This window comes from Dromaius novaehollandiae, chromosome W (genome assembly GCF_036370855.1).
Source record: "Dromaius novaehollandiae isolate bDroNov1 chromosome W, bDroNov1.hap1, whole genome shotgun sequence".
NCBI classification, from domain to species: Eukaryota; Metazoa; Chordata; class Aves; order Casuariiformes; family Dromaiidae; genus Dromaius; species Dromaius novaehollandiae.
In genome coordinates this window covers 29,009,918-29,277,400 of record NC_088130.1, presented here as the reverse complement: position 1 = coordinate 29,277,400, position 267,483 = coordinate 29,009,918, and the positions used below count along the sequence as shown (strand labels likewise).

General features: G+C 39.6%; 1 protein-coding gene, 2 long non-coding RNA genes and 1 other non-coding gene across 14 annotated transcripts; 2 read left to right on the top strand and 2 right to left on the bottom strand.

Annotated features, from left to right (window-relative positions):
• Window positions 1–72,316: 72,316 nt before the first annotated feature.
• LOC135324406 (uncharacterized) lies at window positions 72,317–119,029 on the bottom strand. Of its 2 annotated transcripts, none has more exons than XR_010385771.1 (5): window positions 118,812–119,029; window positions 84,157–84,289; window positions 83,288–83,479; window positions 79,160–79,271; window positions 72,317–72,424 (listed from the first exon to the last, which is right to left on the bottom strand). It is a non-coding gene; the product is annotated as an uncharacterized LOC135324406 (long non-coding RNA). The 2 variants fall into 2 exon arrangements; XR_010385772.1 differs by lacking the exon at window positions 72,317–72,424 and adding an exon at window positions 78,171–78,681.
• A 91-nt stretch (window positions 119,030–119,120) lies between these two features.
• Window positions 119,121–123,851, top strand: LOC135324405 (uncharacterized). 6 transcript variants are annotated; one of them, XR_010385769.1, is made up of 5 exons: window positions 119,121–119,272; window positions 120,154–120,208; window positions 121,807–121,967; window positions 122,992–123,150; window positions 123,625–123,851. It is a non-coding gene; the product is annotated as an uncharacterized LOC135324405 (long non-coding RNA). The 6 variants fall into 6 exon arrangements; XR_010385766.1 differs by having other exon boundaries at window positions 119,121–119,348; XR_010385765.1 differs by having other exon boundaries at window positions 119,122–119,406.
• LOC112995254 (small nucleolar RNA SNORA13) lies at window positions 120,365–120,498 on the top strand. The gene has a single exon (XR_003262152.2). It is a non-coding gene; the product is annotated as a small nucleolar RNA SNORA13 (small nucleolar RNA).
• Window positions 123,852–123,893: 42 nt separating the features above from the next.
• Window positions 123,894–266,493, bottom strand: LOC112995234 (band 4.1-like protein 4A). Of its 5 annotated transcripts, none has more exons than XM_064500587.1 (25): window positions 265,944–266,083; window positions 265,437–265,732; window positions 212,490–212,594; window positions 202,100–202,151; window positions 200,907–200,985; window positions 196,956–197,053; window positions 193,745–193,865; window positions 187,998–188,085; window positions 184,905–184,993; window positions 184,464–184,527; window positions 173,403–173,494; window positions 172,684–172,761; window positions 168,612–168,724; window positions 159,868–159,949; window positions 155,893–155,976; window positions 153,178–153,291; window positions 151,255–151,302; window positions 147,000–147,077; window positions 140,830–140,949; window positions 134,344–134,391; window positions 133,623–133,691; window positions 132,627–132,737; window positions 131,575–131,656; window positions 129,546–129,662; window positions 123,894–124,027 (listed from the first exon to the last, which is right to left on the bottom strand). In XM_064500587.1, exons 2-25 carry the CDS (start codon window positions 265,533–265,535, stop codon window positions 124,019–124,021), a joined length of 2,040 nt encoding a protein of 679 aa, XP_064356657.1. In that variant the 5' UTR covers window positions 265,536–265,732; window positions 265,944–266,083; the 3' UTR covers window positions 123,894–124,018. The 5 variants fall into 5 exon arrangements, with proteins under 5 accessions (XP_064356657.1, XP_064356658.1, XP_064356656.1 ...); XM_064500588.1 differs by having other exon boundaries at window positions 129,561–129,662; XM_064500586.1 differs by lacking the exons at window positions 123,894–124,027; window positions 265,944–266,083 and adding an exon at window positions 266,430–266,493 and having other exon boundaries at window positions 125,753–129,662.
• Between the last annotated feature and the right edge of the window lie 990 nt (window positions 266,494–267,483).

Sequence of the window (267,483 nt, the reverse complement as noted above, 5' to 3'; positions counted from 1 at the left end):
TGCCCAGGCGGGGCCGGCTCGCAGACCCGGCGGCGGCACCGCGCCGTGGAGCCGGGGCGCGGGGTCCCGCGGGCCCCCGGCAGCCTCGCGGGTTGGTTCGTTACCGTGAGTGGCACCAGCGCGGGGGAGCGGCACAGGCTGAAGGATGGAAACAGCCAAGCGACGTGTGCCGCGGTGGCACAGAGGACTGTGCAAAGGCTCCCGCTGCAAAGGCGCCAGGGGAACCGGAGCGGTGTGGGCACTGCACACTGGTAAAGGGAGACACGGGCATTGCACTGCTGCGGTGTCACGCCATAAAATGCTATGCGGGGATATATGACAAAAGACTAGCGGAACAAGTGTGAAGAAACTGCTTTTCTGTGACCGTGCACCACATGCCATTATCTTCCTCCAGGTTAAAACGTCCAAAGCCAAGGAGGTTAAAATGGTATGAAATCACACATGTTGCAGGCTAATGGGAAATTAAGCCTTCTCTTTTAGGCCTAGGCTTAGAGCAACTAACTGTTTTTCAAATCCACTCATGTTTAACTCCCCATAAAGCTGTCTATTTCAGTGGTCCACATAGGATTTCCATTTATTGAGCGGAATCAACTTGTTAGTGTGCCTGTGCCCGTTTCTGATCCGTTACCATGTCTCTGGGAACACTTTCCAAGCCTCTCAGTTCAGTGAAAATTAGGAAACTGGAAGGGAGAAATGTGGGTGCACATTCAGCCCTAGATATTTAAACCTATGATAAGCTCTGATAGTATTTCTAGCTTTAGTGCATTAGGATCAGATCATTAGCCACTTAGGGCATGTTGCTGCATAATATAATACTGTTTCGTGGAACAAAATTTCTTAAAAAAAGAATTAGGGAATATCTTTCATCCAGTCTTCTTTTTGCTGGATTTCATATCATGTGCTGGCACTGCTCAGTTGGCACGCGTCACTGGACTTCTGACACAGCCACCCCCGAGACCTTTTCATCGGTCCTTTCTTGCTCCCTTCCATGTCTCTGTGCTCAGAAGTGGATGTCTTTGATGTCTCTTTACAAGGAGGCTCAGGTCCGTGTTCTACCCTTTCTTTTTGGACACAGGCCACACTTGGACCTCTTCTTTCCTGCTGCCAGGTTTTCTGAGTGTGGACCATGCGCACTGCTTCCCGTTGGAGTCCGAGTGAGTCCCCCCAGCCTGCACACTCTCTCAGACTGGCTGGCTTCTCCCCTTTGATCACGACCAGCTGGACACCAGGTAGCCGAGCCCAGCCACCTCTTCTGACAACACGGTGAGGTTGCTCAGCTGGCTCAGGCCATCCCCCACCCTCCTCAGTTACACCTCTTTACCATTTGTGTGCTGTCCGGGCGCCCTGCCAGCCCCCAAGAGTCTTGCCAACAGCTCTGCAGGCACTGTGGTGCACACAAGCCACATGGTTTGCCTTCTTTGACTTGCCCCCGCTCACGGCCTTGGGCTTCCCAGGAGGACGCAGGCAGGCTGGCTTGAGTGGCACCACCTGACACCTCAACTGCTCCAGCCCACAGAGTGGCAGCTGCGGTTTTCTCAGGAGTTTAGCCACAGATCCCAGGCTCCCGAGCTGCTTTGGTCATCTTCCACTTTCTTGCAGCCTGCCTTTTGCTGCAGGATGATTGCATGCAAAACATGCAGCAGCAAGTTGGAGAAAGCAATTCACTCGGTCAATTGTTTTTTATTACACAAATGAAAACACACAGAAATACATAGTTACTACTGCTTGTGTCTGCTCCTTCCTGCCCCCTCCACAGGTCATCGTTGATCAAACATTAGGCCTCTACCACATTAGAGGCTATAAATTTAAACTTTATCTTGAGATAGTGAAGGAGAATTCTTCTAACTTTTTGCAAAATAGCAGATTTTTAGGTGGCCCAGTGCAGGTAGCAGCCCATCGCTGCACACTTTTACGTAACAGCCATGGGTTCCCTTTGGCGGACCTGGGGGAATATGCTTCCTAGCTGGTAAAGATCCAGAGACTCACTGTTTGTAGAGATTCAGCACTGGGGGATGAAACCAGATACCAAGGTCATAACCGGGCGGGGGGCTGGGGGAGGGGAGGGGAGGGTGATGGGAAGCTTGCATTAATGAAACCCTCAAGAAGTTCAAGTGGACACTGTTGCAGTGGACTGAACATGCCAGTATAAAGCATATTGGATGTTATGTGGGATTTCCTGGAAAGCTGTGTCCGTTCCAAGTGGGAGGAGAGGTATGAGCTCATACAGATGATAAGCCCTCAGCTAAACCTTTGGTGTCTTTCTCCCTCTCCTGCTGCCTCAAGCCCTATGTGCCTAGTTCCTGTAACCATTTCTCCATAACCCCCCCTGCCTGCACCCCACATCCCAAAGCCCACTGAGAATGTCCTTTATTCGAGCCAGCAAGAGTGGCTGCAGACAGGCATAGACCTCCAGCTGGGACCTGAGCCCTTAATGTCTTGACTTTCTTCCCAGTGACTTGCTCTCTTTCTCCTTAAACTGGTTTGCTGTGCTGTTTGTAGTTGCCATATCAGGAAAGTTCTACCTGCGTGCTCCCTGTGAATAGCTAAGTTGCTAAGTTCTGCTCAAAGTCTGCACTGTTTAGTTTGGCTGTAGTGTCTTGAACTTCCTTTCCCTCAGCAAGTTTCCATTAGCAGCTCTGGATGGAAAATAGGAAACAGGCAAAACTGGAATAAGAGGACAAAAGCCTGTGAGTATGGGAGAAGAGCAGGAGGAAGCAGAGGATGGTCCAGCCCTGACATGGGCTAGGAGAGGTTTTGCCACTCCTGGTTCTGGAAATGTAATCACAGCTCCAAGCTTTGCAGGACAAAAGACTAATACAGAGGATGTTGACCCCAAACAATGACATGGAAACCAAGAGAGTTTAAGAAACCTGTTCCAGCAAAGCACAGTGTTACCCTGAACTGAAAATATGTCTGAAAATCACTCTTCTGAAAATATTAATTAAGAAATACACCAAAAGAAAAAAATCATCTATTTGGTAAAGAAGTAAAAAGCACTAGGACTGCTAAGCTGTGGGGAAGTGAAAATCTTTCTTCACCTGCAGCTGGAAATTTCAGCCTGTGAGTCCAATGCCAGACTTCCCTCTTTTGTCTCTAATCACTAATACAGAACTTCATTATTACAAAGGTGGCATATAAATAAATACTTCCCTTGTCTCCAGGAAGACTACATTTAACTTCAAGCCTAACTTTTATACCCTGTGGTTACCTAAACCAGTCTGATTTTGTTCTGTGGTCAGTTTTAGGTGGAGGTGAAGAGCTTGTTCCATCTACTGCCTTTCTGTGCCCATGTCCTTTGATTCTCTTTACCTTTATTTCTCTCTATAGGCTGCCTTATAAACCCTAAAATTGTCAAAGCCCCAATTTACAAAGCATTATGATTATACAAATAGTCTAAAATGGGCTGGCAAAGCAGAGAGAGCAGAATAGGCCCTTGTGGCTGAAGGGAAAGTAAAAGCAGCAGAAGTTACGCATATAATGAAGGTTTACTGTTTGTAAATCAGCAGCTGGGAAACTTCATAGCTTGCAATGAATAGGCACAAAATAGTTGCCAGAGAGTCACTCACAAGTTGTCCTTCCCAGTGCTGACAGCGAGCAGAGAAGCTGCATCATACGCTACGGGCCATGATTCCCACTCATCTTCTCACTTCCATCCTTCAGCCATCTGATCCCAATATTGTGCGCAACACAGCAAACTAACAAGATTCTGGTCTGGAAAGAGGGGTTTGGTTCAAGCCTGACAGGCAATGTGGTGGGAAAAAGAGTGCATGGAAAGCTGCCAGCGCAGGTAATAAATTGGCCTGGACCACGTGAAGGTGGGAGGGTGGCACATGAGATGCTGGGGGAAGCAGGCAGGAAAAGTTTTGGCAATGAAGTCAGGTCATGCATGCCGCTCTTGGTAAATCCACCCAAAAACCAATGTAGTTAAACCTCTGCAGCTTTGGTGAATAGGCAGCCTTCCTTAATGATAGCACCACTGCAGCACCTTCACAGATGTACTCTAAAAGCAGAAACTCACCACGCAGGCATAAAGGCACAGCATATAATGACAGCTTTGCTCTCTTCCAGAGTCTTCTGCCTCTCGTGCACTTTCTACTCTTCATTTCTATTCATCAATACATTAGTTTAAGGAAGAAAGTGGGGAAATGCATTGCTCTAGTTAAAAACTTGAGCAGCTTTTCATAGCAATAAAGGGGACGACATTGTAATGAGCTACTTGTCAGAGTGTGTGCATGATGTTTTTATGGCAACTTAATTGAAGAGCGAGGGAAAGACTACCCATTAGCTCACTTTTTCTTTTTCAGAAGACACAAACTATGGGCTCCATTTCCATTTTAGTTTTCTGGGGGCTGGATTCAGAGGGTTTTTTTCCTCTTTATCTCCAAATCTATGAGAACTTTGTTTTCATTTATTTTTATTACTAAATAAAATGAGCTGTACATAAATAACTGATGGAACTGAGTTATCTGGCAGCTTTCCAATTAAGATTAATTTGTCATTAAATAAACCAAATGTTAAGGATTTAATGCTGGCGCTCCAACAGGGGACAGTTTGGATAGAAGAACTGCACATCAGCTCAGGAAACAAATCCTGCTAAGCAAACTTGTTCGCTTTTAAAAAACTAAAGCTCCTGACATTTCTAGAATAGATTATTGGTTCACCTATTGCGGTTCCTGTGCAATAGTGACTAACACTGAATACTTGACAGCAAGATGTAAAATATGCAGAAAAGTATTCAAGAATACACCAAAGGAAGAAAAAGCATAAATATTGATCATGGCAAGGCCTCTATAATTAGATTAGCCTCCTTGACTTCCATGAAGCTACTTACATGTATACAATTAAGTACACTGTTAAGGTTAAGCAAATCAAAGTTAAAGTGAAATTCTGCATCAACTGAAATTTTTGGGGTTTGCTATGGGCTTGGATAAAATGCTTTTCTGCAGGACAGAGAAATCATTTGAGAATGTTGTGGAAGAAGAAGCGGTAGGATTTGATCATGATTTGTGGGTATAGATAGAAGAAAAAGTGACAAAGTACAGCAAATTTCAGCCTCAAGAGACTGTGAGGCTAGTGCATTTCAAGAAATCAACAGTAAGTGGGAAAGAGAACTGCTAGAGAAAGCAAGAAAAAGATACTAGTACTGACAATGATCATTTCAGCCAACAGCCCTTCATGATTTTCAGATTTGCAGTCGAGCATTCAGAAAACAGTAGCCACAGTCCCAGCAAGAGCCTAAGACTTTAGGTAAAGTCCTGCACTGCTCTAGTGGCACAAGCAGCAGAAAAACAGCTACAGTGGCTCGTTTGCTTGGAGCTCTTCCCCGGCGTGTGCTCTTCCTGGATCCTAGTTCAGGAGATGCTCCCCTGAAACATACTGCCTCTGTAATCTGGTTAATTCCAGCAGCCCAAGTCATTTTTAAATTATAGCAGATGTCAGGCTGACTCTTAAAAAATCAGGTTAAGCGATGAAAGCTCCATGAAACTCCAAATGTAATTTCTGCTTTGTAGCTTTAGCAATTTTGTAAAAAGGTATGTGAGAATTAACTGGTATAAAGAGGATATGCCAATCAGTGTTCGCTGCTACAAGAATAGCTATACTGCATGAGGCCAAAGCCCTGCATACCTACACTATTCTGTTTCCAGGAGTGGCCAACAGTGTACGTTCAAGAAAATTAAAGGGGATGCATATATGAGTGATGCATCCCACATGCAGATTCCCTATAGACATTTATTGAGCTGGTTGTGTCAGAACTGTTATATTTAATGACCAATAATGGGGCCATCCTCCACTCCTCTGCTAATCCTTACTTTTTAAACCCCTTTGTACTTTTACTGCTTTACAACTTCCTGTTGTGGCAGTAAATCTGGTTTTGTGCTATATGAAAAACAGGCTTTGTTTCATTTTAAATCTACTACCTGACGAGTCCACTGAGTATGTCCTAATTCTCATGCTTCAGTAAAACTGAGTAATCACACCCTAATCTGGGTACACAATTGCCGTTGATTTCAGAGGAAGTTAGGGTTTCTCATCTGCTGCAGAGTCAGACCCAAAATGCAGAAGTTGACAATCATGTTGATTAGTGATTCATGTAACAAAACCTGGACCTGCTGACACTCTTTCATTAAAGCATTAATAGAACCTGTTGGTCTATATAATTTATCTTTTTGGAGCATATGCATTTTACTTCTGGCTCTCCTTGATCTATTTGTGATCAGCAACATACATGACAAATATTTCTACCAGAAGCCTAAAACCTAGTAGATCAACAAACATTTTCACAGCCAATGGATTAAATTTTGAAGAAACTTATTTCTGCATACTAACCAAGGATTGCATAACTAACCATTTAGAACTTGGCTTGACTTTGAGGTTGTGTTGTACTGTAAAATCAGTAAATGCTTCAGTTGTACAGTTAGTTTGCCAAAATATCCCAAGCGATATCTGCATGCTGGGAACATGGAATCTCTTCAATTCGAAAGAAGATTCTTGTGTATGCTCACTCGAAAGCACGTAGCTTTTGTTGCCATGTGACAGAGGGACCATTGGTCTTCTAGTGTCTGAATGTTACAGAGACACCCTTAACTGAAGGTCTGTGGAGTGTGGTATGGTATTTATTTCATTGCCTAATAAACAATATTTCCCACAGTACTGTGATTCCAAGTATTTCTTTCAAGGAAATTATAATAAATGACTTGAACAAGAAAGAAGGGTTCAGAAACTTGCATAAAAATTTACAGCTTGATTTTGACTCACCGTAAGCTCAGGTGCTTTAACATGAAAAACAGAACGAGGACATGTATTTCTGAGTAAGACTGACTGGTAAATGTTAGTAGTGACAACCAGGACAAAGAAGTATTAGCATGCCCTCCCTGGACAGATGGATCCAGAGCAGAAAGGGGAGAAAACAGAGAAAGTCTTGGACATTTTCAAGCTTTAGAAGAAAAGTTAAAATGCAGATCATGGGATCCATTATTGATAAGAAAACAACTAAATCAAATCCAAAGGAAGCAGCATCTTGAACAGTATATGTGTGTACTTTGTTCAAATTAAGATGAGGCCTTTCCTAACTTATATTGACACTCTGTGAATGTCATTTTGATATGTGCACTTACAAAGTTAATGTAGTTGCACAATTTAATGAAAGCCATGAGCTGAAACCCAACTCTGTAACCCTCACTCTTGTAAATAGCATTTATTCACACTAGTGGTCTCACAGAAGGCAATGTGTTAAATGCTGTTCCAAGCAGTGGTTCCAGAGATGAGCCTTTCTATTCCAGTCAATTAAATAAACACAGTATGCTTCATTTGAATTCATGAGAATTCATTTCATTAAAAATGCAAACTACAGTTTTCTTATTATGGGCTGTGTGTTCAATTATTCTCAGCAACTTAGTTAGAACCTGTAAGGTTACCTTAGTCACAACTTGACTGGGATAAGCCAAGTTTAGCTATAAAGCTGAGCTTAAGATTAATTTCAGTTTGACCAGAACTCAGGAACAGAGGATCAGTTGTTGCCACTTCACCAATTCTTGAAAATCAGAAATAGAAGATAGGAGCTTGATTTGAATCAATTCTGGCAGCAAATTTTCAAATGTCTGGATTTTGAATTTTTTCTAGCTACAATGGAAGTAAATACATTCCATCAAAGAAATTTCATTCTACATTAAGCACAAAAATACTCGGGCTCATCGCTGCCCATTATGCTGAAAGCTTCTATGATCTGGACATACTGTATTACAACAGCAGCATTGTTACTGTATTAGAAAACAAATAGCCCTGACATTTCTGCAGCAGATCAGGAAATCAGGATCCGTAAAAGTAATCACAAATGGGAACCCAGTTTGGGTCAGACACAGACATAAACAGTTGTGCTTGGGGAATATACAAAGGGAAAAAATTCAGCCAAAGTACCCAACTGTACCTAAAGAATAAGTGATATTTCTAGAGCTCAAGGGCCCCTTAATCCTGTATTATAGGCCATAAAATTTCCTTTAGAGTATTTCAAGCCTTGTTTCAAGAAAACATGAAATTGTGGAAGTAACGTGTATGGAATTAATGATTTTTTTTGCTAGCTTTATAGGTTTAGAACCAAAAATTAAATTTTCCCTTTAACTGAAAGGAGTTGTAACTTCCTCAGTACAGAAGGAGATGGTCAGAATTTGATTGCCCCACAGTTAGTTATCTTTTTTTCTGGTAACACTGCACTATGCCTTCTATCACAAACTGTGGCATAGTCTAATTTTTTTCTGTTTCAAATGCCTGCAGGGTAGATCTGGGACTTCACTTAAAGCCATATTGTTTTACTCTGCAGGAAAGAGTCCTGACTCTGTTCACCAGTAACACATCCCCCATTCATTTTGGAGAGAGTGAGCTTCAGTCCATTATCGTTCATCTAATGATTCTCTGTTTGCTGGTATTTTTCATAACAGTGACTAAAGAACCAGGCAGTTAAAACATTGACGTTAAATGGAAAAGTTAAAAGATCCCCTTTGAAATGGTAGACAAAGCTGCTTCTTTGAAGACCTTTTCTTGTGTGTTTGCAAAACTCAGGCTGTCTTTTTTGCCACGCTGGTAAAGCCTGGGGTTTGGAAATCCCAGTGTGCCATAAAAAGAAATGATGCCTTTTTAACTGAAAGAAATTCCTAATGATTAAATGCTTAGGAGGCATTGAATTCACCAGATCAGACCTTACTGTTCAGTTAGGCCATACTTTAAAGTGATTAATGAAAATGAGATTCTGGCCCTGGAGAGGTAATGACTCCACCTGGTATCTGCCAAATCTTCTTTCTTGAATATTTTCTTTTGCTTGACCATATCATGTATTATCAGAGAAGGAAGAGGCCATTATATGTTCATTAGATTCTACAATGGTAGGAGCAAATTCAATGATACTGTATTTGTTTTCAGAGAGCACAGCTCAACGGGACCCCAAATCCTCATCGCAGTCTGGGTTCTGTTGCTACGTATGTATATCCTTACCACACTCATAAATGGTTGTAGCCTGGGAGAGTACTCAGGAAAAATATCCTACATTCTTGCCCTGACCATAAAGTCTTCCCTACACACTTGCTTTGCCACTGTCAGAGATAATGCTGGGGTAAGTGGACTTTTGGTCTGAGACAAATAGACCGTGACCACTCCTATAACATAGCCATAAAAATACAATGTGCTGCCTCCTTCAGTCTCATGGCTTATTTTTAACTGCATGTATTTTTATCAAGGATAATCGTGGTTAGTTCTTAAAACTGAATCATTGGCGTTTCCTCCTCTTGAAATGCACAGCTGCAAATGAAGTGCTGAGACTATGTGCAGGCTATGGAGGGCTAGGGGAGAAGAGCACTGCATATGTAGGTGGCTGCACGTGACAGTCCAGAGTGTTACCTCTGCAGATGGCTATGGTTACTTGCTATTAATTTGTTAATAATACATTTCAAGATGCTTTTGGTGGAAGTTTTGTTGCTTTGTATCTGGCACTGCTTAAAGAGAGTTTTGCTCATGATCTTTCATTGTGGTGTTATCTTTTTTAACTCAGCAAGTGTACTCCAACATTTTACAGAACTGTTCTACACACAACTCTAAACTTTGGTGAATGCTCAGAGCTCATTATATGCCACTACAGAAACATTACACAACTGAGAGGAATTTCTGGCTTTAAAAAAAAAAAACTTTATGAGAAACTTAACAATAGAAATGCAAAAGAACAGTATTAGAATGGTGAAGAAACATTTGACAGGCAGTAGGAAAGTTTCAAGTTAAATGTTGGATGTATTAATGCTAGATGATGTTAAATTTCCTACTTTGGCCCCTTTCTATCATTCATGCATAACATGTTTGACAAGTGTTCTGTCAACTTTGTAAACACTCTAAGATCACATCAAGAAATTTGCATTTTGCTAAAACTTACACTCTCAGATCATAACTGTCTCCAGAGTCCACAGTGAAGGGCTCCAGAATCTAAAAGTTATTCTGGGTATTATTTTTATGAAGGCCTAATAAAAAAACACATTTGAAAACTATAAACACTTTAAAAAACAACTTTAAAAATATTCAACTTTCTCCCAGATGAAAAACATGTTTTCCTTCAAAGTCCTAAATCTCAAAAGCATCTTGTCAAATTAATTTCAAACTTTTCCTGGGGAAAAGCATCTTGGGCCAGAGACTGCCCATGAGAAGCAGGCAGAAGGGAGTTTTTTAAAAGATGTTGTGTCAGCATCAGACTTGTAATGGAAAATGATTTCTAATCTCAGCTGAAAGGTTCACTGCAGCAGGCTGTGGACTCCATGAAGCTGTGGTTCCCTTCAATTCTGTGGTTTTGAAAATGGCTAGATTAATCATAACTTGTATTTTTAAAAACAAAGGCAGAGTCATAGGAACACAAGCTGGCAATCAAGGGTAGAAATCTGCCACTGTGAACTCTTCCATGGTGTCTCTGGCCCCTTCCTGATTCCTACCACGACTCCTAAGGGGGCCATTGAGACACATGAAGCACAGAGATCTTTAAAGCAGGAGAGACAGGACTGCCAGAGATAATGGGTAAGGCTGCTACGAGCCTCTCCCTGAAGGACTGTGCAGAGCTGGACAAACTCCTCCGCCAAGAGGCCAACGTGGGACCAGCTGATTAGATTAAAAAGCAATTTTCTGAAGCAAAGTAACCAGTGGAACCAACATTTCCAAAGGCAAAGTGCCTGAAGTTATACACCTACACAGTGACTTGATTTGTAAAGGCAGTGAACACATACTCTCCCTCTTGACTTCATTAGAAGCAAAGATTTTTCTCTGTCTTTGAAAATTGGGTCACATCCTGACCTGATTGTGCCTAATAAAGGATTTAAGATCCTGATTCTAATTCGTTGGCCACCTGATGGATTTCTAGAGTAGACATGACTGACGCTCACTTCAAGGCCTATTAACACTGCCAAAGAGGTAAACTGTTATCTTGCACGTGGCAACTTAATATAGTTATTTGACTGACACTACAAGTTGGGCTGATAAAGCAAATAAAGTTGATGCAATGACTTCTGTTCAGCATTTGACTTGGCGTGCCTGCTGTTTTGATTAGAAAGTGGGAGAAATTCAAAATCCCCATGGTGTATACTCACTCGATGAAACCCCAAGTAATCGGTAAGTGTCAAAATCTAACTGTGCATATGTACATTGGTGTGTACTGAAAGGAGACGTGGCTCTTGGCCTTTCACTGCTTAATACAGATCAAAAATTTCCTGTCTAGAATTAAACTTAAAAGAGCTGCTATTAAAGTTTGCAGGGAGCAGTGCTTAATGAAGGGGACACATCTGCAAAGCACAATGATCACCATGGCACTTCATCATTCCTCTGCATTGTATCTCAAGATGACAGACCAGTAGGTACAAGTGTAAGTCACTTTGATGAAAGTCCCTGCCTGTCTAAACCCTGTGCAGGGGAATCTCAAGGAAGATGCTGACATCGAAGCAGCTGGAGTGTATTCCTTTTGAAATAGTATTGTGGATTGACGTACAAGACTTCACCTCAGAGGGCTCAGCTAAGACAGACTCAGGTGGCACAGGCGAGCTCACCATCTACTCTTAAAACAGTTGTGGGAGCAGCTGACTGAGGTGATGTGGTGGGGCTGCCAAATTCATAATGCCTACCAGAAGACAGCAAGTGTCTCACTGAAGTATAAACACAAAGCTGAAGGAAACAGAAACAAGAGAAGGTGGTTTTTCACTCGCCTGTCCTGTCATGTTGATTGGAGAAGACATAATGAAACCTGGAGGAGTGGGAGAAGAAGCACTGCTTACTTCTCCTTACATGACTGGAAAGGCCATTCCCCCTGAAGGCAGAGCAGCTCATCAAACCCAATCCCAGCACTGAGGAACAGCATTGGGACTACGAGTCACTATAATCCAAGGATCTAGTGATGAATGGAAATATGGCATTAATTCAGGCAAGTCCTATAGCCTCTGTAATATGAAAGGTTCAGAGAGTTGATCATAAGCAGCTTTCTGCTGCTATTATATTTCTCTACTTTAAACCAATCTATCATTTTTCTTGTCCGTAAGGTGCCAACTGATTTTGTGCCCAACCCTTTATTGATTTTAGGACTATATGTAATTTTGAAAAGTCCACTAACTTAATGCTGAGTTAGCTACTCAGTAAGGACCTTGTCATATCTTTTTATTATTTGCTGATTTTTGTTTGTTTCCCTTCTCTTTTGAAATCTAATCTCAAGCTGTCAAAAAAGAAATATTTTTATCTGATGTACTCTTCATTGCTCCTAAAATGCAGACAATATCAGAAACAACAGGAAGACTAAGCTTTTCATACCACATAAAGAAGTGCCCTTCATTTTTCACTGTAATTATATTAGTAATGTGGATATACAATTTATTGTAAGGGTGAAGTAGTGGTAAGGCACTGTACTCATGCCCTATTGCTCATGCTCTCTGTAATGTCATTATAGTAACTGTGAAATGAAAATGTCAGAATCTGTCCCTTAGAGTAGCATGGTTTGCTTTGTGTTGTCTAACTTAGTGCACTTTCATTATTTTCTTCAAAGAAAGCGTGCGGTAACTAAACTACTACGGAAATACTTTGAAAAGTATTCCAAATCAATCAAGTTGATCTTCTTATAAAACATTGACACAAGAGAACTGAATCTGAAGAATTTTGGTTCAAGGCCTGTAATGGGATAAAGTTGGTGACTGCTGAAGTGAACAGGCAAAGCTGATATTTGAAGAGTGACATTCAATTACACTTATTTTTAGCTTCATGTGATATTATATTGCACCAAGGTAGGATGCAGACATGATCTTGAGGAACTGCTATTGTAATACTGTGAATCATTTCAATACCTTTTATATGATTAAAATGTTTTATGTTAATTTAATTGGATATTTTTCTATCTCACCTGAGAACTGGTCTAGATATTTATTCCATTTATCCAGGCAATGTCTGGCACTTTTGATTTAGTACAGGTCTGCAAATCAGTCAGTAAGAATGTACAAGTCTTCCTTCGCTTGAACTATAAGGAATTAAGTGTTCATCTGCATTTGGTCATTTTCATGTTCCAGGCCAAACTGCTGTATTTTAAGGGAAATTTTATATTCCTGGGGGGATAAAAAGAAATCTGAGAGCCAAGAGGATGAAGAGAGAAGGGAAAAAGTTCAACCAAGCAGCAAAGTCCAATATTTAAATACAGGTTATGGAGGTGTTCACTATATCACTCTTCTCATCTAACCACCTGACATATGGTTAATGACTGTGTGTGAAAAACTAAGTGGATCAAGCCTAGTTCATAATAGACATCTATATCACTTAATCCCTGCAATACTGTCAGGAGAAACTGCCATTCTCATTTCCTGACATAGTAAAGAGCTGGTGGAGCAAGAGATGCAGAGAAGTTGAGAAGGTCCCTTCAGAGCAGAACTGTGCTACTCTAAACAGCACTACGGAGGGACATGTAATCATGCTCCTGTCTTTCAGAATGGGTCCTGACTGTCTCATTCTGCTTTTCTCCACTCTCCAGTTACTCCACTACATATCATGAAATGCTGTATTATCACAATAAAGTAATTGTGTCCCAAGTTTTAAATAAACAAACTACATTCAAACTATTGTATGTTTTCCTTTCACTTTTACTGCTGCTGTTTGAAAATAAGTGCTTGCCATCACTATTCAGTTTCTGCTGCTTGATCTTATGGTGAAGTCATAATCCTGAATTTGCATCATCACAGTCTGTTGCCCTGGAAATGACTAATGGCAAAATTCAGCCTTTGTACTCCCACACAACTGCAATTTAAAATGCTGAAAAAAAGATAGATTGTATAGATTAAAATCTCATTTTGTGTGTTTAACAACCATGCCTTTTCCCTTAAACATCTTTAGGATGACCTAGAAAAATACTGTGTGTTAAGTCACAGATTTAAAAAGGATGTTCAGACTTCAAACCTATCACAATATAAAAATGATCACTTAATTACTCTAAAACCCAAGTTAAAAATTAGTTGCAGTATTTTGGATTTTGTAAGATCAGCTTGAAAATAGTAAAAGTATAGTTACAGGTTTTTTTGGGAGTCAGATTCTTTTCAGGATTGTTCAGAGGTTTTGGGTAATGTTTTTTTAAAGTTGTTTGGTAGAACTGGCTATTTGAAAAAACTCATCCATTTTGATTTGAAACATTCTGCATCTAAGAAAGGAATTTCCAGATAGGAAAGAAGAAATAGTAAAGAATATTGTAATACTTTTATTTTTAAACAAACAAACTGAATGTTTAGATTTTCCATTTGATTTTTCTCCTTACAGGTTGTAACTGCATAAGGTGTCACCTGGTAGGAGCCTGGTTTGCCCAAGATACATCACAGTTCATGCTGATCAAGTATGGACTGATTTGTCACAGGTGCACCCTCCCTTCTGTCCTCTTCATTTAGTCTGGACAAATACCTGGCCGGGGAAAAAGTACTGGGTGTTGTGGCCAAGGGTACTGTCATTATGGTGATACTTTTCTCTGGCGGCTTGATTCAGCATCAGCTGAACTCAATAGGAATTCATTAGCAAACTTTAGATCGAGCCCTTAGTCTCATCCTGAGCGAAACAATTCACAGTGTCTCCACTTCCCAGCTGCCTGAGAGTGACAGGTACTCAGCTGAAAGCTGCATCACTCAAACCTGCCCCATGTAAAATAAAATGGAAGTGATGCAATCTGATAGGGAGAGTGATATATATCTCCTCAACTAATGAGGGGCTCATTATTCTCATCTCAAAATGGTTCACAGCCCCAGGATTTTACTGGAACTAAAACTATAGCTTGAATTCTAAGGTAACCATGGTGACTTAAAATGCTTTACTGTATTTATGAGCCAAGAGACTGCCTCACCCAGAATGGTCACCTTAGTGCACTTCTGCAGCTCTATATCATTTTTTAGACTGGAAGACTACAATGTATTTTGCTTTAAGTTATGTTTTAAAAGAACTGAAAGCTTCAAATAGTGTTTACCACAGCACCTCACCTCTGGCCTGGAGTGTACTTCTGGGATTCTCTGCTTTTAAGATTCGGTGCCCTGTATTTATTTCTTCCATGTTACAATTCAAGAATCTGAATTTCTGCAAGATCTGATTACTTGAGAAACTTTTCCTTACCTATATGGTTCTTGCCTGTAAGATGACTAAGGTGTGTTTGCTCCTTGCTCCCAGAGCAGAAATATCCACAAACAGGCTCTGTGTATGTTCATAGCAGAATGACGATACCATTCAACCTGCTTCATTTAACAGCTGGATAGCACCTTCATAAGGTGTCCATCAGGGCATGGTGTGAGGCACATCTATTTAAACACTTCCCAACCTGGCGGGGAGAGGGGGTCTGTTTGCTGCAGATTATTTCATAGCTGTGAAATTATGGCAAACAATCTGGTTACTTTATTTCACATCACAGAGTCACAAACTAATTCAGGCTGGAAGGGACCTCGGGGGTCTCCAGTCCAACCCCATGCTCACAGCTCTGAGGTTGGACCAGGTTGCTCAGGGCTTTGTCCAGTCAGGTCTTGAAACCCTCCAAGGATGGAGAGCGACAGCACAGCCTCTCTGCACAACCTGTGCCACTGCTGGACTGTTCTGGTGGGGGGGAAGGTTTCTCCTTAAAGCTGGTGTGAACCTCTCATTTCAGCCCATGCCCTTGTCTCTCATACTCTGCCCATGCATCACTGTGAAAAGCCTGGCTCCAGCTCCTTGTTTGATTGTTTATTCAGCCATAAGACATATCCATTTTACAGTGGGCAAAGGAAGCAAACAGTGGCAGAACCACAACTCCAATACGGCAGCAGCAGGAGATCTCACACTTCTATGAGCTGGTAATTAAAAAGGAATATTTTGTCAAGCAATACTACAGCATTTCCTAAATTTTACTACCGCGCTCTTGATCACATCATATTTCCTGAAGGCTATGTGATTTGTACGCTTCTGAAGCACCTTTTATTTGTCAGCTTCAGCACTTTCAGTTATCTGTGCTGCTCTACAACTGTGAAGTACAACAAGAAAGTCACACTGTGGGAGAGGCAGACCCTAGTCTTCTGAACAGAGGGGGGGATAAATCTTTTGGGAGCTTCCTTAGATAAAAAAATCAGCTCAGGCAAGAACTGTTGTTAACCACAACAACTAGCATTTGCCATCTCAAAGCAGGTGGAAGAGAAAGACAATTTACAGAGCTGTTTCTACAGCTTGCTTGGTTTTTGGAAAAGCTCACTGCTGTGACTCAAAAGAGCAGCTACTGATGGGACAGCTCATCTGCAGAATGACCCAGGATTGGAGATCAAGGTTGCAGAGACACAGAGAGAGGGAAAGAGGAGTCCATTTGCATTAAAGGACGGTATCTTCATTCCAACAGAGAATAGCTGCTCAAAGCGTGTCTGTTTAGGGCACTCTCTGGAACGGCGAGAAGCAAGCTGGGGAAGATATAGCCAGAAACATGCTAGAAATGAATACGAATTTCTGGAACAACCGCTCCCACAGAAGTGGTGGGATTAGGAGACCACTGACATTTAGGATAGAATTTGGTGCTTGGAGGGTTTCTCAAAGAAATTATATGTTGTGGTACCTGTCACAAGAAAAGCCTGGACTCAATAACCCAGGAGGTTAACTTCTCTGCCGTGTTGCCCTGCCCCTTCTTCTCCCAGTTTATCTCTTCTTTCCTTGTCCTAAACTTTTCAAGAAACTGGAACACTGATTATTTCTCTATTTCCTATTTAACAACTGAGAGGGAGATTTAAGGGCAGGGGAGAAAAGCACAAGAGAAAGAGTGTTATTTCTGAGGCATCATTACATGGACTGCCTTGCTTCCAGAACTAAATGAGAAATTTTCACAATTTATCAGGGCCTCCAACACCCTTTTTCTGAGTTATGCCTTGCAGAACTCCCCAAAGAGGGGTGGGAGAAGCCCTCAAAGAGCCAAGAGGTGGTGGTGAAGAAAAGCCGTGCACAGGAGTAGAGGAGAAAAATGATATGTTGAATAGACTTTCTGCAAAAAGTCAATGAAAAGATATGTAAAGGATTCTATGTAGAACAAGGCACATGAGTTTTTAGGAAGCATATAGGTCGCAACCAAGTTACATCAAGCCACCATATATTTTTTGAAAATGTTCATTTATATTGTGCTGGTGTTTCCCTGGAGTACATTTCTGTTTCTTTTCCTTTCTTCTGAAAATAAATAAGTGCTAAATGAAACAACCCAGAAAAACTTGTCTTAAGAGTTTATTACATACTATTTTTGGTATTGGTACCGGTGTTGGGATAAAGCAAAATGTACTGCAGAAATACACAAGAACTATGGGTTCCTCCCCAGCCCTACCAGTGTTCATACTAATCTATGTGTACAAATAAAGATACTCTGTAAAATTGTGGCACTATTCAGTTACATCTCATATTGGGCCTAATCCAAAGCTTAAATCCAATTTATTTCCAAAATAAACCTAGCTGAAAATATTGTAGGTTGGGGAAAGAATGATTCCTTTATCAGTAATTTTTTGAAGAAAGACTTTTTTTTTTGCCATGATCAAGCAACTGTTGTTTTCCGTAATGACTGTAAAAGAAAATAGCTGTTCAAGTATATAATTATGTAACACCTTTTAGAACTGTATTAGGCTCAGCTAACCAAAATATGAGGCTTTATTTCCACTTTTGCTGAGAAAAGATTCAAATCTGTATAAAAGTTTAGACTATCATACAGGAGAACCTGAATCTTAGAAACCAAAGAAAAATTATTTAAATGACTCTATAAGTCAAATACACTGATAAATGTATTTTGGTAAATGTACATTTGTAAATATATTGAGAAATACATGAATGTAAATATATTGACAAATCAAATGTACCTAAAATACTACTGTGTCAAAAAATGTTCAAATTTAGTGACATCCTGAAATCAAGGGCATGCATAAGGTACTAGCAATTTTTATGAGTATGGGAAATTCTTAACATAGGCCAAATCTGAAGCCTTTAAGTAGACTTTATATCTCATTTTGCACAAAATGGGTTTGTGGACAACTTCAAAAATCACAGAGTCTCTGAGGCCTCAAAAATGAGGTTTTGATATATACTGTAAATGCATAATCCTGAATCCCCCACCATGTTCGTTCTTCATGATAATGGAGATAATCTTTTTACAAGGACATTTATTGGAAATAATAGCAGAAGATCTTGCAGTATTTTGGAAGCTGATTCTTGCAGAAAAGATGGATACTTCTTCAGCAAGAAAAAAGGATGCCTACATACATTATGAAGTTATTTACCTGGGCAGTTACATTCTAGCAGAAACACTGACAATCATTTATTTAACATATTCCTAAGGAAAATGTCCTGAAAACCTGTAGTTTATCTAACCCTGTAGCAGCATATCTGAGTAAACGTGCTAAATCTCAGTTTTCTGTAAGTATTTCAGTGTTGAGGTATGGGCCACACCAGCAAGTTTTATCCACACAACTATGTTGGCAAGGAACCAGGAAAACATACACACCTAATCAACACAGAAGAATTTTTATAGATACAATTATCCTGTCACAAAACTCATTCAAGGATAGCAGTTGTACTTCTTAGGGACCTAGGGTTTAGGTTACACTGGCAAAAATACTGCTTTTGCTACTTTAAGTTGTAGAGTTCCTACACACCTCAGTCTTGCTACAAACCTTCTTAAGTGTAGCCAAAAAATAGCCAACTTTTGCACTTGCACAAAAGTTAACATAAGGAATAGAAACAGTAATCTGTAGTACTAAGTGTTTCATCCCAGGAAACAACCATTAGGGTTGTTTAAAAAAAGTTACTGGAACTAGAATTCAGATTGAGAAAACATAGGTATTTTATCCACAAGTATTAATAATCATTCTCTCTCTCTCTCTCTCTCTCTCTCTCTTTTTTTTTTTTTTTTTTTTTTTGCTAATTTTAACCTTTCAATCCTAAAATATTTTGAAATATCATTAAGACTGTGTGATTTAGCCCAACCTGTTTAATTGCCATGCTGTTCCCTGGAATTTTCAGCTGACATCATTTATATGATTCCCTGTTGCAAGTGAAATTCTCAGAAATGCTCAGCTAACTCATCTCCCTTTGAAATACATAAAGCTGATCAGTTCACAAAATTGAGGTCAGGCAAAGACCTCAGTAAGAGGGGTTTAAGGCACACTTGCCTGACATATGGATTTGTGTTTGTATTCTTGCTTCTGAAGTCTGTGGGCCCACATCTACCTGCCTCTGAAGTCAACAGAAAAGTTCTGCTCATTCCCATGAACACAGGAAAGGAGGAATCATAATTATCGCAAAATGGGACAAGTGCCAATTTACAGATGAAAAATTTGGGACTAAGACTAAATTTGTCTGAACTTGTTCTATTAGGAAAAATACTTCCTTCCTATCTTACAGCTTGCAGGCATTCTTGTGTATATTAACATATACATCAAAATACACAGCTTTCTAAACTAAACTAACTAAAACACATAGCTGTCTAAAACTTTAATAGAAAAATTATGCAAAAGAGAGGTGGTTCAAGAGAAAAGAAATTCATGAACATGTCATAATATCATCTGAAATATTACTTCCTTGCTGTATTACCTCTGAGCACAATTATGTTGTAGTATTTCTTCTCTTCAGTGAAACAAATTTCAGGAATTACAGATGAAAATAAAAGCAACTGTATGGTAAACACGCCATGTTAAGGACTATTCAGTTACACTTGGTTTCTTTTATGGCTAAAAAGGGTTCGTAATGGACCCCAAGCTACCATGAGCGGAGCGAGAAGGGGACGTGAGAGGTGGATGACTGCAGTGGTGCTGTGTCCCCAGCACTGCCACCCTGGGGGCTCCTGGCCAAGGAGAAGAGGCATCACACCCTCCTTGGAGGCCTCTCTCCCTTCCCCCAGACACTCCTTCACACTGCTTGCTGTAGTTTAACCCCTTCCATAAGAAAGCAGAGATGTGTTTGTATCTGTATTACACAATATAGTGAGAGGAGGAAAGATTTTTCACATGAATCTTTGTTACAGTAAAAAAATCCAGTGGTTTCTTTTTGAGCCAGCCCCAGCAATTCCATTGCACTGCTAGTCAAAAATGGTGTGAAAACGGAAATTGGTTTTCTGATCCACCCTAAAAGTGAAAAACTACTGCCTGTCAAGTTAAAACTTCAGAGTAAACTTCAAATATAAAAATAAAAGCAGCTTATGAGCTAAGGTTTTACATCATTCTTATTTTCATTATTATTTTCATGCTTCACACTAAACAATCAGAGGTACTACAAACTTACTTATTCTTCTTCTTTGCATTTAGGAGCATTTTGGGGGCTGTTATTTCAAAACTTACAGTGTTCACCTTTATTGTGAAACGAGAAGTCTAGTCCTTAACCAACTATATCATTTTCTATTTATGGCTCTTGTGTTAATAGTTAACACTGAGCTGCCAATTCTCACACTGTAAATTCACTCTGACATCTCCACCACTATACTGTAAAGAAAGTATGAATATCCCACTACCTCGTTTTCAGCTGCAAAACCTGATCTGATCATCACTATGGCAACTGCTGCCCCAGCCCAGCTTAATAGGGTACTTGTCTAGACAGCATTAAACATATCTGCACTTACGTGTGTCTGGTTTTAACAGCCAGGTGCGCACAAGGTGTGGTGGAGGGAAGAGAGGGAACAGAAAGGGAATGGGAAAGAGTAAAACCATTTCAGAAGACCTCAAGGTTTACATGAGACTGTTTTTTAATTCTAGGGCCTTGCTTGGGTTGCAATGTTAAACTGTGCTCATCAGCCAGTACCCACAGATGTACAGATGCACACAAAAGAATGTCAGACTGGTTTATAACTGACTTGAGCAAGGGACACCACAGCACGTGAGCTCCTCCGGGAGCAGCGGTGTCCCTTAGGGCAGAAGTGCATTTCCTGCAGGGAGAGCGCAGCGTGCCTGTGACCGAGCAAGGTCAGCAGCAGATCACCTCGCTCCCGGCTCTGGTTCAGACCTGCTGGCTGAGTCACGGGGACAACAGAATAAAGCGCGGCGCGCCCCCCGTACTGCCCCTCCTCGTCTTGGGAGGTCTGCCTTTGGAGGGAGACACCTCCCCCACAGACGGTGGAGCAACTGAGCCTGCGGAGACTGACATGAGAGTGCCTCATGACTTCATCCGGGCATAGTCCCTGCAAGAGTTGCTTCACCAAAATGTGGCACTTCTGCCATCCTGAAACTTTTGTGAATACATGCCCGATTTAGCAAGTGCTTTCAGTACTTTCAGTCCAAGCAAAAAAACCCCAAAGCTTATTTTCAGCATTAGCTTCACAGTGAAAGAGAGCACGGCCGGATGGCTAGAATAGCGAGTTAGGATATGGGAGACCCCAATTTGATATTCTGGCATTCCCCCTTCCCAGAAAATGTCTCAGCTAGCATGCTACAGCATGTTTTGGGATGCTGAACTGTCAGTGCGCATATTTTTAGTCTGCAAACACACACTAGAATGGGGTCCCGCTGACATCCAAACACTGGCCAACCTGAACCTCCCAAATGAACATCCTAGCGCCCAGACTCAGAGCTATCCTAAAGTGAGTATCCCTCAACCTTTCTTGCTTCCACTTTGCATGAACCACACAGATATTCACTAAGCCATAAGGAAGGGCTCCTTCTCCTGGAAGACAGAGAGTAAAATCCCCAAGAGATACAAGATTTGAAGTAGGCTTCCCACTGCTGAAAGTGGGAAGAAACAGCATGAATCTATCCCTTCATTCCTATTTATTATTTTCTGTAGGAGACGGAAAACATATACTTATATCCAAGTGAAACACATATATAAGCTAAACTAAGCAAACCTATTAGGGGACAAGAATGGTGAGAAGGCAGTGGAGAAAAGCAAAGCAAAGTGAGGGGGGTTTCAATCTTAATTTTTGCTGAACTAAAAAACACCCAGCTTTCTTACTGCTTACTAGATGACCCTGATAATCCTAGGTGGGCAAGAAAAAATTTTGTAGCCAAGATATAAAAGGTAAATACCTTGCATGCATTCCTATGATGAATACTCTAAATATGAAAGGTGTATGGCACCAGGCTCCACCACAGAATCACGTAAAGCTGCATATAGCACTTAGCATCATCCTCAGAAATACCTTGCAAGGAGAAGCACAATTTCCAGGCAGAGGTGTATGCAGGACTAAACACCTGAATTGCTAATCATTATCTGTTAACTCAGGATTTCTTTAATACTTAACCCCTAATTGTGCCCCTATTATAAGTTAAAGATAGGAGAAAAGTATATACAATCCAGTCTAACACATAAACTCTGTATTGTAGCCACAATTAATGAGTATACCAGCAGATTAAAAAATGCTATCTCTGATACTTATGTTTTCTTTTTTACCAAGAGAAAAATCATTGCGGTGGATGTTGGCAGACATCAACCTTCCAGTTGGCACTAGGTAATACAGAAACAGAGAAGTGGCCAGAATCAGTTCAGGGCCAATGCCTGCTGGCAAACAAGCTCATCATGGGGAAAACCAGAGGTGGGTGTTGCAGCTGCCTGTGATGCCAGCACACACTGCTTGTATGTTGTGGGGCTGACTGGTTCCCTGAACAGTTCAAAAAGTGAGCACACACAGTGAGAAGACACAGTTAAGACTGCTGGTGGAGATATGCCTTCAGCACGTTCCCGAGGCCACCTCACATAGATGGGCTGTTACTGAATCCATGACAGAAAGTACTCTCCCAGGGGAAAGGCTCCCACTAGCTCCAAACGCTGAGCCTTTATTTGACATGCTGTGTCTGGACAGCACTAGGAGATGCAGCTTGCGTCTTTCTGAAACACCAGAGGTAGGCTGAGAGCAAAGATTGAAAGTGTCAATTTTTAACCAAAAATTGCGTTAGATGATCATGTGTCTAGTCATCTGCCTAGGTCCACTGTAACTTAGCCATTTGCACCTTACACAGCCATCCCAAACTCATGCTTACTAGATCATATCATGTGTTCATCATATATTATGTGCCAGCATCCTACTGTAACATTTGCAGAAATACCCTTTCATGTGTTTAGCTCAGCATCATTCACATTGAAGCACCTGATCATTCCACAAAGGGACATTCTTGTAATACATTTGTTCATTCCATAAATATGAGGAAATGGTAAATAAAATACCTATGCATTATATTTTATAGTTCAAAAGTATCACTATAATCTATTTTGCTAAATGCACTATCTTGAAAAACAAGCATTTTTCACTTGAGTTCACTACACTACAGTCATGCACCATGGCATGATTTCTACCGATGTGTATAATTATGCTGGCATTGCATCAGTCCCTCCTACCCAAAAGCTCCCTATTGTTTTTACATGGTAACAACATTATGTCAGCCTAGGCGTCACTGTTAGGTTGACATTGACCATGAATCTGACATCTGTTTGTCATACAATGCTAATAAATCTAATGGCTTGGAGTTAGGAAAATCTTTCACCTACTAAATACTCCACCAAATCCCTAAAATAATAGCATCTACCTGGTGCAAGTCATTCTGCTGCTGCCAAATTAATTACCTGTGGCTGTTTGGAAATGCCTGAATTCTCTGAACCCTAGGATATGAGCAAACAGTGTTACTTGGCTTTGGAGGTGCAATTAAGCCCATGACAAGCTTAATGAGAGTGGTAGCATATAGGGTGTATGTTGCTAGGCATCTGTGGGCAGGGTCCTATCAACTCAGTCCCAGCAGTTGCCACAGAGAATTGGCACAGTACCTTCTGCTTAAACTTCTTGAGTTTCCTTTGTTTAAACACTCTTGGGAGAATAAAATAGCTTCATGAGAAGACAAGTGCCTAAGCTGAAACATTAGTTATAACAGTTCAATATTCTCCGTCAGGAAACCAGGCTGCTGATGAATGCCAATAACTTATATAATGTAGAAGAAATTGTATATGAATAAGAATTTAAGCTCAGTGTTAGTATTGCCCCTAGGAAAATCAGCAGCTATGTTTAATAAAGGATGTAACTTACTGACGGCATATGATTTTTGTGAAATGAAGCCTCATGTTTAATCCTCAGCATCACCGCCATTCCTGAGGCAGAGTGAACTACCAAGATACTTCCCACGCTGACAACATGTAGAAGTAAGTATAGATGAATAGGCATAGTTCAAATTCAGGAAGAATTAATTCTAATATATATACAGGTGCAACAGAAGTTTTATTGGTTTTCTAGCTACAAATTATGTCCAAATGTCCAAAGGAGACTTCTGGCCTGCTGTCTGCTGCTTCTCTCACGGTGCTGCCAGACATACAGGAGAGCTGCTGGTGCACGATGGTACCTGTGCAGTGATACTGTTGTCTTCGTGCACTGGATGTACTGGATACATACTGTGTTTAAGCATTTGCTTTAGGATATTAAGGGCATGTAATGGTGAGCTGAACCGATATAGGAATATTAGATAATGAGTGCTTGTATTTAATAGTAATGAATACATTTTTTTTTGTTTCATATAATGTGAAATGTAAATGTAAATAGCTGCTGTTCTTTATCACTATGAGCCATAATATAGCCAGTACTGTACTATGCCTTTTACTGTGCAGTAATGTAAATGCAATTGTGATCACTGCATTCTTTAAAAATGATTTTATGTTTACCAGAAAGATGCAAGCAGAAAAGTAATTTACAGATTATAGTAAGGAAAGAAACCTCCTGTTAGAAATTTCTTATTTGAAATCATGGAAATTGGAACATTGCAAAGTTCTACAGCAAAGTATTTTTTGTTATTTACTTGATTTGCTGTTCCAATTGTCAAAGAAGCCAATGTCCTCAAAACTGTACAACTTACCAGGCAACATAAAACAACCTGCTTGAAAACTTCTATCTATAAAAAAGTGACAATTTCTATTTTCATGCTATCTTATCCATCTCTGTCATTGCTTGAGCCAACAGAGTTTTGCAATACTTGCAAGGAATCTTCAGGCTAGCATCTTCTTTTGCTTTGCAGCTTTTCTGATGTAATGTACATTTGCTATTTTTTTCTTCTTTGTGCACGTACTACTGCTTTCATCTTGCCAGACCCTATCTAGGAAGTATCATTAAAATAGCAGCTGGGCTAAGGGGCATAACGGGAGGGAGAATGGGGTGCCAAATGCCTTGAAAAGTTCTCTGGTGTATAGTTTTATCAAGTAAATATTCATAAAGTTTTCCTGATAAAAATCACAGGCCTAAACCCAGTTTCACCAGCATAATGGGCGTTGACTTCAGTGGGAGGAGGATTTGGTCCATCTATATCTTTTTACTAACTATATTGAGCATATGCACAAAGCATTTAAAGTAGTTTTCAGAGACTGACATCTTTTTTCTGTAAACTTTTTACATTTGCTCTACTATGCCTTTGTTGTGCTTAGCTTGAAAAAACAATTCTCAGTTAGAAGAACGCTCATGCAAACTGTAAAGCCATCAAATGTTAGCGCTTGCCAGCTGAAGTAGTAAAACAGTACTTGGGATAGATACTACTTAATTATAAGTAATAAGTAACAGAAACATTATCTAACTTCTGCTCTAAAGTACAGAGCTGCAAATCTTCCATAGCACAGATCTTAGGGTCAGATTCTTGTTCCAGCTGTATCCAGGCAAATCCTGGAAAATAGAGGAAGTGCTGTGCAAGTGTAATTGAAAGCAGATCCCTGTTTTTGCTCTTTATTTCGCTACAGCTATCACTGCAGTATTTTTCAGATTTGCACTGTGAACTTTCTCTCACACACACAAAACAAGGCAGAGGCTCTTGCCATCTTTGCCTAGTCCCAGGGCTGTGACAAACTCTCTTCCAGGCTGTGTTGGAAAGCCATAGACCCAACATGCCATAACTGGAGCGTGTGGTGCTTTGAGCCAAATGCTGATTCAGCCCTAATTATATCAAATAATATACATGAAACACGGGCAGAAGAAAACCTGTTCCATGTAGGCCTATGGCAGCATATGCCATCTGCAGTCTTGCACCTCCAGGGACAGTGGTCTGTTGGAACGGCAAAATGGGCCTTCCCATCATCTTGTCTGCTGTTTCACCCCCCATGCTTCTACCAGAGTGTCCTCTGGAGAAGGAGGCCTGAAGTTTAGATATCGCCTCCAGCAGCAGAACCCCGAGGCTGAATGTCCCTTCTGGCATGCCGGTTCTCAGGGTAGGCTGAACACACAGGGTAAAATTTGGCTTTCATACTTCTATTTTGGTTCCAGCAACAACATTAATAAAGCATGGCAGCTTGCCCTCATTCCAGTTCAGTGGCAGCCTTATTATACAATGTACTTTGATGTACAATAGTCTTCATTTGATATCAGATTGGGAGACAAAATCATACTGCAATGCAGAATCTGATAATTTATCTCACTGTGACATAGGAGCATGAGGGTTACAGCTAAAATGTGTGTATTTGCTTATTATATACTGGACTTTTTACAGGATTTTTTCTTAATTGGTATTTGAAATTTAATGCAATAGGTTTCTTTGTAATTGTGCAGGTTTGCCTCTGCAGTTTCAGTAGCAGTCCGGCCTTTCAGTGTATTATTTATGGAAAGAAGGGAAAAATGCCAAAGGGAAGAAACGCTGAAGCCTGAGCATGGATGGAGTGAAACGTTGAGTAATGGCTGCAGGATCTGACATACATACTTTCAGAAAGGAAATCATAAGCCTCACCAATTTCTTTACGGTCAGCCCTGCTAGGGGGGGAGCATTTTGTTTTCAATGTTCTCTGAGAAATTGAAGATGTTCCCTGAACAACACTGAAGACTGAGCCCACAGTTCCTTGAAGATCTTGAGGGGAAATTAAACATACTTAAAAACAGAAGCGATAAAAATATCTTTCTGAAGAATAAGATCTAATCAGTAGAGTTATTGCAGACCACCAACGAATTAACCCCAAACTGGCTTTACTTTTAATATAGAAATATTTCACTCTTTAGCCTTTCTGGCTAGAAAGGGATTTGAGTATCTAGGTTAAATTAGAACTGTTCAACCACCTTAACCAGTGACCACAGAACACTGTATATCAAAATTCAGACAGATTTATCATTTCAAGAACATCTAAAACCAAGGTAATGGTGGTGGTGGTGGGGAATTAAGATAAGAGAGACCTTATTTCTCTGCTGTGTTAGCAAAACCAGCCAGAGATTCAGCCAACAGGATCTCAGTGTTCCCAAAAGGCTTAACATCAAGAGAATGAAACTAGATTCAGATTTATGCGAAAAAAACAGTGCAAAGTGCATGCCTTGCCCAAGTATGATGCAGAGATAATTCTAAGAATTAAAATGTGCTTTTCTTTATTAAGCTGCTCTGTGTGTACAGAGAATGTGGCTTATCCATTGGTGTCATTCATGTGCTCCTGTCACATTACTTAGAGAAATGCTGTTCCAGAGCACAGCACCACCCTCCACCCCAAATAACACCACTTCATGAGCATTCAGGCCTGACTGCATTTTTTGTATATTAATGAAAGCCATTGGTATGAAGCGTGCAATTAAACACACAGGGGGTCCTAAATATGTCTATGCCTCCTTAGTGGGGGAGAACAGAAGAACTGTGAAATGAGGGTCTCCTTGGTATGCTGGGCATGCAGCAACCAGCTATCCATGCCTGTTTCCCCACGCTTGCAAAACGCCTCTGCGCTCAGATCCTGAACATTTGATTTCCAGAAATGGCATATGCTAATTTTCACTGACCTTTTGATAAGGTGGATATAGTGGCTGAAATGAATACAACACTGTGGCACGCTGTATTTGCACCTTACTTGCTCAGGCAAAATAAACAACTGGATTCCTAACTCAAATCATAAAAAGGGTCAAAGAGTGAGGTTACCATAAGCAAGCAGCCGTATTGGCAACTGCGATGAACACCTTTGTCTCTGCACTGGAAACAGCACTCCCTTTAAACCCACTTGCAAGAGGTGCTAATTCTGAAACTCCACAGACAGATTTGCACAGCCAAAGGAACTGTGCCTAGAGATGAGATCCTAGAGTCCTACATGCCTTTTTCAGAAGTGCAATTGCAATGCTTCATGCAGCCAAAATTGCTATTGGAACAGTTTTGCTCACCTGAAACCTTAGCTGTGTGTTAATTCACTCGTTGGAAGCCTGCCCTCTGAAGCCTAGCAGACAGGGGATCAGATTATCTGTGGCGTCTAGCTCCCACTGTCTTTTGGCAGAGAGGGGTGGCTGACAGGGAGTTAATAACAGCACCGTCAATCTCCTTCTAGTCATGGGCCCAACAGTGGGTTAGACCACAGGAATCATGCCAACTGCTGCTTTGCAAAATAAATCTCACTTTGTCCACTCTGCTCCCTGCACTTGTGGTTCGGGAAGGAGAAATCACCCTGGATCTATGACCCCTAGGCCTGCTAGGACTCTTTCCAAAACAGAAATGACTCCAGGTGGATAGTCTTCATCTTTTATTGAAATACTTGCTCGTCTGAGAAAATATACAAAGAAGACTTCCATCCACCGAAAGACAAAATCAATCATAAAGTGGCATCTGCATTTCCTGCTTCCAGGCACCTTCAGGGACACTTTGCTGACAACTCAGAAAAGGGACATCCAAGACTGCGAAACCACCTGCAAAATTTGGTCTGTGGGTTTTAACTGGAAAATGCTATGATATTCTGGTGATGGATGGCAATGAAAGGTCTTAAAAATGAAAAATATTACACAGAGGACAATATCTGTACTTTGCTAGACCCAGGCTTATACACTTATACAGGACTGAGTGCAAGGTGCACACATAACACAATCAAGACCTAAGTTTTATCAGTCCATTCAAATCTTCTCTGTAGTGAGGTGACCACTTCTTTGAGTGTGACGGCAAAGTGGCAAACTTTTGCTATTCGGTTTGCCTTCCAGCTGATACAAACACATCATTTACTGTTCTGTACACAGCAATTGTGTTGGGGATTCATCTTGTGGTGCTTTACCAACACTTGCAGCAAACAAGAGGCTGGTAGAGTTATCCTCTGCCACCAAGCTCTCCCTGCACCTTGTTTCATTAGTATACATGACACCCCTGAAACAATAGGAGATCACAAAAGAACATTTGACTTCCAAAGCCCAGGGTTTCAAAGCTTGTCAAATACCTACCTAAACAGCTTACTCTATGTGGCACCATGAAGGCAGACCAAGGAGTACAATATCAATTATTTGCTTGAACTATTCTAGTGAAGTTGGTTGATTTTTTTCTCATAGTTCATAAAAAGTATCTAAGGAGAAAGGGAGCAGCGGTCTGTAAAATGTATTGCCAATTTGTGCTCTTATCTTCAATACTAACATGGCACTGCCTGATCCAGTATTCAGTGGAAAACAATTTCTTTGGAAAGAGTTTTATATTGCTGTGGGATTAGTGCCAGAGCAGGATGTCAGCTTAGGCAACAGAACCTTGAATACAGCATCGCTATCATGAATTCTTGCTGGAGGATGCTCCATTAGGCTTTAAATTTTGAAGCACTGCAGAACTGCCAACTCTTACTCACCTTCAGCGAGATTCAATCATTCATTACTTTGTATGTTGCACTTCTTTGATAATTGATCTCAATAAAAAAATTATGAGTAACTCCACACATCCATAGGAAAGTCTCACTTCTCTTGAAGCTAATTTTATAACCCTGCGTAAAAGAAGCTGGCAATGAGATCTTTAGTAAAGGAGTTCTGGATCCTTTCATTATTACTGGAAATATAGTCAAGTGAAGGAGAGCCCATCTGGACGATATTTTTGCCAACCTTCCATCATATGGTGACACACAATTGCTGACATCTACACTCCTGTTTAAAATTCTGATATTTCTTTCCTTTTTCCTCTCCAGTAAATTATATCCCAAGGAAGAATCCAGAATCAATGCCTGAACTTTTGTGGAACAGTTGTATACAGCATCAACTTGTGCTTCCCAAAAATCCATTTTTTCCCTTTGGATCTTAAGACACAACGTTCCTTTCAGGAACCAAGACTAATGAGAAGTGGTGAAGATAGGAATGCTTACCACTGGTTTTTGCTAAACAAAAACCAGTCTTCACTCTCTGAGACGAGGTCAGAAAGCTAGACTTACCAGAAGCAGTGTATTTTGAATAAAGCATTGTGTCAAAAGTGTGACTCAATAAAGTCACTTGTAGAAGGGACTTTATGTGTTAGTTAGTTGGCAAAAGAGGGTTGGAACTTGTCAGTTCAGCTGGTAGTTCAGATTCAGCCTAGGTAATCAAAATGTGCATGTTATTGAAAAAGGATAAGTGAGTGCAGTGTGATGGTCTCAGCCTGGTTTAAACTGATTCAGATAACAGAATTGGGGCCTAGCTATCCTATTTTTAAGACAGGTAAATATAGCGATTGTGAGCCATGTTGTACTAGCCTGGCAGAGCACAATCTGACTAACTACACCCTCAGAAGGGGCTTGTGCACCCACCTCTCGTCTCCAGACAAAAACACTGTCAGCAGCTTCCCCATCAAGACACTTCAACTCTGACTTACCATAACCATTCCCAGGTGTTCAGTTTGCAGTTCAGTTCAGTTTATATTACTACTGATACTGTCAACAAGACTCAGTTACTGCCACATCTTTAGTATCAACCAGACTTGCATGGTCCAAGGGGAGACCAGGGTTCCTAGAGGAATCCGGGGTGTGACAGGATACAGCCTCAGGGAACAATTTTCTTTCTGCTTTACAACGAAAATAATTGAGTTTGGGGAATTCAGATGCTGTTAGAAAGCCTTGAGCCCTGCCCAAATGCAGATATCCAAGAACACAACAGCTGCAAGTAATGAATCATAGTCATTTCCAGTGATACCCATATGATTTTTCTGCTCTTAGATTTGTTATGCAAAGTTCAGGATCAAAGTTGGGAAACTTAGAAAGAAAGTGGATTTGAGTAGAACATGAAGAAAAAGCACTTTCTGAAAGTCCAGCAACTCGAAAGCAATTATGCAAGACTGCACTACCATGTGAATCATTGCAGCTGTTTAGTGGGACTAAAGCAGATGTACAGAATATAAGTATAGGCATAGCATTTCTAAGCTTTCATCTCTGAGATAACATTCACATTCACATATTAATGCATAGTGTGATCACTGTGCACTGTCATACAGATTCCCCAGACATGGTTAAGAGATGGGAAGTGTCTCATAAAGATAATATCTTTCTAAAAGTTAATAGTTCAAATTAGATGAAAGCCAGACATTTCTCAAAGACCCTTTAAACAGAAAACACAAACCTTAAGCATACAGCTTTAGAAAGAACTCTTCTATTACAGGAGTAATATAGTTCGAGCAAAGGTCCCTCCAATTTCTCCTGGGAGATCCAGATAAAAGTATGAAGAAAAAGAAGAAGAGTACATGAAAAAGCAGCAAAGTGGGCTAACAGAGCAGTTTCTAATCCCAGGAATTTTTGTGACTCTTCACCCTAATGCTAATGCTCTGTAATACCAAGGAGTAGGAGTGAAGGAGCAGTGCTTTTAATGTTTTGCTCCTCTCAGTTCCTCACAGAATTACTATCGGCAGAACAAGCAGTAATAACATTTAGTCTTACTTCCTTCTTTTTCACAAGAGGAGATGTTGCAGAAAGAGCCTCAAAAGTTTCATGCTGCATCTCTGGAAACCACACTTTGTGTCTCACACACGGCCCTGCCTTCCCCTCGCGGACTGTTCCAGGGGATGAGCGATTCCACAAAACAACAAATCACAGTGTCCCTGTCTTCCCGTGGGTCTTGTTGTGGCTATAACTCTGTTATTGCCTAAAGTTAAGGTATCCAATTAAAACAACTCATGGGTTACTTCTGTTTCTTCTTTGTTTTCCTTTTTAAAATCTGTATCACTCTCTGCTATGAAACCATTAAATGAACCAAAAATACAGTTATGGAATATAAAGCTTTTGCTTTTATGGAGCCTTATGACATGGTCCATAAAATGAAGGACTGATGAACATAAGTTTACATGCAATGTGAACTCTTCCATTGTGTGTATCTGTTATAAAAAGCCAGGCTTGTCAGGAGAGATAGTATCTTTTATAAGCTAGCTGATATGGTTGAAAAAAGGCAGCCAAGCTCACACAGTTCCTTCATGAAGGGACAGAAGCAGCAAACTCCATGCCAAACAAGGGTTAAAAATGATATGCACCTATATCGCTCTTCCTACTGCTGCATGTACTGTAATGTGCCTTGCACTGGAAGCACTCACTGCTGCACTGAATGTAACTTGCTCAATACAAAAATTAACATTTCATCCCACATTAACATTTTGAAATAAAGAAGTATAGAAGTGAAGTGCATTAAGCATGCTGTTCTAGACTGCTGGTATCTGCTTCCAAATATGAAATGCCTTCATTGTAGAATACTTATCAGTTCATAGTTCACTTTGTCAGTACACACACAAAAGATAGGGAACTATTTAACTAATAAACTAATGATCTCTTCATGCTAGCAAGGCATGGTCTATCCCATTGGCCACAGAGAGTGGAAGACACTCAGCACTTTGCAGGTTGAGCATTAAAAATATTACATCATGATTTTTCTAAGAAAGAAAGAATCTTTCTCAAGTTGGAGGTAAAAATGTGCATAAGTATTCACTAAATACAAATGTCCTGTGTTGAGAAAAATGCCATGAAAATACAGAGGTATGTTGTAGGAACAAAACTTTTCTTCCCCCTTTAGAGTAGGAAGCACCAAACTATGCACCAGAAATTTGCCTGCTCAGTCTATCATCTCTAAGATTTGGATCAGATATTCATGTATCCCCACATTGCTCACAGATTCAACAAGTGAAATGTTTGTGTGAGGGAGCAGGCAGGCAGGGAATACTGAGGATGACATTGGAGAAAAGGGACGATGCTCCATGCAGCATAACCTTGCACTCGACGTGCAGTATCTCCTCTGACTGGGGAGAGGCTCCGGGAGTGGTTCTTCACCAAAGACCATCTGCAGGCAGCTGTTCTGCGCCTGAAGCAGAAGGCTGCTCCTCCAGCTCCTGTTATGACTTGCGTGAGCTCTCTTGCAGAGCTCATTAAGGCACCTGGTCGAGATGGTAAATTGAAAGAAACTTCCATCATTTATTGGGAGCCAGGACTGTAAATCTCAAATGAAGGGCTTGGAGGGATTATAAAAAATCTTCCAGCTGCTTGAAGAAATCTATTAGTCCATTAGGAAGGGCTGCAAAGATTACTATTTCAGCTAGTTTTCCTGTATAACTCATAAACATTGTCTGTCAATTCCCAAAATCTTTATCCAGACAGACTCCTGCTGAGCCAATGGAATTTTGCCCAGATAAGGACTGAATAAGGTCTTCTGCAGTTAACCCTGTGAGGCTGGCACTAAAGGCCTCTTGGTGATGATAACGCTAGCTGTTCTCATGGAAGCTGACAAGATGGAAAGAGTCAGGGAGGTTATAAATACTGTGTGACTGTGATGTACTTCTTTTACATTGCAGGAAACCTGAAAAGAGGGCTCATGCTTATTAAAAAAATAAAAAGTCTCTTCACACTCTAGAAGAAATAGTTGGAGACTCAACTAATTTACGGATATAAAAATCTGTTGGCCTTTCTTCTAATAACATTAGAGGAATTTTTACAGCTTGGACCATGAGGATTTGTTTAGCCTGGGAATCCACTGGTCACTGCATATTTAGGGATTTTTTCCTTCAGCCATCACTCAGGACTCCAGATGTCCATGAAAGGTACTTCAGAGTTAACTAGTGAAATCTGTTTTTGCATCTGGTCACCTATAATTTGCACATCATTATTTTCCGTCACTTGTGTTCTAGGTGGGGATGCAAATACAAATGCTTTTACAGTAACTGTCAACCTTTTTTCAATTTGTGCATCTCCTAAAAACAGAACACTACTCACAATAACGTTTCTTTCCTTAACTATCTTTCATGGATCCCTTAGAGACATCTCCTAAGGATTTCTGGATCAGAAGCTGAAAACCATTGCTAAGATTTAAATTACCTGCTTTTAACTGCTGAAACTGTTGACATATATAGTCAACAAAGTAAGCTATTCTTTAAAATTTGACAACCAAAGGCCAGATTCTGACGTCCTTACTCAACCACCAAGAGAAACCTTTTTGTGTGGGTCTACTCCTGCAGTGAACTACTACAAGATAAGTAAAACTAAAACCACACAGCCTCAAATTACTGAGCTTCCTCATCAATGCTATGTGCACTGCACAAGTATCAGCTGTATTGTCTTGGAGCACTACAAGACCTTGAAAGTGTCCTGACCTGGATTTTGCTGGTGCTGTAAATTCCCATTATTATCCCTCACAAATGAATTACACAGATTGTGTTTTCTCTCTGTTGGAGGCACAGCACTGTGTGTTATTGTTATGTCTAATGCCATCATTTGCTCGGGGCACAGCCAGACAAAAATATAAAAGTTGGCTGAGAGTAACCTAACACACTCCAACTTCAGAGGCCCACAGGTGACAGCCAGAAGTAGAAAGTGATTAAAGAAATAATATCTAAGTGTTTTGGATGGAAAACATTCAGTTTAAATGCTTTGAGAGACCTCAGTCCCTATTTTACCCATATAAGAGGCGTGGGTGGTCAGACTTCAATTCAGATAACTCCATGAAGTCCAATTCTTCTTTAAGACATGAACGAACAGATACCACAGGGATGATCTAATATCATTGCAATAAGTAGAATATAAAATCCTAAACAAAGTGAATTCTCTGGTACTTGAAACCACATATCTGAATCATGGCCATGAGATCTACTTAAGTTTTCTTTGTATTTGAAGGAGTCAGGCTAATTCCTGCACTGACCTAGTGCTTTTGAGGACTGTAGTAATGCTGCTATGTGTCAGTTAAAACATAGTCACACCATTCTCTTTCAGCGCCACTTAAAAATGTGTATTTCAAAATAGAAGGCATAAACTTATACTTAGCAACCCGAATAAGTGGTTTGATTTTCAAATGAATGGGACATTTGAAAGTTCTCATTCAGCTGTTGCTATTAAGCATCCTAGAAAATCAAGCTGCCCATTTGTATACAACTACACATATAAATATATAGATGAATGTGTGTGTATGCATATACCCATCATTCTCTGTTCTTCCTGTCTTCACTCAGCAAAAAAAAGATGTGTCGGAGAAAATGCGAGAGAAAACACGGATTGGATAAATAGCAGGATGGAAAGACCAGAGTTCATAGCTCTGGTCATAGCATAGCATAGCATAATGCAGATTAGGATCTGGGACCCCCATTCTCTACTAGGCTCACCAATAATAAAGAGCTAGATGTATTCTAGTGCAAGCAAATTCCCATTTGCTCATTGACATGGATCTTGCATATATTGCTTGTTTTCTCTATTTGCCCTGCATAGGGCAATAAGTTTGCAAAATTCCCGTAGACGTTGGTTTCATAATAGGACCTTCTTACATAGAACAAGAGGTCCGAGCTACATGACTAGCACTTACACAATAGATGGCTACAGTGGGATTCAGGCCTCTATTTTTAGGTGTCAACAATGTAGGCACCTGCCTGTAAGCCAGATGTCTATATACCCATTTTAGTCAATTCAGTCAGCAGAGTGTAAGCAAACAACCAGGCTGATCAAATATAGGCATGTGCTTTAGGATGAGATGAATCAATTTCTTGTCTCCATTGACTAGACAGGCAACATGGCACTCTAAAACGAAGCAAGATGAGTCTCACCTCCAAAGCTTCCCTACTTCGCTTCATTCCCATCTTCCTTCAGCTGTCAGAAATCTTTGTGAAAGTCAGTCACATTCGTCTTCTTGAAATCTTGTTTTCGCTTGATATCCGTGGCTCTTTCCTCTTCTGACTCTCTCCCTGGCTCTCTAAAATGCTGGCAAGTCTGCTCCCCTTATCTGACTTTCCAAACTGCTCCCTGGGCACTGTCTCTGGTCCCAATCTATTCTCCTTCACTACCATATTTCTCAGTCATCTCATCTGAAAATGCAAGCCTAAGAATCATCTGGGGCTGTAGACAAATCATAAATTTACCACTTTACCCTAGAACCACATCGTTTTATCCAAACAAAAAGTCCAGCAAGCTTCTCCTAACAAACATCTCCAGCAGTTCGAGCTGTCTTTGCGCTCTTGCATTCAAGCCCAGAGTATGCCAGGGATATTCTTTTCAGTAGTATATAGTAAAACTGGGCCTGACCTATGATACCTATAGATATATAAATAAAAGCCATTTTCACTACATCTAGCAATAAGCAGTGAGAACTCACCCCTTATCGCCCTATTTTAATGTAACGGATAAGCCCATAGAGACAACAGAAGGCCCAATTTTCTTATCATGTCTTTGCCAAGAAAGAACTTTGTAGGAAGAAATGCTATGCTTCTAAATTATTACTGGCTGCTCCACAGAAAATTTGAGAATGAAAAATGCAGAATGAGGCACAGCATGTCAAAGGAGTACTGTACATACCAGTGGTTTTTTTCTAAACCAACAGATTTTGTACACAGCTGACAGAATTCACCCTCATTTAAATGTGGCGTGCCTTTGGTTTTCTTGTATCAACAAACACTCAGAAGATATTATTTTTCACCTTCTTTCTTGGAGGCTTTAGAGCGAATGAATGAATTAATCCTCTATCAGATCTGGATATATTCTTCTCACTTTGAGTTCTCTCTCCCTCTTGGGCCCAGCATGTTTTGAAGGGGGCTTTAACAGCAAAATCAGATTGTTTTACAGCCATGGCTGAGGGGGAAAAGGTGTTAAAATCCTTCACTTGAAATGTCCTGGGCCCTTAGCTCTTAATTCTGTTTTCTCTTTAATATTCCCCTTCTAAAGCCTGTTTTCATCAACAATGCTACTGTGAAATGGCTATAAGCCAGAACAGGGGAACAATACGTATTTCTCCAGCTCTTTTCCATTTCCTGGTTGCCATTACAGTAATGCCCTTGGTGTAAATGCACAGGCCTGATGGTGGCTGGGGAGGGAAAATGATTGGGTATGCTAGCCTCCATTAATTACACTAGTCCTGTTAAAAGTACTCATGTTAATACAGTAGCAGTAAGAGTAGCTGTATCCACTTATTAAAGTGGAGGACATGCTGACAAAACCATGTGATCTTTCTCCTGGGGTGCGATACAATGCTTCAAATGGGCTTCTTCCATAAGTGTTGCTGCAAGTGTCACATTTCTATACTATTCTTTTTAGAAAAGGCCCTTCTGAACAATATCACTACTCATGTGAAATTTTACTGAAATCCAGTACGCTTGATGATTAATGTGAATTCTCCCAAATGCTTTTTATGAATGCACCCTATTAAAACGTGATAGGAGAACATAACGGTGCAACCCCCAGATTCTGCAAAGCTTTCCTCTATGACCAGGATGGCTACGTATCTTTATTACCTAATGGCTGTCAGTCAGTTCATTGCTCTTGATGAAAAGCAAAAAGTTACTGACCAAGGAGCTGTCAAATGCAGATAGCTGAAATAAGGTTTCAATCTCTTATTTCTCTAATGCTAACTACATCCCATTTTTTCTATATATCTTGATCACTCATTGCCTTATTAATTTGCTTCATATCTATATTACAAGTAAAGTAAATGATTTCTGTAGGAATACTGTAAACATATCTATTTTCACTTCTGAAGTGTTAGATGAGAAAACTGAGTCAATTTAATTAATGAGTCCATTGTAAATATCAGAAAAGGTTAATACGTGCAAATCAATTTGTTGATGCCAGGGACAATGTTGTCCTACAAAAAATGTTAGTATTAGCAAATATGAAGGAGTGCGAAAAATTAATTCGTGATTTAGTTCATCTGAGGAAAACAACTTAAAACAGACTCCAAAGCAGTGAAATTCAATGCACACAGAAGTGCAAGGCCTTCAGTGATATGCAATGATTAACCAATGCTATGGATCAAATTGTGTCCTTGCTCCAGTCTTGACCACTAGGAAAGGACAAATGCTGGCAACGCTACCTAGTAATACAGTCAGGCCATCTGCTTATGCATGCCAGGTGCAGGAGGACTGCTGCAAGGCATTTCATTTGCTAGGTAGAGGAGTAACATATGGTCCCCTCACATCAGCACCTGCCCAGTCGGGAACTGTCACCACGCCTCCTGCACACTCAGACACGTCTCCTACCCTCTGGGCAGAGAGCGCCAAAGTAGGCATGACTTCTGCGCGTGCTAAACCAAGTGTTTCGCAGGGTTCGCGTCTCCCTGCATCAATCAATGCCAGGCCAGGCCAGCTACAATTCCAGGTGGCAACACACAGCTAGAGTTTCTCTCCCAGTCTTTAACCAGAGGTGTTAGGAAATACTACAGATGTCATGGGATTAGTTGCCGAAGCAGGCTGGGATTATCCAGTAGCCTCTCCTCATGGGCTTTTAGAAACATCATGAGCAGAGCGCCGAAGAAAATGGTCATCAGCACTGGGGACAGCACTGTGTTAGACTCTCCAGATCTCCTGCTTCAGCCACAGGGCTGATCACCGGCCCATTCATGCCAGTAGGAGCCACAGAGCAGGCATTAGAGTACAAGGCGAGACAGGTGGCACATAGCTTGGGCTGCGGAAAATCTGTAAGTAAGGACAGTGGAAAATCAACTGAAAGTAAATATTTACTTCATTCCTGTATCAACATTCATCTCTCCCTTCTTCTCAAAACCCTAGGGGACAGACAAGCAAGTTTAAAACAAATCTTTCCAGCAGTGCCGTCGAGGCAGCTGCCCTGCTGTCATTCAAAGCCCATCATTGTTAATCATTAGCAGAGATGAAAAGGTTAGCAGGGGAGAGACAAAGAAACAGAGCTCAACCCAGAAATAGCACCTGCTTCTAAGCACCACCTAATGACTGCATCTTAGAAATCAGGGAGAGGCTGTCCAAATCCATTAAGGCACTTAGCATACATATGTATAACAGACCTGTCATTTTGGTTTAAGGAGAAAAGAGAACAAGAGTCCCAACACACTGGGAAAATATATAAAATTGCAGACAGTTTCAGTCAGACTATGCAGTTCATGGCCTGTCAGCATCTCCATTTAACCCCTATTTTCAAGACATTATTAGCCAACTGACAAATTTGCTCTGGGTTAAGTCATTGCAGAAGGTTTTGGCCAAGAGCAAGCAAGCAATTTTTCTTTCATTATTCCTTTCTCCACAAGTGTTTGAAAAGATTTATGAAGCCATTTCTAAATTTCAATAGCATAAGGGTTAAGAAATCAAGGGGCTACCTACTTGATTAATAGTGTAAAGATTAAAAAAATTAGAGTGTGGGCAGCAATATGAAAACGTAAAGTTCTGAACTAGTGTGAAATGCAAATATACATGTATGTAGGAGACGGCAGTTTAATAGTCAAAATAAGTTTCCCTATATTGACAAGGATAATGATGAAAACAGTAAAAAGGTGAGCATAGATTAAAAATATCACCAACCAAAAGGGAAGCTGGGCTTCAATTTCTTCCTGCTTTTTAACACAAACGCCAAGTTCACTCTCGGTGTAGCTCTTCAGGAAACACTGGAATTTCTTCAGAAATTAAATTGAGCACTCTGCTGCTAAGGTTACCCAGGTAAACTGTTGCACCTTTGGGCCTATCATGGGAACTCCAGAAGTACTGGCAACTTGAAAAGAGGTCAGTGACTTCTGCTGCACAGCTCTGAAATGACTCTGTAAGTACTTTCTTCAGTTTGGTGTTCTGAGAGTGACAGACATCACTTCCTGAATGTGATCAAAAATGGGGAATAATTTACTTTCATATTCTGCTGAAAATGTGCTCCCTAACTCAGGAAATTACTATGGGTGATTTAGCCTACTACTACTCTAGGCTTCATTCTCACCCAGGTTAGTAGTGACTGAATGTTGTAGTCACCATTTGGCAGCCAATGTGATATGAACTGCTGGGCTCAGAAAGCAGACCAAAATGGAATTGATATCAAAATGAATTCTCTGTGAAGAACTGCTGGTGCGTATCCGTGCTTGTTGAATGAGATGCTCACAGGAGCCTTAACTCCTCTAGGCAGAAACTATGAATGCTGGATCTTAAATGTGTTCCTGTGTTGTGGATCCAGACTTTACACCAACGCCCTAACGTTGCTTAGTCGCAACGATTCATTTTAAAGAACTGTTTAGGTTGAGTTTAGGTACTCAGACATGCACACACACGAGCAGGTTCTGCATGGTTCTCTTCCAGGGTCTGCAAGTGAATGCTGCTCCTGCTGCTGTTTCCAAAAGCAACACACCACCACAGATATCTCACAAAAGATGATACAAAGAAATAGTATCTATCAAAGAGCAATGACAGGTAAATAACGTTTCTATTCCTATTACCAGTAGGTGGTATTTCACCAGAGGTGAAACATACTATGTGGCAGCTTTGCTGACACTACTCAACTTACATGAAAAGAAAAGCAACTTGACTTTTACATAAAAGGACACAAGAAGCTCTTAGTCTAGGGAATGTATGGTATAAAGCCAGGTTCTAAGAACATTTTCTTTATACAGTAATAGGAAAGAGTCAAATTTGACGATTTTTGCATACTGGAAAGTTTGATCTTGTGCTTGAATCTAAACTATTACAGCTTATAGTAGAAATCACTACCACTGGCCAATCCCTATGGTATACTTCCAGTTTTCTTCTTGGGGTTTGTTGGGGTTCCTTCTCTGTTGCTACTCACTTTTCAAAACCTACCTATTTCCTCCACTATCGATTTTTCAATCTTCCTCTATAATTATTCTCCAAAGTCCCTGGCCAGCCTAGGCTTCGGATCCTTTCGTTCTTTCATCTACTGAGTCTGTCTCCTCCTCTGCATTGTTTCTTTTCTGCTCTTTCCCATCTCTTTCCCAGCCAGCTAACGAATCAGTGCTAGTCCACAAGTAACCCATAGCCCCTACCTGGTGAATATCCTCCCTTATTCCCTTTCTTGTTCCTCAAGCAGGAAAGAGTCTCCTGTTTAGTCAAATTAACTTTCTTAGCTTTCCATCAAAATTTCTGGATTTTTTTCTCTTACATGGAGACAGGACTGGGCTATTCCTAACATATCAAGACAGTTTCTATTGGTGACACATCATAGAAAGCTCTGCAGTTTACCTGCAGTAGTCTTCAAAGGCATAGATCATGAGAAAACATTTGAGGAGAGTATTTTGCAGATCCATAGCAAAGATTTTAAAGCACAACTTCATGAGAAAGTGCTGAAAGTGATGCAGAATACCTATTCTTTGCTAACACCAACACAAGCTGGCAAGTCCAAGAAATCAAAAGTACAGCTGAAGTTGCTTCTCATTTTTAGTGAGTGGCATGAAGTACATAGCCACAATAAAAAGAAAAATAAGCCTAACTGACAGGAGAAAAGAACCATGCTAAAAGATCTTGGGACATTAATCATAAAAGCCACAGCAGAAATTAGAAATGAGGCCACTCACAACAAAAAAAATCTAGGAAAAAAGTGATGGCAGTTGAACCTGCTTTACTTCAACCAGCTATATCAAAAATACCTCACTGGGTTTCCATCTGTACTCTAATTAGTTCCATTCGTAAGATACATAGCATAATAAGTGTGGGTTTAGCTGTTTGTCTTTAACAATGATGGATCAAGTCCAAGAATACTTCAGAGCACTTTAAAAATACAGCCACTACTGTATAAAATGTTAAGTTACATGAATGATGAATTTGGCATAACATGTAAAAGTGGCTGATTCTGGTTCAAAATAAAGGCAATATTGATATCAGCTTTCAGTCATCTTCACACCAGAGTTTCCAAGCTCTTCTCTATTAGTAAACGATAACAACACAACTTACAAAAATAGACTTTCTCTTCTTGCAAACCTGGAACGGGTAATACAGCTTATTGTTCAATAAGAGCAAGTGGGCACACCTGCACTGAAGGAGGGATTATGAAAAGCTAAACTGAATCAACGGGATAGTTCTGAGTGCTATAGGGTCTATAGGTATTCCCCTTCTCTTCAGTTCTTCCTGTCTAACCAGCTGCTCCCTCATGCCTTTTCTGTACAGATGTTGATTAGGAAAAGGGAGAGGGACTGAGACTTCTGAAACACCATGAGGTAAATGGTGTGGGGGTGAGGAAGCAGCTCCCCACTGGGTCTCTGAATTGGATGTTAAGCCATTCAGAGCATTCTTCATTCTTGGTTTATTTTCTTTACACTGATTTGGAGCCACTGGTGACCCACAAAACAGGGCCAGCAGGGTGAGGGTGACTGCAGTTCCTCAGGGACAGCAATCATTCATGGAGTAGATTAAGTGCTGCACTTCAGTCTGCACCATGATGGCCAGGGTCGAAGGAGCTGGCAGATAGCTCTGGAGATTGAGTTCTTGTTTTGTCAAAAGCTTCTTTAGAGACTTGATACCAAATAGTTCCACAAATATCAAATGACCATTTCTGCAGTACTTGTATTTCCTCATATTTGTGCTCTGGGAAGCTCTATGAGAACTGAGAGTTCTTTCCTGCAGAGTAAAATTATCATTCTCCACCACAATGTCCTGGTATTAAGAAGTGTCAACACATGAGACAGCAGTGAGATGGTCCAGAAATTACTACAGAAATGGTCTGTGTTGACTCCGCTGTTTTGTGTTGCCAAAAGAAAAGTAGTTTACTCAGCACTTCCTTCCCATCTGTGTCTTACACTCTCAAGCATCACTTTTCTTGGTGTCTATCTGTGAGAGTGCTAAAAAGCAATGTCAATCAAATCTTCTTCCTTGACTTTTTTTTTTTTAATCCTGTGATAGGCAATCCAGGAATCATAGTATGAGGGAAGGGAATGGAAACATGTGGATCAAGTCAAAAGGCAGCTGTAGTATTTAACTAGCTCTTTTCCTCATACACTTCTTGGTTGGCTCCAGTTTGCTACAAGTGGCTTTTGAAATGCAGTGGCAACTAAAGTTTACGGCAGCAGATTATACTAAGTGTGTCTTCTTTCCTGGGGATAGGAATAACTCTGTATCTGCCTAAAGTCAGCAGTGTTTCCATAGCATTTACATTGTTTGCACTGAAATATTTACAGCAGGTAACAATTACAGGATAAAAGCACATCATGCCATGGCATATTATTACAGATTGTGATTTCACTTACAGGGAATCAATTTCTTTAATTCCATAAAATCACAATAAGCACTCTTACAACTACTATCCCGGGTAAAATTACAGCACATCATTTTTCTTTCCATCCGTTAAGCTCAGTTCCCAGAATTCTCCATATCTGACAGTCTCTGTGGGGGAGCTCAGTATATAATTTAGCAATTTCACATTTGCAGTGAAGAAAAGAGTGAAATCTCTCTTGCACCAAAAAAATGTAAATTATTTGTGATACATGTTTACTCAGACTGAAATACTTACAATTCACTCCCACAAATTATACCAAAACATCAACCATTGGGCACTTTATAACATGGTGCACTCTAGTAGGAATTTGGCATTAGATGAGAATAACATCAATGATACTAACAACGTCTTCACAGCAGGCCCAGTCAGAATCATCACCCCAATAATATACTGGCTGCATATACATACCAAGCAGCTGTCTCAAGCTTTTCCTCAAACAGGCCAGAACTGGTGCTAGCATGAAGAGAAAAAATGTCAGGGACCTATCCAGGAAACTGAACTTGCCCTTTATCTAGTTTATGTGCCAGTAGGGAGCATGAGTTTATTAGACTAACTACTGCTCATGAACACATCAATAGCGACAGTGGTAAGAAATGCCTCCTTCCATCTTTAGGCCAAAAAACCTGTGTCATTTCCTCTTGGACCAGAGCTTTGCTACTGTGATTCATGCTTTGCTCTGGAACTCACTGTATGTTGAGCTAAACAAATGCAGAATAAAAAGTTTAGGAAAAAGAAACATGCATGAGGAGCTTGACTGTGGAATGCCTTATTCTAAGAGATGAGAGTGATACCTATCCTGATAGACTGTAAAGCATCATTGCAATCAAAGTCTTGGCAACAATCCAGCTAGTTTTTCTTGAGCAGATCAGAATGTAACCATGGAAAAAGTCAGAGGAAAGTCTTTTATGTCAGAGTGACCAACTCACTCAGAGAATGGGTGAACCTATTTAATATAAACTATATATAGTTTATATTAAAATATATAAAATATATTAAATAAATAATAGTAAAATATATAAAAATATAAAATAAAAAAACCTCTCTTGTTTACCTCCACTGTCTAGCTATCCCAATGAGAATAAAGCAGACAGGTGAAAGAGAGAAATCCATTCATCTCATACAGGGTAGATTACATTGCTCATGTAGCCTCTAGAGCTTAAGACCCACATTTTTCACAAACAGTAAATTCAGCTAAGAAATAGCATTTTGGATCCCGCTCTTTCTGACTCATCTAGTGGGATCTGAGTCCAGTCTAGTGTCTTTCCAGACTGAGGAAATCTGAATTTAATCAGCTCTAGGAATCACTGCCAGCTTTCCTCACTTGATTCCAGTGTCACCCAATTTCCATTCTTTGGACCTGAACCAATCCAGAAATGATGTGAGAGAGAGGGTGGAGGGTTTTTCTGATGCAGTGCCTGGCTGTGCAGCAGGTTTAGTCATCTAGAGCCTAACAAAAGACTTAAGAAGAAAGCTGAAGTAATGGCCAGTTATTTAAAGGAGAACACTGAATACACTACCAAAACTTTCCTCTAACACCAAGCAATGCATTCCAGGCAATCTGATGACATTTTCATGTGGTATCAGTGGTATCCTTATTTTGAATGAGATCAAATTATGAATCGAGTTACATAAAGCATTCTTTCTGGCATGAGTTTCTAGAATGATTGTTACCATGCGCCCTTTGACACAGTATAAGTTTTATCTCTAACTTTTTTTTAAATCAGGAGCATGCCCATCTTCAGCTATTGATGTCAGCCACTGGCACACAGTCAGTGGAGAGAGATAGCAAATATCTCTCTACAAGTGCATATGACTGTAGAAGTGCATATGGCTCTTCACTGAATATACAGAAGGTCTAGGCAGACAACTCTGCTAACTTAGAAGACTAACTCTTCTAACATTAGAAGAGATGATTGTGTCACAGTTATGTGGGATTACTCTAGGTACAATTTCTCAACTTGCTAATAAACATTGAAAAGTTTCTTTAGAAACTTTTGTTTAGAGCTGTATCCTTCAGAAGAACAGAATTTCATAACATGCTCCATTCATAATACGTGATGCAAATCTTGTTTTTTTCTCTCAGAGCATCTTTCAAAGATATGGTAACCTGAGAACCACACACCAGAGACATCCAGTCAAGAACACATCTAAAGCACAGCCATCTCTCTTAACGGAAGCTTTGTATCATTTCCAGAGAAGACTATAAAAATGTCCCACTGCATTGCCTTGCAAAACTCTTCATGGCTCCAAGTTGCACAGAGCAGGAACAAATGGACAAATTACCACAGCACTCACAATAGCAACTGATGATGTAAACTGGATGTGTTTGTACATACATGAAGCATTCAACATTGTATCTTTTAAAGAAACATTGCATTCTAACACTATCTTACCTAATGTTCTCATGCTAATCTCATATATTATGCTATGCAGAACTGTGCTATTTGAATGCTGCTTACCAGTGGCAGCCAAACTTGTCATAATAGAATTTAGAATTGCCAGAAAACTATATTTGCTCTTACTAAATTCATGCCTAATCTAAAGCAACAAAAGAATAATTGCTATCAAGTATCAGTTCAGATTTATGTGAGGCTTGACAATGCCTCACATAGCCATTATAATATAGCCATTAAAACGAAGCAATTGGCTTTAATTGTCTCCAGTCATTCAGCATGGAAAGTCTTACCAAAACATCTGACAAAGACTACCTTGACTTAATTTATTTCCTGAAACTATAATCTGATTCACACTACTGAAAATTCTGATGATTTACAAACAAAGGCTGATTTAGTATATCAAGCTATGCAATTCTCAAAAAAAAAAAAAAGAAAAAGAAAAAGAAAAGAAAAGAAATAGTCTGTTAAATCCTTATTTAACCTAGCTAAGTAGGCTCACATCCAATTAACTAGTTTTACTACTGGCAGACCTTGGGTAAAATCTTTAAAAGCGCCTGAGTCTGGATGTAGACTCCCAAATGTCTAGACATTTTAAAAAGTAGGATGTGGGCTCCAAGCTCACTGCACTGATTGTCTGACACCTAAATTGTATGTGGTTTGCTTCCCACTGAAACCCCTGGCCCCTAGTTAAATGCCCTTGAGATAAATCTACAAAAGAACTCAAGCATCTAATCCCCACTTTCAATATTTAAGCAAAAAAGAGGTGTATCTTCCAAAGCCCTGTCTGGCTACTATTTGAACAGAAAGATACCTACAATCTGAACAGATCTGTGTTTTCAATAGTAAAGTTCCTTTGACAAGTGTTATGGATGAGGCTACTTCAATCACACCAGCGCAGCTCAGGGCCTAGACCTAGTACAAGCTTTATCATTCCTCTGATTTCACTATACCTGTTTTCTTCCCCTATTCCTGTATCTATAGCAGTCTGGCACAATGTTCCACTTTCGAACAACTAATCCTGAAATGAAGTTCGGCTCACGAGTTCCAGCACTTCTCTCTGACAGCCCCCAGGCTGTGCGAGCAGGTCAAGGCAGTATTGCCATAGCCAGCTGTATTGCTGTTGCAACATCCTTTATAAAGAAAATCAGTCTTTTTTAGCAGAGGTGCACCATGCCTTCTATAGCCTCATCTCTTGCATTGTTCCTTCTTGTATTTTTCTTGGCTACCCTGAATCCTGGGCTTCGTTGTATTTTCTCCCCTGTTCATACTGGCAAACAAGGAGGAGGGCATCAGCAATAAAGGAGAGAAGTAGTCAGCAGAGCCTAAGGTCAAGGCAAATCTCAGTGGGACCTCTCTGTTGCCATAGTGAATCTCTCTTTTGTGAAGATGAGCGTGCCTTAGTAGCTATGAACAAGCCAAGCATACTGGATGTCAGATGACCATCCAGGCTACCCACAATAAGCACCTTTGCTTGCATAGTTTGAACACTGCTTAGTGTACAAGCTGGTTTATAAGCTGGTTACTATCCTGATACTAAGGCATCCTTCAGCCTGAGCCATTTTCATGCTATAGTTGTTGCTGACGAAAAGTCCCATGCCTTCTCTCACTTTGGGACTTTCTTGCTGCCTGTTATATGATCTCCAAGGAGCTGTCCAGGCAGCAATATTCAAGCAAGCTTGCCATTAGGGCATTCTTCAAGTGCTTCTTTGGGCAATCGCTGCTCCATGCTTCAGCTTGCCAATTAGGAGCCTATTGGGTATGTTATTATCTACCTGAATCATGTTCGGGGTTCATAGTGCCTGCATTGGTGTATAGTGTCCTGAATGAGAGGCAGGGTGTCCATCCTGTATTGCTCCACCACTTGTGGGCCACCTCCCTCAGAATGTGGCACAATATTGCTTTCTCTGCCTGATAGAGGCACTATCTGGAAAAAGTTTAAACTTCCCACCCTCGTTGCAGGTTGGGAAGCAGAAAGCTCAGCATATCTTTGATTTGGATTTATCTTTACTGATGGTGAAAAAATTCCTATAAGTTTTCTAGATACCAGCTTAATTTTTAGAGAAATTCATAGGACTCAAGGAGTGGTGATCTCTTCTTGGCATATTGTAAAGTACACAATGTAGGTTTTCCCGGAGAGTGGTCTCAGAAGGAGAGGCACTGCTGCAAAGTTCTTGAAAACTGTAATTATTAAAGCTGCTTTACCTTTGCCAGTGTTCGCACTCCAAAGCCCAACATTCATACAACTTTCAGATTTTTGCATTTTGTGAAGAAGCTGTGTGTCTCCCAGAGACAGTCGGTGTCCCACTGCAGGTGAAAATCTAAGCGTGTGCCCTAGGAATGCCTTTGTGCAGAGTCCCTGGTGTCTCAGGCTTATTTTGCTTTTTCTCTGCTGACAGAGACAATAGGAGCAAAAGCTTTACATAAAATGAATATAAAAGAAGCAAAGTATTTGCAAATTACATTATACCACTAGTATGTGTTTGGAAGGAATATCTATATTCCTTCCTCTTTTTCCTGCTCCCCTTCTCTTTGCTCAAAAAGCTCTTCAAAAGTAGAGCTAGCCAACAGCATCCATCAAGTGATAGGGTTTTTGAGTAAATAGTTTGTGGAAAGGTTTTATTTTAGTCAGCAGTTTCTGGAGTTTTTTATTCCAATGAAACCACAGTGAATGAAAGATTTTGCTCATGATTTGTGTGTTGAACAGAAAACTGGTTTTCATTTTTGGCTTTTGGTATTTGAGTTTTAAAAGAGAAACATTTCAGCACAAAATATTTTGCAAATAGTAAAATTTTTCAGCTTTGTTTTTTGTGAAAAATAAATTTCTGAAAAAGAATGATCATTTTTTGACTGGCAATTCTTAGCATTGATCTTCCCCTGCCAGTCTGGAATGTGTGCTCAGTGAATGATTACAGAGAAGAAAATTACTTTCTTTCCTCACTGTAGTAGTCATGAGGCCAGCTTGTCCAGAGTATGAGGAACACCATTCATTTTAGACCCAAATTGATTTAGTCCACAGCAAGGCTGATGAATACGCTGTTGACAATAGAAACACTGACACTGAGCTCTAAAAAGTAATTTTACATATATTACAGAAATTCAAGTCTACTGCTGCTTGAAATACGTCCCTTACTTTCGGGTTTTGCCACATGCAGCATTGGGAATTTTGGACACTCGAGCCTAAGTAGGTTGAATGAACCAAGTTATCGTCATCCATTTTAAAGCTGATTTATGACTTATAATGAAAAGGAATTACTGCAACACTGCTCAGTTAGTTCCCATCAGTAAACTGTTATTTTACCATTTCATGGCTCTGTTGGGTCATGTCACAGCCCTCTCACTCACACTGAAATTAGTATTTTCCTGCAGCCCTATCTACTAGCAGTGCTATTGCCCCACTAATCATATGCACCTAAGAACTAGCCAGCCGATACATGTAATTAAGTAACTAGATATAACAGGACTATTTGCCAATACAAGCGAGAATCACATTCAAAGCCCGAATAACTACAGGCTGGATTAGAGGACCTAAAAAGAAATGTGGACTGTGTACTCATCACTTGCTTTTCCCCACAAAGGCGCGTTTGTAAGGATGAGGTAAAACCATGGCTCTTCATCCTCAACACACTGAGCAGTGTAACTGAACCGGCATGGTTTTTCGGCTGATATGTCGCAAAACTTGATCTTGCAGGATAGCAGCACGAAGGGGTTTGACTCAGCTTCATAATGCTTCCAGGGTGCTCTGGGATTATGGAAATAACATGACAGTGTTTGCTTCAGACATACAAGATAGCTAAAACAAGTACACATATACCATAATAGCATATGTGTAGTCTCTGCTATTTTTATTCTAAAGCTTGCTACAGACACATATATGGATTACAATCAAAAAATTGTATCCAAGTGTTGTTCAGGTTTCACACATGGTAAGAACTAGTAAAGGCCCAACCTCAGACCCAGGCATCTGCCTTTACTGCCAGAAAATGTGTCAGTTTAGAGGCTAGTTATTCCCCCTCTTCTATGCTTGAGGAATATCCTGTGATACATAAGTAGCTCTGCAGCACAAGGTAGAGGTTTGAGGGAATAGGAAGCTGAATTTTGTATCCATCTTCTGCTCTATTCCATGATGACTTGTTGCCCACTCTTTCTAGATTTGATTCCTAGTGGATCTCTGTCACATAAACCCAGTTCCTGCCTACATCGTATTGGAGAGAACGGGAACCGTGGGAGTTGTCCCATCTTAGCATAGCAACAACGGCAGCAAGAAAGACCCTTACCATGCAGTGTGAACCTTTTCAGCCAGACTCAGAGCTTCCTAAATAAACATGCACTGCACTGATCCACTCTGACTGTGCCTATTCATTGTTTCTTGCAGTTCTGTGATACTTTTCAGTCCAGACCTCAATTTACTGCATTATTGCTACTCATGCATTCTTCATTAGCTCAACAACTAGCACTCTGATGAGCCAGCTGAACAGCTCTTCCAAAGTGAATTACCTCCAGGAGTTAGAGAATTCAGGGTAAATCTTGAACTTTGAGTAGAGCCTGTCAAAAAACAAAGCGCTAGGTAGTGAGCTGAGAGTTTTCAGAGCTGCTAATCTCTTCAACAGGGTATTTAGAGGCAAACTGTATGGGCTGGAAGAGCAGCTCTGGAAGATATTAACAAATAGGAAGCTGATTGCAATGCAGAGATTATTAATGTATACATTTTAGGATGAACTGAAGTTTCTACTCTGAACAAAATTTCTAAGTACTTCTGAGCCTCCTAACACCTGCTTTTCAGACTGAAGTAGGAAAACAGAAGTCACCTGTACTAGACAGCCAGCACACCAGTGAGGACACATCATCCCACCAAAATCCCCACAGCAACATATGAAGAGCTAGGCAACAGGGAAGCCACTGAACTACCTTTATCCCATTCTAGTGATCTAAATATCATGAGCAACTGGTGCAGAGGGGCTACAGACACTCTTCCTGCATATAGACCAAAGTACCAGTCAAAAAGAGTTTCCAAGCAACCCCATGCTTTAAGAAACAGGGCTGGGAATTTCACCTCATACTTCATCAGTCATTCCACATTGTGCTCACCCAGACCCCAAACCCTCAGCCTTGTGTGGGTGGAGCAGATTTTGCCTGTAGAAGGGAAGATAGCTTCCATCCTTAACCACACACTGAGTGGTACAAAACAGACTCCTTTATGACCCTTCCTTCTTGGTATTATTAAACCATCTTTGGCTTGGTGTGTCAAATGTGCCTAAGCTTGAAATAATGTAAAGTAGCCGCCTTGTGATAGTCAGTTAATTGGTTTGTTATTCTGAACTTTGCTTTTGCTGGCTCAATGTGGCAGACAGAATAGGAAAAATGCATATTCCATGTCTACCTGTCCTCTAGTAATCTGCAGTTTAATTATACCATTCTGTTGTTAGCACCCTCTAATAAGATATATGTTTAAGAGAGTAGGATACAGCAGAGCTGAATGAAAAAGATAAAGCTGTGAGGGTTCACAATATTGGAAGCCGTAGAAAGCAAATGGATGTGTTTCTGTGGGCAGAAGTAGCCTAAACAATAGGAAAATATTGTAATTAAGGCTAAACATAACGTTTCTACTGAGAAAGAAGAATGCGAGAGATATTAAATAAAAACAGACAATGTGGTTTGACAAGAGGTAGTTCAAAGTTTAAAGCATATCCTGGAGATAAGCAAAGAGGTAGGAGCTAATGGGTGGAAGGAAAGGGGCTCACTGACTGCGTGGCCACATTCAGACAGCAGCCATGGCTATTTTTTTCTGGAAACGCTGCAGCAGCTCTAATTCCTGACCGACTTAGATGGAACAATTTGGCAAGAACACTCTGTCCCAGAACTCATCACCTGCACCCTCTGATTTAGCCAAACAAACCATCAGTTTTGCCGAAAGTGTGACCCACCCAAGCTGTAGCAGGCCACTGTTGCACAAGCAGCCAGGATGGGGCTCTGATTCACCTGCAGCATAGACTACGACAGGGGGACTCCCTTTGCCACCCCCTGCCTGCTTCAAACAGCAAAAGAATCAAGCCTCCTTCCTCCTGGCCATTGTCATAAGAGGCAGATTTCTGTACAACCATAAAATTCACAGAAAATAGGACCAGGAGGCACCTCAAGAAATTATCTAGTCAACATCCTATCCCTGACATTGTTCTGCTTCCTGCCACCAGTGACGTGGCTCTGAGGAAGGATTCACAGAAGAGGCAAATATGAATCCATGTGCATGTAAGTCCCTTCACAGCAAAGGTGAAGGAATGGGAGACTGAATCTCACTTGTTACATATTTATTTTTGCCGTAGACTGTGTAGCTTTTGTGAGTCCAGCCTAAAAATAAAATCAGAATGTTGGCTGGAATTGCAAAGAACTTGATGAAAGGACTACAGAGCACTGCTGAAGAAAGAGTGATAAAATGATTTGTATTTTTTTCCCACTGAGATTTTCACTCTATTCTTAACTTTATTTTCCCCTTCTAAAATGTTTTTAATTACCTGAGAAGCAGAACACACTTTTGAAGGAGAAGCTGAAAATTTCCATGTTTCCGAAAATTTCAAATTGTACTTTTGATTTCTAGGCAGTCTCCTCTATATCTGGGTATGGAACCAGCGCAGTCTAATGGCAAGGATCCCTCAGAAATTAAAGGTTTAGTTTTGTTAGTTTGTTTATTTTTTCCCCTTTTTTCTGAATGTGCTTGTTCCAAATGCAACATTGTAAACTATCTTTAGTATTTTTCTTCAATATTGCAGTATTTTAGTAAATGACTTCAGTTTGATAACCAAAACCAAAGAACTGTTAGGAAGCAAAAATGCACCATATCAGAGTATCAAAGCATGCAGACTTCTTAAAAAAAAGAAAGAAACTAAGAACAAATCAGGATTCTTGAGATTTGTAAAGTCCCTCAGGGAAGCTTTGTATATTTGCATCATTTATTCTGGTGTTCAGATCATAGCTATGACTGCATTTGTATTTTTGCAGATATCTTAATGCCTGCATCTGTAATAGTGCACTAGAGTGGTTGGGGTGTTGTTCTAACATCATTGTTTTATTTATGAATTAGACACCTACTGTTGACTTTTATTTTCTCTGTAAGTCTCAGTAAGTAATGATAAGACAGTGGCTAACGTCATACATCTTTTAGACATTTTGTTTTTCCTCAGCTGTGCAGATAACTTTAGGCTACTTGAAATAAAAACTTCATCTGTGAACAGTTTGTTAGATCTCTTTCAGTTTTTCTCTAAAAATAAATCTTCTAGAGCTGAGTCATAGGTCATTTTCTGATGCAGCTAGGGAGCAAAAAGCACAGACAAGTACACAGCATTGCAACAGAAGCAAGTGTTCAGGAACACAGCTTGGAAAAGATGCTCATAGTACAACTTCCATGAGTAGCAAAACTTTAGGGACTACTCCTTCTTGTGCCTTCCAGCACAGCAATCATAATAATGGCACATTCAGTCACTCTTTTCAAAAGCTGTATTCTGATACCTTTATCAGCTTGGAGATATCTTACACTAACAGCCCCTGGATTTTTCTGCCACCTGAGCAAAGGGTGGTTGTTTTGAAACAAGTGGAAAACTATTAATCTCTTCATCAATGACCTCAGGATGCTTCAAATGATCAGTATCAGTCAAGAAAACTTTGTGGGAAGCATTTCTTTTTCATCATAAGCCTTGACACTAGAAACATGGATGAATTACTGTTTTATAGTTGCTGTCCAACCCATCTCAGTTTGGAATCCAAAGCTGGTTGCATTAGTCATTGATTACATCAGTCAACCTTTTTTTTTTTTTTAGAAAGGCAACAGATCAGCTTTGTCTGAACATATGACTACACTGCAGAGGGGACCTCATTCGGACTCCCACACGACCCAGCCACCTGCTGCCCACTCAGGCACAGTGGCTGCCAACATTGCAAAGCAGCCACACACTGTGCTATGGCTTGTAAGGCCGGTTCCCAGGTGCACATCACAGCTATGTCCTCATTCCAGGATTACTCCCCATATACTAACATAACCAACATAACTAGTTCTCTGAAGGCAGAGTGGGGAAATGATCTTACTGTCTAAAGATCTGAATCTATGAATAATGGCTGAAAAACTTACACATTGGAAATTCGCCCTGATCAGTGCCACGACGTGTAAAAGAGAGGTCATAATCCTCCAGGCAGCTTGTTATTGACCTCCAAGCTGGGCAACTGAAGTGACTACATGACCATAGCTCACCACTTTGCTGTTGGAAAGTCAACTGCTAGCTCTAGCAGTGAAGCTATATCAGGCAGTCAGTTGTGAGGTTTACTCAACAGTGGTGAGTACTAGTAACACAACTGAGATGCAAACTGGCCCAGGAGAATGGGTTTCCTTGGCTGCTTTGGACCATCAGGTGCACTAATGTGCCTGTATTCTCCCTACCACGAGAAACAAGCAAACCATAAGGGAGACAAGTCCAACATCCCTCAGACCTCAGTTGACTACAAAGCCAGATTCAAATACACCCATAAAGGAGGTGCCAGGATGGGGCAGAGACTTTCCATTTATCTCTTTATATAGGCAGAGCTCTCATTTCCTTCACATAACACAGCTGCCAGTGCGATATCTGCCCTCACTCCCTTTTTAGAAAACACCATTTGCTTTCCACTGACACCCGAAATTGTACCAAGACCAGAGGTCACCTGGCAGAAGAAAGTGTAATTGCACACTTAGAAGTGGCAGGCTGGTTGCTGTGTTGCATTCAGTAGGCTGAAGGACAGTCCCTCTGCTTGCCCTATTAGCGCCCTTGCCTATTTGGTCACCAATGTGGCCAAAGGCAGGGAGGCACAACTGCACATCTTCTGGAGATGATGATGGGGGGACTTTTCAGCTTGAAGGGAGTTCAAGAAATGGCTGCTTTATAAAATTGATAAAGGAAAAACAGAGTTTCTTTGTTTATTGGGCCTACGTCTTGTCCTAGAAAGGCTGTTTCAGTAAATCAGCTACTTTCTGGTTCGTTCTTCATTCTGAGTAATGCCTGTCTTGACATATAGTCTAACCAAACAACAGCAGTAATATTAAAAGGAGCATTTTGAAAAATACGTTAGGTATACCTGCTGCCTCTACACAAATAATCATTATAAATGTAAAAAGAGCACATGTGTGTCAGACTGTGTCATGGACCAAAGAACAAGTTGAAGGATCAGCTATGGCTTGCAGCTGTGCATGACAGCAGGAAATGTTGACAAGCATATGTTCTTCTCAAATAACTTTTGTCCCAGCTCTATAATATGTGAATAACTAAGAGTCTTATCAGACATTTGACCCAGTCTATCAAGGTACTTAATGACATCAAGACTCCTTTATTCAACACTGTCACTGAGGAAATGTAAATATATTGGTAAAGTAGCACACTCTGCATTCATGTTAGCCATTCTAATTGTAATCTTGCAAATGGTGGATTAACTGAAATGACTAAACTTTTCGTGAGAATGCCTAACTGGTTAATTTATGGTCTGAACCATTATTCCAAAATTAGATTCCGCCTTTTTTCTTGCAAGGACACAGAAAACATGGTTCAATACACTAGGCATACTCTTTTTCCACTACAAATTATTTTTTGCCGAATTTGCATCAAAGCCAATCCCCTAATACAGTGAAGCCTGCAAGAGCAAACATACTATGAGAATATAGAAAATGAAGTCACAGAGAGATTTGCCTACGGTCCTCTTGGGGTTATCAATCAGAAGAAAAAATACCACATAGAAATTAACACAACTGCTGTTGATTTGTGGTTATGAGTGCCTAGTCATGTATGCATGTACAGTTATAACAACATGTGGCTATGAGTGCATAAAATGACATTTGCATTGATATCACCAGTTAAGAAAATCAAGTCCACAATTAGTACAAAAATAGATTTTAATTACAAATGAAGGTTATATAAGTGTAAGTGCAGATGGAATAATTAGAACCTTTTTAGTGAAATCCTGAATGCTTATTCATGAAGCCATAAAGAGTTATAGCAACATCTGGTTCAATGAGAGAATAGAATATTCTTCTCATTTATTAAGTACCTGCTAATGTGAAAAAGGAAACACGGTTCTGAAGTGAATCACAAGTGAATACATTGCATTTTACATTTCTGAAAATTACACTAGCATATTGCTTACCAGTCCGTCAGTGCTTTAAAGTAAGGCACTGATAAACAGTGCATAAAGCAGCAAATAAATTAATTTAATCTTTTAAACCGTCTAATGTTGTCCTGCTGGTATTATGGCAAAAATGTGACATCTTGGTGAAAGATAGCACAAAGATAGAGATCACCCCTTTACAAACAGTGCACAGGGCGTCCATTAGTAGAACTGTGCACCGTTTTTTTTTGCTGTCCTTGATTTCATTCTAATAAGACATATTGGAATTCCTATATCCCTACTCATTAGTCTCTAGTCATGAGTTCAGCAGTGTGCAAACAACTTCTGTTTTAAAGAATGGCATGTTATGTACTCCTGCTCAGAGTTACTGCAGTGCTTTTATTACAAGGCAAAATTCTACTCTTAATGTTAGGCAGTTCATGACAAATAAATTTAATACATGATTTATTGCTGTTAAAGCAAAGAAATGCCCTTAATCAGAAAAACAGCAACATTTCTGGTGTTACAGCACTGATCTCAGTTGGAAATACCCCCAGAATGACTATGCCCCAAAAGTACTTGCTAAATATTATTTCTCATGGTAAGTGTGAGAACAATGAAATATAAGCTGAAATAAAATGTCTCTATATATTGTTCTTGATGGTAAATTAATTTGACATCTGATTGCAGTTCCTGTGTGAATGAAATACTGTAAGGTCTAGGAGAGTTTTACATTATTGTCTCCAGTTGAAGCTTTCTCCGTGGCTCCCCAAACACAGAGAGCAGTGTTTCATTTTGAAATAATAATAATATAAAAAAAAGCTGTACCTCAGTTTTGACTTGTAAACTGAAAACTTGGATTCCCTGAGAAAATAAAATACTACTTCACAGAGAGTTCTTTTTCAGACTGTAAATACATTAACAATTTCTAAACCTTACTCATGCACTCTGTTTATATGCCCTCCATATCTACTTCCTTGAAAAATATCTTATGAAAAAACATAACATTGACCCCAGCAACTGGCACTGTAAGAAAAGCACAAAGTATCACGAGACTTCTGCTAAAAGTCAAAAGAGCTAGCCAGAAAGAACACTCTCCTTTTGGAATGTTATTATTCCAAGGACTGTTTTTGGTAATTATTTTACCTTTTCTTTCCTTTTTCAGTCTCACTCTAACTATATCTACTTACAAGGTTATTGAGAGTTATTATTTAATATCTAAATATACTTTTTGCTGCTTTTCTTATAGCTCAGAGACCCCCAAGGATTCCTGTGGGTGAAAGTGATGCCATCTAAATACAGCTTAGTTTCACACTACTTCATTCTAACTCAGTTTAATTTAGGAGTGTAGATGGATCCTCCTAAATCTCCTGTATTTCTACACAAATTCCAGGATAAAATAAGACGGAGCTGTCTTAACAGCTCTCAACAGTGTAAGCACAACTGAACTTTGCTGACCCACCGTGGGGCAGAGGTGGGCTCTGGCCAAAACCCAGATTCCCTTGCTATGGGAATGGGAGTGGGAAAGCCATGCACTGCCCCATTGCCTTGGCCTGAGGAAGTGGGGCTGGTGACTGCTGCAAGGGCCACTGCACACCTCTGCACAGCAGCAGCGGACACCGGTCATTCCAGAGCCCTGGCACAGACAAAACAGCAGGGCCAGGGATATTCTGCTTCCCCACAACAATTGTCTGCTTTAGGCAATGGGTCTTTTTTGCCTATGCCCATGGCTGGCTCTGAAATAACACTTTAACACCATAGCAGCTTGTGAGTTGATCTGAATAGATTTAAACCCAGAACCAGTTACAAGTCACAGACAAAACTCATTCCAGATAAAATGGTCCCTGTGCCATTGTAAAAAGATGATGGGCAAGTTGTGAATGAGAGATATTTTAGGATACACTTGCCAGGCAGAAGAGTTTTGTTTATTTTACTGTTCTGAGACATTGAGTATCATTTCCTTTTGAGCAGCAGGTTACCTGCATTTGGGGACTCATTTGGAAAGATCAAACTAGTGAGAAGCATCCATGTTTTCTTCACACTGGAGGTCTATTTACTAAAAATGTTTCATGAGTTGCATGCTTGGATTGAAGAGATCAATCTTAGTAAAGCCATAAAGCAGCATTAACAGCATGAAAGAGCAAACTGAGATACGACGAAATTAGTCTGAGGCTTGGTAACCTTGTTGCTCTGAAGAAAGGGAGCCCTGAGTTTAAATTTGGGAGTCTTTATTCCCTTTACAGGCAGCAATTATTACATTTTATATAGACATAGGTTCACTACCTAAAAAAATAAAATAAAGAAAGCACCAGAAAGAAGCCTTATGAGTTTTACAAAAAGGCCATAGAAGTTCTCTGAATTTCCATACAACTGAAAGTAACTACATTCTCTGGTGTACCTATCCCGAATAGTTTTAGTTCAATTTAACGTCTAACAACTTATTTTTTGCATTACATAGGAACAGATTGACAGTGAAAGGTGCCTTCTCCCCATTTTTCACAGAAGATGAACTCTTTAAGTATATATAGTTTTTCTGCCATCTGCCAAATAATGATAGCATTTTTTATCATCCCAATTATCTAATCTATTTCTGTATTTCTTTAAATACCTGTTTGTACACCTCCAAAATACTAAAAATATAAATGACCATAAGACTCTCTCTCAGTCTCTGTCTCCTTTCCTTTCACAAGATGAGTAAGGAGTAGCTTTACTGTTCCATACTGTGCTGGTATATTGTCCATGTTTGTCATGGAGTGGTTGTGGTTCTGAATCATTTTAAGGCAAAGTTAAAGGAATAATTCTTTGTAACAGAAGATCTTGGGAATTTTTGTTTCAGAAAGGAGTCATCTGGAAAGGTTCAGCAGCTATGAAGCTCTGTTTTTGTCTCTTCTAAGCATACTCCTATTTTATCAATCAAGTAGACTGCAGATGTTGCAGAAGGTCTCTGTCAAAGGCTATTTCTGAGTACTAATCCCATGAAACAATTGGAATCACAACACTGCACAACCATTATTTTCAAAAGGAAGTGAATTCAGAAAAGAGAATACCAGCATAAACTAATCATAATGATTTGTACAGCAAAGGCAACATGCATTAATACTTGCTGGAGCTTTATCAGAGTCTGTAACTTTATTCCTGGATGTAATGGCTGACTGTTTTCTCTCTTCCACCAGTTTTGCATTTGTTGCATTATGTTCACTGGAGTATACTTTCAATTTATAATGGTCTGAAATAAGAGCTAGGGCCAATGAGAAGCCATAACCAGTGCCCTAAAGTTGATAAATAAGTGGTGTGATCACAGGAACCAGATCTGCCACCAAGAGGATTGAAGTTGGGCACTGCTTCCATTTTGTATCATTTTTGTTAAGCAATCGGAAGGTAGGTATGACTAATAGTGTGGAAAGTTATCAGTGCCAGATACTCAAAAACACTTTTATGTTCCTGACACCACTACTTTAGCTTGGCCTGAACTGAATAGGGAGAGAATATATTTTATCTTTGCTAGAATCACATATTGTTCCTATTACGATTTTCTTACCTTGCCACCATAGCTTTCTCAGCATATCTATAGAGATCATGAGCTATGACAGAGAAGACTGCATGATTAAGGACACCACATTCAGAATTAAAAGATAGTAGCATGGTTTTGCATAATGCCTATTTATTCTTGCTCTCATTTGAGCGCAAAGACCTGTGCTATGCTCGGTATTTTCACTATGCCCCACGGCCTGTCAGAAATGGAGAAGGAATGAGGAGGAACAGGTTTGCCAGACATATGGAGAATTAATACACTTTATATATATATATATGTATAAAGAAAAAAGTCATCAAAAAGAGCTGTTTCTGTGTCTTTCTCTGGTCTGAACTCTGGCTGCCAGGGATCCCAGATGTAAGCAGCTAAGAGGTGGTGGCAGATGGCTTTTCTCAGTTTCTTGTTAGCTTGCTGACTTGTATGTGTAGTATTGTTTTATGGGAAAAGGTGGATTCCCTTCAGGACCAAGGGATTTCTAGTATCTATTGGGATATTAGATGCTCTCTGCTTGCTTTAGTAATCTAGAAAGGGACTAATTTAGAATAGAAAACAGTTCCACAGTTGCTATCAGGGCTTCTGTTGTGACTAGGCCTGCTGTTTGGAAAATGGTTATTTTACTTCTGGACTTACAGTTAGCTGGCCATAACAGAGGTAGGCAATGTTATTTTCCAGGGGAAATAAATTCCTCACAGAGATTCTTAGGATGAATTTAGTTTACATAACAATTTCTTGTCTGGAAAAGTTTAGTGGGGTACCATCTTTGTCTTTCTGTGAGAGAAAAAGAAAGAATGGCTGGTCCCCTTCACACCATCGGCATAGGCTTGTTGAACTTTTTCATGTCTCAGGCTCCTCAGGTGGAGTTTTCTAACAAAATGCAAGTCTTTTATATACTGTATAGCTAATAATGAAGTATGGTAAATAATATTGAAGTACATTATTGTTTTATATCCAGTTGATTTTGAGAGAAGTGCTAAAAGTCTAGAGTAAATCATATTTATTCAACAATTTGAACTCCAATGAGAGCAATCTTCCTTGATTGTGTATGCTTGCCTGTAAATATCTTACTTTTCCAAAGTGAGAAAAAACACAATTTGGAAATAATTTAGCATATTCGCAGACTGTAAAGCTGGTGTCCTGAAAACATTAAAAAGAAATTGGAACAACATTACTGAAGTTATTAAAACTGCAGCCCACTTCAAATATTCTGTCCCAGCTCTATGCTAAAAGAGAATTCTGATTAGACTTGTTTGCTGATAAGCCTCTTATCTGTTGTTCAAAGATTTTTATAAAAATCTAAATGATAAATTAAGATTTTAATTTATTGTGATCACTTGTAGGGTCTCTAGTCTTGATGAAAATGACAATGAATACACTACACATCTCAATGTTTGATAACATCCCTAAAGTTCTGAAGCTGTTGTGCCATTCTTCTCTGGAAAATATTATCATGTTTTTATTCAAAACATAAGGCTGCTACTTTGAGTTGATACCAGTTTCATTTTACATATGCTGTTATTCTAAAAAATTCTTTTATGTCTAAAAAACCACGTATTACTGATACTATTAAGAACCTTTTCTGGAGCTGTAGCAAGACAATTTTCTGTCCATGCACGTCGTTAACTGTTAATTCTCAAGAAAAAGAATAGTGTCATTTGTACTTCTGTTTTTAGAAGGCTCCTTAAATCCCAGTACAGGATTGAATCTTCCACAATTCACATGGCAGGGATGACACAAAGATCTGTGTACTGTATTTCATCCAAAAGAATAAGCATGGAAGTTTTGAACACTGGCTTCACAAATCAACATTGCAGTATTCTTTCTATCAGAACTATGAAGTGCTTTTTTATAACTCTAGTTATGCAGAGCAGAAAGGAGAAAAATGAAAGGGCAATACATTTAGAGAGAATGAATTGCACTGGCCTCTTCTCTCACCCCAAGCTTTGTTCTTTGCTTTGATGTTACCATAGCACACATTCTATCCACCTCTAACAGTAGCAGAAGGGTGAAATTCTTGGATCTTTGTGAGAATCCTTTTTGTCTGTGTGAAGTTGCTGGTTGTTTCACCCATGGCTGGTTAAAGGGAGAGATGTTGTAAGAAAGAAACTGAGATTGAATTGTTCTTGTCCTTCATGGAGCAGCCTTAGCTATCTTGTTTAAAAGTTTTAGTGTCTCCAGCAGAAGTGGTTTCAGCATCCAGATCTTTTAAGCCATTCTTTCTCTCCTTCTCTTTCTTTTTTGTTCACCCTTGTGCCACAGCTTTCTCTGTCTCAGAGCTATCAGATTTTCAGCACTATCTGTAGCTGATAGCAAACTAATAAACTTACCTACACTCAACACCTGCAAGTTCTTGTCAACCTGACACCACTGGTGCCCTAGATGGTGGCAAACATGTAAGTACTGCTAAGCTGTAATTGTACAGCGTTATGCCAGAACTCTTCAGAAATGTAATGTGAATGCAAATGTCCTCAATGGAAGTGCTGCCCACACTGATGATAAAGCTCTTGTCAAGAGGAAAAACCAGTGTCTCCTGAAATTCTGATGTTGTCTCCAAGACATGCCTGAGAGCTTGTCTAGTCTAAGTGCTTAAGCTCAGCACTTGTAATAGTCAAAAACAGGCTAATTCACATTTCTCATCAGGTCAGTAACTAACCTTTGCCACTTTTGCAAGCAACTTAGCTACAGTTCCCTGGAAGCACAAGAACATTCTTAAAGCAAAGTGTGTATACTTTTTTTAATTCAAAGACATTGCCACAGAAGGGAAAGAGAAAAAGGCCGTTTAGAACATTTTTAATAGCATTCATAGCTAAAAATGGTGATGCCTTTCCCCTACTGGATAAACAGAAAACCCATGAGAATTTGTCTAAAGATGATTAGAAAAAGAAGCTGAAAACAAAACTGAAAGCCTGAATATATCATTCCTCATATATCACTTGCACTGCTTCAGCACTCTAGTGAAGAAAAAGACTAAATTCAATGGAAGGAATATTGAAACTTTCTAATACAAGCTCTGCAGAAACACCTTAACACCTCTGTAATTTATGACCTGAACAAACGGCAGCAACTCAGCTAAGGAAGTGTCAAATGCAGCTTGCTCTGAAGGCATTAGAAGATACAAATATAATCAGGAATGGATTGAATTAAAGTTTGCTTAAATTACTACTGGGGCAGTTGGAGCAGGTACAAAAGAGAGGTTTCACTGATCTCAGAGAATGCAACTCTAAGCAGCAACTGAGAAATCAAACAGGAGTTTTAATGGGGCGAGTTGACAGACTTGAGCACAATTTTCATGCCAGGCCTTCTCCCTCAAATGAATTCAATTGGCAAAATCAAAAGAAGTATGGATAGATACATTTGTAAGACAAGTAATCCTTGGAGAAATAGTCTTAATGGTGAGGCTTATTAAACATCCATGATAAAGAGAAACTAAAATAGAAGATTTAATGGAAATGCCACTATAGCAAAATAATTCTTCCGGCAGCTATGAGACAGATACTCATGAAAGCTGTAATGAGTTTGATGAGTAACTTGCTTTTAATCAACCAGCTTTTTCATGATGGCTTTTTAAAACATGCAGTTTGGTAATAACACAAGCAAAATTTTTAAAGTAGCAGCTGGAGAACATGGCAGGAAACCTGAGGTAAGAGACGTCAAAAAATACTACTTGTCTGCATATCAGTCAGTTGTTCGGTAGTCTGGCTTACCCACATCCTGATTACATATTAAGTGATTTGTTAAATAGCCAGATTTGTTCAGTTCACCACAAGAGTTTGATTAGCACTGTGCCAATAATTTAGCACTTTCAACAAAAAGCCTAAAAATTTGCTAGCAGCCAGTTCTTTCTGGGTCCAGTGGCATAGTATCCATGACCCTAAATGCTGTCACACTCTGTTCTTACTTTGCTATTAGAGAGCACAGGCTCAAAATGAACGTTCTTATGCAGTCACATGAATTTTAGGCATTTCCAAAACAATTTCTCATCACTGAATGCAGTATCTCAGTGAAGGAGTGTCCATTTTTGTCTCTTTTCAGATTGAATTTCTGGACAGCTGTGGGTAGAAATTACACAAGGACACCTTTTAAGTATGTCACTCTCTCCCTCTAGGGTAATCATGTTTGGGCACTGGTCTGTGTAGGTAAAGTTTGTGCTGAGACATCCCTGGGAGTAGGATCTCAGAAGTCTTAGGCAGAGCAGTTCACTGAAAAGTCAAAATGAGTTGCTGATAGGAGGGGACACCAAGTTCCTCTGCCCTGACAATTCTCCGATTCCTATCTACCTGTACCTGTACAGAGGTAAACTGCTAGGGTCCTGGAGAACTCCACAGTAGCTACACAGGAGCTATGGCAGTCACAGACCAACTTAGGAGGGTTTATTGAAGCACAGTTTTCAACTTGAATGCCTACTTTTTCCTCAAGTTTCACTACAGGCACCTAATCTTCTGTAGGTTTTTTGGACTGAAAAATCTTGGCACCTAGACTGACTCTCTTATCCCTCCTGACAGGTGATATCTGAACAGGTCATCTTCCCTTAGACTGCACACTTGAAATTCAGACTTGGAAACCTGTTCCTTTCCACTACAGCCAGCTCACTGGCCTTCCAAGGGAATGAGAGATCATCCAGGCTGAAGAACATGACACTATTCCTCCTCAACCCTCTGATGAAGCAAGTGCTTTTCCTAATGGTGTTTTCTTCCTGCTCAAGAAGAATGATGTAGCAATAAAAAGAACGACTTTGTTCTGGACAGTCTCAGTGTTTTAGATGCAAAGAAATATTTGCAAAATACAATGGTACATACAAACCATCAGCAAAGTATGCAGATGTACATTAATCCCTCACTAGTTTGTTGGCCAAACTATTTTCCAGTACTAGCAATCTAGAATTCGACCAGGTCCTGTCACAGACCACATGCTCTGCGATGTAATGCAGTGATGTTGGCAGTGGCATATTCTTTTGTCGGGCTTCCCTACATGAGAACTCGTTTCTTTATAATCAATGTCCTCTCTTCAGTTTATCAGCAGCATCCCAGTGCTGACCTGAGTCCCAAATCCATACTGAACCCTATTGCACTAGATACTGAAATAATAAAGAGCAGCAGACAGTCCTTTTCCAGAGTTTATCATGTACTTGAGGCAAGTCACAAGCAGGGAGAACTGGGAGAGAAGACACAAAAATTGTGGGTAGGACTGTGCAGTTGCAGTGACTCAGCCTATGTAATTAGGATTACATGGTGGCTTTCATGTTATTACTCTATATAAGGGGGAGTGCACAGGAGGAGCACCAAGGAGGCTTTGAGAAGCTAGAGCCTTTCCTCAGGATCTTTGTGCCCACAGGAATGAGTAATTCACTCGTGTACTCTTCCCCAGTTCATTTCTCAGGACACAGCTTTCAGCACCCTACCCACAACACTGACTCAAAACAAGAAGGGCTGGCAGTCCCATGCTACAGAGATTGCTGGGCTGCATGAGGAGGAAGGGATTACCTGCCTAATTCTGGCTCCAAGTAAATGTTTCTCTTTTATTTATGTACACTCAAATATTAGGTTGCTTCAGTAAATGAAAGAGTACAGTGTGGGTTTGTGAGCATGTGACAGATGACAATTAACTGCAATACTTCAGTGCAGCCAAGGGTAAATAGAGGTCAAGAGAGTTTATCTGCTTCTAATTTCAGCAAGAACAAGTTTATCTAGTTCTCATATACACCAAACAATGAATTCATCCCACTTTTTTCATTTACCACTTCACTACTAATATAATGGTAGCTAAATAATATATTGCAATGGCAAAGAAACTCACAAAGACAGCTGACTGTGTACTCAGTTTTTTGCTAAATGTATTTTCAAGAATTTAATTTAAAAGATTTAGTGTTTTTGAATAGACACTTTGAAAAGAAACTTGTTCCAGTGACTCTTCAAACAATAGCTTTCTTAATATTTTCTTATAGATGAATGTCTTTAAGAAATGATCTCAGATACTTTAAAGGATCCAAGTTATACTTTCACATTAGATCACTATGCACAGATCTCTCTAATGAATGGTTTGTATGTGATAGAATCCCAACCATCTTAGTGAAAATAAATACTGGCACATCAAATCCTGAAACACATCTGGTTAAACACAATACTTTCTGCAAAGGGGAGGTCTTCTGTTCATTCATTTAGAAGGCTCCAAATACAGGATTATATTCGGAAAACAAAAATAAGTAATTCCCAAGGAAATACAATAGTTTGGATTTGGGAATAGGGTAACCAGTAGCAACTGCTTTTTTCTCTCAGTGGTGATGTAGCAATATTTGTTACTTGAAATGATTGCTTTCAAAGGAGTCAAAGAAGACGAGTCTTTCAGACAAAATCAAACACACTAGAATAAAATCATATACTAGGAATTAGTCAGATGATAAAACATTAACAAATTCAGAAACATCAAGTGCATTTCTCTATATGACATTTCTACTGCAGTAACATAAACATCTCCAGTTAAACAATAAAAGGTTTCTTTATGACACAACAGCTGACTTTACAGTGATCTCCGTTCTCAAGTCATGATCTTGCAAAGCAACTTTTATACTGATAGCAAAGACACCAGTAAGCTGATGGAATTTTATGTTGTTTTATGACTGGCATTGAAATGTTCAAGCTACTGTAAGAAACCCTAGTATTGTAATTCACAACTTTACCCTTGAAATCTGGCAGTACTTTTTAGCCTCTACTGAAAGAAAATCACTGGAGATAAAACACCAGCCTTGCTTACCCCTTCTCACAAATAGGGCACTACCATAGAAAATACTATTTTCTTTTAAAGCATAACAGCAATGTTCATTTTTGCTTCATCTCATCTCAGTCAAGAAGACTATTTGTTTATATATTTTGATAAAATCTTGATGGCAACCAAAACCAAAACCAAAATTAAATGTCATACTGAAATGGCCATTGAAATAAGAAGTGTTAGACAATATTTTTTGTTGAGAGATTCTTCATTCTCTGTTTATAGTTCTTGAAATAACAATAGTCATTCCTATTACTAGACACAAATCAGTCATTCTAGACCTTTTACTGCACTTTACAATACCTAATAAAAGGATACAGCCATAAACGTGTTGACATAAACAATTTTCTGCAGTGGAAAGGAAAAGAACCACAAGCTGGGGGAGAGGTGATATGAATGTAGAGGGGACAGATACAGATGCCTATTCATGATAGGGAACTAGAAGAAGAGGAAAACAGGGAGCTGCCTGTGGGAAGAAAGATGCTCAGGAGAACAAGGGGCATGAGGTGACAGATGGGGACAGAGCTACTTAGGGAACAGGGAAAAAAGGTCTGTAACTAAAACTAGGACTGTAAAACTAGGACTGCAAAATACAGGTGCCCATCTCCTACTGGTAAAACCATGTAGAGCCATAAAACCTGTAAAGCCAGTAAAGCCATAAAACCTACTAGCCAAACAACATAAAAGAGAATGACTTTCTAATGGTTATCATATGCCACGTTCTGGAGAGGACCATATGGTTACAGAGTCTTGTGCTTCTTCCTGTGTCTAGTTTATACTTTCTTCCTCAACTGCTCTTATCTTCCCTTATTCCCAGCTCTGGCCTCTCTTTCTTCCTAGCTAGTCTATTATGAGTCTATCTCTAGTCTATCTCTCTCTCTCTCTCTATCTCTAGTCTATCTCTATCTCTCTGTCTACGTATTTCTTCTCCCTGCTGTTAATCACCTTCCCCTAGCTTTTTTTTCTGCTTTCCCCCATGATCCATCTCTTCCTCTTTTCCTCTCCTGCTTTCCTGATATCCGTTCCTCAGATCTTTGCCCCAGAGACAGGCCACTTGCCCTGTCTCCTCAGCCAGCGTGGCTGCCTGCCAGAGGAGCTCAGCACACGGCTCTGGAGGAGAGCTGCAGCAGGCATGTTCCAGTCATCTCACAGGAGCTGCAGGTGGACACAGCGTGTTCCACGCTTGGAAGTCAACATCCAAACTCTGACAAGTCCCCACTGAGCTCCTGAGAACTGACTTTTTTTAAGATTTTTCATTCCCAGAAGTACCTTTCTGCAGTGATGGCAAAAGGCACATTTTGGTTGGGAACTCCCACCCTTCCTGACAAATTTCAGAGCCTTGCTTCCATGCATGGCCATGCAGAACTGCAACTGAATGACTGTATTGCTTATGGAACATGGGGGGAACAAAAGTATTTTTGCCTCATATAGTTCTCAGATACGGCTGACATTTCCCAAATGTTCTAGTCTGAACATATAAAAATTGATTAGATTATAAGCTAATAAACACAAGATTTTATAAGGCAACATGTCAGGCAAAAATAAAGATAGGTTTCAACTACTTGCCCCATCTAAAATACCATGCTCTGTTGTGAGCAAAGAGATAGCTGAAGAACTTAAATGCAAAGGCTGGGAGGAAGTGTTTAGAAGGGATAAGCAAGTATAATGAAATAAAATTAAGAAATGGAAAACCTATAGCAAGGAAAAAAATCTTCCCAGCATTGAAATTTGAGTAACTGTAGAATATTGTTCCTTTGGGGATGGTGTAAGACCCATGACTCATCACCTGGCCTATAAAAATAGGTTAGACAAAACATTAGAAACATATGTCCGGCAAAATAACCCTGTGCTCTCAGAAGGATGAACCAGATGACCTAAAATGACTTTTCCATCTGTAGCATCCATGGATCTAAGAGAAATTCTGCACAGGATTTAAGATCCTGTGTTTGAATAAACCAGAATCCTCACCGAAAGACCTCGTTCTGTCATCAGTGCCCATACCAAGTAGCACCTTGCTACAAAGCAGCCCTCTGTCCTCCAAATTCCCCCCAAAATTGTCTTCCAAGGAAAGAAGATCATGGAAGAGAAGAAAATAAATGCAAAATTCCTTGCATGGCAATGCAGAAAGCATCTGAATTTCTCTCCTGAACAAAAGGGAAGGAAAGGCTAGGAAGGGAAAGGAAGAGGCAAGCACATGATATACTGGAAAATCTGATCTGAAAATGGTGGATAGTTACCCAGGTCAGCACCTCATCCTGCAACACTATTTCTCCTTCCCATGGAGCAGTTCTACTGGCTCAGAGACCCTGTCATACTGATTACTCACCAGCAAATATACTGATTACTCACCAGCAAATATACACCCCCTCTCCCTTTAGTGAAAGAATCTTCGGAAGGTGCTTCAATGATGATTCAAGAAGCAGAATTAATTTACAGTTTAAAGGGCTATATAAAGTGCTGTCCTTAGCAGCACTCCTAATTGGCATGGGTATCCTGCACTATTTGAAAGGTCAAATACAAAGCTGCTACAAAGAGCTCCTTGCAGCAGAGGAAGCAGATTGCTCAGTAGAAGGCAAAACAGAGGGTGCTAAGGCTTTCCATAGTCAGTCATAACAGTGCAAATGCTATACTTCCTGCAAAGAGAGCATCATGTCTCACTGCAACAGAATTGAAAAAAGAGTATGTTCAAAGCAAGGTTTAATAAGGGGAATCCAAAAATTTGCGTTGGTTGATGGACAGAATGCAGTTTAAGAAATGCATTTCTTACAATCACCGTTTTTATTCCTAAGAGTTTTCAGAACTAGCCATTTCAAATGAATCATGCAGGTGAATTCCAACACTTAATGGGAATGAAATGCAAAAAAAAGAGACACTTCAGTTGTCTCCTAAGGGTGAGCTTTTAATATTATCTGATTTAACATTAAGTTCCAGCATTTTGACTGGCTCCTGAAATTACCATTCAAATCATGGGAAATATATGAAAATCTGGCCCTTTGGTTTTCACCAGACCAAACATATAAACGTAACCCTGGGGCGAAAGCACTATTTCTGGAGGTCCAGTTTCTGGCCAGCCTGATATGCAACCTCTACCATTCCAATTCTGCATGGAATAAGCAGTGTTCTGTGACTGGTGGCTACAGTTGGATGATAGGCATGGATGTGTCTCCCCAAAATCTAAGCTTTATTTGATGCTTAAATGGGTGGAGCCAGACCTTCCTGAAAATCTTAGACTAGCTGCTTCATACACCTTTATGTCTAGTGGATTTAGTCAATACAAGTGTTTGCATTTGACAACATTTATACATGGCTGATGATCAAAACTGCTGCTTCTCCAAAACTACTTCCAACACTAACAGCAATATCCTGAGAGGTGGTAAACTTCCCTAGCGAGGGAGTTATGATGATCAGTACTAGCTTCCTGAGGAGCCTCCTGCATTCATCCTTCCCCTTTTGTCCCCCTACAGTATAATATTGAATAAGATTCTAGTAACTGACATTTGCCTATAATCTCATACTTAAGTTTTACACAGCTTTTAGTTTTACAAAAGTTGCCAACTAATTACAGGGCTTGAGTTTCCACACTTAAACTGGAGTTGAATTTTGCATTTAAAGCAGGGACTCAGCCACTTTCACTGTGCATTAGGAAAGGAGCATATCTTTCAAAACTATGACATTATTCTCCATTTTCTGAAATGTATAGCTAGTAAAGCAAAGAGCATAAAAGAAAGGTTGCGGGGATTTTGTCCTTTCTTCTTTAAGGCCAATGAAAAGAAAGGAGAAGCTGGCAGTGACAGAACACAGAGCAACAGAACTGCAGATGACCTGAAGATTGGCATGACAAAGATGAGAAGGTGCAGAGGCAGTAGGATATATGTTATCTCTGCAGAGGTACCTGGCACAAGCTATTTCTGTGAATGGTTTGACCTGATTCAGTCTGCTAACAAATGATGAGATCCAAGATTGGAGGCAGCTTGAGAGAATAGTGGAGTTTAATAGGCACTTGTCACAGCAATGGAGCAGAAAAAGTGCAGATAACCTAAGACTGAGGGATACCTGCTATAATACCCTGGGCTAGAAAGATTACCACTGGAAGAATGTAACTACAGAGAAAAGAGAGGAAGAAAGCTATCAGAGGAAAGCTGTTGTTGAGGCGGAGAATGGCTGCACTAAGGAGAGATGGGCAGAAACAAAAAATGAGAACTAAGATGCAGCTCATCCCCAAGAAGAGAGGAAGAAACAATGAAACTAGGAAAGGATTAAACTGAAGGTGGCATAAGGATGATAGACAGAAAATCATGAAAGAGAAGACCAAACACAGAATGATCTGCAAACAGAAGGAAGAACATGCAGGGGAGGAATTTCATACTAAGAGCAGAAGAAGCAGGTTTATATGACTCCTTAAGAAAAATTCATGGGTCTGTCCCCAGAGCAGATGCAGACAACCAAAGAATGGGCTGTCTGCCAGGATTAAAAATGTGGGCATCTCTCAGAAAGAGATCATCATAGGAGTGGAGGAGAATGTATTGGGACACATGACACTGACAGACTCCCACTGGAATGACTCAGAGACAGTTATACACAACTTGGGACGATTGGGAAAGAGATGGGGGCCTCAGTCTCCAGTGGAAGTTTTTTAGTCCAAAAGGTGGATCATTAGTGTGCTCCAATACAGTAGGTCTTATGGCATTTTAGCTTCATGATGGAAGGACTTAGAAGTGGTCTTTTGCCATAGTTCTGCTAAAAGTTGATGGGTAAGTACCCTTCATTCCACATAAACAAAGGAGAAAACACTAGACAACACAACTCTTTGTCTCTCAATATCAGAAGAGGAAGTGTTACCACCTAACCCATAAATTAGCATGGCAGATCTTAAGACCTGTGACCCACTGTACTTTTCAGGAGACTGAGTGCAAATGTCGTGGGCAGGCAAGGACTGTTAGAAGCTATGGACATTTGGAAATGCCTAAATGGAACAGGGGAAATGCATGCCAACCCCGTGCCTAGAAGGTATATACAGGAGAAAAAAAAGAAAAACCCTTAAAAGAAAATGAATGTTACTTCATAGATGTTTCTGGGTTCTTTTTGCTTCTCCTATATTCAGAGACACAAAACTTGAACTCATTGTTCTGTTAACAAACGAAATTGCCTCAAAGCATGCAACTTACTTAGGGCATCTCTCATCCTACTGGCAGTTCTTAAGAATCCACCCATCAATTAAATACTTGGGTTGAAAACAGGAACAGTAAATTAACGCTAGCTGTGGGGACTCCTCAAAAATATCTTACTCCACTTAGGCAGTTCTCACTGATGAATGCTACAGTGAATGTAAATAGGATAAAAGCCTGTGATAGTTCATATCTGTTTTTCATGCCACTACATGAAATTAATTTTCCCAGGTCTCGGTTTTAAGACATAGTCATTCTTCTCAAGTATGCTGAATTTTGATATTGTTTAAAATAAAAAATAAAACCCTCATCTTTTAAATATCCATTTTGCCAAGAAATAAAGAATCCATGTGTGCTTTGGGGTTATTATTTCCAGGTTCTTTTTCCATCTTTAGCAAACACAGGCTCTGTTCTCAAGCTCCAGAATAAATTGAGAAAATTAAGATCATAGTTCTGATTAATGTTTCTGATTAATGTCTAAAATGGCAAGTGAGAAACTTCATCTTGTGATAGGTTTAATCACTTACCATTTTTAAGCACTACTAAATGCTAGTACCAGGCATTGGTATTAAAATATCCACTCTAAACTTACTTTACCTGAGGGGAGTAGAAACTTTTTTTGGAAACTCAGTGCATTTTTATCTGTTCCTACACAAAATATGTTAGATTTGGCAGTGGAAGAAGGGGATTGTTTTAGGTGCTGATGATAAATGAAGGCAGCTCATTTATAAAAGAAATGTATTATGTGTCATCGAAATAGAGGTCATCTTCTCAAATAATGTAAAGCTAAATATCTTTGGAACCTTTGAAAGCTTTTGGGGGAAATTTCCTCTGCAACCCACCCCAAGCTGAAGCTGTGACTATTTAAGGTATATATGTTCCAGCATCCCTTTCCTTTGCCCCTTTTAGCTTGGCCCACATTTTGTAAAACCCTGGTTTTCATGTAAAAATTAAAAGCTTTTCTCCAAAGGATGAGCCATGATCCTCAGTATCAACTCTGATTCTAAAGAGTAATGAGTATGGATATCAAAATTCAAAAAGAAAGAATGGTTCTTTTGACTATCAGACATATTGATAGGCCCTTAAGTATTTTCTCCAGTCAGGCACAATAAGATTATTGACACTGTTAATAGTATTAAATTTCCCATAAGGAAACCAGCATTTTACTGTAAGTGAAAACGTTTATCAGGATGACAAGATATATTTTTGCATTGTAAATATCATGATAGATAGACATACAGAGAGGGACAGAGAGATTTCCTTTCTGAAATGTTTAGCTTCAAAGAACGACATCTGTTACCATGATGTTTTAGATCTTACTAGTTTAAAACAGAAGAGTGACTTACATCTATGTGTAAAAATCACTTCAGACTTTCCCTCTTCAGCTGTTCCAGCCCATCTGCAGTTGCTGGTTACTAACATCCAAGGAGATTTCTTGCCAAAGCACAGAACCACTGGGAAAGAATTATAATATCCTATTAATCCAAGTGTGTACTTCTCCTTGGAGACTGTATTTTGAAATCATATTATTTGCTGTTTGTAAATGTCAGTCATGCTCTTAGACAGTTTCAGTTTCCTGGAGGAAAGAATTAAGGGTTTCTAGAAGAATTTCTAGAAGAATTCTAAAGTGTAGGCATAGTCTAAAGGTTCACTTCAATTTTCAAACATTATCAGAACTATGAATATAATTTAATTGGGAGATTAATTATCATGATGTTTTTCACTTCAATTCTTTCTCACTCCTATGTACAGCAACACACTAATAAATGCAAAAGTCATCTTTGCTGAACTGCATTTCATGATTTTACAATTTTTTAAAAAAATATTTTATTTACACAATAGAATGTATCTACATGGAAGTTTTCATCATTACACACAGACTCTGAAGCAATTCCTTTCTCATGGAGAGGTACTGGAAATTCCTAAAATACTAGAAAAGACTGCAATGTTGTGATATGTTCTCCTAACTCCAATAAAAGCAGCGTGTACCAGAGATCACTGAAGACTGCTAGGAGCACAGCTAAGTACTGTAACAGTCAGAAGAGTACAGTGTGTCATGTACAGCCAAACTTCCTTTTCAGCATCACTATTTACCTATCACTGCTGTAGGTTTCTGTAGGATTGTCCCAGTGTTAACAAATCCCATGCTATGAAACAAGATGAAACTATGCCTTGCTTTGTTTTGTTCTGATGGAAAGACGGCAGCGTTGTCAGTGGACTAGTAACTTCACTTGTTAAGAGGACTGACTCCCTTTCTCTGCCTCTCTTTTCTCCCCTCCCCTTTCACCTCTCTCTCTGCAAGGGAATTAAAATGACTTTTACAATAGTACGAGGTTCTGTCATAATCTCCCTCAGCAGATATTCGATAAAGGAGATAATAGCCCCAGAACACCAAAAGCAGCCTCTCCTTTCTAATGCTTTTCTTCTGAAGAGCGAATATGAAGCTATGTGAGGAAAACAGATTCCAAATTCTTTGCATTCTAGAGGTCTGACACAAGATATTCTGCAGTCTGTCCAATTTCTCCTTTTCAGCCTTACATTTTCCCTAAGAAAACCAGACAACACAATAAGGAATAAGAAGCCTTACAAATGTACTGTATTAGCATCCACCAGGTTTTGCAAGGAAAGTGCTGAACAAAGCAGCTAATTCCTAGACCTGCCCCATTCCTGTCCAGACTTACTCTTGAGATCTTACTGAGCCCAAACAGCACAGAGAATGCAACTGGACAGAGCACAAAGGCACATTACAAATGGGTGCTGAACTAGTGACTTTTCTACAGTGCAGTATCAGCTTAAAATAATATTTTAGTCACTTCAAGTAAGTCACCTCACTGCTGCATCTATTAAACAATATTTGCCTTATGGAAATACTCATTAGATATCACTGGAGTGACTTAAAACATGCTTTTGATTTAAACATTTATTACCTAAATTGGTTAAGGCTGGAGACAGCATGAGCTAAATTACATTCTGTTGAACTGCAGTTTTGTGATCCATTCAATTGCAAAGGCTATATAGCAACTACAACCACATTGGACAAACATGCAGCTGAAGCTGCATAACTGAGAACCCGCATCCTGGAAACAATTAGATTAAACCAGACTAGTCATGTACTGTGTCATGAAACCTTGCCATTAAAATAAAAGGTATTACAGAGAATATGAAGACAGACTCTTCTCACAGACACAATGAAGTGACAAGAGGCAACGGTCTCAGCTTGCAGCATAAGAAGTTCTAACCAGATATAAGGGAAAAAGTGTTCACCATGGGAGTAGTTAAGCACTGGCACAGGTGCCCTGAGAAAATGTGGAATCTCCATCCTTGGAGTTTCCTTGTCCTCAACTCGGCCAGGCACTGAGCAACCTGATCTTACCTGGAAGCTAGCCCTGCTTTGAGTAAGATGATGAACTAGATGACATTCGGAGATCCTGTACATCCTAAATTATGCTATGAAATTAGAACTTTCTACACAGAGATAAGAGTTTATAACCAGGTTTAAACTCACTTTCTATTTCACTTTGATTTTAACATATATTCTTAACAAAATTTTACTAATCAGGAAGTAAAATGCATGACATTGTAGATAACTTCATCAAATCCGAAGCACACTACATTATCTATAACTCCCAGCTTCTCTAAGGTACCAGAGCTAGTTCAGTTTTTCAGCAGAATAGACAAAACTGAATTTTGCTGCCTCAAGAATAAGAACAAAATAAAGCATTTACTGAAATAACTTACTTACCCCACTCCAGTACAGCTAGGGAGGATTCCATGAGTGGCTGGCGAGAGAAGTGAGGTGTTAGGGATTGAGAGGGTCAGTGTGGTTTAGGAAAACTGTAGATGGGAATCACTCTCACTGCCCAGTGTCCAGCCAATCATGCTGTGGGCCTAGGACTTGCAGAGTTACACAGTGCTAGCGGCAGTGTTAGGCCTCCCTCTAGTAGTGGGAACTCTGGGTGCAGGCAGCCATGCATTATGGGGAGTAACACAAGAACTTCCTCACAGACTGGGCTCCTGATCTGCAGCCCACACATCCCACATTTTCACATTTAAGAGGTCTCCACTAGAGTCTGCAGAAGAGCCATAAGCACCCTAGCGCTGGGATGCAGATGTCAGGTAAGTGCTGCACACACTGTTGATACACACATTGGTGAGAAGGAAGATGAAGACTTGGAGGGTGAGGCTGTGCAGGAACTGTGTTACGCTGTTTTGCAGATCTTAGCAGGGATTCACTGAGTGTGGAGCCTGGTTATAGCTGTTTCAAGCAGGTTCTTGCTACTTGCTCTTGGCAGGCCTGAAGAGTCCTGCTTTTAGGACTTTGCAGAGCTTGTAGTTCAGGCCAGGAGAACCAGCAGCACAGAGCTGATATTGCCACCCCCACCCCTGCCACACTGGCAATGGCTTACAGATGCCTTTGCACAAAACTGGCTCAAGCAGGCACCAACCATGGTTGCTCAGCAAACTGACTGGCTCATGCTACCAGCACATATATCCATGATGTCAGTCTCTGAACAGAAAGTGCAATGCTCCAAGTGCCACTCAGGCTAGATCTACTCTAGGTAATTCTAACACAGCCATGTTGATCACATGTGCAGTGAGTCCGAAAGTTATAAACAGTGGATACAAATACCTTCCTCAAACCACAAGTACCTCAAGTACTGTCAGACCTCCTGAGGAGAAATGAAACATTACTAGCAAACAGAGTGCTTAAGGCAATAAAAGGCCTGTGCTCCTATCTTTCCTAGACAAACCTAGTACTATGTCTAAACTACTAAATAAATTGACCCAGCGCTCTTCCTCTTCTTTTGTCCTCCCCTTCCCCTCTAAACACTCTGGCCTCAGCCACACTGTGCGCTTGGAACAATTCCTGGATTGCGCTCCTGAACTGTACCTAGAAATTGTCTAGGAAAGCCAACATTAGCCAAAGCCAAAGTTGTGCCAAGGCGTGTGCTAACAGCTAAGCAGAAAGGGTAACTGCAGGCCAGCACCTGAGTCAATGCCCTGGGCCTGTTTACTAGGATAAATGTAGCTAGTTTGCCTTGGATGTAGCATTTACCAGAGCCCTGGGTATGATGTGCTCTCCAGGAGCCTCTCACTTCTACCAGCATTCTTCAGAGATTGCCTTTTTCTTGATCCCAAATAGCTTTATTTCAGCTCTCAACCTAGATTTCGCCTCCTCTGTACAATACCATGGCGCAGAACTCAACACAAGTAGAATATCACATAAGTTGGTACGTGCCATGGCTAGTTGGTGATGACTTAGATTATTGTAAGCAGTTAGCAAAGGGATCATTCTAGCAGGCAATTGTATAGCAACCAATGCAACAGCAAACAAATGATGAATCATATAATATTCATGAAATATTGTAGGCAGCTCCTCTGCACAAAATGATCTAATCTGTGGTAGGAATCTTCTAGAAAATTTGGGATAAACTAGATAAAGGTGTTAAGAATATGAATCAGCTTGAACAAAACACTTTAAATCAACTAAAGGCAATTTGAGCCAGAAGATCATACCGAAGGATCAAGCCCTTTATTTCCTAGGAAACTAGGAGGAATAGTTCTCAAGGAGCTATGATACTGGCAAATACCATCCAAGTACAGATATTACAAGTAAAACTCAATACTCATCTAGGTTTATACTACAGAGAATTTGTCCAGGCAGAGTATGAAGGTCTGAGCCCTACCCAAAACAGCTATACTGACAAAAGGCCTTACAGGAAAAGCAACATTTTTTCTCCAGAATAGCTTGCTCCCCTGGGGGCAGGTGAGAGGGAGGCTACACTGGCTTTACTATATATATATAGTGCAAATCTTTGCCTTTATAGCTCTAGTGCTAGTATACACACATGTAACTTTATATTCCAGTAAAGCACTCCTAATGTAAACATAGGCTAAAGGTTAACATTCTCTTGTAAACTTCTCTAGACTTTTTGTGTTTTAAAAAGCAGCTTTCAGATAAAATTGGATAGTCTGTGCTCATTTCTGAAGCTACCATCCAAACAGAATTCTTCTGGCATGGTCAAAGCACGAACTCTTGAACATGATATTATAGAATAAACAGATCTGTTTCATTCTCCTTCAAATGTAGGTAGGATATTTATTATTTACTGCATGGAAAAAGCTAATATATAAGCAACATGTTCAAGTTTCTAAGCTTTGGAGTAAAAATTAATAATTAAAGACTATAAGAAACCAATTGACCATGTTCTCTGAGAGCCAACAACAATGACTCACATTTCTTGGAAGAGTTTGACAGTTGCCATATATCTACAAACAAAAATAGCCCCACTGCTGGCATACCCTACTGCTGGTGGTGCCTGTAACTGCTGGTTCTGCATTTTCTTTCTCTGATAAGCATGCCAGCCTACCTGCATAAGCCTGCCATTTGAGCTAAAACAAATCACTCCCTGGCTCCCTGTTCAAAGCACTTTGTGCATGTTAATTCAAATGCATCAAACCATTTTTTCTGCTGACTTATCAGATGTGCGCCATATAAAAAATTAGGCAAATGCTTAATTGGAACAAGATTTATTCTGGCAGAGTTTTTGGCTTGGCATCATATAAAAAACTGGATAGCTATTGTCTCATCGGCCCTCAGAGTGGTCACCAAGTTTATCTAGCCTCCAATAATCTGCCAAACATGAAGTCAGGTAGAAATGTCTTCACAGTCTTGAAACAAAACTGGAGGGGAAATGGTTGAAAGAGAACTGCAATGAGGAAGCAATTAGGCAGAACTGCAAGGGTTGTGCATTTCAGCCAGGCATGTGTTCTTTTATTTATCTGGGTTTATAAGTGAAGATTACAAGAGCAGCCAAATTATAAAGAACAAATTGTACATCTTTAGTACTTAAATTCCACAAATATGTAATTCTGGATGTACTAGAAACACTGATCCTGGGCCAAGATAGAGTCAGTTAAGAACACTGTAACAAAAAAGGAGAAAAACAAAAAGGAAGTATAAATAATGTATTTCTATACCACAGAAGAGCTGTAGATCATCTTAAGCAATTGTCATCGCATGGGCTTTTCATATTAGATTCCTATTCCTTCCACTCTATCACTTACAGAACAGAAAACAACCTCTACAAGTTTTGAAGTATCCTTCACCAAGAATATGCTAGTCTCAAATGAAATCCTGTCTATATTTATATGTTTATATGAAATACAGCTGTGTGCAAAGCAGATTTCTGCTGCTCTGTGGCTAAAGTCTTTCCCTTCCATCTACTGGCACAAAGGATACATCTGTACTGCATTTGTAAAGGATGCCCCAAGGCAAGGTTCAAGACCAAATGCACAGTCCATACAGACAGCAGGCTTTGAAGTACAGCCCCAGCTGCAGCCAGAGGCCACTTTGTGAAGGACGCCACATGCCCACACATGTCCTGTAGCTTAATGTGCTGCTGGATATCTCAGTATGCAGCCTTACAGCAGACAGGCGGTCCATGGGCTGTCTGTAGGCAACTTGTGCAGCAGTCGTGTGGATTAGAAGGAGAAGTCAGTCCTAATGATGGTGTTCACAGTCCTTTCTGAGACCACTCATATGACATAGGTATAGCCATAAGATTCAAGATCTGAGTAACGGTGCAATTCCACTGAGCAAGGAAGAGCAAGATGTCAAGAGCTTCATTTGTTTCTTCCACTTTGGCTCCTGCCACCCAAAGCATAGACTAGTTCAGAGCCAGGGACTGCACAAGGAGTGGTCTTTCAACTGAAATTGCAAAGGAGCAATCACCATAAAGAAGAAAGGAAACCACCAGCTAAGCCCACCACAGTGCTCACATGAGTGACCACAGAGAGGATACACTGCAATTTCATAGGCATAGGAGATGGTAGATGAAGGAGTCCTTTTTTTCTGGCCACTCCGAAAGAGTCTTGTAAACATCCTTTCTTGAACAGACTGGGCAAGATTTGCATACAAGAGTGTTTTCTCTTCTTCATGTGTCCTTCCATCACAGTTAAATGTTTTTTCCAAAATAAGGCACATGCTATAGCTTGACCTGCAGCCCACTGGCTAGGCCTTTGGTATTACACAGCAATTCCAAAATAGTATATGATCTATGATCTGTGTTTCTCCACATATATCTTTCCATATATCTGCTTCATCAGATTACGCATTATCTCTTACCCTATTAACACTTGTTCAAAGGCAAGTAAAACTGTCCAGCTTGGCTAGCCTGTTTTCTTACCTGAAGGTAGGTGTCAAGAAGCATAGGTTTTTGTTCGTAATCCCACATTAAGATCAGTGACTCATGAATGCCATGTTTCCATTTGTGTAAACGTATGAGTGAATGTCACCTCCTGAAAGAAAAAAAAAAAGAACATCAGAATACAGAGTGGATCAGAAATCTCTGACTAATTTCTCCTAATTCCTTGCTTTAAATGTAGAAAATTCTTGCCTTTTCTTTGATTATTTTACTCATGACATTTGATTCATCTTCAGATTCACTAGAAATAGACAGCTTTCTTTCCTTGTTTAACACAGGAGACATGCTGGTCTTCAGCTTACATTAGAAAATGAGTAATGCCAGTGTTCACTATCTCAGTCCTTGTGAGTTCCCACTCACTGTAGGTGAAATTTATCTTCATGGGTTGGGAGGAGGGGAGAGGAGGATCTGTCCCAGACCTGTGCATCACTTTAGTCCACAGAATAGGGTTTATCAGGACCTAGCACAAAGCTGAATTTCTGCTTTCTAATTAGAGACCGGTGGAAACTGGGACTGACAATGCTGTCAGGGACTGACTCTACTGGCAGAAAGCCATGACTGACAATGCTGTCGTCGCAGCCCCTTGTCCCCACACAGAGGCACCAGTCTGCTCTCAGCCTTCATGTTACAGGTCCAAGTCTATGACCCGATCCATAAAAGGACTTAAATCTCTGAAGTAAGACGTAAACAGAACTTAGGTCAAAACATGCAAGCCTCAAAACCCCTGTCTAAACCCACTGCTGAGTAAATCCTTAGAGACACCTAAAATTTGAGACAGGCAGTTCACAGGCTGCTTATGGTGCAGCTCAGCAACTGTGCAGGCATGATTCAGTACTGTCTCTCCTGAACACACTGCCTGACCCCCTCCCACGGCCCATGAAGGCCCAGAGCCGATCCCCACCCCAGTCCCAAGGTGTTAAGTTTAGCAGGCGTGCTCAGATCGCACCCAGCGCACCTCAGTAACATCAGGATCCACACCAAACACAACAGCAGTAATTATGGCCATGTTCAAAACTGTGGTCAGCCAAGAGAAAGCTGGCAGTGGCATGTGTCTCTAACAATGGCAAACTCACTAAGTATCTACTGGCATATTTTGAAGCCAGTTGCTAAGATTAGGACACACAGCTCCTAAAATAACGAGCTTACAACACACTTTTACAGCATAATAAATTACTTTTTGTTGGTGTCAGAAGAGGTAAAATATGTGCACTGAAGCCCTGAGGACTGGTCAGAAGTTTTGTCTTTCAGTATTAAATTCCTAAAGGAATGACAAATCTGGTTCTTCAAAAATTAGACCGGAGCTCTAAGTCACTTCTCTTGCCTTCATATTGTAATAATAATAGTAAAGCACACATAGTTCAAGTCGCCCCTACCTAATATGTTATGAGACAAAGAATAAGGAGAAGAAAACACAACAAAAACAGAAGCAAACGTACATATGTGAGAAATTTCACCAGTTTCACCAGTCCTCTGTGCAGGTACCTTTGGTTTTCTTACCTGCACATTGCCCATTACAACATTCCAACCAGCGGAATCCTTGTTCCTCTCTCTCAAATTTCCATCAGTCATCACAGCTTTTCATGGAAAAGTGCTGCCTTCTCCCCAACTCCACATATAAATTGCACATATAAATTACTGAACTAAAGAGCGAGATAAGGAACATATACTAACAAATCAAGGACAGATTTACAGTCAAATATGTGATGACACTGGGAGATAGCAACAGAAAAAAAGAGTCTCATATATCTAATGATATATCCCACAGTTGCTTCAAGCCTAATAAAAGCTGAAATATTACTATATAGAGATTTTTTAAAAATAATTTTACAGGTGTTTAACTTACATTAATTACAATTTTATTCTGCCGAAAAGATTTCTTGCATATGATAATAATGCTGCCTGACTGATGGAAAAAATAACTAAAATTATTTTTAAAAGGCTTCAACAAATTTTAAAATTGTCTCTCACTGAAGTATGTGGCATATGCCAAATAAATAATGATGAGGTGTATATTACTGGCTGGAGTGACATATTTACAGTACGATCTTATTAACTTGGCCTTGAAGCCATCCCAAACCCATGCTGATAAAAGTTTACATCATACAGTATGCAGTGTCATCATATAGTCTGCGCATGAGGTTATTCATATTGCATCAAAACAATGAACAAAGTGATCAGCATTTCAAATATCACAGGAATCATCGATGTAATTAGTCACTAAGGAATGACTGCTACACGTAACAGAGTGTACTGAATAACTGATGTTCTACAGTGCTAATGAAAAGCACATCTATAGTTTATCTCATGATCAATATAACAATGAATTCAGACCCTGAGCTTTCCTTTATAATAAAAACAAGACTGTTAAACCAGAAACTACAGGTCAATTCCGTTCTCCATCACATCCAGATAATCTTCAGAGCTGTATAATTATAATCAGGAATTGCATAATTATAACTTGAAGCATAATTTGACACAATGAATCAAAATAAGTTTTGCATTCAATTAATTTATATGCTCCCAAGAAAATCAGAAAACATGAAATCATTTAACCTGTTACTATTAGTCCTTTCTAAGAACTTCTGTATCTTTACACATCCTCTTGATATCCTCTACCCAGTCACTGATTTCTTGTACTATCAAATCTGCAACACGATTTTTTAAAGCTTCAGAAGCATCCTGCATCACATTTGCATATTAATAGTTATGTCTCATAGGGATTGTAAATTTCATATATGTAAGTTAGTAGTTTAATTTAGAATTATTTTTCTCTTTAATGAAATCTTCCCAGATTATTTTAATGTTTTGTCAGTCCATAAACATCTTGTGTACTGCTCCTCAAAGTTCAGTGGTCCAGATTTTAAAATTTGATTAAATTTTGAGTGCATTGAGTTTAGATACATTAAGAAGACCTCAATCTCTAAAAAGCACCTTTTAAAAATTAGAACTTTAACAGTGTCTAAGGTTTGGCACCCAAAATTTGAACTCACAATTCAGAATCAGCAGTCACTTTTGAAAAATCAACAGTTCTGTATTTCTAATACTCAGCCCATGTTTTTGCTTTCTTGTCAGCCATTAATGTTTGAGCTTTCATCATTTGCTAAACTCAGTCCTAGAGAAGATTTCATGAGAATCTTGATGCTATCCAATACAGAAAGCTGATACACTTATGCGGAAAGAATTGGATCATCATTTTTAACAGAATATTACTGTTCTTTCTTTCAAGGAAGGAATGTTCATATTAATTGAAAATAGCTATTAAACTCGGTCTAAATTAGCATGGCAACCTAGTTCAACAGCAACTAAGAATGGATGGCCAGAACAGTCTCTGAGTTGTCATCAAATAAGGCTGGAAATCCAAGTGTTTTCTCTACATACACTGGAATTACCATACCAAAGTCTGAATGGAAGTCGTAGACATTTCGTAAAATTCAAAGCCCTGACAGATTTCAAAAGCTGTAGTGAAACAGGGAATCCTCTGCCACTGTTGTCCAAACGAATGAGAGAAGAGACATTGTATAGGAATAGGCACTTCCACAACTGTGAATTATTTACGTGGATATTTCTAACGTAGCAATGCAAAACAGATCTCCAGGCATGTGTCTGAGCTTGGTTCAAACCAAGCACTTGGGTGCAAGCAACCCATCTAGGGAGAGAACAAGGCAGTACTCCTCACAGCTCTTCCGCCGCTCAAAAGGAAGTCATTGCACGTCTCAGCTGCACAGTGTGGCCTATCAGCAAATCTTTCCAAAGTGTACCCTTGCACTGAAGCTTGTCTTATGTATGTGAAGCTAGATTGTAAGGATGGGGAAGAGTTCTTCAAATTATCATTGTTTTGTTGAAGAGATCTGTATCCCTCTTACAATTTCATGTTCAATTATGAGCCAAGTTTAAGGATTTAAATGAAGGAGAGATTTTCAAAACTTTTTAGCTTCCAGAATTGAGGCCAGAATTTCACAAAAGCTACGTACATCAAGCACAAAGTTCTTGGAAGTCCAGTCATTAGAGTCACAATGGGAACCGCTAAACAAGGAGCATATTTTTTAAAAAAGATGGCTATAAAATGGCTGTTGCAATGGGAATTGAATGCACTTAGCATTGCATACTTACCACTTAGTTTGAAAGATGAAGCACAAGATATTTAAGAGTCAACATTTTCTCTTGCTTTAGCAAGACTCACAATCCTTCAGCTCACAATCCTTCAGGTTATGAATCAGGAATGGGGTGGAAATAAATTTGTATGAAATTTCAAGAGGCAGGATGATGTCTGAATCACTTCCCCAAATCTGTAGTGCTCAGAAGCTGGATAATGTGGAAGAAGAGTATATTTCTGATCAATCCTTTTAAATATTTGCTTGATGTCAATATTCCATTTATTCCAAGTTTATTCTACATAAACAAACTCACAGATGCAGATACATTCTAAATTATTAGTTGGCTTAAAAATTGTACTTAAAAATGTTATTTTAAAACTGTTTTTCCTCTACAACTTCCCAGTGGTCTCTGGGAACTGCTATATACAGTTCTGGCAAGCACTAGGTTCACAGCTGCTACAAGTTATTTATTTATTTATGCACCATCCTACTTGGCACAATAGGTTTAATTTTGTTAAAGGCACAGTGAATGGGTATAAATCAGGATTTTCAAAGGAATTCAGTCCTATGAACTGTTAACGTTAGGGGCTGAAAGCCTCTGCTAAGACCCAGAACGGCAACAGCAGTAGAGGCTTCTTAGCCTTGCTCTCTCAAACATAACTTAGCCCTCAAACAGGAAAGACAATCTCTAAGGGAGAGAAGAATCTCAGGCTGTGGGCCTATATATGCCTGACTGGAAAATCCTCAGAAATGCCTGCAGTGGGAATACCTGGATCAGGAATCATTTTCGGGACCAGAGCCTTAACTTTCGATCTTACAACTATCATTTCGAATCAGGAAGCTGACAACACACAAAGGGTGGATCTTACAGTGTGAAACACTTACCAGGAGGGAGGCTGAAACTGAATTTTCTTCAGATTTCCCAGTAGTTGTCAGATTCAGAGGGCTTTCTGTCACTTATGTATTTGAAGCCATAATTTCCATCAAGTCGGTTCAGAGCACATTCCTGAACTGGATTCTGATGAGACAAATTTGGTATTAGTTCAGTGGTCAGCAATGGTGGAAATGTGTAAAGCCTTCTTGCCGATGCCACTCGAGTTATAATCTCAGGATATCCCAATAGTGCCCCGCCTCTCTGTGGGCTAACGTAGCACATTATAATAGCACTTCACTTCACAGCAATAAATTGTTTGGGGCTCAGGGTCTATGGCAGAAAATATGTACCCCAGAAAAATTACAACTTTGCAGCCCATCTTGATGGTAAATACAGACTCCAATGCTGAGGATTCTTGGGAGAATTTCCTGGAAGGTGAGGAAGGACATTTTCTACTGGAACTGGAATTTGCAGTGAAAAGCAAGATGAAATATCCATCTCTGCACACTGTAATCAAGCTGGCATATTGTCCAACACTGATCATCACTACAGTTACAGGGCCTGATCTGTTCTGGGTCTAAAGTGTCAGAGAAATGTAGAATTTTATCCATTTGTAGGCTGGCCACATATTGCAGCCATACAAGAATTAAAAATGTGTGTGGTAAATTAAATAACTAAACAGAGGTAGGCAGACAAATATGTGGATTTTGAAATGGAAAACATTACTTCCATCTGTTTTGGTGGAATGATACATACTTCAGCACAGGACCTGGTGTGCTTATCTGTAAAGCACCATGTGCATTTATGGTGCTGTATAAATAATACATTTGGAGAAATGGCCACTAACAAACTGAAACAAAGAAAGATCATGGAAAAATTGTGGCACAAATAGTGCTTGTTTTCTTTAAAAAATAAAAAAAAAAATGCCCAGGAAATAGAAATTCACTATAAATTGTGGAATTATGCCTCTGTATATGACAGCTTCTTTTTTTTCTGTCGTACACACTGTACTACATTGTACTGATGTAATTCTTAACAAATAGATTCAGCCTGATCACATTAAATGGGAGGGTTCCTGTAAAAAATGTCTTGCCTGTGAAATGGAAAGCTATGCTGTTAATAATTTAAATACCATCTACCAATACTGCAGTATCCCACTGAATAATTCAGAAGTATATTAGATTCATGTTATGAGATTTCAAAATTAATATTTGCATTTTGCAGCCACCCTTTCTAATCAAGTTTCCATAAACATCTTGATGAAGGTAAATGAATTCCTAATTTGATGTTTTGTGCTGATAAGTGCAACTAGTTTGCAGGCTAAATTAAAATTGGGTTTTTGTCTAAGTAACAATTGCCTCAGTCAAATATTCTTTTGAATCAGTTGTTCAATATAAGCTCATTGCACACTGCTATTGAAAATGAATCCATTCTTAAGACCAGACGTGGTATCTCTACACATGCAAAATACTAAGCAAGTTGCCCTAAGCAAAAAGATAAAGACTCTTATTCCAGAGAGAATCTCAATCTTTGTTACCTGCTTTGAGCTTTGGGACTCTCTCTCTTTGGTGCTCCTTATGCTGTCAGACAGGCCAGGATTCTGCCCACACATTCCTGTTTCCACACATTATGTCAAAATCAGATCTCTTTAGCCCACATCCTCAAAAGTATTTACAAATAGCCAAACTCTGTCCCATTCACAGAAGCACTGATGGGAGACCTGATGACACCTCCCTTTCTGATACCTGTCAGACTCTCCCAGGGATAGCTGTACAGCAACTGCAACCACAGACACTTCGCACAAAAGATGCCCTTGCTTGGAGATTGCCAGACAGAAAGAGCAATTTTTGTCCTCTGCTATTCTGATACATTAGGAATAAAATGAATGTTGTTGAGAGAATATAGGAAGACTTCTACTACCTACCAGTGTAGCCAATAGAGATAAGTAATTAGTGTTTCTACGCCACCATCTATGGCTTTGCTGATGCGACCTAGATTGTCACAGGCTATTGCTTCAGCAGAGCAGTATTCAAAGTCTCTGATCCACACCTGCATTACTCACTTGTTCTCACTGGCTGTACAGAAGTTCATTTCAGACATGGTTAAAGATGTGACCAAATGTGCCACTACATTTCCATTACAATATTCATCAGAGGGCATCTTAAGCATCATTCAGCACATACTCCACTAAGCTGGCAGCAGCAACCTGTGCACAAAGTGCATCTTGTAGCCTACTTTGAGCAATCCCATCCTTGCCAACAGCTTTGCTAGTGGAGAGCAAACATTTGCAGGCATATTTGCTTACCTACACAACCCTAACCATGGACACAGATAGGATCTGTGTCTGTGCCTCTTGCACATCTAGTCAGCAGTGACTACTGTTGAAGTATTCATCTCAGATCAGTGGGGCTTGCAAACATTGCTGCTCTCAAGCTTTCTGCTTGATGTGCATCTATTCCCTGCAGACCTTCTAGAATCCTTGCTGCAATGGAAGTGCAGAAACACAAATAAGACCATGTTCTTTTTTGTGAGTAACTGAAGTATCCTAACAGCCTGTACCCTGGCCTCTGGAGGAACAGATCTGCAGCCTTTTATAAAGTGTAAAGACTTTTCCTAAGGAATAATGAGTAACAAATTTAATTTTGTATTTTTCTTCTTCTTCATTCCATCTTAGTTGTTCTTTTAGTCTTCATTTCATCTGCAGTATCTGCAACACCACTTGGTAAAAAGAAAAGGTATTTAGTACCAGGGAAGGAAATAATTACAGTCTTTGGACATATTGAAGTGTGTGGTTAGCTGTGGGGGAGATGTGGATGCTTCAGTGTTCCTTGAGATGGAACCAGGTAGAATTACAGTAAGTACAGAGCACAAAGAGTTAGCATGACCTTCTGAGAACCATGTATAACGTTACATTTTCAGGCAAGAATATGTTCATGAACAAATGGAAGAAGAATCCTAGAATGTCCTGCTGTTGAGACACTTAGCGAACAGGCTGAGAAAAATCTGCCCACAGAAAATGATGAGTTAATGCAGCCATAGTACGCCTGTATTACAATTAAATCCTAATTACATGAGGGACATTAGAGCAAAAGAAATATACTAAGAATTGCCTTGGTATAACATGAGTTTGTTGCTCATACAGATCACATTCCAAATCCACTTCGACAAATGGCATACAGCCAAGGTGAAGAGCATCCGGTGTGAGCTCATCATCCTGAGGGAAAGGGAGTGGGCTGCAGGAAGCAAGCTATATTGAACAACGAGTACTGACCGGGTGAGCTTTCTTTTCAGTCAGTCAAAGATCATATGGCTCCCAGTGGTTTAAGAGCTGCTTCTATATCCAGTGATTTCTGCACAGAAGTATACAGTAGTATTCATGAAAGTATTTGCAACCACATTCTGTCACTGGCTTTCTTTCATTCATTTCTCTTTTTGTTTTTGGAATTAACTCTTTTGAGGCTTCTCAGTGCTTTAAAGATCATTTATCTTTAATAATCTTTAAGCTTTAAATAAGCTTAAACTACAGGCTTGCACTGGCCCTGATCTTAGATTCCTTATTAATCTCAGAATAGCTAGAAGTAGTCCTCTGTGGCACCTAATTCTTAATTTCCCTAAGCTTTTCTCTTGCCACACTTCTCAGTGCCTTCTGAACTTGAGAAATGTACACCTCTCTGCACCTCAGCATGTACACTCTGCTAAGACTAATGAGAGATCTGTTTATTTATACTAATCAGCTGCTGCGATTTTCAGGGAGTTGCAACTAAAGCCTTTACATTTGCACAGTTGCACAGTTTCCTTGCACTTTGTTCAACTTGTTTGTCTCTGACTACATAAGTAACCTCAAACATAACTAATTTCTTTCAGTTTGATTTTGTATCTAATTGCACTTCACTTTAAAGTCCTCTTTTGTGATGTGCTGCAGAATATTGCACCACTGCTTACTGCAGTATTAATCATTCTTGTCCCAAGGCAGCACATCCTGAAAGATCTGTCACACACCACACGGTTACTGCAGCAACTGCAGTTACTTCAATGTGTTAAGTCTGGCATCTAGGTCCAAGAAAGTATCCAGATGATTAGCTCCCATTGAATGTCCTGAGAATCCTGGGTAAACCTTCTAAGAGATGAGACTATGGAATAAGTGAAGTGATACTTGTAATTGAGCTGAAAATCCTTGTATTATCTGGAATGTAGACAAAATTCTTCCACACTGTTCCTGTGGGTTTGCTCTTGCTAAAACTTTGGGGTTAGGCAAGTTCTGACTTTACTGAGTCTATGATAGGAAGAGGTGCAAATAAAACCATGACTATAAGCCAAGCCTTTCTTGGCTAAGGCACAAAATTTAGTCCCATTGTCACAAACTGGAAATGAATATTTATTTCCTCAAGTGGCTACTGTTATCTCTGGATCCTTGGGTCTAGTCATGGTCTATATGGCACTGGACTTGAGACAGAGGGGTGCCACCTAACCCTGGAGCCATACTAGTCCTTAGCCAAGACTGAGCAAAATTACCATTGACCTTAAATTATGTCTTGTTTCAATGGCCACTACACAGCTTTCTGAGCAGCCAGAAATTGCTAGAGTGCTGCAGCCCTGCAACTGCACATTTCCCATGGTGTATCTTCCATTCTGAAGCAATCAGGAGTTTCCCTCGGGAAACTGCTCTCAGCCAAGCAAAAAACTGAGTAGTCAGCGATAGAAGAGGTATCTAAAATTTAATTTGTACCAGATCACCTACAAAGCTTTCCGGTCTATTAAGCCATATCATTCCCTGTGCTTTTTTTACTCACAGGTTACCTCACTGACCATTTAGAAAGAGTTCTGGGTCAGATACAATTCTGTTCTGTCTCTTATATTTTATGCATCATTACTTTCTTTGTTTTTTTCTAATACTTTAATTTTTTGCAACAGGAATCCCCATGAGAAGTAGGAAAGAGCAAGACAATATCAAACCGTGCTAGGGCAGATCCTGTCAATTTCGTAATCCATCCCTAAGAAGTGTAACACCCGCCTGCAGTACAGCATAGAAATACTTTGTTTTCATTACAGCTGATTGTGTTTGTTCAATTAAATTAAGGCACACAATAGTTCTGTCTAAAACAGAGCTTTCAGCTTTGTTTGCACGGGTAAAGGAAAACCTCAACCCTTTCAACAAAACCAAGAACTACCTATTCAAGCAGGATGTCCCAAAACCAAACATTCCCAAAAGAGAAATTAGAATTTAAAACCTGTTCAGGTTTCGGCCCAATCTGTTCTGTGGTCCCATTGTTTCTGCAGAAATTTTTTCAATACACAGTCTAGACAGTAGCCTTGACAGGCTTATCTTTTATTCATGGAAGATGAGGGGAGAGCAGGAAAGAGAGAGATGATCTGGCTATTGCAGATTTCATTGTACACCCACTCAGATCTTCTTGTTTCTGTTTTGCTGTGTGGTTTGTCCTTTTGCATCTACATTCATCACCATATGTCCTCTGTTCACACTAGATCCTCAGGGAATCAAATAGCAATGCATTCCCAATATCAAACATTCAAATTTTCCGAACGGTCTGTGCCTTGCACCATACACACACTCAGCTGGTGTATGTCCCCACAACAGAATGAATGCAGGTTCTTAATCAAGTTTTAGACTTCTTTTCCCACAGACCATGGGAACATGGGGATTTGGGTCAGTCTGTCTAGGTGCTGATGCAGGCAGCACCCAGCCTGCACAACTCAGGAGCTGGCAGACCTCCACTGCCCCCTCCTGATTGCTTGGGACGACATCTTTCTGCCCTTCAATCCACTTTCATTTTTCTGAAATAGGAGCAGGCTGAGGCCCAGGTATCCCCAAATAATCTTCCTGTCCTTCTCAAAGAATCTCCTGGGCTGGCCAAGGACTAACTCAGCCACAGAACAAAACTGACCAGCAGCAACAACAAGGCTCTAAGTCGACCAGGAGGAACACACCTTGGCATCATACCAGCAGCCCTGACCTATCCAAGTGCCATGGTCTCCAGTCTGCCTCAGAGCCTCTCTTCTACTGAGTAGAAGGAAATGGAAGAAAGGCAGATATATGCATTTTTTGTGACTGCAAGCATGCTCCCTGTCTTAATGGGGGTCTCTAGCTTCCCCATGAGAACAATATTAAATATCCATAGCTGTAATGAAGCACAAGGTCGATGCATCATGCACCCGGACTCTTGCCATTGGTCTGGTTCCTAGACTTAAAAAAAAAAAATCAGCTTTGCTGGTGGCCATGAATTCTGGCAGAGAGGTTATATTTTTGAAATAGAAGGCAAGGAGATTCCAAAGGAAAAACAGGATGCCTGATTGTGCACCTCAGGGAGAGACTGAGTAATGCCCAGTGGCAGCAAACCTCCGCTTGCTGCTGAGAGGGACAACTGTGTACATGGGTGTAAATGGGGAAAATGACTGGAAATACTAGAGAAGGGAATATAAATAATTCTGTATTCTTCCCCTGTATGCCATGCTAGAAATTATTTTCCAATAGCCACATTCTCAGATATCAGAGAATCAGGAAATTCAACAACCCTCTCTCCCTTTTAACATGCTGCACTTTGGCAGCTCACAGCAGTTCATTTGGCAGGCGTGTGTACCAAATGTTCATTTCAGTCTTGTAACAGATGGAACGCATTACACACAGCCCTGCATGCCCTAGGTACAATATCTAATACTTGAACTAGGAAAGGACATCCAGCAGATCCCACTGACCACAGAATTGCTTCCATATCGTTGGAAGTGATCTATAAATTAGTTAGAAGTAAATATTTTCTCCACATGATAAATAAATGTATATGCCTGCCTGCAGCAGCCTTTGTATTCATGGAAGCAATTTATTCTTGCATTCGTATTTTACTTTGCATATGACTGACCTGAAATCTAAACCTAAATAATCAAATCTCCTTTGATCTACTTACATCTGTGGTATAATTCTGGAGCACCATATCATTTTGCTAGCTGCTTGATTTTGGTAGCTTTATCATCATATTGTTACACATTCAAAATTAAAATAGTAGCCACACAAAATTATCAGAGACCACAGGCTTTCAATTAAATTATAGATTAAAAAGTTCTACTCAAATCATAGATTAAATCTAAAGTTAGTGGCAGTTCTAACTGCCAGTCCAGTTTCAAGTATCACCTAAGAGAGAGTTTCAGAAATGCACCTAGCAGCATGCAGGTTTCTGAGTGCCCAAAACGGGTGATTCGATGGAGCTGGAGAAAGCACCTCTCAAAACATGGTAGCTCCCAGGTGCATGTCTACGGCCAACCAAGAGGGTAGAATGAGAAATAACAGAAGGAAAAATATTAAAATATAAACACTGAATGAACTCTGCTCTGTCAGATGTATTTTATATGCTTTTCTGCATATATTATATGCTTTTCTGCAGCATTAGATTTGCTTTTTACAAAACCTATTTTTTTTTACTGTTGGGATGCAACACAGAAGTTAATTTGTCAGTGCTTGGGTGCTGTTTGAGTGCAATCCCTCCACACATTTTAAAAGAGAAAGGAATATCCTTAGTATCCTGGACTAGATAACACCGCCTGGTCACTAAAGTCAGTTATAATGCGTGTGTACCAGATAGTAAAATGACTATTTTAAAATACATTTTATCAAGCCCTTATCACAAGGCAATTGGTGCAACACTGTGACGAGTCTCCAGAACAAACAATGGCAATCCCAAGCACTTTCCCAGCCCAGCAATGTGGAACACCATTTTGAGTTTCCTTCTCACTCCTACTTGAATTTTAGCTTATCAAGAACTTTCAACACATGGGTAGTTTCTAACTTGCTTTGTGGTTTCAGATGAGTTAGTCACTCCATCCTTCCATTTCTGAATCTCTAAGATGGGGATAAAATATTAACTGATATCGCTAATCCAGTTTGAGGATGCCCTGATGTTTGAACAGCAGCCATCCATGTGTATAGTGCTACACAGCTTCTATGACTGAATTACAGATAGTGACGTAAGTATTGCAACTACTCAAACACCAATATAAGCCATAATCAGAAAACTTTGCAGAGCTGTATTTGAGATACAGGCAAACTATATGGCTCCATTTACTTTTCTATGATCAACATTTCCTCTTATAGAACATGGACTACAGTGACAAAGGAATTTACTATAACATGTGCGCTGCAGTATTAGCTGCCGCTGTACTTGGCTTATCAGAGTGCATAGGAGACTCCCTCCTCTCTCCGACATGTCTGAGAATGAGTTAATTTCTGCTTGTTCTTTTATACATGTATATATGATTTCTGCTTATATATGTATACATCCACATATGAAATAAGTCCTTTGGTGTTTAGCAAAAGATAATGGTTCATTTGTAAACATAATCACCCATTGCCTGACCTATCAGACCAAAATTATCTGGTGGCCAAGTGGCTATCCAGTTAGAGGGTAAATGTACATACGAACAGGCTTACACAGGGAATGGTTCAAGAAAGTAGTTGGCTCTGTTTTCTTCTTATTGAAGATAACAATATTAGATCTACCAGGAAAACCTCTAAACCAAACACTTTTCTTCAAAAAATTCATTTCCTGCTGCCATAGAAACAGTCTTAAACTGAGTGAGGCAGAGGTACAAAGTTAGTGTTTACTGAATTCTTACATTCCATAAGTTATCCAGACCATAGAGACAAGATAGTAGGCAAGGCAAATTGCAATTCCTAATTCCTGGAAAGAGAATAAGAATTTATGGAGAGGAATACTTCTGTGTTCAGCCAAGACCTATCTCTTTGCTCCAACTGCAGTTGGATTTTACTGAAGGGAAAACAAGTGCCAATGAAGCAAATAAGTTCACACATTTCAGTAAGATATATAAAATACTATTTATAAGAATGTCAGTAGGTAGCTACATTATTTCAGTTTGAATGTATAACAACTTGTTTCAGGCATGAAAATGCAATGCTGCTTGAAAACTCAGTTGCACCCATAAAATGAGATAGAGCAGGCAAAAAAGGGGGGCAAAAAGTATAGCACACTGGCTGTGACTAGTACAAGTCTTCTCTCACACAGATACACACGAATTACTTCAGTTCTACTGTAGTGATGAAGCTAGATAGGGAAAGCATTGTGCCCCCCTACCCCTGCAAACTCTTGATTGTTAGGCATTTGTAGAGTGCTGAGGACTCTGGAATCCTAAGCATGACTGGGGCTCTTGGGACTTTTATAATGATAGTAATGATGGTATGAGGATGAAGGTGTTGACAACAACGCACCTCAGGCAGACACGCACATGGCTGTGTTACCAACAAAAGTGCTGCAACATAATAGATCATCAAGCCTGAGCTGCCTGGGCATTTCACTGGGGCATTTTTATGCATACATAGTCACTTTATCCATCTTCTTGATTCTTCTATCTATGTGCAAGATATCAGTCTGTCTAAGCAATGCCTTGCTATTATGTCCTGGGGTGAGCTAAGCATATTGATTTGCTTATGCATCAGATATAACTCCAGAAATAAAAGAATAAATATGTGCAATATATACAGGAAGTGTAGGGTAGAGCTACATAGTTCAGTGAAGGTAGTCCACAATTTGCTCTGCTCATAACCATGACTTGGCAAGCTATAAAACAGGTCTGCTCTAGAAGTCATAGGAACACACTGATGCTGGGTTGCGCCTATGCCCTGCTAAGGACTCTGACTCACGGTTCTTGTCAAAGTTAGATGACATATGTCACAGACAAAGAAACGATCACTCTCATCTTACCTATCGCCTGCCAAGCAGCGGTGGCAGGAAAGACAATGTGTCTTCCTTTCAGCAAAGGCAGTTCACAGCCAGGCCACTGACTTGACATGAATATGGGTGAGCCAGTGGCTGGGGTATAGCACAATCGCTGTTACAAGGGTAAAAATAACTTCTGGTGGTAAACTCCGCATCTGGCATAGCCAAGATCAAAAGGGAACCTGAATAAGAGCTCAGAGCGCCATATACCTATTGTTTGACTCATCTCAGAGCATTGCAGGAAGGTCAAATCTGGTTTGCACCTAAACATGTAGATATGTCCTCAACATGTTTAGAAGAAATATACATGTATTGAAGCACACACTTCCCATATGTTTGCTCCTGATGACTATTTCGAGTACGCTTAACACAATGGGATGGAATGATTACTGGACATAGCCTGATATCTGACCCTTGAAACTGCTAACATCCTTAAAAAAACCAAAAACCTAAGAACAAAAAGATAGCAGTGCTTTTAGCCAGTTTTCACTCACAGTTATCAGAGCTGGGCAAAATCAGTAATTATATACATGTGCTTACATTCACACACATGAACACAACATGAAAGTTTTTGTTTATGTATGCTAAGGATCTCAACAATCACTTAAAAAAAGCTGATTAAGACAATAAATATGTGTCAGAGTTTGGGCTGGTATTACTCCTGAAGGCCTTTGTTAAAACTATGAACAGAGGTGAAGCAACTACAAGCTTGAACTAGATTATATCAGATGCCAGCTGCTTTCTTTCTAGACTGTATTTCACTCTTTTCGCTCTCCCTTCCATTTGATTTAAACCCCATTTTTAATCCTGGTCCCATCAGTGCAGCCTTTTCAAAGAACATTTCTCATGATATAAAAGGTTTCCATATGGGTAAACTTAATGAAAAGTCATTTATTTCTAGCTTTGGGGCAAATCACAAAAAAACTGCCTAGTGACTACACAGGTTTGTAAAAACAAATCATTTTGAGTTCTCCAGGCCATAGGCTCCTTGACAGGTTGTGTCTTGGCAGGCATCTATTTCATCTTTCCAAATATTTGATAGAATTTGCATGGCTCTTTGACAGCTCAACTCAGCAGTGCTGGAAGCTACCATTCCACTGCAGCCCTGCCTCACCGTCCCCTACTGCTCAGCCACACTCCATTTGATGTGGCTAAGGATTTTAAAGCCAAATGCAACTGCTTCAACAGGAGCTCTACACTGGGTCCAAATCTGAGACCATTCTTTTCAGCCACAGAATGAACAGTTTTGGCACAACGTTATGGTGTTGACTCCTGAAGACAGTGTGATGCTGTTAGGTAGCTACAGCATTTTTGGTTTCCAGTTTGCCCTCCTCATCTCCTAGAGGTCACCAACACGCAGCCATGACATCTGAACTGCAGGTGAAACAGTTCCCAGACCACTGCAGTTCATAAACTGGAACATTGCTTGAACCTGGCACAAATTTTGGATTGCTTCAGGAATGGGCTGGATCAAGTGGCCTCACTTGTCATCCAGATATTCTTCGTCATAAACCCGGTGATCTCCAAGACAGGCTGGGAAATGGCTGGAGGCAATATGACTACAGCACTGTGACTTAAACCCACTGCATCAACCCCCTATGGAATCCTTTGACTGTTGAAAAAGTCAAGTGTTCATTTGACCTCTATTCCCACCTAATAATGATTATAAATATATTATTACACATTAACAAATGATTTTTATGCTTCATTATCTTGTTTTACAAGGTGTTTGCTAGATTCCCAGTTGGTTAAGATAATCATATTACTTCAGTGGCCAAGCCATTGGCCGTTCAGTGGCCATTGGCACTCTGTCCCATCTGTGTCTGGTCCTGGGCACAACATAATTTTGAATTTAGACCTATCTATTGTTATCCACACCTTACTCTTTTCAACCTTATTCTGCTGCAGTGTATTCTTAATGACGCTTTCTCTTCCAAGCTGGAAAAAGTGACAGTGAATTTGCTTCTTAAGCACCATAACTTTCTGGGAGTGCATAGCACTGGCATCTTTTGACTTTAATTAATTGTCCATTGGATTCTAGGTGACATATAACAACATAGATTCTGACGTGAATGACATGAGAGATGCCTACTTAGAAAAATGCCTCTCTTCTCATGAGATACTGTTAAAGCTTCTGCTTTAACAGATGGTGCTCACCTGGAGACCTGAAAAATAAAAAAAAGGGAATGATGATACCTGTTTTCTTCTAGGGAAATCTTTTGAATAAAACAGCCTGTTTGGTTTTTCATTTTTGTTTTTTAATAGAAAATTGCAATAGGTATTGTTAGAGGTTGGGTTCAATCTTGTTCAATCTGTGAAGTTCAACCATTTCCCTACACTGAAGATAGCTGTATCAAATGTTAAGGACATTTTCCTGCAGGAAACAAAGGCAAAGGAATCTTGTTGCCCTAGGTAAAGTGGATTATACATGTTTTTGTTCTAAGTATGAATGGATGCAAGCAGTTCAGGTGAGAAAAGGAGTGAGACGCTCACAGAAAAAGACATAGAAGAAATCTTCAGTTTTTTGGGGCCCAAAAAGGCACAGAGAGAGGTTTAGGTCCCAAACTAAAAGACAGTGAGGAGGAAATTATTGTTCCTCCTCTGCTTAAGATATCTGAACTTTATCTGTCATTGTAAATAAATGAAACAGCATAAACTAACTCAGCGCCATGCTCAGTGTCTCCTCCTCACTGGAATATCCTAAAAAGTCCCAAATGTTATCTAGCTAGTTGGACCAAAAGAAAGGCAGTTATCTGTGTTACTTCTTTTGGGAAGAAGGAGAATTTGTGTGGGAAGATCTGTTCCCTGCTGTTCTACATTTGTTCCCATTTCTGATGGGTGGATTCTGGTTAATTAGGCTTTACATAATTTGTTATTTAAGTAATTGCTAAACTATTTGTTAAGTAATTGTGGGATCTAGATCTGCAAATAGGTTCTATTTCCTAAATTAAAAAAAGAAATAACACAGTTGCCTATGAAACACCGTCAGTGAGGCATTTTACTTTTCTCCCACCCTCTTCCTCTTTTTTCCCATCTCCCAGGAAGCTGGTATTCCATAACTTGACTCCAGTGAGACCACTGCTCCAGCTATCTGGCTTTTCTCTCTCCCTTACTGTAAGATCTAATCATTCCTTGGAGAGAGCTTGAAGCTTTTCCTAGAAGAAAGGAAGTGAAAAAAAATGAGCAAGAGATACTATGCTTTATAGTCTACCCAGAAGAGCAAAAGCCTTATCTCTTCAATACATCTCCCCAGAGACATGCTTTGCAAATGAAGCCAGGGTCCAAAGTTTTTAAAAAAAACACGAAACAAAAAACCCAAGCATAATTAAAAGAGCTTTACAGAAAGACCCTGAAAGTTCTCTTAGTTTTTTAAACTTTCCATTACTGACTCGTATATGAACTATATCAACCTAAATGTTTTGCTTAAAAATAGTTATATTCCTCATAATCAAAACAAGTCTTTCATTCCTTTCTATTCTTCTTTCTTTTCTCCTCCCACAATGGATTGGCCATATGTTTGGAGCTCACTGAAGTGGAATGCTCACAGAAGAGAAGGGAACTTTTCTACTGAATTAAGTATCATCACAGTCACATATCAAAGAGTCTCTTCCTTTCTTACAGAAGGGGAGAGCTAAGAATACAGTTACTATGCATGGTATGGGAGATACCACTTGTATACATTCCAGTTTCTGTCTCTCATGATAGACTTTTTAATATTTTACTCTTCCAGGTAATTTCATCATTTGTCCATTTAAAGGTTAATGGAACTGGAATTCTTTACAGGTTTTGTTGACTAATAATGACTGAGAATAAACTCTATTTTTAGAGCTAGCTAGCTAATAAAAAGTTTAATTGTTTATCGCTAATGTTCCAAGACTCAGATGTTGTGATAATTGCAATGAATGATCTGGTGTACAAGAAACAGATGCTGTAAATGAGAAGACATGAAAATGTTACACCAATGTACTTAAAGTTTTAATTCAATATATCCTATTTATTTTAAAAAACAGACTTTAAATTTGCAAATTTGCTGCTTTTCTTCATAAAGATCCATTACAGCCGCAATTCAATTTCATGAAAAAAAACTTAGACCACTTGCTTTTTTACCATTCATGACATGCAAGAAAATGATATTTTAAAAGTACAAAGCCCATAGAGAGTGGATGGTGCATGTGGAAATTTCACTGGGAATTTTTAGATTTGTCTATTTCCTCATCTTGTCCACATTTACTCTTTATTCATATAGAATCACTTAAGTTATCTCTGGATGTCATCTGCTCCAACGTCCTACTCAAAGCAGGGCTAGCTTTCAAGTTAGATCAGGTTGCTCAGTGCCTGGCCCAGCTGAGGACAAGGAAACTCCAAGGATGGAGATTCCACGTCCTCTCGGGGGACCTGTGCCAGTGCTTAACCACTTCCATGGTGAACACTTCTTTTCTTACATCCAGGTAGAATTTCTTTTCTACAGGTTATGACTGTTGCCTTTTGTCCTTTAAGTGTGCACTGCTCAGAAGAGTCTGGCCTTGTCTTCCCTACAGTCCCCCCCTAAACAGTTGGGGATAAGCAATAAGATCCCCCCTTAGTCTTCTGAAAACAAAGCTGAACAAACTCAGTACTCTCAGATATGGAGGTATGTTACAAGCGCCAGCCATCTTAGTGGCCTTCTGCTGGACTCTATGGTTTGGCAATATCTTTCTTGTACTGGGGTCCCAAAACTGGACACAGTACTCCAGATGTAGTCTCACAAGTGTACAATGGAGAGGAATAATCACTTCCCTGGACCCGCTGATTGCAATCTTGCTAATGCAGCCCAGCATTCATATATAGTACCTGTCTTTACTCACAGTGCCAATAGTACTTAATTGTCTCCACAGGTACTTAAGATCCAAACAGGCAAAAAGGCTTTACTCATATAAATTGAAATAAACTCCATGATATCACTTCCTTAAGGAAGTATTAAACAAGTGTTTAATGTAATGTCTCTTCAGAGATTGTATGATGAGCGGAATAAATCTAGACCTCCAAATATAAGGTCATAAACCATTAAACCATGTAACATGGAAGGCTCTTCTAGCCTCAAGTTGCCGCTACCAGTATGCAGAAAGCAGCAGTAGGTACAGTTCCAAAATAGCATGGGATCAGAAACTAAAGCAAGCATCAGACTTGAAACTGGTTTGATGACAATGCTGCCATCACTACTATTGTTTTAAATTTAAAATTTATTTTGAACAACCACTAATAATTGGAGACTGATTTTTGCTGGCAATTTGAAAGGTGCAGAGCATCAAGCAGTACTTTTTTCGGTTCTGCTCAGAAAATTGTACACATTGGTCAGTGTGGCAATTTCTTTTCTCTACAAGAAGAGCTCATGACGTGTTGGCTACTCCTACTTACAAAATCTTGAAGCACTTATTTCGAGATATTTCTTAAAGTTATTCACTTGTTCCCACAAATGTTCTATAAGTAACTGAGAAGCACAGAAGTCATCATTTTTCATTTCTTCTTTGACATGTGCATTGGATTGTTGTTCCTAAACAGAGCTTCCCAGAATATTTAATGTATAACTTATTTAAATATATAGATACTATACAGTTATACAGTTTCTAGTCCTCTAAATAAGTGACGGCCTTGGATAAAATAATTTTATTTAATTTGCTTAACACTATCTCTTCCTAAGTATAAGACACTTATCTACTAAGCAAGTTCTGTCAAATATAAGAAACAGAAAAAGGAAGATGACTTGTTTTGTTTGCTATGACAGTTTTCAGAAAGGAGTTAAAAGGCTATCTGGATGAGATCATTTTCATGCAATGGTTTTTCAAAGTCTATCTAGGCACAAGCTGTGGTTTTGATAAAGCTTACACTAATGTGGGAACCGAACTAATAGTTTCTCAGGTCACCTGCTGAAAGATTACTGAGAATCAATAAGCAACTACCTATATGATTCAGAAGCCAAAAGAGAGCTTGCAGTTGTGAGAAAGCGCAACCACAAAATGGAGGATAGACAAGATTTTTATATTACAAGGCAGATGCTATTCACACTGAATCACTTAAACTAGATGATTAATTGTCTCAAACTTAGGGTAGAAAAAAAGTGAGCAAACATCTGTTCACCTATATAGATAAAGGCACATCAGGGAGAGCAGACACTTGCCACCATTCACCTCTCCCAGATCCCCACAAATATTTGCTTTGTCAGTCAGTCAGCATCTCCATCTGCAGTTTAACTCTTCAAGTCCTGTGCTGCTAGCAGACTGTGCCAAAGTCTATTCTAGAAACAAGTGCTTGTCAGTGTGACAGTGTCAAAGAAAGGTGTTATTTGGCCGGAGGAGCGAGAGTTTAAGACAATATCTGAGCCATTCAAAAAAAAGGGGGGGGGGGGGTGAAGGTGTACTTTTGCTGGTATATTTGGTACACACTGCATCTCTATTGGGAAAATCTTCTGGTTTAGCTAAGCTCATAAAAGCTATACTGGCAAAACCTTTCTGCTGCAGACGAGTCGTTTTTCAGAGACACCTTATACAGGAATGGAAACTACTAAAGTGAACACAACTCCCAGGAGTTTGAAACTGCTGACAACATTGACAAGGCAGTCAGGCTACTGGTGGCCAAAAGCTGTCTAACTATTATGCCAGCCATACTTCTTCACAGCAGACTACATTACATCATGCTTAACACCAGTGGTTGGGTACACTCAGTGTCAACTCTCAGGGAACAACCCTGTTGGAAAAACAATTTAAAAATTCATGTAGACACCTCCTACATAAAGGAAAACTTAGATCAGCAGATATGAGGAAAAAAAAGCGTACAACTAGGGGGAAAAAACAGCGCAAGGTTACATAAAAAGTCAGAACGCAGAAACCACTGCAGAGCCCTGTGGAGCAGACACAGGCATTTCCCACTCTGAAATGTAAAGCGTCCATGAGAACAGTTCAGTTACAAACAATTCAGTTGTAGCAACTGTGCAGCCTAGATTAGAACTGTGAATACACAGAGGAATTTCGTTTCCACGGCTGTCAGTCCAGTATATTTAATGCTTACTAACCAGTAGAGAGAGAGAGAAAAAAAGTGTTTCAATTAATTATTTTAATTATAACATTAAGCAAAAGACTATGACTGTCATGAAAAAGATGGATATTTAAGAGAAACCAGAATACAAAGCCAAACTGCCTGAGTTTTCCACATCTGATTCATTTACAGAAAAATGCCTGCCTGTACTTCAGTCTCAGCCTTTATAAAAACAGGCCATTAGGACAACTGATGATTCATACACCACAACAACTTTTTGGATCCATACCTGACAAGAAATTGAACAACAAAAAGTACTGCAAAAATTGATTAGGATTCCTAAAGAAGCTAATGAAAAAACAAATCCTGACTTAATGAGTCTTCCAGAATTCACAATACTCCCCTTGTGACTGAAATGCATTTCAATAAATAGATCCTCTTTGAAACACTAAGTTCTTACATTTTTACATAAATTGTTTCCTCATTAATCAACCTGGGAAAAAAACCCTCCAAGAAATCCTGTTACAATATGCTCTAATAACAAATTGGATTCCTTTTCTCTTCTTCTAGCCAACAAATATTTAACAAATGAGTGTATTGACTGGAATGTCCCCCAAAACAGGGCCTGCTAAGGGAGTATCCAAATATGCAAGCATTCACATGAAAAATATGAACCTAAGAAAGAAGGACATTTCTTAAGGAAAGGGAAGCATCTCTGATGTACAGGGAAAAGCAACATATCATATCACATGACCTCTCTCTTCAATCAAAACTAATAAGCACTTTCAATGTCATACATTAAATACATGCAAAGAAGTACTCGCAAATTATTTCAATAGGAATTGCTTAGCAACTTATTTCAGATAACAGAGAGATACAAGAAAACCACAAATCCTTCACAATTAATTAAAGAAAGAGAACATATTCACTGAATAAAGGATTTGAATCAAATTATTGTCTCAGATCTCCCAGTTCAAGTTTCCATGACAACTTTTTTGGCTCATGAATAGCAGGTTATGAAGTAGTACCAAACTATGATTCAGAGGTACTCTACATTTTATTTGAGTTTATGAAGTAGAAGCTCCAGTAACATGTATACAAAACACATGCTTAGGCAGTTCATTTCACGAAGTGCAGCAGTGTACATAACCAAAGACAGCACAAGTGTGATGTGACAGTAATTCTTTCAGTTTGAACTCTGACTGCTCCCTATATTGGCAGATATTGAAAGAGCAAAATTTTGGATCAGCTGGGGTTCATCATTTCAAATCAGACCTATATTTACAAAATCTTTTATCACTATAAATGAGCCTAATGAAATTTACTTCAAATTCAAATAAATTTTGCTTTGGATTGAAATATTTCCATATGCAGTGGGTCTGATCTTGAGAACTATAAAGGAACTCGAACTCCTGGTAACTTCACAGCATCACTACATGAATGATCAGCACCAGAAAGTACAACAGGCTATCCCATTCTCATTATCTGAGCTGTGCAAAGTGTAAAGCAAAAAGTTTATGGTGAAAATAACTCTTTTTGTCCTTCCACTGACATTCAGTGGGGTGTCATTAAAGGGAAACTATTTTAAATAAATATATGGTATTTTGTCTTTAGTCCCTTCACAACAAAAAAATCCCCAAGCTTTTGAGGATAATAGGATTAACAAAGATATGAAGTTGATACAGCACAAGCCAACAAGCTTTACGATATAAATAAACAGTGGACTTTTTTTTCCAGGATAAACTCCTCTTACACAAGCTCCATTCTCCACCTAAGTCCATCAATTTGAAAATCTCTTACAATTCATAGTGTCAATTTAAAACAAAGCATGTGTAGCTATGACAAAGGAGGTGTTCTGCCTTTCCCAGAGGAGTTACCCTTTTTTCTGTCCTCTGAAGTAGCTCTGGTATAGAGGCACATATGCTTGCTCAGCACAGCTTATTAACTCAGGCTCAGAGCTATGGTAGGGAAACTATAGGATCTTCAAGCCAAAACTGGTCCACTTCAAGGCAACTTCACCTGCAGTCAGAGAAAATGTATATCTTTTTGCATCTGTCCATAAAAATGTATTCACAGCCAACATTTTAGAGTCAAATATTCATTCTGACTGACTCCATTTTTAGAGGCTCAACATCACATACAGCAGGACTGAGTTTTGGAGATGTTATGCACTGGGCACTTACAGGCATCAGGTACATTAACTCACAGAAAAAGAGCTGCTAGCCTAAGTTTAGTGACCATGTTTGAAAAGACTGGCCATGGTCAGTGGTTTTCAACCTGTCTTCCACAGATATCTGTGGGTCCATGCATTATTTCTAACTATGAAAACCAAGACTACTCTCAACAGGTTTAAGAGGTCCAAAGAAACACAAGAACCACAGTGCTTTAAGGAATGTGCAAGGTGTAAACCTCTGGCAGCCCCACCCAGGAGTGTACTCTGTTCACTGCCATGGAACAGCACTCCCTCTCTGCTGGTAACTGACCTCAGATTTCTCATTCTACCAAGTCACTGAAAACACAGATCATGTGCAGAACTTTTTCTGCCCTCTATTTGTCAGTAACATTTTTCTCTATGACTCAAGTCTCTGTGTGGCATTGTTACTTAGCTTTCTGTATCTGAACAGGGCATCTGTTTTCTGTCTTCCAGTGCTAATGAATATTTACTCACAAAAGATTGTCACCAAGCACTACTTCAATCTGTTGCAGAGAAACGCTGATTTCAAGTGGTTCAATGTTTGCCTGAGGCATTCGTTTGACCAAAGCCTTCCCTTCACTCATGAAAGGACATATATTTGTAAGCACTTTTAACCAGCCTCTGTTGTTGTCTTTTGTCCTTTTACCTGAGATGTTAAGACACTAGAGTCAAAACCTCTGAGGAAAAAAAAGTAGGTTTACCACATTGCCTTTATATCACATAAACACATTCCTGATTACTCTGTGCACAGGCTTTCTCTGTTGGTGTTTAGAATGACTGATTTACTAACAAGGGTCAAAGGCACAAGTAAGATGTGGATAATTTCCTAACTTAGAACTGTGCCTATTGATCACACCACACAAAAAAAGCAATATGAAGAAAGCATGCAGAACAGGCAGGTCCCAAATAGCCAGTCCTAGTATTTTAAAGGCAAGGTTATTAGTTGTTCTCCTATCACATATATAATTATGTTCTCAGTAATTTCTGCAAAACAAAGTATTATGAATACTATTAAATATTACTAAAAACTATTAAAAGAGATACTACGCAATTCCCAATTGTTCACTGTGTGAAGCCATTTAGAATTTTGAAAAGTTGGAATAAACTGTATCAATTAACAGGAACTGGGCGTTATCATGATCAAAGCCACAAGATAAATTGTAGGGGGTCAGCTAATTTATCGGACAAATAACACTTCTGCATTGACATAAACTTACAGGTGGGCCCGATGGAATGGGTAAGTCTCCCCACTGAGGTTTTATCTGCAAAATACCTCCACACTGCAGCACCGTGCAAAACATGACACGTCCAAGACAAAGAATGATATTCTCTTCAGCACAGCGTAATGGCTAATTTATATTTTATGACATCCCACATCTGTATAAGACAACAGGGATGTGCTTGCAAATATTTAAAATCCAGAAAATACTCCCAATATATAAAAACTTTTATAAGCCATCTTTTGGAGTTTTAACTACTTCCTACCAGTGACCTTTTCTATCAAGAGCATAATGAGATAAACATATGGTGACTTTTTTTTTAAACAAAGGCTTGATTTTGGCATATTAGGTTATCTGTACAGCAAAGCACACAAATGACTAGACTGCAGTAGAAAGTCCTAAGTGCTCAATCAGCTCCATTTTGTGCAAATAGTTCAGTGAACCATACCAAACTGTAGCAATGAAGCAGCAAATAACATTATCAGCACAAAGCATAATGAATGCCTTGACTGGGAAGTTAATCCACAGAATATTTGTGTCAAAAAATTTTACCTATATTCACCTTACTGTGGATTTCTGTGTGTGTCTATCCTGCCGAAAGGGGATTAACAAAATTCAACAGAAACAAAGAGTTTATGTTTTCATGACATACACATGAAGTGCAACTCTGCTGAACAAATCAAGGACCTTGTGTAATCCTTTGAATTGTCATTCTTTACAAGATGACATGTACTAAAAAAATCTTGCTTCTACCAGGAGGAAAAATCTGCTTGCTCCCCTCTCCACGCCTTCCCAATCTCACATGTCACAGTGAGGACATGCAGGGAGCCTCCACAGCCTCTATTCAGGCTGCACACCACTCCACAGCTCCCACACCCACAGCAGCAGGAGCCGCAGGTCAGTATCTTCGCAAGGCAACTCTAGGGCTGAGCAGGGCTTTGCTCTCTGCAGGCACTCTGTGCAGAGCGTGTTTCCTCAGGCTGAGGCACTACACCCCCCTCTGACTCAAGAGGGAAGTAACTCTGTTTGAAGGTGTTCAGTGACTCCTGGGAGTCAAGCCCAAATTTCGAAAAGTGAGTGAGTAGTTTTATGGTGGTGAAACCAGTGAGAGCACTGTCATAACTTCAAAAGAAGATACAGTATTTAAACTTGTCAGAAACAGCTGACTGAGCAAGGCTGCAAATTATAGTCAACAAGCCCTGGCATCATGTCTGTTTGGAAATTCTGCCTAAATATACGCTATCTTCAACACGAGAGTAGCAAAGCTACAGTGATCTGGCTCTCTGTATTTAATTTTATTTTCTTCTACTCTAGACACAATGGGTCGTACCTTCAAAAAACAAAACACTTCACAGGCTACTTCGAAAATATATTCAAAGCCTTTTGGTATTTTGCACAGAGACAAAACCAAAAAAAATGGTGGAATCATAGAAATTACCAAATAGATTCCACCATTTATGGAAGAAATTCTTTCACATTCCTGTACACTCCTACCTGCCTTCCCAAAGCAGTACCTGGCTCTCCATATGCTCTTCAGTACCTTCACTGACCTATTAATGTACATGACCAAGAAGGTCCTTGTTATGTAAAGCAAAATACCTCCATCATCCTGACACCGTCCAGTCTTCCTGGAGTTTTCTTCTTGCTTCTTAGAACAAATTTGCTTTGTAAAGCTGTCATGCTTCAGTTGCACCACAACCCACCATGATGGAATAACTTTGCATAAAAAAGCACATGCAAGGACACAACATGATTGTGCCATGCAAAAAAACAATTTGTTAGTCAGGCAACATAGCAATCTTTTGTGAGGTCCTTCTCTCAGGTCATTTCAAAGGCAAGAACAAAGGTATGGCCAAATTTTCAATTTACTTGAACCTATGTACTTAAGTCTTCTCTGCCTTTTTGATGGTGTATATGAGATTCTCTTTAATATCACACAGCACTGAAGTCAAGATGATTTTCCTTTCTAGTATAGTATGTTGTTCTGCTGAGAGTGAGTCATCTTAATCACACGGCTGTTTTAAGTGGCTAGTCCTTGCTTTTTGAGTTGAATGAATTAGGCCTTCTGTAATCCTGAGCTGCTGCAGCCTCTTTTTAACAGAACTGTTTAGCTTTTAAAGATCAGATAATGGTAATAGACAAAGGCCTAGTTTCTGAGCTCAGTTACATTTGTGTAAATCTTCAGCTTTGCAGCTGAGCTCAATGGAGTCACTCCAGAGGCAAAGTGATGTAAATTAGGAAATGAGTAGGATCCCTTGACTAGAAGTAGTGCTTTCTCTGACACAGTTTTTTAACCCAGGCCCATATTAGAGCTATCACTCTAAACTCCTCCAAGTTATAGCTTCCAAGCTACCTCTGATACATGACATGTATAGTGTCCTATAAAAAGACAGAGAGAAGACTGTCAAGCACTAGCAAAATGATGCTTTGGTCCAATCTGTTCTCAGTTGCGTTTTTCTAGGAAGCAGTCTGGTCATCCACCTGTGTGGTGGATTATGCAGCCATCTGCATCATTTTGACCTCTGTATTACTTCTTTAGAAGCTATGTACCTTTATTTCACTATAACCTTTATGCAAAATTTAAAAATCAGCGCACCAGTAAGGTATTTTATTCTTCCCTCAGTGACTAAGCTGTCTTATATTCAAATGCGCCTCATACTTTTACTAACTCATTTCTGCTTTTATTTTCAATTTTTAAACACCTTTTTTATAACAATATAAAAAATGTAAACGTATGTGGAAAAAATGTTTTCAGATTACCTTTAACATTCAGATTTGATTGTATCTCTCTTAATTTTCACTTACTTTCTTAGGCCCAGATCTTATATTCATGCACATTTAACCTTAACCACACAACAAACAGCACTGTTACCCTGCAAGCATGCAGGTAATCTACTGCTGCTGATTTCACTAGATCTCCACTATGCATCACGCCTTCAGACAGCAAGTTCTTGATGCTGGAAACGACATTTTTAAGGATTCACAGCTAGGACAACAGGGCTCCATTCTCATTTGAGGCAACTGAGCATTACTGAAAATGGAGAAATAATGGGCAGATATACCTTAGAAACCAGCCTAGATTTAACAAGTGATTTCATTTTGAACCCTGAATATTTCTTTGTTTATCTGTAATAAGTGACAAATAAAGGAGATTAGCTCCAAAAACAGAGAAGTATGAATCCATGAGCAACTTAGGATTTGGAGAAATGTCCAGGAGGAGTATCATTAGGCAGTGCTAGAGTTTTGGCTAGGCTTCAGCATCAATGCTCATCAGTTACGGGGGCTTCAATACATGCTCCCTCTTCCAGACTCCCCCATTTCAGGCACAAGCGAATGATCTGATACTTAACCTTCAGGGCTGTCTGCACTGAGGCAATGACAAATCTACCCTACAGTCACAGGTTTGACTAAAATTCCCAAAGACAGGCAGGCAACTGTAATTGCAACACTGTGGGCTTCTGCACAGCCTGTCCCCACACAGAAATACTTGGGCAGCTCCCTTGTGCTGAGCTGCACACTGCTAATGCTGTATTAATGTCAACACCTGAAATGTTCACTTTAACAGTACCTTGCAGCGGTCTGTGTAAGTGAAGGTCATCCACTCACCTACATGCATAGGAACAAAGTCAAGACTTGCACCTAACCACCTACCCACCCACCCAACACAAAAGGATGATCTTGTTTGTACTGATTGCATATTACTAATTGATTTAACTTCCCCTAAGGTTCCCCAGGTAGATCTTGCCAAACCGGTATTTCAGCAGTCCTGAAGAAAGATCTTACTTTACATTTTACATAGGATCAATTTCTCTTTTAAAAGTATTGATTTCCTCATCATCTAAAAGTTTAAGCATTACACAATGTTCTGCAGGCAGAAGAACTAACATGAATCTTTAGTCCTCTGCACCCACCCACCACAATGACACTCTCACAAGGCAAGAAATAGCACATGCAGCTGCTAATCTGCAACTGTATGTGTGACCTTTGGCTGGCTAACAGGCTGCCAAACAGAATATCTAACAGCTGAGTTGGTCTGTCTTTTTTTCTCAGAGGGGGCTTTTGCAACTACAAAGCCACTGGTTTTCACTGGATTTGCAGGACAATAATTCATTCTAAGATTTTTTTTTCCCCTTTGGAATCACTTGAAAATGTCCAAAAAGGTTTAATAATTATGGGAAGGCCTGGCAGCCAGAAAGCCTGATCACAAAAGTTTATTTTCCTTAGAAAAACAGACTAAAAAAGGATAATACTGATAATAAAAATGGATTTGTAATGTGTTGTTCCTTCTGAAAAATCCTTTTTGGACAAAACCTGGAGAAGTGATCAGATCCATCACTCAAACATGGATATGGACTTGTAGGGTTTTTTACGCTCCACTTCTAGTGAGTGGGACAGCTGTATGGCTTAAAGAACTTCTGGTAAGGGAAAAGTTCTAACAAAATGATTTGAAATGCAACATCTTTAACACTTACCATGTTTAAAGAAAACATATTATTATATACATTTTTAATATTCAGCCTATGTTTTCCCCTTTATGTCTGTGATTATGTTTGATTGTCCAAGCACTGGTTATCTATTATCGGCTTCTAGGTTGTAAACACTCCATGGAGTATGGGACGATCATCGTTTACCATACACTAGCACAGTGCATATGGAGCTCTAGCCTAGTTGAGCCTTAGAGGTATTACCAGGTTTGAATATTAAACAAAAGGAAAAAGCAGTGCTGAAGAAGTAAACACATCATTCTCTTATGCTACTCAGCTGAAATTCAGGCGCTGCACACTACCCTTCCATAGCTTTTCGTGGCAGTCTTTTCTTGAAATGCGCGCTTTAAAGCAAAGACTTTCGTAACTCCAGAGGCTCTCCCTCCCATTCATCAGAGTCAAAAACCCAGCAACTTTACTGTACACTACTTTTGATGGCTTGTTTTTTTTAATTAATTGAGTGATAATATACCGCCTCCCTTCTAGCCATATGCCAAGGATGTTCCCTAGGAAGAGCTACAGAGACAGCTCTTTCTGACATTCAGACCACCACACATTTGAGACCTGTGCAGAACTATTCTCTGGGCTACTTATGTTCTTGCCCATCTGCTGGAGTGGCACAGCGCCTGCTTGCAAGCTGACGTGTTGGTTTCCATAAAACAGAAATAACAATTAAAAAAAAAAGGCTTATGTAATACTTCCAGCACTCACGCTTCCGCAAGGAATCCCTCCTCAGTCACAGCGATACCATATGCTTCTTTCACACAACACCTAGTGACACTTGTGCCAAACTTCAGTGGTAGGAGAAAAGACCCTGAGTTCACAACTGCCAGGGTGACAGACTGTAGAGCACTGGGAACCTGAGAAGTACACTAAGGCAACATGTGGTGTCCAAACATATTACAAAAAAGCACAACTGGCATCCATGACCTGTAAAAGCACTGCTCCCTGGAGTGTATTAAGTGTAACTGGTATGTTCTAGTCCCTCTGCTCTAACTGTATATTAAACAAATAATATAAAACAGATTTTTTAAAGTTGTGTCTCTTAGGCAAGTGTTTTGGGCATTCCAGGGCATTATCCTCCTGGAACCTTCATATCTCTATGTCCACATTACAGTGAAGTAATGGCAGACCCAAATTCAGCATAGGATTTGAAAGGCAAGCTGAGTCAATTCCTGTTTGCATATGATCACTGATAATAAACATCCAGCAAGCCAGGTTTTGCCCTGGTGCAGGAACAGTGAAACCCATTGTTTTCAATAGACTTGCACAAGTTGGCATTTGGTGAGTAACTGTATGGAGGATGTACAGAAAAAGGATCTAACATATTCCTTTTACATGAGCTGACTCAAAGGTTAACAGGAGGAAAAGGTCATTAATGCTTGTTTCTGCCATTCTCCTTGAATCCTAAGTCAGGAGTTAAGACTCTCTGTACACACAGTGAGCAAAACTGCTGAGAAACAAAGGCCATTCCTGCATAGTCACTCTCTGGGACACAGCTAAGTTTTCAAGTTTGATGTAAATGTAATTCTGGACAAAATAATATCTCAAAATGCCATTAATGTCTGGTTGCCAGTTTAGTGGCAGACATTCAGAGTGGCTGCATATATCCTAGTTTTTAACCAGTTCAGATGGTTAATACAACAGCACTGAGGAACTACATCTCAAGTCTGGAAATCTTTGAGGCATTTAAATGAGGAATTTGAACCTGACCAGGTAACAGCAGGGTCCTCTGCTGAGAAATGAGTGCAACAGCAGCACACATTTGTAAGCAATGCCAGCACTATTTAGCCAAGTGAACATGGTGAAATAGTGACACCTATGTTTGAAAACTGTTTCAAAATTGATGCCAGGGTGTTCCGAAAGACTTCCACAGACTTCATACCCATATTGTGTCATATGCAGGGGTCTTAGGGCATCCCAATGCAGAACTGGGGCTTGGCTGACCAGGACTCAGATCCACAAAGCAATATAGGCTCCACAATGCTGAGTAATTACTACACCGATACCACGTAGTCCTCAACTCTGAAGCCTGTTTCTCTCTACACTGCAAAGGTAGAGTTAGGTATTTCAAAATGGGATCCACAAAAACAGTATTTTGAGCAAGTACTACCTATGTTGGGCAACAGAAAGGCTAAAGATAAAGTTTTGGAACTTTATTCTGCCCTATGAGAAGGCATCTCTGCAAGGAGGCATGAATTTTTGAAGGATCTAGTCCCTCAGCTAGCTCAGCCTGGTATGCAGTGTGCATGCCCACATGGCAACTGGATATGTCTTCAATGGTCCTTGAACACGAATATCTTCCATAGAGCGAATACCTGTGACAAGTGGCTATTCTGGTCTAAGTTAAAGCCAACAGTACTTGAGGACAAATGAAAACTTGTATCCCATTTTTGTCCAGAATAAAGCTATGAAGATTCACAGATAGACAGGGCAAGAACTGTAAACCTATTTGTGTTGCAGTACAGATAAATACAACACTGTATAATTTATCATTTATAATTCATAGCTCATAATTGCTCTTAGTGAATGGGACAAATATTGTAGATTAATACTGACATTTTTCTTATTGCAGCCTGAAAGGATCTTCTAGTCTGTAATTTCCTAATTAAACAGGATGTGCAATCACAGAATGAAAGAAAAGCTCTGATTATCTCTTAGACTATGTCAGGCCAACACATTTTTCCAGTGAAACTACAATGGTGAGGCTTAATGAGCAGAGTTAGTATAAAATAATATTAATGCTGCATTTTACCACCAGTGGATAACATTATTTCTCAACTGTTCCAAGATCTCAGAATTGGGTATTTCATTCTCTGAATCACACACTGCTACTATTTAAAAAGAAAAATCTCCTGGGGCTTTACATCCTACTCAGAATGAGTGTATTAAAATAGACTAAAACACGCAAAAGATCAGTGGTCATCAAAGAATATTGAAGGGGTGTGGGGAGGAATAAGGGGAGGGAGAGAGAAGAAAAAAGCATGGATTAAACCAGTGCCCAGTCCTGTGGGCTGTCTGCAGCATGCCAGAGCAATTCATCCGGCCTGTCATTTCCTTCCAGCTGCCCTCTTTCATGAGCGCTCTATGGGAGCAGGTCACAAGATGCACATATTGTTACAGCAGCTGCAGCCTGCGCCTGCCTAGCTGCCTCCTTTCCAAGGATCCCTCAGGAACAGACACATTTATTGGACTTCTAGGAAGCATCAGACCTACAATATTAGCAGAAGGATAACTGTATTATATGCATGACTGCTCTTTCTGGTCAGGATAAAAAAGGGGCTGGGAAGCACAGCTCACTCATACCATTAGAAAAAACACTACCCACTGACTAGAAAAGCTGGCCACCTCTGGATCAGGCAAACATACGTATGAGTCAAAATTTTCTGGATTTGAAATAGTACCATTTCTTTTCCTATTTGTTCTGCTTAAGCAACTCCTGACCACATTAGGCCTAGCAACTTTTAGCAGGGACACATCAGGACCAGAACTGGAAATGTGAGAACACTGCAGAAAATGCAAACATAACACTTAAAGTATAATTTCTTAACTTTTTTTGAGGTGGCCACTTTTGAGTACTTCTCCTACCAAAAGTTTTGTTTGTCTGTCCCCAATTATTCTTCAATAACAAATTAATGCCCATTCCCCTACTTCCCCATTACCCAGAGACACACTAGCTTACAAGACAAGTCATTTGGATGTAGACAGCAGCCCTTAGAGTGATGGTACTCCAGCATGCTTTTCAGGGTGTTGCGAAACACCGGCATTGCAGTGAGTGGAAAGGAAATTGTGACAACTTCTTAAACCTGTGAAAACCAAGAGGCAAAATGCCGATGCATGCACAAGTTTCTCTGCAAGCCAAATATGGGCTACTTTTTGACAAAACCAAAGGAGTGGTGATCTTGGAACACATTTGCCAGGAAAACCTACTGGTATTTGGGTGGCTAGATGCCTACTCCTGATTATCTGGACAAGAGCAAATGAGCCCCTCTCTGGAAACTGAACCCTGGGTCTCTTCCACTTCTTAGTTTTCACTAGAAAGTGAAGAACAAGGAAAGGAAGAACAAGATAGGTAGCCCTGGACCTGTCCAATAGACTCTGCACACAGAACACACCCTGACGAACCTATTTTTATCTTTTCGCTATTGCCCTGCCCATTTCCACAGGGCAAGAAGAACCTACTCTAAGAAAATAGAAAAGAAGGTCAAGCAAAAAAAAAAAAGGTCAAGCAAAACCTAAAAGCCAGACTTCAGATTTGCCCAGTGCCAAATAAACTGAGCACACCATTCCTGGCTAGCATGAATTGAAGGGAAGGGCCAAGACAAGACTAATTTCACAAACTTCTCACAGAAGCCACCATCGCTACTCACTGCAGGTACTAAAACAGATCCTCACTGAGAGTCCTAAAACTCAGTAGCTCAGGTAACTTAGAGAATCAGTTACTATGTTTACTCAGTGCCAGTCTTAACTGAGCTTCTCAAAAACAAATAAACAGTTCAAAGCCATAACAATGCTGGCAAGGGTGTGTGGGTGTATGCTTATGCTATCTAATGTTTTGAAAATAAAAGCTATTTGTAGTGTGCTCATATGTATCAGGAGTTAGACCTCACTTCTTCAAAACAAGTATAGTGTATATACCATATACAGAGTGGGCAAGTGCATCCTAGAAACAGAATGTATTGCTCTTACACGAACCAGTCCTCCTACACAGAAATAAACAACCTGATAGCTTCAGAAAGGTGACATTCTCCCCAGCAAACGTTGGGCAGGTCCATCTAGTGACTCCACAGAGCGGTTCACCCTGGCTGCTGAGCAGCACTGCTGACATTCCAAGCCACTGACTAACACACTCTTCTTCTGCACCAGTTTGAAGTTTTCTTGTTACCAAAACCAGCTAGATATATGCTGCTCTGGAGATCTGTGCACCAAGTAATTCCCATATTGACTTTTTGTGGCTTTTTCAATAAGCATTATTTATACCCACCTGCAGAAGCATGCTAAAAGTAAGTTAAGGAGGGAGCCTGTGATTCGGCATTGGCATCTAATTACTAATTACATGTTAGTAAGTGAGTCCTAGATGCAGGATGCTCAGAGTTTTTGAAAACCCGGCTTATTTACTAATTCGTCTGAGCGTGGATTAGGTACTTCATGTACTCATCTCTGCCAAATTTTCTGTCCCAGAGTACCAAAAAAGAAAGAGTCAATCATTGGATCCGCATCTGAGGGGGAAAAAGACTCTTGCTCAAAATTTTTTCCCTCCAAGGTAATTTAGTCCACTGTCTTGTTCATAGTAAAAGAAATCATGAAACAGAAAGGAAAACCCCTTCACTCTGAGGAAATAGGCTGCAAATGTGCTCCACCAGCTGATGGCTTGTGATACAGAGTGGCTATGGAAACTTATGAAAGCCAAAAAAATCACATATTTAACAGCATTCTTAAAGCATTAGTGCTTCGCTGAGTTTTATAATTCAACACAGTTATTCAAGCTACCAGTAGAAGCTGAGAGGAACTGCAGAGGGGCCTACACAGGTTAGGTGAATAGGTGAAATTCAGTAATAATGAACACAAAGTAATGTGTGTTGCAGGGAAAACTTTATGGACAAGAGCCCTAAAATGTTCCTAATTAATAGCATCAGTTCTGAAGGAGACTGATATGTCACTGTGCAGTGCTGACCTCTATTCAATAAGCAGGTACTGTTAAGAAAAGGAAGCAAGATGGTGAAGTCCGTAAGGAACGGGAGAGGGGACAACAACAAAAACACTTTGGTGCCTCTACAGAAATCAGTGGTGTGGACTCATCTGGAATTTTACATGCTGTTACCAGGCATTCCACCTCAAAACAGGCAGAATTATTTCCAAATAAGTTCAGGAAAACACAATATGAATAATGAAAAAGAGAGACTGCAAGATAGGAATGCCTCCCTTCTATGGAAAACTGGTAAGAATATGTAAAATAATCAAGTCACAAAGCCTGGGAACTTGTCTGCCTTGACTTATAATACAAGAACATTCAGCTGCAATAAAAGGTGAGAAATGGAGATCAAACAAAATATTTTTCCATCCAACCTGCAAATAAATTATGACCTGTGTTACCACAAGGAGCCACAGAGAAAAGAACTTAGCAAGATTTAGGCACTTCTACGGCTGTCAGGAATATCTGGAATGCTGCTAGTTAATGGTAACACCCTCTGGGAGAAACATTAAGCTTCATGCTTCTGGAGTTTGGCAAGTCTAGAGACTTGCACAGTCTCACGATTCACAGGTGACTTCACATTGGCTATTGCCAGCTTCATACTCTTCCCCTGATTCATGCGATACTGACAAAAAACAGGATATGCTGCTAGACAGATCACTGCTAGCAAGCAATTCCTATGATCCCAGCAATCAGCAGCAACTTGGCAATAGCGCCCTTGCCACATTCCTTGGCTTTATTGGCATTACACTGACCTCTGGTGGTTGCCAGGAAAAACATGTAAAGAAAAGAAGCAGCCAAAAGGTAAGGAATCACACCCTGCAACTTCTGTGGGAGCTCTGTTCAGTGAAGGCATGCAGAAAGTCCTGGCCTTGAAAGTGCTCCAAATCACTCAAGACAACAGGCCAGGAGCAATACTGTACTGATGACTCACACCTCACAAAGCACTTTAAAGCTAGTTCAGCTTTTACTCACAGTGCTCCCATGAGATACATACTCGCTTTATCAGTCTATGTTGGGGTTTCCTACAACAACATTACTATAGTATCTGTGTACATATCAGCCCCTTTTTCCATATGAGGAAAAGGAAGCAAAAAATAGCTGCATATGAGAGCTTTCTCTGCAACACAGACCCCAAACTGGACACGGAAGACCTAGACTAAAGCACGTATGTTAAACTGTAACCTTTCTTGGCTCTGCTAATGTTATAGTTACCATTTTTGTTTATTTTATGTTACTTTCTGTCATTTTATGTTATTTTATTCTGTTGCACACTTTAATTGTGCCCAAAGCCAAATCACCTGGGGGGGTTCTGTCCTGGCAGTCTCAGTGACCTGTTTTGCAGCTTGTCCCCACAAATACTCACACTGGCACAACTGATGGAGCAGTAAACTACCGTTTGGGAGCAGGAATAAGTGGTCATGAGCCAGGAAGGGCAGGAACTGGTTTTCCTGCTGAAGAAAACACAACATCCTTACAGGTTAGTGTTGGAATTCACTCAGGAAAACTAAGGACACACCCAGAACAAGTGGAACAAAACAAGGCATTTATTACAGATTTCAAATTGTGACTGTTTATTAGTGTCCCAGGAAATCAATGACTACTGGGCTGAAGAGCAAGAACTGTTTCTACAGGACTTTCCTTGGAGAGTGAGAACGAAGGTTGAACTGGGCCAGATGATATACCTCACTCTCCTTTGCATGTAGTGGTAAATTTATAAAAATCTAATGCAATTTGACATGACTTTATCTCTTGGGGAGGGGGGGGTGAACTCTTCATGTGAGGAGGTCAGTTGCCAGCTGTTGAATTATACTTTGATAATATAAAGTAAGAGTGGATAGAGAGAGCATTACCACTGTGCAGTGCTTTCTAGAACTGAAGTCAATGCTATAAAGGTCTAAATAGGCTCTTTCCATGCTAGCTCATCAGAAATACTCTCAGGCCTGACAGAGACTTCACAGGTAAAAGAGGCCCTTTGGGCTTGCTCAGGAAGAGCTCAACAACACCCACAGAGGGAAAATCTCGGTTTGGGTAGCTGACAGGACTCACTTCAGTGCTGAGATTTCAAACAGCTCCGTGGAGTTGGGAGACACACAACATGCATCCATACCTACTTACAGAGACATAAGCAGGGCTTTATGGCTTTAAAAGAAAATTGTGGAGGAGTATACATCGGTGACTGAAGTGGCAGCTAGGTGTCTGCTTCCACCTCCAGAGGACATATTTAGCCACTAGATAACTGAGAATTATTGTTAATTATGTCCTCAAGCTAGCATGTCCTGGCTTCACAGGGACAGTTGTAACAAAGAAAATGTTCATGGATTCAGAAATTACAAATCCAGATTCATTGTCATCATCTACATGAACCTTCTGTATAACAGGGGCCACAGGACTGCCCTGAAGTCATTTCTTTTTGAATTAGATCACCACTTTCAGAAAAATCCTGTCCCTCATTGGATTAAATCAATCAGACTGATTTAAAAAAATCTAGCAATGCAGGGTCCCCTACAGTCCTTTGTAAATTGTTCCACTGATTATTTATTCTTGCTATCAGCAGGTTGTTCATTGTGGAGAGGAACTACGAAAACCAGGATAGCATTTGTGACCTATGTCCCTAACCTATGTCTGTCATATGAAAAATCACTCTGGTCACTGTTTTCTAATGGTATCTAATTGTTCTGGTAACAGGTTCTGGGAACAACTGAAACAATCAAGTTTTCATGTAATCAGTTAGTGTTCTATAGCTAGGAAATGTTTTCTCAAAATGTGTGCCTATCTGAGCTCTTCTGTATCCTAAGGTACAAATAACAAATGGCACACACATTAAATGTTTTTTCTTTGCTATACTGTTAGCTTATGTTATCGAAATCTGGACTAGCTCAACTTGAGTCAGACTTCCGTCCAAGCAGCTGTTCTCAAGCTGCAAAGCAGTACCTGAGTGGACCAGCAGAATAGAATAGATTTCCACTGCCTTAGTTGTGACTATCAGCAATGATCTGATCAGTGTCCTCTGCAAGACCAACTACTTCTGTGTTTTCAGTATAATTTTACTAAAGTGCTGACCTTTATGAGTGCATAAGAGCTAGGCTTGAGGCAATATTTCAGTAATACTTCAATAAAGACAATCTTCAGCACTTGGACAAGATGAAGACAGTGAGGGTAAGCATGATAACACTTGTGAATTTGCCTAAAATCAATGTTAACAGTATTCATTAGTTTCACTATAAACTTAAACAGAGCACTAATATACCCTGTCTACATTAGGGATATGCCCAACATGACACAAGAACAAACCTTTGTAGTGCAGACTGAGCCTAATTTACCAGAGAAAGAATCCTCCACTATTAGAAATCTGTACATTTCTCTAAGCCAGGAGCTGCCAGGGCTGACATTGCCTGCCCCTGAACCCTTTTTTTTTGCTTTTATCTTTTCTTCCCAACTGTCAGGGCTGCCATGAATCATGCTCAGGCATTTGACAGCCCTTTTATGACCTCCTGTAACTTAGCTGACATGTCACACGCCAGGCTGCGCTGCAGAAATGACTTGCAATTGTGGCTTTTGGACACCAAACATAACCGCTCTCTCTGCTAATTGCAAACGGGGAAGGGGCAGTTAGCAGAAGCAAGCAGGCTGCAGTGGCTATAAGCAGAGAGCAAGAAAGGTTAGATGATAAAAGAGCAGTACAGGTCTCGGGTTTTCTCTACAACTATTACTAGCTCCCATTCTGGAGTTCACTGTTTTCTGCACACAGTCTCAATTTATCCTCCAGGTGTACACAACACTCCCCAACACACAGTCTTTCGTACATCATACACACACCCCACACTTGCAGAGTCAGCAAATCTGGAGACTCTGCCATCATGACCAAGCCCCCATCAGTGTTTGGACATTAAATCCCCAGGGCTATTGCACACCTCGCCTGCCTGAACGGAGGTTACTCTGCATGCGCTCCTCCACCTGGGAAGCACAGTGCACAGCGCTCCCCAGGTGCTCACAGACCAGTGCTCTAGGCAGAGGAGTTCACAGGGTCAGCGCATCCGTATGCGGTACTCTGTGAACTTTTTTGTCTTTCAGATGAGAGTTTCTGCTAAAGCGCAGACCTAGTCAGTAACCTTAACCGTAACCCTAACCCCGATCTCGACTGTGAGAGCGATGATCATCTCAAGCCATGCGAGTGCTCCAGAGGCTGCTGCCCTGGAAGATCGTGTGCCTGCAGTGGGAAAGCTTATTTCACAGTGTGAACTTTAGGCACAGAAGACGTTTTATGCGTCGATACATATATACGCTATTTGCACGCAGGCTTGAACTTGCCGTACTGGTAAAACCCCTACCGTGCGCTCAGCTCGCCGGCGTAAAGATGCCGCGCGTACATTAGTGCCGCTCCCACAGAAGAACAGTTACACCGGTAGACTTTCCACCGCAGCTACTTAAATAAATACAAAACCCGCAGGCAGAGGGCCCGCACGAACACAACAGCAGGGGCAGAGCCAGAGGCGGCTCGCAGCACCGCCCTGAGGCAACGGCCGGCAGCGCCGGGGGGGGGGGGGGGGGGGGGAAGAGGGCGGCACAGCAGCGCGCGAGCTCAACGGTCGGGCTGCGGCACGGCGCCTGCGCGCAGGCGGGGCTAGGGGCGGGGTGCTCCTCGCGCGGGGGCTACTGCATCGCCCCCCTCGGGGGGGGGGGCGGGCGTGGTGCTCCTCGCCGCCTCGGCTGCGCCGCGCCCTCCAGCCTGGGCTCCTCGCTGCTGCCCGCGGCCCGCAGGAGTTAGAGCAGACTGCCCCCGCGGGACACGGTGCATCCCGCCCCGGCCCTCCTACCCGCTCTGCGGGAGGGGTCGGCACACGCCGCACCCCTCCGCTACGAGGGGGGTTGGTTTGCCCCGCTCGGGACACGCTGGGAGGCGGCTGGGCGGCCTCGGCGCGCGCGGTAGCTGTTGGGCGCGTGCGGGGGTTTGCGTCTGTGGCGGCCTCGGCGCGCGCGGTAGCTGTTGGGCGCGTGCGGGGGTTTGCGTCTGTGGCGGCCTCGGCGCGCGCGGTAGCTGTTGGGCGCGTGCGGGGGTTTGCGTCTGTGGCGGCCTCGGCGCGCGCGGTAGCTGTTGGGCGCGTGCGGGGGTTTGCGTCTGTGGCGGCCTCGGCGCGCGCGGTAGCTGTTGGGCGCGCGCGGTAGCTGTTGGGCGCGTGCGGGGGTTTGCGTCTGTGGCGGCCTCGCGGCCCCGAGCGGGTCAGGCCGCTCGCCGAGGGCAGGTCAGGCGGCGGCGCGGCGCCCGGAGGCCGCGGGGAACGGGGCTGCTCGGGGGCGGGCGCTGAGGCGGCGCGGCCTGCGCGCACGTGGCGTTGCCGCGCGCGGGGCTCGTGTCGGCCTCCCCGCGGCGGGCGGCGGCAGGGCAGCGCCTGGGCTGGAGGGGCTCGGCCGGCTGTGAGCTGTCTCCTGCGCCCGATTTCCTCAGATGCTGCTGGTTTTCCCCGTGATTCCTGGCAGCCGTAGTAGGCGCTGGAATTAGCTATAATTTGTGTTATACCAATCTTGAGGTGCGCTGCTGGCTTTTTTTTTTTTTTTTGAGCCTGCTGTCTATTCTTTAAAACTGTGTAATTTGTAATTATTCCAAACATTTCTTTGTGGATTCTGAATCTCAGTTATTTTTTCAAGTGAGTGCTCTCTTCCCTCTTCTTTCAGATGAGAGCAATGGAAATCTGCCGGCATGATCAGCACATGATGTCCCAAGAGCATGGTATGATGGTGCTTTTCCGATTAAATGCTTACCCTATATAAATAATTATTTATGTTTGAATTTAGAATAACTTAACCTATTGAGAAATTGATCTCTTTCACATGCTGTTAATTTAATTCTGCAGAGAGAAATGATCGGTCTTGTTATTTAAATCTTTGCCTTTGTGTTGCCCATTCATTCACTTCCAGAATGAATGTGGTGTCAAAAAAGGCAAACAACAATTCTTGCTAAAACTGTTTTAAGGAGTTGGTTTATTTACCTTTCTCCTTCCTGGTTTTGCAAGGACAGAAAAAAAAGTCTCTTAGAGGTTATATGGTTTAGTTTATATGATTGAACAATTACATAGTACATTTTATGTTTTAGTCTTTCTAAGTTTTAAGTCTTTCTAAGAATCTGACAGTCATTAGAAAAGGAAAATAATATAATAGTTTAATGTCTACTTTTAGCATTATTTAGCTATCCCGACTGTAAGGATAACCTTTAGTGCTATGCTGCAAGTAATTACTTTATAGCATTGCGTTTTGTTTGTTTTTTAACTCCTTTGGGGTCTGTTAAAGTAAGCTTAGGTTAACGTTAAGGAACTTAACACTGTACCTAAAACTTTCATTGCAGTTCTGAAAGTAGTTTTAGCGTTGCTCTTAAAACAATACAAAAAGATGGCAAGAATTGGGGCTATATGTATTTGTTGGAATAACATATATTTTATATAGTGGAAAAAAGAATGGATAAAAAGTTGCAGCTGATGTGCACAGATCGTGCTGCACTGTGGTGAGAATTTTCTCTGTCCATTGGATAAAATGGAGGTCTCCATGTGGTCAAGGGGTTTAGCAATAATGCAAGGTTTTTCTTTAACTGTGCAGGTTTAGGGCAGGTGTCCCCTCCCCCCACCCTTCTTCCTAGTAGTAAACATTAGAAACTTTGAGAGACTCTCCTCCACAAATTTAAATCAGCAATGGCTTTTTAATGCGCAGCTAACTCTTACTACAAAGCTACATGGAACAGTCTAGTATCAAAAAGATGGCAGGCATATCAGGCCTAGACTTTTTCTAATGTTGAAGCAACAGAAGTATCAATGTTGCAAGCCAATAAAATATAAAGCAGTCTTGCATATCATCCAAAAGATTGTCTTTTATTGTTGCAGTTTGAGAGCTGCTTTTATCCTTGCTGATGCAAGATTTTATTCCTGTTTAATGTTTGCAAGAATCATAATGTAATTTCAGACTTCTGCAGAGGCCTGTAGCTTTTCACTTGCAAAAAGATACCTACAACTTTGGTAAACTCTGTTACAGAAAAGATGAAAATCACAACTAGCAATGTTCTTAGACTATGTTTTGCCTATGTTTTGTCATTTTGTTATTAATGACTGAGGGGTCAAAAAATATAAAGGGAATCCTTTTTTAGCACTGTTTAGTTTTGGATGATTGGATGATGTCTTCTACTACTATACTGCATATAGAACAGTCTTCCTTTTGATGCACTATTGGTGGTGTGAAGTATGCTTTAGGGTATCGTTGTTAGCGGGGGGGCAACTCTGACCTTGGGGATAGTGGGTTCTATTCCTACCAGAATGCTGAAATACCTATGGAAACTTCTTGCAGAGCTCTAGTGCATTTGTACGGTATCCATCAGTCAGGATTTTGCTGGCAGCTCTCAAGCTCATAGATTCAGGCATGTGGTGAAATCCCCAGCATGAAAACGGCTTGCAGGAAAAGGTTACAAAGCCCTGATGCCCTAGCTGTCCTGCAGTTTCCTCCGTGAGGTGAGTGATGAGAATTTGTTGTACAACTGTGTGCTTCAACCTTCCTTTGTATGATGAAGTTGAATGATGTACTTTGTGTTGAAAAACCAAGTTCAGCAGAATGACTTTTGAGCAGAAATTGGAAGTGAAACACTGCAGGTCTCCTCAGCCTGACAACTTATTATCAACAACAAAAACGAAATGAGAAACCCTAAAAGCAAATCAATGTTTTAGTGTGAGAGGCTTCATTAAAAATGGTGCCTGGCTACCAGTGTGTCCAGGACAAGTCTGTGTGGCTTACTGTGTGTTTTGTAGGGGGTGATACTGTGGAAAAATTCAGGGTACAAAGACTTAAAATGTTTGCGCAGAAGACTGGTAAAACATGAAAGCTTAACATCTCATATCAAAATGCTATTTCACTGTAACTTCCTGGAAAAGCCAGCACTATTCAGAGGTTGAATAGTGCACATCAGTGTGAAATGTGGTGATACAACCAAGATGATAAGAATGGGACATATTATCAAAGATTTGTTTCAGTGCTAAAACTGGTTTGTGTAACCTAGGTACCCAAGGGTGTGACGAGTCATTTGAGCCTTTGAAGCCAGGAGGTTTTTGGTCAATATTTGAAGTGTTATGTGAGGATGACCCAGTACTGAGAAATCATTACGATAACCTACCTGCATCTCAGGGGACATAATATGCTGTGTGCTAGAGAGCAGTGTTCCTGTTGAATGCTTTTGTGCAGTACTCAGTAGTGAAAGAAAAAATGGATGGAAGTTTGTTGTGACAGAACTGATTTTTATGAATGTGAGGTGAACAAACTAATTGCTCAAACATAGGAGAGTAACATAGGAGAGTACAGCAGTGATGAAGGGTAGACTCAATGAAGTAGAAACTGATAAAAGACATACTGCACATTTTGTGCAGTTGCATCTACCAATTAAACCTGCAGGAACACAATCCAGGACACACAATGAGCTGAAAGTATTTTTTTGCACACTTGTCTGTGTTCTCATTATTCTTTTTGTTTCACTGATGCATTCAGCTCTCTTCAATGGAGTGCTGAAGAAGAGGATGCTGAGACCCAGTGCAACACAGTGGACTTCGTGGGGAAGAACTCTAAATACAGTTCAAGAAAACCTGGAAGAGTTAGGAGTCATGGAGAAGCTTCAAGAAGAATCAGGGTGCTATATGGCACCCACTTGTGAGTTACTTGGACTATTCAGTCTTTTGAATACTGAACAATTTTGTTGCTTGCTTTCTTTGTTCTCACTGTGCCAGAAAGGGATATACTGTACAGACCACTACAGAATAGAAATACAGACTGTGTAATTGTGCAGTATTTGCAATAGCAGCTTTAAAAATGCCACTGGAGCTCTCACAGCAGGTTGATGCTTTGGCAGCTCTTTGCAAAGGCAACACAAATCTGAAATCTTGCTTAGCTGGGCAAAGAAATTCTCTTGCACATAGGCTTTTTAAGAAGTACATTTGCAGATTTTGGTTTTTAACTGTTTTCCAAAGGGATGAGGGGCAGGCTGGTCCTTGTAACTTTGTTCCAGTCTTAAGGATATAGCAACCTAATGGTTGCTAGGATAGAATATTACTGAAAACAGGCACCCTGTATGTTTCCAATCTCACATTGTGTTTACTCTTTTTTTTTTCTTTTTTTTTTTTTTAGGAAGAATTATTGGAACCAGCCTGAGACCAGTGGCATTCTGTACAGAATAAGATTTCTCTGTAAAAAATAGAAACCTATAGAAAAGATGGAATATTATTATAGAAAAGATGGAATATTAAGCTTGAAAAGTCATGTGGTGACACTCAGAAGCTGCTTTTAACTATATTGTGGCAGTGTATGGCAATGTCTATGTAGACAAAAAAATAAAGATTTTTTTTTCTTTTTAAGTCTTAGAACTTCATTTATTTCAAGCTATCATAGGAGTTGCTTCTTTTCAGCAGAAGGTAATAAATGGATGGGAGTTAATTGCTGAAACCATAGTCTTCTGCAGCATGTTGAGAGATCGGATTAGCTGGGATTTGTATTCCGGTGAGGAAAAGTAGAAACTTAAAATTCAGCAAACCTGGATTTAAAAATAGAGACAGGTATTTCTTCAACATAAAGAACTGGAAGCTTTCTCTAGACCCCGAACGCTCTACATATTATAGCACCAGGCATAGCCTGTAAACTAAATTTGAAGTAGAATGAAATACACTGCAGGAATAATGATGGGATCTCCTACCTCTGTTACTGGAAGGTTTATTCATCGTACATGTATTCTACCAGCCAGAGTGAATGTGCTGAAATTCTAAATCTTGCAATGACAGATTTCTCAGTAGTGAATATAGGTAAATTACTAATGCAACTTGTAAACACGAGTTTCTGCTTTGTCAAGAGGAAAGAAGGTTTAGACAAGAATGATTAATTTTTAGTGAATCAAGATGTAATTATTGGATGCACTAGAAAGCATGTGTTTGGGATTATTCCCTGAAGATACCATCTGTTCAGGAGCTTTGCTCCTGGGTCTTTGTTCAGAAGTGCAAGACTAGCAGGAGCAGCTTTTAAGACTACTTTTTTTTTTTTTTTTTTTTTTTTTTTAACCTTTGAGAGTAACAGCTAATGCCAAGTTTAAATGATAGTGTCTGAAATGTTAAATCCATATCAACAGGAAAAACTGGAGAATCTGAACTTTGGTATTTACTGATTCATTTCACAGTGTGGTGGGACAAATAAAAAGTGATGTGGAGGGAGGAATAAATGGGGGAAGGGGCGCAGCTTACTAAAATAGTACTACTGGTAACTATGAATGGTGTTAAGAGTTAGGACTGCCTCTCATAGTTTTTATGAGCAGCTAACTGGACTGTACCCTTGCAAAAGAAACAAAACCCCCTGTGAAATCCCTTGATTTTCTTTTTTTCCCCTTTCCTTCCTCTTCCCCTTAGGGTTGATCGTATTCAAGTAGAAAGGAGGCAAGGTTCTTAAGTGCTCAAGGGAAGCTAGAGAACAAAGACTTTTGCACTAGGTTGATGTTGCACTAACCTGCCCTTCTATTACTCACCTTTAGTGCTCTATGGCAGAGAGTTCTTAATATTCAATGGCTGAGCATCATAACTCTTCTGTGGTGAGGTTAGAAAGAAAACAACTGGTTTGTTCCAAATTCCTCTTTTAGCTTACTGCCTCAGTCCAACTTCAGTGAGGCTGATCTCGTAAATGAAAACAGCCAGTTTGCATCAGTGCATGACCAGTAATATTCCTGAATGTAAATTATTTATTTCTTTTTTCTGGTAAAGGGGCTTGTTATAGGTAAAATTAGCAGGAGTTTATGAAGAATGTCAAGTACAATCTAATGCCCTTATTGAGGAAATATGTAAGTGCCAGTAATTTTCAAGATCATAATATTACAACAGGTATATGTCATGCAAACTGTGATCAACTGGGAGGGCAGTAGTTTTCCTCACTCTTATGGAGACAAATAGAGGGAAGAAATTAAAACATGGGCACATTAAGGAGAGAGTGCGTCTGCCACACTGGCTCTGTACACTTGGTTTGACAGCTCATTTAGTCTGTTGATGCTTGTTGGTGATTTTTAGATAAGGAAGCTGTGGTACTTATTGGAAGTATAAAAAAAAGTTATACTGACAACTCTGCTACCAGCAAAAATACTTAATCTGGAGAAGCTGTATCCTCAAGTGGATTTTAATTGGTCCTACACCTGTTTCTACCAGATGGTACTGTCAAATGAATCTGTGTGTTTCTGAAGTTCTTCTCCTTTGTGTAATGTAAATAAGACAGACAAGCAACCATAGAATGCCCTAAAAATTCAAGTTTTACTTGACTTTTAAATAACCTGGACACAAGTTTTGACACAGCCATCTATCAAACTCAATTTAAAACAAAGTACACAGTTGCTTCATGAATATTTAACTTAACATACATAGAGTATATGCGTCACATTGATATGTTTATGTATGTTGTTTAAAACATCTTTCTAGAGAGCTTTGAATTAAACAGACTTTTCCAAAACAAAATATACTATCTATTCAGTTCAGTATTCAACTGTATAAAGATGATTTGGCAACTTAAATGGTAGTGTTTTTTGGTTTTTTTTTAAACCAACATCTTGCAATACAATGAGCTTAATAAGAGTATGAATTGTAGGTTAGCAGTATTGACAATGCATTGTAGAAAAGGACAGGTCAAAGCTGGTTCCTGCTGAAGAAACCAGGTAACAAGCAAGGAGACCAATCTAGGATATACAAAAATGCTTTTATGGTGTGGATAGCCAGCCCTCTTCGTTGTATAAAACACTTGTTTTGCTAAGAGGTACATTGGTATAGTTGGATGTTGCTAACTAACTAAGAAGTGAGACAGATCCATAACTTACCTATTCATAGCACTTACAGAAATCTCAGGAGAGGTAAATGCTGAGGCACAGAGTTAAAGTCGTTGGCCTGAGATTGCTTCAGCAAACTAGAAGCAGAACTAGGAAGAGAACACCTCATCTCGGTCCTTTGCCCGTTTAGGAGAAGTTTGTGTAACACCCAGCCCAAGGGAGAACTTTGCCTGATCTGGTTAAGCGTTTCCTGTCTTGTGCCTGACTCACCAGGAGGCACAAGCGTTGTGAGTGGTGAAACGCTCCCTGCTTGGACTGAGCAACATGGCACGGCCGCCAGGCAGCGAGGCGCCCGAGGAAGCTGGGGGAGCATAGGAACTGCGGGAAGGGCTAGGTGCAGCTTGGAGTCCCTAACTGGCCAGCCACTTGTTGATCTTGTATTCCTGTTGTAGGCCTACAGAGTACAGCTGTAGCATGGGAAGTGCTTTTGGTGATTGACTGCTTTTAGATCTCATACAAAACTGAAGAAATCACAAGAGGTGTCTTTCCTCAAATGATCCAGGAAGACAAGCTCAAAGAGAAAGAAGGTGTATGTATATGGAATAACTTTCCTCTTCTGTTCCACTAGCTGACAGTAATGTTCGCATTTTGCCTTGTTCTCACACTAGTGTGCAATATGTGCATTAAGCTTAGTCTTTCTTGTACTGAGACAAAATTGTATTGATTCAGGCTGATCATTAGGCTTGTTAAAACCTGATTCTTACACAGTCTCTTTGGGAGTAAGACCACTAATTCAAATCCAGGACTCTTTCTGCAAGTTTCTTTCTTTTTTAACTCAGAAAGTTAGCTTGACTAGGAAAATTCTGCTTTGCTACTAATTTAGAATTGAAAAGTATGGATACTAGTCTGGACATAAGCCTATTTTCTGATAGAGTGGAATAAGTAAAATATCACACATCTGGCTGATGCTATCCATCCATAATATACAGAAGCCCACAGACAGGTGACAGCATACAGGGAAACATTAGGTTGGACGTAAGCCTTGTAAATAACTTTCTCCTTGATCAATAACATTTGAAGATTGACAAGATATGGACAGCATGTACAGATATTCTCACATCATAAGAATGCAAGTACTCCTAAAGTAACAGATGTGTTCTACTTGCCTGTGGCTGAGTAAGGAGACCAGAATAGTGCCAATAATTTAGAAAGCAACAAACTACAAGCAAATGCATAAAACGCCAAGCTTGGGACAGCTGCTTGAACAAAGAAGGAGCGGCTTTGATTCAGGGTACCTTAACCAGTTCTTGTGTGGTTATTCATAATTTTAGTATTCTTGGGAGTATTCCAAAGGATTGTGGTGATAGAGATTAAACTATAGGATCAGAATTTTTGCCACAGTGGGTTGTTGTGTTTGGGTTTTTTTAAGCCAATACATGCGAGAATACTGCTCCAGGTCATACATAGATCCTAAAGGATCACTGTAAACTGGAACAATGGCAATGAAACCATTCATTTCAAAGTTTGGGGTATTTTTTTAAAGACTCTTACAAACAGTTTGAGCAAATACTTTAAGCCAAGCCCAACAATGTCTTAGGGGGATGTCTGTAGTAAATTCAGAAAATATTGAAGAACTTCTATGGAAACTGCATTTATACCACAGAGGGGTTTCAAGTTCTTCCTTACCTTAGAATTGTTCACCAAGATCGAAGGAGAAGCACTATCTGAGATAAGTATCCAAAGAAAAATATCTATCAGGTGAATCTGCCTTCCTTGGAACGATGCAGCATCTCTCAACCTGCAGACCAGTCTATATTGTCATAGGAATATACAAACTCTACCACTACTACCCTGGCCAATGGCATCCATCTGACCACTTTAGAGCTTTACGGACAATAAAGACTCTAAAGATGAAGTGGAAAACAAGCCCCTCTATACCAAGGGCACGTGAACTACAACAGCTGTTTCCATTGCTGTTTAAAAATTTCAGTATTTAGTTCGGAGATTACACTTAGCAAAGTTACCTTCATAGCAAAAAGGTTTTGCTAAGCTCCTTAGTAAGCTGGCAAAGCCAGGAGGGTAGGCAGTGTACTGACTGAGGACAAATGGGAGACACAGGAATGATTTCAGCTATTTATACAAACTGATAGGACAGAAGAAGACCTAGGCATCACATCAGACACACACTGGAAGATAATCTGCTCAATGTGCAGCATCATTAAAACCTACTAGTCCTACCTTGACAATAGAAAAAAATGCAATTATCATACCTGGAATACTGCCTTTGTCATTTTATCACAGAAGAAGTGGCTCAAAGAGGAGTAATAGAAGTTATTAGCATTAATTATTTCATATGAAAAGAGATTAAGGCAGGCTTTGCTAATCTAGTTTAAAAAAAGAACTCTTTTAAATCCTACTCTACAAGTTTTGTTTAACTGGTATTTAAGTGCTCTGCTAAGTAGTCTTAATACAGTGGGTCAGTACATACTCTCCAGATGTTTCCAGTGTGGTTTACCATAAAGATGATAGAGCTATTCTTATAGTAGGCAACGTTCAATTAAATAGTCCCTGCACACAAAAGGGCATTCAGAATTGAGAACACTTAGAACTGTTGAGTGAAAGTAAGTCTGTATAATCCCTGGAACTCTCTGCCAGAGGGAGTTATGGAGTCCATTATTTCTGAGCTAAAAATGGATTGAGTCAACATTTGTATTAGCAACACCAGCATCTGTTGTTGTGCTAGGCTAAAATAAACATTTTAAGAGCTAGCAGTCCTTATGTTTCAGGGCGTAAGTTGATTGCCAGATGGAGCTGTGAAGATGTTTCTTCCCAAGTCATACTGTATTGCACAATTGGCCAAAAATATGACTATTTTGCTTCCCCTGAAGCATCTGGTCCTGATCACGTTAGTTAACAGACATTTTTGGAAAAAGGCAGTTCAGTTACAGAGCAGACCATAAAGCCTGTTTTGTTGCAGCAATTTTTTGTTTCTTTTTTGGAAATGTAACTTCTGATCATTCAGTTTTACTAAGACTTATCTTTTTGGTTGTCTGATCAGGCAGCTTCTCCTCAGTCAGTCACACCACTAGAGCGGTGTAAGCAGTAAATGCGTTGCTTGGCCTTCCCAGCAAGCAGGCTGCATTTCTGAATGTTCTGAGGAAATTGCTATCACTCCAACTTCAGTTTCTTTCCTTGCACAAAAAAGCCCCTCTGTTTCCAAAGAATAAAATCCATTCACTATCTTCAGTTACAGCAATCAAGTCTCTACCTTAAAGCGTGATACCTGTACAGTTTTTATTGTTTTAGTGGTGGGTTTTCCATCCAGGTTGTTAGTGGATAGCTGAGATTTTTCTTCTATTAAGCTGTCTTTAGATCCATTTCGGGTCTGAAGAGAACAAATGAAAATATGTTGCTGAAAATGTATAGCAGAATTTAAATCCTATGTTTTGATAACTGCTTTTATGACAGTCTTAGACTAAGGATAGGACAATTTAATGATACCAGGAATATGAAAGTCTGTACATTTGATCACACAACTTGTTATCCACTTGCCTTCTCCTCCCCTCCCAGCTGCTGCCCCTCTATGCTATTTGGATTCATATTCCCTATTCAGGAAATACCAGGACTAATTACTTGGTATTTGGCCAAATACTGCAAACAAGCGTTCATTAGGAATTAATGGCCACTGTTGTGAGGCATTCTGGGGGAAAGGGAAAAGAGAGGTGCTTGCGAACACTGAACGTTGTAACACTAATTCCTTTCAGGGCAATGAATTCAAGCCAAGTAGCATTAGATAGTAATGAAAATATGATGATGTGGTGAATTTTGAACAGGATTCAATACTGCAAGTTACCTATTTACCTATTTCTATAAAGCACTTGAATGTGCTTAGTTTTAAGTGTAGCAACTTCCTGCTCCCTGCTGGAGCAAGTCCTTAGAAAAATATCAAGGATAGCTCATCTTTTTCAATTTCCGTCATACACAGGAATCAAATATCCTCAAACTTAATTCCTATCTGACAGCACGTAGTGTGTTTGCTGGCCTTAAAGTGAAAGAAAATCTCTTTTTTTCTTTTAAAGTTGTTCAAACTTACATTATTCTAACTGCTTACAGGATAAAATTGGACATGTTTTACTAGTTATGTTCTTCGGAGTTTCCACACTGCAGTATCAGCATGTGGTTTTCGTGTCCCCACATGCCAGATTAGCAGACATGATGGGTGAGAAGAAAATGTGTGTATTGTATTTCATATTTTGATTTTAGATTTGAAACTACAACACTCAGATTTCTAAATGACAATCTAGTTGTGGTGGTAAAGACTTTTTTCTTGCTGAAAACCTACATACACTCTCTTAAGAGGATAATGAGGAATCCTATCTGTTTTTACTGAATGTGTTACTACACAGATATGCCCTCCCATTGCCAATAGCGATGATAAAAATCAAACTTAAATAAAAAAGGGTCTAGAAGGAAGCAAGATTTAGGAGTCTGCCTATATGAGTTCACCCAAATTTCTAATACATACTGGTAAAGTAGCAAAACTTTTTGTAAGTACACTGGAATCCCATAGCATTGCTGGGAAAAACTCCAGGTAAAAAAGCAAGTGTTTGTCAGAAGAGAAGCAGCTTGTACCATTCGAAGGATTTGGAAGCTAGGTAGAAATGGGTCTGGAATTTACCCTTGTATGCATTGGTACAGAAGTACAAAGTGCTTGCTTTTTAAATATCATTTCCTTCTCACATTTTGAGCTTAATATGACTGCCTATCAAAGCTAAGATATGTTACCATAATTTATGATAAAAGCCAGTGATAAAGACAAGCTCTGTCCATTTTATTTCAATAAGCTGAAAAGAATAACTATTCAGCATTTGAAAAAAAGAGCAATGTTTCAAGCCTGAGCAATCAAGCTCTAAGAAGTGGAGAGAAAATGGTAATAGACTACCATTACAACTACATCCTAAGCACACTTGCGTATTTTAAGTAATTGTGAGAGCTGATTCTCCTCCTGTGGAAACAGGATAGCACGTTAACAAAGCATCAAACTTAAAATAGGAAAGTGCCCACCGGTAGCGGAAGCAGGTATCCATCAGAGCGTATTCTACAGAATTCAGTATATTTGGAAATGTAAACAAAGTAGTCGAACTGCAAAATGTAAAGCTTCTAGTCACATTGTTTTAAAAAAAAAAGTCTGAGTCTGCTTTCCTTTTCACTGAAAGACAAAGACTTAATTTAAATACAGCACCAGACCCTTTTTCCCTCCAAAAAAGAAAAATTTTAAAGGGTGCACACTTACTAACCTGTTGAATCAACTGGATGCTGGGACCTCTAGCATCTGAGGAACGTGTCACAGGCAGTGGAGGCACTAGATCAGTTTTTGCACTGGAATTACAAAGTGGTATTACAAAATGGGTATCGCTGTAATGAAGTATACTGAAACAATACATGAGGAGCATATGAAACTGACTGAGCTGGTTACATAAAGACACATCAAGTAATTACAGATCTCAAAGGCAACTCACTGCCTACCCCCTAACTTGAGACATCTAAAAGCTATCAAGCTATCTCCCCACTCTCAATATTCAGTGGGGAGAGGCACCTTCTAAATCGCAAGTGTGCCCCACCTCCTTCAGGGTGTCAGCAGCTCGCCTCCTGTGGGCAGCACAGAACAGAGAAAGGAGCCGTCCAGCAAGCCCAGGACATCCTTCTCCCAAGGCAGAGTAGTGCCTCCCCTGCAAAGCCTTAGCTTACTTCTCTGTACTTTGTGCTGGGGGCACAGTAAGTGATGCAGCTGTGTATTGGGGGGGGGGGGGGGCCATAAGTGGACAATATTTTCAGGGAACTGCTTTTGTCATTTCAGGCTTTAACATCATTGAGAATGGGGCTCTTCCTTTTCCATTCATAGATATTCCCTTTACAAATTGGTCTTCTAGGAAAGACTGAGCCACCCATTGCTGAAGAGTAGTTTATTGGAGTTCTCATGAAACACACTCCTGCAGATGAACAGCTTGACTCCATTAAGGATGTAGGTATTTGGAAAGTGACTCATATGAGCTTCCTCCCTTAGGCAACTTCATGACCTACCTCTGAGGAGTGGGGCAGGTTTCGTTTGGCTTTTTCATTTTTTTGCCCTTTCGACGGAGTGAGTCAAGCAAGCCTCCATGGCTCAAAATATACTACAAATGTTTTTGCACTTCATTGAGTTATTTAGCTCTGAAGACTTACTGCTTACACGGTTGCCTGAATCCTATGTCAGCAATCACATATATGCCACTTCTAATCTAAGCACGATCTCTCAAGAACATCTGTGACCTATTAAAACAATCCATCGCTAATAATCACTTTCACATACTTCACTTCTGACAGAACAGATCTTTCGCCATCAGAGCACTGGGAGCGCCGATACTGACGGTAGCTTCGAGGGGAATGCGAATGTCTAATGCGAACTGGGTCACCTTGAGTCCTAAGTGAGAAACGGAATTCACAACAGTAGATTAATAAATCAGACCTTTGGCACAAAATAAATAAATGCAACTTCAGACTGAGACACCCTCCCGTTTCTTATTAAAGTATAACAGATGGCTTCTTGCACTGTCTGAATTTAAAAGGCTGGTGCTTTTCTTATGAGCCTGTTCTTACAAGTTAATGCTTTAAAAGTGCAAAGGTCACTAAAATGAGCGTGTCTGTGTTTGAGAATGAAACTTTAATAAGGAATGTATTAAAATACACAGCTTTAACATCAGCCTTTTTTTGTTAGAGGTATTGTGGAAGAACACTATAATATAAACGGATCCCATTTCTCTCACAGGCAGCTGCTTGCACTAACACACAGCATCCCAAGTGGGCAATTATCATGGTAAAATAGATGTCTGTTCTGAAGGAAATGGCTATGCCCTGGCAGCTGCCCATGATAAGCCAGGGAAAAGAGGCTGAGCAGGCCAAACAGTGCTTTAGATGATCAGAATAAAAATTTGAAAGGAAGTAGAAGTTTAGGAAAGAAATAGGCTTGTTTGCTTGTATTCAGTTTGCCCTGGTTGTATACTATATATCGTATAGAACAGATTGATGGGTGGCATAGGGAGACATACAGAACATATAGACATATAGCAGACTGATGAGTGAGCGGCATAGGAAGAGATGAAGATGATTCTTTTTGTATTTGTGAAAGGGAAAATGTTAGGTTTAAATATATTATTATAATAGTTAGTATCCTCACCCAACCCATCCTTGATAAGCATTTTGGATGGATTATGTGTAGCCCCCTCCTATTTCAGTATGACAGAGTTCACAGTAAAAAGAGAAAAGTGAGCTTTTATATTCATAAAGAAAAATCCTGACATAAACTCACTCTATTTTAGTGTATGGGATTTCTTTCAATTGCTCCTCAGACAGGCCAGATGGATCCACAAGTTCCTTCCTAGAAAGGATTAGGCAGAGTAAATAATATTACAGTAGCTAGCAACTGCATAACCATTCATTTTTTATTATATTAGGTTGAAAAGATCTACTTAAACAAGCTGTTTTCAGCCCTGAAGCTATCTTGACGTCAAAATAGGAAACCTATTAAGAAATGTGTCTAACTTTACCTTGACTGTTTCAACTGCACGTCGCATCCTTTTCCATCTTCCTCTCACCTCCTCACAACCTGATCTTGAATATTATATATATACATACATATATATATACATGAATATTGTGAATACTGAACATTGAATATTCCTTGGAATAGGTTATTATCTCCCTATTTGGTAGTAGTGTGTATAGTAGAATAGGGGACCTCATCCTAAAAATGTCAGTATCAAAACCAAGAGCATTTTGGAAGCCCCACAGGAATACACCTTTAAAACATTGTATTTTTCTTTAATTCGTCTACATATGATGGTCAGCTGTATTCAGTGGCCTGAAGTATCTTCTGTGCATAGTCAACTAAAGTAATTTACACCTGTGTAATTAATGTACTGTGGCACATAAATCAGAACAGAATGCTTTATAACCACAGTGCAAGGGGTGTGAATAACTACATTGGGGCAATGCTGTGGTCAGTCAGGCCGTATGAGGACAGTACTTACTGAATATGTTTCCACAGTTGTTCTTTAGCTTGTACATCTGGGCTTCTCCTACAAAGACCAAAGAAAACAAATGCAGAACTGTGAAAACCACCATCTGAGGTATTGCTGCTCAATAACCACTTTTAATGGCATACACTGAGCACAGAAATAATGGCAAACGTAATCCACTAATGACCTCAATTTTAAAGTTTGTTATCTTGGGAAATGCATTAAACTTCATTGCTTTATTGGAACCGAAAAGTCATTTCTTGAATGAGAGGCTCTGAGCGAAATCACAATTTCTGTTCCACTAGCCTTCAGCAAAAGTATGCGCAAAATATTAATGACAGAACAAGTTCTCACTGCAAGCCAAAGCTGTGCCCAGCTACTGCTGTCCCCCTAGCCTCCAGCCCCTGGCCCAGCTAAGGACAATGTCTTTTTGGAATTACTCCTTTAAAAGGCCCTGAGAAACCTGGGCTGGCCCAGCGAGCCCTCTGGGGGCAGGAAGCAATCAAGTGGGCCAGCCATGCCAGGCCATGCCAGGCCATGCCAGGCCAAGCCATCAGGAATCCCTGCTCATTCCCAGCGGGCACCAGGAAAGAAGAGCCCTCACTCAGCTCTCATCAGTCCAGCCTAAGGCTTTCTGGTGGTTTGCAAGTAAGGTTTCTGCTCAGTTCATTTATACTTTAACTTTGCGACATCTAGGACGAACACAACAACAGCAATTGCACTTGCACAGAAACACACAAATATTTTAGCAGGTACTTCATTCATAGATAAATTGCTTAGCCAAAATTGTAGTTTTTCTGTTGCAGACATGGAGATTTAGTACAGAAAGCCTGAATTACGTGCCACATATCTTCCAGCAAATTACAGAAAATATTATCTCTTAACTGGATTGTCCTTTCCTTTTCTATTTCATTTCAAGTTAGCATGAAGTACCACTGTTGCTGAAGTTACATCTAGAAATCACCAGAAAATACGCTAATGGATTAAATATATGCTTTACACAGTGGCAGGGACTACAACGTATTAAGAGATCAGATCGCTCTTATCATTGCGATTATATAAATTCAGTGTAGACAGCCAGACCGTTCCACATCCTCTGAGATGCAAAGGATGCAACTTTCAAAAGGATCAGCATGCCTAAATGCTCCCACAGAAGTCACAGTTTCATCAGATCAGATAGTGGGTTTTTTTTTTTAAAAAAAAAAAGGCCTATCATAGTCAAAGATGCTTTTGGAATGATATAATCCACAGATTTAAGTGAAGATCAAGGAAGAGAGCAGAATTTTGCCTTCTTGTTAGTTGTAAAGCATCTGTTAAATTGACTCTCCATTGCCCAGTGACAGAGCCATATCAGAAATAATTCCAAACTGTTCTCTATCGCTAATTGTTTTACTATGTTTTTGTTTCACCATGACATGTTTGGCTTATTTCCAGACTGCAGTCTGGGAATAATGTTCAGAGACATCTGTATTTCAGTAAATGTTTTACAGATGGCATAGAAGCAGACTATTTAGAGATGCTAATTTTTTTAGATTTCACAGGTGCAGAAGTACTGGATGATCCTAGTTTAATGCTGTAAAAATACTAGAGAGAGATAAAAAGGTAAGAAACAACCTTACATTTGTAATTCCCTAATGGGACTAATACGAGCTAATCCATAACATTCTCAGGCTTCATGCTGGTGGATGACCTTCCAGGCAGCATCGCGCAGCCAGCCCCCCCATGACAACTCCTGTCCTCTGCCAGACCTCTCTGCTGTCTGCTCCAATGGGCCAGGGCCTCATGAGGGCATCCGCAGCCATCAGGTGCAATAGCTACAGCCACAAGTAGCTTGCAATCTGACCTTTCACAGCATGAAGAGGTTTTGATGGCTTTGTGTTTCATGTTTATTTTAATGTATTTCGTTTTCTCTGATTCTCACTTCTCCTCCTCTTTCCTTCTCTCTTCTTGCATTTACTTCTTTTTACTCTCCTTCTTACATCAGTTCACGTTATTTTTAACTCCCTGAGGCAGTAGCTTGGTATGCAGCAGTTTTTAACAGCCTTTTTTGCCCCTCAACTTTGAATTGATTTCTGCTTCTATGCAACCCCCTGCTCACAAAATAGCAGCTGCAAACTCCGTATTCACCCTGGGGCTGGGAAGATAGGCATCCTCTTCTGAGACTGAATAATCAGGCAGTGGGGGATGCAAAAGCTCACTGAAAACGCCAGCTTCTCCAGGGAGGCTTTGTAATGCTTACAAGCCCTAGTTTGCCTGAGGAAGGAAAGCCCCAAGGTCACTCCCAAATGCAGGGTTCCCACAAAGCAAGGTATTGTGCATGCCACTAACCCATCTGATTAGCTCATTGCTTTTACTTATTCATGGAAACACACCAGTTCAGGATGTGGTCCCAAGTCTCCCAGTATCACTGCACATGGCACACAGCCTCACCTGCAGTAAGAAATACTAACTCGTGGAGCAGTGTGGGAAGAGAGCGGTTAAATAAGAAGTTGCCTTCCTCTCACCATTTTCTAGGAACTGTGCCTCCTGCTTTCTATGGCCAACTCTGGGTGTTTAATTCTGTGACCTCGCCCATCCTCTCCCTCCTCCTCTTCCTTCCACCCCTGCAACTACATTAATAAGGGAACCACTGCTGTAAAATACTAGCAGAGCCACATATGGCATCTCATGAAAAAAAGCATGAAGGAAAGGAGCTATACACAGTCATTGCTCAGAGCAAACTGTTTTTAAGAATTCATATCTTGACATTATCTATCTTCCACCAGTTTAAGAAGTATTACGATATTGGGACAGTCTCACAGCATTTATTCAAATTAACTCCCCACAAATGAATATCCAGAAATATGATACAGCTAATGTATCTTAATACAAGCATTTTTGCACCAAAAGCCTGATTGTGCTTTCTCTGAAGACAGCAGGAACACTGTCACTCTAAAATGAAGAAAAGCTTATAAAAAGAGAGGCCTTGTTAAGGTGAAATGTAGCTATTGTAAATACTGAATAGGAAATTCATGTTTGTGTAGTTCTCAGCAACACGTAACAAGCAGACCCTTCTATTAAATCTTTAATGCCAGACAGATCACCATCCCTCTTTCACACTCTTTCCACTTTTTTATTGTGAATCATATCAACATCCAGAGTTTGGACAAATAATATATATTCAGATTGTCCTATTGCAGTATCTGAATCAAATTTTGAAAGATAATAGCTTCTGGACAATTTGTAAGCTAATCAGATTCTCTAATGCACAAGAAACCTAGTGGGAATCCACAGTAAGTGGTGAGCCTCCAGGGTTTTGTTGTTGTTGTTGTTTGGTTTTTACAAGCTCAAATAACCCTAGACATTAATAAGGTCTACATTATTTTTTATGTCTGCATCTGCACCCTTATTAATAATTCAATTTGATTTCATGATTCACAAATGGTAAATTTAAATAAGCCATGGAATTTTAATGGCCATTCTTCTTAATTAAAAAAGCCCTTTGGCTATGCAGATGTTTTACTTGAACTCTTGAAAATAAACCCTGTAGAACTAGAACTGGGAGCTTTCGATATTTGCTGTTTCCTTTAGAAGAAAGAAAGGTCAAATTCTTGTCAAATATTTTTATTCCTGAGACCAAGGAGAATCCCCCCGCCACACACACACACACACACCAACAATGATTAATATTGCTCATTATCAAACAAATGAAATGCAGTGTGCCAGACACGGTAACAAATATTTCAACCTTTACTTCATGCTTCCAAGGTGAACCTCTAGTTAAGCTGACAGCAATAAGTAACTTAATGTGAAAGATTTATTTGTATTATTAAAATGAATGTTTTGTGTCAATTGTTAAATGTGCAAATTGAAGTGACCATATGTCCAGATTTAAAAATAAAAATAACCATACCCTGCACCCTAGGGATTCACTTGTTTCCCTTCTCCCTAGCATGCATGCAGTCATGTAAGCAAACAGCTGAGCCAAACTATACTAAATAAATGCTCTTATAACCTACTGCAGCTAGAGTTTATTCATCTTGTTTGATCTGACTGCTCAGTTAAAAGCCTTTTACCAGACTTTTTTTTAAGGCACCTTGAAAGGAATTCACATTATCCTTTTTCAGCTCATATTTGCATACATTAAGTGAGGCACACAAAAGTGAGGAGTATATTCATCACTATCACAATATGGGAGAGAAGAGAAATGAGGAGTTACCCAAAATTTTCAGGGTTTCCTCCTTTCCTTGCTTTCCCTAGGACCTTGCCTTGTCACAAAAGACACTATACCTATATGTTTTTTGCTAATAGTAATTTCAAAAAAATATAGTCCAGAATATCACTGCACTGGCTAGTACTTTCTGGAGGGAAGATAAAATGCATTTTGTAAGTTGTTAGCCGCAAGAGGGAGCCTGTGCTGTCCAAGCAATAAAACTTACTTGGCACAAGGAAGAAAAAAACATTGGCTATAAATTTCATCTAGCCATGCACTCATAAACTGAGTGCATTTCCTAGTTTATGGCACTTTCTGTACATACTACAAAACTGTAAATCAAACAATCTGTTATATTTGCACCTTCAATACAAGTGAGTTTTAATATTTCTGATTTTTAGTAGTATATCGACCTACAATTACACCTAATAATATTTGACTTTTGTGCAGTTGAGAGTGAACAGGTCTGTACAAAGCCAGTAAAAGTAGAAATTCCAACATTTGGAATTTTAATAACAAATACTATTTCTCATAAAGGAAGTAAAACTCTAAGCTATGAAGGTGGAGATACAAATGGGTTCTAACAACGTGGGTAACTATGAGAACAGAACTCCAGTGGATTTTAATACCGGAAACATCAATGCAGATTACAGTTTCAATAGGTAAAAATAAAATAGCCTTTTACTTAATATGGTGCACATTCTTAATATGCTTGCAGCTGACTTCCTCAGAAATGGGGCAAATAAATCTTTCCAATCACAAATAAGTGTTTTTTTAAAAAACATATTTTAAACTTAGCTACATCAGCAGAGCCTTCTAACAGACCAAACCTCCTCCTTCCTCCCCTCTCCCTTCATTTAGAGGTTTATTGGGGGGTGGGAGGGGACTGACAGTGAAAATTACTATTCCCCTTCCCACTTAGCTATTGTAAAATTTCACTGATTAAATCACGGAGAATCATCCTTCCCTTCATGAGGCTAAATATGTTCTCTGTATGAGGAGCTAAAAAGGGACAAGAAGCATTCACTGCATTTTGCTCAAGGCAGCGATTTCTCTCCCTTCTTCTGTGTCCATGGGTCAATAACAGTAGGAATCCTTGCTCTCCCCTAACATCATGCATGCACGGCAACGTCAGAATCCCCTGGGCACTTCTTCCGGCTTGGGAAATGCAGCAAAGCCAAAGTCCTTGAAGAGATTCAAAACTGCATCCTAGTATTTGTTACAAATATTTCATTATTCTTTAAACTACACTAAAATGCTTACAAAGGGAAATAAATTTAGCAATTCATGGCATTACAGTTTCTGTTAGTCTTAACATGGAAGATAAATTAAAAAAAAAGACACTGAAGAAAAGTAACCATGTTAAGTGATTACACTGGGTTACAGTGGTCACACATTAAGCCATAGGCTTCATCGCTGGACAATCCATCTATTTTAGCAAGGCAGTGAGGGTGGGGATATAGTTTCAAAGATTGCTCTTTTGCCTGGTCTCCCGGTGCCTCACAGCTGCTCTCCTGGCATTCTTCAACACATCGCCCGGCCCTGGCCCCAGGGCTGCCTGACACTGATACTGCACTAGGTGGTTTCTTGGGTGGCACATTAGGCTGGAAACACACACAATCCAAAACAATGCATCTAAATGCCCAAAATGCGCCATTAAAAGAAACATAGTTGTAATAAAAACAGTATTTTCATTCGTTTGAGAAAATTAATTTTAGAAATTGACAATTTTGCCATGTGGGGAATGGCTATCAGTAGGAACGGCACCGCCTAGCAACACAACCCTATCATGGCAATCCTGACATCAGGACGTAATAAATTACTGACTGCTGCTTACAAATGGTAATTTGACATGGAGACTTCAGTAGCTGGGCTCATCTGGAGCAAGGCTGCAGAGATTACGCTGATTAAAGAAACACACACACATTTCAAAAAGATGCCTGCACCTCTCATACAAAAACAATGTTTTTGCAGAGAGGCTGCACACAGTAGGGGCATCGCTGTCCTTATTACAGAACTAAGGCTCAGTGAGCCACAATAGAGTCCAATATCTGATCTAAGGTGGTGGAGTGAGTTACTGTCCAAGCCTGTTACAGAGCCGATTGTGCGTTACTTGTACCTTCAAATTCAAACCATTGTAGCAAAGGAGTTAGGCCACAAAGAGACAAATTTGCTAGTGTGAGAACATGCCAAGTGAAAGCCACTGTTCCTGAGCAGCTGAGAGGAATAACTACACAGGAAATAGTCTTCCTACTTTTTAACATGCAGCCTTAATTTTCAAGTTAAAGTGGGCTAATTTTACATACGATCGAGATCTGTGCCTGGATCGACGGTAGTTCATATCTGCCTGGTTTTTCTCCTTTTGTCGCCGCAGCACAGCTTCCCACTGAGGAGCTGAATCAACCATGTCATTCTCTTGCCGTAACCTGCAAAACAAGTAGCAGGACTTTAGCTCGAGGTCTCTGTCCCAGGGCGTTCTGAGGAAGAAATGAGTTATTGTTTTCCTTGCAGAATTCCAGCTACTATTATGCAATATTTTAACTTATTTTGCTATATTTATAATTAATGTTCCCAAAATATATTAAAACATAAGAACCTTTATCAAAGAGAATTCATTGATTTGTTATTCAGAAATAGCTTAGGCCAAAGATGAATCACTCCAAGCCACTAAAAACAGGCCTACAACTTGAATTCAGTTTGTCTTCTCAGCCCAAGCCAAACGGCTGGAATCGCTTCCTTACTCTATTTAGCCTTTCAAGTTCAGCTCCCCTACAGCAAGCAGAAGTCCAATATTGTGACACAAGGACGCAACTTTTTCCAAACATGTTGTTGCACCACGCGCCCTCACGGGACCTTGGGCAAATCCCCCAGGGACGCCCCGAGCAAGTTCCCGTTCAGAGGAAGCAGTGCCTTCGCCCTGACCTGCGAAACAGTCCATGACGACTGCAGGCCCCGCCCCGGGCTGTGCGCGTTGCCCCGGGCACGCGTCACCCTGCCATTGTCACCTGCATGCCTCTGGCTCCTGCTTGTAGTTGTGTGGTTGTTACCGGTGCCTCCTCATCAGGCCTTGCTTGCCCCATCCTGAAATGCCTGAACAACTTCCCCCTCCACCCAAGACTCAGCAACCCCTACAGCCCTCCCCGGTAAGCACCTCTGGCCCAGGGAACACCCTGCTCGGTCCAAAGAGAGGGAAAAACTCACCACGAAGGCATCAAAATCCACTTTCCAAAGAGACACAGATCATCTCATCATTTTATTGATCTGACAGAGAGGGGCAAAAAACTGATGGGGGAGAAAGTCATTAAAATTCAAGCTTCCCCAAAGCACATCAGCATGAAGCAAAAGAGCCGACCTCTGACAGGAAAACGTTCTGCTCCAAGGTTTAGATTAGCTAGTTACTAAAGCAGTAGCTGAATTAAAGAGGCAGAAGGGAAGGTGAAATCCTCAATCCTGTGAATTATTTCGTATCATTACAAGATCCAAATTCTTTAGAACTAAGGGATTCCAATGTTAGGCTATTTTCAGATGGGATATGATTTGGGTTTTTTTTTTAATAAATCCATGAATCCATTATTGGAACGTAGTACAGATTAAAGCAAATGTCAAAAGCATACAAACTCAGCATGTTCAATAGCAGACTGAGTTAATTCCAGTCAACATGCCACTATCTGGCCATTTGAGACTATACAGAAGCTTCTCAGTTTTGGGGATGCAGGTACGACTGCTGTGACAAGATGCTAAGGTGGAACAAATGGCTGTGTTTGGTCGCAGCAGTGAATTTAAAACCCAGCAAAAATTTAGAAACAACCCTGGAAAATATCACTCCAAGAGCAGACTGTATGGTATGACAGCATGACTGGCATATTGAAGAAACCAGAGAAGCGTAACAAGGATGGGAAGACTGACAGGTAAAACAAACAAACCAACAGAGATAAATGGATTACAGAGGAGACTTTACTCCCTAGGAAATGCAAAGCATGTTACTGTTATTGCTCTTCACTACCTCTATGCCTTTCTAGTTGAGTTTTGAATTGTATCAGGCTAAACCAGCTAAGCAGGCCGACGCTTTTCCTTTGATCAGATCTTCTCTCACACGCATAATGAATTTTGAGCTGGATCCCCAACTGCTTACTGTAAACCCTCACAACTCTACCAAATGGCACCAAGCATCTGGAGTAGGCCACAGCATCAGGTTTTGATTTCTAAGCAAGTCTTTTTCAACCTGTAATCTGCTGGTGACAGGGATTAACATAAGCTTCTATCTACGGATTTAACACAAGAACTCACACAGCAACAAGTAATGAATTGTGATTTTCATCCTGAATAATCCAGTTTGTGGAGACAGCAATCGTCCCCCACATGGTATAAACAGTATCAACTGCCTTGCACATACGGCAGTCACTTAAACCTGCACAGAAAGAACGCGTAGGGCTGCCAGATCAGAACTATTGTGCTGGATGCTGCTTCTGCCCATTTGTCAGCACCTTGCCCAGGCCCCCTCAAGGAACAGCACACCTAACAGGTCAAGCAGACAGCTATGCTCTGAAAGAGGCATTCAGATGCTGGCCATAAAATAATTGGGAACTACCCATTCTGAACAAAGGACTCGCTCAGCACAGCGGAGCGTGATGTCCACGCTCCGGCCCAGAGTGCATGAGGTTCTGCACCTCCCCAACAAGCATTCGAAATTACACCTCTACGCTGACCACACACTTCGTCGACCTGCTTTTGATGAATGACTTCTCATTAAAGGAGTAAACACATCATTCCTGCTCTGGGTCATTCTACTAAGGGAATCCTTTGGGGCTACGAGGGAGCAAAATCGCAGTGATAACAGAAAAGTGCTCTTCTGCACAGCTAAAAGTCTCCCCATTCTGAAGGTGAAGAAGGACAAAATAAAAGAAGAAATGACTTCAGAGAACATAATAGCTGGCAACAATATACACAGTTTCGAGCAAAATTCAGCTGAAACCAACAAAAATTCAAATGACTGTTCAGTGACATTTTAAGACCATTTTTTAAACAGAACATAGCAATAAACAAGAAAAAAACCCCAAACATTATCAGTACCATTGGTATGAGATGGTTACAGTGAAGAAATCCTTGTTGATGCTGGGATAAGAGCACCTAGATATGCCTCTGGTTAGACCACACTGATCCCATCATACAGAGATTTTAAGTCTTCATTAGATTCTTCTTTTAAATGTGCTTCACTGACTCTTTTGTCTAACACTGTCTCTAGAGAAGCCCATATTTTCATATCGTGTGCACACAATCTTTAGATGATGACTCCACTGTACCCTGGACATTTGAGTTCAGTAATTTCCAAGAGTGAGTTCAGCATACAGATGTTGTACGTGGCTACCTTTAGACATTCCCCTCCTTAGACACGGAAGACTGAACATGAAGAAGAGTCCTACAGCAAAACTCTGCTCTTTGATAGGAACATAGGCAGCTAGTAACGCTTTCCCCGAATCTGGGACCAGTGTAAAACGAGATTTTATTTCTTTGAGCTTTATTTCCATTCTATTATGCTGCAATATATTTCCCCTGCATAACTTCTTACGGAACTAACATTTAAAAAATGGAAACTAAACCTTTATTTGGTGAAACTCAGCATACTAGTTTTTGCTTCTTGTAAAAAGCCACTGAAAAGTTTTAGCATTGGGTATTGAAAGGGCAATAATGTCCTAACTGTAGACAAGAGAAAACAGAAGTCTGAGCCAGAAATTTTGTAAAATTTCATATTGTTAAAATCAGACTTGCAGGTATTTCATTCTGTTCCCGTGTCAGTCTTCTACACACGCTTCAAATTTTGATCACATGCCCACACTGTAATTCCATTCTCCTTTAGCATTTCTTTTCCCTCCTAAATAAATGTACATCAGTTTTACACATATGTTCACATATTTCTTTGAAAGAAAATCATTTAATTTTCAGACTTTCTCCATTTTTCAGCCTTCTCTGCCTATGAATTTTCTGTATTAGGACTTAGAGGTCTATTGTCCCCTACAGTGATTTCTTGCTATGTATCTCCCTGAGAGAGTTCTTAAACCATCTCCTAAACCAAGCAACACTGAGGACTCATTTGTCTCCTGAAAATTCCATTCAAAATATATTTGAGTGTACAGCTACCATTCATTTACAGATGTGATGGATCTTCCAAGTATAACCAAGCGGAAAACTATTTTCCAGTCCAGTCACACTGTCCACTACTTTGAGGTATTTTTATCCATACAATAAATTTTGACAATAGCATTAAAAAAAGGCAAACATGTTTCTTCTGTGATTGAAATATGCTCATCATAGGTTCTTTTCCAACTACTTGTGAACATTTGCTCAGGATAAAATATTCATGAGATGGACTGAAATCTCAAAGGCTGACTGAGATTAAGTAAATAGTTTTGCTCCAACCTTTTCCCACTGTTTTACCTTCAGAAGGTCACAACTGCATTTCTGTTTTTCCCTGATAGATTTGTTTTCATCTGATAATTACTTCACAGTGATCTCCTCTCATGTGAACAATATATTCTACTCTGCTGCAATCAGAATCAGATTCTTCTGGATAATGTAAGAATCAGACATTTTATTCCAATCAAAAACAGCACAACTTTGTGTCTGCTTGTGCCATGGGCCTGACTGCAGTACTGGAAAATAAATTTGTATTAATCTATGCAACAGATAAAGTCTGAGTAACAGCAGTGCAAGCTTCCCTGTATTGCCCCATTTAAGCCTGTTAGGACTGGCTCACCTCTTCTAACAAGAAAACAATTCAAATGTCTGTGCCCATTCAGTGTATTATATTCCTCCTGCAGCTGCTAATGAAATGCAGAAATTCATTATGACTGGTGGTTTTCATGCACCTGATGACAAGGAGCAAGTCTCAGATGACCAGCTCATTTTGTGCTTGTTTACTGTAACACTAAAATGACTTTTGATCTGGTCTGATTTCCAGTGACCACCTAGGGGTAAGAAATTCTGCAACTTTTTTTCATATATCTTACATTCCTGAAAATGTCAAACAATATAAAAACACTCATTAACCACATGAAATCTTTTTTTTCTTTTTAACTTTAAGCACTTTGGCGGGAATTGATGAAGGGTACGTAAAGGTTCTTTTACTCTTCAAAAAATGATAAGCCCTACTTAATCCTTCTTACAATTCATTCCTTATATTGCAAGAAGCTCTTAAAAACATTCTTGTGGTCAGTCTCTAATTTCCTTCAGTTGCTTGTGTAGCTTTCTGAACAACAAGTTTCACAGGGAAAAAAACTATTTACCTACTGATCGCTGAAACTAAACTCAGTATTTTATTCAAACTTCAGAGCTCTGACTGGAAAACAAATCTTCCATATACACTAGGTTATTGTTATCCAAGTATCTCGCAAGACTGCTCTGATTTAAGTAAACTCTCATGGCTCAGCTGTGCTTCATACCAGCCTTTTCTGAATGTGTGTTTTTTGTTTTTTTTTTAGCATCTCTAACTATTGTAAGTCATGTTTAAATTATTACTATACTACATACTTCTGCAGCACTTTACCAACAAGGCACATCCCATTGCTTTAACATATCTAGCACATAATTATTTCCAAGAGCTTTGAAATATCTCAGAATCACTTATCACTCACAGCATGGCATGAGAAACAATAAGCAGTTACGGCAGCTTGTGCAGAGAGCTTTTCAGAAATCTGTATTAAATTCCTCTTTTGTCAAATGACAGTTCTCCTATGTTATGTTTATGCAATATGAAGAAATTCTATGGGCTTTAAAAAAATTTTAATAAATAACTCAAAATGCTGTATCTCACATATGAAATAAAAGTGGCTGCTTTAAAGGAAAAAATTTGCTACAATCAATCAGTTGTTATACGAGGCTTCTCTTATCAGCAATAAGTAAAATAAACATAAAAAACAAAACTCGCTAGCATCACTCAATATTAACTGATGTTACCCTATTAAAAGCTGACATTGTACACATTTTGGGTTTAGGCCCGCATTTCACATTTTGGAAAAAAAGAGTATTTTCCAAAATTTAATACCTGTATTCAAAAACAAAAACAAGTTGTAGATCTCTTCACAGACACTTTGAGGGTTCTTCCCAAAAGCTTATTTTCTGCTAGAATTCTACATATGAAATTTTGAGGTGCCGAAGTACAGGCTGTGAATATCGCGTGATCACCATTATCCATTTTATTTGCATTAGCATTTCAAGTCTCTTATAAATGTGTGCCAGTATTTGATTTTACAATTCATTAATGAGCTCTTCCCAAACACAAGGATGACTGCACACATCCATAGTGTTTATGTACTTCGGTACTTATTTCCCTTTTTATTCAAACATGGACATTAAGCTACCTCAGGAGGACTGTATACAAGTAAAACATGTTAGATTATTTTTTACCAGAGCTATCGCAGAAGAGCCCATGCTCCATCTGTTTGTGTTTCACGTTTCTGTATCTAGAATACAGAATGGTCACCTGTTTCTCTTCTTCCGGTGCTCTCTGTTAGAATTTTCTGATTCACTGCCACTGCTGGTGTTACAACGAGACCGAGATCTGGAGAGGAGAAAAGCAATGTAGTTCAGGAACTAAGCATACAAATCATAGTTTAGTTTATGTCTCTCTCTCAAGATCAATTTATCTATTAATATCTTGCAACTTACAAAACAGAAATGAGAAGTGCTCATCACCATTTGTTTTCTACTGTTACAATATTACAGAAGTACCAAAATTCTAAAGGAATGAATGATATTGAGAAGACATTATTAGGAAAATCAGGATTAAGGAAGAGTTTAGAGGGCTTGTCTAAACCTGAGAGTCCTATCATCTTTTTCTCATTAATTAATTAGGAATAAGTGCTTAAAAGGTACGGCGCCCAGAAAGCACTGTCAGGTGAGTGCTGTTTTCCTTCTGAATCATTGCACTGTGTTTTTTTTTTTTTTTTTAATTTAAGCTCTCAGCATTCTTGTGTATATGCCACAGTGAAATGTTGTTTTCAAATGTGAAATGTTTTGCCTTTAAACTGTATCCGTTCTGCCATTTGTCTTACTCCATACAATGGGACATCCAACAGAAGCTATGCAGTAATTCTGGTATTGGCAAGCAAACTAAGATGTTCACCGCATCCCTCTTTTTCTATTCACTTCAACTTCCATCTGGCTTCTGCAAGTTTCTGCCATTTTCCAAGTGTCAGGCAGTATGCAGGAAACACCATCACCGATCACTGTGATTCTGCTGTCTTCATAAATACAGAAAGGCTGAAGTGCACAGGCTGGCAGATGCATCAGCACAGCTTTGAGATGACTCAAGGCAGAGCTACAAAGATGCTGTACCACATGAGGGAAAAGGAAATAAAGCACTGGCTTCTATATCATCTCCAACTGCAAAGCCTCAAATGGTAAGGTGACATTTATTGCTCTGACTATTACTGAAAAAGCCTGGTGGAACAAGCTGATGCAAAAGTAGAGAGACAACACTGAAAGCTGAACTTCGAGAAGAAAATATCACCGTTTTCAGAACTGTTATGAGAATTTATCCTGGAGCTGGAGTCATGGGGATATGCCTACCTACAGGCAAGCTCCCCTCATCACAGAGAAGCTCTTGGCAATTACTATCTAAAAGCTTTAAATCCCTGATTGCCGCTGATCGACATTTTGGAGCAGACAGACCAGCTGTCAGTGCTTTGGTTCTAGAAACCAGTATTTTGTTACTGTAGTGCTGGACTAGGTCCTAAAAAATGGCACTGTATGAGAGAATCTCTGGGGTTATCAAAAACTGCTTCAGACTGTTCTTTACCTAGCGTGATGATGGTCTCAGAGTGCCTCCAAAGAAAGATACATTTCTCTGCATTTTGCTGCACTGGGAAGTAGAAGTTTTGCTCTGAGGTCTCTGGGTATGAAATAAGAGAAGAGGAGATGACTCCTGTTGCCACTGACAGAGATGCAGATGATCTTGTTCCTCCTGTTTTTTTCTTTTCTTTGATGAGCCACTTGGGTAAGAGAGCAGACTTGTTAAACTACCCCTCAGATAAGCTGAAGAGTGAAGGCACCTCATCAGGAGCAGGTAATGGGTAAGTGGAAGTGTTTCGTGCCAAGGTTGGATGCTCCTGAGAAGCACCTGCTCAACGCGTGGTCTGACCACTCAGGGAGAAGAGCTCAAAGAGCAAGGAGGAAGACGAGAGAGATTCCCCACGAAGCACAACAGCCAACGCACTGACCTCCTCAGTGTCACAACTGGTCAGGGACACAGCATTCTAGCCCCTGCCTTTAAAACTCAGACACTGCTATAGGTGTCCTTCTGTCAGAGCTGACAGGCTTGTCAATCTGCCCATAACAGCTGTGAATTATGGTAAGTTTTATAAAATTGCTGTGTCATTAAATGCCTCGGAGTCTATGGAATCAAAAGCTCAGAAAGGAGGCTGGTCTCCCCCCTCTCCCGAGCTAGAGACAATGGGAAATCATTCACTCAAATAGCTCCCATTCAAACAGAAGTATTTTAGAATAACAGGACAACCAAAGCCTAGGAAACTCAGTTCGACCCAGCCTGTCTGCAGGGAAAAGGCTTGGAAAAGCAAAATTTCTCCAGAGGAGAAGCAGAACCCTCCCCTTCCTCCCCACCCACAAATTTCACATGTTAAAACCACTAAGAAGCTCAAGATAACCAGTTTCCCAGGTAAAAATGGATATTTCTGGGTGAAGCTGAAAGTGTGGATAAGAGTGACGTATATTTCTAAAGAAAAATGTTATTCCAAAGGAAGAAGCAGGAACAAAAGACAGCGTCCAAAAGACACTGGCTCAAGCGTGTTCAAATAGTTCGGAGAGCAATGAATGTCCTAGAATTGCAGCAGACCTTATATGCTCCAAATCTTATCGGTTGTCCAACAAAATATTATCATTTCCTACAAATCTCAACTCTCCACATTCCTAGGTCAGCACAGCAACACTGTTCTTCACATTTCCCATGATTTCAGGTATTTTCTTGCACTGATTTAGGCAATTAATCCCCCAAAGTACCAAAGCATCAAAAAGCATACTGTGGCAGGAAAACTGCAAGATAAATATCCTAATTTGCTCAAATTCAAAATAACTCCTTCTCTAGCTTTTCAGGAATGAAAATCTGATCCACCTTTTGTACATCAAATTACCCTGTGTTCCCTGTCGGGAAAGCACTTGCAGAGAGACAGCAGGGCTGCTGAGCTGTCAGCTGAGTGGCAGCTGCTCACGTTAGCTGTCATTATATATGCTTTCACCACGTATTTTACTGAACTGAATAAAATACTAAAAATGGAAATAAAGGCAATTTCCTAATTCAAGTGCAAGAACATAAGGGATTATCCTGATCTCTGACAATTACATCCTTTCTTCCTTTTTTCTCATCCTTTCCTGGTCATGCAACATATTTGAGATATTGAGGATGGTGCCTCTGTGTGGTCTGACACAAGGACAGGAAGGAAGGCATTGTCAGTTAGGCAACAGAGGCAGAACATACACAGCCCAAGAGGGGACCTACAGGCCTGGGAGGCTGCAGGATTTGGTACTTCAGAGAAACAACTGACATAAGGTTCATATTCTGGTGCAGCCCTTTTCTGATTAAAATGAAAGGAGGGTAGCTAAATTGTGAGGAGGTGAAGAAAGTCTATTCCATTAAACAATTCTGGTGTCTGGAACAGACACACACGTTTGTAATGTAAAATAGCAGACAGAGTTTTTAGGAAGAGGTCCCTTCTGAGTCCTGAAGTTTTCCACCTGAGATGTCTAACTCAATTCTCTCTGCTTTGTGTGCTGGTCATCTACCACATGACTATCCCTGGCAGAGTGTAATGGCAATATCCTTCAAAAAGTTACCCTGTTGTGTTACAATAGGTGTAAAGTATGTGAGCTTTCTCCCTCACTTCCTGTGATTGTCCCCGAGATTTCTATTACTGTGCCAGAACTCCTTTCCTGCGCTGCAGCAGTGGATCAGATCCTGGAGGTGTTTCCTCTCCTTCACAAGATTCAATAGACACTGACACCAAAACGAATTGCACTGTCTCCTCTTTCCAGCAGCCAGGACAGGAGGACAGGAGCAGAGAGCAGCACTGGGCAAAGTCACAGAAGTCAGATGTGATACTAGAGAACTCCACAAAAAAAGAACTTGCCAAAAGTTGAGTCGTGAAAGTGCATACCTAATTGCACACCAGCATTTTATTTGGAAGTTGACATCCAGTCAAGACTGCACAGGAAGAAAACAAGTTTAAAAAAAATGCAGCAAAAACGTGTAAGACACAGTGGGAAGACTACAAGAAGTTGAATCAGAACAGATATGCCTCTGTACCTACCTTTTGCAGGACAATTCATCTCAAATATCAATTAACTCACTTTCAAAACAGGTTAATTAAAGTAGAGTGAGAGGTTAGAGAATTCAGAACAAAATCTTCAGCATTGCAGATGTAAAATCCCAAACCTCCAACCTCAGGAATGGACTTTCAAGTTGCAGACAAGCCTTCAGGAAGCTTCCACAAACCACTACTAGCATGGTATAGTAACAATGTGCACCTTGTATGAATCTGTGCTGTGATGAGGTTATACTCTAGAGCATTTTAGCAAAAGTAAGGCAGGAAAGAAAAACATGTATGAGTGGAACACAACAAGCCTTTTAAACATTCAAGAGGATGGGGGAGGAGGGAATGCAGGGAACTAAAACATGATCAGTACTTTTGTTATCATTTCATCACTGCTATAGATTATATACTTACCTTCTCCTTTGCTTTAAATCTGAATCTTCGCCACTGTTTTGGGCCTTCCTATGACATTAAGGAAGTTTTAATGAAATACCACTCAGCCACTTAACACGAATACAAAAAAGCACACATCCTTTCAACAAAACCTTCACACAGGTTTTTTTTTTAGTAGGATTTCAGAAAAAGAAAAAAGGGGGCATGTGCTTGTTTGAAACTTTGCAAGCCACCTTTACAATAAGCTGCATGATCCCATTCAAGTTCTCATTGCAAACCCCTGACTTGCAAGGTCGAGCACAGTAAGCTGGAGTTTAGAGCTTCCTACTGTTTCTAGCATAGCAAAACCGGATGTCTTCCTCTTAATTCCAGTAAGGAGCACATAAACAACATGGCTATTGTTATTAAACACATGAAAAAGGAAAGTGCATGAATAAAACCTGAGATTCAGGAAGACATAATTAGGTTAGTATCTACTCACTATTGTCAGCCTTCGCAGTCTCACATATGAGATAAGACTTTTAAAAACATTCTGGTGGTGTGGTGACCCAAGAGAAAACTTCTTATTGGCATGACCACCTGTCCACCTAGTAGATGAGCCAAATGCAAATCCCAGATGATAAACACTTTGCATCTCAAAAAATCCCCTCCTGCATGGTACACAAACATTATTCTTTTCATGATACAAGACGGTTTTTGCACTGCACATCTATATTCCTGTGTTTTTGCAAAGCCCAGCAAGTCCTTTTGACAACCAAGCTAGAAATGAATCAGAAAATCCATCAATCCATCTCAGGAAATACATTGCTATTAACACTCACAAACGCTATGTCCAACAGTGTAAATCAACACTGCTGCATTGACTTAAAGAGAGCTACATTGATTTACCTTAACTCAGGCATGAGACTCACTAAGCAGATTCCATGGACGAGTTTCTTCATTCCTGTTCTAGACTGCTAATGGCAGACAAAACGTCTGGAGCAGCTCAGAAAACAAATGTAAAATCTCTGTACCTATCTAGGAGAAGATTTCCTCATCAATACAGCTGTATCTTCAAAGATCCCTTTGCAAACCCTGGCTCTGAGGGCTGAACAAGGAGCAGCATCAGAGATGTCAGAAGCAAGTTTAACTCTAGTGTGCTGGCTCATAAAGCAGCCCTAGAAGACCACTATAAATATGGTAGAGTGGCTCTGCTTGTCTATACTTCACTGCAAACCATAGCACTGGGGTACCTTAGCTAGCTCAGATGATGAAAGCAATTTCTCAGCAAGACAAATCATCCCAGGTAAGATGTAGTTCCTCAAAACTACATCATTTCAGGACCTGGACTATCCCTGTAATTTGCCTTTTGGCCATACTCCAGAAGATGCAGCAGAATCTCCATCCATGTCATTTTACCTCTTTAAGTTACTCAATTCAGCACATACTCATTAAAAACACATTAAGTAATCATAGTTGTATTTTTACTGGCATACTCTAATGTAAAGTAATTTGCACATGGGACTGTTGAAGACAGCTTAACGGCTCACATGTTTATTCTTTGCTGTACTTAAAGCAAAGCAATGTACTTAAAGCAAAATACTGTTCTGTATCAGAAGCTCATTGTCAAGCAAGCAACCTTAATCCTCTGCTTTACAAGGGAAGAATAGCTGCAGCAACTAAAAGGATCTTGCAAGTGCAAATAATGCAAGTTCTTGGATTTTCAGTATTATTTTCCTCGTACCAAGAACAGCAAACAGGCAAAAGCCTGACTGAAGCTTCCTTTCCAAAAGCAGATCTGGCATTTTATTCAGTCTTGTTTTGTACTGACAATTGACCCCTACAGTGCTGATTTTCACAGGACCCGGCTGTGTCTCCAAGAGCCCTGACTGAACACAGAGCATGCAGCACCCCAAGATTTCTACCTAAGAAGCATCTAACGCTGATAAGCCTCAGTGCTCTTACCTCCTCCGGACCGGCTGCCCAGATTCATTCTCACTGCCAGCTGATGGGTTCCATCGCCGAGAGTAAGGAAACTTTGGTGATTTATTGCGGTCACTGGGAGAATTATACAGCCCACTAGAGTTAAGAAGGAAGAGCAAACAATTGACCTTTAAAACTTCCAGGAAAGTTAAGTCAGCTAACCCACATTCAGTCTACAAAAATAATGAGAAGGGACACACATGCACACACACGCACGCACATATACATATATATATATTCAGTTATACGTGTGTGTGTGCACGCACGCGCTATGTGAATACAGGTGGTACTGCTTTCCAGGAATAAATATTTTACACTTAACCTTGAAAACATAGGAGAGAGTCCACTTAGCACTGACACCACAGCTCTAAACTTACAAGATGTACAACCAAGCATATATGTGTTTCTTTTAGCACAATAAAATTTTTGTACTTTAGAACAACTTATGCAACCGAGAGCTAGACATTCCAATGCACGTATATGCTTTATATACTTTTTTCATGAACAGAGGCATTAAAACAGTGTTAATATCCTGAAGTGTCTCTTTACCACAAAGCTAATACTCAGGATCCTGAGTTCATCCATACAATCCTCTGCCATTGGCATGGAGGTGTTTCAAGCTTCAGGTTATGTACTTAAGCCTGGCTAGGACCCAAGAGTTAGATGTAGACCATACTGCTGGTTACAAAATGCTTGTATGGATTGTCCTGTAGTGCCTTCCTACCAAAATGTAAGGCACTCTTCCAACACTTTACTAGAGCCTATGACAGAGTACAAATTACTCCAAGATGGTTCAATGATGCAACAGCAGTACCAGCATTTTTTTTGGATGAAGTATGCTAAACTCAATAACACATCTTCATCTAATCTTACTTAGCCCTTTTCATCACAGCTATGTGGTAAATACAATATTCTCACCAAACTCCAGTTAAGGTATTTCTTTCTGCTTTCGTAAAACCCTCTAGTCTTTGAATCAGATACATTGTTCTTCCTCACCTCCCTGTGCAGACTGCTCATGCCAACACTGCTCTGCTCAGTTAAAAAGCTGTCACGGTTCACCTCAAAGTGAATGCATTTCAGAACTAGAAAATCTTTATTAAAAGTGGTGAAATCCTCTGTGCAGCACACAGTCTTCTTATGTGTCCAAAACTGCACAGTCCTTTAGAATAGGATTTGCAAAAATTCAATCTTTCTGTACCTTGGCTGTTAGTGTATAAATTTCCTTCTATTCTGAGAACTATTTCAACTCTGAAGCTGTAATGTGGCAAGCTGACATCACTTCTTTAAACATCACAAATAAACGTCTACCCTAGCAAGAGAATATTGACACACTGCTTTGTTCTCATTTTGAAAACTCTTGATATTTGCAATAGGACCAAACAGTAAATCATCACGGTGCCCACAATAACACAGGAACTTCAGCAAAAAATGCCAGGTAAAATACTAGGTGTAGACTTGAATCATCACATAAAAGTAGGCTCATACTGAATCCCACCAATGATGCATCTAATTCAGTGGCCCATTTCCAACAGTGGCTATAAGCAACCATTTACAGAAAAGGAGGTAAATGTGTATGACAGTTCCCCCAGTGCTCTCTCAGTCCCGAACTATTTCCAGCCCAGAGGACTTCCACACCCACGTGCTGTTCCTCTGTGTTTAGGAGACCTCGGTGGACTTCTGTTCTATGTACTGGCTCTGTCTCGCTCAGGCACTCATTAACTTCGAGCATCCCTTCTAATGGAGCGCAACAGGTCTCCTGCTCACTGGGAGTCACTACTCCTTTTGAGTGCTTTTAAAGGGCTCCTAACTACCTTCTTCTGACACTCCCAAATTCCTACGCTGGAAAAATACAAGAATTCTTGATCTCTACCCCTGTTCTCTATACTATTCATGATTTTCTAGACCTCCATCATGTTCCCTGAAATCTCTTTTCTAGACTGAAGAGTCCTAGTTTACGCAGTTATTCCTTGTGCATATTTCCTCTACAGTCATGCATACCTGTGATCATCCTTACTGCATCTCTCAAAGCCTTTACCAGCTTTATTCTAACCATTCTGGGATAAGGACATCAGAACTGTACTTATTATTCAAGGAGCAAACACATGATCCACAAATTTATATAATGGCATAATGCTGTTCTCTTGCTTTCTTCTCTATACCTTTCCTAATAATTGCTAATATTTTTTTTCATAAAGCTATCCACCATAATCCCCAAATCCCAGTCCTAAATGGTAATGGCCATCCATGGCACCTCATTTCCCTTGGGAAGCCAGGATTATTTCCCCACCCCATGCCTCACTCCACATTTAGTGACTCAGAACGTCATCTATCATTTAGTGACTAGTCACTCTGTCTCTTAAGATTTTCTGCCACTCCTCACAGTCACCTTTCATTCCTGATATCCTAAATAATTTTGTTTCACCATCAAGCCTCCTCACCCTTCTCTCCCGCTCTTTTACAGAATTGCTGAATAGCAGAGATCTAAGCACAGATCTCTGTAGAATGCCACTGGCGACTCCCATCCAGTGATCATTTCCTCCTACCCTCTCTTGCCAGATTTTTAACTGATTATTTATCCATGCCAGTTATGACAGATTTATTATGACCCTGCTAATACATTAATATATTATTACCAATGTGCTTCACCTTATTGCCAAGGCATGATATTTACACCTAAGACATCATGCCTTGCCTTACCTCTGTGGGCCATTTTCCTCCCACGGTGCACTTGTTTTACTTCTTTGGGTTTCTGGACTGTTTTCATTTTTCATCTTTTTAAAGCTAAATAAAAGTATAGATATGTTTTTTTAAAACCTATATTGTACAGACCATCTTTTCTCCCCCCGCCCCCGACCTCTTAAAGTGTTGATCCACCCACCCTGGCATACAGGTATTTGCCAGCGATGTGAAAGAAGGCAAACGGCTGCTACGTTAACTAATCTTGCCTAGAAAGAGATTGGAAGAAAAAACCATAACTTTAAAATCAGCTCTGCAGTCTCATAGTTATGGCTGCACTAAGTCCAAAAAAGATCAATCTTGTCTCAGAACAGATGAGAACAGACACTTAAGCAAAAAATCTAACAACAGGGCAAATATACAGGATGTCCTCACAGCTTTCCACAACATGCAGTTAATGAATTACTGAACCAGAGGCCTTACCTGGCCCCCCGCCCCTTTTTTTGAACCAGAGTTCTTGATGGAACTTTCTTCCATTGATTTATCTAAACACTTTTTGAAAATACTTTTATTTTTGGCAGGAACGGTGCCTGGTTGCAGTGAGTTCCAGTATTTAACTATGGTACAAAAAATTACTGCATTTTGTTTCAAAACTTCCACCTGCTTCTAAACTTCCATTATTTAATCCTTGCTAGTTCTAGGTTTATGGGGAAAAAGAAAAACAAAACAAAAACAAATATGAATGATGGTTCTCTAATCACTGTCTCCATCCCTTTTTCTTTTTCTTTTTCTTAATTTCTAACACCTGCCCCCCATCTCTTTTCCAAGTGAAAGAGTCATAGTTTGTTTAGTCTCTCCCAGTACAGGAGCTATCACATATCTCTGACTCTCCTTCTTATGCTTCTCTACTATTTTTCTAGGTCTATAGTATCTTTTTAAGAGAAAGGCAGGGGGGATAACTATTCAAAACATGACAGACCACAGATTCATGAAGTAGCACAGTGATGTTTTCTACTTTCTTCTCATCCCTTCCCTAGTAACTCCGTCCACTGTCTTTCTGCTAGAAAAGCAGGAAAGCATCTGTTCAGAGCACTGATCCAACAAAGTGAAAGAGCTGTCTTCACTGACTCCTGCAAGTCAGAGCACCAGGACACTCAAGACAGGGACCTGGCTTTAAGAGATGTATACCAGGGTTTGTACCCAGTCTCCTACCCTACCGTTGGGGGCAGGGGGAGAGAAACAACAGGATGCTCTAATTTCTTTTTTTCTTTTTTCTTTCTCACACTGTCAGATTTCACAACTCTCACCCCACTAATGCAGCCAGATAGCCTGCTCGCTGCCACTCCAAGTGTTGTGTGGCAGCCTCTGGCTGGCATGTGCTTTTTGCCTCTCTCTCTCTCCAGCGGCTAGTCATGCTTTTCTTGCACTGTCACATCTAGTGCTCGCTCACGAGATGAACAAGCAGCTCACCCAATACCAAACTAGACAGCCATATTAGTTGCCACTAATCTCTTCAAGAAGTATTACTGACAGCATCCCACTACAAATATTAATGCTACAGATGCTTCCCAAGTGCAACTTAAACAGCAAAATAGGCTTTTACAGATGCTTATAGAGAGGGGGAAATAAGCCAGAATTCTTTGCTCAGAGCAGGAGGCAACAGACTCAGCTTTATGCAGGGATAGTGGCTACTTAGCTCACTAATCCACTTTTAACCTCAGCCTTTGGTTACTATAGGTCACCAAGTTAATCATTTAATTCTCACACAGTGAACAAAAGGCAAAGCTACAGTAGGTCAGCAGGAAACGAAATTAGAGTCCACTTTATCAGGTAAATCATTTTCTTAATACTGTACCCATTAATTATTGACTCATATGTGCACAGAATCTATTTCCCAGCCTTAAAAACATAAGCTTACTGCAGACTGAACAAGTTACTTGAGTAAATGTTTCTGTCCCATACTACAGAAAACAACTAGTTTTGCACAGCACAAACTACTGAGCAATTCTCAGATCGAGGTTGAGTTTAAAGAAATTTAGACTATGCTTTCAAATCTTAAAAAAGAGAGAGAGAGAAATAATCCTGGGAGGTGAATTAACTGCATTAGATTCCTAGGTCATTACTCATTCAGAGCAGACAGACACTTAACAGCTAGAGAGCTGGAGTATGGCAGCTCTTCAGATACCGGCATTATCTCCAGGAATGTAGTTGCAAAAGGGACTGAGTTCATTCAGAGTATTTGAAAAGGCTGGCATCTGAATTTCACGGGAGATTACTGGGGGGGGGAGGGTCTGTTTACCTTGAATTTTTACTATTTATGCAGAAATGACCAAAGATACATCTCAGCAGTTAAGCTACAAAAACTCAGGTTATAAGAGCTGCTAAAAGATGCTTTGTAAGAATGACTGGCAAGTAATGCGAGAATTAAAGTGGAATGGAGTAAACTATCAAACTGTAAATGCCCCACAAAGGGTGTGTGCTGTCTGTCAGGTATACTAAGTTTGGTGGACCTGGCAAATATTTTACACATACAGACACAGACAAGAAGAAAAACAAACCAACAAAACTAAAAAATAAATTATGTAATGTATAAACATAGAGATATTTCTTTTTTTGTGCATCTTCTATGCAGATAAATGTCTGGAATACAAAGTGGTAATAGGTCAAACTTCTTAAGAGAAAATGTGCAAGAAAAAAAGCTTCCTTCCTTTTTTTTTTTTTTTTTTTTTTACTTTAAAAGTGACTAACACTACTTAAAAACATCCATCAGTGAGGAGCCTGAGAATTATTTTTAAAATGTGAAGTTAAAAACTACACCCAGAAACTCTGAAACTGCCATGTTGAAAGCCCTTTATTCTGTTCCCTGATCTACAACCCACCTATCCACTTGCTTCAAATGAATCACTGGTAAAAAATTATAAACAGCACAAGGAGCACAAGCTGTAGTTAAGGGCTCCCCCTTCTCAATGCTATCATCTCTGAACTACAAAATAAGGGTATCTCTTGCTTTGTCTCTTTCCAACTCCTCACAAATCCTGCACTGTTTTCGGGTCAGTGGCCTACCTTCAACAGGATGAAACAGCAACATCATAAACTTTCTTTTAACGTGTGATCAGAACAGTTTTCAACGTGTGATCAGAACAGTTTTCAAAGGGCTGGAACACCAGCTTCAAATTCCCTCAAACCAAGGAAGTAACTTAACTCAGCTCTTCTCGTTTTGGGCAACTGTTCTAATTATTAGGCAATAGGAAACATTAGCCACCAAGAGTTTGGAGTAAGTCTTTTATACCCTTCTTCAGAGGCCAATCCAGGCACCTAGAATGTGAAGCCCACAGCTTTGAAAAAGAGACAAGGCTAGAGTTGCTCAGCTCACAAAACTTGTCGGGGTTACTGGGCAGGCAGAGACGCAGCCATTTAGGCAACTAAGCAAAAAAGTTAGGTGCCGAGTTCTTGACTCACGGTTTTGTAAGATCACTGTTTTGAGTCAGGCACCTAAATTCCACCTAAATTAAGGGTGGGGATGTAAATCCCTTTCTGAATCTGAGCCTCATCTCTTTCTCTCAAATACGCCTAATAACCAGAGATGCGTATTTCAGCACTGAAAATTTAACAACGCAGACCATTAGAAGTCAGATGAGCCATGGCAATCCACCGCGGCAAAGAAGTCATTCTTCGTCATAATCATAATTTGTGTCATAATCTCATTTTTCATGTTTATATCTCAGATTGTTTGTTTTCCTATTAACGTGCTCGGATTCATGGGTTCCCAAGCTCTGTTTATCACCTGGAACGTCTGTTCCAGTTCAGCCCGAAGATCAGGGTTTGTTAATACAAATTATTGGGCAACATTCTGTGGCCTTTGTCAGCAGGTAAGATCAGGGAATCCTAAATTTTAAGGGCAGGAAAAAACATGATTAGTGATTACTAAAAGAGTTTCTCTACTCAATGTAATACATGGTCTTCTAAAAACTGGAAGTGAAATGTTGGTCTATTTACCTTTTCACTGGAGAAGGTGCAATAATTTTGGTAGTTCCTTCATTTTCCCCATTTGTTGTAACCTGATTTATGCTGTTAGATCCTGAAAAAATAAAAATACAAAATAATCCTTTAGCAGTCCCCTTGCACATCTCTTCAGCCTAATCAGTGTACTAAAACCTTATATAATCCTACTGAACACAATACAGTACACGAGATAAAATAACAAACAAAACAGTGAGTGTATGCTGTACTTCCTAACGGTGTATAAGGAGCATGTTTTGGTATCTTATCGTTATTTCTAGTTGTACCACATTGCAAGAAAGTTCAACATGGGTGACATTCATTACTCTTGTACATGAGATGGAGGAGTTAGGAGCTGTTGCTCCCACACGGACATTATGCCACTGCAAACAGGAGGGAATTCCCTGCTCAGTCACTGATAAAAAGAAAGGTGTGAGGAGAATATAACCTTATTAAGTATGGTATACACTCTGAAAAAGTTTGGAAATCTCCAGTGTAGTACCTGTGGCCTCTAAAACAATCCATTGGAGTGTAAAAGATTAGAGTACTCTTCCATTAGAGTAAAGCAAGACTAAATGTTTTTTCTAAGAAACTTGATCTAGTAACCATGTGCATAAAGTAGTTGTGAATTGATATAGTAACACTGTGCACACATCAGAAATATTTCTTAAGTTACGCCCAGGAAAACAATGAACTAATGGATTTGAGAACTAATAATGTAAATAGAGAGACACAATAAAGAATAATACTCTAACAGAAATAGCCTATGCTCACTTTCAATGAGTCAGAAACACCTGGCCGGTATTTAGATGTTACCTGCCTATTTTCCAATTTTGTGCCCAATGCTCTACACGTTTGGTCCCACTCTTTCTGCGCTGTTGGCACTGGAGCCCCCCACCAGAGCCACTAAAGGGAACCTAAAGAAGGAGAAGGAAAATCCTCTTTCCCATATTTCAGGCTCCAAAGAAACAGATTGGTGCATTCATGATTTAGGAGCACTGAGGACCATAGGATCTGGATATATAATACTGGGTTAAATTCTAAATGGCAAGATAAAGTTATGCATACAGCTGTATACACCTCAGTATAGTTAAAAGAAAAAGCAGCAACCTATTTAACTTGGTATGTAGAGCAGGTACATCATGCAGATCTGTTAGAGCTTCAACAACAAACAAAAAATACATCAATCACCAAGACAGGTTGGTTTTTATTAGTGCTGTTTTTTTAGTTTTCATGCTGTGCCATTAATATTCATCTATGCTGCCTCTGTGGAAAGGCTGAGGAAAAAAAAAGAAAAAGGTACATGCCAAACTTCTTCTAACAGAGAGAAAATTACCTGACAACACAGCTCTATGGAACGATTCCAAGGCTTCCAATACAACTGAATGGCATTTTAATTTCCCTATTAAAATGGTGAACTATTTATTCCCTAGTTCACCTTAGTACCCATCTGAGGAGATTTGGTTTGATTCATTAGTTTTAAAAGGGTCCATTTGCAAAAAAAAGTGGCAAATTTTTTCTTGCCATTCCATATGAAGATGTTAAAAAAGTAATTTTTCTTCAGTTTGCATGTTCTCTTTCTATCTCAATGGCAATTTCAGTCATTTCTAACAAAACTGTTCCCATCTCTAGAAGCAGATGTAAAACAACAAAACATCACCACTAATGATGCACCTCAGTCCCGGACAGGACTCTTAGGGTGCTTACTGAAGATAATGAAGGATTTCCATTACATATCGATTGAAACCATAAAACTGATAGCAGGAAAATGCTGGGTCTTCTGGAAAGAAGCAACAGCACCATACTGTTAACACAGTGGTACAAAATTGGAGCCTTTTTGTTTGGCTAAAACTATAACCAAATGTCTAAAATCAAACAGCAACTCAATTCTGCACTGTAAGTTTTCTCCATAGCTTGTTCAACTTCCCACATCACCCCTTTAACATACGAAGTCTCTAGGGTCCATCCTACTTCAACATAGGCATTTGAGATGCCCTACCGCATCTTGTCTGGACATCAACTGCCCCCTCCAGAAGGATGTGGGTTTCCTACAAGCTACATCTGCCAGTCTTCTGCAGATGTCTCAGATAGATAGAGGGTCTCAAGTGGCATTAGTCACCTTGTGTAGGCAAGTCAGTCAAGCCCTTTATGTCTTTGACTTTACCACTTTTTTATAATGCAGTTTACTACTTTCCCTATTTAGTTTTTCAGACCAGTGTCTGGCAGGGGAGCTGCCAGGGTCCTGTCTTGTACATCCTTTGCTCCTCTAAGGTAGGTACGGACAGAAAGTCTTTGTACTCCCGATGAAGCACAGATTGTGACTTTGTCTGCTCTTTTTATTGTTTATGCAAGTTTAAGAATTAGGAAGAATATGGAATATTCTAAATAAAGAAATGAAGAATGCACACAAATTCATGGACAGAACTGAAAGTACTATTTAGGTATTCTGAATGAACACACTATTTTATACAGGAACAGTCAACCAACTTTACAGACTCGCTGAAGCACTGTACATCTACCCACACAGTTATTTTCTGTTTTCAAGAACAAAGCAATAGCTACACTGCCATTAAAACCCACTTGGTAAAAGGACAGAACTATCGAAAGAAGAATTAATGGCTTAAGAAACCCAAAAGCTTTTTTGGATGAATGTGGATAAGAAAACATGTGGAACAAAAATCTTCAATCTTCACTAAAGGCATAAAAAACTGCTACAAAAATTCTTGCTGTGACCTCTAAAGAGAGGAGAATGCCTACAGTCAAAAGTAACAAATAAAGATGACAGCAAGTAAGAATGGGGAAAGAAATTTACCAACTTTAAGGAAGATATTGGCAGTGAAATGAAGACAGAGTAGGTCAGTGCTAAACTATAGGATATGTCAGGGTTCCGGATCCCCCCTCCACCCCCCGCCTTTTTGGTGCATTCAGGTACAGTTGGCTTGCATTTGTCATCAAATGATGAGATAGCAAAACTATTATATTATATTGGCCTTATACAATGCTGTTCTACCAACATACATGTCTGCGTGATATAGTATCCCTAATACAAGAACAGACTCCAGAAAAATTGTCCAAATACTAACCCTATTGCCATATCTTATCTATATTACTGTTTCTCACATGCCAAGGTAATAGGCCTCTCAAAAATACCTTAGATAGCCAGAAATCTTGAACATCTCACTTGTAGCAGGTTTTCCTGGTTGTTTATCTTTCGTTAAATAAAAGTTACAGTCAGTTTTCACTGAACTGAACTTTTCCAATAATGTGAATGCACATGCTTTGATTTGCTTTTACAGCAATCTTGACCCCAACTTTTGCATTCAAATTTAAACAGACCATTAGATCTTAAAATCTCCAAAAGCGTGTAACTTCGGGAGCCTGGCAAAACTAATTACGTCATGTCTGTTTCTTATCAGTTAAACTCATTCCATTGACATTGCCTGGAAGTAGTGTTTATATTTAAATCTATTAATGAGGGCAGAAGATAGCGTGAGCAAAAGGAAAACAGTAAGAGTTCATGCTCTGTACTGCATGTTAGTAAGAGCTTATAAAAGTGGATGGACTTCTGTGTGTCTAGGCAATAACATAGCTTAGCTTACTCTCTGACAACATTTATTTACTAAACTTATTTCCAAAACAGTAGTCTCAAAGGTTTTATCTCACACCATACACATGAAATGCAAAGGTGGCCAAATCCGTCCTTTTACAAAATCTCTGATTTTAAAAAACCTTTAAAGTTAGTAAATCATTTCACAGCTTCTTTGGTGCTAATTTACCTCAGGCAAAAGTCAGTTTATAGAGGTACCTGCTATATAGTTATCCCCTTAAAAAACTGTCAAATCCAGTTCCTGTATTTGGGTCACAGACCACAGAGAAATGTATATTAAAAACTCCTTATGGCTGGTATTGCTAGCCATTCAACAGGAGCTTGTTTCCCAGAATGGAGCAATTTTCCTCTAACGTAGCTTATTGTTCTGGACAAAACAACAAAAGAAAAACGTGAATATGAGTCAATTGACTTAACTCTTGTACATCAAATCAGTGGTTTTCAATTTTTTCCAGTGCAAATCCCTTCTGGAATTTCACACACATATACGAAGCAAACACATTCTGCCTTAGAAGTGTCTACAGACCCTGATGTTCAGTGAAAAACAGAGCTGTAAATAATGGACAGTCAGATTTCTGGCAACCAAATCCTTACCCAAACTAAACATTTCTGTTTTATGGATCTGAATACAACAACTGTTCAGACAGAAAGATAAAACCACAATTTTCTAAATCAGTCCTTTACTTCAGCATACTGCCCTGCACATCTCTGAACTATCTCCTGTGTTATGAGAACTCAGATAAAGAAAATGGCTGTTGTATACGAATTCATACATATTCAGGGTGGCTAATCCTCTCACTAGAACTGTGCCTTTCCTGAAGCCCAGGTTTCTCAAGATGTGCAATTATGCAGAAAACACGGGAGGTTTCTACCTCTCATACTTTCAGAGAAATTCTTGTGTGCTCTGCTCTGAAAGCTCAAAGTAAATATCTAAGTAAATAATAGTATCCCAATGCTCATTTTCTGAAATTTAACTTGTAAACCCAATCTCACAGTTTGCTGGGAAAAGACTCATGACTGAATGCTCAAAGCCAACTGTTCTCCATACCATGACGGAGATGCTCCCAGCAGGACAATGCTGGGTGTTTCTGACATTACGTAGGTTTGTCAGGGCCGGGACTGTGATTGCGTGTGCTCAGGACTATCGGAACAGAGCCCTGACCCAGACCCCACACGACACAGTACCATAATGCTAATACTCACTTTTGATTTCCCACCTTGCTTTTAAATCGGAATGGTGGCATCTATTCTACACTAGTGCGTGAGGCAGTGACAAACCAAGTCCTCAGTTACCAGACAACAGCAAACACTAAGCGATGCATTTTCCACTGCTGAATAAACTCAGACCCGTGGCAACAGGTTTGGTCATATCAATGTTTTGCAAGAGGGAGCGTTCCTGAGGAGCCAGGGTAATGAACGCTTTCATCGGGCAGCCCGCACACACTATTGCGAAAGCCGAAGAAAATGTCAGTCTTATCATAACAGAATAGGACAGAACAATGCGAGATCCTGTTCCACTGTTTGAGTTTATTATTTATAACCAGAACAAAATGTAATTGTAACTCTTTCTTAACTGAAATGAAATAAAGAGAACGTGCAAACTAAACAAGCTATGTGTATCTCAAGTTTCAGGTATTATGCTCACAAAAACCCCCAAACCCTCTTCTCCTTCTGACCACGAAGTTAAAAACTTACCTAAACATACAGGCAGGAAAAACAATTCAGTAGTATAAAAACATTGATTACACAGTCATTGAATTTCCTGGTCTGATTTTTCCACTAACCGTAGAAGAGCTGACAAATATAACGTATTAAGTGAGTGATAAAAGGGAGGTTACTGCATTTTATGAAACTCTAATCAGGTTTCTAGGAAAATAATCTGCTGTGCTAAGTCTAAAACGTCTATCTTATCAAGGGAGTCAGTCGGTGGCAGTGGCTATTACCTAAAAAAGCTAGTTTCTCTCTGTTCGCATTATCGTCTCCTTCAATCCCTCCTTTAAAGCACATATATTTTTACTAAAAATATAAAAATAAATATTTTTTAATCATTGTTTTGGCATCTACTCCAACTCTTAACAGGGCGTTCACCAAGTAGCTATAGTCCTAATGGCCTTAGTGTATTTTAATGGACCAGTGAGACAAGGAAACATTATTAGTCACTCAGTGGTTCAAAAGATATCTAACCTCCACATTTAAGTGACAGAAAGAAAAGATGAAAAACACGTGCTATGTAATTGCTAATAACAGCAGAACAGGGGTACAAAGGAAGAACAAAGGAAAACTTGAGATGTCAGAGAAGTCAGAGGGTTTAGCACTTTCATACACACCTCTACGATGGAGGCAATGCAGAATGCACATGCTACAGCCTCGCATTCGTAGGGTCACTGATTAGTCTCACTGCCCCCAAACCATAGCTGCAGCTGGGCCCATTCTTGGCACTGACAGATAACAAAAAGCAAAACAGCTAACTGAACTGGCTGCAGAAAGAAGGTATTTTTTCATGTATTTCATTTTGCAATCTTAAAAAGAGGAAAAAGGTAAAGAAGCTGGGGAAGAAAGATGCTGAACTCAGAGAAGGTGGGAAGGAAAACTACAGCGTAAGAACTATTTGCAAGTTGTTACCGGGCTTTGGGTTTGGGGGACAGGAGAATAAATGGAACTCTACTTTTCATTACAACAAGACAAATTTTAAGCCATATCCAGCTGGGTACCAACGTAAGTGGCATTTGGCAGAAAATACCTTAAGAAATCTGTAATTTATAGAAGCAAACAAAATTCAGCCTGTTACAAATGCTGAACAGGGCATATTTAATCTTATAATTCCATAAGCAAAATAAAACTAAAAAGACTAGCTATCAAAGATAACCACTAATGTAATCTCACTGTGTTAAAGAAATGTTTATTTTAATAAGCATTGTCATATTATTGTCAGACATTTCAGTCACAGAAAGTTTTAAGTAACTCATGAGACTATTTACAGCACCAATCTCATTTCTGTAAAACTAAAATCTACAGTGGGTTAGTATTTTTAACCAAGTAAAATATATCAACAAACAAAACTTGATTTATTGTGTTACCTGGACTCAACAATGTTGCATCTAAGAACCTGTTTATGTGAAAAGCGGAGGATTTCTCCTAATGAGATGCAACGGATTGTCACATGGAGGAGAAGCAGCATTAACCTGCCCTCAGTGCCTGAGAATCTATTTAAATAGAGAAACAGTACAAGCTTTTTATCAGTGCGAATGCCCAAATACAAAATGAAAAAATAAAGACTCAAAACTATCCTCATTTACAGGGAATGATGGAGTCTGAATGACGTGGCTCACTTCTCTTACCCCAAATATTAAGTGGGATACGAATAAAATTCTTTTTACTTAAAAATCATTTCAGGTAATACACCCTCACCAGTGGAAAGGAACTGCACATTCAGAACACACAGGTAATAAATTAAGTTGAATTAAAAGCAAAACAAATCCCTAACATACCAGGATGGAGGATACAGATTACACAAATACATATGAATAAGATGGTGAAAAAGTAGTCTATTTTATTTTGGAAATAAAACAAATAAATCCACCAAAACAACAAACATGCATTGCTCAGCAAATCCGGCATCACCTTACATCTTTAAAATAGATTATAAGAAGGTCACAGTTTTCCTCACAGTTAGTTAAGAGATCGCAACAATCAACGAGCACAACACACACCCCTACAGCAATACAGACAGAGATTCAGTACCTGTGCTAAGGCAGATATTATTTCCAACTGAAGGGCTGAGTTTCAAATGACAAGTTTACCTCTGAATAGCCATAAAATTTTCTACAAAACTGAACTGGAGAGCAATGAGGTGGGAAATGCCATACATCTGGAACTACCACCTTAAGCATGGTGCATGTGTAAGCATGGCATGGCCCAGCTGAACAAAAGTCTAAGTTCCTAGGTTCAGGAAGGAACAGCTTCTTCTGTGTTTAGGCACCCATTCACACCTGCAGACACTGCAAAAAGATACCATAATCCAAATGCAAAACAGTCCTTCCCTTCTTGTACTTAATGCCAAAAAAATCTGTTGTGAACCGCTTGTATTTTCCAGGGATAATACTTGTAATGACACTACACTTCAATGCCTATTGCAGCTAACAGGCAGAATAGGGACAGAAAACTTCTAGACACACCAACTTTGTTCCTGAATCCAAAGACGCCATCCAGAATCAACATAGGTGATTTCTAGATGTATACACCTGCTTTCTTTTCAAAAATGGTGACTCTCAAAAGTTTGTGATGCTATATTAACTTGTGATGAAGTAAAAGCTTACTTACATTTTAAAGCGTAAACACGTTTTCCACAAATCACCAACATACATGCACACAGGCTTAACTCCATGCACATGAGTTCCACTGAAATCTGTACAGTTACTGGCACGAGTGAAGTTAAGGGTAGGTACATAATCACATGTAGAACTGGAGCTTGAAATTAGAAAAACTTTTTGTCCCTATTACTAGATTTCTGGAAACATTCATTGTTTTGGGTACAGCTCCTGGGATGTGTGCTTAATCTTAAATGTTTCCTCTGATGCCTGCAAAAACTTCCAGCTTCCCCTGACATTTTCAGAATGCAGTTATGACTTTCCAACTCACAAATCTGAAGCATGTTAAAACTTCAGAGGGCATGGCATTAACTTCTATTCCATTTAATATCAAAATAAAAGGACACTACACTAGTTTCATCAAACTGGGAAAAGGATGTAAAAGAGAGACACCTTGGGTTAAGCAGTTGGAACTATGGCATCCTAACTAAGCAATGCAAATATAAATCCTTCAGACAGAGTTTTCGAGAAAAAATATGTGCTAACTGCCTGTTTTCAAACTTCCATTTCATACTCTCCATTTAGACCTACAAATACGGATTTTTATCATCTTTGATCTACTTTTTGTGACTTTGTGAATAAAAGCTGGAATTTTTAGATCCATTTAAGGTTATGTCTATAGTGATCTAAAACAAAAAAAAAGGGAGAAAATGCATTTTGAGAGATCCTTGGGGATACTGCAGCATTTTTGACTTGCTTCTTGAAAACAGAACGACTCCTATGCCAAAGAAGAAATCTTTCCATATGCACAGCATAGAAAGACTTACCAGTCTGTAGTGTTCTTTTCGGATAAGTCTTACTGCGACTTCTTTCAATACACTGGTCAGGCCGGGGAAGCTGAATAGAAAGGTCTCTGGTCATTTGCAAAGCTGTCCTGCCACTTGAAAATGCACCAAAATTACAAAATTACATAAAACAAAATCAGATAAACACATGGAAAAATGTAGGATCTAAGAAGCAGAAAATACTTAGACTGAAAAACTGCGCATGGTTTGGGCAGCACTTTTTCTTAGCTACTCACTTCTCATGCGAACTCTAATACTCCTGCTCTCATGATGAGCTGCATAGCACTACCTTCCATGCTATTTATTCACTTCTGTTTTTCAGACAATGGCAGAATCATCAACAGATTGTGTTGATCTCTCTTCTGTATTTGCTATTTTCCAGGGGAGCTAAGCAACCAAAACAGAATGGTGGTTTACTAGGAAGGGGTTAAGATAGTGCGACCTTTTGTAACCGCCTATCTTCTAACATTTAATTTTCTTAAATAATTTGATTGTTTTATTTCCTGAATTCTTTTTGTAAATTCTTATCTCAGTAAAACACACATTTAAGGTTGTTCAGTTTCAATCAGTAAGTGGCTACTTGCTCTACCATAGTGGGGTGACAATAAAGAGGGCATGAAAAACCCACTGCAAAGCAAACTGTAATAATGTACTCTCGCTAGCACAGGCCTGACTGATATTAAATTGAGTACAAGACCTAACTCCCATTTATAGTACGTCTCTTTTCCATCACACAATGGAAAAAGTTATTAAAAGTATAAATAAATTGTTTTATGCTCATTTTAAAGCCCCTTTCCATGTGACTAAGCAGGATAAAGTGGTCATAATACAAATGTGAACCAGGCCCCATATTCCTCCCCGAAACTCTTAGTTTGCTTCAGGAAACTTATTATACAAAAGAAGTAATTGTTCATAGTAACTCCCAATTGCTGCAACACCTGCAGTTCCATGTTTTGAAAGTAATCAGATGTCTTGCTAGCAAGTGCCAAGCAATTATACCAGGCATTACATATGTAGATATTCTGAGCTATGTGAATAGACTCCACTAGGATGATTGTGTTTTCACCAATAGCACCACAGGAGTAATCAGCACTGCAGAATTTTGATCTTCTTAAAATTTGTAAAAGGATTAAAGGACAAAAAAAATCTCTAACATTACATCAAAGTAATGCTGTTTTTTGACATTCAGTTTCATGTTCTTTTGTTCCCAAGTTAACCAGAAAACATTTCCGCTCAACTTTTAAGTTCTGCAACCATGCTAGTCTTGCAAATTCCAAAAGCAATTTTAACAAAACACCTGGGGATAAGACCTTCCACTCACACTAACACCTCTATGTATTAACCAAAGCATCTGATCCTAAGTTAGGGAAGTTGTTTTCTTGGTATCAGCCTGCCACCTAACAAGAAGTACCTGGAAAATTAAAAAAACAAAACAAAACATAATATTACAGTCCCAATATAAACACAGTCCAAGAAGAGAATTATGGCTCCTGCTTTGACCTAATGATGTATGCAGATAGACAATACTGTCACTGCTTTTGGTGCTACGACTACTACAAAAGGCAAAGAAGGGAAATAATCAAAGCTGAGGGATAAACAAAGAAAAGATACTCAAGGCATATGAAAATGCTGTTACCTATCGTCGTTGCTCTGCATTCCAAGGACAGTTAATGTGTCAAACACCAACTGATTATCACTATTTATGATTAATACTGGGTAATCAATACGGTGTAACTAGATGTCACAGTCCAATTAACTAGAATACCAGCTCAGATCAGGGGGAAATCCTCAACAACTACTACAGTAAAACAGGGAACGCTATACAAGACCAGAGAGCTATACTTAAATAAGTTCTAGACAAAACTAACATTACAAAAATTGCTGGCAGTAACGATCACTCCAATATGGCAATTCAAATCACAGATCAACACTGGAGCTGTTAAATAAATAGATGAATAAATAATAATAAAGAGAAGAACCACGTCCAAGAGAAAAGGGACTTAACATACCACTGGCAGAAATGACTCAAATGTAGTAACTGCTACACTGTATTTTTTTAATATTCCTAGGAAGGTCCTGGTAAACAAAACCTTATTTTCCTACAGCACATAATCTGCCATGCTCCCATCCACTGACATGCTCCAACCATTCAGTACTCTGGCAGAAATTCAATATATTCCATACCAGTGTCACAGATGAAGTTATGCCAGTCGGGATCAAACCGGAAACCCCAATGGCAGTACAATCAATCCTCCATTATCTAGAGTAAGGGGAAGCTGGGATGCAGCAGATAACATAATAAGCCAAATACATCGGAGAGGATGGCACAGAAACACACCTGTGATCCTGACTGGACACAGTCCAGATTCAGTCAAACAAGCTCAGGCCCAGCACTGGCATAGTCATCTCTCCATCTGCAACACTTTCCCTACAAGCTGGATCTTAAATCCTGATCAACAAGGGACAAGTGTAAGAGAGCTACTACTGCACACTACTATTAATAGCTACTACAGCTACTAACTGGGAGTCACTTGACAAATGGAGAGTTATGGTTGTTGATTTTAGGATATCTTCCTAGGAGGCAGTGACAAAGAACTGCCTAACAAATAACGATTATCAATGTTACCTACGGTAATATACGTACTTCTTGAGTGATGGTGGAAATACAAATAGGAAAAAGACAGACAGACAAGACGAAAATAAAATAAACCTAAACCCTAAACAAACTGGTGCATTTATAGGACACAGAAAAAAACCTCTAGAATTTATGAATATAGTATATATTATATAATACATAACTGCTCTTTCACCCAGCAGCTTCAAAACAAATACAAAGGATGAAAAACTATTTTTAGAGTCACTTGATAAACAGGGCAAATGAGGATGGAAAAACAAAGGGGCTTAGCTTTCAGATGTGATTTTGATTTGCTGCTCCACACCCTCCTCTTCAGGTTCATTGGATATGCACTGAATATGCAATTCTAAAAATCAGACCATAGATTATTTTCCTCAAAATTGTTCAGCCAATGTGACAGAACAGGATTTAAAACAGGGGTCTCCAAATGACAAATCCAGTGTCTTACTCACTAAACAAAGACCCTGTTGTTTCAACAGACTTAAGGAGCACAGGCTCAATAAAACTATTGGGTTCTGTCATATTTCTATTTTTTCTATATCCCATCTCCTGCTAGTCCTCTGTGATTCTGCAGCTAGAGTTATCTTAAGTCCTCTCCCCTTGCCACATCTTCTTCTGCGCCACAGTATTAACTGTCCTTTATGTCATGCTGTCCAGTGGGTTAACTCAGGTTAAAACTGAGAGCAACTGCTCCCTGTACACCCTTCGCCTGAAAGTTTGCTGCTTCTTTCAGACATAAAAAGGGCCTGCAGGATTGAAAGCTTACCCAGTTTTTCCCAGATAGTCCAGTTAGAAAAGATATTCCCATATCCCTTCAGATCTTCCCTCACTTATATTCTCAAATCAGCAGTGCTACAAAAACATTACTGCTACAAGACTAGACATAACCAACCAGATCAACAGCCCTTGCAACAGCTCAATTACCATGCCCAAGCAGCTGTAACGGAGGCCCTCACAGTTACAAATTTTCTGTACTGTTCTGTACCACTCCTTTGCTAATTCCCTGAGGACAGGTGACAGCCAGCATGCCTCTCTGCTTTGGTATTCCCCAGTTGCCAGAAAAAAACCTTCAAGGCATGAAAATAATTTCACAACTTATAATGAGATTTTAACTTTAAGAACTGTCAGGGTTCCTCTCACTTTCACTACGGGCTACAGCAGGTCCTAGACAGCTCTGGCAATCTGGACAATGAGAAGTAACTTTTACATTTGTCCTAAAACTGCCTGCCAAGGCCTTGGACATGGAAAAATGGAGTCAGTTAAAGTGGCCCGGAGTCCCCCTTTGTGAACAGAACTTCTCTGAGTGACAGTCTGGGTGGGGAGACACATAACTGCTTTCTGTAATTGGAAGACAAGAGAAGAAACAGGAATAAAGAAGGAATTAATTGAACAGAAGTTTATACAAAGAAATAAATTCACCTGTATCGATGTTTATGACCTATGGATCCAAACTTGCTGAATTTTCTTGACAGAGAGTTTGACTCATTTTCTGGCATTCTACATAGTTTGAAAAATAAAACAACAGAGTTAAGTTCACATTGATAGGTCTGAATTAGACTCCCTTTCCTAAGAGGAGAAATGATAAATACAAACTTGAAATTCTGAAAAATAATTTTCTGTTAGCTCTTCTTCATTCCCACCCCTAGACAGACTCTTAATGGGTTCAGAGTTCCACAAAGCCACATGTTTATGCCCCCATCTTCTTTTTATTTTAGGGTCTAGTATAAAATATTGGCAATAACAGCCTTTTGCTCAGTATTTCACACTGGCATGCAAAAACACCATGACACAGAAATGACACTATAGGAGGAATTCTGAGCTTACACATTTAAAATACTGTTAAAGCCAACCCCAAGCATTCCATGAACAGATTCCTAGCTAAAGACCCTTGTGTATTTTTAGCAGTGATTTTGCAATGGTAACCAAATATGTTTTGAGAGGTATAACAGTGGAAACGTTTTATATCATCATAAAATAGGAAGGCATCAACTTTTAAGAGCATTCTATAATCAAGAGAAAACAAGAGTTGTTAGGCAGCAAGTCTGTGTTACATCATTTGTAGCTACAGCAAGGTTCTTATTCAATGTAGTATCCCTCATTTCAGTAACAAAATCACATTAAATTTCAGCATCACTCACCTGAAAAATGTGTGATGTTCTACACAGCATTTCCAGAGATGCTTACATGTAGTCTTGTTACGTGCTTCAAAGAAGAAGGAAGTTTCATTGCACTGAAAACAAAACAAAACAAATCAATGTTGCTAGGAAGGATTCTGCCAGTGAAGTGAACTTCCATCTACTGAGCAATTTTGTACAATTCTTCATTTAAAAAAGTTTTTTCATTTCTCATTCCCTGAAAATAATTATTTAAAGGATTGATTCCTTAGACATGGAAAAAAAGAAGAGCAAGGATATTACTGAAACGCTTCTGTTCCCTGATTCTCTTCCACAGACATCAGCTTCCTCCTAACCAAAAAGCAGAAAAGGTTTTTCATATAGTCTGTTTCTGATGTTTTCTGAAAATGCACCTTATGTGGTCAAGTAAAAAAATATATTCTTCCCAGAGCTCTGTTTAGCAGTATATACAGGGAAGGAATAAAGGGAGCAGAAAAATTGAAGATTTGTCATAAACTACTATGGAGCAATGATACAAAGAGAAAATGCACAGGACATGCATGCAGAGAAGAAATTAGGTAAATCTGGAAATCAAAAAGGTGAGTGGAAGGAAAGATATAGGAATAACATTAACTTCAGACTGATTCAAAATATTTGAAAAAAAGGGTCAATGCAAAAAGACTTAAAATCCACCTGCAGAGGGAACAGCTATAGGAAGAAAGACAACAAAAAAAGAATATTCAAAAGCTTTAAGTCTATTCACAGGAAACTGGCAGTCAGTACGGCAGATATGAAAAACCATGAACCATAGGGAAATATGAAAGAGAAGACAGACATCTACAAACTGTGAAATACTTCCAATAGACAAGAAGGACCACCAGAGAAGGAAATATGGGACTTGGATTTATGTCCTTTGCTTACATCTTTCTGGTGACATGTATTACAAGAGGCACAAATCTGACCTAAAACTTAATGTGGGTATCCATACACTTTGTAATGTTTTAATTTTGTGAAAGGTCACATACTCATGAGAACTCAGTGTGAAATTACAACCTGTCCATGAACCATGATACCTGTACTACCTATACTACAGGCATTTACAACAAACCAGTTTTTAACGCAACTATGTATTTCCTTTCTGTAAGAAAGTGGAAAATCTACCACAACTACATCAGTACCTATGGCAGTACATCCTGCAAATGAATGAGCTGTTTCTAAGTGACATAAATAATTTCAGCTTTAAGCACACAGCCAGCTACCAAGTCAGATACTAAGAAAATAGTCTTCTTTTTGTAATGCTGACATAAAGACCAACATTTTCAAAAAAATGAATGTTGAAAGCTTTGTTCCTAAACCCATATTTAAGCACTTTCACAAATCAGACCAAACTGCTTACAAAGAGAAACAGAAACCAATTTTTATCTATTTTCTATTTATTCTTTTTATATTCTCTACTGCCTTTGTATTTTCTATTCTCTTTTACATTTTGATCAGGAACAGAAGCTCACAGTTTCCAGCAAGTTAAACATTCAAAATGATTCACATAAATTACATTTCCAATTATCTATCACTCAGTAAACTTAAGTGCTTAATTCTGCATCTGCTGTTTGCACAAAGAACGAATGGTCCCGCCAACTTCAGTGTGAATTCTCCACATGGTAAGGTAGTGTCAGTGACACAACTGAGTCCTAAAACCATTGCCTCGATGTTGCAATCACAGGGGGGAGGTATGACTCACCCCACTTTCAGCAGCTGGCTTTAGGGAAGTTTTACTTTCAGTAAAGTTACACCACTGCAGCGCCATGCGTATGAGGGTAAAGAGTGCTGGCAGGTTTCTCGCATTCTCCATTTAATTAGGTATTTGTGACCTGAGAGCAGCTTGCAAACTGTGAACTAATTCAGCATGTTCTCTAGAATGCAAAATTTCACCTCTCACAAAGAAATCAATTACATCCTTATTAAAGGCTGTCAGGCAGCCTCACAAAATCACAAATTCTCTGCTCAAGCAGCCTTTCCAGCAACTTCAAACAAGTAACAGTGAAAACAGCAGAACTTTGCACATGTGGCTAGAACAACTGAGATTTCATTCCCTGACAAAAATAAAAATTGGAGACATATACATGAGCTTATCTCTTTAGTTATATTTTTCCACCGGAAAAGTTTAAAGGTCTGGCTGGGACAGTCACATGAAATATCCAAGGAATGAAAATCCCCCTCTAGTCTTCTCTCAGACGCATGTTTTCCCCTCCAGGGCATCACAGCAAGGAAAGAAGAGTACAGTAAGAAACATTGCCACTGCAAATATTGAAAAGTAGGATTTATCTGAGATTGCTATGTTGCACAGTATAAAAATGATTAAATATTAGATTAGTCCGATAAATATATTCCTACAGTTATTAAAAAGACAATCTCAGGCTTCATAGGGATCTTAATCTCTCTACAGGATACACAATGGGTTTAACTTGGAGCAAAAAAGGTAAAACTAAAAACTTTAAAATTTTCCTAAAAGAAATCCAAGCACCTGGAAGCTTCATGGGGAATCTCAAAGACTGGCAAGGAGAAAAATCTATTTATGCTAGAATTTTCAAGAGCAATCACACTGTTCATGCCCCTCTGGCAATCACTCTACCCACCGAATTGGAACTAAGACTTTCAATGAGGAAAATGTCAAGCAGGACTTTTCCTCTGCTTATTTTACATGTAAAAAGAAACACAGTTTCAGATTTTATGAATTAATTTACACTCAAATTTCTAGATCAGACTATCACCTGGTGTGATTTCATATAAATCCACACAGCTCTAGTCGTCTGTGCAATTTTAAACAGTAATCTCAAATCAGATCTCTGATATTACAGACTTTCTGCAATATGATGATTCATTTTAACTGGTTAGGAAAGAACCCAATGACTCACATTTAATATGCAGGATCTTGCTCCTTCTTCCTTCACCCCTCAATTTTACATTTAGGCAAAGAATCTTCTAATGCACTTGTATTGATTTAATTACATAATGTGGGAGGAGAAGGTCTGGGGTTTTGTGGGGGAGAAGCCAGGGTGTGTTTTGTTTTAAAGGGACTTTTTAAAATAAGGTGTTTCTGCCATTTCTCATTATTAGCCCAGTTTGAATGCTGCTGAAATTAAGGGAAAGATTCCCATTAGGGTAAAGGTTCTATTTAGCCTGTCTATTTTTTATTCTTCTTAAAGTTTTGGAATTTTCCCATATATAAAACAAGTCATACATAGCACCTGAAAATCAATTAGGCACCTAAAAGAGAGAAAGTATAGCTACAGTTTCTCACGATTGAAAAACTTCAACAGCAAATACTAGTGATGCCATTTTTTGAAGAAATTATTTTCTAAGGGGAAGAAAGCTCATCTCAGCTGATAGGTAAAAAATTCTGATGATAAACTATGGGTTGAAATGCCCCTACTTAGTATGCAGCAATTAAAGGCATTAAGGAAGAAACAGTGTAGCCGTGCAGATCAAATATATCAACCAGGTAAGACATGGAATTCAGATTTGGAAAACAAAACCACTGTCTTCAAAAAATTAGGGGAGGGACCAAGAAGCTTTCTGATGACACTCTGAGACTCATTTATTTGAATTCTAAGGAACTGCACACATCTGAAAACTAAGTATCATCTCATGATGGATGCTTGTAATGAATCAAATGGCACTGCTAAATTTTATCACAGACAACAATAGGAAGCTTAAGAAATTCATTCCCAAGGTCTTCCACCAACACAGAGGAGACAATTCATAACTCTTTTATCATTTTTCAATTTTTCTTAGAAGGATTCAGTAATTTACTGCAATTAATCGCAGCCATACTGTGATTACCCTCACAATTTATAAGTGCATATTTAAAATAAAAGCAGTACTAAAGGCAGTAACATCTTCTAGGTTTAATCATTCTCCCCTAAAGAAATAAATTATATGTATAGGCAAAGCAAGGATGATCTTACCCTTTAACATCATGCACTTTTTGTTTCCATTAAGAGACAACATCTTTACCATCTTGAACGATTATAATTTCTTTACAGGTAGTGACAGTTAGCTGGGGTTTTTTTTCTAATTATTTTAATATATCTGAACCAAAAGAAAGAAAGAGCTATTGTACTTTTATAGACGATTTACAGGAAATGACAATTCCATGCGCTGAAGCTCAGTGTTGTTTGGTGCCTCTCAAACTACTCTGTGCTATTTATCCTGTTGCTTTCAGAGTGCCCAGTGTACTGAAGGTGAGGTGGCACAAAACACGATGGTAACTGTTTCAGAGTGGTCCTGGTCCATCTGTCCACTCCAAAGTCCGTCCTCACCTCTGGCCATTCAGTCCTTCCCTCTCCTCTGCACCACCTTTGGTGTTTGTCTCGTCTTTCAGGAAGCCAGCTGTGCTAGCCAGTCAAGCAGAAAAAGACTTATTTTTGTATGATGTTTTTTGGTCATGTCTGTGACTTGCACCAGCTCCGCTGAGGGTCAGACAAGCATAAGAGCTGGGATAGGAAAGGGGGCAGGACCACATGGCCAAAGGCAGCCAAGGAAGCCAAGCGCCCCTTGCAGCACCATCTAGTTGCTGCACTGCCTATCTCCTAATCCTGAGAGCGCCACGAAACTACACAACTCGGAGGATAAACATAAAATACTCTTCTCCTTCTAAATGCCTTAAAAGCTTGCCCTGCAGTCTCAAGCACATGCTAAAGCTCATACTACCACAACCTCACTGCTATTTTTACCCATGGGAGGGACAGACCAGCACAGGGGATGCACACAGTTTGACTACACTACTAGCTCATAATACACTGTCAATCAGATGTGTAACCACAGCCTTTGACTGTTTTATGTTGCCTCTCAAGGCAGCTAGAAAACTGACCTGGCAGTGCATTTGAGATCTTCTGCACTAAAAGGCTGGTAATTGGTATAGCACTCCACCATCGGCTCCCCTCTTACTGAAAGCAGGTCAGCAATGCACTCAAAGGAAACAAGCCAGAGAGCACATCGCTCTACCGAGCCTTTACTAGGTAGCCCTAAAATGCCTCTGGAACTGCTACACCTGACATATTACTTAGGGAGTGCCTATACTGCCTTTTGCCAACAGTTCCTAGCTGGCTTTGCCACACTAATGTGATTACACAGCTTCAAGTACAGAGCTGGTTCGTGTCCAGTTAGCTCAGTGCCCAGGCAGAGCAAGCTCAAGTCTGCCTGGAAGGGAAGACATGTAAATGATGGTTTTTCCCTCTGGGGACCAGAAGATCCCTTGGTTGAGAAGTTTATGGATTACTCCTACGATAAGAGGAAAAAACAAGCCTATTGTCAGCAGACTTGCATTAGCTCCATGGGGCACTGCACCTCCACTACAAAATTTTTAAAACTCCACAGATCAAAAATGTTTGAAAACTCATGCCTCGGAGCAGACCTTAGCTACTCTAATATACGACAGGACATACATTAGCCCCTATCAGTCTAGGCTCGGGAAATGAAAAAAAAAAAAAACTTGATAGAAACTCTCTGCCAACACACAGACTCTTTCCAGTTGCACTGAACATTAATTTATCCTAAGTAAGGACCTTGCCCCGTTACAAAGCACACTGCATGTGCATGCACATGTAACAGAAACGTTAATACTAGCTCTGAAGCTACTGCTTCCAAACATTATTCTTTGCCAGGCCAGGCACACACCTGGATACTATCAATTGTTTCCTCCAGTAGGAAATATTCTGTCTCCACATATTTACACAACGCATACCCATCATAGCTTATGTAATGGAGAATGTATTACTGGTTACACAAGGTCACCTGAAATCTCCAGTTAGATAATTATCTTTAAGCACATTATACAAGTCAAGAATTAAAATTAATGAAGTGGTGCTACTATGCATAAAGCATGTCAAGTTTTAAAGCATCTCAGCCTCATATTATCTCAACAATTACAAAAAAATTACTAAACAATAACTCGCAAAAAGCCCTGACATGAACACTTTAATGACAACCACTTTAAGTTTACCCAGGAATTTTAATCCTAGTTCTCCTTCAAAAACGTTGATTAGTGAAGACTTAGCTATCAAACCCTGAGCCATTCTTACAACTATGTGGTGACTCAGAGGATGGTTTAAAAAGAAAAAAAAAGTTATACACAATGCATTAACATCACTGTGCTTGCTCACCTCCACCTCCACTACCACTCTGGCTTAAGTGGGCAAAAATACAAATGATGCAAAAGTTATTTCTAATTCTTAAGCCATCATAAAAATGAAAATGCTACTTTTTTCTTGAATGGAAATCTAAGTTAAATTGGACTTTAGAATAGGGGCAACATCTCTTCAGCCCCTGTTCCATCTTCTCAAGAAACTGTGCAAGAAGAACAAATCGAATGAAGAGCTCCTGCTCTTATAACTTATATACCATATAAGTTATATACCACACCATAACCTGAAATGGAGAAAAGTGTGTGCAGTCACAAAGGGGTATGGCTAGACTACCTTATTATCTATTATTACCTTATTATCTATTAATCATTTTTCAGACTTCTACAATCTATAAAAAGCAGATTAAAAATAAATAAATACATTAATTAAAAGCAAAAGTCCAGGGTCTCCCAATATAATTTAAAAGAATAAAAATCTTGTGTTCAGACAAGTTGGAGCCAGCAGAAGGGGGACCATTATGCGCTTTGGAATTGCCCTGAAGTTCCTCTTACATGCACCAGTTGCTGGTAAGGCTCTTGAAAATTGTCTTTACCCAATTCACCTTACCAGTTCAGCTGAGCTGGGCCTCTTCACCTGACTAGGAAAGATTGCTGAGGAAGGCTCGTGTTGCAATTGTGCAAATCATTTTTAACTGCACTGTTTTGGGAGTTTGTTCTGACTTGAAACAAACCCAATTTCAAAATCCATCACAAAGCAAAAATTTCAGACTTCCAAAAGACTCTGCTCCTAAAATAAAAAATAATGAAAGCAAGTGTTCTGCACATTGAACTCGCTCAGATTCCCTGAAAAACAAACATGGAAAGTAACAAGTAGAGAATCTTTGCATAAACTCTATGAACCAGTGAAATCATTCACTTACATGTTCAGACACACAGTAACCAAAGTAAAAGGAACTCTTACAAAAAACAGCATCCAGTTGTGGGGAACAGAACGGAAATACGTCCTATGTACAGGCAAGGCAGCTCCACCTTTGTAACTGCTGCATATTATTACATTTAAGTTCCCAGTCTATCGAACTTATCAAACCATGTTTTTTCTCTATTTGTTCATTTTCACAGCTAAGAAAAATTTAGGAAGAAAGATGCCTTTCTTATGCAGAGAAGGCACAGAAGGTAGTTAGCATACCCTTTCAATCCCTCATATCCCAACACTGTATCCATTTTGATTAGACTCGGTTTGGCTGCACTGGGGGCTTTCTGCAGCCACTCGTATTGCTGGACGATTTCCAGCATGGTTGTTCAACAGACATCTATGCTAACAGGAACTGTGCACAGATATTATCAGATGGATCTCTCCATTTTCTTAAGAGGAACTGCACCAAAAATTTCTCTGCAATTATTCTGCTCTTTGCAATCTATAAAGCAGAAAAGTTCCTAATTTCATGTTGATACTTAGACATTTCACAGAAAACCTGGCACGTTTTCAGTTCAGAATTCAGAGCATGGGTCAAGTTGGGGGACAACGAAATACTGATTCAGTGGTAAACGCTACTAAAAAACAATTTCTGCCAGCTCGTCCAAGTCATTAGTCTCACAAGTCAGGATAAGCCAGGGATGGCCAAATATTAAGAGCAGTATTTTGTTTATGAAAGGACAGTAATAATAGAATTAAAGGAGGGAAAAAAAAGTGGTAATACAAGCAAAATAGTAAAAGCTAAAACCAAAATACCAATAACCATGCTAGTACACAATCGCAACAGGTATGCAGGAATAATACACATAATGAAGGTGTTAAATATATAGGAAATGTTCTCATGGAAGAGAGCTGAGGAAGGACAAGACACTACAATGCGAAGCAGGAAAGGTGAAGCACATCATTATAAGACAGCACAAATAGCTTGTGTTCAGTAAATCATCAAGTTTATGAAAACTGAAACAATGTAAACAACAAACTCAGCAGCAGCAGTGATAAATAATTTATTCTGACACATGCACCCCACAGTGCATTCTTTGGGTAGCCTAAGGACATGGAGCTGTACATTTAGACCAACAATTTTAAATTTATCAAGGCGACAAGGGTGTCCTCTTCCATCCATTTACCAAGAACTGCACATTCAAAGTCTTCTGGTAGGTTTCAAAAAGTCTCAGACAAATTTATCTTAAGGAAGAACAGAGAAGTTACCATAAGTAACTCCATACAGGGAAAAGAGCAACACTTCAGAGCATTAAAAGCTCTAAAAACTTCCTCTTGATGAGCAGATATATCTGTGGAAGGTGTCTGATGGTGTGAATAAAAGTAACTAGTGTGTGGAACAAAACTAAAATTCAGTGCACAGAGTTTTCATTACGATATGGAAACTCTGATTCATACAAAGCACTCAACATATCCAGAAACAGTCTGCTTTTAGTATTACATGATGTTAACTCCTTCACTCTATGCCATAAAGCTCCAACTAAGAGACGTCTCCTTTACTTCACCTCTTCCTAAATCTTATCTAGTGTTCTCTCTAACTAATTTTAATAGTCATATCCTTCCATCATTTCCTATAGAGAATCATCAGTCTACTAAATCCTATTGCCTGTGCACTTTTTTCCTGATGTTTGGACTGTTTTCTCCTTTTCTTGCAACTGTGCTCTCTGTTCAGTCTTAATTAATAACTCCTCCTTTTGAGCGTTGCTCTCCAAGTTTTCTTAGACTCTTACATCCACTTTCACTCTGTGCTTGTCAAAGTTTATATATTTAATATTTCAAAATGCATCCTTCTAAGTCCACCACGTTTATTTCATCAAATGCCATTAAAGGAGAAAAGATAACTTTCCGAGATATGGAGACAAAAGTAGACACAGTTCTTCAGCTCTTCCCTATGACCACTTCTGGTGTCCTTCAAACTTCTTCATAACCTGTTAAATCTCCCTAGTAACTGAACTGTCTGGAAATGAGTAACAGGTTCCAGACTTGGTATACTACATCTGTAACAAGGAAAGTATTAATTCCCTGTGCTGGAAGGTGATATTCAAGGATGCAGCATGAAGCAAAAATGGTATGTTTACTCTCTTACCGTATATTGCAAACTCATTTCTCACATGAAAGGACAAAGTGATAACATTTATTCCAAAGCATGGGGGAATAAAAGAAATTTGTGAAGAAAGTTTTTAATAGGGTACTAGAACACATGGTCATACAAATCTACTGATGAGTTGTTCTTACAGTGATTTTAATCCAGAGGCTAAGACTACTGTTAACTTATTCCAAAAATATTTTTTCACAGTAACAAGAATGTTTACAAAAAGGAAGAGGATGATATTTCTGGGACATTTTGGCATTTCTTTAACCTGTTAGGATATGAAATACTGTAGAAGCACTTCGAATGAGTATTAGTTGCAATGTAGATTATAATGATGGTACACGCCCTTGTACTTACTGTTCTCTTGAACAATTTCCTAAAAATACCTGTTGGGACTCGAAATTGCCAACTGCTGTCAAAGTGTTTGTCTTATGATCATAATACTAAATGTTCACAAACCTTATAAGCCATCAACATTCACAATCTAAACTTATGTACATTTTCCAAAGCTTCCAGGTTTTCTTTTCAGCATGTTAAACATTTGCAGTTCCAGATGGTTCAAACAAAAACTACATACATGTGACATCAAACAGAAACTACAGCATCACTTCAATGCAATTCACTTTTAAGTCAAACTAGGACTTGTTTGTACATGAACAGGCATTCATCCTCGAAGTGAAACATTGAGAAAAGTTTTCCCAACCTTCCCCCAGCCTTCAAACAACTCTCCAATTTCAACAAACACATCATCAGAAATAAACTTCCCATAGACCAACACACCGAACAGAAACAAACTGTTTCTGAGTAACAAAAGCAAAACTTGCCAACGCATCTCCACAAGCAGAAGAAATACTACCCCCAACAGAACCAACAAAATCCATCAGTGCTACACATACGTTTCCCAGAATGTACTGAATGCACCAAATGACCTCTTGGAAAAATCACAGGTGAGGCTAACAAGCACTACACAGATGAATAAACTTACATAGATAACCTGAAAGGAGAAAAACACACAGTTTTCAGCAAGGAAATATTTCTCACAGAATAACCATTCTGTCTCTAAACTTTCACTCCTGACACTCCAAGGAGACCTACCAAATATTTTCAAATAATAACTCCGCAAACTAAACTCATAACTCAACCAGGTACCAAAAATCACAGACTGAATGCAAACATTTGTTTTATTATACTTCTCCCTGTATCCTCAAACCTCCCTCCACCCACCCACCCAGCTCTCTGCTCCACAGGTGATAAATATCTTTCTCTCGGTTCCACTGAATGTATCTTAAAACCTCTTCTCTTCGTAGAAATCTGCTATACTTGCTCCACAGGAGTCGATTTTTTTTTTCTCTCAAATGGCCTAACAGTATAATCAGGTTAAATTCTGACAAATGTGTTTCAAGCTATATAAGGTGGCTGCTTCTGTTTCAAAGCTATGAAACAACTTGTGGGCCTGAAAGCTTTCTGAGTTTTCTGCTCTCCACTTTTCCATAAGTATTAGTTTTCCCTGTAGATTTTCCCTTGTTTAAAAGCACAATGTAATACCATAAGCATGGCATTGTAGAAGTAGTCCACTCTAATTCACAGAACATAGTATGAAACCATGAAAGCTTGTTATAAAATCTCTATGTCAGCACTGTTCTGCTGAAGTTCTCTTCCCCATACCTGCAAAACATGGGCAGAAAATCTTCCTTCCTCCTTTTTCTTTGCTAAAACTGCATGCACTATCAAGAACACATGACACTTCAGGGTAAGATCATCTTCTTGCGCTAACTATCAATAAAATTAGTTTCACTTTTATGGACACACAATATTTCCCAATTAATTAAAACTGAGAATATTTTTATTTTTTTCTTTCAGGCTTGAATAAAAACTTACATCTTTTCCCACGACTCTGAGTTCAAACTGTGTTTCTTTGAAGTGAACTTTTGTAATTCTAGGCCTGTAATATTGAAGAAAAGACAGAAAGAAGTTCATGGAACTTTAACTTCATGAATAGTAAAACATAAAGCTGCAAATATTTACATACAAAGACAAAAAAGGATTCACAGGTAGTATTTTTTCCTGCATATACGCACCAGATGTCAGCAGAAATTAGCAGTACTTAAACATTTCAGCATTAGTCCAGTAAAGGTAAAATATCTTTTTCAATATTTGGATTATTAAGGAATTAAAAATTTTGAATAATCCAGATTAGGAATTTCAATTGTGAAATGTTTTTTCTAAATAAAATCAACTTTTCAAACATAAATCACAAATCATACATTTCTGTACAATAATATTGTTTAAACACAGACTGAACACTTAAATTATACATACCAGAAATATTTCCCTACTTGTTTTTTATTTTTGTAGACAACAACTCCTACAGGTGTTAATCCTAAAAAATATTCAGATTTGTTTTCACCCTAGAAAATAAAACATATGTCATTCAATTATTTTTAGCAGCAATTTGTATCACAGTAGCAGTAAGGTTTAGTGGAGGAAGCCAGCATGATGACTGACTTGAACACATCGTTTTGTCCTTCCTGGAATGGGGAAAACAGTACTTGATCTAATGATGAAAACTCCTATAAGAAAACTCTTATGTTCAGATGCAAAAAGGCAAAAAAGAATAGTAGTGAAGGAAAGAACAGGAGTTTCCACATTCCACTGTATAAAATAAAAATAATTTATTAAAGGAATTACTTTCAGCTATCTGGCAAATGACCAAAGTTCAGAGACTAAATTCTTTATTAAGACATGATAGCAACAGACATCCTAAACCCTAGCTGAAGGCACACAGTGATTTCCTAACCTACTTCACTATAGTTTAACCTCGCAGCTGCTTTCTCCCTTCTAAAATATCATCACCTGTGTGCTGCTACAGAGTCATCCTAAACAAACTAACTGCTTTGAGAGATTCAGAGCATTTTTTTTAGAATGAGTAACAATGTCCAAGAGTAACAAGGAGGGGTCGCATCATCTTCTCCAAAGGAAACCATTTCTGAGATCAATACCTGAATTACAGATCATATTTGTACAGAATACAATGAAAAATCTGATGGTGAATGGCAGAAGCCCTCCAGCTCCCTTATTTGTAGTCAATATCAAAATTAGATGCACCCTCAAAGGGAAGAGAGCAGGACAGACAGGGAGCTGAGCTCTCCTGCCCCAACCTAGATTCTTAAAAGTTTCAGGTCTGAAAAAGTCACAAGCTCTAGAAAATTTGAGTCTTCTGAAGTTTCACCTCAGCCATTTTTGGATTACTGCTTGGATGTCTAACGAACGTGGAGTTTTTATCACAATTTTCTTGAGTGCACTCTGAATTAACCTGAGAAAAGCTTAAATGATTTCTGGAAGTAATTCAACAATATTATGTTTTTCAGCAGTAATCACCAACAGTAACCAGTTAACTTATCATGTTCTCCCAGTTCAGAGGAAAGTGCTGACTTCAGTCTTCTGTGGAACAGAAGGGGCCACCAAAATGTGTCATCTCAGAATGGCTCTTTTCAACCTTTTAGAGAGTTTCAGTATTTTGGGCTCCACTTTTAGAATCATCTGTTGAGGGAAAAGTGGCAGCATTTTTACCACTTTGCTGGGGAATTGCAAAAATGGATCTAGTCTCCCTAAGCATTACCATTACTAATGAAATGTCTTGATCACACCAAGGCCTGCAGAGCAGAAGCATGAACGGGCACAGAGTGCATGAAAGTCAAATCATCCAGTTCAAGTAATACTAGCTGCTAGTTCTGATTTGTTCCAGCAGCAGCTCCAATAACAGTCAAGCTTTGTACTTAAGCCTTTATTACAGAGTATTATGGCAGGTACTTCTCCTAGGGAGTAAAGGGAAGTGGTAAAAGGAATGGTAAGAAAATTCCACTAGAAGCCTGATTTTTATTTTTGTTTACCCTTCTACCTTCATGCATAATCATTATTACCACATCAATACCTTATGATACTGAAGGTGCTTGAAAGACTGCATATCTTAGTACATGAGGTTATTCACAGAGTCACTACATGAGGTAAAAGTCAGCTGCAAAAGTTAGTTCATCTGCCTGCTTGGGAGAATGCAAAAGAGCCCTGCTAGTTCTACACCAGCAGATCATGAACCACAAAAAATATCAGCTGTGAGACTGAGTGATTATAGAAATTATACTTCTGTGTGGTTACTGAAATGAGAAAGCTCAAGCTCATCTCCCTGAGTTCTGCCTGTGCTCCAAAACGAACTAAGGGCAAGGTAATGCAAAGAACTGTATCTCTTCATATCTGTAACTTTAATCTTGAACGAGTAGTCTTGAACTCTAATATAAATACAAACAATGATATTCATGGGAGACAGGCATATTACAATGCACCCTTCATAACTCAGCTGGGGATCCCTCTCTGCAAGGCATAAACAAATTTGGTGAAAATAAATTTTACAGACTCTGCAAATTTAACATGATTTTGTTGGACCATGTTGAAGCTTGTTCCAGTAACTCCACCACTTCCTATAGGTGGAGTGGCATAGAGCACTGGATATGAATATCATTAAGCCACAAGGTGTATTAAAAAAATACTTCATATTGTGGGCTACACGACTGTCAGGTGGAAATACATACTTAATCTTTTGGTAGCATCTTGACTTCTTTATTTTCTTTTAACTAATTTTACAAAGTACTGACATCTAACTCAGTGAGCTGTTTACATTACAACTCCCCATTTGAACTTCTGATTTTCTTTTATTCAAAACGAAGAAAATACTGCCATGAGCACAATTATTCAAACAAGACAGAATGATGTTTCTACGAGGAGCAGATAGCCTTCAGGTGATGGCTTCAATCCAATCTCAACATATATGTGGTTTTAAAAAAAGAGGTAGAAGGATCTGCTGAGGCAATACAGACAACTTGCAATGCTGCATTATATTGTAGAGAAAAAAGCTGTAAACATGCTCTGACTCTTTAGCAAAACCTTCACAATGAATCTCAAAACAAGTCAGCCATGCTCCTACCCCACCCTTGTTTTTGGTCACCTTTTGCAATGATTCTGTAACCTTTTCATCTCTCATTCACTGTGTTCTTTGCAAAAGAATAATGTGCAAATTCTTGTGTCAAACACAAGAACTATAACCCTCTCTACCTTTTCTGACACTTATACTAATGCCTTCCAATTTATCAGCATTGTTTTTTTCCTAGTACAGTTGACTGTTTTTCATAGGAGTAATACAATCACAATCTTTGATCTGAAAACCATTAGGCTTCTGTATGTGGGAAAGATTTAATCCATTCAGTCTGTAAATATGAGTTTCTTCAGACTTTTTAAGTACAACTTTTTCTTTTAAGGTATTGCCTGATGACTAGACAGTACAAATACTCTCCCCCACTTGAATACAGGAGATTTTCTGCATTGCTATCAAATTTAAAATATATAATTAGAAACAATACTTACGTAAACAGGATGGAGATCCACTCCATACATTTCCAGGGATTTGGCCACCCCTAAGTAATTCACTTCTGCCTCAGCAGGAACTTGACCCCTGTAAAGAACATTCTGCATAAGAACTTTACACATCAAGTTAGCATATCAGAGTAAGCTGTGTTAATAAAAAGAGTTTGCTGGACAGGTGTGCAACCCTTCCTACCATTTATGTAGACTGTCATTAACCTTTCAGCACTGTATGTCTGCTGGCTCCAAGTAAGACTGTACAGTGGGCACAAACTTTTACTCTAAAATTCTCTGCTACAAGATGCTATCACATATAAAATGTATGTTAACTACAGTGGCTAATCTTTTCCTGGCTACCACACTAATGCCCTGCTGTCTCAAACATGCTTCAGACATTTCATTTTTAGGCTTGAATATGCAAAATAATCGTCTTTCAAATAACTACAATATTATTAACAAATCAGAAATGAGTGACTGACTGGGGAAGTGTTTTCCCATAGCAGTTTCTGAAAGCAGGGTTCATGACTTCAGATGAAATACTCTTTTCTTCATCAAATCTTGCCTACAGGAAGTCAGGCCAGCTGGTAATACCCAAGCTTGCTACTGTAAAAACAAATTTTGGAGTCTGTTGCAAGAGATGAGCAGTTTCACACACCCAACTTGCCTTTCTATCTGCAAATATCAACGCATCAGTTAATAACTACTATCAGCTGCATGGTGAGGAGAAAAAATTGGAGAAAAGTGGGAAAAAAATGGCTATTAGGAACATACTTGACATCACCAAGGAAGGATTTACTTTCAAAAAGACTAAATAAATTTACAACATTCAACATGGACTTCTCCTCAGAATTTAATTTGTTCTTCCCTTAATAGCTGCCACTGATACACCAGTAAGACCATCTATTGCAAGCCTCAAATAACTGAAAATGTATTTTCATCCTCGCTCCCTTTTAAAGTTTCTATGAATGCTACTGGAGTGTTACTGAGAAAGTGCAGCACAGCTCATGATCCCATAAGCATCAACTCTAAAAAATGCATCCCCTGCTTCACCCTGTAATTACTGTCTTGGGGAAACATTTCACTGCATTTGCTACCCCTCATATTCAAAGTGTGAAGCAGAGCTCAGAATCTTGACACAAGACCTGAAAAATCCTGCAATATATAAATTTTCTCTCATCTCCCCATTCTCTTCAGCCTAGCAGGTACTTTCCAGGTTTTTGCAACTTTGTTTTATGCCTGACAAGGTAAAAAACATACGAAGTGTGACACATGAAAAGGCAACACTAACATAAATGCAATGGTATAGGTTTTCAAAATGGCTTCTCTGCATTTTAGAGACAGACTGCTTCACCCTATCTCATCCACAGAGCAGCACTGACACAGTCTCAGGTGTTTGCCCTTATTTCCAGGGAGTCCTGGAGCAGCAGACCTGAAGCTTGTAACAAAGTCCTTTCCTCAAGAGCTGTAGTTCCCAGCAGATCAGTGGTTCACCTCTGATTCACAATATGCAGAACACTGCGTATTCAGGATTGTCGTCGAATCTGGCATTACTTTTAGCCACTGCTGCTATAAAAATTCACTCCACAGCTTGATTTTTTAAAATCATATTTGTAGCTCTCACAGATATGAGCAAAATGTTCACTGAAGCAGCATTGTCTTTTCGAGTTCACAAGCAAGCTAAAAATCAGTGTTGAGCAATGTGAATTATCCCATCAGTGAATTAGCACTGGAATCCAACAGCAATTTAAATATTGCTATTACTGTTTCCTTTCTGATCATATATTAAAAAAAATGCTTGTATACTTATCCCACCAGTCCCACTTGTCTCTGAAAGTACCAAAAGTCCTAGATGTCAATTGAGCGTGTATATTAATATTTGTAAAATTATACCTAATATATAAATACGTGTATTTGCAAAAATACTCAGTGAAGAGTTGGTCTGTGAAGGTGTAAGCTGGAGCCACTAAGGGAAGGGAAGGGTATGTCCTCCCAAATGTAGATGGAGAAGATAATGTGGAGAGGAGCAGGCAAGCTCAAGAACTGAAACTGTTCCCAGCATTGCGAAGAACAAATGTTTTTTGTGTTTTTTTTTTTACCATATACAAAAACATAAGCTCTCCTCAGCATCATGCATCTTGCCAACACATCCCAAATCTGAAACAGCCTTTGCAGTCAGTAATAAACATGCACCTCTCTTTTAGCTGGACATAGCCAGTGATGGCCCTAAACAATACTGAAAGCCCCTCTTAAATCTGTTATGGGCATTTTAGCTTTCCTTATGCCTCACTGGTAACATGTAATATTGATTGAAAACACCAAGAGGTGACTTGCCAAGTATCAGTTAGCCCCCGACCTGCTGCAGTCTGGAGCAGACAATGCAACAGGGCTAATAGGAGCTCTCCCATTTGCACCGAAGGATTGTAACCCTCTTGCAGCACCCTCAGTATCTGTTTCCTCATGTGCAAGAGCTGACGCCGCTGTTTGCAGTTGAAGATGTGCATGATAACATAATCACATTGTGCTTTGCTGTTTCACCTCGGGATTGTCATGCTGGTTTACAGCTGGGACAACAACTGCATCAGGCAGGCTAAAGAGACTTGATGCAACCAGAGCAACCCCCACCTCTAAGTTCTCCCACCTTACGTGATTCAGAAACTTGCTCCAGAAACTTTATCTTGAACAAATCCGAGAATATCTACTGTGCTGTGTAAAAACTGAGAGCTGAGCTCCACAAACCTATTCACAAAATGCCTCCAAGTAGGTGAGAAAAATCAGGGATATGCCCTCAGCCATTCTAGCTTGAAAAATTGTATCCAGAGACAGCTCTCACCTGTGTACAGAAGGCACGCTGGTAGTGCTGATGCTGACAGTCAGGCTGAACTAGCAATGCGTGCGTGCCCTGGTGTCACTCTTTTTTCTGATGCGCCTAAATCCCTGTCGCCTAACTGCAGCCAAGGAGCTTAAGAGTAGCAGAGCTCTGGCTCAGTAAGCATTTAAAAACACTATTGTTAAGACATCTGTCACTCTTCTTCACAACCACTGCTCCCCCTGCTTCTGAATTTCATCTTTAAGGTTACAAACTCTTCGAACTAAATGAATCATAGTCTGATTTATTACACAAATGACTAGAGAAACTAAAGAGAAAGGAATGAAAGTTGCTTAGTATTGGTGATCTGGAATTAATCTCAAGTTTCATTTCTCAACCCCAGTCTCTGTGATGTTGACCCAAACAAACTCCTCGTGCCTCAGTTTCCCATCTCTAAAACAGAAAAAAACAGTGCTTCTATACTTCACAAAAAGACCTGTAGTAAGATTCTCTGTAATGCATCAGTTACTACAGAGCAGTCAGGCAACCATACAGAAATAATTATTTAACAACAGATTCTCTTCCTTAAAAGAGAAAGCTCAAGGTAATGTGGCAACTGGCACGCGTTCCAATCACAAGAGAACTTATCAAAGTTAACAGCTCTGAGTTAATACCTATTCTCATTAAACAAGATACACATAACACAAACATACGGAACTACGGACAAAAAACTACTTAACCTTTATCCAGATCGTGGCTTTATTACAGCAGGAGAATCAAGAAATCTAGATCTAAATACAAAATGGCTAGTTCTGACTATCTCTACATGACTTTGACAAAATGTACAATGAACATGCTCATAAAATGTTTCTTACTGCTCTCATCTTAATAATTGGTTATATCACAATTGCACCTAACTTGGATTTGTTAGAACAAGCTTCTTTTACACTTACTAGAATATGAAGTTGAAGATAAGAAAGTAAATGTTTATTTTGGCTTTATCTACAGTATGAGCTTCTTTCGTATGTTTTATTTTCAAAACCAGGTTTACATTTTGCAGTTTTGAAGGCATGGCAGTCTAACACTCAGAACTGCAGGTTGGGAAGCCAGATCTTCCTAACTTCCTGTGCTTTCACACAGCGACTGCTCGTTCTGCCTCTGTCACTCACACACCAAGTGACCTTCATTCTAAAACTGATCTCACTGTAACTACTAAGATTTCATACACAGAAGACTATTTCTAAAAATGAGTAAGTGGGGCAGAAAGTGGTTCTCTCCACCTCTCTGATGCCACCTCCAAAAAACTCCAGTTATGCTCTTTGCTCCAACTTCCAGGTGAGATTGTTGTATTTTTTCCTAACGTTCCTGTTGTTTCCTACTCAAGCACTGACAGAACAAACGGGGCCAGAGGTTACCAGTCCTTATCTTTCTTTGCTTAACAGCTTGCCTCTATAGTCCATCTCCCGGTTATCCCTATTACAGTTTTGCTTCCCACTTCCCACAATCAAGGGAAGATGTCGCATGCACAAATTGTAACCTGACAGAGAATCAACTGCATCCCAAATCAGCATCTCGGGGTCCACCATCTGGCAGAGATTGCCCATCATGTCAAAGATAGTACAATGCACATTGTTTTGTATTCAGGGTGATTATCATTCCAGTACCGGGAAGATGGAGAACCGAAGCTTTGCAAGCCTCTGTTATCAAAATGAATCTGTCTTTTCCAACTTTTTTCCAAAGTTAAGTTGAGATTACATGAATCTCTCAGGTCTGCTGATATATCCGTTTCAGATCTCTTCAGGTCCCTTTCGTCCTGTCTGCACTAAGCCTAATATTCTACTTCTGCAATCACTGGGTCCCTGACTTATTTCTGCCTTCTCAGTGCCTCCCCATGCCAGAGAAATGTTTTCAGGTACAGTTTTGATGTCTGCGAACTTCTGTATTGTCTGGTTCAGTTTAAACCAAAACTCTTCTGATGCCCACCAGTTATCTTGTGCTCCCACTGTTTATATGTTTATGCAAAGTTTTAGAATTTGTTTGTTTTTTGTCCAGAAGCCAGCACTTCTAATGCTGTGACTTCTTCAGTGCTGCCTGATGACTTTGTTTCTAGGTACTGCTTTTTTTCTTATCAATCATATGTTCTTCCTTACCAGGGAATCCATTAAAGTGATCACTGCCAGTATGTTTTACTTAAGACATGTTGGTTAATATAATGAAAGGACTTTATGCCTGTAAAACCAAACTGCCTCTTTAATTCATACAGATGTTGCAACTGAGACCATCGCTTAAGCCATGGGCATACAAACTGCTTTCCTGGTACCTCCTGCAATGTGAGTTGCTCTCACAAAGATTTATGCAGGTTGCTACAAGCACTCCTTCCTTACCCCAGCTAAGGATTTGGCAAAAAAAGAGACACTTCATTGTACTAAGTGCTGTACATTACTATATTAAAAGTGCTTTTTATCCTAACAATTCATTATTGGAATACATAGGACAGCAAAGGAAAAGAAGTATTATCCCCATTTTACAGAGAGTAGATTGAGGCATGGATATAGTAAGCAATTTGTCCAAAATTACACAGGAAATCTGTGCTGGAACAGAGAACTGAACTCAAACAATTCAGAAGATTTAGATTTTTTTTTTCCACTACAACAAACTAAGAGAAGACAGGACTGCTATTAAAACTGCTGGTTCAGAAATGCTCATACCTAGGCCTGACAAACATCATATTTCCATTTATTTTCCTATTCAGTTCTGAAAAGGACAACTTCAAACACATAAAACGTTTCTATTCTACTTTTCTGAGGGACATAACTGGATGCTGTTTGTCTCCTCAAGTCTGCAGATCTCCAGCTGGCAATGTAAGGTGCTCCCTGTTTGCACTTACCAAGCATTTCCGAAACTGATTTTAAATGCAAAGTTACCACCATTACTGAATTCTTACATCAGAGTTTTGTGTATCCGTTCTATGGCATCTTCCAGCTCTTCCTTCTGGTCTGGAACAAAACGGTACTCCGACACATAACCTGCAGTATGCTTATACGGGTCATAGTCCCCCAGCTCAGCTACAGTACACAAGAAAAGAAAAGAGTTCATCAGTTTTCAATGCTTTATGTTAATCGAAAAGTATATTATCTAATCCAGCTATTTGTGCCAATCCACCTTTACCCAAGTGATTGTTATTTCACCATGCAGTCACATAAAAAACCCAAAACCTATTCTCCTTTTGAAGAGGAAAAACACAAGATAATCTGCTGTTTATGTACAGAGCTGTCCATTCCAGCCCACAAAAAAAAAAAGCCTTCAAACATTTTTAAAGAGAAATTAAAGGTTCAAAGAGCTAGAAATTTTGACATGAAGGCTGTCACTTTTACAGAACTCGATCTAATTTTGTCCAGAACAGTACAAGTTTGCATTTGATGCTGTATGTTATTTGGCAGCATATGTGAAACAAATGCAGAAGCAAAGTCCAGTTCTTAGAATATTTGTGCCCTCCTAAGTTGTAACATTACAGACAGAACTGATTCGTATACTTGCTGGGACTCTTAACAGAAATGTCAAAGTCTGAAAGGGAATGTAGACAAGTATCATGAGATAGACCTAGGGATAGGTCCTTTGAAGAAAAGCGTCATTTCTTGTGAGGAAGATGTCATTCTCCAATAAAGTAGCAGTATATTTTCTGAACATTAAATTAACTTTCAAAATCAAAATAATTACAAAGAAAGAAATTTTCTTAAACGAAAAAATTTTAATGAATAGTCAAAACACGATTTTCTTTGAAAAAAATAGAATTTGCATACCTTATATTACTTTACATATTGCCATACAATTATGAAATAAATACACATATACTGATCTTAATTTTAATGAATTGCATCTATCTGAGAAACTGCTACAGTTAATGTTAATTTGTTTGAATAACCCTGAGCAAAATTAGCACACCTGGGGCCTCTGTGAGAAAACCTTCACTGAAGGTTTCTATCCAATGCCAACTGAAGCCTTAAACACAGCCAAAAGGAGACTATAAGGGCTATGAAGGAAAAGGCTCATCTAACCACTCATGTTTCTTTCTGGATTGTAATAACATTTCCAGAAGAAGACAGTTACCTGTTCAGTGGAGATGTTGAGAAGTTCCTCAAAAAATCTCTCTTAAAAACAATGTGTTCCTTGCCTATAACAGGATCAACAGGAATAGCTACAACTGCAAGAACTTCAGCATTCTTAATAGGAACAAGTCAGATCAAAACCCAGAATTAGTATATCCTGCAGACTGTGCCATGGGTACTGTCTTTTCCATCATTGTCACTTTAATAGTCTGCAGTCTTTGCCCACAAAAGGAGACGTAAGGTTCATGTGCTAAGGAAAGGATCAGCATGGACACCAAAGATGACACCCCAGCATCATCTGAATGGCACATGCAGGGCCTGCGGCTGGGAGCAGAAGGTGGAAAGGACGCGCGGCCCCCAGCTCCTCCTGAACCCAGCAGCTGCTACCTCCATGGGGGAAAGGTACCACTGGTACAGCGCCTGCCACAGCCTACTGCTGCAATGAGCAGAGCTTCTCAGCTCTTACTGCATCTCGACAAATGCATCTCACCTCAGTCTGTGAAAGAAAACAATATAGTCTGGCGTATCACCCTTGGAAAGGCTGCTGACCTCAGTGCTCATGCTTTGAGTTTGCATTTTAAATATCTGACACAGATGTACCTCAGGTACAATTGCAGGCCTTTAATAAAAGGACAACACTTTTTATAGAGTCAATGGGAATGTACATTTACTGCTGCCAAGTCTAAATTTAATTCTCTAGTCTTTAAATTTAATTCTCTACTCTCGCTATGCTTTAACTGACCTCTGTTGTGTGCGCTTCCTCATTGTTTTTCCGTAGAACAACTGAGATTAGAATCATATAAACAAGATTTTATATCAAAACAGCAGCTTCCCACATTCTAACCATCTTATAAAATGGCTAGATGACAAGATTTTTTTTTTTACTCATTTCTCATAGTATGTTTAAGTTGTTACCATCATTACATAACTTCCTGCTTCATACTGCAGTATTTTTTCAGGGAATGTGCAACTGCCAGTAAAGTGAAAAGTGCATTGCAAAGAGTCTTTTCAGAGTATGTCAAGTCAATGGCAAAATGTCAGTTAAAAATAAACATATGAAAAACCAGAACTAAGAAACTAGCTGCTTTGAAATGCATGCAATACACCATGAAATTCTGTGATGTCCACTCACATTTTGAATACAAGTTATTTCATTCTGCCTTGTTATTCTAAAACAGAAATGAAAGGACTATTTTTTGTCTTGCATTATGTGTTGTTGAATCACATTGTAGATAATCTTTGCTTAATATATATCACACACAAGAAATACAAATCTAACGTAAAACAAATCATGCAGTCACAGTTCCTGGCATGACTTGTCATACAATTTTTCCTATTATCTAATACCCAGGTTACCTATTGTGTTTGAACATAGAGCCTGAGCTGCAGTATAAGAGGCATAACTGGTAGAGAGACAGCTCCTTCCTAATTGAGCACTAGTATATAGGATATATCTTCTGCTTCTGAAAAGCTAACTACTGATGGATGAATGCAGATAAATGACAGGAAGAATTAAAATTCTTCACTTCAGGTCAAAACACATCCTCTCTTCAAGCAGAGGCACATTCACATTGACATAATGTAATTTTTGAAAGATTCTTTTATTTGACAGAATGTGTTGGCTGGAGGCTGCCGATGACCCGTCAACTCTGTAAATTGCCCGATGAAGTAAAAAATACACTACAGGAAAAAAAAGGGGGGTTGACATATTCTACACGTAATGTTGTAAGTACAAAATAAGGTATTCCTGAGCAAGGCAAACAGTGTTTGTCAGACTCTTCAGAAGGTAATTCATATCATCTGACTTTTCAATTTTTTTTGGCATGAATTTCTATATTATTTCTATATTATTAATTTCTATATTACTTCTACATCCTCTGTTCTGAACGGGCATCTATTTACAGCTCTCTGGTACAAATCGATCTAATTTGTTTTGTTCTGTTCTGAAAGGAATGCATAAAGTGTTAATTGAGTCTCCAGTCAACACTTAAAGTGAATCATAATACAGGATTAAAAGAAATAAGCTCTCAGCTGACCAGAAGAACTTACACTGAATCACATATGCTCCCAGCTGCGCTGCAGTGTTGGTTGGACAAGGCAAGCGGCCCTGTAAAACATCTTGCTTGACCTGCAAGAAAAACTGATACCTAAAACATGACAGAGAGGAAATGAAGCTATTACTTCAGTATTGAGTCTGATGCACCAAGTAACATTTCATCATCTTCCAGTTAACTAAAAACATACCATGCAACATAATTAGGTGACAATCAAAAATTGTATTCCTGTCCAAATTACTTTTCTCCTCCTAACCATCAAGTAACAACTAAGATTAATCCAGTGAAAGAAACTGGATGGGGAGAAGTCTGCAGTTTTCCCATCTGCTTATATTGAGCAGATAAAATTAATTTTCCTCATAAAAATGTAATTTCACTCTTTTGACTTTCATACAGCAGTCAGGAAATAGCAAAGAGGGCTAAAAATCAGAAGAATTCTGTTAGAAACCTATTAAAGGGCCAAAGTTCAACTTGATTAGTGGATCACCTTAGGGGAGAACTGGGCATCAGACTCTCTTGAATCAATGGTCTAGAGCAGGAAGCAGATTTCATTGCGGCTGTCCCCTCATGAAGAAATGGGTGGATGTATTACCAGCAGCTAACTGTATTTGTCTTAGTGCAGAGCACCTGCCCTCTTGGAACAGAGATAGCAGGGATAAAATGTAATTTTTGAATTGTAAACTGCTTTTATATCCACTTGATGGTACATACGCAGGCCTCAAAGTAAAGCCACACTGAAGTAAAAATCAGCAGCAGGACTGAGAAGTCAAGGTAAAATCAAAGCTTTTAAGAATATTTTTTACTGACGCGGATCTCTCACTTTCCAGCATTATATCAAATGCAAACCAAAACACCTTACATATAGTTTCTCCAACCTCCAATGTACATACTCAACACACATTAGACAAACTGCTCAGACATCAGATGCCAGCTGAACACAAGTATCTGCATTTGCCACACCTTCTCCCGTCTTTCCAATGCTGAACTCGCAATGAAACAATACACACAAAACGGATGGAAAAGCAAAGACAAGAAAACAAGCCATCAGGCAAAAGACCTGTTTGGTTTTTCAACTCCCCATACTCATTCTAGGAAGTCTTTTTAAACACGCTTTTTTTGTTTTGTCTGTTTTTACTACAACAGATTTACACAGTGTTTTACAGAACCTTGTATGAAGTTCTTGCACCAAGTTCATACAAAAGCAATACTGAAAAGGTATCTTTTTAAGAAAAATTTTGGTTATGCATACATGCGTACAGTTCTTTCATTATTCATTAATTCAACTTCATCTACACAGAGCCATTCAGCTACATTTTAACTGATTTATTCTGTGTTTGTTATTACACATTACTCACAAAAACACCTCAGAATGCTCTGTAAGTTCAAAGTGCAACTGTTCTTGTCCTTGAGAAGTTCACAAACTGCAGGTTGCATGATAGCTGATCCTTAAATTATTTAAGACCCAATAACAATTGCTAGACTTTATCAGACCAAATGAGTCCCTGCGTAAGGATACCCGTTTCTTTCTGGTTAATAATCCCCAGAATATGTGCTGTGCTTTCTGTGATACTACAGTAGAAAATGCTGATCCTTAAACAAGTGGCTAGTATTTTCCACCCCTAAGAGCCAGGGCCTTGCACAGAAGTTTTTTGAGAATGTCATCAGGAGATATAAAGCACACACGCTCAGGGTTTCTTCTGTCTAGGCAGGATCTCAGTAATGCTTCTATCCAGGTTTTGCCAGTCCCATCTAGACAAATATTCTCTGTATGGATGCTGATGATGGTAAAGAAGATTTTAAAGCTACTTCGGAGCACACAGCATCTTCTTTTTAACATGAAATAAGTTTATGATATACACTCGTTTTTCTCTTTAGCACTTCTGCAGCCCTACAGTGCAGAGCTTCAGGAACACTGCTATCAATGTCCTTTCCACGTAGCAGGTGTCCATATCTCTATATTTCCAGTACGAATGCTCAGAATGAAACAGAACAATGACTTTGCAACAAAACTCACCTCCTTGCAAAAAACAGTCAGAGGCAGTAACTGTTAAGTGCTTGAGTGACTCCTACAAAGGGCTGAACATTCTCAATTCCTACTGAAGCCACTAAGCTCCTCACAGAACCAGGCCTTTTGTCCAAACTTGTAGCTAAAGTATTCTCACCTTGTTCGCTGTCAAGTTTGTCACGCATACATAATAGTACCTAAGCGCAGCTCTAGCAAACGCATCTAGTAAATGTTAATAGGAATCACCTCAGCGTTAGCTTTTGCCTACAAACCAAAATTAGATTTTGGTGTGAAGCAATTACAAATTTGACAGGTTTTCATTATTTGCAAACAGTAATCATGTAATGCCACAGCTCATTAACATCTAATAACAACAGACTCCACTCACATACCCATTAAAATAACAAATACATGGTCCAAATAAACACAGTTAGCACGCCACTGGAATCACATACTTCCTGCTGAAAATTATTATTATGAAGAAAAAGAGTAGCTGTAATCCCTTCTAGGTAGCAGGCTTTATTTTTGTGGTTTTATTATTACATTTTTTCTGAAAATGTATTTCTTCCTTCCAAGGTTTAAGAGCGTATAGGAATAAATGCTCATAAAGTTTGACGGCATTTGGCTATTCTTCAATGTGTTTTTTAAAGAGTGTAGTTATAAGTGTGTTCCTTTCTTATGTACCTCTGTACCTTCTAGGGCACAACTTTTGCATGAGCAAACACTGTGCACACAAAAATAGAGGCTTACTGTTTATGCCAAAATGCTTCTTGATTAGATTTGCATACCAAATTAGCAGTGCAAATCATGGACTAACTTTATTACAAGGAAACCAAATACAATCTTTGAAAATTTAGCCCCTGTCATTCCACAGACATAAATCTGACCTGCCTGCCAAGTAGTAATCACAATAGATTCTGTTGCTGAAGTTCTCTTCCCAGGGCCATCTCTTTCACCCTGTGAGCAGGACTGAAAGTACTTCTGGAAAAGTACAACAAAACCATATCAAATTTTCAGGGCAGAAGGGCATTACACTTCATCCAGCTTATACTTTTTACCTGCAGAGTCATAATTTTATTTATTTTTACCAGGTCAATATCAATCTTGTTATACTGAGACTTCTGATACTGCAGTGCCCTTAGGAAAAAAAAAATTTCTCATTGTGATACATGAAAAATATTCTGCTTATGCTGTAACAACTGCCACCTTTGATTAAGGAAAATTAAAATCCCTGCATGTATTCAAATAAATTCTCACATGTCATATTCCTCTTGAGCACAAGCTTGGACATCAAAAGAAATATTTTGGCATTAATGCAAGTCAGTACACTAATTTTATCCATCTACCTATCACAATTTTCAAAGTTCCCTTTGAATATAAAATTAATTGTCTAAGATCTTTCATAAATAAAGCAAATAGAAAAGCCTCTGTGTGAGAGTTCATGCAAATATGTGTGCACGCGTCTGCGCGCCTTATCCTCACATTTTTTTTAGAGGCCAACCTTATCTAAAAGAATGAAAAGCACATAGCTCTTCAATTTCCTTCACATATTTTTAGAAGGACAAAGAGAAGTCCTCTTGAAAAACAGTCCTGGAATTTAAGGTATGACCAATAAAGAAGAAAATCCCCTGTATTTAGGTACCCAAGTAAACGCTAAACTCCACTATAGCGTATGCATAAAGACAGACTGGAGAAGAAAAAAAAAATACTCAAATGCACATCAAATTTCTCTGATTTTTAATGCACTAGAGAGTACCTTTTCATCCTGATCTTCCCAAACAGTGGTTCCTACCAACCTCTGTGAAGCTACTCACAGTTCTCTTCCTGCACACCCAGATGCTCAAGCAAAAACAACCCAGTCACACCACAGCAGTATGCACCTGACTCTAATGGATTACTACCTTGAAACCAACAAACTGTACTTGTATCAAAATACTTCACCTTGTTATTTCTTCTTTAAGTTTACATGGATCCTCTGCATAGAATTTAATGCCAAAATACAGAGTGTACGGTGGTCCATCTGAGAGAAAAAATAAAATCAGTGCAAAAGATAATAGTTATGAATATTACTTGATTTCAAAACACCTACTATGAAGCTTATAAAACTTGAAGTCACCAATAAATCCTAACACAGCCACATAATATTCTTTAGCAAAGTAGAACATCTATATTCATAACACATCAAAACCAAACAATTATAATAAAATAATAAAATACTAATAGCACAAATAAAATAAAAAAAATTAAAAACAAGACTAAGAAAACTCTGTTTATTGTGTTTTCCTAGTCTGTGTCTATTTATACATATCCCATATTCTACTTGGAGTTTTTATTTTGAAGATTTTAACTTTAGATTTCAATGCTAACTATTTTTCCAAGATTTTTTTTAATGCTTGGTTTTCACCTTTAGACACTTTTTCTACTGAAACTTTTGAAAAATGTAATTGTATGAAATGTGATTCCCTATGATAAATTATAATACTTAATATTAATCCTTTCCACATTTTCAAATATCTTACAAAGAGATTTTAATTATATGCCAGTTTAATTAATAAATATTTGAAAAAGCGTTTCTAATTCAGCTTTTACATATACATTGTTCTTCTCCAGTAAGATTCAGTTAACTCGGTCCTGAGATTCTTACAGCTGCATTTATTTCATGCACACTCCCACTTTTACATCCTCTAAAGAAAGTCTCCAATTTATTGTTTAAGAAATCTTATTAAAATTCTTTAATTATAATGCAAGTAACAGATATTATATCAGAAGATGACAGTAATACAGCAAAAACATTAGACAATATATGATCAATAATATTTTTACTTGCAAAACACAAAAAGGAATTTCATGTGGTTAGTATGGTAGAGGTATCACAGCTACTATAAAATTAATTATACAAGTTAAGAAGAGCATGATTTGTTATTCTAAAATAAAAATGTAATGGCAGAGAAATCCTTGGACAATAATCTCACAAACACCTTTAGAAAATAATGGTACATTCAATCTGTATGTGAAATTTTGACGTGGAGTTCAAGAGCTATTACTCTGTTGCGACTAGAATATAAAGGCTACATGGAATATTTTCTCTGCTGTTTCATCTTCAGATACTTTCTTTAAAAGTTTGAACTACATACTGTTTATCAATTCCTTATGTTCAGCAAGGGTCTTTGCAGGATCCAGCCAGTACTGTGAGAGAGATAATTATGGAAATCAGTCACTTAAGATTGAAAATCAATACAGAATAATTTCAGTTATATATTGATTCATATATTGATGTTTTTTCTCACAAATATAGCACAAGTGAGATGATTTATTTTCTCACCAGAACACAGAAACTTTGCCAAGATTACATTAACATGAAAGTTGACAGTCTGTCTGCCTGAGACACTTTTGTCTGCTAACGACAAACTCACAGCAGCAGAGCCATTTCTGATCAAAGAAACATTGTCTGTACAAGTGTAATGTTACCTATCTTCTCTGAGGGAACAGGTCTTCCCAAAAGGAAATATGTTTGGTAAGAGCTACCATATATCAGTTTCGTGACAAGCTGACTCGATAGAGGATTTATATAAGGGCCCTCCTGGTGTCTACCTTATCTGATAGAGATAGTGCAGTGGTGTGCAACCTTGCTATTTTCTTCCTGGGAGATTAACCTAAGCAGGCTATCTCTGAAATAACAGCAAAGGTATATATACTCAGCAACAACGAAGCATGTAAAACAAGACCTACAAGGAAAGAATGAAGGAGCTCCATTTGTCTTCTAACAAAAAACAAAAGCCGGGGGATAGGCATAACAGTTCTCTTCCAAAACCAAAAATTGCTATAGGAAAATGCTGATCAATGTTTCTTTGTGTCCGCTGAGTACAAGACATGAAGAAACTGGCTTAACTAGAAGCAAAGAAAATTTAGTTCTGAGTTTTAGAAGAGCTTTCTAATAATAGCAGGAGGAATCACTGGCAGATGGCACCAAGGGAGAAAGGCCGCAGAATCTCTCTCCCCGGCAGGTTTAAAGAGCTGGCTGGTAAATGTGTCAGGGCTGAGTGAGGTGTACTTGGGGCGCTGCAAGGGAAGAACTCTCACAAGGGCTCCCGTACCATCTGATCAACAGACCACAGAAAACCCATAGTATAATTTCTGATTACTCTGTCCCTTCTCTATCAAACTTCTAATAAAAGTCACTTTGAATGTTACTGCTAAGCACAGTTCTGCAGACCAGCTGGATACTTCTCATGATGGCTACATGGATCACCAGCATGACACACATCCTCTTCTTGCAACCACTGCATTAGCTTATTTTTTTTAGCCTGACATTTCTATGGTTCAATTATCAGAAAAAAGTGCAGAGGCAGCTGCCAAGCCCATTCTTGTCTTTACTCTTTTCTGTCCTCTGCCCTCATACATGAACTTTTTGGACCAGCCAAGAACGGCACACGTTTTTAAAACATGGGAAGGAAAAAGGCAGCGGAACACAGCTTCTGAAAAGCGCTTTTTGAGGCAGCCTGAATTTACTCCCTTTGCACCCCCGACTTTTAACCAAGGAACTATGCAGATCAACGAATGAAAAAACTCCTTACCTGCCCACTGGGCTAACCCTACAGAGAGCAAGACTAAACTGATCAATCAAAAATCTTCCTCTTCTAGCCAGAGAACATCTCCAGAGTAAAGAATTTCAGTATTAGAATGATCAACATAAAGAAGAGGGGGAAAAACACTACAAAAGATTCAAAGGAAAAATTCAAACAACTACATGAATAACTGGTTGTAAACAACTATCAGTATTTTGACAAAACATGAAAAAAAACTACTTCCATCAGCTGCTGATCCACCTGCACTAGAACCAGCTGTATGCCTTGCTCTTGGTCTAGCAGACTGATATTGCCATTTCACATCCAGGAATTTTTGTTGAGCACTGCCATAAACTAAGATTACAAGAGTCATCATCCATCCGTTCAGTGAGCTGCATTTTAAAACAAATAAAATAATTAAGATGGCACCTCACGCACGAGGGAAACCTTACGCTTGACTCTTACATTCTCACGAGTCAAAACTGACAGCTTCACAAGGATAGAGAATGATGATAAGGTACTTCAAACTTCCTAAAGAAAAAAAATCTTCAACATGTATTTGTTTTGAATACATCCAGTAACTATCCAAAAATACAAACCCTCTTAACCTCAACACAGGGTGGGAAGGGAAGAAAAACTTGTCACACTTGTTCAAACAACCTATTAGAACTGCCTATCAGCAATAATCTGAGCTAGCGCAGTTAGTAAGCTGATAAAATGAAGAGATTTCAAAGTCAACAGGCAAAAAAGGGCAAAAATGACACTGTGATGCACATTCTGACCTCAGAACATCACTCTTTCCAAAACTGGCATCACAGTGTGAAAAATACATTGCCAAGCTGGCTTGCTTTTCATTGACAGCTTTGTGTTATGTTGCAAGAGATCAAAACTATGCTGTTTCAAAATCAGATCAAAATCTATCACAAAATAAATCATCAGTCTTTAAAGCAAATACGATTTTCCTTAACTGAACTGAAATCAGCTTCAAGATTTGATGCTGTATTGTTTAGTGTTTTATAGTCCTCTTTGCTTTTTGACTTCAGATGCACAGATGGATTAATCGTACGTAAAAAAAAAAAAAAAAAAAAGATGTTGAAGTATCATCCTTCAAGTTGCCAAGTCAAGCACAGGAGTATTACAGATTTCTGGTTGTCTCTGTAACCTGAATTCTGTTGCTTCTTGTATCCATGCAATACAGTGGCCTTGATGGGATAAAATAGATTGCAGCCATGTAATTGAAGACTGTATCATCACATATATATACAATGAGAGCACATCGAAGTTGCATTAGAAATCTTAATTCTCTTATTTCCTACTTATGCCGTACTTGACTTTGCAAACTAAATTCTATTCTTTGTGCAGTCTTTGGAATGAAATTTCCCAGGGAGGGGGGACAAAATTCACAAGGAAGATTCAAAATTCAGATTCAGAGGGAATCTGAAAAGAGGAAAGGGAACAAATCTGGTTATTCATATTGTTAAACATTTCTTTTCCTTCTCCTAAACTGAGTCAACAGGAGGAATTCTAAGCCCTCAGCACTGTAAGACACATTGCTGCTGCTTGTGCTAGGAAAAACCCAGCAGAAGTTGGCACTAGGAAAATGCTCTTCCGAGGGTACCGTGGGCCTCTAGATCCATGTGCTGCGCAGGTGAAGGTAAACAGTTCAGCTCAGACTGGTTTGCTGCCGGGATATTGAAAAGGGGGGAAGGTAGAAGAATCCAGACCATTTTGTCACTTCCCCAGTAAGTATTTACTGTTGTGGCAATGCCACAAGCCCATGCCCAGAATCACGGTGCAGCAATCATCATTGTAAAGGCTGCCAACACTTTCCTGAGGAGTGCCAGGGGTGAGGGAAGGAAAGGGTGTTTCCTAACATTTTATTTATAAGCCAAAGATGGATAGAATTTCATGGATAATGAAAAGGCATTCTTCAAGCCTGCGGTGCACAATGAATATGAGACCTTCTACAAAAATAAGACCCCCTGCAGTAGAGCGTACTTATGCATGTATACATAATAATGTGTATCGTATACATACCAAATGTTTGTATACTCATATAAATAATGCTGGATATAGTCACAGTTTTGAACTCGTGTGTTAAATCATTAAAGAGCCAAGAGGAAGAAAACAAAAAAGCAGTCTCTCCGACTAATCCAATACACCTGCACAGCCAGTGATGACAACAAACTTAGCATTCATGGGTGCCGAAGCACGAGGCATGTAGCCTCATTCTTTTCATCTGTTTGGCAACCCAGCCTGCCACTTCTCAGTGACTTCCCGCCTGTATCTCTCCTGTACAGACAGCAAGTTATCTGACTTACAAGCAGTTCATCACCATTGCAAAGCAGTGGAGGACCCGGCATTTACCCATTTAACTGCAGGGGTGAAGTTTTGTGCATCTGTAAGAGAAATTTAACATTCACAGAAGAAATGGGGGGGATCACTATTTTTCATTAGTGCTAACGAATGCTACTATCCAATCACTAAATTGATGGCTACTAATTTACTAATTACTATTTACAAAGACAATTTACTATTTATTTTATTTACTACAGAAATTATTATATACTAAGAATGATGATAAATTTACTTGATATTAATGAACAAAATTTTCCTTTTTCATTTTTAGGAAGGAATTATGAAAAAAAAAGATGTTTTTAAAAATGTATGGCATTTTAAGAACAGACAGGTACTACCGTCATATGCACTTCTACAAATCTGGTAATCTGAAGCTCCAATACGAACACTCTAAACTGAGACAAAGCTGTGAAAGGGATATGTGTTATTTTATAATTCCCCCTTTAAATGAGTGCAAACATTTTTCCATGAACTTCATTCCTTGAATCTGCATAGGGTCAAATCTAGGTCAAATTCCGTGAGCTTAATTGAAACAAAATATTAACTAGGTTGAAATGTTTGCTGTGGTATCAGTCAAAGAAGTGTCCAGCGGAGGCAAATCTATCGATTTCAAACTAAAACCCTGCGTATTTTAATCAGACTCTTACAAAGGCGTACCTATCACCTCACATGTGACAATTTTTGTTCACTTTTACAACAGAAAAGAAATGATAACATTTAAGAGATTACCCAGTATTTTTCAATTATAATCTGAAATTATCAAGAGTCTTCCATAATTTCAGCTGACACAAACAATCAGAATTATTAGGTCAGTTTTTCTACATATGTTAAATGCAAACTTTCTAGATCTTCTAAGTTGAAGACATCCTAGGTAATCTTGTTAATAGCTCTGAAAATGGAAAGTGTTTCCTTATCAAAAAGGAAATATATAAATCATCAGGCATTTCCTAAAAATACAAATATATATTTAAATACTTCTACCATTTTATTAGACTATTATATTGCTTATACTCATTATTAGATTTATATCACAGGACAAGTTTCCTTTTGATCCTACTACACTTTAAAAGTTCATTCTTACTGCCTTTAATTCAGCTGGCCATCAGCTTTGTTCAGGTTGTTCCATTCCCTTAACAATCTTCTACAATTTCTAGCTTCTAATCAATATTATCAACTCCCACTTCCCTTTCACTGGCTCTGCAGTCTATTTTAACCAGCACAAGTCTTTCTTTCTACCTAATTTAGTGTACCGTGTTCATGGGCAAATGTCAAACCCATAAAAAAACAAAACATGAGCTAAGTGCACCTCATCTGTTCTTCCGAGCTCTTGAAATCAAAATGTACACTACATTATGTTACAATAATGTCCTAAAGGGCAGACATTTTCTATTGTAAGCAAGTATTTTGTTAAAAAGATGCCTTTTTCCTATAGTTAAGTTACATACAGTCCATTCAATCTGCTATTTTCCTGTTGTCTACCAATTTGGTATAATAACCTGCCAATTTGAGCATGCTGCAGTTCCTTTATTAATTATGTAGGATGCATCAAAAAACATACTTCGCATACGTGAGTCCACACTGCTGAGATATGGAATTCGTGGCGCTGGCTTCCATATTTAATTCTGCCATAACTGAACTGACCTGATTGTGGCAGGGCAACTCATAGTAGAAAGTTCAGTTTCAGAAGAAACGGAGATCTGCATCTCCCCACTGCCTCTCCATCCCCTCTGGGCTACTCAGCTGCAAAATGCATTGCCAAGGGCTACCTTCTGCATACTGTTTTATCGCACCTGTATGCTCAAAACAGAGGTTCCACACAGCAGGGAAGAAAACACCCAAATGAACATTTATTTCAAACAAATTTACACTACCCAGTAAGTGCATGGTACGTAGGTACAGTGTACCCAAGCACAGTGGTGCCAATCTCATGTTAGCTCCAGATCTTGGAGCAGTATGGATGCATTAGCACAGCACTGTACCTGAACTAACCAGGGCAGGGGAAACCAGCTCGGATATGCTGCCGAATTTATGTGGTGATACTGCCTTTTGTATTTCTATAGCCCTAAGCCAGTATCAGTATGCTGTCCGTTGTGAATTTAACAGCTCAGGTGAGCATTACAGTGGAGAAGGAAAGGTGGATCTTTGGATCACATGCTGTTGTACAATACAGACATGCCTGCAGCAGCATTAGGCCAAGCAGGTGTAGCATGGGAGTTTAGCTGGGAACGGTGAGGGGGCAATCTGACCAAACGTGAGACTGTAAAACGCAGCCAGGTTTCTGCAAGTAAAAAACAATTTTTATTAGCATAGGATCTTTAAAATGCTTTTGGTTATCTAGCTTTCTGCAATAAGAGAATCTCAAAATCTTCTTCATAAGAGAAGCTCTAACAGCACGGTTTTTTCAGCATGCTTTTGTGATTTTAGCAAGGGAATGCCTTCAGGCTACAAAAGTGCCCTTTGTCTCATCAAATTCTGCTCAGCTTTTCCTGAGATATAATGTGTTAAAATTGCCATTTCCATTCCCTCTTTTGTATGCTGCGAGAAAATATTGGCAACCTGCCTAAATAATAATTGGCACAGTTCTCTTAAGGCACACTGGTGATGCCAAAGAAGCAGCAGCAGCAGTCATTATGTGGGAGCACCTGGGAGCCGTAGGAAGGTGGGAACCAGAAGTGAGATGAGCAGGGGACCTGTGTGGGCCTCCGAACACTGCCTTACCTTGCATTTGGTCCCTCCTCCACTAAAGGAGAGAGAAATCACAAGGCTACTGTTTTCCCAATTACTAAAGCGGTGAGAGAGTAAAAGGCAGGACAGAGTTTCCTAAGCCATTTTCAGCTTCTACAGCACAGACTCTGGCAATCGTGTCTTGCCTGAGAATACCAGATGGGGCACAGTATACCACTTTACTGACAGGTGAGGCAGAAGACAAAAAATGCCCAATCAGTCAGGACCCAGCTGACCATCGCTGGTGAAAAATACAGGCTGTATCTGCTCTCAGCTTAGTGGGACTGAAGTGGCAACAGTTTGTGCAGCAATGCAAAAGGCTTGAGTGAAGGGCTGATGACAAGGCACAGAGAGGTATAGTGACAATCAGTTAAAACTATTTTTCACCTAAACTGTCTTTACCAAAAAATGTACTATACTATGTTAAAAGAGCACTGTGTGGTTTGTCAAGCAAAGCACTCAAAGGGTAGGAAACACTACTGACACCCTATAGCATTAGTTCAACCCACCTGTTCATTCTGACATAGTTTCAAATTATAAGATCAAATACTTTTTGTTTTTCCTTAGGACTTCTGCCTTCTCAGAGCACAAGATAGACATAGCTTAAGTAGTGCACTGAGAATGGTAAATTTGGCAATTCCTAACTTTCAAGTGCTGGATTTTGCAAATTAAATACTGTTTTTTTAATACAAAGAGTTTGGGGGTACCTGGAAGGTCGATAGAGAAAATCCTGTAATATGACCAAATCACTACCCTAGAAACAGAGTCTTCCAATCTATGCTTTATCCTACTGTCCATGGTCTCCTCACTGTTACCTTGTTCCGTCCATCTTTTTGCTGCACCTAGCTACTCTCTCTCACTTGATAATTAGTTTGTTAGTTTTTCAAGAAGAGACCACTTTACTGTTATGAATTCATATATTACATAGCACAGTGAAACCCTGTTCCCTGATTAGACCCAATGTGCTACTAAAATAATTACGATACCACCTACATAAGAGGTAGTTCACTAGCACAACACAAAATCAACTGGAAGTGCTGAGGCACGCAAAAAAAATTGGAAGAATAACTAAACAAGTTCTTTCAAAGCCTTAATAAAAAAATTTCTTTGGTGATTATGTTGTGCTCTTTAAAATATACAGTTTTGTCCAATCTATTTTATTCATCACTCAGTTAAATACATAATACCACAAATAACCTGACAAATTAAATAGTAAAATATTCCTCACCAATAGCAGTATATCAATAGGTGGCCGATTCTCCAGACACATCTTTCTCTTTGAGACTAACTCAGGAGCACTGTTTTAAAACTAATTAGCAAGGTAACCTTTTTCCTTCCCTTAGAAAATCTGTTCTGGCCAATCCAAAAGATACCCAGTCCAAAATTCAGATCTGGGTTTCTTATCAGCCAGTACAGGACTAACTCCCACAACAGCCCACAGAGTTTTAGCAGTATTCAGCGTGCAATTCAATATATGTTTACAGTTTAAGTGCGAAGTGTTGCTTGTTTCATGAAGGCTTTCCCTTCATACTGGTCGTTCTTAAGAAGTAAAAAGATTTCACTAGAAGTAGCAAGCTAGCAACAATTGCATAAAAGATGTAAAACTAAACACAGTACTCATTTATGAACCTTCCAGGTAAACCAGCATCAACTTTTAATTACCTATATACAGACAAATAACAGGAACAGGCGTTTTCCTAATATTTCGCTATAACACAGCCCAGGTGCAAAGCCTGCAGCACAAGCTCAGTCGGTCACTGTGGCAGTGTCTACATGGTAGGGCAGGTGCGCTCCACAACGCGGCCCACAGTTGTGGTCTCCAGTCGTACATCCTGGCTGCTTCCCAGCAGCGTGTCAGGACAGAGCTGCTGTGTGCACCCTTCTCCCAGGCACCTGGGATTGCTCTGTAAAGAAAATCTGCAGGTGGGGGATACGCTGCACTCCAGTCAAGAGACCAGGAATACAAATACACTACAGAGACACCTGCCCATCAGCACAAAAAACAGGCAAAATACAGGTAAGGAGACCTCTCACAGAGAGAGGCTGTAGCTTCTTCTCTGTGCTGGTGCCACTCATGTTCCCACTGTACCTAGTATCAGTACAAAAGCAGGAAAACTAGGGAAGTGGGACAAACACCTTCAAAATCCACAGGAAATTCTATGCACAGTGGCTTCTTGATCTTGGGTAGTCAGAAAATAGAGAAAAAGGCTAATGTTAAGGTTATATAACTACAGCATGATGCGAGAGAAAAAGGCAAAAAAGCTGTATTTGGAGAGGCTGAGTTAATGGGGTTATGACTGACAGCTCCTACAGACTACCATAATAAAAAATGCAATAAAATCACACAGCCAAATCTGCTACTCTATTAGCAGAATACATCCTAAAACATCCCTTTACGTGTCAAGTCTTCCACTGAAGAGATCTAATCTTCTCTTATTTTCATAATGCCGGATAAACTATTTAATACACACTGTGTACACCTCTGGAATTTATCTTTACAGGAAGAAAAGGAAACTGTTCTGAGAGCAAAAAACAGCTACTTGCTTTTCATTCACGTTTCCTTGGGAAATCCAAAATGCTGTTTTCCACAGTCTACCTTTCAGTTCATAGCTGAATCTGACTTTCATCTTCATGTAATGAAACTTAGTTAAAAAGCCTGAAGCTTTATCAATGAACTGAATTTATGTCTAGACTACAGCACAGAAATAAATACTGAGTAGGGCAGCCTGTAGATCCCAACAGCAAGCAATAGTCTCTAGCTGTTCTGACTGCAGTCTCTACACATTCTACTTCAGCTAATCAGAAGAAATTAGTAAGAGTTTAGTCAATTCAATAACTTGTTATTGTTTTTAGATAAAATGTGACATCTCTTGAGGTCAGGGTGTTGTACCTATTCCCAACATACAGCTGACTTTAAAAGCATAACAGCTTGACATAATTTACCCATAGGACAGGCATTATTCCTTTCGTAAAATGAAGGTAATATGAAGATCACCCTATGAATAAAGCATCAGTGCCCTTACTGAGCACTCCCAGCTTCTCCTCTCTGACTGCAGTAATGCTTCACAAGACATTTTGGGGAGGCACTTCGGATATCACTGCCCTAATCCAACTGCCTGTTTAGGCCCTAAAATGTCTCAATCCAGTTTCTGTTTTCTTGCCCAATTAAGACCGTAATCTCCTGGTGGAAAAAACCCTCCATGCGTGGAGAGTCCCTGTCAATCAAATGGACTCCTTCTTCATGGTATCGGCTTGAGGACATAGCACCAGTTCAAGTGGAGCCAAAAGGTCATTATCAATATCCTGACTTCTGGGGCTCTGAGTAAATGAGCAGCTGCCACACCATACAATACATCCTGACAGCCAAATGCTTCCTTCAAAGCAGGAGCTACACTCTAAGACAGCAGATCAGCAAGTGGCCCAAGTGAATCAGCTTTTGACACGCTTGGGGACACTGCTTTCAAGATACTCCAGGACCAGCCAAAACACAGTAAGTTACAACTGGTTCATTCAAAGAGAATTCCTAGTCAGGCAAGTATCACGTGCTAAGCACTGAGTTCAGGGCAAAACATTAAAATAGAAAAATTTTTAACTCTACTTATTGTGACAATTTTTTACTTGTTACACTTTTTTCATTCATTTTCTTTCCAACATCTCATGAAGAATTTAGGACTTGATCCTGTTCCTATCTAAAACATTAATGACTATTCCATGATTTCAGTGCAAATGAACACAAGGGAATGTTTACTGGAAAACTGACTGTTTCATGAAATAGTAAAAGTTAGTGAAAGTACGACAATTTAATGCTCTCTTGGCAAAGTCAAAACAGGGTAAATTTTACAGACAGAAAATCCAATCTGGCGTGTCTTTTACTCACCGTTTGATGACTTCGGTCACAGTAGCGTAGTCCAAAGTAATCTATCTCCACTAGGTTTAAGTGACGAAATACGTAGCTCAGGACAACCGACCCTTTCGTTGACTTCTGTGGGAAAGAATTTACAGGGTCTTTTCACAAAGATGCTCTGCCTTTGTCGGCTGCGTCCAGTGGCATTCATGCGTTCAGTTAGCTTTGTCTAAAGGAGGAGGCAGTTCCCACTGCCTTAAAGCAAAATTTCAGCTATATACAGAAGGAAATATTTTGTCCTGATACATGTTTAATCAGTTGTTCTGTAAGTATTGTTAGGTAGTTAGCAGGTAAATAGACACAAAAAAACCTACTTAAGAAAAACCTACTTAAGAGTACTTGCATACATACAATGCCAGCTAATCCAGCATTTTTCTAGCAAGTTTCTATTCTCTGCTCAACGGTCTAATCCCCACGGCACATCTCGATTCTGAAATCACACTCTTCCTTCAAGCACGCGCCTGCCACTCAAACGCTGACACTGAAGAGCAGGAGGCAAAAGTCTCTCCTTAAGACACAAATTATGAATCATTAGCTACTCCATTATTACGCTTGGTGAAAAAGGTTGGAGTTTACTTTCCTTTTCAAATGCTTTACATAGTAGAACTGGGAGAAATCCGACACCCTGAAACAAATAATCTCACTGTATTCTTGAATACTACTTCATTAAGGGTCTACTCTAGTATTTGCAAACAATACTGGGGACAATATTATAGACAAAGTTGTACTGTTGACAACGTATTACAAAATGCCTACTGCCACCTGAAGGCCTCGGATTGATTGGTTTGTCTGGTAGCCAACAACAAACACCCTAGGAAGACTGAGAATGATCACACAGAATGATCCCTCTTCAGAATCAGTTAAAGCCTTTGATTACAATAGTCCTAAATTCCACAGAAAAATATGGAAACAAATCATAACGAGGTTTTGGTTAACTGCTTTACACGTGCATACATAAAGGGCCCTAGGATATCCGTGCATACCAACTGCCCTACACTCAGCTTGTATATGCAAAAAATCATGTGAGAAGCTTGTATAAGCAGTGACAGAACGGGGAGTAGTACACACACGTGAAACATGTGTCGCCAGTCACCAATTTACAATGGACTTTAAAAACCAATTCACACCTGCTTTAACCCTCTCTATTACAGTAAAAGCATGAGAGAAATGAAACAGGAAGCTGAGGCTGAGTGATATTGTTTGTGTTGCTTTGCTGTTCAATCCAGGGGGAAAAAAATCACAATTTCACAACTCAAATAGCAAAAAATACTGATATTAAATTTACTTAATTTAGCTCTGCTAGTGAAATATCAAACAATGACCATGAAGATGCATCCATTCTTTTTGAGAAGACACATTTACACAGTATTTATACACCATCACCAAGGCAGGGTCAGTATAACAGTTTCAGGTGGCCAATCATGCTCTAAGTAAGTAATGGCAAGATAAACATCTCTGGTAGGCTGGGACTTGTTTATTCATGCTATTCAACTAATTTAATATATGTTTGCTTAAACAGGAGCAGTTCTTGAAAGGGTCTTGGTATGGCACAGTCTAATGCCATCATACAGGCTATGTACACTGAATAGTTATGCCAATTCAAGATAAGAGAACAAAGCAACTGGAATTACATATTTCCACAGCATGTACAGGCAGACTTGATGATCAGCCACATAAGAGAAAAAAAATTGGGAAAAACATGATTATGGTTAGCAGAAATCTCACTTTAGGATTTTAGGTAAAGCACAGAAGTACTGTAAGTACTCTTATCTTATCCCTAATAAAAACTGAACTTAGGTTGTAAAACAGCAAAAGACAAGATTCAGCCCTTCTTAGCTATAAAGTAACAGTCAGGAGCACTACAGCAAAAAACACAGAAGCAAAACGAAACACACCTCAAAAAAAAAAGACAGGTTAAATTACAGGACAACAAAGATACAAGATAGTAGCAGTAACCATCCTACCTCATTTTCTATAAACTGTTATTCAAACAAGCAGGAGAGAGATCTGCCTAACTGAAAGGCATATACAGTTATCATTCATACTTCATGTAAGAGACAGCAGGCTTCAGCATTGGAAGTAACTGTCCTACTCATCATTTAAACAGTTACAATCCCACCTTGGGAACCCCAGACTACACCAGTGTCCTTTAGAAATGGACACCATAAAAGCACAAAACAAAAAAGCAGCCTTGACTCCAAAGGACCTAACTGTAAGTGATTCCATCTAGGTATAAATGATTGCAACAGCTTAAGCTGGATAGTAAATGTAAAAAGAATACTGTAGATGGAAGGAAATCCACAATGGGCTGTTCAGAGCCATGGGGTTTTTAAAGGGTTAGTAAAGCCTTTTCAGAAGGTATAATCAGAGCTGTCTGCATTAATGCCTACGGAGGGAAACTGGGCAGGGCCTACTGAAGGCATGCAGAAGTTCTGTGATTAGCTTAAATCCACTCTTTTTCAATGAGCTGGTCACTCTTTTTCTTTGACCAGTAAAATGATTTGTACCATCAATTAGCTTTATTAGTAGGACTTCAAAAAAAAAAAAAAAAAAAAAAAAAAAAAAAAAAAAGGCAATCCAGGGACAAAGATGAAGCAGTCCATTTTCCATTCAAATATCTTATGGTATTTATGCACCTTCCTGGGAATCATCAAGATACTAGACTAAAATGAAATAGAAACTAAAGTCCTACAGAGTTTAACTCACATCGCTCCACACCAGTTTAGGATTCAGCTAACCTGCCTGGCATTTTTCATTTGCAGTCAGCTTAGGGCTGCAATGGGCTCAAAGTAACTAAAGAGTCTTTGGGACAACCTTCCAACCCCAGAGGTTAAAGCTAGTGCGATCCCTAAGAAACAAGCACTTTTCACACTTGGTTTGGCAGAAATTAAAGCTTCTCTTTTTTCCTTTCAGAGATAAATAGTAATGATGTTTAAAAGCCCTTCAATTATTTTTACTTCTACCGTTAAGCTAAGAAAGAAAATAAATATATCTTAATTTATTTGCTTAACACAGGCCAGTTAACGTTTCCACCACTGCAATTCCTGCAGAAACAAGTGATCCAGCTGTGGCCAAAGGCTGCATAAAGCCATCTCACTTAAAATGGTTGGGTGTTCTCCACATCTACAGCCCTAAGATCCTCAACATGTTGGTTATCCTCAGCCAAAAAATTGCCTCCGCAACGTTCCTCATCAAGACATTTCATAACCCTCAGTGATCCGTGCAGGTACACAAGGCAGTGCTCCACCAGGGAACTGCTGAGATGAGGCTGTTCGCTGCCCCTGAATCACTTTAACCTCACCTTACTTAACCTCACATATCACCAATACCAAAGGAAAATTCTTCAGACCCATCTCAGAGCCTTGCTGAAACCAGAGAAGCCTCATTTTTAATTAGCAAGTTCTCAGTTTAAGCCAACTGATTTCAGTGTTCCAGTGTTCAGCTGGAGTCGGGAAAGCAGTTCTGATGATGAACCCCAAGAGACTAATCATTAGTCTTGAAATGCACTTTTTTTACTGCATTGCAAGAAAGTTCTCTTCAAACTTCTTCAAATTCAGAAAAAAAGCTGTCTTATTTTCACCAATAAAAATAACATAATTCACCAAAATTGCAGAATAAAACTATCATAGACTGTTAACAAAATTAATCCACAGCATACAGCACTGCAAAAACTGTATGATCTGCCTTGCATTAAGCTCAGACTTGCTAGAGGCTTACGTTCTTAGGGGTAAATCCCAGTACAGTACATTTATTTGAAAATATCATTGGCAATGCTTTCAAGAGAGAACAAAGAATTGTTCAAATGAGTCATAACATCTTGCTTTACATGTTAGCACCGTGGCTTCATAAACCAGAAAGGCAGGTTTCTACTGGCCAAAGAATATGACAGCCAGAACCTTGAGGAGAGATTTAATTGTACTTCTTTAATCAAAAAGAAATCGTTCTTTTAAAAATGCCACAGTACTGTACTTCAATATATTCCCATTACTGTATATTTAGTCATCAGGAATTCATATTTTCCACACTGCTCATTGCTTTTTAGCCCCAGTGAGGTTTTTCTGGTTTGATATTGTTTAATTTTCTCCTTTGTATTGTACATAGCAGGGAAAGCCAAATCAGATCCACAATCGAGGTCAACAATGAATTTAAACACAAAGTAAGTAGTACAGCAACGTCAGCCTCTGCAGGATGCTAGCCCCTCTCTCAAGAGGAAACTTGTGTAGGGAGTGAAATGTCAATTTATTAAAAGCAAAATGAAACACAGCATTGTCTCTTTTAGTCCAGGCAGTGACTGTGCAACCTTTCTTCTGTAAGTAATTCAATCTGCTGCCTTCACCAGACTGACTCTTATAACCTCATAGATGCTAAGGAAGATGCAGATGAATTCATGAGCCTCTGCTTAAAACTATAAGGCTTAAAACTTTGGTTTAACAGAACTGCTGTCTGTTGATGCACCTTCCTATTTTTTTTCCCCCATTGTTGAGTCTGTTGGAAAGTTGCACCTGATACTGAGTTAATTATTCCGCTTATACGTTGGCATGAGATAACAAGAGCAGAAGGCTTCTGATGTTGAACGAGGAACTTCATTAGAACATAGAAAGTCAAGGAGGATGCTACAGGGGATGACAATTGTGCTGTGAGAGTCAGGAGCGCATACCACTGCCCTCAGATTTCCCTGTCAGGTGTACGGACTGCAAGGGCTGTACTGCTAGCAAGCCATTGGGTTGGAAGTGTGCTTGATCCACCCCCTACATGCTGCAGAGCAGCTTGTGCCCATGCAGTAAGCGGGAAGTGCCACCTACGTGTCAGGGCTGGAGCACGAGGGAGCACAGAAAGCCCGAAAAATAGGGGAAGCCCCCACTCTACTGCTTGTGTGCAGGGAAGAGGCAGCTCTGGACGCGTCCGTCACAGCAACTGCACATGCACGGACCAGCCCTACAGCATCTGGGTGCTCAGGCAGACACCCCTCAGACAGTACTATTAACCCAGGATTTTCAGAGACTGAATTGCAGGATTTTGTCCTTAGCATTACTAAGCACAGATGAAAATTTTGTACAAAAGCACTGTACAGAGTTACACAACTGAGGGCGAGTAGAGCCATCAGTTCCTTCCATCCCTGGTAGATCTGTGACAGAAACACGTGTCTCCAAAGAGCACTTTCTCACTGCACACTGTTGTAGTTCTTGCAGAGATCCTCCCCTGCCCCCATCTCAAGCTCAGAAAAGATCAAACACCACCACAGTTTTTTTTACCTCCTTCTAGCTATAAAAGTAGCAAGGCTCAGGGTTCTGGAAATCCAAGTTCTTGGGTCTTTACCACCACAGAATCAGCACCTCTTTTCCCCGAGGCAAACAACCAGCCAGGCCTCAATCTGCCCAATGTATGTTCAAGCAGAGAAGATTTTTAAATTAACAATGTTTAGTATTTACCAATATTCATCTACACAAACAGCTTGACCTTAATTTGCAGAATGCGTGTCCAAACAGACAGGAATTAAAATTAATGTAATTTTATATGCGCAGACATTCCCCAACACAATTGCATAATAGAAGTAAATACGTTCAGAACTGAAGATTTAACATATGTAGGTGAAATACCAGTCTGCCCTAAGTACACATTATACAAACGTACAAACCAAATTGTGCAAATTCATCTCTTCCCCTCTCCTCCTCTTTCACCAACAGCAGACAGGCCAACCCGTTTTCAACTCTTCTTTTCCCCCCTCACTAAGGACTCCTCACACATTTGCAAACACATGCACAAACTGCACCTGTGCTCCCGAGAAGAACTCTACACAGCAGCTGCTCTATTTACTGGAATGTTATCTAAGGCACTGATTTTTCAGGTAATATTGATGAAGACACCAGTAGATGTGTTGTTTTGCTTTTACTACTGTAAGTTACACTAACTCATTCGGATTAGGGAATGCTCTTCCAGAAGCATGTCTGAAAGCGCATCTAATTTGTCTGCTTTTGTAGTTAGTTTACCTGTCCCAAATTTATAAGTACCTTTAAAAATCCATTTTGGGAGTAATTCCTGAACAGAGGGTAAAATTCCAGTGAGTAGGATCTCCAACTACTTAAACCTCTCCCCTTGTGACTACCAGCTAGACTGCACTTTGAGGCTTAGTCACAGATAGATGTAAACTGATCCTCTTGATTCTGAGTGTTTGGTTTTTTTTTAAGAAACATTTACTGAAATATTTGGCTTATGGGAAACTACTTCAGCTCAGTGTGCTTCTTTTTGGGTAGATAAGGATTTCACTGAGCATATAAAAGCAAATATATACTCCCTTACTATCTTTATCATGAACACTAAAAAAAAGTGTCTCATTAAATGTCCACAAGCCCTGTAATTTTGTTTTGATTACTCTTGCATGTCTGATACAAAACTCTAGAGTTTCATGAAGTGCATGGAAAACTGCAATTTGTATATCTCAGTAAATAAACTTAAGAGCTGCCTCAGGATGCAACACATAAGTATCATGAAAATTATTCTAAATTACATACTGTAATGTCAGCTCAGTCTGTAGACCAGCAACGTTTGTCTGTAATTCAGGGCAGTCAATTTAGAAGCAGACACAGAAATGTTGAGCCTCAATACCACACAATATGAGTGACTGACTACATTTAGTTGGTATAGTAATGCAATCTGCATACGCGCATGCACACTATAATAAGAAATACCTAAAGCAGGAGTCAAAGTCCAGTGAAGATGACATAGATACTAGATGACATTAAAGCAAGCATATAATTAATGGAAAGAACAACAGATTTCAGAAATGTAATTAATACTTAATAATGCTTTAAAATTGATCCTTCATCAGTCATAAACAATATTTTGTAAAATGGCAACTAACTCATGTAGAGGGATTCATGTCATATCAATTTTATTAAAAAATATTCATCGACCTATACACTAATATCAACATTAGGCAGCTTGTTAGCATCTAGATTTACCATAAGACAGGTGAGTTCTGTTACCTACAATAAAGCATTTCAACTTTCCACAGAAAACAGCTGGGCTGAACAGGGGAGTATCAATGATCACTTCTGTGATACCCATATACTTTGGGTATTTCCTGCACCAGAGAAAAGATCATAATAATGAAATTTAAAAACACAGGACATAACTACACATTTAGAATGGTTATGAGATTGGCTATCATTATTTTTCTACTCCTCGCCAAACCTCTTTTTAAGTCAGAACGAGTCAGAGCATTTGACCTGGTATGTCCTCTTGATAGGCAGGGCTTCTGCATTTCCTGATTATAGATGCTACAGAAATACACCACGAGCACCTTGCGAGGCAGAAGACAAGCACATGTGAATGTATAATGCACACACTTCTAATGCATTCTCACACATTTACTGTAAATTATTCCCAGCGAATATGGAGGACATGTCCCTTGGGTCTACCAGGCACTGGGCGGCACCAAGAGAGGAGGCCCTTTTATTTGGAAAGCTGCGAGCTGCCCTCATGGTGCGGCAGGCACGTAGCAGGAGATGCAGGAGTTCATGGCCCGGCCTTGGGCTGTCTTGCAGCAGGCAGCTGGTGTCCGGCAGGGTGGGAAGGGGGAATCCAGTGCACCAGCTGCTCCACCACAGTGCCCTCGCAGGTGGGCAGGATGCGTACAGAAGCGCGCTCCATGGGGCAGGGGGCAGCAGGGCCTGCACAAAGAGCTCAGAGCCTGCTTCCTCCAAACCTTACCCTCCCCTGCACCGTGCCAGCTTCCACGCAAGCAAATCTCACCAGCGTTAAAAACAGCTTGGGTTTTTGCGCTTAGTTCCTAAAGGATGGTGTGGAAAACTGCCAAAAATTCTTGCTCCAAATCTGAAGAACATGTGAAATCCTTCAAGCGTGGAAGAGATGAACTTTGGTCATTTTGTTGGAGCAAAGCTCAGTGAACCCTGAGCCTCCTTATTCTAGCCTGTGCCTCCTTCGGAGTGCGGCTTAAGCTCACACCAAGCCTGAGATGACTTCAGCAGTGCCTTGGCAGACGTCTCTTTCAGCAGAGGGAAGATCTTGTCTTTATCTTTGTTACATTCATTCCAAACAGAGGAAGCATCACATGTTTTCTAACTAATCTTCTCGACACAATTTCTATAGTACTTTTCTTCATTAGCTGAAACCTTTTTCAAAACCTCACTCATACAAATTTATAGCTGCTTTAAAAATTTAACTCTGAAGGGCTTTCTATCTTGCCTTATATTGAGATAAATCTGGTTGAAGCATTTTCAGTTTCCCTGTCACCTTTTTTTCCCCTCCTCTTATTTTGGATTATTTACCTATAATATATTATCTTTACTTCTTATGTTTTATTTGAGCAACATCACTCAGTTGTCTCCAATGTACGTACAAGATACAATTTTGGAAATAAATATAAAGGTACACTCTTTTAGCTTTAGTCATTAGTTCTGGCATTTTTGGTTCCATTCCAGCCCTGCAAACGATTTTGTGATCTGCGACTATGTACACAAGGGAGGCACTTTAAGTAACCAAGCCTCCGTTCTAACACTCCTAATTTCTCATACGGTCATTAACCTAAACATATATTTTAAATCAGGTGTTGTATACATTTTTGGAGCACATTAAGCTCATTATACACTGCAGTTTTAGAACACAAGAACTTACGGTTTTGATAAGTTATATACTTTGACTAACTGCTTTAAGTGCGAGACTCTCAAGGGAGAATGTCAGTAAGGAGCTAAATACTGAAAAGCTTTCAGAAAGAAATAGTCTTAAAATTAAAGAGGAGAGACACATTCTGTCAAAGTGTTTCAGGATTTTTCTACTGCTTCAGCTGTTCAGCATGGTAGTGAGACAGTTACAAGCTTCCTGTCATAGGGAGGAGTTGGCTCGAAGTATTGATCAGTAGAGTGTTTTGGGTTTGACTTAGGCTTTTTGCAGGGGAGAGGGGAGGTTTAAGAGCAAGGAAAGAAAAATGGGAGGGAGAATAGATTAGGGCAGATCTTGTTAATGCTCTTTGCGACAGTTCAGTAGTAGAAAGAATAACTGTACTGTCACAGCTGAGCATACCTGCAAAAGCTTGTTTGCACAGAGCAACATAAGATGGACCAACGAGCAAGCCACCTTTTTACTCTTCTTCTCCCTAAGCAAAGACCAAACTCAGCATCCTCTTCATCACTCATTCTCTGCCCTGGTGATGCTGTTAATTCCTTGATTGACCTTCCCTGCAATATGGCTTACGAATGTGAATGGCCTCTACTTTTGCTTCTTAAAATACTTCTGCTATTCCCTGACTTTTACCTTGGTAATCTCACATTTCTGTTTCCGATTGCCTCTAGCCGCCACTTCTTTTGTTTAAGTCTTTTCAGAGCTCTGGTCCATGGAGTAAGCAACTTCAGATTTAGTTGAGAATTACCATCTCAAGTTTTTCTCTAGACATTTTTTTCCCTTCTCTTGTTCAGGAGTAAAGGATAGGATGGAATTTCTCAGAGGTATAAATCTGTCTTCAAGCAGATTCATGATTTAGAAGCCTCTGTCAAGCTCAGTTCAAACAATATTTTTTGAAAAATTTCTCACGTTTTCCATCTTCATAATCAAATGTGTTAGTAACAGACTTGGTTTTGCTTATAATTTGATTCAATTAACTGAACTACCACATGATCATTCAGTCAAGAGATATTACAAAAAGCTCAAGAGAAGAAGTTATCAGAAGAACAGTGGAACCCTTCTTAGATGGGTTCCAAAATACATGGGAGAGACAAAGACAGAGTTCATTTTCTTGAAGAGACAGAGGGGCCTTTTCTTTCTGGCTCCAACATGGGTGACGCAGGGAAAGGGGGGTGAAGGGAAGCGTAGCCTTCTCCATTAAACAAGTCTTTCACAGCACACATCTTGGGGCTCTTCTGTAGCTTGCCCTCTGCAAGTCACACACTCTGATGACCTAGAGCTGACCTTTCCGTAGCGTCGACTCTGCCAAGGCACTGCTGAAGTCATCTCAGGCTTGATGTGAGCTGCAGCCACACTCCGAAGGAGGTACAGGCTAGAATAAGGAGGCTCAGGGTTCACTGAGCTTTGCTCCAACAAAATGACCAAAGTCAAAGAGGAAGCAGCCTCTGTAAGCTCTTTGTGCAGGCCCTGCTGTCCCCTGCCCCATGGAGCGCGCTTCTGTACGCATCCTGCCCACCTGCGAGGGCACTGTGGTGGAGCAGCTGGTGCACTGGATTCCCCCTTCCCACCCTGCCGGACACCAGCTGCCTGCTGCAAGACAGCCCAAGGCCGGGCCATGAACTCCTGCATCTCCTGCTACGTGCCTGCCGCACCATGAGGGCAGCTCGCAGCTTTCCAAATAAAAGGGCCTCCTCTCTTGGTGCCGCCCAGTGCCTGGTAGACCCAAGGGACATGTCCTCCATATTCGCTGGGAATAATTTACAGTAAATGTGTGAGAATGCATTAGAAGTGTGTGCATTATACATTCACATGTGCTTGTCTTCTGCCTCGCAAGGTGCTCGTGGTGTATTTCTGTAGCATCTATAATCAGGAAATGCAGAAGCCCTGCCTATCAAGAGGACATACATGAAGATATCTTCATTTGCTGCTATCCTGCAAACTAATCAAGCTACTTCTTTCCACCTGTCAATTGCAAACTGGGTGTTTCTGGTAGCAAATTCAATGGAGTCCACACTGCAATGCATTGCAGTTCTGTGAAAGTGCTTATTTTTCCTTTAAGATTCATCTAACCATGCTTGTACATATTGTCATTAAAAAACATGCTTTCTTTTTAAAAGAAGTGCTACATGATGATGATCTGTGACATCTCCAAAACAACTTTCCCAAAATTTAATATAATTTTCATTATTTAAAATTTCCAATTTGATTCATTTTAACTTCTCATTTTATGACTGTCACAAGAAAATTACTTACTCCTGCAATACTGATATGAGGCAAAAGATTATATTTATTATTCTAAAAGAGTATATACTTTCTCTTTAAAGCTTTGATAATTCAGTTGCTGGGATGCTTTCTATAAAACTGATCAAATTCTACCGAAAACTTCAATTTTCATTAAAATTGTTCGTAATATCCATCTGGAAGTTTGTTTGAGAAATTAAAGATTAAAATTTAAAAACAGCATTTTTTTAATAGCCATTCCTCATATAAATAATAGAATATACACTGGAATTATTTTTGTTCTAAAAGTAACTTTCTAGATATGCTTAACAGCAAACCAAGCACAATAAAACAATGAAGGTATTTTGCATCAGGACAAGAATTAGTTATCTATTAGCATGCTGTAATGACGGCTAATGGAGAAACTCTATACACCTTTATTCTATCCTATCCTCCTAGAGTTTCTAGTCGTCCTGAGGAGTTACTATCCAGTGCCACATACCGCATCAGGTCATATTACCATTTTACTGCTACTGGGCTGCATTCGACTTCAACGCTCTTTACTGAAAAAAAAAATCCACGGGAAAGTAAGGCCTCAGACAGCCTCACGACAGCAGAGAGGAATGAAAAAGCTGCATCGTATCCATCACAGCTCCTAGCCCTCTGCTGCACCCTCTGACTAGTGCTGCCTGCCCTGCTTCTGCCACTCGCACAGCATGGATGCCTCATTCTGCTGTCAATCAGTTCCTGAATCACTGCAAATTTCAGCCCTGCACATTCACGTAAACCAAAACCGGAGTCAGGTTGTTTGGAGAATGGCACCCCAGCCCATGAACAAATGTACAAAACAAGTATTAAGGTCAAATAATGACATACAGATTAAGAAATTAAGCAATTAAAGCAGTCTGTGCAACACTAATTCAGCCCCTTGAACGTATGCACTACGTTCATGTTACCAACAAAGTTCTCCCCCATCGACCTCATCACACGAGGAATGGCTACCACATGCAGAGGAGGAGATCTCATATGCACTGTATATATTTAAAGATCTTCCAGTAAGATTTCTCTCAAACCAGTAAGATTTCTTGCAAACTGTATGTACAACATGCAAACTCATCAATAAAAAAAATCACCAACATTTTTTATTTTTTAATAAATTTGTTTAGCATATGAAGGTTTTGGGGGAGACAAGTTTTTAACATTAAGATACAAACCAAAAACCTGCTATACACCTTGGGTTTGAAATCTACTCCTACAGAAGGTTTTTGTTCTTCGATAAAGAACCTACAAGGAGCCAAACATCCCAAATATGGTGGCTGGCTATTTTTGCTGTAATAAATATTGCACAAACATATTAAAGAAACAGAAATAAAATACAACCCTACCAAAACAGAACTTCCTCAATAGTTATCCATGAAGAAGAAGACGACAAGACTATATACATGTGTTGCATTAGGAAAGTTGCTTCACTCCCAGCTGACAGGCACAATAGTGATAGATACAGCATAAAAATCTATATAGAGAACAGGATGTTGCACACTGAATATTGCAGAACTAAACCCTTCCTTCTGTGCAAGTAGTACAGAACTAAAGAATATGTCTATTCATCAACAGGAGTCTTTGTTCACAGATATGTGAGCAGTTAACCCCTCAATGCCCACAACAGTCTAAGTTTTGTGATTCTAGTACAAAAGGCATCCTTCCAGCATCTTCAGTATCAGACCCAAGAGGTTAATTAATAAAGTGCCTCAGGCATGCTATCCTTGGCTAATGGGAATGGCTATTTGTTGTACTCCATGAATCTGCTCACACCTCTCATGCAAGAAGGAAAAGAGTTTTAAAGACAGCTTTTTAAATACAGACATTAATCAAATCACAAGCATTGTGCACTAGAAAAAAATTCCAGTTAATACAAAAAGACAAAAGTATCTGTTGAGAATCTGCCAGTGATGTGCGAATAACTCAACTAGCTTTTTCACTCAGAGGGAATGTTGATAATTAGAGTGAAAATCTGATCCTATTTAAGTCAATATGAATTTTAGCACTGACTTCTGGGGCAGAGGATTTTAGATTAATGTTAGAAATAAGATTTCTACTAGTACTTTTTATTACCAAAGAAGCCAAGCCTTCAACCCAAAATCTGTGCGAGGCCAATATTGCTTACAGTGGAGCCACTGGAGTCATAAGCTTAATCACTTTTGCTTGGACCCAAGCAAGAAACAAGCCCCAACTCCCTTTGAATAATTTAACAGAGGAATAACTGAAAATTGTAATCAAAACCAAATAAATTATGAAATTGAAAACTGACTGTAAAAACTGTCATTTAATTCACAAGCTTGCAGATAAGCCACTAGTGTTTAACAATCAGAAATCTCCATCACAGTACCTTCAATTCCGTTACAGTGTACCCTGCCACAGAGCACTAGCAAAACCTTGACTGAGTGTACTTTAAAGTGATTTATTTTAAAGTACTGGAAGTGCCCAGTATACCTGTTTCACTGTAGGCAAATCACAACACATATTGTGGACTAGACTGCTAAATTTCAAATAGAAAATTACTGCTAACGTTTTTGTTTAGCTTGAAACCTGCTTAGTTCTATCTCTTTTTGGGAGCCAAAATGATTATTCATTCATCTCTGATCTGTGTTGAAAATTGTAATACGAGATTTTTGGCAACACTACTTCTGTTTACATTAAATATAGCTTACTGTGTGAATTAGACTTGATCCCATTCACACTGAAAATTCAAAGGCAAAAATCCCTTTGATTCAAAGAGGGAAAGCTCACATCCTCCAGTTTTGACCTGACTGGCTGATGATAAAATAATACTAATAAAAATAATAAAATAAAATAATAGCAGTAAAGCTATCAGCCTATTCAGCAGAACTGAGTAAAGCAACAGTCCCCAGGTCCCCCTGCATTTTAATTAAGAAACACCATTTTTATAAGTTTTTAAAGTGTGTCACTTCTTGCGGACATAAACCGTGCCTACAGCCAAACATTCTGGCAATGGGCTGGTAAATGAGATGTACCCACATAGAGCTCCTCAAAGCGTTACTATAAAGTCACGGAGACTCATGCTTCAGAGTGAGACATCACTGAGCACCCTTCCTTGTAAAATAAAGTTAGTGGGTATTGGGTTTTTTTTTTTCCTTATTGCATAATTTTGATCAGATGATGTAAACCCTTACCAACAAAGCTTGTCTGCTGACAATAACTGCATCAGGACTGTCATATGAGACAAGAACTTTAAAATGTATACATTTAAATATATACGTTTACAATGAATACCTTAAATTAAAATAATTTAAAAGTAACTGTATGTGTTGTTTAAAAGGTGGTGGTGCAGGGTGGTGGTGTTTTTGTTTTGTTTTGTTTTGTTTTGTTTTTAAAGCAGCCTCCAAAATACCAACTCATCCCAGCCAGAATCAGATCTGAAACTCCATCTCACATAGCTAACAAAAGGACAGATAAGTAAGATTTCAAAGAGAGTATATTCCCTCTGGAAGATGGGATTTTACTTGAACCAAAATCTCCCAGGGTAGGAAGGTTTCAATAAAATTTTTCACCAGAAGAATATGAACCAAACATTTTATTTCATAGTAGGTGTATGTTAGCCCAGCATTCATCTACACCACAGTGAAAATTCATCCCAGCGTTATTTCTACCAGGCGTTCCTCCCAAGCCAAAGTATTTTTCCCATGATGTACCATAACGCCTCAGCCACAGGCAAGGACTGAGGCACGCACTTACTTGCCCTGTGAATGCTTATGGTTTCGTGCAATACAAATACCCACAAAATAAATATATTCAAAGACAGTCTCACTCAGTATGGCAGTTTTAACAAACCTGACCACTGCTCACGGATGCCTAAGGCACTACACAACCCCTTCCCTGTGCTGAGGAAATTATGGACTCCATAATTTCTCAGCTGCTCCCACCTACTGAGCTGCTCATGTGAGCATATGCTAATCTGATTCCATTGGAAGTAAACCATGGTAGCAAAGATCTCCCAGTTCAACTGTTCAAACAAATCCAATGCATTTTGACTTACCATAGTCTGGTGGCTGTGTCAGACATCCATTAGTATTATTAGGCAGACATCTATGTAAGAGGGGCACAATCTAATGCCAACCGAAAGGGAAGTATTTTTTGTTTGCTAGCTATAGTCAATATCGAAGTGAACAAGGCCCCCAAATCATATTAGTTACACTGGAGCAGTGACCAGGTATCCCAGACACGGTTCAGGCTTCCAAGATACTCGGTATATCCAGTTACGGAAAATCTGAGAGATATTAACGGAAAGTTGACCAACTCCTGGACCTAGGTATGTTACTAAAAACTCAGACTCACATCTGAGCTATAAAACTAGCTTCAGTCTGAGAGTAATAAAATACTATGCTAATGCCATGCATCTCATTCGTGCTATTATTAAGGAGGAGTTTATTACCTAACGGAAGCGGCTTGGATGCTTCTGAAGCCAGCTTGGACTCCCCCCTGAGGCCTGGGCCTCCCAGACAACACCCCACAAAAGGCAGGGATCTCCCTCTCTCTTCCATGTCTGAGAGTACACTATCCTCCCAATACCTTCCCTGTATCCTAAACTTCCAAAACACTTGCGACGAGCAAAAGAATTGCAGAATTCAGAACCGCAATACAAAAAATAACCCACTGATGGAAGCATGATGAAAGAGGAGTCAGGTCAACTACCAGCATATGGAAAACAAACAAGCCAGACTTCGAAGGTTTGCCTTGCCACTCTGGTCTCAGTGCAAAGTCCAGCTTCTTCACACATGAAGTTCACACTTTCTTACGTTCTTATTGTTCATATTTATGCACTTTACAATTGCCTAGAGATTTTTATACACTCAGCTATTGCCTGGTTGTCACTGCCTACAATAAAAGCAAAAGAGTCTCTTGGGAACACTGTGAAGAAAAGCTGCAGTGACAGTGCGCTTTGAAGAAACTATCAAAGCCTGAAATAAGCTGCTGACATTTGCTCAAGAAAAAGAATTAAAGGATTTGGAGATGTCACATTTTGGCACAGAACCAGCATAATATGATAATCAAGTGCAGACAATGGGAAGCAAACAAAGTAAGAGGGAGCATCACCTCCACTCTGCCCTTTCTGTGCTAGCGCACAACATACCAAAGGGGAAAGCCCCTATATTCCATAGGCTGCAATTCTTTCAGGCTTTTACATAGGTTGTACAAACCTATGGGAACCTCAGGGAAGTCATGCTTTTTCCCTTACCCACAGGCACAGTAAAATTTTGGCCTCTACTGAGTTATCCCAGCAGAAAAAAAGGTGGTCCAGAGTTCCAGTATATAGATTTAGGACTTGGAAAGGACTGCAATATTTTCCTTCCTCACTGCAGCAGAGGAGCCTCAGCACCATTCTGGAAAGGAGAGCTGCCAACCCCTTAACATTTGTCAACATAGCAGCCACATTAAGAATGGTCCATCCAGGCCACTGTACTCAGTAACCAAGCAAGATGCCCATTTTGCTCCATTCAGACTTGCTGGTTTTGCCAATTTTTTGTTGCAAATGCAAAGCAGCAGTAACATCTGACTGTCCTGTCTTGCTGAACCAAGCAAACTCATCTGTTGATTTCTTCCAAATTGCAATAGGCAAAAACAATAGTAGAATCTTCAACTTAAGGGAATGATTATCTCTAAGACCAATTGATGTCATTTGCAACAGCGTTTAGAGTGGAAAGGAGCAATTTCTCATCACTATATACCTGTGAGTAACACTAACATGTGCCCTCTGTATTTCTTTGTCTGAGGTTGTCATTACAAGATTAGATCTTGGTCTAAAAATACAACAATCAGCAAGCACAAAAATATTGAATGCTCTTACTGAAGCTACAATATGCCTAACACTAAGAAAGCAAGAGGATGTTAATACTCAAAGATTCTAAGCTGCTTCTACACCTGTATTGACTTCCTTTTGATCTTGTGTATTTTTAGTATAATTAAAGTTTCTCATGATCTGACAGAAAAGCCTTATCTACGTTTTTTCCCTCAATACTTCAGGAAGAATCAAAATTTTCCATTCTTCGTTTTCAGATTTACAAGCACAATTACTAGTGCTTCATGTAATAAAATATGAACCAATCAATATAGCAAAATACTGCTCACCAAAATGCTTATCTGCATACTCACTGGCCCTTCTTTCCTAGCATAATTCCAGCTAAGTCAGTGGAGCTCTGTCAGGAGTGAATTCGGCCTTTTGCTTCTAGACATAATGCTGTCACATAAATACCAAGAGTGGATAAAGTAGGTTAATTACCCAAATTATACTAGAGAGGTCCATATTTTAAATCTACAGCAGCGAACATTAGATTCCATTATGCAACTACTTATTTTGGGTTAAAAAAAAAAACAACAAAAAACACAACAAAAACCACTCCTGGTCATGAAACTTAATTCCAGGTCCATTCCTTAAGGAATCACATTGCCACAGATTAACTAACAATGGCAAAAAAATCCCTACCTGTTCAGTTTTATTAGTGCAGCAAGCCCTTAGATGGCCAAAACTTTCCAGCATCTCCAGCTGGTATGGAGCAGAATAGATTCAGTTAAACCCACATGGCAATTTACACCACCAGCACACCGAGTATTCAAAAAAACTCAGTTACAAAACAGTTGTCAGTGGTGTTTCAGGTAACAAATCTAACGGATATGTTTTTAATAGCTTAAATGCACAGCTGCTGGGCAGTCAGAAACATCGTTGGCATATCAAACAGCACACTATTGTTAGCCTAATTCTGTTTTTCTATACAAAGTTTACTCTCCAAACTATTACAAAGGAGAAAAGGTATATAGCTCCCCTGTCAAAACCAAATAGCATAACTAGGCTTCAAAAATATTTCACTGTTTGACAGGTGACAGCTGGTGACAAACCACCTTGACAGCAGACACTCAAATAATTTTGTCCTAATGCAGAATACACTGCACAAACAAAATATTACTCAAAAATACCTGTTATTTTACACGTGCATTTAAGCAGACAAGATTTACCAAATCAAGCACTAATATAAAACCTAAATAACTTAGACCGGAAAGCCAAGGATTTCTGTTTCAATCTCTTATGGATAAGGCTGTTTTGCTTCCAAATTCTTCAAGGCGCTTGAGAAACAGATGCCTCAAAAATAACAAGCAGAGTAGATTGCCACTAGAAGTACAAAGAAAACAAATATTTCCCTCCAACTCATTTACAAACATTAATATTTATGTTTCCCTACCTTCATAAGCCAGAATTGAAACACCTAAGATTGGGTGCAGTCAACCTGGCATATTCACAGCTCTATCACTCTGGGAGACTTCTAGGTTCATTAGGAGCAGAAAGTACCTATCAGGTGTCTTGATAATTTATCATCTTCATAATCTAGACAGAGATAAAAGACAGCTTTTTTGCGTATTATATATGGGCAGGCATCAGGAAAATCTGTGTCTATTCCAACTCTGTACCGACTGCCTGAGTCATGTCACTTTGATTCAGCTTCCTCTTCTGTAAAACCGGGTTATGAGTCTAACCTCACTAGTGTAAAAAATTAAGGGTAAATTTTGAAGATGACAATGATTAAAGCCATGCAGATAAACAGGATACAGCACAAAATAATTTCATTAATGGCAAACTGTGCTGATACACTAAGCCAAAATCTTTCTCTGCTTAGAGAGGTGGTTTTCAGGAACAGAAAACACAGTACATCTCACCTGTCTGAACTTTAGTAAAATACCCAGCTTGGTATTACATGAGAAGTTATTAATTAAACTGGATAAAATGTGGTATGGTAGAGGAAGTATAAAACAAACAAGGAGCTAGCTAGAAGAAAAATGACAGCAGTTTTTTGTTTGTTTGTTTTTTAAAAAAAAAGCATTACCAAAATAAGTTCCTCTACAACTGAAGGTGGAACATACCTCACTTCCTATCTTTTGCACTTGGAGAAGTTCAAGTACATGCATACCAATTTAAAATTTAGAAGTATAAAGGAAGAGGACAGACACATCATAGAGAAAGAAACCTATCTTGAGGGCAGGATCAATAGAAACTAGGTGAAAGTCAAGAGGACAAAATTGCAAGGACATTCATTTATAGACCAAAACCATACATTCCTGTTACAGTTGAAACATCACAAAGCAGAAACAAATTGGGATACAAAGAAAAAAGGTGCATTAATTAAACTCAGCACAGATAGTTTGTCACTAAACACCCCGAGTTAGTGGATTACAAAGTGGTCCAGTGCAGCTTCAGCAGAGCAGCAATTCACCACCCGTTTGCATTCTCCTGGGTATCAAGTGCAGAGCACTGTAAACCACTCTGACAGTCCAGTCACACAGTCTGACCACACCAACGGGAATGCGATATGCCCTCTGAGTTTTCCAGTCAACCTGAAATCTCTTTTACACTGTACTAAACATAAAACAAATGAACGTATGCAGTCTTAAAATCCAAAGTTAAACAAAGATGACTGGCAGGGTTAAAGACAAAAGGAAACTACAGTACAGTTCACACAAGTCCCGTGCAAAAAGAGCCGGAGAGAAACCGGGAGAGAGTCCTGCAGAGGGCCACAAGGACAGCGTGAGGGCTGCAGCACGTAACAGACATGGGGAGGCTACAGAAACTGGTTGGTTTACATTGCAGGGAAGAAAGTTAAGGAAGGAAGGTACTGCAGTCAGAAAGGACAGACCCAGACCCTCACCAAAGATGCATAACGATAAGAGAAGAGGCAACGATCACAAGATGCAGCAAGGGAAATGCTTTATGTCCCGCTGCAGAGCGGCATGTGCAGGAACAGGTTGCCCAGAGGTTATGGGGCCTCCATCCTCGGAGATACTCAAAGCTCAACTGGACAAGGTCCTCAGCAACCTGCTCTACCTTGGAAGGCAGCTGCACTACATGACCTCCAGAGGCCCCTTCCAACCTAAATTATCCTATGATATAACTTAATAGTCATACATTATACAACATATAGAAGAGGATAATGCTGAATCATATTACTCGCAGTTGGCTGAAAAGAGACATGGTCATTACTTTATTAAAACCGTAGTTTTGGGTAAGGATGCCCCTACCCTTGACTTTGAGTGTGAACTGGGAACAGTGAATCGTAAGAAACCTCTTCCTCATGCAGAAAATACTATGGAAAGGTATACAGCTGATATCACTGCTATTCAACACACAGTGTGGGCTACCAATGGCCCAATAACCACTGGAAAGTGGTCTGCAAAATTGCAAACTCCCAATAAAGCCCGTAACAGAGATTCAGTTAGGAGTTAGCAGGCATTATTGCTATTTTGTTTAAATAAAAAGCTTACAAACAGTACACTTACTATTCTAAGACAATAAAATATTGTTTATCTAAATGCTAATTAAACTTTGAAAACATAATTTGAAGGTATAAATACACAAACCAAAAATATTTGTGATGGCATATGATTAATTCACAGTGCACATAAAGTCATAAAGACAACCCCCCAAATTATTTATATTTTATATATTTATATATAAAAGGAAAGCGGAATGAATTTTGTGTAATTCTAAGCTCTTACACCAACAAAACTTAACTACAGTGAACTATTCTGATATTAACTAGCAAGTCCATTTAACTTTAAAAGTAAACACACTGAAAGATAGGTTATATATAAAAGTCAATCATACCATTAATCTCTGTTTACCCTCAGCACAATTTCCAGAAATGTTACATCTGAAGAGTTTCTAAAGAGAAAAGTTAGAAAGGTCTGGGCCAGCAATACTTGTGACAAGTTCCCTTAAATAATTATTAACAAAAGTCTCTTAGTTCGAGCAGCCTACTTTCAATAAATTATTGTGCTGTTAACAGGTCTGTTTGGAAACAATACTACAGGCGTCACAATGACCCACAAAGAAGCCATTTTAAGCACAGTATGATCTGATAGCTTGGCATTAACTATAATATAGATGACTGACTTTGCAATTCTTACATTTACTTCTGTATTCCATGCTTTTATTCTACCCATTTAACTACAGATACCAATACAAGCTGTTACCGCTTAAAAGAGAAAACTCTTTGGACAGATTAAACAGGGCTAGCTATAATCACACCTCTATTGTAACAGGTTAATGCTTTGATTTTTCAGTGGGAAAGGCAACGTAACAGTGAATTTGCTTACACTTTATAGCTCATTTGAGGGAAGAAAACCAGTCCCAACAGAAACTGCAAATCAATCTTTCACTCTTCAGTAATTATTGTTCACAAACTGGCAAAATGAAACAAAGAGCTATACCATTATATACAGCAGATATGTCAGAACTTAGCACTGATCTGTAGCTGTTACAGGCACAATTTCTGTCATCCATGTTACAGAGCCAAATTCACTATGTTTTGTAAACACTACCTTTGATAATGAGAAACATCTCACTTACAAGTGACTTCTGTTAACGACTAAAGACAATTTTCTTACTATAGTTTTACAGCTCAAACATTTCACTGCCAAATCTGCTAATATATCCTTTTTTTTCTTTTTAAAACTAAGATTTTTCTTCATTTCTCATTTCTACATGGAAATCAAGAGACAGTATCTGAAAAAAAACAAAGTGGCATACCAAATTCCAAGTATCTTTCTCTGAAAGTATTTGCTTCTTTCCAACTTTTCTTTTTCTAAAGAAAGAAACCAGAGCTGTCTGCAGAACTCAGACAACATTGGATCTTCATGCTTTAAAAGCCACCTCCAAAACAAACTGTATCAGTATTTTTTTTTTTTAATTTCTCAAGCCTGCATTTCTCAAAAGTTGGTTGTTCCAAAAGCAGGACAAATTTCTTATTTGTCACAAACAAGTTGTGGCTATGCAAACAATGTGCTATGTAGCAGCACAACGGCGCAAATTTAACATTCAAAAAGAAAGTTATTTTAAGCCAGCGTTCCCCTTAAAACTTTATATTCATATGCCATTCAGGGAAGGCTTCTAATATGTTTTCATTTAATAATTTATACAGAAAAATATAAGAAAACATTTCTTCCAAGTTTATATAATTTCACAATCCAAAATACCAAGCTGATCTCCAAGGGTGAAACGCTACTGCTGTCATAACCTCTGCTAGTAAAGGCTCTGCTACCTAACCGACATCTTTGGTTACACCTGTACACTGATTTAAATACATGCAATCAATTAGCATGTAAGACACATTTATATTAATAATGCACAAGAAAAGATATTTATCTCACTGGTCCTTCATTCTCTTATCTTTATAAAGTTGTTAGGTAGAAAATAAATGAACTCAAAATTTCAGCCCAAATCTGCGATAGGGCAGCCCCGGGCACTGTTTTGGAAAGGAATATTGAGATAAACCCCACACAGCCATGCCAGCAAATCTTGATTTAAAACTGTTGCATTAGGCTTAGGTCCAATTCCTCTATAAAACATGAGAACTGAATCAGGTCTCAAGCTGCAAAATATTCTGTGGATGAGAAGGTTGCCTGTTAGATGAAATCACACCATTTTTCACGCACAGGCTCCACAACAGGAGCACATTTTAAACACGATAAATTAGTTCCAAATGTCTCAAATGACCCAACTTAAGAATACAAAAAACTGGCATTAACGGGGACGATTAAGACTGTTGGCTCCTTCACCTGTATGATAACACACACAACTATCTAGACGCTCGTCTAGTTCAGACCTCCCAAACTCCTCGAAACCTAGCCCGCAAGGTTGTAAGACGGACGCATCTCATTGGTATCTTGTGACACACGAGACCTCCACGTGCTCCAGGTCCTATGACACTAGCGGGCCCAAGAGCTACCTTGCAGCTGAGGAACGTGTAGCAATCCTGTTGCCTGCTTCAAGAGCCCATAGGCAGCACCAACCAGTCTGCCAGTGCCTCTGGCATGGGAAGTCACGGAAATGCTAACATGTGGGATGCCAGCATCCCAGCAGAAGAGTTTGTTACAAGTGGGAAAAGAGTCATTCTCATGATTAACATGTAAAATTTGACAGGTCTGACTTAAGCCAATGCTTGCATTGCATCCATCCAGCAGGATGGGAAAACAAATCCTACACTTTTTCTTCTTTTCCCTCTTTAAAAGCAAAAGACAGCAAGTCAGGCTACAGGCCCCAGTTAATATGTATTTCAATTAGAAACTTTCAACTTCTTAGATAAAAAGAGAAACATTATGTAAAATCCAACTCAGTCCGACTTCTAACTTGCTGGCCTTTAACTGACACAATAATACAATTATACAGAAACAAAATCTTGATCATGTACAGAACCAACTACCATGTTCATTTTGTTCAGATTAAAGGAAACAGGGATTAACTAGGTATTTTTGTACCCCCTGTATTTTAAAATTAAAGCCATAGTACTGGGTCTCATTCTGCTAACCCAGTCTCTAGGAGTTCATTTGAAAATATAACCTCTACTCTGAAATATGATGCTTACAATATTATTTAAACAAGATACAAAAAGAAAACATACTGCTCTGAGGAGCATGAACATGAGAGTTACTGCCTGTATCACAAACCTCATGGAAGGACTTGGAGATGTCTTCATGCATGCTACTCTATCCATACAGTAATAATAAAAATAAACTTTTCACTATCAATTCTTGATACCATTTTGGTAAGAGAACAGATCTTAACATAGGCACTTCACTTGCACCAACTCTACAAATTCCATCATATCAGGGAGAAGCTTCAACAGTGGATCACAACGAGCATACATCTGAATGGGCCACTCGTGTGGTCCTATGACAACTATCACATTAAATAACTGGAAAAACACACGCTTCTATGGGAGGAACTAAATAAGCAGATAGGGAAGATCCTCTTTATAGCCTAGCATGATATATCTGTACCTGTTAATGTGAATAGGACAAATAATGGTATATGGAAGAACTAAGCCTATGAGGGGCATGAAAGTGTATAGAAGAGGAAAGTAAACAGACAATAAGGATGTTCCTCTCTGTAGAGCAGACGCATCAACTTGGTTCAAGGTGCTGGTAGATAACCATGAGTGCATCTCACAACATACTGAATATATTAATTCACCACCCTAGGCTCTTCAGTGCTTTAACACTTTTTTGTTGGTCACATTCCAAAATAAACTATTCATTATCGTCATGAACTTCTTATTCTGTTCCAAAATCCACTGACTAGAGTTTGCAATAAGAAACAATTATAAAGAGCTGCTAATAACAACAACATATGTTGGCATTTTTTTCTTTCCTTTCTTTCCATTAAGGAAAGAATAGTAGTATAATCTGCTGATACTCAAAAACATAAGAGTAGTTACTTTACAGCAAAACTGTAACACTATATAAAAACCTTAATTAAAATGATAAAAAGGTGTCAAAAACCTATTCCTTCAGCAGCTACAATCAGCTGATTCGTATTTGAAAATTCATTAAAAGCAACAAAATAAAATGAAAGATGATTGAAATATAAGAATAAAGAGCTCTTATAATTAGCTAGTTCATTTTTAAATATTTCTGAACTACATACAGTGAAAGAATTAAACAAAATGCAGCAACTCAGACTACAGAGGGGGAAGAATATTCCACCACAACTACTGCCAAGCACTTCTGTGACCAAATTTTTTTTTGTCTACATTTATCCAATACTGTTATTTATGAAAATGAGCAGTATTATCATAACACTTTACAATAATATGTTTTATATAATATGTTTTAGTTCAAGGCAACAGGACTGCTAACATTTTTTGTCAAAAATCTTTATGTTTAAATAGATAACAGAATGTGCCTTCGGGAGTCTGATGATATAACTAGATAATGATGCAATTCTGGAGAAGGTGGAGGAAAGGCTTTGTTTAGAGGTTTCATTGAGTTTCAGCTCTAACAGCAGAAATTTCTTATGTACCATTTCCTTCCTCAATATAATTAACCACAGTCGGGGGGGGAAAAATACAAAAACCAGCTACTTCCTTTGTACAAGGTAAATGGTCATTTTGTCAGGGATCTGTTTTTTCCCCACATGGACTTCAAAATTGGGAGCCTCTTTTAACCACAAAATGGGACTGGAGAGCTCTAGCAGCCATAAGAAATTAGACCACCATAGTCAACTTCAAAAAGTAACACTATTAAAAAAAAAAAAAAGATTAAATGATTAAATGGAATAAAAATGGAATGAATATAATTGTTAGCAGAGAACTGTCTTCCCATGAGACAGTTTACCTTTTTCCATGACCTGTAGGGAAATATAAAACCATCCTAGTAAAATTTGCAAACATCAAAAAATTAGTAAAGTGATAAATAATGAAGCAAGCCAGTTATTTGCAAAATGACCTGAGTCACTTGCTAAGACAGGGTTATTTGAAAGCATGCATTGTAACACCGGCAAAGTGCAAGGTCACCTACAAGAAGCAAGCACACGCTAGTCTACGAAGTAGGGTTTCATGTCATGAAAAGCTGCAGGTCTGAATGAGACTTTGACATCACCATAAATATGCAATTACATCCAAGTCCCAGTGATGTAGCTATTACAGGGTGAGGGATAAAACAGATATATGAAAGTATCCAAGTAGGAGGGCTGCAACACTTTTATATTCCTAGAGAAACATATCTACTTCTTCCATCCATACTTCAAAAAAACTGGTTCACAATGGGGTTAAGAAAATAGAACAACTCTGGAAATCTTGTCATTCAGGAAGAGACTTGAAATATTCAGTCTATCAAAAAGAGAATAAAGGGGTGGACTTGGTCAGTGCCTCTAAGCATCAAGACAAGGAAGATATTTGGCAGATGGTTTCTTATCAATAAAAGACAGAAAAAGGTCAAACAGGTGAAAGACATTAGAAAAATTTGAATATAAATTAAAAAGAAGAAAACAATGAACCATGTGGAACAACATAACAAGTGATATGATGGATTTTTCATATGAAACCTCCAATTGTCATCACTGTGTTTCTAAAAATTGAGCAGAAATCACTGGAGGGATGCTACCGCATATATTTAGATTACCGCAGTCTAATGAAGAGATATTTGGGTTACTGCTGCTTACAGGATGTCATCCTAAAACGAAGTTTCCTTTGTGTTTATTGATCTTAGTTTCAGTAAAGGAGCTCTGGCTGTATATGAATACATTATAAGCACATATATTCCCAAATGTGGATACTTCATTCACTTATTCATCTTTCTAATTTCCTCACAAAATTACCAGCTGCACTCATCCTCCTAAACAGATGACAGTATCATTAACAACAAACCTCATGACTTCTTGTTCTGCTGACGGGTGTCAACTACACTGAGCTGCAAAACATTCTTTCGTTTGAGGGCATTTCTCAGAGTATGTTTCTAATCAGTAGATACCACACTCCATGTATACCAAGACAGATGACTTTTACCATGCACTATGTATTACTCCCTCTCACTTCTTTCTTACCACATCCCTTGCACACAAGGTCCTACTCCTTTACTGTCACCCACACGCCTGTGCTCCTTTCCCATCAAATTTTCTCCATTCTCTTTACTGCAACCTCCACCCACCACATCCTCCTGAGCCCTCCACTCCTACCCTCTGCCATACTCCGACCCACACTTGCTTCTGCTCTGCTAAGTTCAGCTTCTAAATGTTTATGTGAAGCCTTATTAGCTCATGGCAAGGGAAGACAAGGGGAGCAAATGAGCTTGTGTGGGTGCTGGTACACAGAAGAACTCAGAAGTGGGAGAAGAGAGACGAAAGGGGAGCAATACTGGATACACACAATGTTTTCTGACAAACACATTATTTGCCAAAGTGCAACTCAATGGTTTTGTTTCTTCTAGATTAAGACCCATTTCACCTACACGACCACAGACATCCTACATCACTGCTCACTCCTAATAACCCCTTCCTGGGGGAGCAGGAGGGTTCATCGCCATTTATACTCTCCATAATTCTCCTGCATAATAACACCAAGGATCCAGAAAGACATTACCATGAAACTGAATGAACAATTTATGTACCATTAGGGGAATGAGGGATGCAGTCCTGACACTAAGGACTTTTATGAAGGAGATCATTCCTTTTCCCACCTGCAAGGGATGAAAGGGCACTACTTACTAGCTGGGAAAAATCCCACTTCCTCTGCATTAAAGCATTGGCTTACACGGCTGTCTCAGCAAAGCTCATCTTAGATCTTCTCACCGCATCAGGCAACAGCAAAACCTAGAGAAGCTTCTGGGAGTCTCTTCCTGAGAAAGGTTAAGCTAACTTTTACATGAAATAAATACCTCAGACACTGATTTATGTCTTGCCTACACTACTTAATTTCATACAAAGAATATGGTTGATTACTCAGTAAATAGGCTAGGTCACTCCATTCCCCCCTCTCACTTGGCTAACAGACATCATTCGGTATTTCCTGCAGACTTTATTCCTTCACTAGTCCTTAGCATCAATTCACAGAAAAGCCATTTTGTTTACAGCAAGAAAGCAATGCTGCATTTAAATGCTGATGGATAAAAGGTCTACCATGCTTTCAAACAAGCAGGAAAAATGTGAAAGAGCTGGCAAAATGACTTTTTTATTCCATTACAAATGCTATGTTAGTAGACATCCTGAGGCTCTGGGTTTCATCATACAAAAGATAAAATAATCGAACCAACATGATGGCAGCTCAAGAAAACAATAATTTCATTTCAGGCATAAAAGAATATTCTAATGCATTTTGTCTGAAAAAAGATGAATGACGATTTTTAAGTACTTAGCTTTCTAAGGCTTCTTTTAACAGACAGGCTGTTCCGTCAGATCTGGCTCTGTGGCTTTACGGAGACTATATAAGCTAGCAAGAGTGAGCTTAAAAATGGGTAGATTTATATAATGATTGCTCCAAAGTTGAAGCTGCATTGAAATTAGCACTTAAAGCAGGAACAAAATCCTTTTTCTTCACAGAGTGATGATTTTTTTCCCTCCAATTTGACACAATCTGCCAGAAAAAAAGAATTTTCTTCTTGTGAGTGCTGTTTTTTAAGAAGGAAAAAAATACTGACTTCTTCAGATGCACTAGACAAAAGCTCTCTCTCAGCAGATCTTTTCAGGCTTTACTCTCTCTGTCAGGTTTCTGTATCTCTCTCACATTTATCTATCTACATAATACCAGACCCCACAAACTCCATATTCACAATTATCTTCATAAACCAGATATCAAGTACTCTGAGCTTTTACAGTGTCGTACTTTGACTTAAAAACAAGACATGCACGCAATTTAACTTGCCATGACTGATTTGATCTACACCAAAAATAGACTGTGAATGCTAAAAAACAGCCCTTCGGTTCCCCTCCTCACAAAGACAGAAAAGTTCAAGATTGAGCAGTTAGGGATACAAGGTGGAAGAGTACTGTGGAAAAAACATCGGGCTTTTACAGGTGACTAAAAGCTCCATGAGTGAAGGGACAGATGTAGAAGACATCATCTGGAGGAAAGGAAGGGTTAGCGAGAGTCCAAGAGCAGAGAGGAAAGGAGCCTAGAGACAGATCGGATCCTGGACCAGGGGAGCCCAGCACCTTTGGGCTGACACTGTTGCCAGAACAGATCTCCCCCAAGGAGCTTTCTCAAATCCAGGCCGTCAAATCTGGGGCATCAGCTCGAGTAGGGAGCAGAGCATTCCCTGCTGAGGCATAAGCATGAAAGTCTTCTCTTTTTAAAAGAAGTGAACAATCAAGAGGTGAACAGATTTTGTTTTAAAAATAATGGAAACCAATTGTACAAAGTCTAACTGGATTTATTTAAAAAGGGTTGACTTTGTTAGTTGCCATCAACTCTAAGCTCCTTCCAAACAATTGTGGCACTGCTATGCAACAAACCCTCCCTCCTTCACCCTGCAAACAGAGACATGGATACACAAATCATGCACGCACGCTTGGTAGGTCTACCACACCTCAGTGTGCAAGCCCTAGCAACAACAGCAGTGCAAGCAGGATTAGCTATTTTCAACCAGCCACGCTATAATGATGGCTCTTCCTTATGAAAAGAAAAAAAAACCAAAAAACTTACAAAAGTTTAGTCATAGAGACTGCTGCATTCAAGATGATCAAAATGAAGACTTCTCTTTTGTTGGATCACTGTGGCTGAACAGATGAGAAAATTACATTACAAAATTTGTCTCTTCTCTTGTTCAAATGCCAGATGGCAGAGACCAAAAGATCTCAAGCTGTACTTAAAGCAGCCATGCATTAGCTCTCTTGATAAACACCATAATACACAGCAGCTGAGGTCTATTTTCGATACAGTTGAGCAACAAAAAGATTTCAACCCTGCAGTCTGTTTTCTTAAAGCAAGCCTTTTATGTTGCTGCTTCAGCCCCAAAAGAACACAGGTAAGAACTGGAAGGATGAGCCTTCCTGGGGGATAAGGAGCTACAAGCAGGAGGGAGAAAGGCACAGACAGACACATCAAAAGACAGCAGAAGAAAAGAGCAGAAAGCAATGGAGAAAGACAGCATGGCTCTTTCTTTCTGCTCATGGCAAACAACACGCTGTGTGTGAACAAACCAGCACTTCCTTTGGCCCTACCTCTGCCTAACAGAACTTGTTACAGGGGGCAGCACAAATGTCTAGTTTTGGGCAGCAGCACATAAACTTTGCACATCAATTAAGCTCTGTCTTCCTACTCTAACACTGTATTTTCATGCTCTGGAAGTGCTGATCCTGTAGAACCATAATCTGATCATACGCAACACGGTGAGTGAGATTGCAAAGAGAACATACAAGCAACAAATCTGACAAAAAGAGAAAACCCACACACTCACAAGATCTAATTAAAACAGAATAAAAGAAAGGGTCAGAAGATAAAAAAAGAGAGGGGAGGGCCAAATAGGGACCAAGTGGCAACCAAAGTGCACTGCACAAGGGCAAGAACAGAAGAGCCTGTCAGGCATCAACTTATTGTGCAATTTATTATCTGTAACTTCTGGAGTGATGGTTTTAGAAGAGTAGCTCCCCCCCACCCCGGTACTGCACATAAGTCTAATTACAACACACTCCCATTCAGGTAAAGTATAAGGCACATGGCCTAGATCGACTTTGTATCTCCATCATACTAATCCAAGGCCAAGCAGGCAAAAATCCCCCAGCTTCTCCAGTTCCTGCCCTCCCCATTGTTTGCAGCTACTATGTGGGTGGAAGGATGAACTGGTTTAGTATTTCACAGACAGTATATAGGACAGAGCAATTTTTAAGGACTGATCTAGAAACAAAGAGGCTTTTTGGCAGTTCCTGTTTTCCCTAGGAGTGGATGAAGGAAAAATTTTAATTGCCCTGCTAGAAAGTTACTAACAGGTTGGTCACAGCAAGCATAACCTACAAAATTCTTTGAAACAGACCCAGATGTGCTGTTGAGATTTGTTGCTTATTCACCTTTAAAACTGACCAAGACCATGTTCATCAGAAGCATACCTAACTTTATCAAGCCATGACTGGGCACCCTGCCGTCATGTCAAGACAGATTACTTCCATAAAGATGCCCTACAAAACCTGTCAAGAACCAGGAACTGTAATACTGCTACTTTCTTCACAACCTCCTAGATTACATAAATTCCAGACAATAGCTAGAAACCCACTTCTCAACATCATACTAACAAAACTTCCCAGCGTGGCCCATTTCTACTTGCAAGACAACTGCGCGTAAATAGGAGAAGCACGAACGCCACGCTGGTCTCCTGAAGCAATCCACTGTAGCCACTGTTCATAAAACTAGAAAGAAACGGACTCTGCCTGCAAGGAGATTTCAGACGCCCTGCTGCTGTGAAGGCTCTGCCACTGGGACAAGCAATTTTATCTCCGCTGACCTCATTTCCCTGATACCTTGTTTTCCGTGTCATAGGCAGCAATACAGGGAAATGCACCGGAAGTGTAACACTGCACTGCTGCAATCATCTGCAATATCCAATGCCAGAAACGAGAAGAGACTAATGACATCTTATAAACAATCAGTAGCTGAAATGGAAAAGAAAGTGTCCAAAATGAAAACACTGGAGAAGAAGCAGATAAAAAATGCCTGGATGAACCATACAAAAGATTTACTCTGGGCCATTTACAAACTTCGTAGCTAACAAGTTTAATGCACAGTCAATGGAAAGCTACAAAGCTATGTAAAATATCGTTTGAAAACGACACCTGAAAAACCTGGCCTCATGTTTTCTGATCCTGGAAAATGTGAAACAACCCCCTATCTTTAGGATTTAATGGCTAAAAACGTGACTTCATGCAGCCACCTAACATTGTATTAAATCTTGCTTTTTCATTTAAATCATGTTTTTACCTGCTGAATTAGTTTATTGACAAAGATGATCAGTACACAAAGCAATCTTTATGGTATAGATATGTGTGTGACTGCATTTAAAATTGAAAGATATCAGTGAAGATTAATATTTTGAAACTTTTTCCTCCTATTCCAGTTCTGATAGAACAACGTATTTGGAACAGAGCTGTTCAGATTTCTTTTGAGAAAATCACAACTAGATTTTTCCAGGCCCCTCTTACGGTTATCAAGGTCTGCCTCAACAAAGCAGGAACTGGCAACAGGCTGACCCTCAGCCTTTCGAAATCAGTGGAAAGATTTCCATTGACAAAAAAAAAAAAAAAAAAAAAAGGTGGATCTGACCTAGTTCACTGAATATACAAGGAAAACAACGCAAATACATGCTCATACACAACCATAATTTGATAAGTCTTTCGGTTATGATAATGCTGAGTGCCACGTTTAACTAGGAAGCATGTATTTTCAGATAAAATTCCAGATCTTCAAATTTACATCATCTTCATAAGCAAAAGCAGCCAATATCATATGTTGGCTTATCGTCAACTAGTTCACATTATCAACAGCATCCTTTGTTTCTCTACTAGGGATTCAAAACCTTTTCCAAACTTTTCAGCATGTCATGCAAGCTACCGCAGTTCTTCACCACACTGTACTCTTCGGTCACCAGTCTCCTGGCAGAGAGTTCTGACCTTCCAGTTACTTGTACGCACGTGTGTGTGTATATGTATACATACACACACCCCTGTATATAAGTGATCCACTTCTGTTTACCAAGAATTGCTACTGTTAACATATTTGACTTGGGAGTAATCTTACTAACAACTAGACTTTAAGTCTACTAATTCTTCAGAACGTAAAATGAAAAATAATGATCTAACATAACTGAACTGATGACATGAAGCCTGAGCTTAATTATAAACTGCCAAGATATTATTATAACTCCACAGTAAATTGCAAGACAGACAATTTTTCAGCTGCCCACCAAGCAAGCTACTGAACTTGTCAGATCAAAGGAAACAACATTAAAGAAACAGGGCCACACAATTCTACAATTTTATGCATGACTGTAAATGTTTGAGTCTGTTTTGTATGAAAGTGGAGTGCTTTTATAAACTGAAAAATTTTAGACTTTATTCCCCAAATACAGCACAGTCAATCATACAGCTTCAATATAATGCCGCTTAAAAGAATTATTTCACTTCACCAAAAACACATCAGCATAATTTCTCCATTCTGACATTATACTATTAATCCATAGCAAATTTTCCATTGAAAAGTAAAGTCTTGGAGAGAGAATGTAAAATATTTTTGTGAACAAGCCAACGCTACAGTATAAAATAGAGATACAGTGAAAACTCATGCAACGGGTTTGCTTGATGACTATTCTCAGCCAATTCTGATTATTCCTCTTCTCTTCTTGAGATTATAGATCTTTTTCCCCACATTTTCCCTGAAATACAGGGAAAAGCTGTGAAAGATGTAATTACAGTATGTTATTTCTATTCAATTTCAGGATAATATTTTCAGTAAGTACTTGGTAAAACCAAACCAGTTGCAAAACTCTGCAGTTAACTGGCAAAGAACACATCCAGATGCTCAAAAATCCAGAAAATGCATTGTCACAATCAATATTTAAACAAAGTTCAAGATTTTCAGTTACAAAATTTAAAATACGACAGTTTCTAAAATTGGCAGGAAGATACAGGTAGCTCACTACAATCTTAAATCAACTCAGGTTCTGTAACCTACACAGATGATGAACTTTTTTATACCCAGTAATTAATCTGCTAAACAGGAAAATGAAACTTTCCTTGCTGACCACTGGTTTCTGCACCACAAAGTTTGATTAAAAGAAAAAGGTTAAGATGGAAAAAAGAAGAAACCATGCTTTCTTCCACTTCTGAACTAACTTTATGGCAAAAATAAATTACACAATCTTAACACAAGTCTTCTAGAATAATGAGCCTATTGAGCAGGCTGCAAAAAGATTCTCTATAGTATAAAAAAATCCCTGTCTTAGAACTGGTACAATGCATTGGAGCACCTCTTTATTTTTGTAAGCTCTTGCAGTATTATCTCAGCTCCTAATACATTACAAGTGTAGTTGCATTAATTGTACCATCAAAGACGCAAGTCAGTACAGGGCCTAGATATAGACCATGAGGTTTAATAAACATGTAAAGCTGGACAGTAACACCACAAACAGTATTGGTGATATAGCACATCATCAGTGGAGCTGCCTTTTTTTTTTTTTTTTTTTTAAAGGAAGAATAGCTCTGGAAAGCACAAATCAGGCAAGAAATCAATTCCTACACCTCAGTGCAAACATTTGCACTAATGACTCCCAAAACACTGCCATTTAGAAGGAGGTGGAGGAGGAAGAGTGGATTTAACAGCATTTATTAAAGCATTCTGATCCAAACAAAGGAGTGAAAAAAAGCTAGTTAACAGATAGAATGCAGTTTGACCTGAAAATACTATAATGTAAGATTGCATTCTGTAATTATGCACTAAATTTACTATTAATATTTGTTCAGTTAAGTGAAACGCAGCATGATAAATAATCCTTTCCAGCAAGACGAACAATAAAGCCATCCTCTGTAAATTAACTAAAGCAAGACAACTTCTCTTTGGAATACAGCTATCACTGCTTGCCTGCGAGCAACATTATGCAAACGTTTCAGAGGCAACAGATTTGCAGTTTTGACTCACAAACTAAAATGATGTTTAAAAAAGTGTTTTAATAAACTAGGTCCATGATAAAACACACAGACTTCAGTGTGGAGGTTACAATGCCTGCCTTTAAAATTAGATGGCTTCAGATTGCAGCGTTCAAGCTTTTCATCATGGGGATACGTGAGAGCATTTGAAAGATTTGGGAGCAGAAGTTCTATACTTTTCTGCTTCCCAAGCAGCTTAAAGCAGAAAATCTCAGCAAGTTCCCAGGTGGGGATTCCCTGCTTTGGGCGACCCTGGCGGCCGCTCCCCGGGAGAGCCAGCTCCCGCACGCTGCTGCCTGCAGAGCCTCTGTGGAGTGGGGAGAGGGAGCGGCAAGAATGAGCCCTGTTCCCCTATAGCCAGGTGGCACACAGCTCCTTGGGAATCACGGCCAACTAGAGCAAATTAAAGCAGTCCTCAGGCTACCCTAGACAGGGCTGGGCCAAGTCAAGAGAGGAGAAACACAGAGCTATAATTAGGATGGAGTTCAAGGAACACCTCCTCTCTCAATCAAATACATTTTCCCTCTTAATTCAGTCCAGCATTAATAGTTTTACAAAGATCTTTGTGATGTACCTACTCTCCTTCCCATCTCTGCAGCCACAGATTTAAACATTTGCAAGTCTAGGCAGGAAGAAGCGTGAATGGAAGGGCACATTACCATGTCGTTTCTATTTCATTTCATTTTTTCGTTGCGTAAAAGAAGGGGCTAGATCAGAAGAAATCAACTGGAATTGCAGTGCTGAGAATGAATGTGCTCTTCCTCCTCCCCAGGGGACTCAGTGGGCAGGGAACACAAAACACACTTCCCTAAATTCAAGCATCTCAGCAAGGCAAGAGCCAAACCTGAAGCAATCACAAACTGTTATTCTGAACTTCTACGGACCCGAAACTCCAGCAACATCCGAACCCAGCCTGGAAACAAACTGAAAAATATACTGGTTCAACACCTTTTTTCCCCTCCTTTTGCATTTTTGCTTCCAGGGTAGCAGCTGGCAAGACAGGTGGTTAATACCACTTTACAGATTCAGTCTAACGTTATGCTGTCAGAAGGACAAGATGACTAGAGGGACACTGGAGAACTTTTAAAATGTGAAAGATGAAAACTGCCTATTACACACACTCAGGTCCTTCAAAGCTTCACCCGAAACAGCAAGCAGCTTTGCCCGTGGAGGAGATGAGTTCATTCTACAGGTGTTCAGCTTTCTGAACGCAGAGGGTTCTTCGATAAATAGTCAGAACATCTTTCTAAAATCAAGGGTTTCATCTTTTTAGGGGAAAGATGGAGAAATCATATGAACCGTAAGAAATAGGAAAGGACATTGGATGCAACAGTGTTGTGGAGATGTCAAAGAACAGATGCACAAAACCAAGCCAACAAACTTAAAAATTAACTCTACAGAGAAGAAGAAAACTGTCTGGCTGCAGGCATTTTATTTATTTATTTATTTTTAAGGGGAGATGAGCCAGGAAGTTGGCAGAGCTGGTGGTGAGTTTGTTTGCACACTTTAGCTTTGCTTCTGTCTTGTAGGGTTTTTTTAAGTGAATCCTTGCTCTTTGAGGTAAAATAAAACACCAGATTTTTGCCTGAACACATTTCCAGTCTTTAAGAGTCCCTCAGAACTTCTAACACAGAACTGTATGAGAACGTCTATCTGGTAGAAGGATTTGTATCTGATAAGATCAATTTTAATCAAAATACAAAGTAGTTCTTTCCCACTGCTCACATAACTGGCCCCTTCTACTCTCCTACTATCATCCTCATTTACAGGGAAAAGTCACACAGGGACTTCCAAAATAATGTCGTTCACTGCATTAGGGATTGTAACAAACATCAGATAATCCTTAACTCCCCAAATTTACAGTCAAAATAATGAAACAAAACGCAATACAAGGGAAATAATTTCCCCCATTCTGCAGTGCAGGGACTTGAGCTACAGACTCCCCCAAGGTCACACAGGAAGACTGGTAGAAGCAGAAACTGCACACCACTCGTTTACATACCATGTCAGGGGTTTGGCCAGCAGACCAAACTTACCAGCTTTTAGGCTCTCCATCATCATCTTCAGAAGACTCTTTCATGTCACATCTGAATTTCTGCTGGATCCCAGCCTGGCTCAAAGCTGCTTGGGAACGCACAATGTTCTGTCAGGCAAACAACTCCAGGTACAGCCAACATGAAGCGCAGAGATAATACACATACTTGAAAAGTTTGCTGTAGTTTGGAACAGCAGGGGGAGAAGCCGCCAAAGCTTTTGCAGAGTCACAAAGTTAGGGCCTGCCTACGCAGGGACTCTCAGAAGAACACAGCAGAATAGCAGTCCTCAGAGGCAGCAGTACAATGCTGTTTTCCTTCTCAAATAAGAGTATCCCTACGGGGGTGTAGGGCAACATATGATATTTAAAATATGTTAACGACATTAGTTGATTTGCTGCACACAGTGAAAAAGCAAATCTATGCATGATCTTTTACCTATGGTAGAAATTGCTGCTCAGAGTTTTTGCTTTTCTGTCATTGACAGTGATGGGCAGATGCTGTCCTCTGCTTGGTGCAAGGCCTCTGTCTCTCTCCTGCACTCTCACTTACCAGACTACGAAAAAACAGACTGACCAAAGAAGGGAGGGGGACACTAAGAAGATTGTTTAGATGAGCTTAGGCCTTTTGTTTCGTGATCGGGGAAGGAAAAAAATAGAAAAAGAAGCACCAGTCAAGTGAGACAAAGGGGATTTTCAAATTAGGGCTTTTAATGAGGACACAGCAGAAACAAAGGGAAAGTTTCATAGAGGTACACAAAAAGCACTGGACAGAAAAGAAACAGCTAAGGTCAACGCAAACCAGTCTTAATATTTTGTCTAGGTACGTGAATCTCTGAGACAGTAGTTGAAGGCATCTGAATACAGCCTAATGCCCCATACAGGCACACGCTCCTTCATCATGGGTGCCAAACAATTGTCCTGTCCTGTCCCTGCCCAAAGTCAAAGATGTCCACTGTTTCCTGGTATAAACAGTCTTGTAATATTCTATGAAATAACATGTTATAAAACATTAAGGATCAAATGTACTCTGTTCATAGACCCACTGAAGTTCAAAAAAATTAAAGTAGCTTAAATGAAAACAAAAGTGATCCTGGTTAGATAATGGGGAAAGCTTCCTAACATAGATGAGGAATGAAGTACTGTAACCAACTTCATTATAAATTGACTACATGACTACATGACCTCATTCTACCCCAGGTGTTCTGCGCAGGCAACCCTAACCATTGAGAAATGACGACTTAAGTGTCAAGGGAAAAAAAAAAAAAAAAGACACAGCTGCAAAAATCACAAAGCTTTCTTTAATTCTGAACTTCCTCATAGAAATATGGCAGGCTTACTGGTTTTAGGAGTCAGCAGGGTTCTTGTTTTTGAGTTTCTCTCTGCAACCATGACAACAGAAAGTATAAATTATTTTCAAAGAGAGCAAGAAAGAAAATCCAAGATTGTGCACTGAAAAAAACACCAACATGAAATTCATTATTAGAATCGCAGTCTGAAACACTGTGGATTTCAAGCCTTCCACAGAACTCAAAGACCCTAAAAAGATACCTGTGTTAGGTGAACTACAGCTACTGCAACCTGTGCAGGCCCTTAGCCAACAGCAAATGAAAGGCAATGCAACTAACTTAATCCTCTCACTGCAGGCTAAATTAAACTGAATTACCAACTGAATATTTGATATTTATGCACATAGATAGCTACCATAGCTGACATATGGCATGTTATTAACTTGTAACAGCTTGGATCATGTGCCCAAACCTTTAGGTAGAAACTTGTAAGAATCAGCAGAGCCCACAAGAGTTTCATGCAAGTAAACAACTGAGATGTTGCAGTCCCACTGAAGAACTTAATTTTAGGGAGGGTATACACCTACCTGAATCACCTGGCGTGGAACTTTGAACGCCGTATCACTACATAAATGACTGTGATAGTCAAATCTTCCTTTTGGAAAGCAATTTTAGTGTGTTCCTATGTGAAGAATTACAGTACTGCTTAGTACTGCAAATGTTTCTTTGTGTCAGCAGCAGCTGTTCCTTAAAACTGTTAAATCCACATTTAATTATCTAGCATTGTTTTTTTTAAAAAAAAAAAAAAGAAAATACAGCCTCAACAGCATAAAATCTTTTACTTTTTGTTTCTAGCACTGAATAAGAAAATACCAACTCAACTGCTAAGATGCTGCTTCTCAGTTTTAGCTCATGGGTCCAGCTCTCATACGCCAGGCATCATAAAGGCAACTTGATATAAATGATACTGGTGTCCTGATACTTTCTAACTGGTAATTCAGGCCTTGAGACAGATTTTCATAAATAACCAAGTGCCTAAGGATGTGCAGGGGTGCCACGCAGGAGCGCTAGAAATAAATGCTTTGGAAATACTCTTACTCACCTAAATACTTTTGAAAATACGTATCATGTCTATTTCCTTCATGTGCAGTTCTGATCCTGCTTATAATAATGGGACACAATTTAATCCCTTTTGATATCAAAAGGCAGGATCCTCCTCACCAAGAGCAGACCCTTCCAATCTCCTCTTTTTCACATGCATGATTTGTTGCTGTTTTATCTTGATTTTTTTTTTTTTTTTTTTTTTGCTTTGACACATTATGGCTCAAATGACCTTCGAGGTAATCTGACAAAGGAAAATATTACTTTTTCCCTCTTATAGCAGAACATGTGTGCTGACTGAAGCCTAATTGTTACTTCTACTTTGCTTAATTGAGCTGGATAAAGATTCTCATGTAACTTGAGGATATAATTCCCAGTTGAAGCAAAAGCCTAGAACCAGAACAAACCTTTGTTCAAAACAACAAATGTTTTCAAGCAGGTCCAGCCTCCTACCTAAAACCAAGTAAACTAAGACATTCTTGGTCACAAGAAATCATCTGTTTCCCCAGGGTTCAAAACTAGTCTGTTATCTCACCAAAATATTTTTTCTGCTGTATGAATATATCTAAGCTACAGATTACATTTGTTTCGAGTTGCTTTAGGCTTGTACAGCATATTCCTTTTCCCATAAACAACTAGCCTATAATAACACGAGCCTGATCACAGTCGTGTAGCAAAACAGACCGTAGCGAGGTTGCACTTCTGTTCTCAAAAGTACCTCCAGTTAGTCAGAAGGACAATTTTTGCACGCAGACAAAATCTTGAGGTTTTGAAAAGAAATGGGATTGATAGGTTGTGGGTTCTGTGTTTGCAAAAGGTCAGCACTTATTGTGGAATTACCTGCTACGCCTTTGGCAGACAAGCCATCTTTGCACCTTTGTGTCAGAGATGCTTAAAATCCTCAGGCTTGGCTAAAAACAAAGACAGCACCTTCTGCGCACTGCTCCTGGAATCGCTGTGCACATGCCATCTCCCTCCCAGCCTGCCCCAGCAAAGGGCTGCCAAGCTGCTAATGATAGCCTGTTATCTTTCGCACTTAAGGAAGGGTTAAGCTAAATAAGTATAAAAGTATTTGTATGTGTATAAACTGTTTCCACACTGTTTTACCTTTATAAATGTTTTGATATAAAAATATCACACCCACAACCAAAACTGTGATATCCACACAGGAACTGGATGCAGATCAGTCCAAAGCTACCTGTCATATATGCTCGTAATTTGGGGCAGATGCCTGGTGCTATTTACTCACAGTAGAATTCTGTAAATTTTATTATCAAAAGAACAGCCCTAGACTGATCAGCTATTCAACTATGTAGGAACAATACTCCCTGAAATATGACTTGGCTTCTTTTCTCCCCCATCCTAACCTGTTCCCCTCCCACATTTGTCTATTTAGTCACTTGTGTACTGCTTCAGCCCCAGAATGACAACTCTCTGGGGCAGGGCTTGCCTTTGTGTTGTTTGTTTGTGGAGTACTTTGATGTTTTATTGGTGTGCTCAAGTGCTATCTAGACTAAAACAATCATCATTATAAATTTACACATACCCAGAATGTCTGTGAAAATTTGAGCACTAACTTTGTACAGCAGGAAACAGCTGTACACTTGAAAAATAATTTCAGTTAATCTATATATATCCCTTACTGTTATGAATAAGGGAGGATAAATGAGTAAAGTCAAAGGTGTTGTTTAATTAAATGTTCAGCCCTTTCTTCCAGATTAGAAATGGTTAGCACTCTTGACAGAGAGAATACAAGACTTCCTTTGTGTATACTTTAAATAATCACTACTGCAATTTCCTTTAAACTGTTCTTCTGGTTCCCCCCCTCCTGTTTCAGGCTTAGACAGAAGAGCTAAAAGGAATCACGTTTTTCCCTGCATTATGATTTTTTTTTTCTTTTTGCAAACCTGTACTGAGTACAAAAAGCCTATCAGGCAGATCAGGTTTCCTGTTCCCTGTAACTGTTCCTAGTAATGGTCTAAACTGACTCCAAAAGGCAAGTATGTTTGTATGTACCATGAACTTGCAGAGCCAACACCTGCTTCTTAAAGGCACTTTACACTTTGCTAGCTCCTGTAATTTACTGGTCGAATATATTCTTTTGCTTCACTTCCCGTATGCTCAGCAATCAACATTCAAAATTCAATTACACTACTTTTCTACAGTTCAACTGGATTTTCTTATCCCATGTTCCTTCTGTATGCAAGCAAAGGAATAAGAATCAGATCAAGCTTGAGAAATGAGATAATAGGCAGCAGTCTGTTAGATGTCCTTTTTCTCACAGATAATAATACTGAGTCCAGTCTGCTCTATGCAGTGAGATTTATGTAGGAAGAAATGCCTATTAACATGAAGAATCAAATCCTCTGCTGGCAAAGGCAGAAGAAATTCCACTAAATGCAACAGAACTACATCAATCCATTGGTGGATTAGATACAAACACACGCAAAAAATAATCACCTCTAGTGTGAAGATAGGTATAGCAGACATTTATATAACTTCAGAAGGCAGGAGAATGCAGTTAGGAACACTGGCTTGTACTTCTGTTACTTTTCATGCATGCTTAAACTTCAAATACAGCAGGCACATAAAAACTGGCTGTTTTGAAGCATCAGCAAGAGAAAGCACACTGTAGGCTTAAATAAAACAGAAGAAAGCTTCACTTAGACTTTTGATTTTGGAGTTTCATTGCGTGCATTATTTGTTTATGAAAAGTTCTGGACTGAGATTCTTGGAGAGAGGTTTCTCTATGTGTAACACAGGTATATCACATGCAGCAGTTAAGTATTTCTTCATGCTGTCCTACTGCAAAGCTTCAGCCCTGACCTATGCAGCAGTCATGGACAAAAAAGAATAGAAGAATAGAAAATACCATGGGCTCAAGATACAGACTGTGTAACCGGGGGGGGGGGGAACACCCTCTATAATGAAAAGTATACTGATTTTGGTTCATCTTCAGTGAACTTAATGCAGCTAGCTTAGTCTCCCCTGCCTCCTCCCAAAAATCAAACCTTTCTCTCAACAAAGAAAGACAAGCAAATGAGAAGCACGCTTTCCTGTGGGACTTTTGTCTTCTTCTGGAGTTTTGGCATGCTAAATTAAAAATTTTGGGGTGTTCCAAAAACAGGAACGGGACAGATCTATGCCAAGACAGACTTACAACAAAAGACAGCAAGTTCTGCGAAACTTTTTTCCTTTTGACATTTTATAGATTCCCTGCCCAATATCTTTCTTTCAGCAACACCACTCCAGTTTCTGTACACATACACAAAAATCAAAAACAAACCTATTATTTTTCTGACCAACCAGGCTGACTTTTGTTCACCTATTACAAAGCAGCAGAGGTCATAAATAAAACATAGCTTGCCTTGCCCTCCATCCAAAGACTTCAGGAGACTGCTCGTGAACCTTGCTTCTACTGCAGATCTTTCTCAGGAAAGAGGGAAAAGAGAAAAAAACAGTTCTAGGATCACTGAATAAAGATGAAGTCATGAAAGTAACAAACAGCTCTCATGTTGGAAACAGCCAAACTCAAGACCTGAACTCTGATGAAAGACCAAGGATGACAAAGAAAAAGTTTAACTTCTTTTATTTAAAAGGTAGTAAGTTTATACATTTCTTTTATGTGAGCAACAGCTAACATCTTCAAACAAGATCTAACACATTTTATTTTCAGTGTCATCACTTATTAATTGAGCCTGCTCGCAGAAAAATCAGGTCCAAATTGGCTCCTCTTGAAGTTGGTGCCAAAACATGGTAGAACACCTACTGTCTTCTCTGGAATTGAAGCTGGGTTCTCCATTTCAAGCACTCCCAAATGGGGGAAGGGCTTTGCTAACTCACTACTGCTTTCACGAGAAAAAGAAATGTTATTACCAAATCACTGTTCTGAGGGAAGAGGATTAGCTTTTGCCAGTACAGCCCAGAGACAGACTAAGAACTGAAGGAATGAGAAGGCCAAGAGCATTTTCTTAATAGTAAATCTTGTCCAACCCTATTTGGAGGGTCAGGAGAGCAAAGAATACAGATGCCCTGTTTTCAGAGGAAGGTAGTTTGTAGAGATGATTTTAAAGCCACTATAATTTGTCAAGTCTTACACTGCAGAACAGTACTCAAAATAGTTCAGAATAAGTGGTATCTTTAAAGGAGACCAAAAGCTTTTGTTTCCAAATGTTACCATAGCTTTAGAACTTGCTGTGCTCCAGGTGAAGAAAGCACATGTTGAAAAGTAAACTGAAGTATTCAGCCAACCTAAATGTTATACACGAAAAGAAAAGGCACGTGTTTTGGAACATCTTGGTCATGCTGAGGGACTTTTGGAGAGAAAAAAGAACGGGGGAAAGAATACGGCTGAAGAATCTGACATCACTGCAAAACGGAAGCAAAATATTTAACCTTTTGAACCTATGTGCTTTTTTCCATCCTGAAAATATTATTAAAATAACACCTTCAAGCCAAGTCCCTCCTCCCCTCTCCAAAGCAGCCGATGCAAATTAAACCTAAAAAGCTGAGGGCAAGTCAGGACATTCAAACACGTCTCCAAAAGGGCTCCATTACAGGGTCCTGTGACTTTCCTCCCTTCCTCCTCAGAAGGAACAAAGATAGGAGAAAAGCTTTTTGCAAGTGTAACCATGCTGTCAATTTGGGTCTCCGATTTGCCCAGGACCTTTGTCTCCCGATTCCCCGATACTAAATTTAGGGTACCTTTGTCCCATGCTCCCTTCTAAAGTGTCCCAATTTCCTCCAGAAGAAGATCCAGGTACAGTTGTCAGGATCATTTGCTGCATGGGCCCAAGATAAATAGCTTGGCTTCAGTTGTTCAAGCCAGTCTTCGACATTCTCCAGCCATCCATGCACCTTCAAAGCACCCTGATATGTATTACCCACACCTCGATGTCGTGCTATGAAAATCAGCATTATGATGGTCTGAGACTCATTTCTTTCTTTTTTTCTGGAATACTGAATAAACAAACCAACTGCATACACACAAAATTGTCTCTCAGCTTCAATCCAGTTTCAAGCGCCCCAGAGGAGAAGCTCTGGGCTGCCTGCAACATTGTACAGATGCAGCCAGTCTGCACCATTGAGTCTAGGATGCCATTCACTGCCTCATATTGTCTACCCAGATAGTCCAGACATGGCCACAGAGAACCACAAAAAACTTGAGATTCTTTAGGTTCCTCAGCATGAACAAAACCTGAAAAAGTAGTAGTAGCCACAGCTTTCCAGCCCTGTATTTAATATACTTGAGTCTAAAAGACAGGTGACTTCCTTCCACTAACTTTGACAAGGAAGAAGAATATCCTACTTCGCAAGTATCAGGCATCTTCTATACTACAGACAAATACATAGCACCATAAAAACAGAAGATTTAGAGCAGAGGTGAGACCCAGTGTGGTATTCTTCTGTCTTTGATGGCAGCTGACACCAACAAGTTTTGAGGGTTCAAGAAGCCCCCAGTACACAGATGTGCAAAAAACCTGTTTTTATATTATGTTTCATACTAATAATTAGAGATTATCTTACTTCAGAAAGGGTATCTAACCAAATGCTTCAAGTTTTAAATCAGAGCTGAAGTTATGCTTCGTTATTCACATTAAATGTTCTTTACCTTTTTTGAATCCTAAGTAGTTAGCTTCACCAATTTCCTATGGTAATCACACATGGCATAAAAATACATATATAGATATATAGTTGTCCTTAAAGTTTGGAATGTCTCCCCTTAAAAGATTACTAGTTTCAGTATTTTGAGCCAAAAAACTAAACCCCATTGTATTCTTTCTAGCTGCCATTCATCCACAGAATAGGAAAAAAGGTATTTTTTGTGAAGTTTTTACACTGTGACACTTAGAATCTGAATAAAACTGATTTATGAGAAAGATTAATAATAAATGTGATCTGTAATATTCTTTGGCATTAATATCTAATTAGTGGATATTAATATTTTTGGTGACACTACAAATAACATATTCTGATCTCAGACTGGTATTAATGAGAAGTTACACTGAAATATATAGTTTGTGGAAAATAAGAACCAATTCCAGTGATTTTCATCTGGATGATCTTTCTTCTGGCTTAATCCTGCAAAATGCTGAACTTCCTTTAGTTCAACAAAGTGTTAAAGCATGTGCTTACATACATTAGTAGTCATGCCAAATTCTACCACCAATTACATGGGGAAACTGCCATTTTCTGCCTTCCAAATACCTTTCATGCAATTGAGATATAAAAGATCCTCCTTTTCCATTACTAAAAGGCATTTAGTTTCACATGGCCAAAGAATTTATTCCTAAGTGCATTCAGTACTCATTTTCTGGAAACCCAGTAAAGTACTAGGTCATTCATTATCAAATTGGCTCACTCAACCACATATAGATTTTACCCACCTATCTGAAACTTCAAGAAATAAGCCTAGAGGAAGACAGCTTGTCTCCTTGTCTGACTTAGAGAAACATTTTCCACCCTGCAAAGTATAGAAGGTAAATGCTGACAAATAAGTAAGTACATGAACCATACAAAATATAGCCCACTTTTTCCTCTACATTAGTAACTATCCATGACTATAAAACAATGAATTTATCAAATATTTTAATTGTAAATTGAAGCCGTAATTGGATTTCCTACAATTTCCTAGGATTTCCCTTATTAAACATATCTAATAAAAATAACCAACAGGACAGACTATTTGTCAATTATGTACATTTCTTTCGTATGACACCAAATAAGAATACAAATTTAACTGGGGTGATGAGAAAGACGCTGTTTAAAAGCAATCATTACGAACCTCTGAGATTAAAAAAAAATGGTTGTGTAGGTTAATGATGCATGCAGTTCAATGAAGATATCCATGAACAATGATCCAAAAAACCTACATAGGCATTTTAAATTTTACTTGTTATTTTCTATGATGTTTTACACTATCAATTCAAAGAAACTACTGGTGGAAACTACTTTCCACCTCTGGAAAGAAACTACCAAATAACATTTCACAAAAGGTTTCTCTGCTTGTCATCAGCATTTCTTTTCCTCTCTCACCGATATTCCCAACTCTATTTCTCTCTCTCTATTTCTAACCTCCCAATGCTATTACGATTCTTTTCTTTCTTTCAAATACAGTATGCAGATCCATTTGCTGATGCAGCTGCTGCTGCCTATGGTCCCTACATGCCTTAGACAGGACTATTCTGGTCCTTTTTCTTACAGATAACAACCTGCCTCCCAAAGAGTCACTGAGCACAGTCAGCTCATGTCTAGTGGAGACAACAGTAAAAGCAAAGTATGGTTTACGGTGATATATAAATCTCTAAATATGACTGTTTAAATTTTAGCTTTAACACACACACGCACAAACACACACACACACAGTATTTATAGTGACAAACAAAGCAACACAGCTTTCTGTCAGAGATAAAAGAACACATTCCCCACTTGGCAAAACAGACAGGCTGCCCCCTCAATATTGCAACAAAACCAAAGGAGCAGAGCTCTCCCTTTGCAACGCTTCTATTGGTTTTCCACTTTGAGTAATAGCGTGGGGTGGTCTCAGGCATGTCCCTTTGACCTGAGTGCCTGCAGGGTTCAACCACCCCCAACACAGGATGCAAAGGAAAGAGTGGAAACAAAAGCACAAATAGTCAATACTGAAATTACGATCTTGATTTTAAGCCATGAAATTAAATGGGTATGACATAAGCACAAGATCTGATCAATAAGGACAGTATCTAAAATGTGTACTAAAAAATGCAGTCTGCAAAACTCTGCCCAGATGTTGAAGTATGATTATTCACTTGAAAAGAGCTCACTTTTGAATAAAATGTAGCTAACGTCTGTTCTACCATTACAAAGGTGAAATTCCCTTAAGAAAAATGAGAATTAAAATAAAAAAAATCTGACAAGACCCAAAAAAGGAAAATGTATCAGTAATCTTTCATCTTTCTAACAAAAATACAGTTATTAGTAATCATGCAGCATGATCAATACATAACTTCTCATTTTCTCATACATGTTCAATATCATCTTGGCAACAGAAACTTTACATCGTGAAGTGACAAAAAAACTACAGCTTCATAATTAAATTCTCTTTCTGAAGCATCTCCTCAGTTATGTTCTCTTACGGTCTCTTGAAGAGTTCCCATGTTATCATGTGGTTCCAATTCTTAAAAGATTTTCTTTCTTGAGGGGAAGGGGAAGGGCTGCAATTCTGCAGTAGAATTTTATTTTACAACTAGTAACTTTAATAACCTAAAATAAATAAAACATCAACTGATGGTATTTAACTATACTAAATACTCTAAGGCAAGAAATGTTAGCTTCAAGTTACAGAAAACCAGAAGAAAGTTTAATAAAAGGGCCACCTCACACAGTTTACATTTGCCCTGATTATATTAAGAAATTATTGCCCATTAAAACCACCAAAACAGACCCTTCTGACAATATTATTACTCAAAGCTCAGGTTGACTAAAAGGTAACTTCGTTTAAAAGTTAATGGATTTCCTTCTTGCTGTCATGCTGGTTTCATTAATTTAGTTAAGTGCACCTAGGGAAAATAAAGTGTCTCAGTGTTCATTTATTATATGGTTATTCCCTGGTGCATTCAAAATTGCTGGTCTCATCTGTGAAGATACTGGTGAAATTAGTAATCTATTTCAAATATGTGACAGTAATTTTGAGGAGTAGTTAATTTATAGTAAGATTAGTGAAACCATTTGTTTCTTTCATTCCTTTTTTAACTAGAGGACAGAAATGTGAAAAGGTGCACAACTGCACGTGCACCACATTGCACTCAGTGTGAAATCAGATTTCTTCATCCTATTTTATACCTTTATAAAAAAAATAGAAAGATGCTATTCTTTTTGCAAGCATGTAAGTTCTATGAAGTATAATTAATCCACATTTCTGTTTATTTTCACTGTCACTGTTACAAACAACCCTTAGATGCATTATATCAATGACATTCAAGAAGAAAATACGTATTTACTTACCCTGGGAGCTTGATGATATTATCTGTTCAGTTTCCCTGCTGCTGTGCAAAAGATGCACACATAACAGTAGACTGTAATTTTGTAAACAAAAGAAAAAAACGAGGTTGCAAACAAGACTTAGAAATAGTATTTTTAAACCACTGCTTTTTTTTTTTAAGAGATTTCAAGATTCTGTCCTTTTATTAGTTTACCTTTTACTAACTTTTCAAAGTAATATTCTGAATATCTAGAAGAATTTCTGTCTAGAAAGTATCAATTAATCCATACCAAATAAGGCAAAAGAAAAAAATACAGATTTAACATGCTTGAACATTGATATTACAGTTCAGTAGCACAAGGAGGCAAACCACACAGTCCAAAATTGTCATAGATGGAAAGCAGCTATAATCTACCATAAAAGAGATTTTTAAGATTTCTGAAAATACACCTGCATAAAAAGCAAATTTATCACAGAAAGATATTTTGATTTTTTTAGAAGTGCAGAAATATACAACAGCAAAAAAATCACTATCAAAAAGGATATATTCCATATTCACTTGGCAAACAACTACCAATTTCACTTTGAATGCCAACTCTGTTAGAGTCATTAACAAAATATCAGATCTTCCTATTCACAGGGATCTATCTTCTACTGGCGTATGCATTCATTATGCATTTACATCAGGAAAAAAAGAGATTATCATTCATATATTGACTTCTTGGAGTCCCTAGAGTTACATCAGATTACTCCAGAAGCACATCCCAAATTTTCTGCACACAGTCTACTTTCAAGGCGTGAAGCCTGGGGCATTTTGTACTGCCTCAAAAAAATATCTTCATCACGGAGTGGGGGAAAAAAAAAGACATTATCTTTGCAAACTCACTGAGAATAATCCAAGAAAATATGCTAAGAAATGGTATGTTTATCAATTCAATATATTATACTAAATCATACTGTCATATATTCCAGAAGTTTCTTTACAAAATGTATCATGTTTTGATGAACTCAGATTTTTTTTTTTAAACATGTATCTAGTCACTTAACAAAGATCCTAACCTCAGTCACTCACTACTTTGGGTATTGTGTGTGGTTTGTGTGGTGGGTTTTTGTTTTTTGTTTTTTTTTTTTTTTTTTTGTATGTTGAGATGATGAAGCCTGCTTTTAAATTCTTGGATCCCATTTTGTTGAATTCTCAGTAGACCGTCATGCAGAAAAATCAGTCTGCTTACTTCCCAGTTAAATGCCACACATGTTCCTTGGAAATTGTGCCCGAGTACATTATATAGAGATTTGGCCTCTAACTGTATGCTTATAAACCATGAAGCGTAACTCCGTATGGAGGACCACGCAACTTGTATGTCACAAAACCCTTTAATGCCTTAAAATGCTAAGTAAGTGATAAGCTGTCCAGAAAATCACTGTTAGATGGTACTACTGAATAAAATACTGTTACCTTAACATCTACTGTAAACAGAATCTTCCAAGAAAAATTAGTGCAACTATCCTATCACTTCTCTTATTATGAAACTTCACTGTTAGCATGTTTTCAAATGTGTCACATTAAATAGGACTTAAATGGCACGGAAATAGTGCTCAGAGAGGAATTTCAGGGAATACTTCAAAAGTGCAGTTACCAGAAAGCTTTAGTCTATCTGGTTTGTGCACTAGAGAAGTAGTTAATTTTTTTGTGAAGACCTTTATTCCAACCAAAGAGATGTAAACATGAAATAGCAATGTTTCAAAATATTTTGAACTTCTTCAGGAAGAAGAAAACAAACATGCTTGCCTAAAATAACATTTTCAAATAAAATAAGTAGAAAAATTGACAAGGTTCCTGTTTACATATATCTTACAGGATTCCAGTTTTTGCTGAAATAGGTAACTGCAAACTAGTATGTTTCACAGCAGTATTTTCTAAGGACCCACAGAGCCTTCCTCAACTTTTGACAACAAATTTTTGCAACAAAACACCAATTTCCTTCTGCAAGGACATTTACTCCAATTCTTAAGGAAGCGAACACACAGAATGCACACAACCCATCTGCAGTCAGGTACAGTATCAAAACACTACTGACATGTTTCGTGACATCAACAAATAAGCTGTATCTACTTAGAAGGTAATATCTTACTATAAAACCTGCCTAAATTATTGTTTAGCTATGTGAAGACTAGTCAAAATAACAGTCCTGGAAAAGTGATTATTTTGCTTCATTCTTATCTTATTTGGAGTACAAGGCTTGTAACAACCTGTTTCCTGACTGGTATCCTGAACACCCTTCTTAGAGCTTACTCCATCTGACAGTAGTAAAAGATGCCTCAATCTGATACCATATACCTTGGTTAGACATTTCATCCCAGAACTGGAGAATAGCCTCTAAATCCAAAATATTCTGGACTAGGAACTGCCACTGCTTGATTATTTCAAAATACGTACTATCCAAAGTCTCTCTCTCCATGAATGTGTTTCAGGTAAACATTAAAAAAAAAAAAAAAAAAGACATTCAGTGCCCTTTCCTGATTATCTAGCTATCATCAGCCTGCAGTAAACCTAAGACCGGACAACCGACTTCCATATTTTCACACAATAATGCTCTTATCTTAAGCCACAAAGACATAAAGGCAGAACAGCAAGGCAGCACTGGTAACAGTGAGAAAACAGAAACAAAATACAAGAAACAAAAGTCCATTTGAGCAATTACAAAGAAAAGATCAGCACTAGCACCTCCAGACAAAGTGGCCCAAGGCAGCCTGGCCAGTGCTACCAACCCAGAGGCCTGGGAACTTTATTCCCAACTTTGATGCATGACCTCTTTGCATGACCTTGAAAAAGTCACTTGACCTCGCTGCACCTCAACTTCCCCACCTGGAAGCAGGAAAAACAATCCTTTGCTTTCCCTGACAAGCTCTTTAAAATCCACAGAGAAGAGTCAAGTATCTCTAAATTGCAGCTGAAGCCTTAATCTTGCACCTCCTCTGCTCAGTGTGTTAATCTGAAGTACAACTTGAAGCCCACTTCTGTAGTAACAAGAATGCATTAATAAAAAATGGTAGTTCACAAATGCCATATTTTGCTGCTTGCGGTTGCTGTCAAACATAGCAAGCCAGAACTCTAATGCAAACTAAGCAATGCATTTTCTAAACTTGACATTGGTACAAATACCCACTTTATGCCTTTAATTCAGATTCACTGAAGAAATCAAGCTGCCTGGGACTCCTACAGTCAGACAGCTCAGTCTTCCACCCTTTGAAGCAAATAACAGGACTAAATCCACTACAATCAAGTAAGAACATAGACAGTAAATAGCTATTAAGTTGTGGTTTTCATTTCTAGCAGACATGCATCTGCTTGGGGGAAGAAAAAGGGAACAAAGTTGCTTTTATAACCACTTAAAATCTCTGCTCTTGTAATAGTTCAAAATTTGTAAAACAGTATCAAAAACTTAAGTTTCCTATATAGTTATAAACCCATTTAAAAGTGTGAAGACAGAAGAAAGACCACATCCAGAATTTGAAGTTCCAAGAACATCTTTGATTCAGAATAAAATACTTAAAAACATTTATAATCTGTACCTTGTACAGATAAAAATGAGTATTATAAAAACAAGTAAAATGAGACCCCTCCTTTTCCGATATGCGTATGCTAACAAAGGTATTAAAATAAAACATTCAGAAAAGGCTTATACATATGATTTTTTTCAAGCTTAAAATGGCAAATTACAGAATATCACAAATTTTAAAAAGTCTGTTTTACTAAGAAATCACCACACAACTTCAATGTAAAACCCTAGAATAAAAGCAACACAGAAGCTTTCCAAGCAGCTTAAGCCAGGACTCAGCTGAAAGAGCCAGTTCTGCCCTCCTCCAGCTGTGAAGCGAATCAGGGCACTGACCCAGCTGAAGACTAACGCAGCAAAAGGAAAACCAATGGTTACTCTTCAGCTGGACCTGCAACGCTCTTCACATGCAGCTGTACAAACACTTGTGCGGGTACAAAGGCAAAGGAGAAACACAAAGGTGGAAATGAGCAGCTGGGGAGGGCTGTGCAGTTCCTTTCTGCAAGCCTTCAAAGGCTCACGGAGCTACAGCACTAGGGTGTGGTTTCACATTATACAAATTTAATCCAAAAACCAGACTGCTACAGAAAGGGAGGATCTCCTTTCCCTAATGTCCCCTGCTGTGCAATCCCAGCACCTACCCCAAAATATTAACAAACTATTACTTTTCTGTCAGACCAATAAAGCTTTCCAACTCATTTAAAACCACTTGATGGCTAGATTCAACACAAAGAAGGGGCAGGTAGAACAGGACCAAACCTTCAGCATCATGCCACCCTATGATAGGAAACCATACTCTGAGCTAAACTAGTCCCTTCCCAACATTGCAAGTCATACACTCTCAAGAGTAAGTTATACCTCCAGACCCTTTCTTTCCCATTGAGGCATTAATTTTTATTGGACACTGCATAAACCCATCACCTTTCAAGGTCTGGATTCAGGAAGCCAACCCTAGGACTATCTTGGCAGATTATTCTTTTAATAACCCGACTGCACATTTACAAGCAACAAAAGTGTATATACATGAATAATACATACACCCGTATCTGCACCTATAAAGGTAAGCTTTTCAGAAGTGTCTAAATTTAAATTCCAAAGTCCCAGTCATGTTTGAGTTCAGTGCCTGCCTAGGGATTTGCTTACTACTCTGTGATAAATACGGATTTATGAGCCCATTTACAGACACTTGATTCTGCAAATCCTGGCAATCCTCAATACATGCAGAGATGGTAGTGCCACGGATTACAGATAAATTTATTCTGGCTCCCCCTCTTCCCCTTCAGATTTTTTTTTCCTCAGTTGTTTCACAAGACTAATCACTCAAGCTGAAACATTACAGGCTATTGCAGGATGGTTTTTATTCTTTGGATGTCTCAGCTAAAATAGATTAGCCATTTCTGAGAATAAATTTAGAAAACCTTTTTTTCCCTCCCGATCCAACACGGAAACTACGGTCTTATGTTGCAAATAAATTCAAGCCCCTGTGCGTTGGAACAAGAGCTCCAAGTGTCTGAGACATGCCATTTGCTGTCACCAGGCTTAACCAAACCGGACCGAGTTAAGGGTCTTTAGAAAAATCTCAGTTTTCACATGCTCTGTCAGCACTCATTAGAGCTTGGCAGATGACTACTTTGAAGAGTTCATCTGCTGCACCGCACGACTTTCCCACCGGCCGGGCTGCCAGCCGCGGGGCTCGGCGGCGAAGCGGCACCGGCCCCCGCGCGGGGCAGCGCCCCGGGGCGGCGGCGGCGCCGGGCGCTGCCCCTGCGGCCGGCACCGGGGCGCGGGGAGGGCAGTGACTCGACGGGGGGGTGCCGCAGCCCTGCACACCGCCTCCGACTTTTCTTCTCCAGCATGTACAGTAAAGCACTTGTACGAAGGACCCCGGGTCCTCCAGAGCGCTTGGCACCTGCTCATTTAAATGAGTATCTGAAAGTAAACTCTGCAAAGCCACGTCCGGCCACCGACACGCGTCTTCCCGACCCATCTGCCCCTGGAGAGACCGCAGCGAAAGTCTCTCGATCCTTTTGCCCCTCCCGAGGGTCCCGAGAGCCCCCTTCCCCGCCCCGCTCCCTCTCGGCTGCTCACCTCGAGGGGAGCTGAGCGCCCCTCGGCACCCGGCCCGGCTCCCCCGCGCCGCAGCCCCGGCGGGCGCCGCCCGCCCCTACCTTGATGCCCTGCTGCTGCGTGGTCAGGGCCAGCTTGGACTCATCCAGGAGCAAAACTTCGCAGTAAAATTCCTCCGGGACAGCGCAGAAGCAGCCCATGCCTGCTGCGATGGCCGGGACGAGGCGGGGAGGAGGGAAGCGCCCCGGGCGGCGGCGGCGAGGGGCTGGGCCGTAGCCGGGCCGCGCCGCGGCAGCGGGAGGCCGGCGGTGCTAGGGCGCGGCGCGGGGCCCCGCGGGGCCGCCCTCCGCCGCGGCCATCCCGCGGAGCAGCCTGGACGGGAAGTGCCGGGAGCGTCCTGCGAGAAGCGAGAGAAAACGGCCGCAGTAGGAAGGAGCCAGGGCGCAGCCCGCATCCCCGGCTCGCTGCCACGGCCGCCCCCCCGCGCCGGGAAGGCACCGAGCCGCCCCGCGCCGCGCACATTGCTTCGCCTCCCCTTTGTGTGGAGGAGCGGGCGCCGGGGAGCGCCCCCGCCGCGGCGGGAGGGTCCCGTCCGGCGAGCGCGTTACCTCGGGCCGCGGGGCCCTCCCAGCGGAGCGGGGCGGCGGCAGCGGCGGTGGCCGGCCGGCGCGGGGCTGGCGTCCCTCGGCGGCCCGCGGCCATGTGCGGAGGGTGCTGTCCGCCGCCGCGGCTCGCCTCCTCCCCCGGCTGCCTCAGCGGGGGCGGAGGGAGCGCTGCCGGGCGCCGGGTCGACCCAACCGAGGGGAAACCCGCCGGTGCCGTCCTCCGCGCGGGGCGGGCTCCCCCACGACGGGCGGGCGCGGAGCGCAGCGGCACCGGCACCGGCACGCACGCGGCGCGGGGGCCGGCAGGCGCCGCCTGCCCCGCGGAGGAGCCGCCGCCGCCCACGGGCCGGTGGCTCAGCGCCTGCCCCGGCAGCACCACGCTCCGCCGGCTCGCCCCGGCCCCAGCAGCGCCACAGCCCGCGGAGTCGGCCCGGGGCTAGGGGCGCCGCAGCGTCGCGTCGCGTCGCGTCGCATCTCGCGGCATCCCACCAGGCATCGGCGCCGCCGGGGCACAGCCGGACCCTCGCTGCCCCCGCTGCCGGGGCGGCCGCCGGGAGGCCGCGCTCAGCTGAGCCGGCTCCCGCGGCGGGGGGAGCGGCTGCCCCGGCCCCGACCCCGGCCCGCCCCGCGCGGGCTCGCCCCCCGCCGGCTCCTGCCACCCGCTCCCCTGCCGGCGCGAGCGGCCCCGCGCCGCGGCAGCAGTGACCCCTGCTGGGCCGGCGGCGGGGGCGCCGGGGCCGCGCAGCCCCGGGCGGTCGGGCGCGGCTCGCCGGGCTCCGGCTGCGGGGAAAGTGGCCCCAGGGCGGGGGGCTTTTTTTTTTTTTTCCCCCTCCCTGCTTTTCGGGGAAGCGCTTCAAGCGTTAGACACACACCGGTGAGGGTCCAGAAGAGGCCGGCTTAAAAGTAGCCTCAGCAGGAAATGTTTTCCCAAATGCGCTGTTAAATACTGAGGCTTGCTACAGATATATTTGGTTTAAAAACCAACAGCCCTATACTAGTATATTAATAAAAAAACCAAAAGTTGCAGTTGTCTGCTGTATATAGTTGCTGGACTTCACACTAGTCCACCTGTGTATCTCAATTGCTACACACATCTATATGCCATGACTTTTCCCTCTCACGCAGAAAGTTAAGCCCTCACAAGTACTTGTGCATTTGCTTAGCTTTGCATACATGAGTCATCCTATTGAAGCACACACAAAGTTTGCATGTGCAAATTTAAGTATGTGTATAAATGTTTTTCCTTAGATAGTTAACTTGCTCCCATTGCATAGGAGTAGGGCATAAGGAGATTTCTCACTTGACAAACACTAGATAGGTAGGTAAGAGGCTCAGGGAATGACATCTCTGTGCTTAAGCTTCTGCTCTAAATGAGTCCCTGCTGCTCCCAGGAGACACCACCTCCAGCTCCTTGTTTGGTGCAGGCTGTGTGTAAATTTGTGCAAGGGAGTCTCGGGATCTCTGTGTTACATCCTATATGTGCAAAAACAGTACTTTCCATAAACACTGTGCACATCAGGACACAGGACAGATTTATTAGACC

What these genes read in the sequence shown, in the direction of transcription:
- LOC112995234 (XM_064500586.1), bottom strand. Translation starts at nt 265,535, where the DNA reads ATGGGCTGCTTCTGCGCTGTCCCGGAGGAATTTTACTGCGAAGTTTTG. An exon ending in GGTCATAAACATCGATACAG is followed by an intron (nt 168,725 to 172,683) that starts GTGAATTTATTT and finishes TGCATTTTCAAG; the next exon opens with TGGCAGGACAGCTTTGCAAA. An exon ending in ATCCCATACACTAAAATAGA is followed by an intron (nt 132,738 to 133,622) that starts GTGAGTTTATGT and finishes TTTCTCACTTAG; the next exon opens with GACTCAAGGTGACCCAGTTC.